Consider the following 253,877-nt stretch of genomic DNA (forward strand, 5'->3'; position numbering starts at 1 on the left):
AAATACAGCCCGGACATGATGCTCAGGAAACCCAGCATCAGCCACCTATATGATGAAAAAATACCTTTGACTTTAAATAGACTGAATTAAGGAAGAAAAACAGAGAAATATTTCTGTTGGCAGGTAAATGCAGCTACACTTACCTATGCAAGCTTTAGCTACAAACTACATTTAACAGATGCTTAGAGTTAGTCTTCTGAGCTATGTACCTTTTAATTAGCAATTTCCTTTGCTGTTTTTAAAACTCTAGGAGGGCTAACTGTAGATGTGATCTCTATCTAAGAAAAAAACATTATTTATAGCCCTACTCACCCCTCAAAATCCATTCCTCCTCCTTGTTTGGAACCAGACTTTTTTGTTTCAGGTCACATCAGTGCCCCTTTGACTGTTTTGCCCACAGAATTGCTCAGGTTATTAACAATTTGGTGTCTTCCCTTGTGCATCCCACAGCGGACAGCGGATCAAGAAGGGTTAAACCATCCTTGAAGTGTGCAGGGAACGTGCTTGACTTTCATTACTGGTTATGGCATGTAAGACAGAGAACCCAGCATGTCTTCTTTAAAGGAAAATTGTGTTCCTCTGCCTGCTTTAAGTGTGTCAGCAAACCAGCTGTGAAGGATGCAATTTACTTAGTCTTTCAAAAGCCTTTGTCAAAGTTCCTTGCTAAAGTCACAGGGAACCAAAAGCATCTCATGGACTCAGCCACAGGACAAACTCCAGCCAGCCAGGGGCTACAATCAGCGACTCCCCCAATGTGGTGCTGCAGACCCCCGTAGGAACCCAGAAAATGAGACCCTGCTCTTCACATGAAATGCTTTCTTCCAAATACCACAATCCATGATATCCATCCTGCCTTTCCTCATGGCAGAACTGCACAAGTTGTCTTCAGGAAGGCACAAGCTGATTAAAAAGACATGACTGACAGCAGTAAAAACTGTTGCTTGCACAAAGACCAGTGGCTCAGGTGGCCTGACAGCAGAAAGCCTGGCAGCTCTGGCAGCCACACACCACCATGTACGTGCCATTCCTCCTCCTGTTGCCCCAACAAAGAGACCAGACCCACAAAATGGCCCAAAATGAGAAAACAGGCAGCAGAAAGTATCCTCACCTAGGTACAGAGGGTGAAGCAAGTGAATTTCTAAAGCAAAAGGTCACACTGCAATAAATATGGACTCCTGGGTCAAAGCTACTGTCCAAAAAACCCTTCTCCTGCCAGTCAAGAGCATCCAGGAGGGCACTATGAGGACACAGTGGCTGATGCTCCTTGTCCTCCACACTGCACACAAGTGATCTTGTGGAGACCACCGGGGCACGTGCATCCTGGTGTTTGTAAGTGTGCGTGGGTGAATGCAGGTGGGCAGAATCAGTTTCCTTAGACACTTAAATTAAAATCAAATCCTTTTCTGCTTCCTTACCATCTCTGGAGTTCTGGTGAGCTCACGACATACAGTCAGTGCCAAGCTCCTTCCCGGGCTCTGCATTAGCTTGCAGGACAGAGCCTTTCTTTTGCATTCCTGCAAAGGTATGACTCTCCTTGGGGCTAGTTTGCATGGCTGAATGGAGATATTTTCTCCACAAAGGGCTCTGTCCTTCTTCCCTGAACCACAGGGTGCTTGTTCCAGCTTGCATGCAAATCTCAAGGAAGATGTATTTCTGCAGATGTTTTCTGCAAAAAGCCAAGAGGTGAGCAGGCCCAGTGCCTCCCAAGGGGTTAGACAAAGGCCAGGCTGTCTCGTCTGAGGATACCTGACAGCACAGGGTGAAGTAATAGGTCTCTAGGGAAAAAATAAAGCCTCCCGCTTCCAAACTCCTATTTGCCTTTCCCTGCCTCCAGACAGCAAGCATCTGATGGGAAAGATGAGAGGCAAGGACCTGGAGAGCAGGGAGTGAGACTGAGGGCTTGGGCAGGGTTGGAGGTGCTGCCAAAAATCTGTTTCTCCAGGCAGCGAGAAGGGAGCAGTTTAGGGCTGAGCAGGACACACATTTTTCCATGATAAGATGGAAGATCATGGGAGGCCAAACACCGTAAGTCACAGACCGAGCAGTATTTGAATGCATTGCCCAAAGCCCGTGCAGTGCTCACCTCCTCGGAGAGCTGGAGCTGCTCACCCCAAGTCACATGGCACGAGGGGCTGACGTGTGTCCTTTACACACAGTGTCCATCGCTGGAGAAAACCTGCACTTGGCGTTCTGTGACAATTAACTGGGGCTGCGGGGACCCACAGCACCACTCTGTCTGCACCCTCTGTGTCTTTGGACATTTGGAGTCTCCTTCCTGCAAGATCCTGCTTGTTCTGCCTTTGTTTTACTGATACAGAAAGGAGGTAGGACCTACTGCACGGTAGGAAAAGTCAGCAGCAGTGACGTGGCCAATGACTGGTCAGATCCAGGTTGGATTCCTGCTCTTCTCTACATTTCTTCAGACCATCCCATGCTTCAGGGCCAGAGGGAACCAATGGGTCCATGTAGTTCAGCTTTGTACTAGTACAGGCTATCACTCCAATGTCACACCCAGAGGCTCCAACTACGCCTTGTCTTCTCCAGGGAGCAAACCTCTGTGCACCACAGATGGTGAGGGGCAGAGACCGATGTGCAACCAAAAGCAGAGCAAAAGAGAGACATTCTGGTTGAGCCCAGTGGCTGCGTGGCAAGAGGTAACCCATGAGGACCGGGCAGGGAAAATACCTTTATCAGATCAGCACTGATACAAAGAAACCCTTCCCTCCCTCCCGCTGTGGTAGTACTGGCTTATGGAGTCAGCCCAGAAGGCAGAGCAAGGTACACCGTGCTCTGTGAAGGAGAAAAAGCTGCTGTCCAAAGCCCCAGACACACCCCTCGTAGGGGATGATGGTAATTAAAACAGCTGAGCCTCAGTTATCCCTTCAGACCTTCTGCCGCTGAATTGTCCCACCGCTGTGCAAAGGATGCAGAGCACGGAGGAGGCTGGAGGACATAATCGGAGGCTGCCACTCATTTTAGTCCTGGCTGCACCCCTGTGCGGTGAATGTCACCTTGAATGTCCCTCGTCACTCTTCAGCACAAAAATGTGTATTTTCTCCTTGCTGGGTAATGTCTTTGGTGTACTGTGCTGGTTGACCATAGCTGGTCACCGGTTGGTACCCCAGTTTACTGGGGAGCTATTTCTTCCAACATTTTTCTTCATGCCGAGCTTCACCCTGATACAGGAGAGCACCAGTGTTACCCTGTCACGTGGAGATCGGTGCTTTCATCCTGGCCTGAGGGATGCGTTTTCAGGACAGGTCAGAATACCCTGATAAAGGCCACCTCAGCCTTTCCCACTGACACAGATGCTCTTTACTGTGAAACACTGAACTCTTGTCCAGCATTGTAGACCTAGCCAAGATGACCCTGCAAGAGTCAGGGAAAGACAAAGAAAAAAGAAAAAAAAAAAAAAAAAAAAAAGTGATTTAGAAAAAGTATCTTTTCTAAACAAGTTCCCAACACAAAATCCTGATCCTCCAATTCAGCACCACTGGAAAATGCAAAGATACAATTCTCTCCAGAGTAAAAACTGGGGGAACAAAAATCCCTTTTGGGTGGAAGGAGAATGATCAACAGATCAAAATCCAGCAGTTACCAAAGGCAAGGGGACTGGGAACGCTGACCTGCCGTTCCGAGCAGAGGTGTACCTTACCACCCTGCCACCACTACTGCCGTAGAGAGCTCGGAAGCAGAGAACAGAAGAGAAAACGGATTCCTGCGTAGAGCAATAAAGAGCTCTGTGCCGAGTAGGAGCCGCATTCATCCACACTCAGGCTTACCCCCGGTGCTCCGCTCGGGCCAGCTGATTGCTCAGGTCCAGGCTATTTGCTTCCCAGCCAGCTCGGGGAAGCAGCTTGGAAACATTTTGCCGTGTTCTCAATTACTTTTCAAGTAAGTCATTGAAGACCCTAGGTCAGCTCGAAACCTGGGCGAATTTTAACAGCGCCGCTAATGACAGCAGTGGGGCTGCACTGATGTGCACCTGCAGACACTCCACCGTTTGCTAGTGCTTCTGCTCCTCCTGACCCCTTTCTGCTTCATTGTAAGGCTGTATTGTCTTTGCACGGGAAGAGACATCCTTCCTCCTGTACAGGCCATTTTTAACCTTCATTTAATCCTAAATACTCTTCCAGGCCTGACTGCTTCTTAGAGTCCATCTCACCCCGGTTGTATACCTGTCCTGCATGAATACTAATATTCATTACAGAGCTTAGAAGCACCTTATGGCTTAATAAATATCTTTCTCAGTCAAGGGAAAAGATTTAGACAGGAGTCAGCTCACACAGCAGAGGAAGCTGTTCTTCTAAAGCGCCTAACAAACTCATCAAGCCAGTTCCCATAGGAAACCAGTTCCACATGCATGTTGGCAAGCAGTAGGCTAAGGTAAAACATCGGTTTGTTGGATAAATTGCACACTGCGGACAGTAGGATGACATAATTTTGGGGTTTCTTCTTGTGAAAGGCTGAGGTTAGCTTAGGTCATATATATAAAATTATTTGTTAAGGAAATAAAGTTTTATCCTTGCTTACTGATTCCTAAACAGCACGGAAAAGGGGAGGGATCCAGTGTCATGTCTCAGAGCTGTAAGGAGTTAATATATTTATAAGCACACTCTCTAAAAGGTACTCGGTAAGGATGTGTAAGGTACCTCACAAATAATTCAACGTGTATACAAAGCCTGAAGCTGCCCAGCACATCCATGTCCCCTGGGAAGCATGAAGACAGTGAGGATGGAGGAGGTGGGGGAAGCAACGGGCTTGCGGGCAGCGCAGCGGGGCTGTGATAGCAGAGAAGCAAGAGGTTTTGCCAGCACTGGACTTCAGCCCGTATCCTTTTGTAGTTTGTAAACTGGTAATCCAAATCAATGCTTACTGAAGCACCACTGCTTTCTGTGAAAGGAGAGGCTGCTGAGCCATCAGACCACCCTGTGGTCCTTCTCGTGGCGCAGCACAAAGGTCTTGACTCTGCTCAGTTGGTGCAGAGACCAGAACTTCTTGTAAGCGATTTACTTTACTTTGGTGGAGATCAGGCCACCGCCGCATTTGGCACAGTTTATTTCTTTGGCTTTACTTTTACAAAGAGTAAAAGGAATAGATTCACCTTGCTCCCTCACAAAGAAACGCTGATGAGTGAGGCTGGCGCCTGAAATAAACAGTTAACAGCACAAAATGGACAAAAACGCAATAAATCTGTGGAAGGCAAGTTTCATAAAAAGGATTCCTTTTAATTGGGTCATGCAACTAAGGCTTGATGTGATGAACCCACTGTTAACTCCTCAGTGTGACTGGGGCTGGTTGTGTTAACTCCTTGAGGGGGGGGGACAATTCACCTTGTGGGTGCAATAGGTCTCAGGTCTGGCTCCCAAGTCACGTGCAAGAAATAAAGTCACACTTCATAATACCTTGATTCCAGCCTTGCTGGCCCTTGACATAATCAAACTGTAAGTTAAAGTCACTGCTAGAGGCATCATGGAACGTCTGCAGAAGGACCTGCAAATCCAGCACTTATCTCCACAAATTTCCCCTGTGGATTTCTGCTCTGCCAGCAAACTCTCCCACGTCTGCGTTTCTCTGAGGTGCTTGCATGCACAGCCCTTGCTACACGCTCTTTCTCTAGAGATGTACCTGCAGGCTTGGGGAATTTTCAGCCTAAAATGATGGCACAGGGTTCTTTTTTCCTGGAGGGATGTACCGTACAGTCTCAGCTGCCAGCGCTCCCGCTTGCTGCCCTGCCACCACGCCGGCTCTCTCCGTCACCACCACCAGCCTCTGCTCAACGCGGCATTTTAGCAACCGAGTCACTAACAATGGTGGGGTCAGAAATGGTCACTGTAATTAAGGTCTTTATTTTCTGACACGTTTCACTGTCAGGCATGCTCCTGAACTTTTGAACTTCCCTGTCACTGGGCTGGGACTCCTGGGGATGCCTTTCTGCTACGTTTTTTATCCTGCTGTTATTTCCACTTATCCCCATCACCTTGGTGCTAATGGATACTCCAAACCCACAGCTTGCAGCTTGGGGTGGTGAAATGGAAGCTCCGACCCTGATGCCACACGCAGATTCCTGGAGCTGATGGTGACCCTATTGCTGTGCCCGTGACTTTGTATCACGGGGGCTACCCTCAGCCCTACGAACCTGGACGATGCACGTTCAGTCCAAAACTTCATTGGTTTAAATGCCACCATCACAGAGATCGTAGAGCTATCCCTGTGTACGCCTGACATTTCTAAACACAATTTTTCCACTGGCAGTGACAAAGACTTTGCACTTTTGACAGAACACTGGCATGGGTTGCCTAGAAAGTTTGTGGAGCCTCCATCCTTGGTGATACCCAAAAGTCACCTGGACGTGGTCCTGGGCAACCAGCTCTAGGTGGCCCTGCTTTAGCAAGGGGGGTTGGACCAAATGACCTCCAGAAATCCCTGCCAGGTTCAACCAGTCTGTGATTCTGTGAATTTCTTTTAGGTTCACTGAAGATTTGTCAGCCCAGCCCAGTGCACAGATGTACCGGTTGAGACTCACATCATTAAGCATGAATGGCCAAGTGCAACATGTAATTAAGCCGCAGAGCTCATCACCATAGGGTGCCTTTGTTGCTGAAAGTCGTCATGGGTTCAAAAAGCCATTAAGTGGATTAATAAAAGAGAAAATACCACCTGTTTTTAAAAAATCCATAAGCTACAGATGCTGAGATAACACACTGAGGAGGGCTGAAGAATAGTTTTGTTCTGTTCTTGCATCCACCCTAGGGTATCCACTGCTTGTCTGGGTGGGAGTTGTGGGGCCAGCTGGAGTGTTCCTGTAGGACAGCACGGTTGGAAGTCAAGCTCAAGGTCACTGTCCTCCAACCACTCCTGCCCTAGGGAGGCTTCCCCTACCTCCACTCCTGGAAAGCCCACGCTGCCACCCAAACTAGTCCTAAGGCTCTCCTATCCCTCACCTGCTGGAATAAGCTGCCTCTTAAGATTGCCATGAGATTAATCTGTGACTGCCACGAGGCTTTCAACTGTTTTTTTTATGGGGCTTGTGGAGACTGTCTTTTCTAACTGGTACCTTCTCTCCGAGCGCTGATTTCCTGCACCATTAGCCACTAGCAGAGTATGTGGTTGGTTTGGTCTTCAAAGATTCATGAGTGAGGACTCAAGCCAAGAAAAATGCTTTCCCAAATGGTCTTTGAGACATTTTGTCATGAAGCCCTTGCTGCAAGGATTACATTTACTTTCTGGAAATGTTCCCACCACTCATGTCAAAACCTCCTGCTGTGATGTGTTAGAGCAAAGACTTCAGAGACTGTGCATCTTCTCTGACTCTGTGCCCAGAGCTTATTAGAATAGTATGACCTAAAGGTGATATATCATAATCACAAAATCACAGAATCACAGACAAGTTGAGCCTGGCAGGGATCTCTGGAGATCATCGCATCCAACGCCTCTGCACAAGCAGGGCCAGTTAGGACTGGTGGCCCAAGACCATGTCCAGGTGACTTGGATAGCACCAAGGATGGAGGCTCCACAACTTCTCTGGGCAACCTGTTGCACTGCTTGGTAGCCCTGACAGTTAAAAAGTGTTTCCTGATGTTCAGGATATTCAGGTGAAGCCTCTTTGTGTCAGTTTTTGCCCATTGCCTCTTGTTCTGGTACTGGGCAGCACTGGGAAGAGCCTGGCTGCGTCCTCTTTGCACCCCCACTTCAGGGATCGATACACGCTGATAAGGTCCACCCTGAGCCTTCTTGTCTTCAAGCTGAACAGTCCCAGCTCTCTCAGCCCTGCTTCACATGAGAGATGCTCTGGTCCCTTCATCCTCTTCATGGCCCTTTATTGGATTCTCTCCAGCATGTCCATGTCTTTTTGGGGTTTGCCAGAGAGCAGGGGGGCTGGGCTGATGTGAAGAAGGGACAGTGCTCACCAGGGGATACAACAGTGACCTCTGTCATTCCTCCCTCCCACCACAGACCCCAGCCATGGGTTTTATACCACAGCCAGCACTGGTTTCAAGGGACCTGGCCACCACCTTTCAGGGCCCTGGTGTTCACCCACAGTGGGTTTCTGCCCTCTTGCTGTGTGCAATGCATCCTATGAGCAATGCATCTCGCTGCATTCAATGCATTCTATGAGCAATGCATCTCGCTGCGTGCGATGCATCCTGCAAGCCTGCAGGGCTCTTCAGATGAAAGAGGAGCATTCTCAGCTGCTCCGTTGTTAGTGGAGGCTGCCTTGCAAAGTTGAGCAGCTCTTCTCTGCCTCTCCTGCACACCAGTAATCCCATCCTGGGCAGAGATGTGCAGTATGAAGAGGGGAGGTGACTCCTGCAGCTCTCTGATCCTCACACAGCTGGGCGTGCAGAGCAGCGGCTGCCATGCAGCAGCCTCTCCTCCAGCCCATCCTTCCCGCTTGCTCCAGGCCGCTGGCTGGCTGGAGGCAGCTGGATCGCATGCGTCCAGGCTGACGCTGAGTGTCAGCAAAACCGTGTGTGGACTGGCACCTTCATGTGATTTCAAGAGAAAGAGACCTGGCTTCGGCGTGACAAGTCCTGCTCTTCCCTTTCATCAGGGCGCGCTGGGTCAGGGCTGTTTCTCACTGCTCAGGTTTTTCAAAGGCTCTACATCAAAGCCAGCCCTTGGTTTCCTCTGTTTCTTTAAAATTATGACAATGGCCTTGTTAAATCACAGAAACCTTTTCAGCTTTTGTTTCTTTCTTTTCTTTCTCTCTCTGTGTTGGGATTTTTTAAAAATAATCTTTTCATTTGATAAGGGAAAGTGGTTGTTGGGGAAAAGGAATTTCTTCTATAATATTTCTTTAGTGTTTTGCTTATCAAAGCAATGGAAAAGAAGCACGAAGGAAAATGCAAGCAGATGGATGAATTGCTTTCCTATTTTATTTTTTTTATTATTATTTTTAATGTAGCTTTGGAGATGTGCCTTTGATTTTCTCACTCTCCTGCTATTTGCCCCCACCTTCAATCTTCAGTGCTGTAGCTGGGGAACTGGCCAGAATTACCCCAGTTGCCCATGGAGTATCCCTTTCATTTTTCTTGCCTCAAACTCCCAGCTTACAGGCTCCGAGAAAATTGCTAAAATCAAGAATTTCCAATATTTGCTCCAGGTTCCCTTGAACCCACAGGGACCTGCTGCACCTCTAAGGTGGCCAGACTCTCCTTGGGCTCACATTTCTGGTGTGAAATGTATGAGTAATTTGACCCAGACTGGGCATGTTGGGTGATGTTAAGTCATCTGGGTGCCTATTGATGAATCCTGTCAGCTCCCAGCCACCCACGGCATCCCAGCCCAGGGTACCACCTGCTTCCAGGCAGCTCTCTTCGGAATTTGCCATCTTTTTTCCTTTGGCTTACCTCCTTTGAAGTTTCCTCCCTCCTGACATGAAACTGGGAGTTTTCTCCTGACTGCTACCACCACCGCACCTTACACCACCTTAAGTTTCCAGCCAAAAGCTGGATGCTCTGTGAATTCACCCCTACCTTTCCTTGAGCCACCGTTATCCAACTGCTTAAAACATCTCCCGCCCAGGTAGTCTGAATCCCCCAACATAGCTACAGACAGTGGCCCTATCTCCTCCAGACCATCATTTTGTTTCTGGGTGAAGCATATCTTCTGGCCTGCTCTCCTAACCGTCAGCCCTTCTCCTGGAGCCCCCTGAGGGGTGTACCTGGGGTGGGAGATGTGCTGATGCACCACACTGGTCTCCTCACCACGCACCAACGTAGATCGAAAGAACCAAAGCTGACCCTGCCCCCGTTCCCCAAACGGCAGCATGTCCACAGAGCTTTTGGGGGATTATTAGCAGCATTTGGGGAATTATTAGCAAGTATCAGCCAGAGAACAAGCTGGAGGGATGGGGAATGTGGGCTAGTCCCATCTACTCAGCACTGCTGGGGCTGCATGTGGGGAACTGCGGATGGTTTGGGGGCATTCTGCTACAAAGGGGGTGCCAAGAAAGCCTGCAGAGTCCAGTGGAGGGTCACTAAAATACCCCAGGGTATCAAATGGATGGGGTGTGAGGGAACTGGGTCTGTTTGGGCTGGCTGGGCATCCAGTTCGCTCATACAGGGTATCCTTCTTGGAGCACAGCGTGGGGCTTGAAGGGTTTGAGATAACAACAGGTTTGATTGGAATGTTCTAGATCGAATTTATAGCTGTTATTCCTGTTTAGCTATTAATTGGCAGGTTCCTGTGCTTGCCATGGGGCTTGCTTGCCTTACTGTATATTAATAGAGTCTAGTGCTCGTTAGTGGCTGATTTTTGCTTTTGCTGCTTGCTGTACCGCTGCACTGCTTGTCATTGTACAGTGCTGTGCCTGGGCACATTCTGATAACAGCCGTGGCGCTGTGCCTGGGCTGGCAGCTGGCCAGGGCATCGCTGCTGTTCCTGTACTGCAAAGGATCTATCGCAAAGGTGTAGTCAAAAATCTCCAGAGATTTTTCAAAACTTGACCGGACAAGGCCATGAGCAATCTGATTTGACTTTGAAGTTAGCCTTGGGGAGGGAGAAGGATAGCTTATAGGCTCCCAGAGGGCTTTTCTACCTTTCTTTGACTCCACAAAAGTAAAAGCCGAGGTGCAGGGCAGGCTGCACTCATTAGCCCATGTAGATGACACCTTCACAGCTCTTCTTCAGAGCTGTTTCAGCTTCATTCGTCACCCAGAGCTGGATGACATCACACCACACCAAACGGGAGGTGCTTCCTATTACACGTAAGGATTACACCAGTCTTCCATGGTCATTTCTCATACGAGTTCAGCCAAACAAAAGCGCCAGGTAATCAGCCTCTAGGAGTGTGATTCCCATATCTCCTGCAAGATGTGCTGTTTGTATTCCTCTCCTGAATGGTTCCTGCCCAGGATGCCAATGCTGTGCCAGCAGAAACTGCCATATTGTGCAGACACCATCCCCAGCTCCTACACACCTTGTCTCTGCCAGGGGCTCTGCCTGACCCTGCTTTCCCACCTGACAGAGGGGGCTGTACTGGGAAGAGCATCCATTTCTCCCTCTGGTTCCTACAGCCATGCCTTTATAGAAACATAGTCCTAGAGAAGGAGCAGATGGAGTGATGAGCAAAAGCTGGAAGGTGAGTTGACAGGCACCTCAGCATTAGAGAACTTGTCCTTTGATGGCACCTCAGCATTAGAGAACTATCTGTCCGATCAGTTTTGGGGTCTGTGTGAACAAAGACAGCTGCTGGGAGTGTATGGCCGTGGAGTTATCAGGGGGGGTGGGATGAAAAGGATCCTCAGCAGAGCTTGTGTGAAGGGTCTGTGTTTAAAACCAGGAGTATCTCAAAGCAGTGAGACATTGCTGGGTGCAGCAGGGATGAGAGCAGAATAGTGTCCAGAAGCTTGCAGAGGGTGGGGAGGGTGTTAGTGCCTTTTCTGATCATTCTACCATCACAAACTGCCTCCAGCGTACTGGTGTTCTCATCGGCAGGTACACAGCCTCGCCAGCTCTCCGAGGCCAGCCCCAGAGACTGGCCCAAATCCAGAATGGCTCTGTTTGCTCAAACATGCCCTTGAGCAATTGCTCAAAACTTGTCTTGGACTGGGATCAAGCAGTGTGACAGTACATCCTAACCTCACATCTTATCACACGTTTAAACCGGTCTAGGCAGGAAAGATCTGAGCGTTAACAATCTGCTTCCCTTCCCCGTTCAACCCCTACCGTAAAAGCTGACAGCTTCTCTTGATAATGCTTTGGTATGAGAGAAGATCAAATCTTCTCAGGAGCACACGAAGTATTTCAGAAGTAACAAGCCATGTGGCAAGAATTCCCCAGCCCGCCCAGACCTTCCCTTCTCCGGGAGGAAGCGGAGCCCTGGTTCCCTACTCCTGCCTTGGGCTGTCATGGTCCCACGGTTGTTGACTGACACTTCAAGGTGCTTTTACCCGATGGGTGCAGCTCACCGTGTCGGTGCAATTGTCAGCAAAGTGTTTCCTTTGCCTTGGCCTGAGCCCTGCAGGTGCTGAGTGCTGAGGACCAGCTCCAGGCTGCAATTCCCAGCGTGGAGCAAGGACGGACACTTTCCCGTCCGACACCTCCAAGAAAGTGAGTCATGTGGGGTGGGATTCATAGTAGTGACCATGAGTAGAGGTGGCCCAGGCAGCCAGTAGTAAGCACAAACACGTCTTTAAATCCTTGCTTATGAGTTTTGGTTATGATATTATGGATTTATGACACCTCTCTGAAGGCAGAGCTCACGAGTGCCAGGCTTTTCTGGGTCCGGCTCTGTGGCTCATTGAAGGTGGGGACAGCATCAGTGTCTTGTAGAAAAGCCTAATGAGCAGAAACATGCTCCTGTGAAAAGCCACCAAAAAGGCTGCTTGTGATCCCCAAATCCAGAGCTACCCTTCTGCAGGAGGCTGCCCCAGCTCCTGGGAGGGTGCTCTCATGGGTGAGTGGGATGCAGCCACCCGCTCTGCTCTGAAGGTGGCCACAGCATTCCCAGGAATATCAACGACATAAGCACAAAAGAAGAGGCAAGATGGGTCCAGACCGTGTAACCTTGACTTCAGGGATTTCAGCGAGGAACTGGGGGAAACTGAGGTTCCTTTGCTGCCCACTGGTTGGCAGGTGTCAATACTGAGCTGAGTTGGAGACAGCAGGGCCAGGAGGCAGAACTCATCACGGGTCTGGCCAGCAGCGGTCCCTTGTAACTGCTTTGCTGGCAGGCTGAGGAATTTGCAGCCCCACTGTGCAGGATGAGCCATCACTGATACGGGAACACGCTCCTGGGATTGCTGAAATACAGGTAAAAGCCAACGTGGCTTGAAACCTTTCAGAAGCAGAAAGAAGAGGAAATAGCAGTGGGCTGGCAGCAGGATGGGAGGGTGGAGGGGGATGCCTGTGAGTGGAGCTCATGCATAATTCCCTTCTCCAATGCTGGAAAACAGGCTTCAGCCTAGTGTCTCCCCTGCTGGTTAAGCAGACATGACTGCAGAGCAGAGGAGGCTCTCCTGCCCTGAGACATCTTCCTGGGGAGAGCGCTACCAAAAGCAGGAGATTTTTGTAGGGTTCAAATAGCCTTTCCTGTCAAAAAGATCCCCTTGATTATTTCCCAGCTAACTGAAAAACCTTTGCACTAGCCCAAACATCACAGGAGGAGACAGAGGGAATGGCTGTGAGGACAGCACAGGGCAGCACCATCTCCTAGATGCTCAGCTCAAATTGTTCCTCTCCCAGCAGCAGTCCTCTTGCTAGCTGAAGCTACCGCTGCAGCTGAGCGTGGACGGGAGCACGTGTGCTCTGCAGCAGCCGTATCAAGCACTTGCAAATTACCAAACATCCTCTGCGCTCTGCCCATGGTCCCCCATCAGACCCAGCTCCACCTGCTGCCACAGGCAGTGTAGGCAACACATGCAGCATGGGCAACACATGCAGCGTGGGCAACACATGCAGCGTGGGCAACACATGCAGCATGGGCAACATATGCAGTGTGGGCGACACATGCAGCATGGGTGACACATGCAGCGTGGGTAACACATGCAGCGTGGGTGACACATGCAGCGTGGGCAACACATGCAGCGTGGGCAACACAGCGATACTTTATGCTATTGTTATGGTGGCGGTACCTCAGTTTCCCATGTTCTTGAATCCTGAAAAACACGTGGAGTAACATCCTTATGCTCCAGAAGTGGTTGCTTGGCGCACATGACTCAAGGTCTCCAAACAAGGCATAATCAAAAAGTGGTACTCTGCTCCGAATCAGGGAACATCAGTTCTCGCCTGCTGTTCTGTCACCTGCCATAGATTCTGTGCAGCTACACCCTTTCTATGGAAGCCTCCCACCTAACCAAGTATCGCATGAAGAGAAAACAGGAGATCAGATGAGATCTTTCCAGGCATGTTGGAGAAAAGAAGACATTTCTAACAGCACAGACGCTTCCTCCTTCCAGAATGTTGCTGCCTTCCAGTGTGACTGGGTAAATCCCTGCCACTCACTCACTCTGTGCCTGGCTTTTGAAACAGACCTCTGGAAATCTCCAGTGGGGACAGATCATTAGGGAAACCAAGATTACCCATGGGTAGGAGTGCTGGAGAGACATCTGACATGCCGAGATAGAGCAGAAGAACCCATGGTGCTGTCATTAATAGCTATTGTGAAAGGCTGAGGAATGGCTGGAAATGAATTCATTCCCTGTTCTCACTGTACCTCCTGAAAATTTACCTGATTAGGCATCTTGCCTGCTATTAAACCTCATTCTTTTCCCTTGTGATGCTTCTCTAGCGGGTGTAAGGAGCCAGGAACAGAGCCTGGTAGCTGTGTAGGTAAATGTCAGTCCCATAACCTGGCAGGAATTAGGGAAGTGGGACAGTGCGGGCAATGGATCAACCCGTAGTGAAACAGGCACATAGGAGCAGAGCGAACGAATGCATAAGGCAAAGTCCCTAGGAAGAAATCCCTGGGAAGGCAGGCGAATCAGGAAAACTTAATGCCTGGCCCACAAAATGAGTTAAAACAAGGAATAATTGGACGTGAAGGAAGGAAGGCTCAAAGGAAGGAAAGCTAGCTGTGTGCAGGGGATCAGCAATACAGAGAAATTATGTTAGCTGGGGTCGGTATTTCACATCCTCTCCCAGTGACATCTGCCAGGCTCTTTCAGCAGGAGCCTGCACCAGGGCACTGAGAATCCAGCGTTTCTGAGTGGGGGGGACATGGGACAAAGCCCAGGTTTGGCTTCACAGCTCCTCAGCCACGCGGTGGGAGAGGGAAGTGGTGATGGTGGGGAGTCGGGGGGCGAGAGCCTCTCTCTGGGAGATGAGGTGATGTGCGTGTCCATGTGGGGAGGAATTACCTTGGCCCAGCAAGTGAAAGGTGTTTTCACACCTCATGCATTTCCTCAGGGTCTCCGGCAAAGGTGTCAAGGTGAATATCAAGCACACTCGAGGAGCCCCAGGAACCGGGCTAAGGAGGCAGTTGCCATGGTAACAGAATGGCTTATGGTAGACGATATTGAATGATATGTCGCATTCCTAAAGTCACAGCACTGAGGCAGTGTCTCGGGGGAGCTGTTAAAGAAAACTCCAGACAGAGCAGAGAGCAAGCTGCCCCGCAGTGCCAGGGTGGGCACAGATGCACGTCGGACCATCAAGGCACTCCAGGCATCATGCACGGATTCCCTACGGGTGGGCATCCAGGAGGGACACGCAGGGCTGGGCTGCTCCTGTTTCTGGGTCCCTCTGGAAGCACGTGAGCTGTTTTTTTGTGCTTTGGCAGGGGAGCGTGATTCTCACGCATAAACACAAGTGATGCCCTGAGCTGCAACCAGAGCTGTGCCACCAAATCTCACCGTGCCTGGGGCAGCAGCAGCTAGCCTTGCCCGTTTGATGTGTTCAAAACAGTGCAAAAACTGATGAAATCACCAAAGCATAGTGATCTGATTTTAAGGGGCAGCGATTTCCTTCGTATTGGGGCAGACGCAGACCCCTTATGCTCATTTTGTGAATGGTGCCCAAATCTCAAGGATCAGAGTGATGGAGGACATGGGCTTCTAATGATTCCGGCAGACTTCGCTCTTCCACTGTGGGGGAGATTGTCTTTGTATGAGGCAAGGTCCCACCGAAGGACCCTGCAGATGGCAAGGACCTAGTCCATTTGACCTGGCCCCAGATATCGTGGATAGGCGACATTCCAGCCAGAGCCTGGACACAGCTGGAGCAGAGCAGCATGCATGGATGCACCAGGTTGGGTAAGGGTGCTGGTTTCAAGACGATAGAAGTATTGCACAAGGGGAGCTCGTATAGGAATGACAAGGTCCTCTGTGCTTCTGGCTCTCTGATCCTTCTGCAAGTACAGAGAGGGCTCAGGGCTGGCCTTCGTTTCCAAAGGGAAACACCTCCAGCCACAAAGGACCAGATCTGCTTGCAGGATCCAAGCATCTCGGCTCAGCCTCAGTTATCTCCCTCCCAGGCACTCGGTGGAAGCAAGTTTGAGCAAAACACGTCTTTTAAAAAAATCTATTTATTAATGACAAATGGAAGACATGGTAATTTGCCCCTAACCCTCTGTATATCCAAGGCAAAAATTGTGGAATTATTTTGCCTCAGCACTATTTTCTGACCAGATGTTTAAAGCAAGCTAGCAGAGGGGTTTACTCTTGTTCATTCATCAGTTCTGTAGAGCACCAGCTTGCAGTGGTGATGGAGCAAATCCCTCATCTGTCTGAAGGGACTTGATTTGCAAAGCTTTAACCCTGTGGGCTCCTCCTGATTTTGTGGAGAGGGATCTCTCCAGCTGAAGTGTTCCCCTTAGGGCATGGTGCCAATGTGAGAAGAACCCTGTGTCTCACCGATATCTCAGTGATAGCGATAGCTATACAGCACCGTATGCCAACAGTAAATGGAAAGAGCAAGATAAACGTTCTCCCTCCTCCTGGTAGCAGGCATCCTGTGACGGGATATAGGTTCAGAAGCTCAGGCAGAAGAGGGATATGAACCCAAGCTTACCACAGTCCTCACCGCTGCTGCCTGACCAGGGCTTTGGATGGCTTCTCTTTCCTGGTTTTGTAGACAGTGTCTAAGTCTGATGGGAAAGAACCAACTGAGGGAGCAGGGGGTGGTGCTGCTGGCTGTGATGGTGTTTATTTCTGGGCAGAGGTGGCAACAGAGCTTCTGCAGAGAAGAGAAAATAGCCTCCTTACACCTGAAAGTTGGCATTCTCCCTTGCTATGCCATGTGGTACAGGGAGAGGTAGGGAAGTTCAAAAGCCAACAGATGGATCAAACCCACAAAGTTACATTTTAAATTCATGTCATGACCTACCTCAAGATTAACCTTTAGGATAAGCCTTAGCAATGCTAGCCGAGCAGTGGCATTTCTTCCTGTTAGCAGAAGGTGATATATTCATGTACTTACAAGGTTTATGTTTCTCCTCTCTTGGAGGGATCAGATGTTGAGCTCCCTGAAACCCACACCCTGGTAGTGCTCCCACCATTTGCTGGACACAGTAATCCAGGGTCACTCTGGACTTCAGCAGCATCCCAGCACTGACCAAGTGAGCAGCCACACGCTGCAGACATCGAGATCATATGGCATATGCTCCAATCCCAGCTTCCCTGGACCTGTGCTGGGAAGTTGGTACTGTTGGACACAAGTCTGGACTGTGGCAGAATGTGTCTTGCCATCACTCTACAGCACAAAACTGAGCCAAGAACATCCCAGAGATTTGCTGTCTAGTCCCTGCTCTTAGGACATTTTTTTTAAATTTTTTTTTCTCATCCAATAAATGTCAAATGTAAAATGCCTAAGCAGTCAGAGCAGAACTTCAAGGCACAGTTTTTTCTGGCTGGTGCCACACAGGAGACATTCTACCTGCTTTTTTCTGTGGGTTTTATGTTCCTTCTCCAGTTTCAAAATAGTGTGGTGGGGGCAGGCACTTTTGTTCTACCCTCCCCAGAAAATTGCAGTTATACCCACAGATTTCAGCTGGGATGTAGGATGTAGCCCTTTGGTTCCCGGGCAGGTGCTCTGGTTGCAGGATAAGACACAGCTGTAAGAGCTTTATAAGAAGGCAGAGGTCTAAGTGTCCAAACATAGGAATAAGTTTCATGCTCCAAATCCCAATTCACAGGTTGCCTAAGTGCTGCTCTTGGATAGACGCATGAACTCATGTGGAAGAAACCCCACACAACCTGTGTCGCTGCCATCTCCAGCGCAGGGCTATGGACATCCCTGTGCTCAGCGTCAGCATTGTCACAATTCCTAGTCTCTGCTCCTATTTTTTCAATATTCACTCTAGTGCATGAAGATCCCCCAAATTCAGCATTACAAATTCCATTCCTGGAAGTGGGTGGGTTTTTTTGGTCTTTTTCCCAAATATGCAACAAAACTTACGCACATACACACTTCCTTCTTATCATATCATTATTTCTCAGTGAAGTGACACCCATCTCATATACTGGAACTGTCATTACTAGAATTTTGGTTTCTAATGTGCTTGAAAAACTTCTCTCTACTGATGGCAACGGTGGATTTTTCTCTGCTGATCTTAACTCCCTTTATCAATTTTCTGTTATCTTAAATGTTTGCTTTTCAGGGATTGTTAGGTATCCCCCGTCTCCTACCATTGTTTACAGCTTTTTGTTTTTCACCAGTTCAGCCCCAGTGAACTGGGAGGTGGGGAGTTGAGCTGCAGGAGCCACTGTTGCTGGAAAGAAAAGACGGACCCTGAGGAAAATGTGGGACAAACAGATGGGGCAGGATGAAGCGGGTTCGTTTGAGTAGGATACCTTGAGGGTCCAAGAAGAGGAGAAATGAATGGGCACCCAAGAGGTGAGATTCCTCTTGGCAGCATCACAGTCTACAGGCTGAAGGACTGTGACAGTTTAGAGATGTGAATGACTGTGTCCTCCCGTTGGTCTGCAGCTGTGCTCCGTAGCTCTTCTGGCCAAAAATCTCAGTGGTTTACAGTGTAAGTGACATGTTGCCACTTCACTGATCAAGGCAACACTGTTCGGCCGCAGGGAGAAGAGGCAAGATGCAGGGGAGAAGCAGAGGGAATGGAGAAAGATGCTCAATCCTGGATATGCACAAGGAGTGATAAAATTAGTGCTGGACACAGAGAGAGAAGATAGGAGGAAAACACTCATAAAACCAAGAAATATCTAAAGGCTACATAATATGAAACAGGACGAGTGTTGTGATGTAGTATGACAGGGTCTAGGAGAAAGCAGAGCCCCAGCAATGGCCACCTTCTCACTCCCCAAAACTAATTCAAATCGAGAATAATAAATGCTTCCAGCCGATGAAAGAATGACGCTGGGGACTGTTGTACAAACCCCTTGTCCCTGCTGAGTTTCTGGGGACATCTCCTTTCTCTGCCTGACACAGCAATCTTCTTTGGAACCCACTGCAGAACGTGCAAAGCCACGGCTCAAAGCCAGAGGAGCCACCTGCATAACTTTATACAAAATGCAGAAGATATCCCTGTAGTTCCTAGACCTCCAATGCACCACGTTCCTCTAGTGAAAGGTGGTTTTATGCTCCTAGGCCACCGGCTCTCTTGTCCCCTCATGTCCTGCATTCTCCTCCTTGTCCTGCTCCTCTCCTGCATAATTCCCCTTCCTCGGTGGACCTGGCTGAGCTCCTGGGTGATGCTGCACCCACAATCTGCTCTATAAAGGCAACATGCCCCTTACCCTGTTCCACCACCTAGTGCTATTACATATCCCTCTGTGATTTTCCTTACAAGAGGGGATGAGAAGAAGACCACCACCCCTGCCTGGCAGCAGGAGCCACTGACCTAGCCAAACAGCCTGGGGTGGACAGACACCTCTGGCCAGGAACTCCTGCTTGGAAAGTGGCATAGGTGAACTTGCAATCAAAACTGGCAAAATCAAAACTGAACTTGCAGAAACGGGAACCTGCAATCAAAAGCTGCGCGTTAGAAGCTGCTTCAGTTGACCATACTGCCCATTGCGCTAGGTCCTGCCCAGCTCAACACAGAGCAGGTTATGCGAGTAATACCTTAAGCTACTTCTTTTTTTTTTTCATGGTTGCAGATGGTTGGTTCAGAGCTGTAAGTATCTGAATGCAAAGGGAAAAGTATAATTTGGTTCACATTGAGGTCACCTATTACTCCAGTCTCATTTCTTAAGTAGAAGAGGCACCATAAATTGCAGAAGCCAGCAAAGGCACAGGGTAGCAAGCCTTCTGGGTGGGCAAACTGCACCAGAAAGGCCCATCCCACCCTCCAGCTAGTCGGCTGTGCACTGGGTTTGCTCTACTTTTGGTTTTGATTTAATTTAGACACACGAGCCTTGTGCATTCTGGAAAGCGTGGCTAGGGAGAGACATCTGCTAACAGAAGCGGCAGCTGGAGATGGGAAGGGGAGGGAGAACATATAAAAGACTGTTACCCATTCTATGGGAAGAATAATACAAAAAGAAATTGTACTTTGCAGGCAGAAGTCTGAGGTTTTTAGGTGGTGTGTGGGGTGGCAGCTTTGTGTTGCTTGGTTTTGGTTCTGGTTTTTTTGTTTTGTTTTGTTTTGTTTTCCCAAGGAAATAAGTTTATGGCCTTGAAAGAAATTACAAACATTAAAACCAGAGCTACGGTTTGTTCCAGGAGTTAGCTAACCAGGGCCAAAAGGCATTTCTGCACAGGTTTTAAAGGTGTTCCTAAGGCTGTTTTTCCAACGTCTTCAGTGGACTTTGCATCGCTCCATATATCCATACTAACAGCAATTACCAAGAAGATTAGAAAGTTGCCCATTGGTATCAGGAACGCTAGTCCCAGAGAAACAGTCTAATTAAGAATCAAGTAATACAGCATTTAGATAAACGTAGGGTAGCTTGATTGGGTCAAACCATCACAGCTTCTGAAGGGAAAAGTATGCCTTGTTAACCTGAAAAAGTTAATAAAATCAGAGAGCAAGGTGACCTAAGTGCATGTAATTTACTTGGGTTTTTGAAACACTTCTTATAAGGTTCCTCAGAAAAGACTGTTAAGGAAAATAAATAGGTATAGGATAAAAGAAAATGATTCATTGGTTTAATAACTAATTTCATTAAAAGATACAAAGCAAAGAAATGTAGTGGAAGTTTTTTCCTTAGAGTAGCAGAGGTAAGAAAAGGGTTTTCTCAGGGAGCCAGTGTTGGTTTTTGTAGTCTTTAATTATTAAAAGCTATGTTAATTATATTGTCAATGCAGAATATACATTTAAAATATAGGAAATACCAGATGTCTCTTGTGACAGAACTCTGAACTGTCCATAACTTTCAGATGGATTTTCTTGGTCCCAAAACACCCAAAGAAACTGCTCTTAAAACCAAAAAAACCACCAGATTTTATCTGAAAAATGTATAAGAATAAGGAAGACTCTTCCAGACTGCTTTCCAGATCCAACAACCTGCTGATAATTCTGGGCTGGGATATCTCTGTTCAGGAGAAGTCACAGCACATCATCATTTCTGATGTCCCCTTCTGTCTTCAGGAGCACATGCCTGCCACAGTGACCATGCTCTCCTGTGGTTCAAGCCAGTACCAATGCTGCCGTGTCCCTCCTCCTCAAAGCTCCTGGAGGACTTCACCAATATACCAGCCTCTGACATGTCCAGAACCCCTCTGGGAGGCAAGATAACTTGGAGGAGAAACACTCCTTGGAGTCTGACATCTCAGTTCCCCATCATATTACTTGGGGACTCGTTCAGTGAAGCTTGGAACAGTCCCAGGGATGGAGATCCCACCACCTCACTGAGCTGCTGTCCTGGTGCCTGGTCAGGGTTTGTTTCCCAGCTGTTCCTGGCAGGCTGAAATAACACAGCTTTTGAGAAATCAGAAGCTTACACGGCTGCATGAAGTACCTCTTGTTCCTGCCCCTTTGCAATCCTTTTTTTATTTCAAGACTTTTGCCTGAAATCAATCAGCAGCCTGGCACGCAACGTAACTGATACCAGCTACATCACGATATTAGATGATAAAAAGGACAGACCAGCAACTGGCTTAGGTGCCCTCAGGAGAAGTAATACAGTTGTAGAACCAAAGACATTCCAAACTAGGCTTAAACTGAGAGGAAACCCAAAGAGCAGAGCAATCTGGAAACTGATGATCAGTGAATGCAGCCTCCTGCAGGTGGTAGATTTTGATCTTCCCTTCATTTCAGGCAGGTTGTGGTCTGACCTTACTGTTGATCCAGCCACGGCTTTGGCACTGGGTGTCTTGCTTTGCAACTGCATTAGCCACTGCTTTTCTCATGTATAGGGATGTTCTGCTGTCGTGGGATGGACATGGGAGACACACGCACTGCGTCTTGTGATGCTCGGCCAGCAGCTAGCTATGCAGCGTGATGGGGCTATGTCCTGTGAAAAGATGAAATGTCTCAGTACTTTCTGTGCAGGGCCATGGGTGCCTGCCATCATCCTTCTAATCAAGAAACATGAAGGATGGATTTTTCTAGATTGACAGTGACAGTGAAGGAAGGCACAGTTGACAGATCAGACTGATTAAAAGGTTATTTTTCTCAGGGCATGGCTAATGATGCAGAGCTGGAGTAGTTTGACTATTGTAATTACACTCACTATCATTGTTATTTGTAGGATGGTGGTACCTTGGGGGTCCTGCTGGAGCCTGGAACCACGTTGTGCTGGATGCTGCAAGGACACGTATCAGAAGCAATTTGAGAGAGAGAAATGTGAGCAGACGAGACAGGGAGTGGGAGGAGGAACAGAGGCGCAGAGATAGGAAGAGCTTCCTTAGATCATTCAGAGCATCAGCCATGAGTTGAAGTCATCCAGGTCTCCAGTGCTCTGCCCACCCAGCGGGGTGAATGGAGAACATCTCAGCTTTGAAAAAAATGACATTTCTCCTAATTCTTTGGCCATCATTCTGACATTTTAGGGCTTAGATCTTTTCTCCTAGTTGTGGCTGGAAAAGGTGAACATTCTTTATATCCGTTCTACATCAAAATATCATTTTCACTGTCATGTTTCTGGGGTTTTTACACTATTCATAATGACTACACTGGAAGCAAAAATGTAGCATACCATGAAACTGCAAAGCCTTCAGAAGCTTTTGTAGAAAGCTGGGGAAAATCCTTTCCTGTTGCAAGCAAGAAGAATCAGAAAAGACAAAAACTCCTCTATATTGTATTATGTTATAAAGCCAGACAATTGCCGTTTAGGATATGCAAGCTGTCTTGCAGAGAGGATGGATGATTTCTAGCAAGGGCAGGACACGGTCTCATCACTTCAGATGATGCCCAGCTGCATGGACTAGAAGGTACTGGACTACCAGCACAAAAGACAATGCCAAGAAACAAACCCAATACCCAACATCTGGTAAAGGTGACAGGGACCTGACACTCCGTGAGAGTGTGAGAGAGACCGAACTGTCAGGCAAACTTTGAGATGCTCATATATAGGACCTGAAACGGTTCTGGTGCATGGAAGGGCAAAACAGAGGCATGGAAGTCACACGGGTACTGAGAAACCTCCGGGATGCTGGAACCGGTGGGGATGGAAGGAATGAGGTGGTAGCAAGAAGCAGAGGGTGGAGGATGGAAATGTTATGGCAGGGTCAAAAGAGTGTTTTGATGCAAACCACTGCCAGGAGGGATGGCTGGAGAGGGAGAAAAATCTCACTGCCCTCCTCTGTGTCCCCAGCCTCAGCCTAATCATGATTAGTCTCTATATAGTTATCAAATGCAAAAGTATTAATGGCAATTATAGGAGACTTTTAACATCTTGAAAATTAATTGAAAGGTAACTGATGCTTGTTGGCTCAGGTGTTTTAGGTGATGCAATTCTTCACAAAAGTAAGTTTAGCAGTGGTTTTGACCTAGCTCCTGTATGATTTTAAATGCAGTAAAATTTGAATAAAGTGTGACTGTGAGCTGCCTTTTCTCACTTTAAATTTCAAAATGGGCAAAAGTAGGTCTAGAATGAAGGTCTGGACACTTAGGAAGGCAAACTTTGAAATCTAAGGAAATGAATTATTGAGTCTAGCTAAGCAGCTCTGGGATCTGTGTGCAGAAAAGGCATAGGTACTTAAAATTCAAAATTCAAAAGGGAGAGAGAGCCGTGAGAAGAGGTATGTTTGAGAGGTTACAAACTGCAGAAAGAAAGTAAGGATGACCGAAAATCTACCTCACATAGGAAATTAAAAATAATAATAGTACGTGGTACTTAAGCTGCAGAAACCAAGGGGAACAAAGAGAAAATTAGGACAGTTACCTATCGCTAAGACTGAAAACCTTACTTACTGCAGTTAACAGCAGCAAGGGCATCAACGGACTCCCAGTGTGGACAAGGGTAGGGCACGACAGCGTCTGCGGCGAAGCCCATAACTAGCCTGATTCAAGTGAAAAATGAAAAGCTGATGTCTGCCTCGACCATTACCAGCATTGGCAGGCAGAGCAACAGCTGAAGGAGGGACGATGTGTAACAGTTACACAAAGCAGGGATAGTCCCCGTAATGGGAGGGTAACAAATACAACACCTCCATAAAGAAGAGGGTGGAGAATGATTCAGACAAGTGTAGGCCTGTTAGTTTGATGTCAGAGTTTTGGAAGAAGTATAGATAAAGCCCAGGAAGTAGGGAGAAATGTAAATATTACAAGATAATTTACCCAAGCGAAATTGTTTCAGGATAATTTAGCAGTGTTTCTTGGTAGGACCAGTGCTCCCTTACACAAGAGACGTACATGAACTAAATCCATCTTACTTTCTGGGAGCTTCTGATAAATTATCCATGGATTTGGGCTCCGGAGCTGAAAGTGAATGAAGGGAGCCTGCAACTGTTCACACTGAAGTGGTAAGTACCAGAAAAGGACAGATTACCTGTGGTGATGCTCAGAGGCGGTTCTGAAACCCTGCTGCAACAGAAGCACGGACTCACGGAGAAATGTGGGCTGGAAGGGACCTCTGGAGGTTCAACCTCCTGCTTAGAGCAGAGCTGGCTTCCAAGCGGGATCTGTTTGGTACGGGTGTGGTGGCCAAAGGCTGGAAATCAGGTATGAGCTTCATGGTTTGAGGGTGACACAAAACTGGGAAGTACTATGAAGCCTGCCAGAGCAATTGGGTAACGCTGTTGATTGCGATGGTTCAGATGAGGAGACATTTGATAAAACAAAGCAGAGTCGTGTCCTTAGACGTTCCCAACAAAAGCTGCTTGCTATTAAACAGGGCTTCAGGAGTTAAGAAATAAAAATGCATGAAAAATAAAAATGCATGAAGACTGCTAGCATAAGGACGGTGAAAAAACTTTAAAGTGTTTATAGGATGCGTATGGCTATTCATTTTTTCCGCTACAAATACATTGGATGGGCCAGCCCTGACACTCATTTGAGGCATGTTGCACAGGGTAAGCTGGGAGGTTAAGTCTGTAATAACAGCTGAAGGTGGATCATGACCAGGTTTGGACTGGAAATCACTAGAAACCTTCCATTTTGAGTGTAAAGTGCACCACGGGTATCAAGCCAGCATTTATCTAAAAACCATTGGCCAACTCAACGTATCCCACACAGGCAAGCAGAGGACAAGGCACAACAGTGGCAAACATGTTGGGGTGACTCAGTTTCCCAGCACCTGCAGGTGGTCTGGCAGAAAAAACAGAATAATAACATCCCATCAGTTGAGTACATGGATATTCTTGCACCATTGGCTTCATTACCATGGCTAAACCATCTTTGTAAGTTCCTCTTTTAGGGAACTTGGCAGTAAACTTGAAATCACCGTGTCTTGTGGAGTATGGGTGGTTTGGTTCCCCCACCCACCTGCATCCTTCTGCCCCATTTGCATTGTGTGGAACAATTAGTGGCTTTTTTATGTAGAAGAGTCTTGTGGCTAAGTAGTCATCTACGGTACACATGATGCAGGGTTTCTGCCAGGGAAAGAGCTATTAGTGAAGCTGCTGACAGAGATGGTATAAAACCCATCTGTATTGACACTGGAGCATTTTCTGAAGCTTTGAAAATCCACCGCCCAAATAAAACTGCTATTGGACCTTTTATGGTCAACCTATAGATCTGGAGAAAATGTGTTCCCATTTCCAGTTACATTTGGTGTCACGGAGCAGGAGCAGATGTTTGACTGAAAAAGCTCACAATAATAAGAGAAGCATTTTAGAGGGACAATAATAGGGAGGGACAATGTCGTTAAGTCATTAGCAAATCTTTAATGCAAAAAATGCTTAGATAAACTGGTAAAAATGGGAAAACTATTTTTTTTTTGAGTACCAAGATTATGAAATGCTTTCCGTTAACTGGATCCAACATATGTCCCTTGTTCTACACAATACATGAGATTCTAAGGAAGATTTCTTCTAAAGCTAATAAAACCATTTTTGAAATATTCACTGTTTGCTCATTTGCATTTGCTTACAGCAAATTGTGTCTACTGTAAAGACAGCAAAGCAGTAATTATTTAAATTAGTTTGATAGATGTTTAGTAATGCTTTGATTAAAATATCAATTTTAGATACCAGTAAGTTTGTGAAAAGCAGAGCGTTTAAATTATAATGTATTTTTTTGGCAAGAAAAAGTTTCATTTTGCACAAATGATTTTGAATGAAAAGCCCTTTTGATATAAAAATTTCAGATCCTCACTCAAACAATGGAGCTGGTGCAGAGCTGAGGTCAATACAATGACCCAAACGCATCATCATGAGATAGACAAGGGGCACGTCTCTGTCGGATGAAATATGGATGAACCCACCTCCACAAGAGAATAGTTTTATTATGTGGGTGATGCCCAAGTAGCTCCAACTCACCTGGAAATTTGTCCTGTAGGACTGACAAAACTTTGGTGGGGAACAAAGCTGAAGGTGATCGGCAAAAGGCAATGCCAACCTAACAAATCCGTATGAGCAGCCAAGCTTAAAGCCAGCCCCAAGGTTCCTCAGTTCAGCCTGCAAGGCAGCAATCAGTCCCAGAATCATCGGAAAGTAATTTGTGGGGTTCCCTAGTCCGCTGCTCCACCTTCACACGGGAGGAATTACATATTTATCACTCCTGATAAAGATTTGTCTAATCTGCACTTTAAAATATTCCACAATGCCCCTGGTGATTCTGACCTAAATCTTGTCATGCAAATTAAACCCAGTAGTTTCTAGGCTGGTCGGAACGGGTATGGAAGTAAGGCTGTTCCTTCACTCTTTGCATATGTCCCCTAAATCGGCTTTTCCTTCAGACAAACGTCTCCAATCCATTTTTTCCTTTAGATGTCTTTATCCATTTGCATAATGGGTTTGCATGCCAAGGTTGTGGTGGCTTCTGAGAATATGCCAGAAGCATCCCCCATGCCCAATGGAGCCAATGCCAGCTGGCTCCGGGATGGACCTGCCTCTGGCCCAGGCTGAGCTGATCAGCAATGGTGGTAGTGCCTCTGGGACAGCATATTAAGAAGGAAAAAAAAAAATGCTGGATGATCTATCTGTCCTTATCTCGACCCGTAAGTCTTTTGTTATATTTTCTCTCCCCTGTCTGGTCGAGGAGGGCAGTGACAGAGCGGCTTTGGTGGACACATTGCCTTCAGCCAAGGTCATCCCACCACAAGTTGGTCCTCCAAATGTAGTTCTCCAAACTGGCAATGGGTCTCCCACTGTGAGCCTGCCCATTCCGAATACAACAAAATGAGGACTGCACTTGCTTAAAGAATGGCAAATATATATATAAATATGCAAAAAAAAAATTTTTTTTTTCTCTTTCAACAGCGATGTGTTATGCCTGACTCATGCTCACCTTGTGATTCATTGTGGCTTCCCAGGTCCTGTTCTATGGTGCTCTTGCCAAGCTAGACTCTTCCTGCCCAATACTTGCTGGAATATTTACTCTTATATGCAAGGAGCAGCGTGTTGTGTTGGTGTCTATCAAAGTGTGCTGGATTTCTTCAGTGCATTTCTCCACATTGTCAGCATTCTGCTGAATTTTAAGCTTGTATCCTTACGACTGTCCATCCTCAGACAGAGTGGACAGAGGAAGATACGGTGAAATGGGTTAGATGAAAATAGATGAGGAGTTTTGAACTGCAATCATTAAAATGGGCACCCAGAGGTCGATTTGGTCATCAGGTCAAAATGTTAAGTTTTGTAGTTCAGAAACATGAATGACTAACCATGACTAACAACATAACTAATGCCATGAGATGCATTACTTATTTCAACATGAGCAGTCAGCTTGGAAGAAATATATTAGATGTGGAGCTGGCCAGAAAAACAGGATTTCTATCTTTTCTCAATAAAACTGCACTTCTGAGAATAAACTTCTGATAGAACAGCAACAGTAAAGGTGACGTAGGTGTCTGCTTCAGTAATGAGCAACATGCCAGGCTCTGTGCCACCACTGTGAACCCAAGCAGGAGTGCACATCTTCACTGTAGCTTTAGCGTATGCATCAAGCCTCAGATCCTTAGAGAAAAAGAAACAAAAAAACCCAAAAACAAAAACCCCAAATGAGAATATTTTTAGCTCAGTAAAAGTGTTTTTGCTAACAAGATTTCATCTAATTAGCAAATCTGTGAGCAGGGCTGATCTGTTCTAAGAAAATCCTGTTCGGCTCTTGCTGTGCTGGTGCTTGCTGGTGGGTAGGAGCACAGGGGATGTGAATCAAACCCACAGCCAAGGCGCAAACATTACTGGGAACTGCCTGAAAAATATCCTCTGCCAAATGTCATTTCCTCATCATTTTCTCAGGCAATCACCCACACCAATTTTTGAGTGAGGGCTGAGTAACGTTCTGCTGTTTGATCCTCAACAACCAGCATGTTCAGTATTTCTTTCATTGCACAACTAAAAGCAAACTTGTTGCGTGCAGTTTGCACCAAATAATAATAATAATAATATAACTGAAGGAACCGAGGGGAACAGATGGATGCCAACATGAAAATAAATCATCAAATGCAGCAACAACAGAGGCACGTCTTCTCAGTGAAGCCATTCGTGTTGTCACCAGCTCATCTCTTAGCTACTAGAAATTTCTCAGCCAAAGGGACCTGTCCCAGCAGCTCTTACCTCCACAGCAGCGTTAAGCACCAGTGCTGTACTGTCATTGCAAATGGCATCATGGCGAGCAGTGAGAGAATAATCACTAGTGGGTGTCTTAGATAAAAACCGCCTCTGAGGTGTTTTTAGTGAGCACTGCACACCCCAAAATGATCCGTGTGGATGCTTGTCTGACAAAACCCAGTCCTTCTTATTGCAGTTGTTTGAAAGCAGCAAACAGGTTTTAATGGGCTCGTTATCACACCTAAGGAAAGGACAGAAGGCACAGCTGCTAACATTGGAACAGACAACATATCTCATCTTGACCTTCATCCCCCTTCATCCCTCCACCCTCTGTCCCTGGAAAAATCCCCACCCCATCATGCCATGGTGTGAATCAGCACCTTTTTTCTGCAGCTCTCCAATTAAGATTCAGCAGTGCTTGGAAAGCAGCAGTCAGCCCACACTGGACTAATTAATTTTTCCTGCCTGAGTAATTACAGTCCAGAGGTGACCATGAAAGCCAAGCAAATCAATTTGTGTTTTACTGAGATCCTCATCAGTCACAGAGCACTAGCCAAGAAGAAAAAAAATATGACCAGAGACAGAACTGCCCCCTGAACAACAAGCAACAAAGGTTGCTCTAAAACTGCTGAACTTCTCTGCTGCAGATAGCAAAGTTCACCAAATATTTGGGTTTTTTGCCCAATCAGTTGGTTGCCACAGTCACCCTCCTGAAAAATCTACACTTTATCTCCTTCACTGGCACTCACATCCCTTGCAACTGATTCATATCCTAGCCAAAACCATGTCAACGCTCAGTTTATGAAGATGAGCACTATCGTTTTGCAAATGTCTCAGCAAGTGTTGGATGTGACTTTCCCACTTTCCAAACAGAAGCAATCTGCTGCTTTGCTGAACCAGTGCACTGCCATCAGCAGCTCAACCGATTTTCCAGGGAGAACTTTTCCAAATGTGCCAGAGATCCAAGCAGAAAACTATCTCCATGTACCACTTGTTGATACACCCATGAGATGCCTCTCTAGCCTTAACAGAGAGTGTCCCAGAGAAGTAGTGTCTCCTGACATCCATCGTTTTCTTCCTTGTCCACCTAATATTTCCAAGAAGTCCATGCAATGTTAGATGAAGAAGCAAATGTTTTAGGCAGGTCATATGATGGAGAAGATCCAGTTATTCCTACGTGGCAAAGAAATGGGGCACATGGTTCTCCCAGAAGTGGGGGTGAGGATTTGCGGACAGCAGCTGTCTCCCTTGGAAGGGTGCAGGTGGGATGGACCTCACTGGAGAAGCGCCGTGGCATTGTGCCCAGCTAGAAGTGATTCTTCTGCCCAAGTCAAACCCCGTGGAGCAGCCCAAAGGGGTATGTGCATCCCGGAGCCACCAAGAAGCATGCATTCCATCTGAGTTTTGGTGGCTAAATGTGGTGAGGACAATCCTGCTAGCATCATCTGCTTGAGCTTTCCCAAAGCCTGCCTCAGCATGACTCATCTCTTAAGGGGGGCAAGGAGGGAATGCCACCAACAGGTAGGGAGAGTCATGGTAGAAGTTGGATGTTCCAGCTCTTCTCCAAGAGGTGCTGCACCAGAAAACACAGAAGCAACATCCTGCATACCACATTTTTTATCCTGAAACACCTGGATACCAGCAGCTACAGACTGTCCACTGGACATTCTTGCAAAAAGATTAATATTAGGGGGAGCCAGAAAACCCGCTGAGGAGCACAGAAGCTGATTGGGTACACATGTGCTTGTCCTTCAGCCTACAGCCTGTGCCAGAGCCAAGTCCACCCTAGAGCACAGAGAAGGTTGTGAGGGCAGCTTGAGGAACGTCACCAAGAGTACAAACACAGAGAAAGGTGCAGGGAGCCACTCCACACTGGAGAAGATGTGAGTCCACCTGCCTGAAGAGATGTTCTTTGTCTTTCCAGGCAGGACTGTGAGCTAAGAGGAACAGAGATGGAGCCCACACAACATTCATGTTGCTGAGATGTTGGTTGAATGACTGTTACCATCACCGAATGAGGGTTTGTTTGCACATATTGTGACCTGGAAGTTCTTGTGGATATTTAGAAATGTGCTGTCCCTGAGCTGTGCAGACAAGGATACTCCTAGTAGGGAGAATGAGTTGGACTACTACAGGGAAGCTGTTGACTTTCCAAGTGAAACACCTGTGCCAGAAAGATGTGGATGACATTGCAGGCAGCTGAACAGAAATCACTATTTGGAGTGCGGGGACTAAGGTGTATTTACCTGGGTCTGGATGGATTCATGGGGGAAATGCCCTTCTCTGTTGGAATCTGCTGAGGTCTGGTTGACTTATCTGAACCTGAGGTCCTCTAACAGTGCTGTGGAAGGCTGTGTGACGGTCAAGGTGGCCATCAATGGTTCTCTGCCCAGTATTTCAGGGACATGGTGCTCCATTTAAGTCCATGGGATCCCATCATCCAAAGAAACCATTTACTATAAAAAGCTGTTCTTATTATGTACAGTGAGGCTGGTGTTTGGGGATTTTTGGTTTGTTGGTTGTTTTTTCCCCCCCCATACACGGAAGTTGCTTAGATTTTTCTTGACTGCCCAAGATGATGGCCTTTCCCAGAATGGAATTTTCTTGCCAATGGATTTATTTTAAGACTTAATTGTCTTTCAGTTCCTCCAGATGAGCATGCTTTGAGGAAACATTGCATTTGGAAAGGCCCGACCCCTGAGTTCAGAGAGGATTTGTGGAAAGGGATGAAATTATTGGGATTTTTTGCTTTGCTCTTGCTCCATGTTTTCTCCCCATCATTCCCCCAGCTGTCAAGTGAAAGACCTTGGTTTCTTGACTCTACCAACCTCAGCGAAGCGGAGACTGAAGGGACCCTGAGGCGCTATTACCGCAATGAATGGCGCGCCAAGAGCTTTTTGTCCTTCAACGTAAACAGCTCGCAGCATGGCAAACCCACTTCATTGGGTCATCGAGGTTAATAAAAACACAACAAATAATTTATCAACACGGTGGTTTGAAAGCCAATGTTGGTGACAATTACCAAATTTGCATCCCAGAGTAATTATCCTTTGCTATAAGATAAAAACATCCCCAAAATCCTCCCACCTCTTGCGCAATGGCGCCAAGAAGATGATTCCTCTTGACGCGCTGAACTTTTGAACCCGATGAAAAAATCTTTTTTTTTAGTTATACAAGAGAGTCATCGAAAGTTCATTGCCCTTTCTCACATTTGCACCACCAAAGGGACATAAGGAAAAACATCAAGTGTAATATCCGTCAATGTTAGTGAGGCATTCAGAATACATCACCGATGCATAAATAACCCAAATGAAACTCCAGTGGCAGGAGGAGGTTCTGGAAGAACGGAGATACACAACAATATTTAATTATAAATTGCATCAAAATTATTGTCTTTACTCATCAAAGGACTTCTCACAATCATTCCTTTGGTTCAGATGTGAGCCTGAAATCCTGGGTGCCCCCATCCAAAAGCTCTGGATTTTTCTTGGTTCACTGGCTACTTTTTCCTGCCAAAGCTCATAAAAATCCAGACACCAATTTACTTAACACGAGGGGTGTGAAATCCCCACTTAGGGAAGGTGAAGTTAATTGGAAAAGAAAAAAAATCAGAAATCCAGGCCACTGAGCAGTTTGAATTGGCGAGCTTTTCTGTGACCTTGATTTGTTGTGTTTTTATTTTCCTGGAATGTTTTTCTCCCCCAACACAAGTTGGATGGAGGAATCTCTCCACTGGAAACCCCAAACACAGGCTTTTCCTACCCTTGAAGGAGAGCAGCGGGTGCGTACACCTTGTGTAAGGCAAATGCTGATAAAAAAACCCCTTCTGCTAGGGCTAGCAGAAGCAAGGGGGCATCCAGCTTCCACAGGTGGTCTGTCTGATGGGACCCCAAGGCTGCTGAGCAGTTGCTGCTACCAATGCGTACGCAAATAACATTCTCTGGAGCATCTTCATGTCTTTAAGCAGAAATTCAGCCAGGGATGACTCACAACATGCTCCATGAGGAAGGCCAGGCTACAGGGTCAAAAAGTTGTCTGCTGCTGGGTGACTCTCTGAAGACTCCCAGATGGAAATGCTGCAGCGATATGGCCCGCAGGGACATAGACCCCAGCCTGGCAGAGATCCCAGTTACCAGATGCAACACCAGTAGTGAGGCTGAAGAAAGCATGGGAGGATGTAGACCACTGACTAGTCTTGCACTGAGGAAGAGATGATCTTGACAGCCTCAAGTCAGAAATAGCCTGCGGAAGATGGTAAATTGAAGAAAACAGAAGCTTTCCTAGTCTGTAATACCTAGAGAGGCTTTCATATTCCCTTCTAATGTATGTCCCTTAATTAACAAGAGTAAGGCACTGCCACATGAAACTCAAAGAAAGCTAAAATTACTGCATTACCCCCTTTTTGCACCACTACTTTGACGATTCCCTACTTCTATTTAGTCACTGCATGATATTCAGACCAGTAGCTTCTACTCTTCCTGGGCAAGATACACGTTTCCTCTTTGTACATCCACCTTCCTCACTCTAACCTGTGTGGAAACACAAGTGGAGAGGATAAAGACTGTCAGAGCCTGTGAAAGCACCCATGGGTGCCAACATTCGCCTTGTTGTCAGACCCAACTCTAACTGGACAGTAGGGGAATAGAAAATACAACGTGACACGGTAGGGGAATAGAAAATACAACGTGACTGTGGAAATCTTACCTAGCAGGTATGAGTATTCCCCTCTCGGTGAGCCAACAAGCATTGCTACAGCATCTCTAAGAGGAGGCAGGGAATAGCTACCAGCAGTATTGTCTTCAGGAGCATCAATGTGTTGGTTTGGGCATGTAATCAGAAGTAATGGTGAGTCATTAAGACACTCCCTTTAGCCGGAGCATCGTGTCAGTAGTGCTGGACCAGGCAGCTATTACAATAATCTGCCATGGAAGAAGGTAAATAGCGTGTTCGTGAAATCAGCCTGTGGTACACAGCTGAAATTCAGAGAACCATTATAATGATAGATAATGAAAAAGATGGAATTATAAGAAAGAAAGAAAAGAAAGAAGAAAAAAGAAAAGAAAGAAGAAAGAAAACTGAGGGTCAGTATGGAAAACTGTAAATTATTTGAGAATTATTTTGCAGATATTCAACAAGCAAGGTAACTAAAAAGAGATGCTGTATTTGAAGAGTCCGAGCCAGGGATATGTAGCATGTGACACAGGAGAGGGCAGGGACAGAGATCACTGAAGTTTAATAATCGTGTACAGTATAAAAAGCAAGGGTGACAAAGATACCTTAAAGCATTACGCCTGACTGAAAGTGGCAAAGCAATCGAGCAGGACATTTGCAAGAGAGGGAAACCAGTTCTCTTCTGAGTGATACAGAACAAGACACCTTTTTTTTTGGTGTTGCAAAGTTAAAGTCGGGGAGGAAATCAAGTCAGAGCAGCACCTCCTCCAGCCACAGAGTCAGCAGGGAAGAACAGGAGAATAGGTATACAAATAATTATTTTCTATGTTCAGGTATTTTAGACATCTTTTTTATTGAAAACCAAGTGCAAATGCAAACTTTCTTTCCATGTACCGGTGTAATGAATGAAGTTTACATCTTTCCAGTGAAATAAATTAATTATTGATTAACCTTCCTTCTCTTTTCCCTTCTGATAAATATTGAAAAAAGAGATTTCAACCTGTACAAAAGGCTTTTACAGTCTCAGTTCATCCTCCCATTTTGACTCCACTAGGCTGTGGTGTCCATATGTGCTCGGTCACGGTTCAGCTCACCAGGACTCGCTGGTTGTTACGGGGGTTCTGAGCGTGTTTTTTCTGTAACGATCCATTGCAATTTCCTAACACATACCTGGATTTATGCTGTTATTTATTCTGTCCAAATTCACATGGCTTTTTTTTTTCTACTCGCGATTTTCTCCTTTGGCTTCCTACAGCAGCCGCTCATGGTTGCTGTTGGGTGTACGTTCACCCAGGGCTAATTGCCAGCGGAACGGAACAATTACATACACACACACACACAGAGCAGCGTATGCGTGGACGTGTGTATTTCTTGCTCATAACAAATTTGCAAAGAAGGAAGAGCTCAGGGAGGATGGAAATGAATCAAAAATCATCATGTGCTTGGCAAATGGGATTTTTTTGGAAGACCAAACATTTCTCCTCAGACCCTTGCATAGAGAATCATCTGCCTGAGCAGTCAGGCTGTTAGCTGGCGACACTTGCAAAACGAAACACTCCTACCTTCGGTTCAGTATAACATCTGTAAACATTTACATTTGTAAAACAAAGAGAAGAAATTACGTTTGGAGAGTTTGTGGAACCAAAGAGGAAGCAAAAAAGTGTCATTTCCAGTCTCATATTCCTCAGGGACTTCGAGGGGATGTTTGTGTGCTTCGTTTTATTTAATGAAAACAACCAAACACCACAAAAATGATTTCATTGTGATTTGAGCGTACTGCCCTCTTCCCTTGGTTTGGTAAATTAACAATTGATTATTCAGCTTCTGCTGTAAGACTACTGACACTGCATTTATTTACCTCTCTGCAAATCTTCCCATTCGGAGCATCCACAGCTCCATAACTTCTCATGAATAATGTACCGATGAGCATAAATGTGACACTTTCATATATGTGGCCTGATCTGATTAATTAAGACCCACAACATCCTATGATCTATGTTCTCTCATCCTGGCAGTTTATATATATTCGATTGACCTGAAATACACTTTTAATTGATTTTTATCAACAACTCCCAAGGACTGCAGTTTGATTTTTTTTTTTTACTGTGCTTGTAGCCAGCCTGCGTCTTCACTTAAGTTGCGCTGCATTTCGTACTTTGACGAATTTCTCCATGGAGATCACAACAAAGTACCTTATTTCTATATTAAAATGTTAAGCAAAATATGACATAAAAAATAAGACTGCGAAATGCAAACCCACACTGCTTAAAGTCTTATTAAAATAGATATGCATTATTAATGAGAGAAGGAAGTTTGAAACATCAGAAAAGAATTAATAATCCAGTACTCAGAACTGCAAAACAGCTTGGCTATGAATTAAAAAAAAAGAAAAAGTCCAAATTCAGTGCTAATTATCAGTGAAAGTTCAGAAGGAAGAGGGTTAATATTACACTGTAATTCTTCACTTGAGCCCCTCTGAAGAAAGGTATGTATCTTCTTGTGGAGGTCTGTGGCAAAGGATGGTGGAGCCTCAGAGGCTCCAGCTGGACATTAGGAGAAGCTCCTTCCTCAGGAGGGTGGCACAGGCCACCAGGGAGGTAGGGGACATCTGCCATTTGAGCTTTCCAAGACTCATCCAGACAAAGCCATGGGTGCCCTGATCCAGCGTTGGGGACCGTTCTGGGGACCAGTGGGAGGCTGGACCAGAGACACCAGAGGTTCCTTCCACCACCCCCACTGAGATCCCTAAATAACAGGGTGACTTGGAAGATGAGGGCAGCAAAGCTCCACCTCATTTTCTGGGTGCCTTTCCACTGAAGGTTTCTTCTGCTTATCTGTCACCCCAGGCAGCCCAAGAACTGGTGCATGGCAAGACGTGTTTTCTGGCGCAGTCTCATCATTGCCATATGCGCAGCAAGCACCGCTTCCAGGCTCCTTTTTGTATTCCCCCAGAAACACACTCAGGCAACCTTGGGCTGCCTAATAGCATCCCTGAGGCATCCTTAAAGCTATCGCAGGGCATAAAATAGGGAATTCAAGTGGGCACTAGAGCCTGCCCCTGAGCAGATGAAAGCAAAAACATTGTGAAAAAGGGTGAGCTCTCAGCAGAACTGGCTCAACAATGAGCTGGGATGCTCGTTGTGTTTGGTTTGGCTGCTAAACACCCTGACAACAATTATGTACAAGACAAAGGATTTAAAAAGCCTTTAGGATAACAACCAAGGTCCTGACTTATCTCTTTTGGTGGCAGAGGTATGAAGAAAGCCGGTAAGCACAAGATAAACAAAGTGGAGCAGACCCAGAAGTAAACGGAGAAAACATGAAACTATGAGGCAAAATTGTGTCCAAACTGTGAAAAGCAAATAAAGAAATATAGATGAGGGGAGATAAATATGTAAAGGAGGAACAGTGCAGACAATGGATAAAATGCCCTAAGAAAAATGCCTCATAATGGGCTTGTACCTAATAATTGTAGGAAGATCAAACATTATGCAAGAGTCTGCAGAGCAGAAAAAGCTCAGGAAAGAAAACATGATACCTAGGATACAAACAGTGTCTGAAAATCTCAGCTTTTATACATTTATGACACTAGCACATTCCAAAATGGCAGGGGGGAAAAAAATAAATTTAAAGCTCTGACTAGGAACAGATAAGGGGAAAACCTGGCAGAGGCACACAAACAAGCAGGAGATTGAATGGGAAGTAGACATCAATGCTCCTGCGAATGAGCGAACCTACAAAGACTTCCCTGCATTGTGCCAAGGGAGAAAGCAAACCCAGAGCCGAGCAAAGAGAAATTAAAATTTCATGCAGGCTCAAGGCAGTGTAAGATACAAACATACCAGAAAGGATATTCATCGGCCAAACAACACAGGAATCATTGCTTTCAGCAGTAAATTAAAGGACTCCTGACATGAAATCAGAGAGAAATAATCCTCACAAAACCACAGAAGTGAAGCGGGTAAGCAAACAGCACACGTTCAGAGCTGACAGTATGCTGCATCTGCTAGCAAGAGAGAAATCCCTCCCGAGAACCCAGCGCTGCAGATCCCGGTGCAGCCTCAGAGCTGGCAGCTCACCGTGTGCCAAGCTTCAGACACCACCAGCCTCCTACGCGCTTTCCTTTGCACGGAGAAGTGACCCCAAATAGGGCTGTGAAGACCTTGACCTGGCAGGAATTGCTGTTGCAGAAAGCATCAACCACGCCAGCTGCGGCATGGCTGGAGGGAGCTCCTGGGAAGCCCACCAAGGACCACGCTGTGGTCTTTTCAGGGAACCGTGTCTCAGACTATCACAAATATCACAAATAATGCTGAGGGTTCGTTGCTGGCGTTGCAGATGAAAGCAGACTCTACAGATGGGTCCCTGGCCATCGTGCTTTGTACCTGGTGGAGAAGCTGAAGTCAATCCTTCCTTCCAGGCGAGATGGGAGGGAATTCAGTGCCGTGCATCCTGTGACTCTGGCTTGAAGTCATTTAGACATGAGTAGGTGGTGCTGTCATACAGCCCCCAGAAAGGTCACTCCCAAGGGGGTGGGAGGTAAGTAGAGGGTTTTGAGCTGTGCTGCAGGTCCTGTGCATCTCTTAGGGCAAAAACGTAGGTGCTTAAACCATGACATACAGTTTTAGAGCCCACGATTTAGCCCTTTGGGGTCTGATCTCTCTCACGTGTGGATCTCAAACAGATGGCACATGCAGGGAGAGCCGAGACACAGACAGATCTCCCTCTAACGTCACTCTTTAGACCTCCACAGCAGTTTCCCATCGGTGTTTTTCCACTGATGGCCACTGATTTATGCCTGACTTGCATCAGTGTGAGAGGAATCTAAACCACCAGTGTGTCTCCATGGAGTGTAGCAGAGAAGCTTCCAGGGAGACTTCTGGGCTGCTGTTTGCTTACTGACTGGCTTTCAAAGCAGCAAGCAGAGCAGTGACTTGGGGAATGGATGAGAGAGGACAGAAATGGCATTATGCTGAAGGCTACCCTTCCCGGGTCAGGAAAAGCTTATAGCCTGGGAAGATCAAGCTTTTACGTGAGACCTATCCAGCCAGGAGTCCTTTTCAATGCTCTGAAAGCAAGAAAGCAGGTTGGAAGCAGCACAGGTAGGACCAGTTTCATATCTGTAGGGCAGCATCATTCCTCTCCCCACTGTTCCCCTACGGCACCAGATATTTCGCCTGTTGCTCTATGAAAGATACATTGCTCATTTATTACCAGTTTGGACTACCAGTGCTCCACCCCCCAGTACATTCTGCAAAATGGTGCCTCTATCAAGTTTGTCAAGTGGTTATGGGCTCAGGAGCTTCCCTTAAGTGTTTACAGATGCTGAGCAGAAGGAAGGACCCAAGTGACCGCGGCCTTGCAGCATTGGTCGTTACAAAGGTACTTTGGGAGAGTGGGTGATGCAGAAAGTAGGGCTGGGAGGAGAAATGGGGTGCTAAGAGGGCTCATGGTACAATCCTTGATCATGGGAGAGCCACTAGGAGACTGTCTGACCCAGACGAACGTACCAGCCTGGCAGCAATATTGCTGGCCACGTGGCTTACCGGGGAAGAATTTCAGGTGTGCCCAGAGAAGTTCTTGGGAGATGATGCTGGCCCCATCACTTGTTCAATATTGATTAGGTCTTGCCCCAGGTGGAGACAAACACTCTTCCCTAGTAAACTGAAGTGGCCACAGAGGGTGGGAGGTGAGCCTTCCAGGCTGCTCATGCCTTTGCTGCCTTGCCAAGACTCTCCTCTGTGCTTGTTCTGCACGTGGGCTCGGGGTCGGTGTCTGGGTGGGCGAGCATCGGCTGCACCCCCTTCCATATGGCTCGGGAGTACTCGGTCTCTCTCAGGGATCCCATTCTTTACAGTCTTCCTTCCCCTGCGGCTTGTGCCCCTGGCTGCTCCCCAGTGCTGGGTTCTCACTGCATTTTGCTCTACCCAAGCAGCTTTTAGGGGCCTTCCAGCACCCCACGAAAAAGGGTCAAACTTACACCCTGTTTGGCTACTGCCAGATTTGTAGTGCCAGAAGGAAGGATGCTGATTAACAGCCAAAGAAAAGATTTTTTATTAAAAGAAATGCACTTTCTAGGTGCATTGGTTTCACTTTGATGCTTGCCATCAGTATTTCTCTTTGACATTTCAGAACTGGGGTGCGTAGGTCACGTGCAAAGATTGGAGTTGGCAGGTTCAGGTCTCCACCCAAAGATTCAGGTGCACCTCCAGCTCCTGCTTCGTAAATGGAGCTGTACAGAAGCATCTGACAACTACAGAAACATTTATCTTAGCTACAAACACACAAACCTCAGCTTCTCCTGACAAATGCATTTGGGAAGGAAGCAGGAGGGTGACAGAACCAGACAACCTAGATCTCTGATTATGAACTAAATTATTGATGCTCTTATTAGGAGTCAAAGTCTTTATTGTGGCTGAATGCTAGATTATCACAGCTAATGGTCTGTACAGTCTATTTGCTATATTACTTATATCAATCACCTAAACTACACCTAGTTCTCTCAATGTGCATTACTTTCAGGGTTGAAAGATTACTGCACAGAAGAATTGGTGGACAGCAAGTAAAATAAAAGCATTGAGTTCATTTCCATAGAACTTGATCCTTTCACTGATTTACAATGATCATTTACATATGTGATTTTCTCTTTTTTTTTTTTTTTTTTTTTTGTATGCAGAGCTGTCAAGGGAGCAAGATGCTCATGAAAACTGCTGGTTTACTTTCCACATGGGGTTCAAGCTGGGAGGTAGTTGCTCAGACACTGAATTGCCTTGAGTTTCCTCCTCCTGTTTACAATTGTCTGTCAATGCATTGGGCAGCTGAAATGTCACAGGACCAAGATTTCCCCTCTTGCTCTGTGAATAAGGAAGGCCAAGCAAAATCATCGCTGAAGTCAAAAGTTCAAATACTCAAACCCGTGCACATATGAATCTGTAGCATCTTTTTAACTAAAGAACAAGTTAATGACAAACAAAATGTTCTTCTGGATAATTTACAAGTGGAGCAAATGGCTACATTTGTCAATTAATTATTCAGGCTAAATGGTTTAAGCAGGGTAACAGTGGTATCTGTTTATCTTGAAGTCATTTCCCAGGCACTAAACAAGTTCTGGGCCTGTTTTCCTCTCTCTAAGAGATCGATATCCCTCATGTTTGTCTACCATAACATTTACACCCCAGCAGAATTATGGGGAAGGGCAAAGTCAAACAGAACACCCAGAAAAGAAAGCCACAAGCAAATGCTTCAAACTTTACAATTCACATTTATTTTGAAAAAATGTTTTGTTAAAAATACTCCTACAAAGGCATTGGAGCAGCGGGTTTCTGTTTCCTTTATAAATACATCTGATTTATTTCTTTCTTTATTTTTCTCAGTAACATCGAAAGATATCTGACAAAGCCAGGGGAAGCCCTGGTCTGAATGGAAGACGCATCCCTGTGTAACAAGGACCTGCACACTTATCTCCCCATTCACAATTAAAAAAATACAAATACTGTCATGAAAAGTGTTACATTGTCCACAGGGCCACGGCCAACATACAGGACGACGAAGAGTAGGAAACCAGAGTTAGGGACACCCCTGGAGCCCAGCTGATGTCTCCTTGGACCGATGTGAGGGGGATGACGGGATGGTGCATTGACTACAGACACTTGTCTTTGGGCAGTCGAAGGATACACGTCATTCCCCTCCCCCCTCCACCGCCAGCTCCTTCCAACGCCGTGACAAGGAGGTCAGAGCCCAGCAAAATCTGCTCTCTGCAAACCTTCCCTACAACACAGGCAGCTCCTCCAGGACCTTCCAGCCAAGGCTGATGGCTTCGCACCTTGGAGGAGCCACATCAGCAAACCACAGTAACCCAGCACCATGACAGGCAAGAGGATTTGTGGCCACGGTGCCCAACCACACTCTTCCATGCCACCTTTCTGCCACCTCACCTTTCAGACCTCAGCATAAGGTTTCCCTCCCTTCAGGACCTTCTTGCTTTCTCCCTTGTGCTGCTGACCTGGCTTTAGCCTCTGAGCTAGGAAAAGATCTTCGCTGCAGGGACTCTTAAAAAATGGAGACGTGGACGGCTATGTTGGCTCTGCAGTTTCTCAGAAGCTCACCGAGACATGGCACCTGGGGCTGCAGAGGGAAGTGTATCTCTGCTCCAGCTGACCGGAGGTCTTTGAGCTCCTAGTTGTAACTCACTTGCGTGCTGCACCCCACCACCTCTCAGCCCAGAGCTCGGCTAAGCGAGGGGGGATCACAGCTCTTCGAAACACCTGGCTCATTTCTCCAGCAGGAACTGCTGCTGCTTGGCTCTGGCTTCAACCACTTGAACGCTCCCACAAAACTTAAAATTTGGCCTCACAGCCCATCCAAAACCGAGGGCATGGCAGGGAGCGACACCAGGCTGGTAAAGCCTTTCCGAAGCAGACCTGGGAACAGAATTTACGTCCCCAGGTGGACAGGCGCGCTCATTTAGCTGTGGGTAAGAGGCAGGGTTGGACCCTTTTCCCTGAACTATTCCATGAGAAAATTGCCCAAGGATCCTGACACACCTGCCCTGCTTTTGTACAACCTTCTACTTCTTTATCCAGGAAGATCTGGGATGGGAAGTGGCTGATGCTTCCAGGGAGGAAAAAAGGAGGAAGACAGGTAGGCAGAGGGGGGATATTTTTTTCATGGGAAGAAAAGTAGCTAACAGCTTCCCTGCAGAGATGTGCTGGGCCAGCTCCAATGATGGGAATCCCTGGCAATGGCTCAAACCTGAACAAACCATCCAGCCCTTCAATACTGGCAAAGGGACAGAGGGCAAAGGAACAATGCAGAGAACAAACAGCTGATGACGGAGGGCAAGCAATAAAAAATAAAAAGGTGCAAGGATGACAGGCTGAAAAGCGGATGGAGAAGTCACTGGAGGAGGGCATCCGACAGAATGCCCACTGATGCAGGGGTCTACGCTTGGATCCACGAGTGAAGGAACAGATGCAACCCCCCAGTCCCTGATTTCTCCCCCTCCAGCTCCAGCAGGATGGCAAGGGGTAAGCTACAGTGTGTGGTCTTGCTTCAGGAGGGCCATTACGAAGAGGGAGGAAGTGAAGCCAGCACCTCAGCAGGAGAATCTGGATGATCTAGGACAAGGACCACAGCCTGGCACATTGGAGATGTGTGTGGCAGGGCTTGCTCTCCTTGCAGAAGGTGTGCATGTCACGGCACCCACAAACTGCAGCTGTCTGAGAGCCCAAGATCACGCCTGGTCTTTCCAACTCCACTCTCCAGGGAGTCTTTCCTTCCACCCCTGCTCAAGCCAGCTTTTTCACTGTGCAGATCTTCTGTTTGATGGGACAGGGGTGACCAGACTTGTCTGTCCACTCTGCACACAGCTGACCCTGGGCAGGGTGAACTGGGGGGGGTCTCACTTCTTTCCACTGTTCAACAGCTTGAAGGAAAACTCTGGAGCTTGAAGGCAAGATGGGCAGTGCTTCTACTGGCCTGAGGGACCCAACCACAACCTGACTGCATGACCCTGAGGAAGTTCTTACTCCAGAAGCACCGCAGCACCTTGGGAACTCCTCCAATTTGAACTCAGCTGTTTAAACAGGAATTGTACCCTGACTTCTGTGTGGCTCCCAGTCTTTATTTCTCTGTACCTCAGTCCTGTGGAAAGCCTTGGCTTGTCTCCAGGACATGTGCTTTGCAGACTGCTAGGGGCTCGGGTATGGTGGGAACAGGTACAATGGTCACTAAAGGCTGGGCTGGCCAGCATGAAACCCATAGCCCTGCCACTTCAGTTCCCTCACATGAGGGTTGGGCTGTCCTACAGGAAAACTGGGTTCTCCTATGACCCCTGTGCTCCTGGGACCATAACCACAGGAGCTGGAATTTTCTGGGGGAAAAAAGAACCATCTGAGAGCTTATAAAATCATCAGCTAGGAATACACCGGTCCTCTCCCTTCCAGCCCCTACTGGAGATCAGAGTCCAGAGGGGGCCAAGCAAGAAGCACGAGCACACCAAAGGTTGTGCTCTTCATGGATCTCCTGTGGCTTACAAGGGTCTGCAGGGGGCCAGGACTGCTCCAGACAGGCCCTTCCCCCATGTTCCTGGGCTGCTCTGCAGAGGGAAGTGAATCACTGCCCGTCTCAAACAGCCTTTCACTTCTGCCAGCTGGGTAGCCTCAGCGAAAGAGGGCTTTCTTTGTCTGGATCTAAGCTGTCCTCAGGAGGTAAAAAACAAAGCCAGCTTCAGAGCTGGGCCAGCACTCACAGCTGGACCTTGCACTCAGTACCTGTCTGTACCTTGTCCTGGAGCCCCCATCACTCAATGCTCGCCCTGGGGTGCCTCTGGGATGTCACTGCATGCACCCAGCCCAGCCCTGACTCACTCCATCGCACTGAGACCTCTTGGCCCATCTTGGAAGCCTGTCCCAAGCTCCTTTCTTGCATTTTCACCCTTGAGGCAGCTCTCATGGGTCCATTTGGACTAACGATCAGATATCCAAGCAAAACCAGCAGCGACTGCTCACACAGGCTGAGCCAAGCCCCAACGCAGAGGGGCCACGGTCTCTCTGTCCGAGACCAAAGCATGGCAGAGCAAGGGAAGAAGGAAAGGGACCTCTCCTCACCCCAGCAGCCCCTTCTGTGCACAGGGTTCCTCTGGCACCACACAGAAATCCTTCACCAGGAAGAGTGAAGAATGGAAAATCAATGATGCTCGATAAAGACTGCTTGGGCTTGTAAGAGATTTAAAATGTGTCAGTCCCAAGAATACATCGGTGTGAAAGAAGCGCTGTAGGAATGCTGTTATACACCCCATACCCTCAGGCATCCCTGACCCAGAAAAACTGGAAGAGGTATTTTTCTGTTGAGGAGATTATTCTTTCTCAAATTTGTCCAGTCATCTTTTGAATCCATCTAATTCTTGGCATTAACATGCACCAGCATGATATCACCCTTCAAGCGCTGTGTTTCGTGCCAAAGGATATTCTGCTTCACCTGCCTTAGGACTTTTATTGTGAGAAATAGCAGCGGCTGCTTTTTCACCTTACTCACATCTTCCCTGATCTAACAGCGTGAAATCTTTTACCATCATAGCTTACCTCTGCCAGACCAAGAATCAAAAGCTGTTTATCTTATCTACTTCCCAAAGACTTCTGTCTGTTCCTGAGGCCTGTTTCTGTATTTTCCTTAGTTTCCGTGCATCCCTTTTGAGCCAAGGAGAACAAAAGCATCGCCAGCATTTGAGAAGCCAGCACATCAGAGATTTACTGGCTCAGCACAACATTCCCGTGTGAAGGCTACTGAATACTAATATTTGTTAGCAATCAGGCTCTGCACCTTTATTCTCCACTAGCAAAGGCCAGGGAAGGGTGTGGATTTGCTACACCATCCATCTCAGGCTCGTGCCCACCATGCCTGCCAGGCACTGGTTCCATCTCTTGGGCTCAGGAACCAGCTCGCTCCTCACAAACTGGAGCCAGGGAGCTGGAAGTGCAGGAGAAAGGCAATGTGAGGAGAAGGGCGATAGGACTGTCAGCTCCAACCTCAGGTTAGAGCCACACGCTTCCCCCTAGCCCTCCTCGAATCCCTTCCATCAGTTCTTGCTAACACAGCTGTTAAGGATGCAGCACGACATCTGCACAGAAACCAAAGGCTGACCTTAGAGGTAGAAGTAGAAAGTACAATTGGAGCAACTGAAACATTCCTGAAATTTACTGGAACGAAAGAAAACTGGAAAAGGACCAACCGAATATTTGTTGTTCTTTTTCTTCATGAAGGCAAAACGGAGTTCCTGCAAGAAAATGAGGCACAAATGAGGTCAAGTCTGGTGGCGTGTTTGCAGGAACAGCCATCGGGCACTATGAATATCGCACAGCCTGTGCCTGGAGCGAAGCAAGGCGGCGGTCAGGCAGTGCTACAGAAGCGGCACGCCGACAAAGCACACGGCTGCAGAGAAATTTCTTGCAGAATTGAAACTGCTGACTCAACTGCAAGACAGCAGAGAATGCAGATTAAGACAAACAAAGATTTGTGGGGAGAGAGGACTTCTTGCTTCCAGTCCCAAATTTCTGCAAATTTGTCAGTGGAGCTGGCAGGAATTAAAGAGAGAGAGCAATAAGGTAAATTGCAGGAAATATTTGCGGAGCGCAGGGATGGGAGATTGCAACACATATTGAAGCAAGCACAGACCAAAGTTGTGTCCTGCGTCTGGGACGCGCTTAAGAGTTACAAGAAGCAAAGGCATGGTGGAGAAATCTAAAGATACGTCCAAAATGTGACTGAAGATAAAAAAATCATGTACATTCTGCATAGTAGGAGGATTCTAGCAGCTCTCAGCAATGACAAGATGAAATCAGTAATACAGAAGAGATTTTTTTTTTGGTAGGAATTGCTTGTGAGACAGTCAGTGGCAGAACCAACAAGATGAGCAGCTGGGACCAGTGCTCCAGCCTCGAACGAGTTCCAGGACAGAGCAGGGTTGTGCCGACCGCAAGCAGGTACAGCTTAGGTCATGCAACCCCGAGGACACGTCATTTGGCTTCACCGATCGATGAAAAGGACTATCGGTCCCAGAGTTGAAACCAGTTCACTAAGAGGTTGCAGTGTAAAAGGAGGGGAACGCAGCAAAGAAGATAATTTTTAGGCTGCCTTTAATGGCATCAGATAACTGCCAGCAGAATATCAAAATGCATTTGGTGCTACTTTACTTGTTCATCTAACTTTGAAGGAGGAAATGCTGAACCCTGTAAGTGAACAACTTGTAAATATGTAAAATTTTCCAAGATGGAGAAAGACCTACATTAAATCAGCCTCAAGTTAGACACACAGGAAGGAAGATGAAATACATTAAAAAAATAGACTCCACTAAAACAAACCAGACAGCAGGGATACTTCCAGAGACTCTGGATTCATACATCCAAGGCAGCCACAGATTTATTACATCATCAGAGGATACAACTGTTAACGATGCAGCAGAGTTCAAGCCCTGACTCCAGATTTCGTATAAATCAGCCTGGAAAATATAATGAGTTTTCTCAACTGCTCAAACCCACGAAGAGGTTTTTCTCTACAAGCCTCTGCTAATCTACAGCCTGTGTGATGGTTACTGGAAAAGAACCTTTCCTTTAACACCAACTCCAAGAACAACTTCAAGGCCTGTAGGAGAAGCGTTATTAGGATGCCAGCACCTCACACAGGTAGTGCATCCTCTCTCCTTAGCTCACGACATGCCAGCCCAGGGGGCAACTCTGCACCGGGGGGTGCTTAAGCACCCCATGTAGGAAGCAGGATCTTGCTGTCGCTGCTGGCCAGCAGTCCCTTCATGGCAAACTTTCCAAAGCAGAGCTACACGCAGACGTAGCATTACTTGCTCCCCAGCCTTGCACGGGGTACTATCTTACACACTTCCCTGCACATGGCTCTCTTCTTGCTAACACCGGTACCTACCGGTCCAGCGATGCTAACAGATGACTCCGCTATAAAATGACTGGCATGCAGTTGTGGGATGAAACTCTACATTTGAATTAGAATACTACATTAACACTGCATAACTGGTAAACCCTGTGACAGCCACATTGACCCGGATCGATGGAAGCCCTGTGCATGGATTACTGCCATTGAAAGCTTGCTTGATGGTGAGGATGCTATGGAGAGAAGCCAGACTGCAGCCAGCAGCTCCTCAGCTGCTGAAAACCACAAATCTCCATTAAGTTAATGGAAGGGAGTTCTGAGATTTGGCTGGGGAGGGCACAAGATAACTTGGGGAAGGGACGCACAGCTCATAGTGCCATGTTTCTGTTTTCTGTTTCCCCACAGCCAGCAAGGGCAAGCGGTTGCTCGTGGCAGTGCTGTGTATTACAAATTTGCTTTCCCTTTCGCCTGGCACATCCCTGTGCTGTTAATTCCAGGTAAAGGGCTGGTGGCAAAGGTAGAAAATGACCCACTAAATATATTTTACCTTTCTACTATCCACATATGTTTTGCTTTCTCCACTCTGTCTCCATGATTTGAAGTTAGCACTGGCCCACCAACTTAGTATTTTCAACCTCGGATCCTGCTCAGCTCTCCTACCAGCTGCCACAGGTGACCCTCAGCAGCAGATGGCAGTGGGAAACAGAGGAGAAGGGTAGGTCTGGGAGGTAGCTCGAAAGGTGGAGGGGAAATGTGAAAATTGCAACAAGCTGCCTGAAAAAACTCATTGTGGTAATTTTTGTTAAGTATTCACACATGCACACATGCACATGCACAACAGTATTTCACAGTGTCAGTGTTAGCAAGTGCCTTTTACCCTTGTTACATGTTCTCCCTGTGAAGCTGAATTTTGCCATTAGACTCGTATTTCATAGCAGTACACTTGATACCCATGAAATAAATATGTTAAAGTCACTTCAGTGACTGCCCTCCACTGGAGCATGCTCCAGAGGCATTTACAACCCAAGTACTTTGCAGGAACTCGGTTCCTCGTGCTCCCAGGAGAGCCTGAGGGATGCAGAACATCGCAGTATTTTATGGATCACTTCTATTTTAGGTCCAGTTCTCCATTAGTCTTACACAGACAAATACAGACAGATGTCCCAGCCATGCCTGGTATAAACAGACGGGAACGTGTTATTTTTAGAGCCAACACCTTGTGATTTTTGGTCAGGAGACAAGGATATGCCTTCTCTATCCTGCAAGCAGCTGCCTCGGCTTTGGCGAGTCGTGGCACCGAGCTTGGTATGGTCCCATCCTTCACAGTGGGTTGGGTCTGGTACGTAGATTAATGGTACCAGTGAGGCCATTCAGTGCATTAAGACAAAATGCTGCCAAATGAAGACCTGAAGTGCCCTTCCAAGCCCTGTCTAATAACGACTGGTGCTAAAGGGGATGCTGCCTGGCCACTGCTCCTCCCTAGTGTCTGCAGGAACGTGAGGGATGGCAGACAACACTCAAGAATTGTCTGGGCAGGACAACTGAAGGGCATCATGTGCTCCTTCCACATGGCTGCCCCACAGGAATTTGCTGGTGAGTTTTCTGGACAGACAGCTCTCCTTGCAAAGCTCTCTTGTACATAAAGGAGCCGCTTGGCTGTGGCTACACAAGTTGGCACAGCACCACACTTCCCTCACCCTGGACGGCCACCAAACAGCTTCAGACACGCCTTTGGGAAAGACTGTCAACTGTTCCTTGCTCAAATGCAGCAGCTCCGATGTGAGACAGCGGCGCACCGCATGAGCAGTCCTCACCGCTGCTCCATGCTTCTTGCAGGTCAGGGACCACGGAGAAGCTTCTTGTTTCTCTGTGTGCCCTCTGCAAGCACTTCGTGTGGTTTAGTTGCTGCCATCGATTTTTGCATGCTGTTCTTTCAAAGCTGAGCCCATTTCCTGATCAGGAGCAGTGCTTTTAAAGTGCAAAGGCATGAAAAGCATCCCTTCACTAGAAACAGAGGCTAAAGCAGGCTGGATATAGGACAGATGGACGATGATGTCCAGGCACCACCTGCACACAATATGCCTCGGTCTCCTCACCTATGTCTCTACACCCTTCCTCACTCGACATCATATTCTGCCATTTGAAAGAGATGAAGGGCAACGGCACTGCTGTCGGAGGGGATGCGCTGTGGACGCCGAGCACAGAACACGTCCCCGTGGTCCCAGCACACACCTGCTACGTGACTACGGATGCACTTTCAGATGCAAGGACAAGGCAATGCTGTAAACAAACGAAAATACAATACCACACTAGAGATTTCAGATGAATAGGGGCGGGAGGGAAAATTCCTCTGGGTAAGGCCCCTGCTGCTTAAGCTGTGCACCGAACACTGGGACGATGCGAGAGCAAAGTAACTCTCGCTTGGAGGGAACTGTCTGCTGCTTTCATTGTCGGGTCTGGAAGTGGCAAATGCTAAGTATTTTATAAATGGCCTCATATTTTACAAGCAATCTAGGGAGATGGTGTCTGGCCACAGAGGTCTAGACAGCTTGGGAGCTTCATCCACAGCAGACACGCCTCCTCTTGGATTCAGCTTCTGGAAAATACAGCAAACCAGCTCCCCATGAACATGCCTTCCACACCTCGTGCTGCTGCAAATTAGTGGAGAACCCTATGAACGACATGGCAATGGCAGCCAAGGGCTGGTAAATGCCGGTTCTGCTGGCCAGAGCCACGCACGTGGAAATATGCCACGGGTGGCCCGAGGACAGTGGGCAGTGGTAGGCATGTTTCAAAGGATGCCAGATGGTGCTGAACAGGGAGAACAAGCCCGATCCTCATTCATACCCCGCTGTGCTTGCTTGGTGGTATTTACATGTACCAAAGACCTGGTCAGTAACTAAGGTATTTATTTCAGTTATTTATAAATCCATCGATTGACCATTCAGCTCCAACCACAGCATTTTGCCTCTGGAGACCTGAGCGATCAGCGGTTTTGCCTTTGCCATCTCAGGCTCTCCTTGAGGCGAGCGGCTGAGGCTGAAGCTGCCTCAGAGCCCCCAGTGCATCGTCTAACGAAGGCACCGGGTCCCCGAAGGGCACAGAGCACATCCACAGAGTTGAGTTACTACAGTGAACCACCCACAACCTGGCAGCGAGCACAAGTCAGACTCAAGCAACCACATGCCGCAAGCTCCTCTTAAGGGGACCAGGCTTACCCTGCCTTCCTATGGTCCATGCACCAACCATGCACCTTTCTCAGCAGTCAGACACATCCAAAGGACTCTGACAGCCAGCTGCAGGGCCACCATCCCCTCCCACCATCCAGCTGCCCTCCCCATCTCTCCCTTCCCCCCCTGCAAACCGCCACCCCCCACTTCCAAACCCTCGGTGGTGCTGCTCACCCCTGCACCAGCCACCCTGAATCGAGAAGGTGGTCATTTCATCTTGGTCATTTCACATTTTGAAACACATCTGTCGGGTGATGACCAATTGCAAAATAAGAAACAAGCAAATGGGAGGAAATGTGCACATAAAAAAATTTTTTCTCCCAGCATATTGTCAATAAGCTGCAATTTTATCCTTCCACAGGGAAGGGATTTAAGTTCTTGAATGATATGATGCTTGGCGATGTCATTTCTTTTTTTCATTAAAAAAAACCAAACCAACCCAACCAAAAATTTCCAACCCCAAACTCACAAACTGGTGTTAACAAAACAAGGTAAAAGGACAAATCTCCCCAACAATGACAACTGAAAAATAAAGGTACACGTCAGCATTTGTAATAAAAACTACTACATACTGTACTTGGGAAGTCTTCTGGGAAAAGATCATTGGCATCTAGTGAGGACATCACTAAAAGTCTTGTGCATGTGATATGTATGAGACAATGATGCCACTGGAGGGTGGATGGACAGACCCTTAGGAAACTGTCACTCACAAAACTGTTCCATGACAAGAGAAAATAAGAGATGTAAAAAGGATTGGTTTTCCCCATCCCCACCCACCCCCCCAAGCGTTACAGATTCCTTCTCATTTGTCGGAAACAGCCTCTTCTAGTCTCAGTTTATTTGTGGTTTTTTTTTTTAAAAAAAAAAGTCTTCAGCTTTTGAAGAAGTCCATCAATTTCTGAGATGCACTTGGTTCCACAGCACCAAAGAGCTTCAGCTCTCTCTCCCCTTTCATTTCCTAACAGTGGCTGTTGGGAAGGACTGCTGGCTGCAGGCCATTCCCAGAGCTGCCATCCCACGTGAGAAAGAGAAGTGCTTCTCGTGACCTTTCGTTGCATTCATCTTCTTGAAAAAGTCTCATTGCTCCAGAGGTGCCTGCGCCCAGCTGCAGCAGCCTTGTGCAAGAGGAAACAGATGAAGCTGCTCTTCTCTTCCTTTGGAGACTCCCATTGGTCTTGGAGCCCTTTTCAAGAATGCAATTGCTTTATTATTATTTAAAAATATTTCATAGGTTTTTTGTTTTTGTGTTTGTTTTTGTTTTTTTTTTCAAAATAGTTGTCTTTTTTTTGTTCCCTTTTTCCATTGCTTAAATTCTAGAAGCTCTTGGTGACTTCTTGTTGCTGATGACAGGGCGTTTCTTCCTGTTGCCATGATCCTCAGAGCAGCTGTCTGTCTCTGGTCCACGCAGAACACTCAAGAACTGGAGCTTGAACATACAGGGGCAAAGGGGAGCAGGGCCTCGAGGAAGAGGAGGACACGTAGCTATCAAACCTCCACAGACTGAATTTGGTTCATCTGTGCTCTCATCACCTGGATACTGTTCAGAATTTTCTTCTGGTGTCCTGCTAAAGTGACCCCAACTCGCAGAATGTCCCTTTGGGAGGAAAAGAAACAACACATAAGCATCAAAAGACATTTTTCTCACAGCAGAACAAGATCACAGGTAAGCGTGTGGTGTACCAGGAGCTGAAGTTTCTGCAGATTTATTCTGCAGCAAATGCCTGCAAACCTGGTGAAACCTCTACTCCTCCTCTTTGACTCTTCCCAGCTCATCCTCCTCATCTTTGCACTTGCTGCCTACCACAGCACCCCCAGAGCACCTGAACCCCAACAGAGAGCGTGAAACCAACCACCACAGGCTCTGCTCACTGCTTGTGGGTGAGTTAGCCTTAGGTATTCTACCCTTGTACCATTTTCATTCTCTCTTGGCACGTTTGGATCCTCTCTCTTATTTCGTGACACAGTAACCCATTTTTTCCGTCCCTGGAGACGTACGAACGGGATGTGCTATACCCTCACCAGTGTGCACCTCGCTCCCCCTATGCAGATGTTGGCTGTCCTTGCTACTTTTCCTTTGATCTGATGAGGCCACGAAGTGATTAACTTTTGCTCTTTATCCTCTTTGCAAGGATATGTATGAGGGCGATGTAATTTTTGCACTGCTTCTATTTTTTTATAGCTAGTAGGCATCTGGGAAAAACAAAGGTCATGCCAAGAGCATGAGGGTGACCCTGCGCTGGTCCTATCTGTGATCACTCCAGCTGAGTTTGCTACTCATCTCGCTCTTGGATAAATCTCAGTCATGAATTCTCCTGGTCAGGGAACGGATGGCATTCATGGGACACGACCCATACCTCCCTCTAAGGATTTTCAGTTGCCTTTTCTCCTTCCTAGAGGGTTAGGAACAGACTTACGAGGAAGTGTGGCAAAAACCTTGTCTTGTTTAGAGTGGAAGTCACTGGGCAAAGAAGGGCAAATAGGAGCTCCATGGAAAGGTGGAAAAAGTCATCTAGCACGAGTGGCACATGAGCCTGTATGTTTGCTTCAGAGTTTGCTTTAGACCTTGCTTCTTTGGTCAAACAACAGGAGTATGAAGAAGGAAAGCTGGGCACGGGGCTATGCCACAGATGTACGCATTCTGCTTGGTGGTAGCCGACTGGAGACCACCACTGGGGTCTCCCATGCCCTGGGAGACTGGTGTGAGGGTGAACGTCCCAGACACACCTCTGCTGCTGCTCAGCCAAACTGGAACCCTGCTAGCACAGCACGCGGCTGGCAACCAGGACAGCATCCTTCACAGGGACAGCTCTTCTTCCAAAGGGTTTCCATTCCCTCCTCCGCCGCAGCCAAACGTGCTGAGCTAGGGAATTTTCCTCCTTGGATGAGTTTGGCACTTTGACTTTGGCTTTTGTTCCGATTGGAAACAAAGCCCGAAGTCTTCACCGATGTCTGTAACCCAGAGTAAGGCAGTGGCCGTGCACAGCCCAGTGCTTCCCAAGCTTTCTGCCCTGCACACAGACCATTTGGTGGGCCAGGCGGTCCAGCCTGCAGACACACCAGTGAGAGACCTTTCCAGAAGGTCAGTGTTGAAACCATGTGGATTTGATGAACTGAATCAGTTTTCAGCAAACATTTACATTTTGCTGGCTAGCCAAATTTGAAGAAAACAGCAACTCCACTTACATGACCATCTACTTCTGCAGAGACTACTGACCATTAGAACGTGGTTTCAAGATGTTCATGTTTTCATGTTGCAGCATGACTTCCCAAGGAAAAGGACTTGAGTGTCCTTTTCTCCATTATTATGGCCAGCCAAGCATGGAGGAATGTGGGAGGGAGGTTTGCCAAAACTGGTGGAGACATGAGCTGAGGATACCCTTGTGTCTGATGAAGGCACCTGGCAAGGACTTGGAAGACATTGTGAGGGCTGGGCTAAGGAACTGGGAGAGGTGGCACTTAAGGGACACTGAGCATGTCCATGAAAAAACAGATTTCACTAGCTGGACCACCTGCAGGGGTTGGGTTGTGGTGCGGGTGTGATGTCCCAATTTGGTCCAAGTTCTTCCTTGCTAACCTTCAGAATTTATGAACCCTCTTCTGTTGTATGAACACAGCCTTTAGTGTGCCAAAATCATCCCCAGGGCCCTGGGGTTCTAAAACAGATGTACTGAAATAACCAGAATTGCCAGCTGAATTTCAGCAAAATGGAAGCAAATAAGAACAAAAAAAGCCAAAAAAAAATTAAAAAATGTAGTTGGGCTGTTGCATGAACGGGTTCTGTTTCATCGGTACACTGAAACTCTGGAATTAGGCACCAAATAGAAAAAAACCTTCCTGGTTACCAGGCAGAGAGCACCACAGCACTTACAGATGGCTTTAATGCTTGCCACTTTCTTAGGCAGGGTTTCTAAAACTAACTGCAACCAACCACAAATCTTTCACCAGAGGCATCAAAGCTCCAGCTAGCCCCAAGGGATTTCAAAAACCACCACAAATGGATTTCAGCTGCCTGCTTTCTCTGCAGAGCTTGCTAAAACTCTGCCACCGAGGGATGTTTTTAGTGGATGCAAGGCAATTCAGAACAAACTTGAAACCATCTGGACTTTCAGAGGCCTTTCTTAGGCAGAAATTTGTTTGCAGTGTGCTTGTCTCCATCACCAATACACCATACGTCCAAGAGGAACGTGGAGCCTGAAAGTGCTCTTGAGTGGCTGGAGAACTGTCTGATGCCAGCCTGAAATCTCCATTTGTTCCATGTTGGGGTTTCAGAGACCCTGGTGGGGGTCTTGGTTCTCACAGCATGTTCTCACACACATGCAGTGTGATGGTGTGGAAATGAATTCTGCAGATCCAGAGCGACAGACAGTCTGGAGACAAGACAGAGCCTGCAGAACAGAGCAGTTCTGCAGAAACAGCACAGACTACAAGTGGGTCCACAAAGCAACAAACTCTATAAAAAGCAACATCATCTGAAAATAAGATCTAGTTCAATAGCAACTAATTGTTGTTGAACTACTGAGACTTTTCCTTGTGCTTTGGGACTAGAAGCCTGGGCACTTACTCTACAGTCATCTGAGATACTACGTCAAAGGTGGTGAAGCCAGCACTGGCAAAGCTCTCCTTGTACTGGCTCATCTTGATGGCATCCAGCCATTCATCCACAGTGTTGAAGCTGGTATAATCTGGGATTGTGCGGTCGAGGAGGGGGAGGTTCATCCTGAAACACAGAAAGGGGGAATGAGCAGAGCAAACAGCAGCAAGCACGTGTATTTCTGCACCCTCCATCAGCCAGAGGGACCTGGACCAGCATCATTCACAGTGCCTGCACCGCACCGCGTTAAGAAGTGCCCCCCAGAAAGCACTCTGTTCGACTGAGGAAGGATTATGTATAGAGCATCACAGAAGTCTTTCTGGATCGGTTTGTAGGAGCCATCAAAGGCGATGGGACACAGCTCTCAAATCCTGGCTGCATAAGGGGAGAAAATGCATTCTCATCATGGGACCAGTGCTTCCCCCAAGCTGGTGTGTTCCCACCCCATCCAGGAAACATCGTACTGCCTGATAAGGCTTCATCTGCCTCCACTGCCTGCCAGATTGGGCTACCAAAGCAACACGCCCACCCAGCAATCATGTGCATGTGAAACCACGATGCTCCTCTAACTGCACAGAGTACACTGTCCAGCTCAGTGAGCCATCTGGATTCACCAGATCTAACCTGCCCAAGGACAGGGACAGGGTGACCTTGACATCCCGTAATGCCTTTCCTATAAAGGACCAAACAACACAGGCCAAACTGCCTCTCTAGCTAGCCTAGAGAGATGCCAGGATGGTGCCCAGCAGGACACGAAGGACAGCCGATCTGCAAACAGAAGCGAAAGGACAAGAGGAAGACAGAGATACATACCCAGAGGAGAGAGGTGCCATGGCTTTCAGGCTGTTAGGATTTCGGATCATTTTATCTAAGGTGTTGACAATTTGCCCAAATTTGGGTCTATGGTTTCGGTCCTTCTGCCAACAGTCAAGCATGAGCTGGTGCAGGGCATTTGGACAATCCATAGGGGGTGGCAGCCGATAGTCCTGTTCAATAGCATTTATCACCTGCAAGAGGAGTCAAAGAGATCAATACAGTTGCAATAAAACCTATTGAATCCGTAACGTTCCTTTCCTTGGATCCTGAGGGTGGGCGGGCCAGCCATTCTGCACTGGGGCTGCTCTGCCTACCCTTAGTGCTGCCCACCACCTCGGCCACCACCACACGCTCCTCTTGAACTCCCAACCCTCTGCCTGTCACCTTGTCCTGTGATGAGCCATGCCCATCCGTCTCCTGACCTAGGGAAAGAGAGCACGTGTGAGCCTGCAGCTCCAGGCACCAGAAAGGTGACTCAGAGATAAGGGTTCATGTTTTCAGACAGGGACACAGCACAACAACACAGCTTACTGGGAGGAGAACATCCTCATCTGGTGAAGGATCTGCTTGTGATTTCCAGCCCGGGGAAGTTGCCCTCGTGTTTTCCTTCCTCCAGTTCTACTCCTGCCAACCACCCAGCCCTTCCAGGAGCCAGAGCTGTGCCACAGGACAGGGCTGGGTGTGCTGAGCCAGCAGTAAGGGCTGCATCTCCCCATGATCTTCTACATATGCAGACCAAAGGACACAGCAGTGGGGACCAAGACCTTGGTCAGCAGAGCCCGGCACAGGAGAGCTTTGCTACGGCATGTGGAGCAGGGTTGAAGCTCACCTTGCCTAAGCCATGCTGCAGCTCTGTGGGCCCACACAAGATGGCTTTGGCTGCTGCCCATTTGGACTTAGGGCACGACACAACCTGGGACAACGTCTGGTCTTGCAACATTCAGTGGAAACAGCACGTGCACCAGGGCTAGAGGGTCTTCTTCAAGGGGAACCCCATTTCCCTGTCACTCTGCACATGGAGCCCTCCATCCCCATCTGGGTGATCAAGGAGGACGAAGCTGCACAGCTTCGTCCAGGGGCATATGTTTCTCTGACAGAGGTATGGGACAGGCAGTCTTCTCCTACCTTCTTGGCCTTGTACGTCCTACGGTCATACACATAGCAAGGGCACTGAAAGGCGAGCAGAAGGAGCCTTGGATACTACAAACAGGCTTGTGCATGGCCACAAAACCCAGAAGCGAGGATAAAAACCAGAACTGAGGGATACTGCAGGAACTGAAAACCAGGGTGGCATTTGGAAATGACCAACTCTCCAGAGAGATGATGAAGAAGGGGAGGAAGATTGACAGAACCTCCCTCAGGGATCCAGAGGAAGGACCTCGATGTCCCTGGCTCTTCTCCATGTGATCCATGTGATAATCCACGTGATCAAGTCTACCATAGCTTTGGCCAGCCACGTCTTGCGTACTTCCAATGACAGAAACGTGTCTGCTGGGCTACCCCAGGGCTGCGCCACTCTCCTGGGGAAGGAGTAGCGATCCCCACACAGCGGCGTGATGTTGAGCAGGAAGGCTACATGGTGAAAATTGAGGACACTGCAGCTGGGACTGGGAAAGCAGCAGGGAAGGGTTGGTAGAGAGAAGGCACTGGAGGTGCTGTGGCAGCAGAAGGCTGCTGCTGCAAGGAAGGGTAGGGACAGATCCCTGCCAAGCAATCCAGGGCATGAGGTGGGGCATCTGGCAGGGCTGAAGACAGACTGTGGCTTCAGGCGGAGAATGGATTTGGAGGGTGCTCCAGACACCGATGTGCATGGCCAAGGTGCTGGAGATGCTGACCTGAGACAGATGGGGGCTCGCACCGCTGATGTTAAAACGTGCCAGAGGGAAGTTCTCCCTCCCTTCTGCCCCCCCTGGCTGGATATGACGGTGCCCCACTGGGCTTGTGAAGGTCCGACCTGAAGCATTGTCGGTGTGCTTTGTGCAGCTCTTGGCTCCTGTTCAGGGATTCCCCCAAGAGGTGCAAGCTGTCCCCTCTCCCAGCGCTCTGGATGGCAGATGTATCCGAGGCAGAGGGGAGGGGAAGCATGGCGGGGAGCAGGGCTGGGGAGGGTCATCACTCAAGCATCAAACACTCGCCTCCGGCATGGACCAAACGGTTTCCCAACAAGCCACCCGCCTCGCTGCCATCAGACACATCCCTTGAGGGGGCACATGCTGCGCCCCCCGCCTCCTCTCCCGCCTCAGCCTCCCCAGGCGCTCACACCCCGGGGTCAGGAGGCTAATCTGCAGGGAATATCAGCCACGCGCTCACCCGCAGGGAGGACCAGCTGCAGTTAAGTGGCGACAGCTTCAGGGGCACCATGGCCTGCAGCAGCAGAAGGGGAAGAAGAGGCTGGGGACAGGCGCCACGCAGCAGGCTGTGCCAAGGAGACGGGCATGGGCTCTGCCACCCCCACCGGCTGAAGCAGTGCTGCTGCAGAGCAGGGGTCGCAGCAAGAGGAACCATTGAGAGAAGGAAGCCAGGGGGAGGAGGAGAAGGGAGAGGGATGGCAGAGCGCTACGCGTGCAGAGGGATGCTGAGGCAGGGAGAAGGGCGGTGACACCTGGCTGCAGGAAATCCTTGAAACTGTGGGCGATAAAAGCCTTAACAGGAGGGGAATTGTCCTTTCTGAGAACGGCATACCCCTAACTCCTTCCCCTTTGGCTCAAAGATTTGATGCAAAGATTTTTCTGGTATGCCAGGGCCTGAGGCAAGGCTGTGAACAGCCGAAAGGTGCAAAGATATCATCTATCCATTCCAGGTGTGAGGAACTACCTTGAGTAACTCTCCCACCAAGCACGAGTGAGGAAATTGTCCCACTCTGAAGAAACCTGACGTGGTTTCTTCAGATGGGGTTATACTGACTTGAAAACAGTTGTCTGACTTGCCATCGGGGTGGGCGGAGTGGTACAAGTCAGGTGGGAGCTGGCGCTCACTCTCTCCCTGTGAGGCAGGGGTTTTTCAGGAGACCACAGGATGATGGAGATGGAGGTGACAGTCTGAAGGCTTCCAGCGGACTGCCCAGAGGCAGCTCTGAAACAAGCTGGAAGCCAGGCAGATGCTGTAGCATGCAGGTTTGCAAGAGTCAGGCTTGCAGCAGGGGGGAAGACAAGCCTTCTGCAAACCAAGGGACCTCCCGGGAAATCCTGAGGGTTCACAAGGTGGAGACCGCATGAAGAAGGGCAGCTCTTCAGAGAGACAACGTCACAAGAGACCTACGACCCTCACAGCAAAGGGGTCTTCTGGACACCCGTAGCATGCTGCACAGCACTCATTGCTGCTGGATGGGTGGACTTTGACCACCCAGGTATCAGAGGTAGAGGGAGCATGGCATTGCTGTGGTGGAGTGGACTGCAGCCACGGGTCCCCCTTGCACGGGGGCAAGGGCTCACGGAAACTTGCCTGGGTCCCAGGGAGCAAGGAGTGCACATAACAGTTCCACCTGAATTAGAGAAGAGTCATCAAGTATTTAAAATTAAGCATGTCCTGAAATACTTTGTGGGTTTGGATTCTAGCTGCGTACAAGATGCTTGACTTCTTACACATCACAGGGCAAGCTTGCCAGGGCAGGTTTAACGACTATCTAGTGGCGGATGTCCTTGACCATGACAGGAGGGTTGGACTCGGTGATCTTTAAAGGTTCCCTCAAACTCAAACCATTTTACGACTCGATGTGTCTAGAACAGACTTCCACCAAATGCCTGTGGTCTCCTGCAGATGAAGATCTGCTTGCTGCTCCAGGAGCTCTCAGGTCCGTGGCAGCATTTTATTTTCCACGTGCCTGCTCCCTTTGCTCCTGGACATGCCTACCACCCTCAAGATGCTCACGTTAACCCTGTCCTACCCGCAGTGGGTGCTGTACAGTCCCAAACTTCTGCCACAACCGCACAATGGGACCAAAAGCCAAAGTTATCCCCATTACTTCTTCCAAAGGTGTTGACCTTGGACACATCTCCCACGACAGGGAAGCTCTGGACATGCCACAGGCTGGGTCTAGCTGTAGCCATGCTTTGGCTTTGCAATGCTCCCAGTTTCAGTGTTTCTTCTCCTTGTTTCTTAACAACTCACATCTTGATTGGTCATGTCCCAGTAAGGCCGCTCGCCATACGACATCACCTCCCACATGACTATTCCGTAGCTCCACACATCGCTGGCCGATGTGAATTTTCGGTACTGAATTGCCTCAGGTGCTGTCCACCGTATCGGGATCTTCCCACCCTGCAGGAAAAAACAGAGAGGCCAGTAAGAGGAAAAGAAAGAATGACTGAAACCAGTGACGGAGCAGGGGGCAGGCTGCCCAGGGAGGCTGTGGGGTCTCCTTCTCCGGAGACATCCAAACGCGCCTGGATGGATCCTGTGCAGCCTGCTCGGGGGGAACCTGCTCCAGCAGGGGCTGGACACGGTGATCCCATGATCCCAGAGGTGCCTTCCAGCCCCACCGTGCCGAGATTCTGTGATCTTCTTTAGTATGGCATGCATGGACACTGGTGAGAAATGGGATGGACTGGGTGGGTGCTGGGGTCTCCATCATCCTGCTGGGCAAAAGCAGCTCTGGAGAAATCAGAATGACTTTCTACCCCCGTAGAGGAGTTCTGCACCAAAGGGGACAGGAATGGTGCACCCAGCACGGGGCCACCGGGACTGCCACACTCTGCTTAAGCCCTTGCAGCCTCCTGATTTTCCACCAGGCTCTTTGGACTCGAAGCATTCACAACTCAGGGGACCTTCTGAAGGGAAAATCTTCCCCTGTGCTGAAAAATAAGCAAAAGTGCCTGCATTTTGTGGCTGTGAGAAGATTACGGAACATTATACTTTGTCAATGAATAATTACCGTGTCTTATTAAGGGTCTCCTAGGACTTATTAGGACTCAGGCCCTACACATGCTAGAATAATGAAAACAAGATAATGTTCCTTAATCTTCTCACAGCCACAAACCTCAGACAAAATATTTTGTTTTCCACAGGAGGGGGAGACCAAGTACTCCACACCAAACATGACAGCCTCTCCATCAGGCATACTCTTAACAGAGCTCCTGACAAGCAATGGATTGAAAAAGTGGATAAAAAAGAAGTCCTGAAGTAGAAATTACAGACTGGGTATGTTTGGAGGACCCTTGTGGGAACTCACTTCTGCCAGACCTTCCACCTCTCTGGTGATCTGAGCCAGAGCTTCATCACCCTGTTGGAGAAGGAGATTTTCCTTCGGTCCAGCATGAACCTCCCAAGCCATATCTTGTGGCTGTTCCCATCCATGAACACAAGGTTTCTGGGGTAATTAGAATAAAAAACACTCCTGCATCTTGGGACATTTGAGGATGGTGCATTTTGAAGAGGAAGACATCATTACTCCAGGTACTTTGTTATAGTGGGTGCACATATTCTATCATTATAGATTATATGTGTCCTGCTACAGTGCCCACAGTTTAAGAAGAATAAATGAGAGATGAAAGAGAGAAAAGCTACAGGCACAGTAACAGGAATAGAAAACAGCAGCAAACACTAGAAGCTCCCATGTATTTAGCTTAACAAAGGGAGAGTTAATTGCATGTAAGTATCATGTCATGAAAAATGAATGTTGCTAGTGTTTCTAAAAGCTATAGGATGACTATATAAGACTGAAAGGTTGATGTTTGAAGCTACACAAGTTCAGATGAGAATGGAAGTGCACATTTTTAGGTGTTTGTTAGGTAATTCACTAAGAGCTATGCCAGACATCTCTTCACTGGCAGCTTGGAAAGATCTGGGAGAGATGGTTTCCTACAGCTCATGCCCCAGCTCTATCAACACTTATTTCCAAGATGTCCTGTCACAGCCATTGTATGCAGGCATCGATCCTCTAGCATCACTGCAGAGGGTTTCTGTATGCCTTTGCGAACAGTGGTATTTACGAGAAGTCCTGGCTGCAATCTCACTGAACAAGAACAACAACAAAATCTTCAAATTATCCTTTGGTCCTGGCGCACGTTCTGTAGCCTGAGCCAGGCCCCGAGTCCTCGGTGGGACTTGTGTCACTGGCACCATGGGGATCCTGTCAAGCTGTTCTGTGATCAGGAAAACATTTCTGGGAATGTTTCTCTAATTCCGACAGACTATCTAGATCAGTATCTGGAACTGCAGGGTTTCACCCAGCACGCATCCACTCTTCACTCCATCGTCGCTGGGGCTGAGCCTGTGACGTGACATGAAAAAGGATCACAGCCTCCCAGACAGCAGGGCAGATTGGACAGGGATGGTGAAAAAAAGAAACCCCAGACCTGCTGCCCTGGCAACGAATCTGCAAGGGCAGCATCTCAGAGGACCCCCAGCTGGTCCATGCTGGGGGGGTATAATGCAGCATTCCAACTAAAGGCTTTATCAGGGACATGTATGTGTTTGCAGACGTGGTTGGAAGAAGGTTCGGTTATCCACAGGGATGTCCATAGGGTCCATCAACAGCCACTGGCCCACTGGACAGGACCTTGCAAAAAAAATCTCCCTTGGTTCATTTAATTGGTCTTTCCCATCCAGCAGCACCTCATTTCCATCGTTAGCACCCTGAAAAAGTGTTCCCCATTTCCAGGGGGGATCTCTGATCCTTCACCACCCATCCCTCCCCCTCTGGATGAGCAGCTTTACCAGTGCACTGGTGTAGGTGGGATCAGAGGTGTCGTCCTCCAGAAAACGGGAGAGGCCGAAGTCAGACACTTTGCAGACCAGGTTGCTGTTCACCAGGATGTTGCGGGCAGCCAGGTCCCGGTGCACGTAGTTCATATCGGCCAGATACTTCATGCCTGCCGCGATGCCCCGCAACATGCCCACCAGCTGGATCACCGTGAACTGCCCGTCATTTTGCTGAGGGGAAGAGAAGGGAAAGAGTCCACATGAGAGGAGCAAATTCACGGCCCGCCATGGTCAGGCAAAGGGCTAGTAGACTCCTTTGACATCGTGTGCCAAGACACAGCCACGCCACAAGTTCCCTCTCAGAGCAAGAGGGTGGGCAGTGGGGAGCTCGCAGGGGCTGGCAGTCACTGTCACACAGCCTGTGGACCTCACCACGATGGCTGCTGTCATCCCAACAATCCCCAACCTGGCACAGGAGGGGTCGGAAGGGGCAATCTATTCCTATTTAAGCAGGTTCTCTCCCTTCAGCACAGTGAAGGACCCATTTCAACCTCCGACCTGTAAATATTTAGACAAGAGCAGCTGGAGGTGAAGTCCTGCTGTGGGAAAGCTATGCCAGACTGTCCCTCCACATCCAGAGAGGCAGAGCGGGGACAGGCACATGTGGGGATGCCTACAGGTAGGCACAGCCCAACACACATCACAGCTGACAGCCTTGGTGCCACCTCTGTTCCCAAGACACAGACCTCCAGGATGTGCAGCAGCTGCCCCAGTGGCAGGCGATGCCGGGCAGTGAAGGGCACTGTTACACTGGCATGAGAAGGGAACCTTCCCCTCCAGTCCTTCCCTGGCCCAACACAATCTCCAGAGCTGCATGATCCTGGGATCTCATACCCGCAAGAAGGAGTCCAGTGAGCCATTCTCCATGAACTCCGTAATGATCATGACTGGGGAACTCTTGGTCACCACCCCCTCCAGGTGGATGACGTTGGGGTGGTCGAACTGCCCCATGATGCTGGCTTCGCTCAGGAAGTCCCGTCTCTGCTTCTCCGTGTAACCAGACTTCAGGGTCTTGATGGCCACAAAGATCTCTCTTTTGCCAGGAAGCTTGAGATGCCCACTGCACACCTCACCGAACTCCCCTGTGAACAAAGGGAAACAGGGATAGGGCTCGTCAGTTCTCCCCGTGAGACTCTGCTCCCAGGGGCTCCAGCCATGCCCACCCTGCGCGCCCCCGAGCTGACCACCCCCCATCTGATCTGTGCTCCCTCCCTCTGCACCAAAGACCTCCCTTCAGGTGCACTCATCATCGGTAGGAAGCACTGGACATGGGACTATAAGCAGAGGGGAACTTCAGGTCTCCAGCACTGGATGCACTTGCTCCTCCAGCACTGGACCATCTTGCTCCTCCTAGCCCAATCTGGAGCTGGTGACACTGGTCTTCCCAGTACACGTAAGGCTAGATCTTCACCAGAGCCTGAGACCACAAAGAAGCACAAAGCACTGCCGAGGGCCAGCCAGACATTCACAGTTCACCTACCTGCCCCGATCACCTGCTCGATTTTGACACAAGAGATATCGATTTCTTTCGCAAATTCCCGGACAGCTTCATTGGGATCTTCGTAGGTGAAGGGATCAATATAGATCTTCATCCCTGGAGTCACTGCATAAATGTGAAGGAGAGAGTCAGACAGAGAGATGCAAATGGAATGACCGATGGCTGGCATCAAGGAAAAGAGAAACTTATTTGTGTGAGGGTCTTCTTTACCTCAGCAGGTCGCGTAATCAAGGGCACGAAGCAGACATAGCAAAGCAGTCTGAGAAAGAACATGCAGAGCCATGTTTGCACAGGACTGTTATAGCTGGGTTATAACGAATATTGGCCCACAAGCCATTGCTGGGGCAGTGGAGGGCTACATCGTTAGCCAGGATTGCGAACTGTGACCACAGAGACCCACCCACCCTCTGCCGCGGGATTCAGCTTCAGCAGATCCAGAGGAAAAGCAAGCGAAGCGTTTGCTCTTGGGAGACGGCGCGATGCCACCCCACGCTCACCATGCTGTGACACCGTGAAGGACCGTTTGTTGAGCCCCGCACACCATCCCACCAGAGGCATGGGGAAGTGGAGGAGGGAACCTGGGCTCAGCTCTCAGGAGATGGTCAGGGGATGCCTTGGGATGTAAACTGAGGCACACGCTACGTTGGTTCTCCACACGGAGCTCTGTCAGGGAGGCAGCTCCAGGCACTTGGTATTACTGACACAGCCACCCAGGCAGACTGACTCCTTCACAGGGGCATCTGTGACCTTCCCTGGGACAGTGCAAGCAGGAGAGACTGTTCAGTCTGCCCCCTGTTCTCCTGACAGGTAACCCTGCCTGAGGCTGGGTTCCCTCTTGGCAGCCTCAACACAGGCCAAGAAAACTGTAGGGGACACCGGGGAAATCACAGGAGCCAAGCTGTTCCTGCGAGGAAGACCAGAAGGCACAGCGATACGCTCACGTGAAAGGCAACGGCCATGGGACCTGGTGAGGTTGGACTGCTGCGACAGGCAGTGGGACCTGGTGAGGCTGGACTGCTATGACAGGCCATGGCCATGGGACCTGGTGGGGTTGGACTGCTGCGACAGGCAGTGGGACCTGGTGAGGTTGGACTGCTGTGACAGGCAATGGGACCTGGTGAGGTTGGACTGCTGTGACAGGCCATGGCCATGCGACCTGGTGAGGTTGGACTGCTGCGACAGGCAATGGGACCTGGTGAGGCTGGACTGCTGTGACAGGCCATGGCCATGGGACCTGGTGAGGTTGGACTGCTGCGACAGGCAATGGGACCTGGTGAGGTTGGACTGCTGTGACAGGCCATGGCCATGGGACCTGGTGAGGTTGGACTGCTGTGACAGGTCATGGGACCTGGTGAGGTTGGATAGCTGTGACAGGCCATGGCCATGGGACCTGGTGAGGCTGGACTGCTGTGACAGGTCATGGCCATGGGACCTGGTGAGGTTGGACTGCTGTGACAGGCAATGGGACCTGGTGAGGTTGGACTGCTGCGACAGGCAATGGGACCTGGTGAGGCTGGACTGCTGTGGAAGGCCATGGGACCTGGTGAGGTTGGACTGCTATGACAGGTCATGGCCATGGGACCTGGTGAGTTTGGACTGCTGCGACAGGCAATGGGACCTGGTGAGGTTGGACAGCCGCAAAAGGCCATGGCCATGGGACCTGGTGAGGTTGGACGGCTGTGAAAGACCATGGCCATGGGACCTGGTGAGGCTGGATAGCTGTGACAGGCCATGGCCATGGGACCTGGTGAGGCTGGACTGATGATGCCACGTCACGTGCTACCTACACCATGGGTCAGCTCTTACCTGCTGCCCACGCAGTTCTCCCCTTTTTATACTCGTTTTTCTGGCCTCTGGCTTGCTCCAGCTTTGGGGGTATTTGGAGAGCAGATCTCACAGCTCACTAAATAAGGAGCCTGACAGACCCAGAGACACAACTCCCATCTCTACATCTAGGATGCTGGTAGGAGTCGGGGGAGTTGCTGCGATGCTCACCAGCTCCCTACACCTCGGCAAGTTGCTAACCATGAGCTGTAGCCTCTCCACAGCAATCACTGCTGGGGAACCACGCAGGGGCTGTGCCTTGGACTGGCACAGTGACAACGTGGCTACAAAGCACCCGGGGCCCGTGATCACTTCATCTGCATCTGGCGGCATCAAGCCTGTGAAGACACAGCTATTAATGCCAGCCCAGCCTGAAGTTGTCATGTTACGCACCACACCCCAGGAGAAAGCGTGAACGTATGTTTACACACGCGGCACAGACTGACAAACAACTGAGAGCTGCATTTACATAATCTTTCTTGAAGAGTGTCGTTTTTCTGGGTAATTTCTAGCTATGCAGCCAGCACGCTGCTGCTCTGGCACGGAGCTGCTGTTCAGGGCTCTGCCTGTTGGGAAATGCTTCCCAGGGAAATACAGAAGCAACAGTGAGTCCCTGTGCTGAAACACTACGAGGTTTTTCCAGGTCTGTACGGGAACAAGGTTATAAAAAGGATAGAAATCCTGAAGCTGCAAGTATAACAGGGGGTAAGTAACAACGGAGGTTTGAACAAAGCAGGATTACAGCGACAGGTCTCCAGTGAAGGAGGAGAAGGGCATTTCAGAGGGCATGCAGCCCGGGGTTAATGAGGGGAAGGAGGATGCACCAGGGTGAGGCAGGGTGAGCAGCGAGGGTGCGAGCAGGAATGCTGGGTGTGAGGGAGCACCCTGCAGTACACAGGGATGTTGGAACGAGGGTGACTGCAAGACAGGGCATGTCACGTATTGTATTATATACCTAGATAGATAGATAGATAATATCTACCAGGATTGTGGGAGCACTGGGATGGGCTCTAGCAAAGGCATCATGAGGTATGTGAACTCCTGCCGAAGGACAGTGCTCTGCAGGAGGTTGGGAAAGGGATCTCACTGCTGCCCAAAGCTGGGCAAAGCTTACGAGTCAGAGTAGCAAGACAAATGTGGTGGCAGGGGGTGCACTGCAGGAGGTGGTGAGGCTTCGGGGGCCGGGGGCGTGGGTGTTGGACATCACAGGGGTTTGTAGAGCATGCACAGGTGTTCACTGCATCCCACAGTTGGCACCCGACAGCACGCAGGTCTGGAGAGCATGGACTCTACAAGGCAGGGCAGGGATCTAGATGATGGGGGACTGGTGGGGGACCTAGACAGCACGGAGGTTTTCTTGTCTACCCATGCACATGCCTGCCCAGCTAGGTGGCCTGAGCCCTCCCCACACGCCGCAAGGAATGAGTGAACAGGAACACAAACCGAAGAGAGAGCGGACCCCCAGGCCTGGCGGGGGGCCGCGGTACGTACTGTGGCCACTGGTATAGTGCTGCAGCTTGTCAGTGTACTCAGAGTCAGCACGCTCAAAGCCCCGTCTTCTGGAAAGAAAGGGAGTCCTGAGCACTGTCACGGGTCCACTGGGGCCAAGAGATGCACTGCACAGGCATCTGTTTCCCCCTTCACCGCCCTGTGTCCTCCCCTCCTGTATCCCTGCCACCCTCTGCCTCCAGTCACCACCCCCAGCCCCGGGGTGAGCTACACACAGACCTACCTGTTGCACACAATAATGATGACAACTACAGCAATGAGGAACACCAGTCCTGCTGCGGAGGAGCCGATGATGAGTGGCAGTTTCTCCTGGACACTGGTCTGGTACTCGGCTGGCATGCAAGGAAGAGGGCACGAGTTAGTGCGGCACAGGACAGGTCTACATGACCAAGTTCACCAAGGTCAGAGCATGGTCATGAGCGGTGCCCATGTTGGCAGGGCTATGCCAATGAGCTTCCTGGTGTGGTTTTGGTCTGGGGCAGCCAGTGCATGGCTCAGGCTGGCTGTGACATGGGATGTGCCCAGTAGGACGGCTGGATGGAGTTACTGCTTTTGGGTGGGAAGTTTAGTCCCAGGGATGCATGCTGTACCTTGCTTCTTGGCCTCAGGGCCAAAAAACTTGCTTGGCCTGTTTTATTTAGCAGCACAAATTTAGAAAATAAAGACCCAGGTCTGCATTTGTCATCGACAGCTGTGCACATGAACATCATAAACTTCCTTTCCTCAAAATCCAACCGAGTGGACATGTTCCCATGCCAGAAAAGCTTGGTAGAAACTGACCAAGATTATGTGATTCCCTGCATGGACCACCAAGTGCCCACACCTCTCTCCAGGTCTTCCCAGGTCCAATAAATGCCTGTGCCTTGTCAACGTGCCCTTGAAGGGTCTATCAGCAAGGCGACCAGCACTGCTGCCAGTGCATCTCCATCTTGTTCAAGTCTTTCTAGTCCCTGTGTCACCTTTATGCAGAGTCAGCTGAAGACTCACCTTCAGTCATGGTCTGGAAATACATCTTGCCACTATACCGGCCATACCCGGCCACAGTACGTGCCCGCACCTGGAAGACGTAGATGGTGCCAGCTTTGAGGTTTTGCACTGCCACGGTGTTGGTGGGGCTCTTCACTGTCGTTGAATTTAACTCACTGAGATCCTGCCAAGAAAATACAAATCTGTCATCAGAAAAATACATCCTGAATCAGGCACGGCATTTCGAGAAGGAGGAAGCGCAGGAGACCAGGGTACCAAGGGTGGAGAGACCACCATGGGCCTGAACAAACGGGGAGGGAGACACAGAAGCAAGAATATGAGTATGGATATCCCTGGGCTACCCACCACCTCACAGAAAGGCTCTGATGAAGGTTAGCTAGAAAACTCGGGTTGCTTCTCCAAGCCTTGGGCTCCATGGAGATGGGAACTGCTTCCCTCTTCTGTTCCCACTTCCTCTCAGCACTGTCATCCTTCCTCACCCCTTCCTCCTGTGCCTGACCCAGCCTCAGCACCCTCTCCATTTGCTCTCTCTTGCCTCCCTTTACCTGTGCTGGAGATAAAGCCACCTTGAACACAGGGTTTTGGACCTCAGGAGAAGTAACGCTACCATCTGCCCCCACAGGGCCTGCTTCACCAGGGACCATGGCTAGGTTTTCAAACACGGGAAACCAAAAGCATATTTAAAAGTGACAATAAGACTACTGCCAAATTTTTGTCCTGCCCCTTGTCTGCAGTTTTTCTAGCTGAAGATTCGAGCAATCGTATCATCATGGTCTATAGATGGTACTACACTTGTGTAGGTGATGGACCCATCACTGCCCTGAGGAATTATGCCCTTAGCTGAGCATCCAGAAGCACTAGTGGGTGGGCAGGACCTCCTTGTCCTAGCCACTGCACAGGAGGACAGACAGTCCCTGTCCCTGCCAGGGACATGGAGAAACAGGTCAACAGGGAGGCTGGCATAGGGGACTGAGTGTGGTCAGGGCGAGGTGGCCAGCTGCCTGGCAGCCACGAAGTCCTGAAAGCCAGTGCAAAGCAGCAATACATGCAAACAGCTCCATGATTCTGGAACCCAGAGAAATCTTAGGAAAGCCAAACTGTGAGTACGACCCCTCTAAAAGGAGGCGCAGGCACCGATATCTGAATCAACTATTTGTAGCGACGCTGCAAGCGCTCACCCTTTCTGGTAACGCCTCTGCTGCGGCAGGTCGGGCTGACTTGGCAGGATCACCGGTTAGAAGAGATCAGCAGCTGACAGCTCAGAATCTGAACTGGCCAGTTTACCAGCCAGTCGCTGAGATCTGCTACCTTCAAGTCACTGCAAAGGGCTCAGCAAACCCCAGAACTCCTACCCCACATGAAGTCACCAGCCAGGGGAGAGAACCTCGTAAGAAGCAGGCAGGGACTGCCAGGAAGATGTCAGGCACATCGTCTGTGCCATCCCATTAAGAGGGACTGAGGGTGTGATCAAGGGACTGGCTGTGAAACTCCACTGGGGGTGGGGGGACGACGACACGGAGGGATTTCTTGTCCCATGCTAACAGGAGGTCAGAGCGAAACTCCCAGTGAGGAGCACAGCATCCGCTCCTGCCCACCGACTTGTTCTGCAGGGGAGCGCTGGAGGACAGAGGGTATCGAAGGGGTGGTCAGGCAGAAGGTCCCAACTCACGATGAACCCAGGTTTCCCCACGCGATGGTGCAAGTCACCCACGCTGTTGCTCTCTTGGGCTGCTTTGGCTACCTGCAGGCAACAGCGACGCAGGAGTCAACGGAGGGTCCGCACTCGGCTTTGTACACCCTTTGCCTCAGCTGCTGGGGCACAGGATGAGTCCAGAGGTTAGCCTGCCCACCCATAAATGATGCGGTTTGCTTCTGGGGACCGCTGGTCTCCTCTCTTCCACTGTCCACATCGCCAGCCATCTGGTGACTTTGCTTTCATGTTCATTCACTTCCAAGAGCAGCACTGGTGCCTTCACTCAGAGGAGCTCCTGCAGAGCCAGAAACTGTGGTTCCAGCAAGGTTACGAGGTCCACAAAGACCAGTCATTCACTACGGTGCTCCAGACAGCAGCCCACACTGAACCAACGTTCTCCTCATGTCCCCGAGACAGCCCAGTGCTTTCCCAATTATTCATCACACCGAAGCAGAATTGCAAGTGCACTGGCATTTGCGAGCTGGATTATATTCATGACCCGGGTTTCTGTAGACTATTTGCCTCACAGCTGCGAAGCAGCTGAAAAACAACATTAACGGAGTTAATTTCTTCTTGTGTTCAGCTTTTGATTGAGCAGTGGGGTGGGGTGGACGGCTGGTAAGAGAGCGGTCTGGCAGGAGTGTGTTTCTCCAAGTGTGCAGTCAAACTTGGAGGCTTGGAAATGCTGATGGCACATGGCTCTGCAGGGTAATGCAGAGCAGCTCTGCAACCCCCTGGGAGACCTCCCCTATTAACAGCCTTCGGGAACAGTCTCCTAAAAAAAATGCAACAACAGTTTTATCCATCTGGACCTGGCGCTGAAGGTGCCTGGGTATTGCTGGGTTGTTTGGGAATTAAGGCTGATGACAAGGAAAAGCTCAAGTGCAGATACACAAACAAGAAAGATCAAGGGAAGAGGAGCACACAGAAAATGGATTGCCTCATCTGTCTGATCAGACCTGAGCACTCCCTTTCCCAGGCAGGCTAGGAGAGAAACAGGTCAGGAAATATTTAGTTTTAGTGCTCAAGGGCTTGGATGAATCCTCCCAGGCCCTCGGATGGCACTAACAACACAGCTGGTTTAAAATAATTTGTCCAACTGTTTGAGGGAACTTCAGACCTGCTCCTGGAGGACTTAATTGAATGCAAGGGGCATGCTTACAGGATGGTGGATAGCCGGGGAAATCGATGTCTGTCTCTGTGAGGAAGGTGTGCTCATGGCTGTGCTCTCCGTTAATCCCAGGCAGCAAGGAAAGAGCATTTACACCTCTCCACCCCCCCCTTATCAAACCTCCTCTTTCCCCTTGGCACCTTGCTCAGCCAGCAGCTCTCCAGGAACCTGTGCAATCCCTTCAAACACTTCTCCCCTTTCACCCCTCTGGGCTTCTCCAGGAGGTCCAGGGCATCCCAGGTGATTTAAAGTCCAAGTCCAAGCTGTTGTTTTTCACAGAGGTTTGTGTTTGTTTTTTTGGTTTGTTTTTTTTTCCTGCTGATTATGGTTTGAGTTTAAAAATCCTAAATCAAAATAACAAGCTTCTTATTTCCTCATAGGTATGATTTGGAGTCCTCATCTGGTTCCCCATCCCGTGAGTCAAATCTAAGCAGAAACCAAAGTCTGATCAACAGAGTTTCTGGAAACACAGATAGTCTGTGAAAAGCCTGAAGGATTTGCAAAAATTGTTTCTAAAAAGTCATGTTTTCTCAGCCAAAAGAAAAAAAAAAAAGCCAAAGAAAAATGTCAACTGACTTAATTTGGCAGACAGCTCCTCTGTGCGTCTGCACAGCGGCAATCTGCTGTGGTTCCTGAAGCAAACAGAGCCACACGTACGAAGCTAGTCCAAGGCTGAGTGCCAAACCATCACACACATCTGAATTTTGCTCCCCATGGGATCAAGTGCATTAGGAGAGCTGCTCAGAGGTGATAACAGGGTCCGTGGCGGATCCATGGGGCCCACAGCTCCCAGACTCTCATGGGGGACACCACTTTGGGGAGATCTCAACAGCGTTTGCCCTCCCAGCACCCCCAGACTCTCATGGGGAACACCACTTTGGGGAGATCTCAATAGCATTTGCTCTCCCAGCATCAAGTGTGTTGTGGTAAGAGTGGCTGGATGCCTCTCACAAGAAAACTGAGCCCCAGACAGAACCAGTGCGGCCCCTGGGCACGACTGGGAGCACAGGGAAACTCTCAGGGCTTCCAGACAAGGTTTCCTCTTCATCTTCTTGATCTCACAGTTTTCCCCAGAGAGAGCCCCCTCCAAGGGTGTGGGCAGCACAGGGCCAAGGGGCACCCCAGCTCTTGCTCCATCCTGGGGACAAGTGGGAAACACGGGGCAGCAGCTTTGGCTGCAGGCTGGGGGGATGCTGGTGTCCAACACTGAAGCTGGAGACCAGAAAAGTCCTCTGAGCCAGCCAGGGAGCCTTCCAGCCACCCTGGCCATGAGCCCTGGTGACACCCAGCCCTGGGAATGCTGGGCTCCTGCCAGAAGCTCCTGGGCACCATGAAGGCTACAAACAGCTCTGCTCCCACTCCCACCTCCACTAGCAGCTGCCACAGGTGCCTCCCCCCCATCCTTCAGCCCTCCAGCCCACCCATGCCCCTTCCCCAGCATCCTTGGAGACATCAAAGGGCTCCCGTGCCTCCTAAAATATTTGCATCGCTGACCAAACCGGGCACAAGGGATGGGCTGAATGTCTTCAAACAATTACCAAATGGCTAACCTAATGCATACCCTAAGCCCAATCACTTTGCATAACAAGGAGAGCTAATTATTCTTTGCAGTGTTTGACACTGCAGTGGGTCTCCAGTTCCCACACTCCAGGATGAGTTTGGCAACATTGGACAAAAACTACTACGCCCTTTCTAAATGAAGACAACACGCACTTTTTTTAATAAGACAAACATTGGCAGGTGCCTCTTGGAGGTTAAAAAAAAATAAATATATACTTTAAGGAGAGGACCACAGAGAGCAGACACCTCATTCGGTGTTTGTGTAACAATCCACACTGATTTGCTCTAACTACATGTGAAAGAAAATCATAATGTTGCCTCTGTAGAGGCATTTTTAATAGCATCTAATAATGGCAATTAATCTGTGAAATGGAAACAAAAATACCCCTTTGTTTCAGGTATTGTGAACAGCTCTTTTCTGTTAACGCTAAAACACTTACCCCAATTTTTTTTTACTTAATTTATGTCTTTACGTAGAAAAGAATCAAGTCAAAATGAGGAGCCAAAACACTTTTTATACAAGATGCATATGCTGCTATTCTTACATTTGACCTGTTTTCATGCTAATAAAATATAATTTTCTACTGGGGAAAAAAAAAAATCCACTGGAAACAACTTAACTAGCTGGAGCGAGATTTTCTGAGCATTCAGAAGCACATGGGACAGTTTGCAATGAAACCTTTTGGAAGGAAAACACCTCTGTAGAGCCTGGCAGCTGAGCGAAAACACACCTGGGATGCGTCTCACACCCCATCCAAATTGCAGTATTGATGGGAAGCAGGGGAAGAGCATGGCATATCCCAAGCTGTGCATTTTGGGACTGTTCCCAGGGATCAAGGAAACAGCTTTCCGTTGCAAAACTCGGCACTGGACTAACGTGAGCCTCAGCTCTGCCAAGCAGCCAGAGGATACAGTGTCATTGCATCACTGAAAACGCAGAAGGCTCTTTACTGACCAAATCCAGCATATAAAGACCTTGGCTCGTGATAACTAGGGATGGATCAGACCTTGAGTGAGCTTATTCACCTTCTTTTTTAACCTGTTTTCAGATCTTCTGAGGTTTGCTTGCTGTGGGACCAAGCTGTGACCCAGTGAGCCCTTTCTGGGAACGATGTACACGTTGGGTTGGGGGGAGATAAAGACATGCCTTTCTCCTTCAGCCAGAGCACCAGCAAAAAAGTATCCCGAGAGGTTCAAAGGATTCTGCCCCTCTGCTCCGCTCTCGTGAGAACCCCCCTGAACTACTGCATCCAGCTCTGGAGTCCTAGCACCTCAGGGAAGGGAAGACACGGACCTGTTGGAGCGGGTCCAGAGGAGGCCACAGAAATGATCCGAGGGCCAGAGCCCCTCTCCTACGAGGACAGGCTGAGAGCTGGGATTCTTCAGCCTGGAGAAGAGCAGGCTCAGGGAGACCTTATCACTCTTTTCAATACTTAAAGGGGGCTTATAAGAAAGATGGGGACAGACTTCTAGTAGGACCTGTAGCAATAGGACAAGGGGTAATGGTTTTCAACTAAAGGAGAGTAGATTCAGACTAGATATAAGGAAGAAATTCTTAAAGGCAAGGGCGGTGGAACACTGGCACAGGTTGCCTGGAGAGGTGGTGGATGCCCCACCCCTGAGAACACTCACGGCCAGGCTGGACAGGGCTCTGAGTGACCTGCCTGAGTAGAAGATGTCCCTGCTGATGGCAGGGGGTGGACCAGATGGCCTTTAGGGGTCCTACCCAACCCATTCTGTGATTCCATGAAATACCGGGAGAGAACAGCCTCAGCACGAGCACGTGGGGCTGCTTGCGCTGCGCTCCCCGTCAGGGCTGGTACCGCACCATTCCCTGAGCGTGCTGTGGACCACCTGTCCCCATCACCAGGGACGGGCTGTGTCCTACGCTCTGACAACGAACGGGGCAAGCAGACGCTCACCTCCAGGTCGACTGCAAAGAGCAGCCATGAAGAGCAGCTTCCCCTTTAGACAAAAATTCCCATTTTATTTGCAGCCCCCCGCTGAAAACAGAGGGGAGGGGAACAAAAGAAAGAGGGGGAGAGATTATGAGAAAGAAAGAGGAGAATCCTCTGAGCTCCCCGAGATCTTCTCCCTCTATGCTGAGGGCACCCAGGGAAAGGACCCCTCTTTGCTTTCCAGATCTGCCTTGTCCTACTCATCCATCTTGCCACGTATTCTGGGATCATTTCCAAGGGTCAAATAAATGGCTGTGATTTATGCAATATAGGTCAGGACCTATTTAACAGCTTACAAAGAAGCTCCCCCCCTTCCCTGTTCTCCCTCAGGCTCTTGGTGATGAGAAAATAGGTCACAGGCAGGCAGTGGTGGGGGGATTAATAATTTCTTCCGGCAACTGCTGGGAAAAATATTTTCAGTCCCATTTAATCGTAAAGCTTTTTAATTAGTTAGTTTGCAATTTTTAATGTATAGTTTATAAGCTCTTGTGTTAAGGGGGCAGATTTCTGCAAGAAGAAATCTCCTGCTCCCCACCTCCCCCAGGTAGCACGGATGAAGTTCACCAGGCAGCCAGAGCTTGGCAAGTCCTGGTTGACATCAACGTGGTCTTCAGGTTCCTCAGCAGCCACACAATTCCAGCCCCATGGGATGGACACCCTGGCCCAGCCCTGGCCTGCACTCCCTCTGCTTGCCGGGGCAGGGGGGAGGTGGAAGGGGCATGTTCCTCATGTCCCCCGAGTTGTGGGACCCCTCCGTGTCAGCCTCCCCTGACTCCGTGGGGCAGTAGGTACCCTCCATGGGAGTATGGGACAGCTTCTCCCTGGTATACAACACCCGGCTACAGGCTGCTGCACAGAGATGCCCAACTCCTCTTTGGTGTAAAAGCACTGATGGAGAGCATTATATCAAACTTCCAAGACCAGACACTCAGCTGGTGTGGTCCAGCCTGGGATGCTGGATGGGATCCAGACGCTCCCTACCATCCCCATTCCCCACTAATGCCTCAGTGGCAGAAAGGGACAAATTAGACCCTGGGCCCTGGCTACCCAGCTCTCCCTGCAATGGGTCCACCTGCCACAGGGGCTGGAGAGGTGAAGGGAGAAGCTCCTCCTGAAAGACCAGTAGATCTTCCACACTTGCAGCACGGTCACTGGAACCACTGCTGGACTCCAAAGGGTTCCAGTCACTGCCACCCGCAGCAAGAGACATAACCTATGGATCAACCAACTGCCGTAGCCCGGTGTTACGCCCTCAGGCGATGCCCTACACCACCTCCTCTCCCAGACACCTAGGGGTGAACCCTGCCAAGGTCCTGCGGTACCTTCTCATAATATTGCAGCTCATAATCCAGGATGACTCCGTTGGGTTGGTCAGGCTGAGACCATGAGAGGGTAATGCTGTCCACAGTGCGGCTGACCTGGTGCATGATGGACACAGCTGAAGGAGCTGGAAGAGAGAGCAAGAGAGAGGCCTCAGTCAGATGCCTGCATGGGCAGGACCTGCATCCCCTGGTTTTTATTGTGTATTATTGCTGTTTGGAGCTACTGAATTTGCTTCCAGCAGTGGCAGGGCTGTCCAGGGGTCAGGAGATCCCGGCTTTTGCTGTTTGTAGGGAGCAGTTAAAGGAGAACAAAATGTTTCCACTGCTCATTAAGAGTTTGTAATTATAAAACACGTAGGACAGCATCTCGGGCAGGAAAACAGATCGTTCCCAGGCAAAACGAGCTCAGGGCTGGAGCAAACACAGCCTTGCTCCCCTGGAAAAAGTACTACCAGCCCAGCAACATGCAATCCTCCCTGCTTGCCGCCGGGAAATAGGGGGGGTTTAGATTTTTACATTTGCCTAGAGAAGCTTTACAAGGCACAGGCAGTTGCAGGAAGCGAGCAGCTCCTCTCCGTCTCAGTGTGCTGGGTCTGCAAGTTGCACATGCCAATCAAGGGAGGTGCATACAGCAGCCTGAGCATGCAAGGCAAACCTGACCTGACACGCTGACAATGGTGAGTCGCCCGCCTCGTCGCAGTGCCCTGGAAATAGCACACCCACAGACGCCACTTGTCCCACTGAGCACAATGGGACCTTCCAGCAGCTCCTCAGCCATCCGAGCCAGCTGTCCACCCCCTGCACAGCCCTGCATCGCCTACGCGGCTTGACACATGGCCAGGTAGGATCAGGGCAGTCTTGGCTGGTGCCACGCTGTGGGAAAACTGTCCTCCAGGGACCTGTGCTAACAAGCCCGTGCGGCAGGGAGCACAGCGTGGAGCTGCCACCTCCGTGGGAACCCCTGACCAGCCCTGGTCCTGCTGGCTGTGCACCAGGGCAGGTGAACAAGCAGCCTGGACTGCTTTTAATGGCTCAGGTACTGCTGGCAGAGATGCCACAGCATGGCAGCTATCAGCCTGCAGCTGCCCACCCTTGCTGGAGGGGCTGATGCATACCCATGTCCCTGTTGCCTCCTCTTCAGGGCATCCGAGATGGGGTGAGCACGTGTCCCTGCCCAGCCTGCTGCCGGCACAGCCTCCACGGACAGGCGGCACTCCGGCTGTCATCCCAGACCTCACCCAGCACCAAGCCGGCCTTGGAGAGCGCTAACCCCAGCACAGCGTGCGCCCTGGCACGCCTGCCAGCGCAGAGGCACCGCTTCAGCAGCTCCAGGGCAGAGGGGAAGCCTCAGGGGTGGGAGAGGACTGCAAAGTGGTAGCGAGAAAGCTTCCCCATCACCTGCATGCCAGGCCTGGTTACAAATGGATGCAGAAAGGCTTGCGCTCAGAAGGGCTTTTACCAGGTCCAACCCTTTCAATATTTCATAGAAGAACAACTCATTTGACAGCTCTGAGAAACAGCTCGGAGGAGCGGCGCACAAAGCAAAGCTCCCCTCGCCCATCTCCAGTCTGGTTTCCCTTGGCATCACGAGCAGCGACAGAAACCACGCCAGCCGAGGACTGCAGACAGGGCAGGGGGAGGACTGCGCTACGTGGACCAGCGTGGCTGCAGCATGCCCTGGCACATAACTGTAATGACTTACAGCTGAGCCACCCCTCCCAAAACATACCAACAAAAGCTATTTTTTCTGATGCAGCGTCCCTGCACTTCACCACTGGGTTCCTGGATTCAGAGTGCTGTAGCTCCCGGGACGTTCAACACGCGTGCCAACAGGAGCAGGGGGCTGGGTATGGGTAAAGCAAAACCTGCCACCCCACTGGTGCACCCTTCATCTCCTTGGGTCCTCCCTCTCTTGAAGGAAGGTGCAATGTGGGTCCAGGCTCAGCAAGCGTTGGCCATCTCTAGGATGGTCCAGCACTTCCGAAAATCTGAACGAGGGCAGAGAATTTCCAGCATCAGAAGTGTTCAAGGTCAGGCTGGACGGGGCTTTGAGCAACCAGATCTAGTGACAGATGTCCCTGTCCACAACATACGGTTGGACTAGATAATCTTTAACGGTCCCTGCTGACCCAAACCATCCCATGAGTCTAGATCTTGAGACCAAAGCCTCACCTCCTCCCAAATGCCAATCCCTCTGCCCACTTCTGGCTAAGCCAAGCCCCATCACCCACAGGTCTGAAACTCTCTGTATCATCTCAGACCTTCCCTTGCTCTGTGCCATACAGCACTGCCTCTCTCCCACCTTAGTGTCCCAGTCCCACCACTTCAGGGCCCATATTCACAGACTCCTGGGATTTCTCACGCTGGTGTTAAGATAAAACACAGGTAACATTACTGGAGCCTGTCAGCTCTTGCCAGAGCTTGCCGTTTCCTCGTTGATACAGATTTCATAGGACATCTGCAATCTCCAAGACAAACATGTCTCTCTCTGCGGAGAAAGGGCTTGGAAGGAACATGTCACCAAGCTCCAGGTCACCCTGCAACAGGGATTAGGACTGGACGGAGTCGAGTACACAACCCTGACACACCTGAGCTGCACACACGCTGGGAACCGATCCCAGCTATTCCAGGACACAGGCCACATTCACCCACAGCTGTCTCCCCCCAGATCTGGGACATGGCACCGTCCCAGGCTTTAGACACAGGTTCAACGGTTGGTCTTGCAGCTGGAGAAGCTCCTCAGATTCAGCTCCCTCCAGGTAGGGCTGAGGTTCTCTGAGATGCTCTTCTTCCACTTCTGCACGCCAGCCTGGGAGCTCATGGCTTCCACAGGGCATCTCCTGCTTCTCCAGACCATGCCCAGGAAACTACAAAAGATAACAGCTAGGGCACCTCACTGGTGTATAAATCAATTGTGCCCAGCCACAGCCCAGGCAGCTGTGGACTTGGTGAACCTGCTCTGTCTGGCTCAGAAAAAAACAGCAAATGGATGAGGTGGGGCTCCTCTAACGAGCCTTAACGAGCCTAATGGGGAGGAGGCAGGTGAGATGAACGACTACAGCAATTTCAGCACTTTTCCTACACCTGGGGCAAAGGAGTGGCTCTGGATAGGCAGGAACCTCCACCATCGCATCTCCTCAGTAACCACTCTTGTTATCACAGATGTCAGGGAAATGCACAATAATAAAATCACAGGAAGATTTAGGTCAGAAGTGACCTCTGGAGGTTTCCAGTCCAACTGGCTTGCAAAGTAATTTCCAAGTCAGATCATTTTGCTCAGGACTGTGTCGAGTTGAGATCTGAGTATGCCCAAGGATGGGGATCCCACGGGCTCTCCGGGTACCAGTCCTCAGCTGCCTCGCTCTCCTGAGGAAGCAGCTTTTCCTTACATCCCATTGGAACCTCCCTCATTATCCCTTGTGGCCGTTACTACTGTCCCCTCACTGTGCACCTTTCCAGCTCTGTCTTCTCTCCCAACTCCCCTTTGAAGTGGAAGACTGTAGCGAGGTGCCCCTCAGCCTCCTCCTCTCCAGGCTGGCCAAACCCAGCTCTGTTAACCCTCACGCCTCGTGCTACACCCCCCAGCCCATCCCAGTGATCCCCCTCCTGGACCTGCTCCAGTTTGTTGATGCCTCTGGAGTACTGGGGAGCCCCACAGTGGACACACTACCCCAGGTGTGGCCTCATGAGTTTTTTGCCTGCACTCGTGCCAAAGGAGCACAATACCCAGCAATGCTACGAAACATGGTCCTGGTCACACATCTTCACCACAGGTGAGAGGCTCCCAGTTCCATCCATCAGGAATGGGCTGGGACTGGGTGTCTTGAGTTTGAAACTGGTTTAGTGGAATCAGCCAAACCTCAGAGTGACTTTCTCAAGCCCAGTCAGAGGGAAAAGCTTCTAGCCAGCCAGTGACACAAACACTCCGGCAGCTGGGATCTGGCAGCTCTTATCCTGGAGCAAATGGTTCCTTCCTGGTCAGCGTCAAAGCTAGTGAAGACCTATAAGCTTCTGACTCTTCACCGCTTCCAAGGCTGGAAGGTCCTGGTTTCAGTTTGCTCTGGCCCCACATCCACATGGGAGACCTAGTACAAATCCACATTATCCCTCTGCACTGCCATGTTCTACCTGGAAAATGAGGATAGCCATCCTGTCTCAATTTCACTCCCTGCCTGTTTTCCCAAATTTCACTGAGCACTTTCAGTGGCAGAGACTGTGCTAAGGAGTTCAGCCCCCCAGCAGTATTTAATGCAGGTAATGTAATAAAAAGGAAGGAGATGAAAACAGTTGAAGTGAACAAAGAGCATCCCATTTGGGATAGCACTGCCTGGTGCTACTCTCATCACAAGGTGTGCTCCGGCTCTGACAGAAGCATCAAGCACTTTGTGACCAGCCTGAACTATGATGCAGAAAGAGCTTTTTCTGCCACAGGACATGGTGAAGTGACAAATACAACAGAAAAGACCGTGAGAGAGATACACTTTCTGACACGTGATGAACTCAGCTGAGCAAAGACGGTTAAGAGTCTCAAAATATCTAAGCTGACTTGCCTGAACTGTTGTTTCTGAACAAACTATACATAGGTTCCCTCTGTTGGGTTTCTGAGTAGTTCAAAGAGAAGATTTAAAAAACTGCAAAAAGGACCAAAATAATAGAAAAGCCTTTGTTTTTTCCAGCCTGCTTTGTGCCAAGCCCTTCCTAGGACCGGCTAGAGCACAGCTGGGCTGCAGACGCCAAGATTCATCAGCAGCATTTAACCTGGCCCTGTCGAATCAGTCACCTTCTTCCACAAACCCTGACTCCTCTTTGTTCCCGTAGGACAAAAGAAACAGAGCTTTAGAGGCCGTTTCCAACGGTGGAAACGGTCTTTAGCACCAGGTGATTTGTGCCATCGGGCAATTCTCACGGATTTAGTGACCGTTTCCAGGAGGGAGGTTTATCCTGATGGTGTCTCCAGGTGTACAGGTGCAGCGACAATGCGATAATTAAAACAGAGCTTCATTTCCACAGCAGATGGGAACTTACTTTTCATGACTGAAACCCTTGAGCCTCACATCACTTGGAGGCAAAATGAATCATCTGAGGCCTTGAAAGGCACTTTTCTAGATCCTCTTTATCTGGGACGGCCTCAAATTCTTCGGATTCCTCTCAGCGGAGCCCTGTGGCTTCTCCAAATTGCTGGAGAAATAAACCAAGCCAAAACCACCACTGGAGTGTAAAACAAGCTTAATGAAAATCCACTAAGGTAAAAAGGCAGATGACCTGTCCCCTGCTGCAGCAAAACCTGTAGCGCACAGGGAGGGGAGGCAGCCGCCGTATCCCACGTGATGACCCCTCCGGAGCAGAAGCACTGGTGGGATGCGAGGGATGCTTCCTCCATCATCACCCCAAGCCTCCGCACGGCCACCCAGCGCTGATCACAGCCAGACCCGTGGCTTGGCCCTTCGGCAGTTTACCTTAATCCACCAGGAGCTGAGCAGGCTTCCCTGGCACAGGGGCAGCTCTGCAGGATAAATCCCTGGGGATGTCAGCAGCTCTTCTCTGGCTTTTCTGTGGCCCACACAGGGTGCAAGAGGCTGCCTGAGCTCAGCTAGTGGAAACACTAGGGAAGGATGGGGCTGAAGACATACGCCACCCTCAGGTCTGGCCAGCAGAACTGCATACCCGTAATATCCCTGAAGGACACACAGGTATAACCACTGAGTTTTGCCAAGGCTCTAATGACAGCTAAACCAGCAGTGTTCTCACAAACCATGCTGGCTTGATGCCACAAGGTGGACATGTCCAGCCTAGAAGGTCTCAACTCCCACCGCACAGCATATTCAGGTGCTTTCCATTGGAAGTTTGGGATCTTACGTCCCACTTGACTGACTGCCTCCCAGGAAAACCCAGACACCTACTGGGATGGAAACGTAGAGTCACAACAAGAGTTTGGCAAGAGAGGGTCCAGAGCCACAAGGCTGCTCAGCCTGTTGAGCAGTTGACCTTCCCCAGCACCGAGGACAATACTTCAGCCTCCCCCAAGGTTGGTCTTTCCGATGTCAAGGTGGAGACCGTCAACAGACAACCTCAACGAATGGTCTGATCCAGCAAAAAGGTAACAGGCAAGGACAGGCATCCTGTCCTCTTCTGGCCGTGCTTTGTAACAGAGCCATGGTGTGGACTAAGTCTACTGGCCAGACAGGCATAACCCAGGCACCATGGTGCTCCAGCACCTCCCAGGTCAGTGTTTCTGGGCTGGGTAATCAGCTTGGGTGCATTATCCATGCCTAGCTGAAGCAGTTGGACTAGTTGATCATTGCAGGTCCCTCCCAGCTGAAATTTCTATTCTATTCTATTCTATTCTATTCTATTCTATTCTATTCTATTCTATTCTATTCTGTTCTGTTCTGTTCTGTTCTGTTCTGTTCTGTTCTGTTCTGTTCTGTTCTGTTCTATTCTTACTCTATTCTCTTCTTACTCTATTCTCTATTCCTTTTCTATTCTATTCTTACTCTATTCTCTATTCCTTTCTATTCTATTCTATTCTATTCTATTCTATTCTATTCCATTCCATTCCATTCCATTCCATTCTATTCTATTCTGTTCTTCCATTCTATTCTATTCTATTCTTACTTTATCCTCTATACCATTCTATTCTTACTTTATTCTCTATTCTATTCTATTCTATTCTTACTTTATCCTCTATTCCATTCTATTCTTACTTTATTCTCTATTCTATTCTATTCTATTCTACTCTATCCTATCCTATCCCATCCTATCCTACCCTATCTTATCCTATTCTGGACTGTGCTGGGGAATGGGATGAACCCAGAGGCTCAGGTGCCTCCACGCTGAGCACAGAGTGGAGCCATGAAGGCTGATGGGGGAGGCATTCACCTGTGGATTGACCCCCCCTTCTCCCACTGTACCCTTCAGTTCCCAGGAGCACCAGATCCCAGAAGTACTGGTGGGATGGGACCCCTGGAGTCTCTGGTCCAACCCTCTGCTACACAATGGTCCTGACGCTACATCAGGGAAGGTGGAGGTTTATTAGCAGAGTCTTTAAGCTTCCAAGGATGGGGCTTCCCTAGTTAGCAGCCTCTCTGTACTAGTATCTTTTAGTCTTTGTTTATTAGCTCAAAAAATATATTTTTTGGTCATAAAGCACAATCTTTCCCTGCCACAGCACTGTAAACGAGCCCCACCATGTCCTGCCTCCTGGCCACTCTAGCTGAGGTGCATTCAGGATTACAAAAGGCATGTGTTCTAAAGAAAAAAAAGGGGAAAATAAAAAGGAAAAAAACCAACCAAAAAAACACAAGAAGAAAAAAACCCCAAACTTTTGCTAACAATCCCCAACAGGGATCAGCAGATGTGAACCTGGACAAAGCGTCCGTGCCAGCCCCTGCGGAGGGTCAGCGGGGCAGAGCCCCTCGCAGCTCTGCACCAGGCATGCAGCTGCTCCTGAGGCCAAGAGGCAGTAGCTCCTCAGTGCTCAGCATGTACTTCCAGATAATTAAGAAATGACCATTTGTTCAGGAAAGGGATCCTATTTTAACCTGCTTACATCCTTGCCTGAAAGCACGTCCAGTTTTCCCTCCTCCGAGGGAGCTGCTCTGTGAGGATGCTGTGACATGCAGGCTAATTAATACCTCTGTGGGCAAGGAACCGGGGAGCTCTGTGCCCACCACCCTCAGGGTTAAGCAACCTCTGCTAAGAAAAACTGAAACCCCAGGTGGCATAAATCCATCGCAGCAGAGGCAGCTTAACTGTTGCTGATCCCTCCACGAGAGGCTTTGGATTCTTTTAACTGAAGATTTGTTCGATCTCAGGTACGGACTAAGGGGCATGTTGGTAACATTGCTAAGCCTAAGGCTTGTTATAGCCAGTATTTTATTTCCACACCAAATAGTTCCTTCTTTTTGGCTTGCCTGCTGAAAATGACAAAAAAAAAAAGATTACGGGAAGAAGACAAGAAGGAAAGAAATCTGAGTTTTCCAGCAGAAACAGGTGCTTTCTAATTGCAGCAATACCTGAAAGAAGGTCACGCTGACTGCAAAATCCAGGGTGGCTTGACAAGACAGCACAAGAACATGTCAACTTTGCCGAAAATTGGGAAAAGCTACAGCAACACCCAGGCCTGAACATCTGCACTGGCAACAGAACCCAGGCAGCAAGTTAAATACAGCTGAAACGCTTGTGGTTGACCCTCCTGCATATGTTATAGAAAGACATCCCATCTTCTTCAAGGACTTCAAATTATGATGAGCCCACCATGCCTCTGGGGAGGTTTTCCTCGTAGTTACCTGCTCTGTTCTAAAATGCACATATTATTTTCAGGTTGAAATTTATGGACTTCAGCTTCCAACTGCTGGAACCTTTCTGGTTTTGCTAGCTAAATGAAGGACGAGTCTAGAAACAGAATCCTGTCCTCATGGAAGAACTGAAAGATCACGAAAATCCTTTTGTCTTCTTTTTCTGTTAACTAAGTTGACCGAGCTTCTTGAGTGCTTCACAGACTCATCAGCCCACATTTCAACCTGATGACTTCTGAACCTTTTGCAATTTTTTGTTAACCTCTTTTTCAAACAGAAACCTCCCAACTGCTCTCAGTAGCCCGTACCCATCCCTCGTAATTGCAGAGACAGCATCCTCCTCCTCGCTCAGGTTTGATATTCCTCCGAGTGTGTCCCCCACAACACCCCTCTGACTCAGCCCAGTCCTCAGAGCTGCTGTTCCCTCTCCATTCTGCACCTTCACCATCTGTTTTTAACTGTTTCCCCCCCCAGCTCAGGGAAGGGAGGAGAGAACTGCTGCTTCCTTCACTCCTGGCTGATGCAGGGTCAGAACAAACGCCTCCAGACCCAGTCTGTGTCTGTGTTCCCTATAACCCCCCTGTGTCCTGCTGGAAGCGGGGTGAGAGATCCGAGACGCATCCCAAATTAGTGTAATTGGTGAAACTGTTATGTGAAGCTTAGGGCAATTCATTATGAAAAAAACTGACAAAACACAGTAGGGGGGCATCACACAATGAAGAATTGTATTAGGTGAACGAGAAATAAATAGGCCCATCTTCCTCGGTGGTTTTACACCTCTGAGTTGTGCTGTTCAGAGGCTTCCTCAGGAAGCTCATGTGCTTCTTTCTCCAACCCATCCCCATGACACCAGGTTTTCTCAGCCTGGCCCAAGATGGCCAGGAGTCCTCAGGACATCTGCTGGGGCAGCTGCTGCTTTTATTCAGACAGCAAAAGCGTCTATCTGGGGGCTGTCACCTTTCTCCCAGCCCTGCTTTTTCAATATTACCAAGAGTCGCCTCCCTCCTATCCCACCCCTACCTTTTCAGCACACAAAGACCACAAATAAAGACATGAGTGTGTGGGGACACACTTAAGAGGAGAACAAGGAAGCATCTTCCTTGTAGATGCTGAGCAACATAACCCCATGACAGTCTGGTCCCTCATGCGTGCTGCTTCATCCCATCCCAAAGGACCCATCAGGGCTACAAGCATCCTATTTCTACCAGACTTTGATAGCACCAGCCTATTTTCTGCGTCAGGTCCTGACTCTTGGGCCACCACAACTGCCAGTGGCTGCTGCCACCGGTTTTTCGTAGGTCTGACTCAGTGACATGATGCTGTGGAACAAGCCCATCTCCAGCTACACCAGATGATGTCCACAGCACTTCAGGGCCACTTCAGAGCCTCTAGAGCCCTGGTGCTGCTGTGAAGCCGTGGAAGGTCACACTGCACAGGCTGGGAAGCTGGATTGCTGCTGTAAAGGGAATAAAATCGAACGAGACACCACCAGCAGCCAGAGCAACACTACAGGGGGAGCCCAGGGTCTCAGACTCCCCAGGCAGCATCTCCTGTCCTGCTCCCTGGTCATCTGATGGGAATGTTCAGTAGGACTGTGTGGCTCCAGCCTCTGGACCGCCTGCTGGGGGACACCAGGATCTCTCCACAGCTTCTCTTTCATGGTCTTTATACTCATTTGAAACGCTCCCCGATTGCAATCTGCCCCCTGTTTTGCAGTTAGCCCCCCGCCTCCTTCACCTGCCAGCCCCACCAGGCTCAGCTTTTCCCTCCCTGCCTGCCAGCGGGTCAGGGCTATTGAGATCCCAGTATAATCAAAGTGTCTCCATTCCTCTGCTGGCTTAGCTGGAAGAGTCAGGTTACGGGCAGCAAAACCTCTATCTCTGATCACTTTAATACCACTAACCCATGTCATGTCAGACAAAGTCAACATTTGCTCTGGAAAACACTCTTGACAGAGAGAGAGCAAAGCCAACCCGGCCCATGGCGTCTCCCCAGCAACACTGAAATTACCCAGGGGGAAAAAAAAAAAAAGAAAAAAAAGAAAAAAAAAAGAAAAGAAAAAAAAAAAAGAACAGCTGGGAGTTTTCCAGCATCTCCTCAGAGCCCTCCTGACAGATCCTGGTCCCCGGAGCATCAGGTTACCGGACGGCGGGAACTGCTTTTATTACAGGAGAGTCAGCAGGGAATTCTGGCATTTTCAATTACCCACATGCAGAAGCGGCTGTGATCCGGGGTCAGGATTAACTGCATGACCCTGCCTGAAGACGGAGTGGCAGGGAAATGCACCGTGATGCTGCAAGGCATCAGCTAGTCCAGAGGCCACGGGACGGGGCAGTAAACGGGGAGATGTGGGGGAGAAAGTTGCTGACAGAGCATCTGGCAGGGGATGCCTGCAACTGCCCTGCAAACGGGGAGAGAGATCTGGAAAACCGAGGGTTAAGTGGGCAAGTTTCTCTCCCACTACCTTCACCCGGGAACTCAGCCTCACTGCGTGACCCAAGGAGCTCCAACACATGAGAACTACACGGGGAACAGGATCCCCTGTGGGACCAGAGCATCCCCCGTGGGACCAGAGCAGGACACCCCTCAGTACAGGGCTCCCCAGAGGTCCCAGAGCTCCTCCTGCGCTTCAAGCCCTGCATAACACCAGCAGCTCGCTCCAGCCAGACGAAAGGGTGATGCTGTGCAGCGGCAAAGATGGTGCTGTCACAGAGCAAGGGATTCCTTGACCTTGAAGCCAGCCACAGGGCCTGGAGGCATCTAGGCTGGGATCCAGGCTCCAGCAGCACCCAAAACCCAGTGTGCCTGAAATGGCAGGAGCACGCAAGGCATGCAGGGCTTAGATGACCTCTGCTTCTCAAGCATGGGCAGGGTGGAAAGCCAGGACAACTCACTGCATTTCCCCACGGACCTGGATGTCTTGCGCCAGTACCTCACCCAAGGGACACCCAGCCCCAGTCAGCCCTCCCTGCTTGCCCCAGGGCATCCCAGTCCCACACGGTCCCCAGCAGGTGGCTGTCACTGTGCAACGGTCCCGCTGTCCCCAAGCCAGGTCCCATCACTGACCTCAAAGCCCCAGTTCTTCATGCTCTTACCCAGCCCAGAGTCCAAATGCATGTGGGTATCGGACGGAAAACTGACTTCTTTGGTTAAAACCTTGCCCACTTTTTGCTTCTCCAGGTGAAGCTCCCACCTGCCATTTAAGCATCCAGGCTTTCAGGCCCCCCTGCAGAACGGGTCTGAATTTGGGATGCCCTCCTCCAATGTAAGCACTGAGAACACCATAGCAAGGAATATCCAGATGAGAAAGGGAAGCTGTTCCCGATATGCCCTCAACATTGCCACCACCCTGGTGACCTCCCTCTGCACAGAAGGTCAGGCTGGAGACCCCCAGAAGCGCCTCCAGCAGCAGTGACCCTCTCTTGCTAAAAGGGTTCACTATTGCTTGGACTGTTAAAAAGTTTGACCACTCAGATTCTTCCCCAGTGTCCCCCCCTGTGAAGCCACACAGTTTTCAAACCAATTACCTCCAGCAGAAGCCCAGGAAAGCAATGCAGCATCACAGGGACAACAGCACGAGGGCTCTTTCACAAACATTCACCCTCAAAGCACCAAAAGCCTCAGGTCCGGGATGTTCAGCAGACTTGCTAGAGCTCTAAAAAACTGGTGGTTTACAGCCTGTGAGATCTTTGTTTCCCAGGTTCCTGGCAAGGCAGGCCCACCAGGCTGGTACCCACGCTCTGTGTGTGTGTGTGTGTTGAGCATCTGGAAAATTTCCCTGTGGGCCCAGCCTCCAGCCCCTTGAGTGTGTAACTACAAACGCTGGAAAATCTTAAAAACACGGCAAAGCATCCAAAGCTGGTCCTGGCTCTGGCCCCATTTGAATCAACGAAGGCTTTGGTGTAGATTACAGCCTTTAAAGCAGTTCCTAAAAGCAGCCCAGTGACTTGGCCCGGGCAGACGAAGGCGTTTGGCTGTCTTTATGCTTTGTTTAATTGAGTCTGCAGCCTTCATTCGCGTGATGCCATCCTGCCTGTGGAGGAGGGCAGGACTTTGTTCTCGGCGCTGAGAGGAGGTGCTCCGGAGGATCCCAGCATCCCAGCACGAAGCCTGCTGGAGTGGGTTGGAGGCTGTTCAGTGCCAAGGTCATGCTCACCTCCTGACCCCCTCTCTACATGGAAACCTCGTCCGCTCCCGATCAAAACGATGTTATCAGGAAAAAGCTGGTGGGAAGCAGGAGCGCTGGCAGGAGCCAGCCCCCATCCCTCCAGCTTGCCCCTCAGATTTGCAATGAAATATTACTCTCCCAGAAATTGCCAATTAGTGGCAACCAAAACGGTTCTTAGGAACACACTGATTCTGAAATTTCAAAACCAGAAAACTTAGATCAGATAAATATTTCCTGAAAGAATGATGACGCCTGCTGCAGAGCATCCCCTTGGACCCACTGAGTCTTGCTGATTTGAGACTGAACTTGTTCCCTTGCTCTCTTTCACGGTTGATTCCACCAGGCTGGCCTCCCTTTGTGTGTGTGTGTGTGTGTGGAATTTTGGAAATATCAGGGCTTTTTCTTGGGAAGAGCATTTCCTACCCAGCCCTACCAATGCAGCAGCCTCCTGCACACTTGCCAGTGGCAGTGATGAACATGGCCCGGGCTGCAGTGAGACAGGCACAGCGAGGATCTTGCTGCTTGAACCAAGCCAGAAGAGACTCATCATTTGACACACAGAGGGGACTCCTAAATCACAGAGATGGACCCAGGGACAACCGACCAGCCGGCTGCATTAACCCAATTTGCTACAACCATCTATTACCGTCCACATAAACACACCACTAAGCAGCATCACCACCCCCCCAAGTGTATGTTCAGCTGTTCAAGCACTGCGACCCTGAAACTGGCCTCCCGTGTGCCTGCAGCCTTGCCTACCTGCCTCCAGCATCTCCACCTGCCCAAGCGCTGGCGCTGGGCGCTTTGTGAGCAAGCGAGGCAATTAGCACTGTGGGCTGTGTTTGCCAAGTGCAGCAGTAAAGATAAATCACCCCGCCTGAACGCAGAAGCAAAAGGTGAGCTCCTGAGCAGCTCCCAGCACTCGCACACAGCAGGGATGGAGGCACGGAGTTCACCAGAAGGGACTTTCCACCCCATCTATCACGGATGGGCTTTTGTTTTCTGCCCAAAGTCAGCTCCAGATGCATCGGAACAGGTTTGTGAAGCCCCAGGCAGGTGTGGGAAAAAAATGATCCTCAAACTCACGTAGTAATTTATGCAAGAGGGATGCCGGGGTGTCAGCAGGCGGAGGAGCCCGCAGAGCTGGTAGCGGGCAGAGAAGGGCATCTGCTAGGAAAGCTCTGCAGCCTGCGCTGCCAACATCCCCCCAACTGCCCACCGCAGGGGTGGGAAGAGGAGCCCTGAAGAGCCAGCAGCTGACAAAGCTCCTACCATCTGGGAGCCCTGGCTGCAGATGGTCTCCAGTGGGCAGAGAAGGGGCTTGGGCATGGGGGGGTTTCTCCTAGGCACCCACCGCTGGTGGCTGCAAGCTGGGGGGGCGCAGCGAAGGCAACAGGCTGGACCAGCAAGTGAGAGGAGGAGGGGGGCAAATGTCAAGCTGCATCAGCTTTTGGTGGCCACCATGTGTAGGAGACAGGTAAGGTGAAGGTGGGAGCTGGGGGTGGAGGAAAGAGAAGAAGGACAGAAGGCAGCCTGCGGGGGCAGGATGGTTACCAGGGTCCGTGTGGGGTCTGGCTGTTAATGCTAGGTAAGAGAAACAGCCTTGGAGATGTCAAGGTTTCAGGAGGCTCTGGAGCCTGGGAGCAGGCTGAATGGTCACAGAAACACAGCCAGTGAAGTCCCCAAAAGAAGAAACCTGGGATTTACGGGACCTCAGGAACAGTCTACAGCTGACACACTCCTTGCTCTGTCACACAGGCAAAGGGGCTTTGCCCTGGCTCCTCCAGGTGGGAGACGGCTCCACAGCTCAGGAAATTTCTGCTTCTCCACCGAAATGCTATCACCGGCCACTCTGTACCATCTGCTCTTGTCCTTCTGCTTTAATAACTCTCCTCCCTTTCTAGTATCCCTCCAGCCCAGCACATCATCACGGGCAGCAAATAAATCCCCTTTACACACAGTGCCTCTTTGGTCTCCTCTCTAACGTGGGCTCTCCCACGTTCTGCTCACCCTGCCAGCCTTTCTCTGCCTGCTACCATCAGCCCAGCTCTCTCCAATGGGGACAATCAGGTGTGCACACGATGACTGGACCAAAGTCCACCCAAGCTTCGTGTAATGGCAGTGAGACCTTGCTACAGCTGGCGAACTTGCTTGAGGCAACAATCTTGCACATCTTGTTTTTCCACCAGCTTTTCATACTGGAGAGTTGTCCTCTTCCCATGGTCTGCCACCAGGTCCTCCTCAGCTGCCTTCCCTTGTGGAATTTCACCCTGATACTGTTATTCCACCTCTCAGTGTCTTTGTGGAGGTAGCACAGTTTCCTGCACAAGAAATACCCCACCAGATTTTGAATCAGCGCATCACCTCAGTTCAGCCTCAGGCTTCCCCGTTTGGGTGGGAATGGTCTCCTAAATGGCAGTTCCTGGACAGACTTCCAGCTTTATTAGTAGATTTCCAAATCAAATGTTTTACTTGTGTCCAGACAGGCAACGTCTACTGCATTTCCTTAGAAAATCAGTGAACTCATTGGAAAAAAAAAGCAAGAACAAGCTACACAGACTCGTGCACAAGGACCTGATGTTTCTTGATATCTCACGTCAAGACTGGTTGCCTTTCTGAAAGATGCTCTAGCCAAAGACAGGACTAAATGAGAGGATAATTGATGTGTAGGCTGATCCAAACCATCTCTTGGCTTGAACCTTTGAAACTTAATATAACAAAGACCAATGGCCATAAATCACAGCTTGGGAGGTTCAAGTTGGAGATTGGGAAAAGTTCCCTCATGGAGGGTAGTGGGTGCAGCTCTGGGACACATCACTGGGAATGCAGGGAGACCTCTGCCTTTGGAGATTACCCATAATTGTCTATGCAAAGCCACGGATGCCCTGAGGTAGTGCTGGCAGCAGCTGTGCCATGGGTGGGTGGGTGGGTGAGAGGTCTGAGATGCTGAAATGCTACAGTCTCCTGCCTTTTACGCTTGAAGGCAACAAGGAACAGATACCCTCAGCTTTTAAGGTCTGGAAGGCTTATTCCAGCTCCTCAAGGGGATTTCTGCAAAGGCTTTCCCAGGTGGTTGTTTCATAGACAAGGAGTTCCTGACCGCAGCCAGCTCAGGCACGGCTGAGAGCAGCACAGGGGGACAGAGGAGATGCCATGACTCGCTACCTGCGCCCGGCGGAGCACAGCCCACTGCCACACATCCTTCCGAAGCAGGACGCCAGCCAGATCTTCTGACGCAAAATTAAAGTGAGAAGACAAAAGCAAGAGTCCGTGTGCCCCGGGCAATACAGCTCTCCCCTCTCTGTCTAGCCTGAGCATAACTGATGTGACAAGCAAATGGCAGCCTCGATGGCTGGTGAGAAGCACCGTCCCTACCAGCGTCACACCTTCACCTTGGTGTGATGCTACCTCCACTCCTGCCTCCTCACCCTTCTCCCCCTGATCCCTCCATACTCCCTGTTGCATCCGACAGTAAAGCACATGGATAACGGCTGCAAGGGATAGACTTTTTTGGCTGAAGGTGAGGGAAAAATCATCCCCTTCTGGTGCTTTGCACTTCCCAGGATCTGTCCCACCTGTGCTTCACCACTGAACTCCCCAGCCTTTGTGTAAGGACCAGACTGGTCTCAGCCCAGTCACAGGACATCCACAGCAGAGCAGAGCCACGGCCCACATGTTTGCTTCGGGCCACTGAAACATTCAGCTGTCCCTGGGCTCGCAGGAACCCTCTGAGTCTTGTCGGGACAGCCCTGTCCAAAAACACCTGCCTGGGTGGGATGCCAGTGCCTGGGCTGCGATAGCCACCACCAAGCAGAAACTTCCACCCTCCAGATGTCTGGCACGACCCTGGTGCACAGGCATGAAGCTGCACATCTCCCCGGCCAAAGGACCCATGTCGCGACATACTGCTGTAAAACGCCACCCAGAATAATAATGCAAATAATCACAACAAGTTATCTGGATCCATAGAGAGGGAGAAATTGTGCCAGTAAACTCTGCCGCTGCGGATGCTGCTCCTGATGGGTTTATCAGGACAGTGCATTGGTTTCCTCTGTCGCACCCGAGCTGGTACTCATGCTGTATCAGCCGTATGGCTCTTTTTGGCTCTGCTTGCAGCCAAGAGCCTCTGACATCAGAGTTAATCCTCCCTCCTTATCCTGTGCGACACCAGAGTCACTCACAAACAGGGCTATGTTCCCCCAAACCAGGATGGTCTCTTTCCCCCATCACTGGGAGGTCCACGAATTTGTCTCCGGATAACGCAGAGCCCGGGGCTTATTTCCTCCCTGCTCAGATCACAGAAGCCACAGCCTGCTACCAAAAGATGCCCTTCCCATGCGCTGCCTGTCAGCCCTGCCCAAGCAGCCCTCTCCCTTCTTTCCCAGGGCACTCAGCCTACCCAGGGCGCAGATGGAGCCTACAAATCCTCGCAGCACCGAGACTCCCTCCCCTCCCAGCTCCTCCCCAAAGAATGGCCGCAAATTTGGAATCAGGGGCTGCGCGTTGTCACCAGCAAGAGGGTTGATGCCTGACATGGCTTTCAATTAGTCAAGTGTCATTATCCCAAGCGTGGGGCCGTGCTCAGCTCCTTGACCCCTGGCTTCTCTCCTGCTCCTTCCCTCTTGAGATGCTGGCATGGCTCTCAACCACCCTCTTGGCATGAATCTTTTGCTCTGGCACGGCTGAGAAAAGGCTTTTGGTGGCACCCGGTCTCTGTGCGATGTTTTCTTTGGCCGCATCATGGTCCCTGAAGGCAGGACTGCCTGTGTACGATGGCAAATCCTGGATCTCCCTCCTGGGATTGCTGCTGAGCTTTGGGGGAGAGATGCCACTCAGCAGCAGGGTGCAATAAGCAGGCAAGTGGAGGGTGCATCGGGAGATGCACAAGATGGAGCTGGAGGTCAAGAAGAAGCCTGCTGAGAAGAGCAGAGAGAAAACACAACCTGGCCTCGGAGGTGACAGAAGGTATTTCCTAGGAAGGCAGTGGGAATCACGCAGTTTGCTGGAAGGGGTAAATTCCAGTTGGCTGAAGACAGACTGGGGAGCAAGGAGGTGGTGTTAAGGGGATGTTTATTCCAAGCTCTCTTTATTTCTGTTCTGCTGGTCTTGGTCCTTTCTCATTCTCTGCACTTTGAAAAGGGAAGCATCACACCTCCGGTTCTAACAAAACCTGCCCTTCTGGAGGTTAAACACCTTTGGTCTTTTTAGGGCACTCACTGCAAGAGAAAAATCCAGGAAACTGTGTCCAAGCACAGGCTGGCCACCCTCTTTTGACCAGCCTTCTCCCAAGAAGAGCGGTGGCATGTCCCTTGGGACGCCCCTCGGCACCACGCTGCCTGGGCCACCCATTGCTTTGGTGGTGGGACGGAAAAGATGACACCGTTACAGAGACATGCGAAGGGTAAACCTGGGGAGTCGGAAGGTCACAGGCTGAGCATGAGCCAGCGGTGTGCCCAGGTGGCCAAGGAGGCCAGCAGCACCCTGGCTTGTGTCTGAAACAGTGTGGCCAGCAGGACCAGGGCAGTGATTGTCCCCCTGTACTGGGCAGTGGTGAGGCTGCACCTTGAATCCTGGGTTCAGTTTTGGGCCCCTCAGTTCAAGAGGGATGCTGAGGGGCTGGAGCATGTCCAGAGACAGGCAATGGGGCTGGGGAAGGGGCTGGGGCACCAGGCTGATGGGGAGCATCTGAAGGAGCTGGGGGGGGCTCAGCCTGGAGAGGAGGGGGCTCGGGGGGGACCTGATCGCTCCCTACAGCTGCCTGACAGGGGCTGTAGGCAGGGGGGGTCGGTCCCTTTTCCCCAATAACAAGTGACAGGACAAGAGGGAGCGGGCTCGAGTGCACCAGGGCGGGTTTATACGGGATATGAGGGAAAATGTCTTCACCAAACGGGTGGTGAAGCCCCGGCACAGGCTGCCCAGGGAGGCGGTGGAGTCACCATCCCTGGAGGTGTCTAAAAACCACATGGATGCGGCGCTCAGGGACATGGCTTAGAGGTGGGCTTGGCAGTGCTGGGGTAACGGGTGGACTTGGTGAGCTTAAAGGTCTTTTCCAACCTGAATGGTTCTGTGATTCAGCACCAACCTGGCTGGTCTAAGGCCAACATCAACTTGGTCAATGGAGAACCCAGGGCCATGGGTCCAGGAGGAACTGCAGAGGATCCAGCCAAGGGTGACCAAGGCAGCCTGTGGCACAGAGCTTAGGAGACATGGAGAGAGCTGGGCTGGCTGAGCCTGCTGGTGAAGACATTAGGGGTGAATTTAATTGCAGCTACAACGTGAAAAGTGATTATAAGGTTGTGCTGGGGTCTAGAACCCAAAATGCAGGTATTGCTTGCAGAACGGGAGAGTGATTTGAGGAAAGCAGCATCTGACCAAGACAACAGCTGCCAGGGAGGGTCAAAGCTGCCTGCGTGGCTGAGTGAGGTAGCACCTTACACTTGGATGTGTAAGGGAACAGCGAAAACAGCAAGGGAAGTAGTTTATCTGCAGTAGAGCTGCTACTGAGTACAATATCCAGTTCCAAAAAGTCTGATGAAGAATGTAGAGGTTTCCACAAAGAGCTGAGGGAAGATCCACATTCTGGAAAGCCACCTTATAGCAAGAAAGGGATCACCTTGGTCTAATTACCTCATATTTTCCCTTGACAGAAGCTACCAGCCACCTGTGCATCCACGAGGAGAAATGTCCTGCTACCACAACACCAAAACCAGTTATGTTGATGTAAAGGCCATTGCAGTGAAACCCAGACCTCAGTGGAGAGGGGTACAGCAGCGACAACTGCAGCATCTTTGGGAGAACAAGGTGAACGTTGTGTCACCTTCTTCGATCTCATATTTGCACTGTGGGATGGTGGTCACCCCACCATCGCACCCCCCAGTGCCATTCCTCCGGCCACACTCAGCACCTGCCCGCTGGCTGTTCTGTGGGGATTGTTGTCCGACTCCTTCTCACAACAGCTTTTTCCTGGGATGCTGAAGGCCAAAAGATGCTGCTGGTGATGTGGCATCTCTCCTCAGCCCCCAAAGCACCAAGCACAGGTGGTCCCCCAGCAGCTCCATTTATCCGTGGGTGAAGCAGGGTAATTTTGCTTTGCTTTCTTCGGGGCTGGGAGGTCCCTGAAGGCCAGCGTAGCGGATGCTTTGCAGGGACACCATGGGCTTGCTGTGGCAGGAGCACAACCGATCACGTATTTGGTCTTCTGCTCTGGCTGAGATGGAGCCCCAGCTGGCTGCTCAGCCCAGAGCAAAGGCAGAGGAGACTGTAATGTCGCTTCCCCAGGCTCATCCCTCCCCTCCCTCCCCACAACACCCTCCATTCTCCTGTCCCAGCTCTGCCTTTGTGTCTGCAGCTTCTGTTACCAACTGCTAATGATCTACATCAAGGCTGCCAGGCGGTGCCAAGTGTAAGCAGAAGAATTCAGAGCCTCTAATTACAGAGGAATTAGCAAGCAGACAGTTACTGTTTAGTGCTAATGAATAGATACATTAAGAGAGACATCACACAGGCTGAGAAGTGTGAGCCCTGATAATAAAGGAGTGTCAAACAAGGAAAACACAAAGAGGTGGATCCAGGGGACTGAAAAGGATTCACCTGAAACTCAGCTCTCCGGTTTTGCTAAGGTGGAAGTAGCCGCAGGCAGTATAGGAAGGTAAGAAGCACGCCGCATAACTGCAAAGTGCAAAATCTGAGCAGTAAGTAGCTGGTTTATAGCGTGGGACCACGCTGCAGGGTGCAGAGCCCCTTCCCAGCCCCAGGCAGAGCACTGCACCCACCTCATCTCCATCAGCCACCTCTAAAGGAAGCTGCGACCGGTCACAGTCCCAGACCAGCTCCTCTCCCCTCCTCACGTGCAGCAGTCAAACCACAGCCCACCGCCACGCTGAACCTGCCTTGGGAGGCTGTGGCACGGCACCGAGAACACCGTGACCCTGCCGCTCCCGCGCTAACTGGAGATCGGAGGCCATTCTGCTGGTTGACGTGCACCCACGACATTTTGGCAGGTCACCTCTGCTGCGCTGCTCTGCCTGCCCCACCAAGTGATGCCCACCTGCACCACCGCTGCTTTCCCCCAGAGCAAACGCCTCCTGCCCCCCGCAGCCAGCCCCCCCCCATGGCTCCCTGGCAATTCACTGCCAACGCAACCATCCACGACTGCCAAATTCGCTCTTGAAGGTCACGCAGCGTCCAGGGCAGCCCGGGGCACGTTTGCACAACCCCACACACTCGCGGCAGCGCTCAGAGGGACCACAGAAACTTGTTTGCTCCCACGCATGCTTGTACCTCGCTGGCACGCTTCCAGCGCGCCATCAGCTGCAGCAAAGCCCCAGCCCCAGCTCCAGATGGCTTCCAGGTGGGGGGGGAGCTGCCCCTGACCAGCAGTTCTGTGGGGCATCCTGCCACCGGCACAGCTGCTGCTGGGGGGCTGCTGGGGACCCTTGGAGGAGCAGCCCTACCTGACGCAGCCCTTCCCCCCAGCAAAGCCACCCTGCACAGGGGGAGCGACGCAACCCCCCAGGCCAGCACAGGCTTGGTTGGCTTCACTAAGGTGACTCTGCAGTGGCACAGGAACTGGAGCAGATTTCCAGATGGCCATCCTGTGTAACCAGCCCCCAGCCCCTCTTCTGCGCAGCTTTCATTTGCTTCTACAGCCCGTCCTGGCTTTCTCTGCAGTTGGAGCAGAGATGGCAGCTTGTGTCAAAATGCTGGAGCTGATCCTGCTTTACCTCCTCCGTTGCTACATCTGCAACACCCCGACAGTGCATGCAACTGATGCTCCAAGGCAACAACCTCAGGAACAGCCACGCACCCATCACCAGACAGGGATACTGCCACATCTGGGGGTGCGACATGAGCTGCTCTGCTGTGGTGACAGGGAGGGCAGCTCTGCCTTGGGGCACGGGCCAGCTTTTCATGGAAATAAGGGACTTTTTTCACACCCAAGGTTTGGGATTCATCCAGGAATTGCCAGGCCCATGCACTTTAGTCATCCCCAGCGTGACAGAGCAAGCAGCACCACCATCTCAGCCCACCTCTTCTCCCCTTCAAGCCCTGTTCAGCCCATGGGGTTTCACCCAGCACCTCTTGAGCAGGAGCTCTCCGTCCACCACCACCACCACCCTTCAGGAAAGGTCTGCTGGGAGACACTTACCAGCCTGGTTGGTGGTGATGTTCACTGACGCAAACTGTGGGGAGAAGGGACTCTGGTCGGTGACGCCGTTCACCGCCTGGATCTCAAAGGTGTACTGGGTATGGGCCAGCAGGTCGCTGATGTAGATGCGGGGCTCCGTCAGGCCCAGCTGGCGGGGGGCGAATTGCACGTTGTCCCCACAGCGCGTGCACGCCCCACGGCCGGAGCCACAGCTCTTGCAGATGATGTTGTACACCAGGTCCTCCCGGCCCCCCGAGTCCCGCGGCGGGGTCCACTCCAGCATCAGCGAGGTCTCGTTCACGCTGGAGATGACGGCCTGGGGGGCAGACGGGATGGCTGTAAAGGGAACAGACAGAAAGGTGTAAGAGCTGGAGCCCTGCTCATTGCTATGGGACCAACTGCACCCCCTCCTGTTCCCCATCCCCGACAGGACTCTGCAGCAGGCACATGCCGAGCTGGGTGCTTCTCTTGCTGTTGGGGACGTGTGGAGCAAGCTGGGCAGCCAAAGGCAAGAGCAGCAACAAAACCTGTCCTCTTAACCCAAGCTAATTTGATTACGTGGCATCCCTGGCAAAATTTACCAATTATACTTTGTAGTGTTTCTGATTCCTGGCCTTTGCACTGATCTCCTGCATGCCAACAGGCAGATCTTCTCATCTGGGTACAGCCCCAGAGTGCAGTCCTCCCGCTGCCTAGAACAGCACAAAACAACCCAAATTTATGTCCTTTTTATATGCACAGTGTTTGTAAGGTAAGACAGACCCACGCCTGCACGGCTCCTCTGGACAAGGTGCTCCGAGCCCCCCGGCCTCCTCCAAAATCCCACTGAGACAGATGCCTTTGTTAAGCATCCCTCAGTGCTTTGACTAATGAGCATCTCCTTTCCCAGCCACGTGCAGCCCCTCCCCAGTTGCCTGGAGCCCACATACTGGTGCACGGCATGTCAACAGGATCGGCATCTGCCCGGTAATATCCGTTTCGGCACACGCAGTTAGTGGCCCCTTCTGAAGTCGTCCGGCTGTTAATCGGGCAGTGGACGCATCCTTCATCCCCTTGGCTGGCCTTAAATGTCCCTGACGGGCAGCCTGGAAGAGAACCAAGAGCAGCGGTAAGCAGTGAGGACAGGGGCTGGCGGGGATGCCCAGAGCCTGGCAGAGCTGCCAGAAAACACCCTTCGGGGTTTTGCAGAGTCTAAAGCCAAAACCTGACAATTTGAAATAAACAAAGTGGAGAAGGAGCAGCTGGTTCGAAGGCTCCGAGGAGGCAGGCACTGCTGCTCGCGCTGCCTGCAGCGACGGCGACACAGCTCCCCAGCCCCGTCCCTGACCGCGAGTGCCGACCAGGGTCCACTCGAGGAGTCTTACGAATGCAAAGGGGGTTTTTAGCCACTGGCACCTCAGGAGATGCAAGTGGCTCGACTAAGTCAGACCAAAGGTCCGCAGTCACCAGGATGCTCCCCCCAACAGCGGCCACCCAAGGAGCATGTCACGAGCCAGAAGCACACTGGCCACATACCTTCAAGCCACCCTCCAACAACTTATAGCTCAGGGACTTTCTAAGGGGCAGGCTCTCTGCATTTAATATCCCCGGTGGGATAATTCTTCCACTAAGTTACCCATCATCATCATCATCATCATCATCATCATCATCATCATCATCATCATCATTATTATTGCTATTTTATTATTATTATTATTATTTATTTTTATTATTATTATTATTATTCCATGCAAATGTTTTGCACCCGTTTTATCCTGCAGCAGAGAGCCCTGTGGTATAATTCTGCGCTGCATGAAGAATCCACTGCTGGCTGCTTTGAAGCTGCCGGCTGCTGCTTCATTTGATGCAATCGCACACTTGCACTGGCAGCGAACACTCCATCGCCACCCACCTTCCCTGTGACCCCTAGGGTCGCACAAACAGACAAGCTGCATGATGCAAGTTTGTGCGACAACATATAACAATAATAAATTGGTTTTATAAATTGCATATACGTTGTTTGTATAAATTGTAAATAACAACATGCACTATTTTGTTCTCTGCTCTTTCCGCATAATTAGCAATGTCTGGATTATTAGTTAACCACCAGTGTATCAACTGGATTATTAGAGCCCCGAGGCTTTGTTCCTGAGAGACAACAAGCCAACTCACAGCCCAGCATCTCTGTGCAGGTGTACGTGAAATTGGGTTGTTTTCTCCCATTTCCATCACCTCACGTCTATAGAATCCCAATTGCCTCCTCATTTCCCGGCCACGCCGTCTCATAAGGACCTTTTGCAACCCTCCACAGCCAGTCTGTCTCCATCACTCCGTATCACAAGCAAATTGTCACTTCTGCCACGACTTCTGCGTGCTGGCGTCCACCTCCACCGGGGCTCGGCCACCTAAGCCACTCACAGATGAAGAAGATGCTCCATCAGCAACAGCTGCTCAAAAAGGCGCGTCTTCAGCCCGGCAGGGTGGGCGAGGGTGGCACGGGGGTGCCTGGTGCCTGCAGCAGATGGGTGCTGAAGGCTGGACCGGAGCGTGAAACACAGTATTAACAGATACGGCACAGGTGGCTGAAAATACCCCTGCAGAGCTTTAAACACCAGAAAGTCCTTCCAAGTCAGGGGATCACCGATGCCGAAGGAAAAGCTCAGCTCTAAGCGTTTCTCGGCGAGGTTCTTGGGGATTGCTCTTGGTTGCGACTTTCCGCCGCTGCTAATTCTTGTGCAGCGTGAAAAGCCTGGGGGGTGGCAGGTGGTTTCTGCACTGAAACGAGTTAAACAAACTTCTACTTTAGTTGGCTGCCAAGGCTTTCAGGAATGAGGCAGATCAGAAAAACAGCCTGGGAAAAACATACACTCGGGGTTGCTGTAATAAAGAGCTATTGCTGAGAAGTATCTTTTTTTTTTTCTTTTTTTTTTAATTCCAGTTTTCATCTCCCTTCCTTCAAAATTACCTTGAGTTTCCAATGGGAAAAGCTCTACGGAAAAATACCGTCAGCCTCCCCGCTTGCAAAGCCCCTCCTGCCTCCTACAGTCAAAGGACCTGTTGAAAAACTGCTTTCTCCACGCGTTCCCAGATCTTCCCACCCTTGCTGTCCCCTCCCCCCCACGTGTTTGACTCCATTTCTGACCCTATTCCCAGCATGTCCCTCAGTACAAACCCCTCTCCGAGGGTGTTAGGCTGTTGGGAGAGGTGATGGCTGCGTTCTCCATTACAGAGGAGTGATGGTGGCTCTGAAGCTGAAACGATAACAGGGTCCCCAAACTAATACCAATTTTTGAAATATGGTAACATCAACAGACAAAATTGCTCTAGTCTGACACCCAGGGTGAAATACAGGGTCATTTGATCAAAGACGTTTTAAGACGTGAGCCTCTTTCACCTTCTTGAGGGCTTCTTTTAAAAATAACAACTTTCCTAAACACTTTCCGCATCAAGATAAAGATACATAAAAAAAAAAAAAAAAAAAAAAGCCTATGCTGTGGAGATTTAGTCACTGGTCCTGAGAGATAAAAAAATTCCCCAGGTTTGGCCCGGCACAAGCTGACGGCTGCAATTAAGATACTTCTGCATGTGCTGCTCCTAAAGCAGGGCAAAAATTGGGGGTTGAACGACTGTTCACCAAAAATAACAAGCTGGGATGCTAAAACTCTTTGCATGTGCCACCAAAATGCGGCCAGAAGTTTTGGCAACTTTCTTCCTCCCCAGGAGGTCCTGCACACTGACATGGGATAAAATAATCCTGGAAAAGCAGAACTTCTCCAAAGATAGATGTTCTGAAAGCATGTTGAAAGACAGGAAAAAAACACTGACATTTGATGCAAAGTTGTTTGTGTGGGTGTTGGTTTTTTTTTTTTTCCTCGAGTAATGACAACCTCCAGAAGTAAAATAAATGAACATTGTGTTCAAAAATGTTTTGTTCCCTCCAGGTCTTCCTCTGGGTGAGAAAACAGCTTTTAATTTGGAATCCACCCAATTTCTTGTTTCCAGAGTAAACAGCAAATCAAAACTCAATCTTCACACAGGGGCGAGCCCTCCTCCTGTTTGAACAGCACGGATGTTCTCGCCGCTGGCTGGAAGACACGAGGACACCCCAGTTTTCTGGTGACAGCAGCTTCGGGACATGCTGCTTCCCCTTAGGCTTGCAACGAGGGCAGGGGAAGAGCATCCCTAGAAACTCCTGCTTGGAATTGAAACGGCGAAAGCACACAAATTTCTACTTGATCAGAGCATCCTTCATCCCAGGAGGGCGATTACTGTGACAGCGGCTCTGCCCCACCACTGAAGCAGGAGCTGTTCGCAGCTTCCCATGTGGTGGGTTCCCACATCTCCAGCACCAGTCAGAGGATGCTAATAGGGGTTCACGGGAAACATATGGACCTTTAATTGCCTCACTGCTGCAGGTAGGCATGGATGGCTGCCTCGCGAGGGTACAGCTCAGAGCCAGCAGCGGGTTTGCTATGAGTACCGGTTGCAGGGCTCTCCAACAAGGCTGGAAACACCTGAGCACCACCACGTGTCCTCGTGTCCCATCAACCCGTTCCCAGGGCACAGAAAGATGGTCATGCCCAGGAAGGCATGTGCTTTGGGAAGGGAATGCCATGGAGAAGGACCCCTGAGGGGTCCCTGCCCTCCCCTGCAGGAGGACCGTGCCAGGGATCTAGGAGGGGAGGACAATTCTGCAGCATCTGCTGCTGGAGGCAGCACCCAGGCTCCCAGCCCCCCTGCCCTGGGGCAGCTCGGTGGAGAAGGGCATCCTGCAGCTCATCCTGAAGGAAAAGTCCCCAGCCAAACGTGCAGGAGGGGCCGCAGAGGGGTTCCCTGTTTGTTGGCCCTGTGTCCTACTGCTGCTCTCTAACCAACTTTTTAATTAATGCAGTGTGAGCTGAGCAGGCTCCAGCCAGGCTCCTCTACCTCAAAAACTGCCCTGGCCTCCCCAGCCCACCCTGGACCATTCTGCAAACATCCCTCTCGTGCAATAAAAATTTCCAAAATGGCACTTTCAGCCCGTGCTAATGGCTCTGAGGAAGGGTCCTCCTTGGCTCCCTTTGCCTGGCTTTGTTTCTCCTGGCAGCAAAGGCTCCTTCCACTCGAGTGAGGCGTTTTTAACAGCTGATGGAAAACAGGCAGCGCTGGCTCTGTCAGGATCTGCCAGGAGTCTGAAATCCCCAGCCTTATCGCCCAGCTGCCTCCCGTCTCCCCGCGGGGCCGGAGGCAGGGGGCAGGCAGGCTGGCTCCACACCCCCATACCGGCAGCATCCCCATCCCCGGTGCTGCAGGACCCCGGAGCTGGTCGCTTTGGCCACCTCCTGCCTCTCACCCTTCCCAGTGCTTTTGGGAGCCCTCTCCCACAGCCCCCCCTTCCTCCTGCTGGCATCCCCATGACCCTGCAAACCCCAAGCAAGCTTCTAGCATCCTTGGCCATGCACCACGGGATGGCTTCGCTGGACCCCACGCCAAAGAGGTGTCAGCAATTTGTTATGGTGACCAGAGAAAACAATGTCCTGGGCCATGTCAGGAGTGTGGCCAACACACTGAGGGAGGTGTCTTCCCCCGCCAGGCCCTGGGGATGCTGCTGGAGCTAGTTTGGGGTTGTCCAGTTCAAGGACAATATGGAAGAACAGGGGAAGGTCACCGAGATGGCCAGCCCTGGGGCACAGGCCATACGGGGAGAGGTGGGAAGAGCTGGGATGGCTTAACTGGGTGTATCTGGCTGAGCCCCACAGCACCCTCAAAGTGCTGTGCCTGTGCTGGCAGCAGGAAGGGGGTGACAAGGCGCCGGCGTGTGCTTGCACAGCACCCAGGCTGCCCCTCCAACCTCCCCCCTGCAGTAGGCTGGGGGTGGGGGGGGCAAGGTCTTGGGAGGGGACACAGCCAGGACAGCTGACCTAAAGTGACCAGCGGGATATCCCACGCCATATGACGCCTGCTCAGATAGAAAAGCTAAGAGAAAGGAGGAGGAAGGGGGGGCATTCGTTATTTATGGCGTTTGTCTCACAGAGCAAGTGCTATGCACGCTGAAGCCCTGCTTCCCGGGAAGGGGCTGAACATCACCACTAATGGGAAGTAGAGAAGAGCATCTTCTGTTTTCCTTCGCTTCTGCGCATGTGACTTTTGCTATTGCTTCATTAAACTCCCTGTATCTTGACCCGCAAGGGGGTTTTTTTTCCATCTTATTTTCTTGCTCCCTTGTTCTGCTGAGGTGGGGAGTGATAGAGCGGCTTGGTGGGCACCTGGTGTCCAGCCAAGGTCAACCCACCACACCAAGGCATGGTGGTGGGGGGTGGATCTAACTGCAGCTATCTGGGGGCAGAAGACAGACCCAAACATTCTCAGGGTGCCAGACTCTGTACAAGGGACAAGGCCCACAAGTTCAGAGTGGACATTAGGAAAAGCTCCTTCTCCAAAGGATGGTGCAGCCCTGGGACAGGTGACAGAGGGGTGGCGGATCTCCTTCCTTGGGGCAGATGCAGAGAAATGCCATGGCTGCAAGGGGGAGGTCGGACCCCAGAGCCTCCTCCACCATCACTTCCAGCTCTCTGCTGTTCGTGGTCTGTGTGGGTATTTATGATGTTGCCCTGTGCAGAAGACTATTATCTCCAACCAGCTCTGAATTTAGCCCTTTATCAACCATGCAACGAGGCGGGCATCGTGTCGACATTGTCACTTTTCCCGTATTCTTCCCCATTCCGCCCCTCGTGCCTTGAGCTTTTGTTTTGCATTCTGCACCCAAGGGGATGTCGCTTTGACTCACCTGCAAAAGTCACCCATTCTCTGGTTCTCCCTGTCCCCAGGCCCTCACACGGTGGTGTCTGTCACCTTAGCCAAAGGCTGGCCTCCGGACAACCCCAAGGAGCCATGCTGCCCACTGCCTTTGGACCTGTTTATGCTTCTACCACGGCCCCTCCCCAGCCTGGATGTTTTGGTGCTGGTGGGATGAGCACTCAATCCTGCTTTGCCGGGCTGCAGCGCGGGAGGCAGGTGGGAACACCCCAGCCCCTTCAACTTGGCGCTGGAATTGCCTGCTGGCTCTGAAAGAGGGAATATCTTGGACCTCTCTAGGTGTCAGCTCTCTGCACTCATCCTTCCTGGGGCCGCACAGGTCCTCCACTCTCCTTCCTGATAAATTTAATTAGCAGGCTACGCTGCTACCTCATACTTGAGATAAGCAATTAATCCCACTGCCAGGTGCTGTCACCGCCAGCAACTCTGACAGCATTTGGAGAGCAGAGGATGGAAATACAAAAAGGAAAACAGGGTTAAGTGACATTAACTGAAGGGGAACGTGGTGCTCAGCCGACTCCTGTGATATGGGTTAAAGAGTTGTCAATAAGGGAAGAAGTCACAACGCAAATGTTCCTGTTTAACCACGTCATTCTCCCTCCACAGGACAGAAACAGAAGCAGATGGCACAGGCCTGCAAAAGCATCCTCCCATTGCTAGCGGCTTTCAGACAGGTCCCCGTGCCACCGACGGCACCAGCAACTCAAGGAGATCCGCTGGGTCACACCACCCCCAGGCACTGCCACTCCGGCCTCACAGCTGGAGGTGCCAGGACTTCAAAACCCACATCTCCCACCACAGCGCTCCCCAGGCCACCTCATCGGCCTCCCAGCTTCAGCCCAGGGCTCCTCCAGACACCATCCCCTTGGAAATGTTCCTGGCAAGGACTTCCAGACGGCACCTGCCTGCCTGCAGCTCACCACCACCTGCCTGATGGAAGAGGTTACATCTTCTCATCATCATCCTCACCCACCCCTTCAGCTGGTCCACGGGCAGGCGCAGCCGGGCAGCACTGGGGCAGCACGGGGCTGTGACAGGACCTCAGTACCGGAGTGTCACAGAGGTTTGGAGAGGACTAGGCAGGGAAGGTGATGCCCTGTTTTCGGAGCTGCCTGAAAAAAGCACGTTGGAAAGTCCTGCAAGGTAACCTTCTAGCTGGGCTGTCCTCAGCCCAGCCACCCAAACAGCTCCAAAGACCAGGAAAACCGCATGGCTCAGAGGTTCAGCTTTTTGGACACCACGAGACAAACCGATAGCCATCACAACACACCGACTGCTGCACACGCCGGGCAGTTACAGACCCCTGCTCTCCTGCAAGAGCATCACCACCCTGCTAAGCACCACCTTAGGCAGGGAACAGCCTCATCCAAAGCCTTGCAGCCCCCTCTCGGTGCCCACGCAGCAGCAGCAGGGCTGAGCCCTCACCTGGGAGAGGCTTTCATGCCGGGGGCTTGCCGGCAAATCCCTCCTGCGGCTTCCACAGGGTTCGCAAGGTCATCTCCCCACCAGCACCGCTCAGAAGTTCAAGCATCTGGTGAGACCCCCGCACCTGTGGGCATGCACACCTGCAAGCCCCCCCACCCCCCACCCCCCGCCGACCTGCTCTGGGCGGCACATCCATCAGCGGTGATGGGATTCAGCTGTCAGGGAGAAACGTCCGGAATTTCTTACCTGCCTGGTCAGCCTGGTTCAGCCTCCCCAACCTGCTCTTAAAGAGAAATGGGAAGCTTTACGTCCCTGCCTGAGCACGGATGCTGTCAGCATCCTCACAGTACGGATGCTGAGGAGCATAACCCAGTATTTCTCCTGCTAGAGCCAGTGGACAGCCAAGGGGAGAGGACTTCCCCATCCAAAGGAGCCATGGAGCTGTATGCTCATCCCACTGCTGCAGACCACAGGTGACTGCAGCCCCAAAGGGACAGTTTGCAGCTCACTTCCAGAGGCCAGCATCCCTGGGTGAAGCTGAATATGACCACAGATCAGGAGCACAGCTCTGATGCCAGCAGATGCTTTGGACCTCCTCATTCCTGCAGGCACCCAAAGAGCACTCTAGGATATACCTCCAAGCCCAAGCTCAGCAGCCTGCAGTGCTCTCCTGAAGCCTGACATCCACCATTCTGGGATGCTGGAGCAATCCCAGCCCCAGCACTCAGGGTGATCAGGATGCTGCCAGCTCCTGCACAATTTCAACCCCTAAACCTTGTCTCAGCAGCTTGGCACGCACGGAAGGACCTAGAACTTCAGGTGCTGGGAAAATGCCTTGCCCCAGGAGCCCCGGGGTGACTCACAGGGAGCAATGCCCGCCTGTGCCAGGCGAGGTGCCGAGCCATGAGGTTAGTTCTGTGGAGTGACATGCCAGCAGATCCACCAAATGTCACCGTCATCTTACTCAGCCTCTTGTTTTCTTCTGGTGCAGAGGGCGGACTGATGCGTTTTCCAGCCTCTGACTGCAAGACTGCAGGGGTGGATTTTTTTTTTTTTTTTGGTTGTTTTGATTTAGAATCCTTACAACACAATCATATATTTTATTCTGATATTTTAAAAAATGCTTTTCAGGCAAGCAGCCTGCCCTTTTTCTATAAATGCAAACACTGCAGCGCTACATACTGAAAGAGCGGTTGTTTAAAAGGTAAGGCAGCTTTCTCCAAGTGGTGTCCAGAAGAATTTAGGACTTTCACATCTTGTTACTTTGTTTGGTCTTGTTTAAATGTTTCCCAAAGCTTCTGCCTGGGAGAGCTGTGCCTCGGGAGCATGGTATGTTAACCATTACGGGAACCGCTCCCAACCTTTTAACGCAGGGAAAGGAGCAAACCAAGCAAGCAAGTGGTGACATCAAAGTTGCTCTGATGGAAAATCCCTAATCCTATAAACCCTTCCTGCTTTAATTGGTGTTAAAACAAAGATAATCTTATCTCAGCCCTATAAAAGAAGGGATAGGATGTACTCTCTAAAAGCCTCTCTAAAAGCCCTCATAAACCTGGCAAACGTTCTCTGTTTTGAGCCCGAGGAGAATGAATGGCTTTAATCCTAAAGGAAACAGGGAAGTAAAAAGGGAGCTTTTCCTGGACAAGGGCCCTTCAAGTGGTCTCCCCAGCCCCCTTGTCCTGGTGCAAATCCCGAGTTGCAACCCCAGTACCACGGATCTGCTGGAGATGGCATGCACATCCACCTGGACCCAGCAGAGAGGGTCAGGGGTCCAGAGCCGTCAGGGACCCTCCAACGCCTGCACGGCTCCAGGAGGACCAGAGCCAGTGTCAGGCCCCCGAGCGCCTTGTGCCTCCACCTCCAGTGGCTCCAAGTGCGTCTGTGGCTGCTCCGTGCTCTGGTCTGTGAGCTGCCTGTCTCTGCCCAGCTCCCTTATCTCAGGTGGCAGAGGAGCAGGGTCAGGGGCGCAGAGTCGGAGATGGGGTCTCTGAAGGACACCCCGACCTGACCCAGCAGCCCACCCCGACAGCCAGAGTGCAGAAGTGCTGATGGCGTTATTCCCAAATTGCTCTGCCCTCACTTCCCAGAGCAGGGGGACCAGCTCCCTCCCAGCCCACGCTCTCCTCCCCATCCCCAGCGGGCCAGCAGGCACCCCACGGACCCCCTTCCTTCCCAAAGCAGCTTTCCCAGGGCACAGGCAGCTTTCCCAGGTGGAGGTGGAGGTGGCCAGGAAAACTTGGAGTGGGCATGTTTAATCATTACGTTTTAATGCTGCTTAGCACCCAGTTTAGACAAGTTTAAAACATGCCAGCTGGGGAAGTGCCAGCAGCCGCTTTCCAGATGACAACATTGTTCTTTGTCAGGACTAGGTGCTGAGTGGAGCTGGCATAAGGGCTGATTAAATATGGTTAGTTATGGTGGTTTAAATCACTGGGGGTGTAGTTGCACAGTAACTTTCCTTCACAGCCTGCAGCCAGCAGAGAAGCTGTAGGCAGGCAGCACCGCATGGAAGGTCACACACTGCCCGGGGCGGTTGCACGCTGTCCACCTCCACTTTGCAAAACACCCTGAAGGCTGCTTATGTACTCATGGAGGGCAGAACTGAAGGAGAACCAGCCTTCCTCCAAAACAAGCTCCCAAGTGCTCTACTGCCTGGGAGTTCTACATGGAGCGCTGCTCCAGTTTGGGGCTCCCCAGTGCAAGGAAGATACTGGAGCAGCTCCAGGGGAGGCCACCAGGATGGCTCAGGGCTGGAGCATATGGTGGGTAAGGAGAGGCTGAGGGTTGGACATGAGCCTGCAGAAGAGAGGGCAAAGGACAGAGCTTACTGCTGCCTTCAGCGACCCAGCGAGAGTAAGGACAATGGAGCCAGACCCTCAGAGGCAAGACAAGGCTCAAGGTGGGAAATTCCAGCTTGACACACAGAGAATCCACCATGAGGGAGGTCAAGAACTCAGAGAGCTACAGGGATCTACATCCTTGGAGACAGTCAAAGCCTCTCCCAAGAGACTGACATGCTTTCTTGTCATTCTAGCTGCCTATCACCAACAGAGCTTCACTTCCCAAGCTTCTGGATGCCCAGCTTGCCCCCCTGCTCAATGGGCCACCCCCTCCTGGCTGCACAGCGGAGGTTACGCACACATGCTGCTGGCCTGAAGGCAAAAAAGAGCCACTTACACCAGGAGAGCAAAGGTCAATAGGAGCAGCTGGGGGGGGGGGGGGGGGGGGGGGGGGGATAAAAATCACTTTTTCACTTCGCTTAAAATTCACAGACTTTGCTACATCCATCAATAGTTGGAAGCAACAGTCCCCTTCTGCGGAGTCCCTTGGTGCTGTCAGCATACACGCCTCACGGACCACAGAGCCAGCCGATGAATCCAGCTCTGTTTCCCAAGCCCATCTGTCCCTGCCACCTCTGATTCTGTCACAACGCAGCAGGCACACGCTCCCAGCCCTCCAACAACATCCAGGCTTCTGCAAGGGCTGAGCTGAAGCCGCTTCACCTGGCAATGAGCGACCACAGCAACGCGGTGCGATGGACTCTGGACCGCTGGGTTTGGAGCCTGGGGAGGGAATTGCAAGAAGAAACCACAATTGCCGAAAAGCTGGGGGTCTGCTGAACCCCCCTGCTCCAGAGGAGAGGAGGGAATTACCGAAGTTTCTAAGATGTCCAGCCCCGCGGAGGCAACGCCAGCTTTAAGCCAGGTTGGAGAAAGAGTGTGAGGACAGCAAGGCTGACCATGAGCCACCTCCTAGAAAGGGGCACGGCTGGAGCATTGCTGCCACTGCGTCCCGGCTCAGGTATACAGTCTGGCTCTCTGCAGCATCACTTAGGAGTAGCCAGCGTGCTAGCTGAGCACTGCTGATGAAATAAAACACACAAAACATTGCAATCATAAAGGTTCACAATGGGGAGAGAAGGGTTTTTGTAAACACAACCACCTGAATGCTAGACATTTGGGAAACAGCAGGAAGAAAGCCATCTGAGCAGCCCCCTCCCCACCCTCCCCAGCCCCCAAGCCCTCATGTGTGTATGCGTGAACCTGGCATTTGCAGCACACAACCACGTGCCACTTTCCCCCCATACACACAGGACAGCCAGGACCAGGCAGCGCTGGCTCCTGCAGTGACAGGTAGCTGTGCATGCCAGGCTGTCGCTGTGTGACCCATCAGCAGGACAGCAGGAAGCGGGAAGAAAGATACAAGCAGAGCAAACAAAACCTCTCTAGAAGAGCTCGTCTTTCCCCTTTTTTGATAGTTTGGTTTTTTTTTTTTTTTTTTTCGAAAACGTGGATGGCTGCGCGGTATCATGCCCTGCTGGCATTTCCACTGTGTTCCTGGATGCCCAGGACCTGATGTGACCATCCAGGGTGCTGCCTGTTCACAGCCTTGTTTGCAGGCCAACCTGTCCCATGGCATCACCAACCCAGGGCACAGTAAGATCTGAACCTGACTCTGCTACAGCTTCTCCCCAGACGTGTTCAACCTTTTTTTCTGCTGACACGAGCCAGGCACTCAGCAGCTGGGCAGAGAGCGCAGACGCCCAAGGAAGGAAGCCACAGCTCTGTAATCAACACATGCATTTTTGACAGAGAGCAGCGAATATGGCGCGGGGCTGTACAATGAAGTACGAGTACAGAAAACTACCAAACCCCCAACTCCTTCCAAAGAGCAGGTCTGACCATCCTGCACGCTGAGAAACAGCAGCAGGGCCATGCCAAGGTCACCACGTGCCAGGGATGTGCACATAAGGTGAGTTAAAGTAGAGATTTTATACATTATTTTCTAGGAAATCTTTTATAAAGCCTCCTCATTTTGCACAGCTGTAATGACCTCTGCAGTTCATGACTGAATAAATACCCGGGAGCAATTTCAACCTCGGGTGTTCCCTCTACACTCAAGGCATCGATCTGGTAGCGGTGTTTGTGCAGTACCGAGGGTTGCGGGGGATCAACATCAGAAAGAGAAGGCTGAACCCTGGGTCCCTTGGCTCTCATTTTACTGATAACTTTCTCCGAAAGGATTCTCTGATGAGGGAAAAGCAGCAGCAAACAATTATCTGTCTATATCCACCAGGAACAGTGTTGTATGGCAGGACCGGAGAGCCAAGCGTGTGCTGTCGGAAAGCACGGGTGAGACAAAGCGGTTTTCAGCAGCTCACAATCCCCTTTATTTGGCTGGGGTTTGCCTGCATCCATCAAAACGCACCTTCCACACCTGAAAAAGCTTTCTTCCACCAGATTTCAGACTTCCATACTCCCAGATTTTCATACTCCCACTGGAAAGTAGAGAGGCCTCGGGAAGGCATCGCAAGCAACTTGAGACGGAAAAACCATGACGTTGCTCAAGCGCAAGGTTGGGAGCACGCTGGCTGGTTTCAGCTGCGTGAAAGCTGAACTCAGTTCCTGCCTCGGTGCATTTAAAAGCAACTCTCAATAAATCAGGGGTCTTCCCCAGCTTCCCAGGCTGCCAGGGCTCTCCCACCACGCTCCAGGGCTTCTTACCAGCACCGGGCATGTGGCACAAGCGCTGAACAGGTTCCCAGAGATGGCACCAAGGACAGAAAGTACAAATAAAGCACTGGGAATAACAACCAAAATTGCCTCAAAAGAAGTTCTTGTTGCCCCCAGGAAAATGCAATTCGTATTTTTCAGTAAAAATTAATTCTGGCCAAGAAATTACAATGAAGGAGTAAAAATGCATCTTAAAAAGTCACAAACTATCAGCAGTGGCTTTACAGCACAAAACACAAGCAGTTGATAAGAGCAGATAAATTGAGCGGTGGAAAAAACAGAAGATTAACAGCAACAAGACAGAAATCAAGAATCCAAGAGAAATGAGGCCATAGTAAAGATATGTTCCTGCCCCCAAAATATGGCAAAGACATATGTAACAACGCAGTGTAGGCATAGAGAAGGATTGCTTCATAACCAACACTTGCTTAAAATTTTCCATTCCCCCTGAAAGTAAGAAGCAGATCAGCAACTGGCTCCCAACAGAATTAGATAACTTGTACCCAAGAGCTTTAAGAGTCAAGACAAGGAAAATTCTGTGATGCAAGTGCTGGTGTTTATGGAATCAGCCTCCGTGAGACCATTGCAGGGGACCAGCCACGCTGATAACGCTGCGGCATATGATTATCAAGGGTAAGAAACGCTTAGCTCTCTTGGCCAAGATTTTGGCACCACTACCAGGGGTAGAGAGTGGAAGAAATCGCATCAAATAAAGTCCCCTGATATATTTTCTTTGCATTGTGGGGTTTCATTGGTTTACTGGCCACTTTGCAGAGTGGGATCAGAGATGCTCAGTGTGCCAGTGAGGCTGAGCATCCTCTCAGCCCCATTCTGCAAAAAGTGGTCCTTGGCACCACATGCCACATAGAAGAGAAAAAAAAGCTGAAAAGCAGAGAAGTTGCTGCAGAGGATGGGCTGAGTGCAGCAGCCCAGCACGAAGCTGTGGCAACAGATCAGTGAGATCCTCAGGCAGAGGAGGCAGAAAGCGCCCAACACATCGGGTCAGACTTGGACATGATGCGAGATGCTCGGGCAGCGTGGTACACCTACCAGTGTCCTGGTCCCTCAGCAGCTGTATAAAAATATAGATAAATCTGGGCTTCTTAATCCACAGACTGCCCAACCACTGAGCTCGTGTGGCTGTGAGGAGTCCCAAAAGCCCTCCTCCAGGGACCTGCGCTGCATGTCCCCAAGGTGACCACTCCTGAAGCTCACAGCGTGGCCACGGCTGACACAAGGATTTCCTCAGCCTGCAGAGCAGACAGGGAAAGCAACCACCCTTGCCTAGGTGGAAAGCAGCTGGGTTCTGGGGAGCAGGGGATGGTGGTTGGAGAAGGGTTTTCGTCAAAGCATGAGGCACCTGGAGCAGTTCCAGCCAGGGCTGGGAGCAGGGCAGATGGCAGAGCCCTCACTAATCCAGGCGTACAAGCCAAGCCCAGGACCGTGTAGCTCCCTGGGACTCTGCCAAGCACCAACTCCCGCTTTAACATGGCCCCCTGAGAAGGTCCTGTGGGGAGACGTTCGTGTCTGAGAAGATTTTTGCCCTGCCTGGAGCAGAGAGGGGAAAGCAGAGCTGGGCTGGAGCACGGGCTGCACATCCCAGCCCATTCCTGCTGCAGCCCTCACTAATGGGGTGCAAAACCCTAAACTGCCCCCCGCTGACACGTCTGCGTCCTTCATCCTAGCAGGGCATCTGCTGCACCGCTGGGATGTTAACAAGGAATTGCCTTTAGGGCTGCATGAGGAAAACTTGAGCTGCCATGCTCCTCGAGGGGAGGTCTGTGTCTTCTCCTGCTCCTTTTGGCTCCATCGCAATCCAGAGACTGGTTTTCCGTGGAAAGGCAATGTTGGGCACAAGGGCACGCAGACCAACCGTGGTCAGCTTCCAGGGCAGAGCTCTGCTTGGCAGGGCAAGGACCAACAGACCCTCTGGTGCAAGCAGCAGCTCTGTCAGGACTAAATACAAGCTCCTCACAGCATCTCCAGGATGCTAAGGCTCTTGCTGCCTGGTGACTCCTCCTCCTCTCTCTGTGTGGTACCTCTCCCTGCTGCTTTTGTTCCTGTGATTCCATCTGCTCCCATGGGAAACCATTATTAAGTGTCTCCCCAGCTTGTTGTCTGCCCATCCTCTCACACACGGATCTCAGCATCCCTCACACTCATCACAGCAGGCCGTGGAGCTTGCTCATCTCCCATGCTGGGGACCAGCACCCTCCTGCTGGCCCAACTGCCCAGCTCTGGGGGCTCTGCCTCGTCTAGCGCAGGGGATGTCCCCTGTCGGAAGGACCTACCAAGGAGGAAAGACCTCAGTGGCTGCTCTGAACTGGAAGCTCCTGGTACGGAAATGCCTGAAGCCAAATGAAGAGGCACCAGTAGCAGGAGGGCCATGGGCTCTCCAAACCTGGTGGCCAAGCAAGGACCAGTGCATCCCTGGGTATGGACTATTCCCAAGGAGACCTCACACAACGGAAGAGCATCCCTCGTTATGGACAATTCCCAAGGAGACCTCACACAACGGGAGTGTATCCCTGGTTATGGAAACTCCCAAGGAGACCTCACACAACAGGAGTGTATCCCTGGTTATGGACAATTCCCAAGGAGACCTCACACAACGGAAGAGCATCCTTGGTTATGGACAATTCCCAAGGAGACCTCACACAATGGGAGGGCATCCCTGGTTATGGACAATTCCAGGCAATGAACAATAAACCCGAGCAGGCACAGACATCACAGGTAACCCCACGCTCTCCCCCTGCACCAAAAGAGGGAAGGGGTGGCACCTTGCGATGCCATAAAACACGCTTGATGCAGGAAAAGCAGCAGCATGAAAGAGCACGAGGGAAGCGAACGGCGCAACCCGCAGCTTGCCTGCAGTCCCCGTCCAGCCAGCGCAGCCAGTCTGGGAGGTGGCAACACGCCGGGGGACCCTTGGGCTGGGGTCCTGCAGCAGCGGTTACGCATCCCTGGGAAAGCACAAGCAGGTGCTGCACAGCAGCCTTGCTTCTCCCCTGTGCTAGGGTGCCCAGCTGGCCACTAATGCCCTCCCAGTCCACCCCAGTACAGACAGTACCGTGGTACTGGAACCCAGATGTTCACAGGACTGCTCTCTCTGATCTAAAGCTGAAAATTAAATTAAAACCGCGACAGGGACAGTTAATTAAAGCAGATTAGTGCGAGACTAATTAGGGACGCTGACACTGCAACCATCAAGCCCTGCGATGTTAATTAGCTGTTCATTAATGTCAGCTCCCTGTTCAGTACAGCAATATGAACTGCCTATCTCCTGGGCTTCATGCATAGCAGAGCACACAGCACCACTCGGTCGCCTCCTCTGAGGACACACCCAGCCTGCCGTCACCTCCCAGCAGAGCCACCGTCACCACCAGCAGCGAGAGCCTCGCCACCACCACCAGTGAGACCGTCACCACCAACAATAACAACAGCCAGACCCTCAACGCAGCACAAAGGCACAGCCACCACCAACAGCCAGACCCTCACCACCACCATCAGCCAGACCGTCACCACCACCAACAGCCAGACCCTCATCACCACCACCAGTGAGATCTTCACCACCACCACCAGTGAGATCTTCACCTCTACTCAGCACAAAGGCACGGCCACCACCAACAGCCAGACCCTCACCACCACCATCAGTCAGACCCTCACCACCACCACCAGTGAGATCTTCACCACCACCACCAGTGAGATCTTCACCTCCACCCAGCACAAAGACACGGCCACCACCAACAGCCAGACCCTCACCACCACCGTCACTAGCCAGATCCTCACCACCGTCACCAGCCAGACCCTCACCACCAGCACCAGTGAGATCTTCACCTCCACCCAGTACAAAGGCACGGCCACCACCAACAGCCAGACCCTCACCACCACCGTCACTAGCCAGATCCTCACCACCGTCACCAGCCAGACCCTCACCACCAGCACCAGTGAGATCTTCACCTCCACCCAGTACAAAGGCACGGCCACCACCAACAGCCAGACCCTCGCCACCACCAAGAGCCAGACAGATGGTGCTCTAGGAAGCACACACGGGGCTGTAGGTAGCTCACATGGGTTGTAGGCAGCACACATGGGTTGTAGGGAGCACACATGGGTTGTAGGGAGCACACACAGGCATCCAGGGAGCACAGAGGGGGCTGCAGGGAGCCCACCAGTGGCTCTGGGGCTGGCCCCATTCAGTAGCATGGTGTGAGCCGCAGGTACCGTGCACAGACCCCCACCTTGATCCTTAGACAATGCTCCCCCCTGTTCCCTACAGATGCCTGGCTTCAGCCCAGCCACGGGACCTGCCTGCCCCACACATCCCCCAGTGGGGTCTTGGGGACAGGCGCGTCCTCCTGCATTTGGGGATGGCCACAGCGGTGAGCGCAGAGCCGTCACCCCGAGGAAATGCTTCTGCAAGGGAGCAGCTCCCCAGTGCATCGCAGCTGCTAGGCTGAACCAGCCCGAAAAACTATGCCTGCTCCTCAAACATGGCCACATTTCCCACCACACGAGCCTGCACCGACTCCCTCCAGAACCAAGCTGCATTCTCACATCCTGCCCTGGAAAACAAGCAAGGATGCTCCAGCCTTCTCCTTTAAGCTGTATCTTGCCCCAGCTCTGCGAGGGCCTCTTTGTACGATGCATCCATCACCTTTAGCCAGCTCTGGAGAAAAAAACCGTTTCGCGTCTCTGGTGCAAGCTGGTGATGGGGTGGAAGCTAAGTGAGGATGTCCTAATGGGAAGCAATCAGACTCCACTGCTCCTCCTCCCCCAGAGCATATTTAGAGCTTTCAGAAGGAAACAAAACTTGTTTATCTTAACGCTAATCAATTTATAGCAATCAAAATAAAACCCATTAGGAGCCATTCCCCATTTGAATTTCAAAGACGCTTCTGACCCCAGGAGGCTCTGAGCTGATTGATTAGAAATTTCTGACACTAATGTATGTCTTCGAAGGGTCCAGTGTGGCTTTAATTCCTCTCTCCTGAGACACTGATCATATGTTAACATCTGTCAGCCCCTTCCTGCACTTAGGGGAGGGGAAATTCATGAGCATACTGAGTTGCATGGCACAGCTGGGGAGAAGGCAGCATTTGCTGGCTTAAACAGCTTCCAGAAATCCCTTGGGGTAAATCATTTGCATGATCCTTTTCTCCTTGGGAAAAAAAAAAAAAAAGCTGGAGTGCACCAAGAAATAAAAGGCACTGAGGCAGAGCGGAGGCAGCAGGTGGAGGAGTTGGAGCTTAGGGCTGGGATTTGGGCTTTCGCATCCCAACTTTGCCCCCAACTCTTTGTGTCCCTGGGCAAGCCCACTCCCTGCTCCGTGGGGACACAAACAGCAAAGAAAGATTATTTTTATTTGCAGTTGGAGACACGTAGGGAGGAGACTTCATCTGTCAAGACGGAGCATGCTTGGTCCATCAGCGTTTTGTATCATGGTGAAGACTACATCTGTCGCCAGTTGAGGACAGAGTGAAGGCACAGAAACCACCGGTCGTGTCATGGGGTCCTGCACGGCTGGGGGACACGAGCTGCATGTGCAGGTCCAGACGATGCCCTACGAGACGTGCTGCCTTGAGGGCATCACCCCTGGTGACCACAGATCCAGTTGCTGGAGCTGGACAACCACGGCTGGGCAAGAAAGTGCATTTTTTGGCAGGAAGGCTGAAATAATTGACCCAGAGATGGAGGGATTCTCCCCATTTGTTGCCACATATTATTTTTTTTTTGTCCCATGCGAGAAAGCTGAGGGTGGCCAAAGGCGTTTAGGCTGAGCGTATATGCATGGTCACCTGCCACCTGCATGGGGGCAATCGATGAGGGCACAGCACGGGAACAGCGTAATCCCTTGCATGATCTTCCATCTGTACAAAGAGAAGGGGTGGAGAAGGGGCGGGAGGAGAGGGGGTAAAGCTGTCCATGCAAAGGGGATGCAGTGAACCCAGCGGGCAGCGGGCTCCCTGCTGCCTCTGCCTCCCCCCTGCATCATGCCCTCCCCAGTGTGGTGTTCCCTCTGTGGTGTTCCCAAGCGAGATCAACTGCCTCTCACTCTCAGCAGATTAAAGCAATTAATCTAGTTAAGGAAAGCAAAGCAGCCCGGCCAAGCTGCTCTCCCCTGCAGCAGGGTGGTGGGTCACCGGCAGCAAAGCTCTGCACCACTGCCCAGCACCCGGACCTCCTGCTGAGGATGCTGAGCTCCTGCTGCAGCAACCCGGCGTGCAAGGCTGGGGCTTTCACCCCCACAATGGGTGTGCAAGGCGAGCAGGCATGCGAGGATGCCCCTGGGACCTGGCAGGAGCCTTCGGCCTCTGCCCCCACCTCCTCTGGGAGGCAATCAGCCGGGTTCGTCATGCCAGCCCCAAGCGAAGGCTGCTGAATCTGCAGGACATGGAAAATGGGTCAGCCGGTGTGAAGCTCCCCGGGAGGGAGAGGGATGCAGTGGGAGGGTTTGGTGGGGGTGTCTCAGGATGCTCCGGTGGATGCTGCGGTCTTGTCTCAGGGCGAGGCATTACAGAGCGCACATGCAGAGGATGCCGCGCTGGAGACTTGCCGTCCTTCAGGCCCTTCTGCAACACAGGTGGCAGGGGAAGGGGAGTCTCCGCCGCTGACACCGGCGAGAGGAACTGCTGCCTGCCAGGCTCATGCACGCAGCCATTGCAAAAGTTTCACACCCCTTTGAACACCTTCCTCCTTCCCTACCAGTACCTCCAGTTGGTGTCCAATGGTGTCCAATGCCCACGATGCTGGCAAGGGACAGGAGGCACGGGAAGGGCTGCTGGCAGCACCTGCACAACCGTCCCCTCAGTGGGTGCTGCCTGCAGGGACCAGGGACACTGCTCACCCCTCACAGGCACTGTGGGGGCTTCTCAGCCCCCCTGGGCTGGCTGCTCCCTCCACAGCCTTGCATGGATCTGGGGGCTCTGGGCTGAGGGTCCCCCGCATCATCCAAGTGCCCTTTGATGAACCTGATGGTTGCTCCTCAGCCCAGCAACCAACCATCTTCTTTTACACGCTCCAAAACGTGGAGAAGTCCCTCTTATCTCATTAGCCTGCTCTAGTGGTTAATCACTTAGAACACAGGCCTAATTTTTTTAATTTGTCTAGCTCAGTTTAACCCCACCAGTTCTTGTTATCCCTTTCTTTGCCAGCCTAAAAAGCCCTTTAGAGGTTGGTGCTTCCTCTTGGTAATCATCTCAACTTTTGATATTCTTTTTGAGAAACTACTGAGTTCTTTCAGTCCCTTGTGGAGGGGCATTTCCCATGGCTCTTGGGACCACGTTTGTGTTTCTCTGCAGCACCCTCCAGGTTTCTTTTCCATATCCCTCTTGAGCCGTGGACTGCAGGGTGGTCTGCTCACGTGAAGGCATTTTTCTGACCTCGGCCTACAGGACAGTAACATTTCACATTTAACTTCATATGAGATGCAGCTTAGCACAACTTCCCTGAACTCCTCACTTACTGCTCAGGGCTTCACAGGTTTTATCAGTAGAGATTTTCAAATCCCTGCTGGATGCAGTTACAGCAGGTCTAGGTCTGGGTGCTGCTGACTCGTGGTGGGGTCTCCTGTCCCCCCATGCTATCCTGAGGAACATATTTGGATCCCAAACTGGCTTCAGCACTGTACCGTGTTTCTCTATCCATCTCCAGTGCAGCGGTGGTGCTCAAGTCAAGCTGGCTCCACTGTCCTGGCACATGATTTTTCAAGGCAAGCCAGCAGGGCTGGTGGGAAGGGACCTCTGGGGTCTCCAGGCCAGTCCCCAGCTCATGGAGCCCTAAACCAGGGCAGCTGTGGCTGCATGCCACGAAATCCCTGAAGATGGTGATGCTCACCTTCTCTGGGAAAACGTTTTCAACAAAGCCCATCCTGAGCCTCTCAAGCTGCAGCTCATGGCTGCTGTCCCTTCCTGTACGATCTGGCACCACCGATGGGGGCTTGGCTCCATCCTCTTTGAATTGCCTTGCACAGAGTCGTAGCTGTGCTTAGATCCCTTCTCAGGTTTTTCTTCCTCAGCTTCCCTCCACCTCACTGAAATTTCCTTGTGCGAAGCTCCAGCCAAGGGCTGAACATCCCAGCTAGTCATAGCTGCATCCCTCTACCGCCCTGCACAGCCTGTGATGCTATCCTCCTCTGCCGGCTGCCCAGCCATTGGGAAAGAGCCTCCTGAGAGAAGAGATAAAAGTGCCTCTGCTAGCCTAACAGTGGTTGAAGAAACCACAGAAACCACGCTGAGATCTGGAACAGAGCTTGACATGTCCAAACAACCACCAGCCAGACAGAAAATCCCAGCGACGTGATGGATTCCTTCGTGGCATCCAGAGTTCAGGCCCACCGAGGTTGCCCAGCCGCTGTGTAACGTGTGAGTAACATCCCCGCAAACGCTCGCATCATGCAGATGCTGAGGACATCGATCATAGTGGTGCTGGAACAATGAGCCACCCTTAGCACCCACCTGCAGGCTGAAGCAGGGGGTGACAAGTGACACGGCGTAGCCTCCCGATGCCCCCAAATTAGCTGGGTTTACCGGGGCTAAAGCCACACGCAAAGAGTGACAGCGAGATCTCAGGGTGCTGAGTGACAAGGCAATAACGTGGCAAATGAAATTCAGTGGTGACAAAAGGAAACTAATGCACTTGGGGGAAAAGAGCCCTAATTATACAAACACAACGATGGGCACTAAATTAGCTATTAACATGCAGGGAGGAGATCTCAGCAGCACTAGAGATAATTCTCTGAAAACATCAGTTCAAAGCTCATCCATCATCAAAAAAAATGAGAAAATGTAAGGAATTACCAAGAAAGGGACCCAGTGTAAACCAGGAATGTTATTAAGCCACATTTTAAACAGTGTCTGTGACGGTGGTCACCCTTAGACAAGGTCACGAGGTAGATGATAAAAATGATTAGGGATATGGAGCAGCTTCCATATGGAGAGTCAATCAACTCCGGCCCTTCCTTTTGAAAAGAGACCACTCAGGGAGGTATATAAAGCCATCAGGAATACAGGAGACATGAATGGGAATATATTGCTTGCAATTTCTTACAGTGTGGAAGGACATTTTATTTTTTAACGTAGTGCATAATTAAATCACATAACTTACTGCCGCAAGACACCGTGGGCACTGAAAATACAAACAGCACGCCAGAAGACAGGAGGAATCATCACCCCATCCACCTCTTATTTCTCCTACTGTCTGGCCAGGACAGACCTTTGCAAACCAATAAACACCCAGATGCTTCTGGAAAGGTGATTTTTTTTTTTCCTGTCACACACGCAGTCACGCTCAACACATGGGAAACTCTCTCTCAGACACCTCCTGGATGTGCTTCTGGGTCTGCCTGGACCAACCGGTCAGCACCCATGGGACCTCCAGCTATCAAGAGCTGCAGCCAACAGCTTCCCAGAGGACATAACCTGGAGGATGTCCATTTCTAGAGCACACTCCAGCCTCAAATATGTACCTTCTGGTGAGCCAAGTCAACAGCACCAGCACCTGGAACAGAAACTGGAGGGGCTGGCAAACCTTGTTCCACCGAGCTGTCTGTGCTCAGAGTTCCCCAGCTGATGGGCTAAGGACAGTCACCTCCTCCCATGAAAGCAGCAGGACACCCAGCATTATGTCACACTAAAGACGGTGGACTGTGGCCCCAGAGCCCCAGCATCCCATGATATTGGACTAAGGACCACAGACTGTGACCCCAGAGCCCCAGCATCCCATGATGTTGCACTAAGAACCGTGGACAGTGTCCCCAGAAGCCCAGCATCCTCCAGACATGAACACTGCAGCTACAAGGCCTCCAAAGCCCTGGTCTTTGCCCTTGCAACGGGTGTCTGACCCTGCCCATCCACTGCCCACACTAAATCCCCAGCATGGTGCCTGCACCTGCATTTAAACCAGTTCCAGGAGGTTGCTCCAACTCTTCTGCCGGCCTCCAGGAGCCTTCTGTGGAACAAGAAACCACCCCAAAGCAGATCAAAGATGTCCAGAGAGAGGCTGTTTAAGGGGAAAAAGCTTCTGGGCTTCCCATTTGAGGGCTATGTTTCCCTTCATGCTCAGCCCAGTGATTAGTGCTCGCCAGGGAATCGGAGCTGCAAAATGAATTTGAGAAGACACAGCAGTGTCAGGCTGTTTGTAGCTAAAAAAAAAAAGGATCTTGGCTCCCCTGAGCCTGAAGGCTGAGCACTTACCAGGCAGATTTAACAACTCAAAGCTTCCAAGGCAGGCGGTGGCCTGCCTGTTAGGCTCTCCCACCCCGGCTCCTCCCGGAGGAAACCATTAGGCACCTGAAAACGGAGAAGCCATGGCCTTGGCCGCAGCATCTGGGGTTGGACGCGGCGCTGCAGAACAAGGCTGGATCCGTACAAGAGCCAGGGCTACGAGACAGTTTCACGCACCGCCGCTGCGCTGGGGCTCATATTTTTGGAAACAGCATCCCAGAGGGCTGCAGTGGATGCTGCTTGTTCTCGCGCCAGCCCTGACTGTTTTGGAAAGTTTGGTTAAGCTCCATTTGGCTGCCTCTGAGTTATTCAAGTACAGAAAGGGGGGTTATTGGTTACAGGAGGTTTCAGATATTTTTTTTCTGAGCACAGTTTGGTCGAGAAAGCCCAGATTTGGCCTGCCTGGTGCAGCTCCTGCAGCGAAGCGAAGCAGCGTCTTTACACGAGCATGCAAAGTCACGGCTAACTCAGCAGAGGGTTATTGAAAAGGACGTATCCAGAGCTCACATCCCGGGTCTGCTCAGCCCTGTCTCTGCAGCCAGGGCCAAGAGCCACCTTCTCTGCAGCCCCAACGCCTCCATTACCATTCACCCCGCTTCATTTCTCTTCACGCCCCCAGCGAAAGCCACTCTCCCCGCACCGAGTGCTGCTTGGCTTTGCCACACAGAAGGTTTTGCAGGAAAAGCTGGACACGAGCAGGCAGGGCTGCTCCAGGCTGCCCTGCAGAGTTAGTGCTGCACTTCAAAACCCCCCAGGAGCCCGGGACACCCCCTCCTCCTTGTCAGCGGCTCGCTAGCCATAATGCTGATAATAAAGAAACCTCTGTGCGTCTCTGTGCGTCTCCAGGGAAGCGGGACTCGGAGTGGGGCACAAAGACTCCCGCAGCTGTGTGTTTGCAAACAACCCAGCTGAGCTGTGAAGAGGGGCTGAAAGCAGTAATTGTCTTTAATTAAAGGAGGTTGGAGGCATCTCAAGCTTTGACAAAAGACATTTCCAGTCTGCTAGCAGCTCCAGCACTCATCACTGCTGCAGCCGCAACCCGGCCCACAGGTTCGAAGGTGGCATGTGACAGCGGGGACCCGGGCATGTCAACCCAAGGGTAGGGATGCAGCAGTGCCAGGGCAATGCCACACACCCACAGGGCACGCGAGAGGCAGACGCCAGCACTCCAAGGAGGATCCTGCAAGTCAACTCACAGCAGGATAAAATATCTGGGACCCCCTACAAGCCTCACACTTTGCACCAATTCTGATCCAGATGTGCCTGTGGCAGGATCCAGCAGCTGCCTGAGGGTCCCACCCTCCTGCCTGACCTGGCTGCACATGTCTCTATGCAGGGGTGTCACCTCCACCTTGGCTGGTGTCTCACCCCTGTCCCGATCTGCCCCCATCACCCTCCCACAGTGGTACCCGCACGGCGGGATGCTCCCCCGGGCACTGCAGTGCACACAGGCAGAGGCTACAGACCAAATGCCAACAGCGCTATTGCGCAGTTCCCCCCAGGCTAATTAATTAATTCTGCTCGTTAGTGAGCTACCTGGGCTGGCATGGAGCTCTGTCATGATGCTGCATCCTTGCAAGCGCATGTTGGACTAGGCAGCCCTTGCCACAGCAGGAGTACACGCCGTGCCAGACACCCGTAGGTATGGATGCTGCCCCCCCCTCCAAGCCCTCTGCCAGGGCTGCCCTTGCTCCCAGCCGTGCTCTGAGCTTCGGGGAGGTGGCAAGTGAGCTCAGGGCACCGAAATGTCCTCCTTCCCTCCTCTCTGCGCTTCAGGGATGCAGCCTCCCAGGGAGGGCATATTGCCCACCATACGCTGCTTCCTCCCTCCCACCTGCATTTGCTTTTGGCCTCCCAGCACAGCATGCAGGAAATCACAGCTCTGGTTGCCATGGAAACCCCATACCAGGGTCCGTGTCCCCCCAGACATATGCAACACGATTGGGCTGGTGCAGCAGCAGTGGTCCCATGCATCCTGCTACCCCGTCCCCAGCTTGGCAACCTCCTCCTGGTTCCCACCGAAGCCTTTGTGACCCCTCCTCACGGTAGCCCTGGTGTCAGGCAACCCAGCCAGGAGCCAGGACTTCTGCTGCCAGAGAAATGCATCGCACCAGCCCTCTCTTCTTTAGGCAGGACAGCACAGCAAAACCGCACTTGGGTCCACCCCGACCCCCCTGCTCAGCTTTGCACTGACGGCTTTGCCACCCGAAAACCAGCCCTGGCACACGGCAAATCTCTGTGCCACAGCTCCTGCAAAGGCAGAGAGAGCCAAACGCTCACCAAATCGTTAAAGCTGTCGAGCGTTCACAGGCTGCATGTGAAGCGCACGTGCATCGGGCTCAAGATGTCCTGGAGGAACGTCCTGGAGGAACCACCGTGCATGTCGGGCAGGTCCCCGTGCGCATATTTTTGCCTGGGAAATCCTGGAAAGAGCAGCTGTGCTCTAATTCAAGAGAAAGAAAAACAAACTGGGATCGCTTCCATCTGAGCCAGACAGCAAAAAAACTTTCCAGAAGAAAAAAAAAAAAAAAAAAAGAAAAAGAGACCAGTTCTAATTATAGGGTATCCTGAAGATACACACACTTAGATTTGTCACTCTATTTGCAAATTAACCGTACTCATGGTGGTGATGCAAGGAAGCAGTGGGCATGATAAAAGTGCCTCTTCTGGCTTCCTAATCCTCTTTAGAAAGCAGAACACCCAGTGTCAGCAGCACCCAAGGGCAAACTGGTGCACCCTGCCATTTCCAGCGCCGCAGACCTTTTACAGGTCCTAAGGCTAGGATGTGCACGGCTGCAGCTGGAAGGCTGAGCTGGAGAAAGCCTGGAGACTTATTTTTCCTCCAACAGCTCCCTCATACCTCATTCTCCAGTTGGTGCCACCAGGTCCACTCCTAGGGTATAAATTGAGAGTAAAATACCAGCATTATTGCTTGGATCAATGTCCAAGCTGACGTAGGTGACGGGAACGGCATAACCACTGTACTTGTGAAGGTGACTGAAAATTACAGTGCGAGCATTGCTCGCCGTACCACGCACCGGGAAGCGTGCTGTGGGCTGTAAGTACCGCCACAACGGCGAACGGAGGCAATTTTTAATCCATCACCGGAGTGCACAGCAGGGAAAGGTGAACGAGAAGCTTCTCCGGGTGTGAGTCATTCCCCGAACGCTTCTCCTAATCCTGTTTTCCCCGCTTTTACTCTCAGTTTTATTAATGATAGCTGCACGTATACACCGAAAGGCTCAGAATTAATTTTGCTCGCCGTGTGACCTGCAGCAGTAGTGTTTCCACTGTGGTAAACCCTCCTAAGCTTCATGCCTTCAGCTACGGGAATCCTCTGGGTGATGGTTGGCATGAGAGAGCAGCTCCAGCATCTGCTGCCTGGGCAGCCCCAGGCATCATCTCCTGCTCCTCCTCCTCCCTCAGCACAGCTCCCTGCAAGCCAAAGATGGTGCTGTAGGACCCCGAGCCATCCAGGTGGGGATGAATGGGGAGGTTATCTGCCAAAATAATGCTCTTGATCATGCTGACAGCAATATGGGCGCCTAGACAGTTGTCACCAGCACACAAGACAGGAGGGATAAGGAAAAAGGGAAGGGAGGGAAAGGGGCAGAGGAAGGCTCGTGAAAAAAAGTTGGTTTCCACTGAAATGCCTCAAAAGAGAGACCAGCACCTTAGAAATCCCCAGTTAAGGATCTGATGCCCAGCAATGTCCCACATCTTGCCCGCCCCTGGATGCTCAACACACGTGGGCGCTTCGGACCGCTGGACGGGCGGCACCAGCCCACATCCCCTGGCTCTGCACACCCTGGGAGGGTGTAGACCCCGTGTTCGGGAACAGCCTTCCCGAAGGGCAGGGAGCAAGGTGGACCAGCGTGATGGAAACCACCCGCTGGTGTCTGAGAGCCCCTGACGCTGCGCAGACCCTTCCCGCATCTCCGCAGAAAGCCTCCTGGAGAGCCGATGCCGTAAAAAGGCAGATATCGTGCATTTAATGGAGTGTGCTGTTTGCTGTTTGACAAATATTATCTTTTACTACAGACGCTTCAGAAGTCGCTACGATCTTTTCAAAAGCCATCCAGGCTGGGAGAAATGCCATTTGGAGCAAAGCATCCCCGTTACTCTACTTTATGGGCTCCACTTCAGGCTGCACTTTAATTCTGACTAATCTTGATGGTTTGGGCATTTTGATGGTTCAAACTGAATAAAGCCTTTATCATGTGTCCATTTATTGTTCACTCTGCTCCTGTCTCCTGTCACAGCTGCAGGTGTAACAACCTGGTACTCCTGGGATCATAATGTTTTGAAAGAAAATTGCTAGCTTTGGTTTCAGACTTAAAAATTGTCTTCTTGAACACAGGGTCTCCATGAGCTCTGAATGTGACAATACTCCAAAAGTGCAAAAATACTTTCCAAAGTAGGAGCTTGGCATTGAAAACTGTCAGCAACCAAATACGGAACAACCAGTTATTCCCTCAAAACCTATTTTGAATCTGCCCCGTTAGTCATAGGAGTTATTTTTAGCCATCTCCCACCAAACCTCCGGATTTCTGATGGTACCCTCACCTCGTGGTTCAGGTGTGCCCATCACCTCCCCAGGTGCTGCCGCAGCATCGCTGCGGTACCCACAGCCCACGCTTGGGATGCGCTTCAGCACAGAATTGTAAACTCAAGCATCGAGAGCCCCGTTGGCCAACTGAAACCACAAAACGGATTTTTCCAAGGGTGTCTAGTTTCTGACACAAGGAGCAAAGCCAGTATCCCCAGTTTATCTCCAAGGACTCCAGAAAGGTGCTAGCACCTTGGCAAGCATCATTTCAACCTGCTGAAGGGAAGAAGAACTCTCTCTGTCTTTGAAGCTCTTGCTTCAGCACTCTGGAAAGGCTTCACAGGAGGCACTTACCTGCAGAACACATTGTGTTCACACAGGTCCCTCCTCTCAGGTGCCATTCAAAGAAAAGGATGCAGGAGAAGCAAGGCACTGAGTTGGTAGCTCCGGGTCTCAGTAGGACTTTCCAAGATCCAGTGAATTACAGTTTCCTGCTCACACTACACCTTGTTGCTCATTTTCCAGCCTGTAAGACCTGCCAATCTGCAAATTACTAGTTTCTCATGTTCTATAACCAGTTTCCCCACTTCTTGGGCAGATGCTGGACTCCCGCAAAGGCACCTGAGTTAGGTGGGCACGGGGCTGCCACTCACTCAGAGGAGGATGTGTGCTGAAGCTTGCTGGCAGGGAGGCAGTCAAAGATGCTGGTTCAGAGCCTGTTTGGCTTGTAAATGTATTTCCAGCATGGCCACAGCCCACCCAGCCTTCAACCAGCTGCTGCCCACACCCCACCATCTGCTGGGCTGTGCCCCTTCTTTCCTGTCCCTCTCTTTTTTTTTTTTTTTTTTTAATTTTAATTTCTGCCCGGTTTTGCTCCGCATCCTTCATGCACCTCCTTCCTTTACAATGTTTAAGTTCTAACACCCACCCACGCGAGGACAGGGTATCACGGCTCGGTGTCACTGAACTTAAGGTCTCCTCCAAAATGTGAAAATTGCGTATTTTGCTTGGCCAAACCTAATTTAATGTTGTTTGAAGTCTGGTCTGTGTAAACACAGCCATCGTGTGAGCTATGAATACTTTGATTCCATCTCTTAACCTTTATGGGGACTTTTATGTATACTTTCAAGTGATATACTATGTTTCTAAGGCATATGGGGAACAATAAAGAGTTTCCCTGGAGCTAATTAAGCTAATCATGGCTTCTAGATTAAATTTGCTGTAAGATTTTTACCTTGTATTGCTAAACTAAAACAACTGTGCTCTTACAAAGTGATCATCTGACATCCGAATAACTTTAAATCAGTGCAGAACGTCTGAGGGCATTTCTCAGTATCTCTCAGCTTTGGCCCGACTCGCAGAAAAATTCCAAATGAAAAAGAAATCCTCAAAAGTAGCATTTTCTCCGATTTTCCTCAGGTTTCACACAATGAAGAACATTCTCCTCTTGCCCCATAACGATGCAGCACTGATGAATTCAGGGGAAAACCCTCCTTGCCCTCCAGATCTCCGAGCACTTTGATTCAAAGGAAAAGCGAACAGTAAAAACCACATTCCCTTCATTTTATGGCAATAATGAGTTAAAATCCTGGAAGCCTGGGCCTGGATCGCAGCTATTCATTCCAGTTCCTATTAATGTTTACCACTTTTCTCAGAATTAAAAAAAAAAAATAGGGGGGAGGGGGAGGCTTATGAAGGAGAGTGAGGAAAAGCAGGAATAAACGCTGCTCTCCCCCGGTGTTGGCACGGGATGCTGCTGGTCCCCGCTCACACGGGCGTAGCAAGACCAGGAATGTGGTATTTGATCCAAAATGCTGTTGTAAAAATAAGTCAGCGGGGATTTTCTTATCAAGACAGGTGTGAGCTCCAGGAAAGCACCCGTGTTACAATGGGGCTCGGCCCCTGCAGCCAGGACATCACCCCGCGGTGGAGATCCTCTGGGTCTGCTCTCACCCAGCTCCTCGCTGATCCCAGCACAACAGAATGCCTGGGGAGTAAGGATGGGGGGAATGACCTGTCCCAAAGCAGGAAGGGGAGCAGAGACCTTCCCCACAGCCCTGGGGGGTTAGATCTTGAGCAGAGAGAAGAAAGGGTTCGTGCAAAAGGACTGGGAAGCACCGACCAGGGCAGATAGCAGCAATGCAAAAGGAAATCCCAGGGATGGCCACCGTTCCCATCAGTGAATTCCCAGTGGGTTTTGCTGGACCTGAGATCTCCATCCCTCCCTCCAACCCAAGGGACTCATGGCCTGCCCATGCTACGGAAGGAGAACATGCTGTTCCCCTCTGCGCTCCTAGTGGGCTGCTCTGGGGGGATCTCCTGCATCCTGCGGGGGTCTCTCCTACACCTTCACAACAGGGCTGGGAGGGCTCTGCAATGCTCCTGCTGTTCAAAAATCACACTCCTCTTCTGGCAGACCTCATCTCCTCCCTTTCTCTACAGACAAAAGACTTCTGTGGAAGGTCTCAGACCCATCCCTTGTCTTGAAAGAAAACGAGGAAGCAGTTCTCATTTCCTTTGCCTGCTTTTGGCCACCAAGGTCTACTCCCTCAGAAGCAGCATTTCTCCTTCTGAGGAGACTCGTCCATCTCCTTCCTTCGTGTCCTGCCCCACTCCTGGACCACCTGTGACCCTCCTGGTGAAGTCAGCATCTCGTAGGACTTGGGACCACCAGGAAATAAATGCTTCAAGTCTCCTGTCCGATGCCCCCTGGCTCTGCTTGGCTCCCCCAGTCCTGCTCCCAGCTCCAGAAGCCCAAACACTAGCCAGCCACGTGCAGAGGACAAGCTGGCACCTCCTCCGACTCCTGGGTGCACCAAGCAGTTGCAATCCCCACCACAGCCCTCACTGGATTCACGATATGGAGAGATCAGCAAAAAAGCGGGAGGGAAAAGAATTAAAGCAATGGAAAGACAGACGCCGTATTCTTGCTTCCCAGGCAGAGAGGGAGCAGAAGGAGAAGCCCAGAACGCAGTATCCACCATGACATCGAGCCACGGCCGGCTGGGAGCATTCAAATTGTCAACAATCCTGTAGAAAAGGCAGACAAATTCCTGTTTTGTACTTGGGAAGAAGCCAGGTGATGTAATCATCTTATAGGATGATGGTGAAATACTTTCCATTCCAGCAGTAACTCAAGATGTTAAATAGCAGCTACTAAAGTTAAACATTGTTAAATCAGTATGTCAGGAGAGCATCTACCTAAGAGTTTTAAAGAGATGGCTGATGAACCAGCGGACAGTTAACGTTCATTTTCCACACGCCGTGAAGTAGTAGGATGTTTCAGAGATGTAGGAAAAAGCCATTTGTTAAATGAGGCAGTCTTGGCTATTTTAGGACTGCCACTGCAACGTCAGTACCAGTCAAATAAGGATGTGCCAGCTACGGGATTCGGTCAGCAAAGGATTAAAGGCAGGCAGTAATAGCAGTGCCAACCTACGTACATTTATGGAAAACAGATTAAGGCAAATTAGCCTTGCATGTTTTTTTGATGCAATTACAAGATTGGCTGGAGAGGTAACAGCGTTAATGCAATGCACCCAAACTTCTGCAGAGCATTTCCCTTGGTAACACATGATATTTTGATTCTGAAATTAGAGGGTCCACTGACACTGTGGGACATATTCAATGCATTAAAACTTGGCAAGCTGATACTGCTACGGTCTGAGATCTAAGCAGGGAATGCGCAGAAAGCAGGTCTGTTTCTACTAGAGCCAACAAATTTGGTTCGTGCCTCTGGGCTATTTAACATTTTTATCAATGACCCAGGAGAAAGCCCAAAGCATTCCCAATAAAGTTAGCTGATGACATGGAAGTTGTAGTGTGGTAAATACTGAAGATGATGGGTTCCTGATACACAGCAATCCGGATGCCTCGGTGAGCGGGGCACAAGCAAGGAATATGCGTTTCAGTACAAATACACGTCAAATCACACCTCCAGGGATAAGGATGTGGGCCACAGCAGCTGTCTGCTCCCAGTCCCACTGGGAAGAACAAGGACCTTTCAAAAGCACCCAGAGAAACATCATTGCCCAAATGGGTAAAGCAAAGGGGGGATGTAGGAAGAGGGAAATTGGAGCAGCCACTCGGCCGATCACTGTGAGCATCCTGGATGTGGATGCTGGATCTGCCAGTGGAAAGGCTAAAGCAGCACCAAGGGACGGGAAGAGCTAGAACAAAAAAAAAAAAACCAAAAAAAGCCAAAAACCTTACCAGAGGACCAGGGGGCCAAGGATTACTCTTAAACAGGCACACGGAAAGCAGAGGTGTGTTCACCAAGGTCCGAATGCCAGGGGTAAGAAGGCAGGAGTGACCGCTGGAAGCATTTAACGGGCAATTCTCCATCTCTGGAAACATTTACATCACTATTGGCTGCATCTGCTCCAGCTCAACCAGGAATGCTTCCTGTAAGAGCTTAATTACCCCTAGGGCCTTACAATTTATTGGCTGGGTCCAGCATTATCAGTGGAGGCTCAGACCCGAAACAGGCATGGAGCCATAAACAGCCTCTTATCTTCAAAACATCACGTACTTAGGACATACCCTTCTCCAGCACATCAGAAAGCTGCACACCCCTCCGAGCCCTTAGCAGATACTTGTCCCCCTCCAAAACCCAAGCACAGCTGGGACAGACCCCCACTGCTCCCCACACCTCTGTGGTGAGGGAACAGCTCGGGGTTCTTCACACACATGTAGGTGCGCATCACTGCTTCTGCGCCCACATCCCCATCACATGGTGGAGCTGCTTGGACTTCAAAGTAACATGCAAGTACAGGCAGGGAAGCCCACCACGAAGCCCACCTGTAGGACACACATCTGCAAGGGCACAGCCCTACCAAAACCTACCAGCCAGCCCCATACAGCCCCAGACTGGGACACCCCGGGTACCAGCCCACTAGAGCAATAACCCTAGAGGTCACCCTTCCCCTTTCAGAGCTGGACTTGGGCAGAATCAGTGATGGAGCTGACCTGGGAGTATCCAGCCGGGTCACTGGTGGAGCTGGACTGTGGTGTAAGTGGGGCTGGACAGGACCAGTACCAGGCTGGGTGCCAGAGCTGGGTCAGGACCCTCACATCCTCTCTCCTGGCTCTGCACCCCAGGGATGGAACAGAATGAAGGCAGGGCAGGCTCCAAAGGGGAGCACTGCTGAGCCCTCAGGCTCCCCACAGGCTCCCTCCTTGAGCTGGAGAAAACAGGTGGCAGCCTGGATCTTCTACAGACCACCTAGGTGACCAGGTTTCTCCTCTTCCCAGCATGTCACTAGCTTCTCCCCTCCTCAGAAACGCTTGTGACCCCAAAGGATGACGCTACATGACAGCAAGAGCATCACCACCAGCTTCTGCAGGGCAAAAGCATCCCACATTACCAGGGTCAAACAAGGACACCCCCCGGTCATTGCCACAGGAGCACCACCAAGCAGCTGCCCGCCCAAGATGGAGCAGAGCTGGAAGCAGGATTCAACAGCCAGGACCAGCAGCCAGCATCTGCCATCCCTGAGCAGGCAGAGACCCTTGCAGGCAGCGTTCGTCAACTGTCCAGTGCGAAAAGAGCGAGCAGGCAGCACAATAGCTCTGCCTCTGCTCTTGCAGAGGGGAGCCAATGAATACGGGAGGTAGAGAAATGCGCTTAATATGCTGCATGGGAGGGATGGGCGGGGGAGAAGGGGGGAGGCGGCAGACAAAGAACAGGGAGATGGAGAAAAAAAAAAAAAAAAAAGATGCAGGCAGGGAGCAGGAGAAGGTGAAGCAGGGAGGATGGGCCCGGGCGTATTTGGCTGGGGGGGAGGCGCGTGCGGGGAGCCCCTCGCCAGCGCGGAAAGGAGCTGGGAAGCCAGCGGAGGAGTGGAGTGGAGCGGGCAGGCAGCCCCTCGCAGGGCCCTGCGGGATTGGCGAGCAAGGCCCAGCAAAATGAAAATCTCTTAACCACACAGAATTGTTAACTGCCCCCAAATCCTTTTGTGTTGGGGCTGCAAGCTTAGAAGAGCTTAAGCTGTTAGATGCATGAACTTCCTCCATAAATATCCCTTGTGTACACTGCCGTGAGCAGCCTTGCGCCGTATTAGCCAGATGAGAAGTCCAGCGGAGAAAATGAGCAACTCCTTCCAGCGCCTTGCAGCTGCACAGAGGAGTTGGCCATCGCTTGGGATGCCCTTTTCCACCGGGACCCCTCAGCGGGGCAGGACCAGCGAGCCGCGTCCCCCACGCTCCCCGCCACGTCCTGTTTGGGTGACCGAGCTGTGCGAGAGCTCCTTCGCCCCCAGCGCCAGCTCGGATTTGCTTTTGTTTTGCTTCTGGAAAGGGGCCCAGATTCCCTCCCACCCTGCGAAACAGCAGAAAACCTGCCGGCCACATGTACGAGCCAGTCCCCCGAACCAGGCGGCTTGTGCGCTGCCCCTGGGGGGACGGGGGGGCAAGGACACCATGGGGGTGGGCACGGCTGCAGGGCTGCATCCCGCAGGTCCTTCCCGAGATGAGCTGGGGAGGGGAGCCCTGTCCCTGCCCGACTGAGCCGGGGTGAGCAGCCCCCTCCCCAGACCTCTGTGGGGCTCACTGGGGGGGCTGGGAGAGGATGGGGGTGCTAGGGCTGTCCGGACAGCTGTGTGGCTGCCTCTCGTCCCAGTCCCTGCTCTTCTTCTGCTGGGGAAAATGGAAGGTGTGACCCAGTCTGGCGTGACACCGGGGTCCCGTCCAGCCCCAGTCACACAGCCCCACGCAGGGAGGGGAAGGGAGGAGAAGGGAGGGGGAGGGAGGGGAAGGGAGGGGAAGGGAGGGGGAGGGAGGGGAAGGGAGGGGAAGGGAGGGGAAGGGAGGGGAAGGGAGGGGAAGGGAGGGGAAGGCAGCCCTGGAGTCAGCTGCCCCACGGAGACGGTGGGCTGCCGGCCACCGTGTGATTAATGACGGCGGGGAGTGCGGGGCCAGGCGCACGCCAGCACCGGCTGGAGAAACAGATGCTGAGGTACGGACCTCCCAAAATCCTGCTGCTGTGCAGACAAAGAGGAGACCTGGCCTCTCCCTCCTGCTCGCTCCCTCCACCTTGGCCCCCTGCTCCTGCCCACTCCGCCTCTTCCCCGGATCCTGCAGGGACAGGGTCCTGCACCAGGCACCCCAGGAGCCCTGAGGTATGCAAAGGGACTGTCCCTTGGCTGGGCTGGCAGCAGGACCAGGGAGCCCCAAGAAACTGTAGCTGCATCAGAGCAAAGCGCTGTGCAGGGCTGGGTCTGCTCAGGGAAAAAAAAAACCAAAAAAAACCCTGAGATGGAAAAGCTGACATGAATCATTTTGGCCTTCTGGTGTTGCTACGAATGCTTCACTTGGGTGTCATAAAACACCCATCTTCCCTTTGAGGCTGGGATTAGCCAGGCCCCCTTTCCACCCTGCGCTGCAGCAGTACTGCTGTGCTGCCCCCCCTCCCCAGCACCGTCCTTGCCACAGCTGGAGGACACTTGGTCACCCCAAGCTTGGTGGCCAGAGACATTGGGTGCCCTAGGGAGGAGCAGCTCAAAGCACGGATGTGACACGACACCTGCAGCACATCAGGATCTGTAGTTTGACGCGAGCAGCCCAGCCAAGAGCAGGAGACATGGTTCCCTCTCCAAGGGGACCATCCAACCTGCAGACCCAACTAAGCGTGGCCAGATACTGTCCATCCCGCTCTCTGGTGTGCCCGTCTCCCCACTACCAGCACCTTGCTTGGTGCTGCCCAGCCACCCCTTCCTACAGCAAGAACCGAGGAGACAAAGCTCCTTCCTCACACTCTGCAGTGCCCACCCATGTATCTATAATTGATCTCAGAAAAACCCCAGCTTTGCTCGGAGTGCACTGATGCTATCGAAATTGTCATGGGATTTTGATGTTCATCCAGGACAGGGAGGGAGAGGAGTCCATTTGCTAAACGCTATAGTTTGCTCTATGCATTGTACAGCCACAGGTGCCCAATAAACAGGCAAGTCTCGGGTCCCCACCTCTCTCCCAATACCCCCAGCACTCCTTTCTCAACCTCCCCGAGCCCACACGTGACTGGGAGGAGCACGGAGATGGGTTTGGGCACAGTGCTTCCAGGGAGAGCAGTGCGGAGCCTCTCACTTGCCGGGGACCACGCTGGCTCCATGGTGCTCAGCTCATGGAGCAGGAACTCCTGGAGTCTGCTTTGAACATCTGCAAGGGCAGGACAACATCTGCAGGGGCAGGAGACCTCCAGCTACTGCAGGAGCTTGGAGGTTTCCAGGCTGGAGAGGTGAGCCTGGTCCCAAACAGCCCATGACCATCCCGCACCTCAGCAGGAAAACGCTGCAGACAACTTGCTCCTTCCCACCACATCACCCTTGGGTGCCCTCACTGCCATTCCTCTCATCCCAGAAGCATTTCAGCCCACGTCAAGGCACAGGGCACAAACCGAAGTGAGAACGGCCATAGTGCTTTGGGAGGTGACTGCAGATGGGTGGCACGCACCACGGCTACACACATGTGTGTCCCTCCAAGACCTGGAGAACACGGAGGGCACCAGCCCCTGGCCAGCACCCTGGGAACCGGTGGCTCTGAGGACCCAGAGGTAACGCAGAGGCTCTGCAATGGCTGGATGAGCCTGGGGCAGGAATTGAGGAGCTGGGCACGGAGTCAGCATCCCCACACATGCTCCTCTCCCACGTCCCCACGTGCTTCTCTCCCAGCCTTGCTCAAGGAGGTCACTCCCAGGCAGCTCACGCAGCACCCAGCTGCAAACCCCGACTGCCGCCACCAGCACAGCCCGTCGGCAGCGAGGCGAGCGTGCTGAGCGAGACCGAAGGCAAGCGGTTACCTCTGCAGACGGTTCCGTTTTCCACCGACTCGTAGCCTGCCCGGCACATGCAGCGCCCGATGGGCACCAGCCACTCGCCGTCCCCATTGCAGTACAGCTTGATGGGCACGTCTACCTCCTCTGCGTTGGTGATGCACGTCCCCCGGGCTGCCACCAGAGAGGTGCTCTCTGCTCCTGAGAGGGTTTCTTGAAAGACGGCCCCATTCTGGATCACACGGGGACACTTGCGGTAGAAGACGCGGACGGCGATTAAGGACATGCAGCCTCCATAGTCCTGGAAGGCCAGGTAGAAACCATTCTTGGAGACAGGTCCAAAACTGCGCACCTCGGTGTTAATCTTCATCACCCGTCCACCTAGGTCCACCTGCGAGAAGCTCTCGTCGGCAGCGATCGTGTCCACCTTCATCCAAGGATTCTCCATCCAATTAGGAAAAGTCTTGGTGGCCGAGTCAAAGTCTGACTCAAAATAATAGAGGTTAAAAGTCTCCTTACAGGAGCCTGGGACATTAGGGATGCTGCTGCAGTCCCGGACAGAAAATTTCATCTCCACGTGGATGCGGTGTGCTCCTCGCCTCCGGATATACTTGGTCCGGAGCCAGTTGTTTTGGCTGGATTCAAAGACGTTGCACACCTGGTAGGTGCGGATCGTGTTCATGTTCTCATCATACCCGCTCACCTCTTCCCACTGCGGACAGGACACACAAAGTCAAGGGGCTGCACTGAACTGATGCTTCCCACCCACCTCACCTCTCCCAACCCCCCCACGTGCCAAGCAGGCAGGTTCTGCCTGCACCAGCTGCCCCACACCACGTCCACCCCATCACCCAGGCAGCCCCAGAAGCCCAGCACCCCGTACCTATGAGCCTCCATCCTGCTCTGGCAGGATTTGACCCATGCTGCACACCGGGCAGGCTCCGCACCGCGGGGACAAGGTGACCCAAGCCCTCAGCAGAGCTTGGGGCCATCTCGCTGCAGCAGCACCGTGGTCCGTGCCCGGATTGATGCTAAAGCATCTCTGCCAGGTGGCAGGGCACAGTGGGGCCACGCACCTCCCCTGCAGGCCGTAATGTCTTTAGCAGGGGCTGCTGCCCGTGGGCTGCGGTACGGCACAGCCTCCCAGCACAGTAACACGATGCCTTTAGCAGATGTATTCCCATCGCACTGCTACAGTTACAGACGTGGCAGACAGGACCTGCTTTCTCAGGAGCGTGTAATGCAGCCGTAAAACCTCCTCACCGGCTGCAGCCCAAGCACCGGTGCAGGCGGCCGGCTGAGCCACGGGCCAGTAGCCAGTGGCCTTTCCCCAGAGGCAGGAGGGAAGGTTTACGGGAGCCCGGCTGACCCCGCAGCTTACCCAGACGAGGAGATGCTGGGCAAGACCCCCTGGCAGCCCTCATCCCTGCCCCTTCAAGGCCAACAATCTTTAGGGTCCCTCCTGCAGCTGTGCACATGTCGCAGTCCCAGCTGTCCTAAACTGGATCTATGGGTTGTCCCACGAGCTGTGGCATGGCCGGAACATCCTTCTTGGCAAGAGAGCTCAGAGCTGACATATTCCCCCATGGGAAGCTCAATCCAGCTCCCCCCAGCTGACCAAGAGCTGACTGCCAGCTCTGGAGGAGTATCCACAGAGCTCAGAGCTGCTGAGACACCTCCCGGCCCTGTCCAGCTCCCTGCCCCTTCCCCAGGCTCTTTTTTTCCCCAAAACCTTCTGTGTTTGTTGTCTCCATCCTTTGTAGGATGGGGAGACTTTGGGGTGGGTGATGTAGCAGGGAAGGGCAGAGCTGCAGCTTGCAACCAACCACTCCTCTGTGGCAGGTATAGACGGGAAAGGGTCTCTGTGGGAGGAGAACCATTCACTTGGCTCACCAGAACATCTTCCCCAGCCCAGGACCTTGCTGGAGAGCAAAGCACCTCCCCATGCTGCCCCCTCCCCACCTGCAGCACCCTCGTGATGCTGGCGGCAGGGACCAGGGTCCAGCGAGCGTGTGACACGGCTCCAGCCAGCTGGAATGGCTTCCCATGAACTCGTTCATAAACCTGCTCAAGTGGAAGCTGAGCCGTTTCCCACAGACGTGAAACCCCGAGCACAACCCTGCCTTGGATGCAGGATCGTGACACCCAGGGCACGGCAGCAGCACAGCCCGGATCCAGCACCAGTGCCAGGACCCAGATCCACAGGGAAAACCCTGCAGGAGCAGAGCAGCCCCAGCCCCTTGGCCTGCAAAAGGTCTCACAAAGGCACCCAGGACTGCAGAGGGAGGCTCACGAGATGGGAGACAGATTGCTCCTCGCACGTCAAGGCTAACAGCCCAACAGAAGGCTGTCAGGGAAGATCCCCAAACAGCTCCAACCACTTCTGATTGGCAGTGGCTGCAAATCTGCTGCCATTGCTGGGGGAGGAGGAGAGCATCCCTGCAAAACACAGGGGAATCATTTGCTTTATTTTGCAGAAATAAATTTGGTGTAATAATGGAAAATTGCAGGATCTCCCCATTTTTTAGGGCACCGGTTGGGAGCGGGGTGAAGGAATAAAGGACAAGGGAAACAATTCCTTCCCCTGCTCTGCCTCTGATGTGGCTCTCCCTCGCCTGGACCACTCCTGACACCCGCTCTGAGACAGCAAGTCACCAGCTCAGGGATGTGCAGTGCTGCCCTGTCCTCACCCACACCAGGGAGGGCTCAGGGCATGAGCATGAAGAGCATGTGGTGGAAGGAGAGCCCCTACAGCCCAGGGCTGAACCATAGACAGTGGAGGCAGGGCATGGGGACACCTACATGTAGTATTGGGGCTCAACAGCCAGAGAAAAAGCAACTGTCTGGGCTTTAGAATCTCTCACCAAAGAAGCAACAAACAGGTGGAGCACCCATCAGCTTTTGTCTTCCAGATGATGCTGGCTGCACCCAACCTGGCCAGCCACCCATGGGTAGGATGCCTTGCCCTGTCCCACCAGTGGGCACGAGGCTGCACTGGGAGAAGCCGTGAAGGCACCACAGCATCAGCACCCGTGACGTGCACATTGCAGAGCATGATGCATGCCATGGCCCCCCAGAGGGACCTGCCTGGAGGTGGGGATGGGAGGAGATCCCACCAGTGATGCCGGGGCTACACTGGACTTCCCAGATGGACATCTCCATCCTGACAGGGCCAGGGGACCTGGGAGCACCACAGGGGCCAGACTCAGGACCCTCAGCATCCTCCTGCACCCTTGCAGCAGCGAGCAAGGGGGCGGGGGGGGGGGGGCGGGGGGGAGCTCCCAAGCTCCCTTTTCTCAGCGAGGAGAGAAAGTCACCCCCGTGCACCAGCCCCTGCGCTTCCTCGATGCTTAATTAGAAGCCTCTCCCTTTCTCCTCGCTCTCTAATTAACATGCCGGGAGCTCAAAAGAAGAAGGCAGCACAATAATACAGGGAGACGGCTTCCAGCAGGCCCAGGCCTCATTACCGTGGGGCTGGGGAGCGGGGAGCAAGGCGTGCTTTACATATGGAAACGCCGCAAACAAGAAAGGCTGGGCGAGGAGAGAAAAAGACTTGACCTCTGCTCCCGCCTATTGTGCGCCCGTCATCCCCCTTGGCCGGCGCTGGCAAAGCAGCCGGGCTGGCAGGCAGGCGTGGGGCTTTATCATGGTGATGGGGGACCAGTGCTCAGCGCCCATGCCCCGTCGTAGCAGGGCTGCTGGGGAGCCGGGTTTAATCTCCCCGATGGAGGCCTTGGGCGGCCGGTTCTTTTCTTCTGCCAAGTCGGCTCGGGGAGGGGGCTTTCTGTCAGCCTTGGGGTGAGGTCCACAGAAATGTCTTCATCCAGCCCCTGCGGAGGGTGGATGGAGGGCAGGATGGAGCCTGAGCCACCACCTCCGAGCACGGGGATAGGGAGCATCTCCAGGCTTTGGCCAAGCTGCGTTAGGCCATCTGAGCACGAGGGAGCAGGTCTAGGGGTGGCGGGCACGGGGGCTTCACACTGCTGCCGGCCAGAGCTGGGCAGGATGCTCTGAAGCATCTCGATGCCCCACATAAGCCCCATGAGACACGGAGGTGGCAGAGGCCACTCCGGTTTTGTGCCGTGGGTGCTGCAGACACGCACGGCCTTGTCCAAGCTCTTCTTTAAAGGAGCTTGTTATGGGGGGTCTTGGGATGTGGCTCAGGGGACTCCTGGCACCGGTAAAGCAGAACGACAGTTGTTGCTGAGCCAGCAAATGCCTCTCCATGGGATGCCAGGAATGCTGGACATTCCAGGACTTGATCAAACAGCTGCTGTAGGTGCAGCCTCACAGGCCAGCGCCCTCATCCTTTTCTGCTCCAGGTGACAGGCAATGGGATAACAAGTGAGACACTGGGGACAGACGACAGTGGCCTTGGCATTTTCTCCCTCCCGCCCTCTGATTTTTAAGTGGCTGCAGGCCGGCTTTATGGAGAGCATGATTCCTCCAGCACCCCGCCGGCCTGATGCTGTAGGGTGAGATTTACACCCCTCCAGCCCTGGGGTATTTTTTGGAAGCGTCACCTCCTAGAAAACTATCAGGAACTCTAACTGTCATCCTCTTTGTGCTCTTCCCACTAGACCTTTCCACGTGGCCAAGGCACTTTGCTTCAGTGACTTCTGTGGAGCCAGCCCGCCTACGCTCACGCACAGCAGGAGACCCCAGACCCCTGTAAAGCGACAGGATTAACTCACCCCTGACGGAGGATGCACCATCCAGCCCAGCTCTGCCGTGGCTGTTGTAGAGTCCATCAGCGTCTCTGCAGGGGGAAGGTGAAACAAGGAGTCAGTGGCTGGCCGGTGACTGGCCTGAGGCTAGCAAAGGGGAAAGAGGCGGAGAGGAGCCAGCCCAGGACCACAGCCTCCAAGCCCAGCCTGCGCTGAGACCCCTGGCCAGCTCTCAGCTGGGGCAGAGCCAGGTATCGTTCCTTCTACCCATCCGCTTCCCCATCCATCACCCACTGCTCCCTGGCTGCCTTGTCTCCTGCAATGCATGGGGCACGTCCTCCTCCACCCGCCAGCCCAGCAGGACTTTCCTCCTCAAAATCCAGAATCAGGGTACCACAGCTGCTAGAGATAACGAACCCAGCCTGAGCAGCTTTCTTCCATCACCTTTCAGTTTCTTGTGCAAAAGCAGGGCAGTTTTTTCCCAGCATTTTGCACGGTAGGCAGAATCCTTTGTGATGCAGTAGCACACAGCAACAGCACTTTTAGGACTTCGAAGTACTAAAAAATTACACCAACGTTAAAGCTGGTTTTCCAGATGATTTGGGTCGAAATAAATCAGGCAATGCTACCACCGACCAGCAGAGGAGAAGCCTCCCTAAGCCACGCAGGCAGCAAAGCTTCCTCATCCTTCATCACGCTTCCAGAATTTATTTTTTTTTTCCATCCCAAATAGCTATAGGCTGGCGTACCTACACTGACAGCATGAGAAGGGATGCTCAGGCTATGGCACCCCAGTACTCGGGCTGACACGTGTAGGTTGCTCCCCATCCAGCACAGAAACTGGCCAGACAGCCCCATCAGAAATAGACTGGACCAGGACTGGTTTCCACCATCTGCGTAACTGTCCATCCTCGAGGTCGGCATGCAACATGCTTGTTGCAACACCGAGATTTTTCTGCACTGTGCCCAGTGCTGATGTTTGAAGAGAACAGGACGATATTCCAGTGTTTAGGAAATGCAGTTTAGAAATCACACCCAAAGGTTTCAGCACAGCGAGGCTGGGCATGGGAAAAAGTGTGATGCTTGTGGGACAGACTACACAGGCTGGTGATTCTGTGGCTGAGACCAATGTGATGCCCACAGAAGGAATTATACCGAAGGAATTATACCCCTCTGCTCCGTAGGGAGAGTGTGAGCCTGCCCCTGATCTCAGTACATGCACACGGGATACCAACCGCATTTGCAGGGGTGCTGGAAAGCATCCATTGCGCACACACACAAGTTTCAAACATGAAATCTGGCTTGCAGCCTCACTTTCCCTGCCCTCCTAGTTAATGTAGGACAAGCAGAGGAACAGTCCAGCTTTAGGGCACTGATGTTCTCAAGAAAAAGCACCTTATCCATGAGACGTAAGGTCAGCTCACTGAGAGCAACCAGCCAGGAGAACCGCAATATAGTGGAGATCTCCAGTCACCATCCTATAATACATCAAATGGTGCCAGTTCCCGTGGCCACAACAGAGATGGGGAACTACTGGCTGTAACTGTGTCCTGTTGCTGCTCCTTACCACCAAAAAGCCAAGCGTCCTGCCATCAACCCCCAAAAGCATCTCCATCTTCCCTGCTTTCACTCCATTGACCAAAAACAAAGGAAGAGAAGCTCAGCCTGGAGCAGACCCATCCTTTAAGAGACAAGCCTGGATGCAGACATGACTGCTCTTCACACTGCCCAACAGCACACGTGGGTTCCCCTTCTCCCATCGGCAAGCCAGAAAGTGCCTTGGCACAGATACGCCACTTGCACCTACTTCTGGTAGTAAATAATTTTCAGACTGTGGGTTGTTCGTTACTCCTGGTTAGAGCCAGCGGTTTCCAGTTCACAGGAAACCAGGATTTCAAAATTTGGTTTTATTCCAAAAGTCAAAAGCAAAAATAGTTCTTTTCAAATTTTCCCACTAGGAAGAGTTCTGGAAAACAGCTAGTCCAGAAATGCTGTCATTCAGATTTATGAAATTTCTTTTTAAACCGAATATTTGTTTACATAGTTCAATAATAGTGTTTATTTTATCAGAGGACCTGGTTTTTTCATTAAAACACCAGTGGCACTTTGATCTGAAAGGAAAACACCATTTTTCACCCAGTGCTAGCTGGAAGCTGCAGTACTTAACAGATTTAAGTTGTTGTATTTTTGTTTGGGTTTTTTTTTGTTTGTTTGTTTTTACTTTATCTTCACTGTCAATGACAGCGGTGCATAGTAAGTATATTAATAGCAGTGAAAATAATGTAAAAGATGATACACTCTAAAAGAGTATAAATAATTCCCCAAATAAAAATCGTATTTTGAAGCATTCTGCATTTCTAAGAGTCTCTTATTTAACAAAAATTCCACGCAATGGGAACGCTGTGCTCAGTGCACTACTGCGGAGCACGCTGCCCACAGCCCTCGCCACTGCTCCTTATCCTCAGTATCCCTTCTCCTTATCCTCATCTCCTCGGAGCTATGCATCTACCCCAGCCAGCCCAAGGACATCCCGTTTTGACAGGAGACAAGGAGAAATTCACAGGTTTTCAGCAGGTTTTTCCAATTTTAGCCTGAATTTACACCATCCGGCTGCCAGCTATTAGATTTTCTCATACAAAGACTCTTGCTATCCAAAATCCTCTTTCCCTCTCACGGTGCTTAAGGCTGGCAAATGAATCCATCTCCAAGACAACTAAATTAGCCAAGCTTCCGTCTTCTTCCACCCTAAAATAGGTCCCTGTCTTTGAAGCTCCTGTTTATCGACCTCCTTTGTACAGGGTGGACCCCCAGACTGCAGTCCCCCATTGCACACAGCTTTAGCATCCCGATGCTCCCCGTTTTGCACAGCTTTTCTACCAAACCGCTGCCCGAACTACTGGCCATCTGGAGATGGGCTGGCACCTTAACACTCAGTAATAGTTGCCTGAATTACAGAAAATTATGACTAACTGGTCCCCATGGATGGGAGTGAACTCAGTTAGGCGCACCGACTGCAAAACTGGATGCGAAGCCAAGATGGGCTTCAACGGTGGCGGTGGGTTTGCTGCATCCTCCATCGATGGCAGACTTCAAAAGATTTTATTGCCCAAATAACAGCCTGCCACAGAGTTATCTTGCCCATATACCCAGCCAGGACAAGCCCTCACGCTCCACCTGATGTCAAGGATGCCACATGGTCCTCCAGGGAAGGTCACCGTCTCATTCCTGAGAAGTTTCTTATATTCCAGACAAAGAAAGTATATTAATCCCTGTCTCCAGCCAACAAAATCAGGAGTGATGTCCAATGAACCGACATACCCCTCATCTGCAGGGGCTTCTCTCTGCCTCTCCCCCAGGCTGAGACCTGCTCAGATCTCCACAGCCAGAGGCAGCGGTGGGCAGGCTGCAGCAGAAGGAAAGCCCCCTGAAGACATAGCCAAGCCCTGCTCTGACATCCCATCCTGAAAGCACTGGCACAGAGTCCAAACTAGCAACCCATAAACCAGGAGGGTTTAAAAGAGCAGGACATGGCCCTACCACCCACCTCAGCCAGGCAAGAGAAAGGCTGAGGCTCCCCTGGGATCTATTCCTCCTCCAGCTGGAGGGGGTTTTATTGCTGCAGTGGGACTGCAGAAGCTCATCTAAGAGGAGTTTGCAAGGATGATTGCAAAGATCTACACCTGCAGAAAGTAGCAGCAAACAGCTCCTTAGCGTGTAAAGCAGCTACAGCTTTGCCTGGGAGCTGAACCCAGTAAGAAACGTGGAAAACAACATTGCCCTGAAGAGTAATTGCCTAGAGGAGCAGATCTTGGACAGTTTGCATCTTTCCCCATCCCAGCTGAGCTGGAGAAGCGTGTGTTACAGGAGCACACACTGGGTGGGAGGTTGCCTCGGTTCCTTCCGGCCATGAAGGAGACACTCACAGACATCTCTGAAGGGATGGGTAACTCCAGGGACCAAGGCGTCAGTCATAGAGTTCTGCTACAGGCACAAGCCCCACAGGAGGCACGGCAAGCCCCAAGGAATGGGAGCCCACCATCCTCCAGAGCAGCTCCTCTACCCGCAGCAGTCCCAACGGGGCTGTCTGCAGCGCGCTCAGCCCCTTGCAGCACATGGGTGATGCGTGGTAGGGTGCCATGGCCACCTCTCCCCCAGCAGATCTCCTGATCCCACCCGCAGGCTGCTCTGTGCTCCATGCACCCAACAGAGCCAGCTGGGGACAACAAAGATGGACCAACTCCTGGATGGGCAGCCCCAAGCCCTGTCCTGCCAGCCATGGAGAGGACAAGGTGCCTGTTTCAACCAGCAAATCTGGCAGCTTCACTCGCTGTCACAGCTGATCCTTTGCCATAAAGACCTGCCTGGCATCCAGGACAGAGCAACCCCCCAGCAATGACGGGATGACACGGAGCAAAGCTCCACAGGAGCGGCAGGGGTGGGTGTCTGGCCCCTGGCCCATCTCTGGTGGCTGGTGATAGCTGCAGCTCAGTGAAATGCTCTCTCCAGAGCAGCATTTTCTCAATATTGTTGTTTGTGTTCTTCCCTCCCGCGTGTTTATCTGCAGATTCACATGCTACCCATGGCATTATAAATAAATCTGCAGCTGCTCGAAACCAGCAGACGCAACTCTGGCCCGCTTCCCACCAGGAACCGCACTGCTCCCCACGGGACGGTTAGGAGATAAGTGCCTGTCCTTTTCACTTTGAAGATGCTTTCAATAAGCAACTTTCTGCCAGTGCTGGGGCCCGCTGCCGGCACTGCTGCCTGCTACGAGCACTTTGCATCTAAAGATGCATCGTCGCCACCTCCAGATGCTCAACAGCTACGCTAAGAGACCACCAAGCCGATGATCTGCTATGGCAATGACCTGGGTGGGGGGCTCCAACGTTTCTGCCGGTCTTCTTGCTGCTCAGCCACTATGAGATGAGTGCGGGGATCTCAGCGGCACCGGCTTTTCCCATCTGGCCACATCAGGACCCATGTGAGCAGATCTGGGATGGGAGTACAAGACTGGGATCACCCTGGATGCTGGTGGTGACTGGGGACACCAGCATGGGATGGCCAGAACTGGGGATGGAGAGTGACAGGACCAAGCGACGGAGGCAGAGAGGTTGGAGGGGCAAGGGATTAACAGAGGAGCTGTGCATGTTGCAGACACACTTCTCTGTGTCCGGAAAAATAACTTCCATGGAGTTTTGCCAATTTAGACCAATTTAGAGCATCTGGCTCCAAGTTTCTCAGAAGTTCTGGCAAATCCTTCATATTCACAGGCTCCAAACTCATCCAGATAAAGAAACAGCTGGACAAATAAATAGCCCCACAGATAGCTGGAGCCTCCACCCTCATTTTTCCACCCACAACTTTTTCCCTTCCCCTCTCACTTCTCACACCAGCTCCTCCCTCCGGGCAGGAGACCTGCCAGCACTTTACTCCTGGTACAATATTCTTAAGACAAGGAGCGAACTTCTCAGTTGACCCAGGATCGCATCAGTACAGCCAGCGCTGGGCATGCAGAGCAGACAAGAAGCACCCAGACCTCTCCCATGGGCTGGGAGTAAAACCAGGGACTGTGCCTCACCACCACCTCCCAGACGTGAGCTGGGAGCCCACCTAAGGCGCCTCCTCAGCAAGTCCTGGAGGGATGCTGAGGGCAGGCTCAGTGCTGGAGCCCAGCTGGGTGGAGCGAGACCGGGATCTGCAACGGAGACGCCACAGCTTGGGACAAACTCCTCCGCGCAGGCACACGTGCTCCTGAAACCACGTTTCCAGCCTGGCTCCGGCACAGCCACCACATCCCCACATGTGGGGGGGGCTAATGAGAAACCCGTCTGTCCCCCACCCCGAAGAGCCCTCACTGCAGATCTATTTACCCTTCTAGAAGTTGAAAGGCCCCCTCTCTGCCTCCTGTGCTTTCCTGGAGCCTTATTATAATATTTTTGCCAGCGAGAGCTGAGAGGGGCTGAGCAAACCCAGTGGCCCTTCTCTGCAGCCCCAAGCTTTGCTTTGCCTGGCCGATGGCCAGCGGAACAAACTGAAACCCAATCCCCCCCCTGGCCGAGCCGCTGGCGCAGGAACAGCACGCTGCATTGTGAGCCAGTGGCTACAGGATATTTTGGATACTTCACTCAGGGATCCACTTAAACTCCAAGAGGGAGAGTGATTGATAGGGAGCGAGAAGAGGCAGTTGACTGAGCTGGGATGGGGACCACCAGCATCCTGCCCCCATGTCCACAGCCCCAAAGGGCACCCCAAGGGCAGCCGTACTGGGTTGCACTGGTGGTTCTGGTGCTGTGGACCCAACGGTCAGGTGCCTGGTCATTCAATGCTCTTCTCTGAAACATTAGGTCCAGCCAGACCTAGGAAAAAGGGTGATGTCCAGCATCTCCAGCACCCAGAGCACCAGCCAGCACCCCAGGCTGATAGTCCTGGGGGCTAGCAAAGCATGGAGCGGGGAGGCCTGACCCCAGAAACACCACGCAGCACAGGCAAGGGAAAGATGTCACCACTTTTGGGGAGCCATGGAGCCTTCCTGGCCCCTCAGCTCACCAGGATATCAGCCAAGCCTGCCTGCAAGCCCTGTGGAACAGGAGCCAGCCCCAGAGCCAGCGGGGAAGCAGGGGATGGTGCTGGAAGCTGGTAGGGCTCAGCACCCATCTACTGGGTGATGCTCAGCTGCTAATGACACTCGGAGGCAGGACTGGTGTCAAACGAAGGGATGTCCCCAAGATGCCCTGCCCTCAGCACAGCCATTCAGCAGCCCCACTGGAAATTCCCAAGTTTTCCCGCACCACGCTGAGGGGCTGCCATCAGCTGGGCTATGCTTTCCCCATTCCCACCTAGATCACTCCCTTCTTCTCATCCCCCAGCCCTCATCGGACCACAGGCATCGCCGGACCTGTCCCCAGGGGGCCAAACCCAGGGCTGATGCTGTGGTGCAGCGTGTCCCTCGGCTCCCAGCCCTTCCAGGTGGGGAAGGAAGGAAAGCCGGGCTCAGAGCAGCGCTGCGCCCGCGCGTTGGGCACATCACACGTCGTGATGATCACACTGGGTGAGCCAGGAGCTGGGGCCGACAGTGGCTGCAACCCAGAGGCTGCACGCTGGGAGCAGCGGCTGCACAGCTCCTCTCCCCAGCCGCTCTTCTCCCTCCTCTGAAGCCATCAGCTGTCGCAGGCGTTGCCCCGCATGGTGCTCGCTGCTCCACTGCTGGAAAGCTCAAAACCAAGGGGAAAGCCCAACTGAACAGCCCCAGGGGTCCTGCAAGTCATCCAAGCACACATCCTGCTTTTGACGCCCCCAGCTGACCAGCCCATCCAGACTAGCACTAAGGATCTCCCCTCTCATCTGCTGGGCCACGAGGGGTATGGCGCAGCTCTGGCTCTCAGCTGAGAGGGGCTGGGGCTGGGAATTCAGATTTTGTGATCTTTCAGCCTGGGGCCTCTGCTGAAGATGCAGGTTAGGCTGGCTGCAAGGGAGGACCACGCTCCAGCCTGCTGCCACAGCCCCCCAGCATCGCTGCAGGTGCATCCTCTCCGGCCCCGCTTTCCCAACATCGCCTGCCCCAGGGGTCAGCCGAAACACGATAACACTACCAGAGACCCCCAGAAAGCTGGTCCAGCAGCACCAGGGACCCACGGTCCTTGCTGGCAGCATCTGTCCCAAAAGGACCTGGGACTTGTAGGTGGTCCGAGTTCAGCCAAGGGCAGGCTGCCGGGAAGAGACAATGCAGATGCTAAATGCCAGCAAGCAGGAGCCCTCCTGCTGCTGCCGGGAATGCAGTAGCCACACAGAGAAGACACAGATGCAGACATTTAACAGCCATTGCTGTCAGTGCTAATGACTTGGTCCCTGCAGCGGCACCAACCCCATCTCTGCGAGACACCTTGCAGGAAGGAATCCCAGGGTTAAGCAGGTGGTGTCCTCACCCACATCCAGCCTCATCCACCCCAGCAGAATCAGCCCAGCAAAGACTAAATTCCCCATCAAGCCACCTCCCAGGAGGATGGAGCAGGACCGCATCTCTCCCTACAGCCCCCAGATCCCTCTTCCTCTCTGGGGGGCCCACAGGGGTGCTCCAGGAGGTTAAAGACCCCATGCCCACAAGCTCCTTCTGCAGATGCTCCAGCCTCAGAAGAGCTGGCAGCTTCTACCACATGCTGCCCCAGTCCGGCCATTAGCATGGCACAGCCACCACACAGAGCTGACCCCACGGCATGGATGGACACACGGCTGTCACTGCTGGAGCCCAAACACGCAGCTGCTACCATTGGTGTGCATCAGCGGCTGCCACATGCAGCCCCTGGCTGCAGCACTCCCAAGGGAATGAGTTCCTTTCTAACACAATAACGTGCTCCCATCCCCCTGGGGCCAGCTGGTACAAGGTGTAATGTCCAGGGTGCCAGGCTGCACCGCCTAGTCCTCTTCGATACCCTAGACCCATTCTCAATACCAGACACAGCATCCTATATCCCTGGGCACAGGGGTGAGGCGACCTCAGGAGATCTGGGATGCAGCAGGAAGCCTGGAGGCTGCAGAGCATCACTGGGTGAGCAGCACGTGCTTGGCTCTTGCAAAACACCCATCCCTCTTCCCCGCTAACCCCTGCCCATCATCCAACGCAACGAGCGCTGAGGGGACCAGGACGAGTGACGTGAGCCCAGCGCACGGGGTTTTGGCCAGCTCTGCCTCTCCTTCCCCCTGGGGCCAGCACCACCGGCCACCCCCACCCAGAGCAGCAATCATGCTGGCAGCAAGCACCCATCCCACCTCCCAGCACTGCTGGCACTAAATGAGGTTTTGTCACCCTGCATGGTGGCACGGGCCGCAAGCAACTTGTTCCCAGCAGGCTCTGGAGCCCCGCTCAGCATCCCAATTGAGCTATCTTTAATGGGCTTCAATTTTAATTTGCTTTTATTGGAAAACACAGATGGTGACCCCCCTCTCCTCCCCCCCCTCCCCCCCCTCCCCGAACATATACAGGGTAATAACATTTACAGGGGAAAGATATTATCTCCAAACACAGCCAAAGCTCCAGCAAAAGCCCCACCACCATGCAGCGACAGGCAGCTGTGCCATACAGCCCTGTGCCTGGCTTGTAAAGGCAGGGCCACACAGAGCCACGGCAGGGCTGAAGGGAGGCAGCACCAGGGCCCAGCCAAGAAGAACCAAAGCCCAGGACCAGCCCTTGGTGCAGCCAAGCAAACCTGGCAGATTAGCCTGGTTAACTTCTTCCACGCCCAGGGCTTTGCAAAGCAATGCAGGGAGCTGCCCGGAGCACAGGGGTGCCCAAAGAAAGCTGCTGCCCAGGGCTGGAGGGGCTGTACTGGTGTACCACCCCCCACCAGCACCAGCCCCTGCCTGCAGCCGGGGTGGCTGTTCTAAGCATCCCTGGCTCCAGCCAGTCCCCTGCACCAAGTTCGTGTCAGAGCTCAGGGTGGCTGCAGGGAAGTGACAGCAGCACAGGGACAGGCAGCGACAGGCAGGGAACGCTGCACAGGCAGCCAGGCTGCACCAGCCCTGGCGAGCTGGGGTGGGAAGTCGTGTGCCCCCCCCACCAGATGAGCATCGAGCAGCGCTTGACTTGTGCCACACAAGCACCAGTGCCTGCAGATGCTCCCACTCCTCCAGCCCACTCCTCCAGCACTGCTGGTGCTGCCCACAAAGCCCCAGACCCCTTTTCACATCCCCCCCCCCCAAGTGCCCAGAGCACCTGGCTGAACGCGGATGCCCTCCACCGCACGCGTCTGGCTCTGTGCATCTACCTGATGTTCCTGCTTTTCACTGTTTTTACTGACAGCCTGTAAATTTGTTCCTGGTTGGCAGCTCCAAGCGGGAATGGCTTGGGAGGAACTGCAGGGCCAGCTGCAGGCTTGTTTTTGCCAAGCCACAGAGGGATGCCCCATGCCCCAGGCTGGCTGTGGCAGGGGGGGGGTTGGGGGGGGGAGGCTTCGGATCAGGCTCCTGGCCACGGGGACCCTCTCCCCAGGACAGATGCAGGAAATCCCAAAACTCCACCAAGGAGCTTGGCTTCATTCTAGCCCCTTCCGAGGCCAGAGCACCTCTCTGGCCCCATCCCTTTGGTATCTCTGGGGGTTCACTTGCAGCCACGCCAGGAACACAAACCCTATGTCCCCTCCAGGCCCCCCTGCTGCAGATAAAGCCACCGCAGTGCTGGCAGCTGCAGGCAGTGGGTATCTTTAGTGAACTACAAATGTTTCCTTCCTTGGGAAAACTCCATCTGCAACACCTCACCACAGAGGGGCCTTTCTTTTTCACACTGGGGTAATACACACTAACACAACCCCACCCCCCCCACCCCAGGCAGCAGGTTGAACCAAGGGGATGCTCCACCAGGGGATGCCGCAAGGCTCCTGCTCACTGGTGGCCCTGCCCGGGCGAGGGATGCGTTCCATCAATCCATCACAGCGCTGCCCATCAAACAGGAGCTGGCCGGCTGCCCTCCATTGGGCAAGAGCATCCCTGAAGCAGGCAGGAGACGGGCTGTGGGATCACAAGGACAGAGAAGCCCCTGCAGGGCTGAAATCACAGATGTGACTTGCATCTGCACCGCAGCAGAGCTGCCGTCACCTGCAAGGGCTGCATCAAGGAGCTGGGGGTCCAGGGACCCGTGCAGGAGCCCGTGCCGGGCTGTATCTGCACGTCTGTGCCTGGAGAAGGTGACAGCAGTTTATGAGCCAGCTCTGCTGCTCATAACGGGATGAGTACTGCCACTGGGATGGGGTCCTGGAGACCCCAGCGCTTGTAGAGACCCATTTCCATCACCAAATTAATACAACCGGTGTGGGTAATTGCAGAGCAAACCTTGTTTTGTCAGCTGAAGCGGAGGGCACCGATGAAGCGAGGATGAGCACTCGCCGAGGTACAGACAACCATAATCTGGTTACACATATGTGGGAAGAGAGTTTTGCACTGACCAAAAAGAAACACCCAGAGGTGGAAAAGGGGCAATTTCCAAAAGTTAAAAGGGATTATTAGCAAAAATTGATTAGGGGGGAAATGTAAACAAAAACAATGAAGAGCAATTACAGTTAGCTTAAGAAGGCTTTGCCAAAATCTCATAAATCTGTGATCATAAAAGAAGGCGTCTTTAGCTAAAAATTATCTTGGCTTTGAATAAAAGAAAAAAATTGCAGTAAAAATAAACATATTGTATAAATTAAACCGGGGGAAGTTGGCAGCAGTAAATTAGCAGTTATAAGATGCAGACAGTTACGAAAGGATGTATCAATGAAAAAATCAACTGCCAGCAAATATAAAGGAGAGAAAAAGAGGGACTTTTAAATACACCAAAAGCAAATACAACCAAAGCTGTGGAAAGGCGAGTCCCTGAGGATGCTCAAGTGTGAAGTCAGGCAGCAAAGGAGACACCCCAACGCAGCGGGCCAAAACAAGGGCAGAGCCAGGAGGAACAAGCAGGCAAGGCGCCTCCAGGCTGGGGACCAGCAGTGACCAGGGAATGCTGAGAGCCACGGACACGCCTCGCTGGCAGCATCCCAGCGCCCTGGGCAGCTGCTCGCCCCATCCAGGGGTGAGGGATGAGTGGTGGCAGGACCATGTTAGCAACTTTGGAGCTGTTTCCTGAGAGCAGCAGCATCCCCAAGACAACTGGTAGCTCTCAAGCAACTCCTTTGTGTGGTCAGCAGAGCCCCTGAAGACCTGTGGGGTGAGGACAGGCCCAGGACCCACAGCCTTCCTCTCCCTTTCCAACACTTTTTGCTACGCACCAAGCAGGGACGGTGTGGTCCAAGGATGGGGAATGATTTCATAGCATCCCACAGGGCTGGCAGAAAGGAGCTCGGGGATCTTGGTCCAGCTGCATCCCCACCACGAGACTGGGGCAGCCAGGGCTTTGCCCAGCTGAGCCTGGGAGAGCTCCAGGGATGGAGATGCCCCAGTGCCCCAGGAACCTGCTGCAAAGCAAGGCAGACATTTCCAGCCGCTCAGCAAAGCCTTCACAGACCAAGAGGACGCCTAAAGCACATGGTCTAGGTGCTGCCTGCAGGGAGGTCACGGTGGCTGCAGAATCCACTCCAGTCCCCTGGGCATGATCACCAAACCCCAAGAGAAGAAACAACCCATCGGCTCTGCAAAAACCGCAGCAGTCGCCCAGACAACTCTGCCAGCATCTTGGCAGGAGTCAAACCAGAGGGACGCCTGGGGCATTAGCTGTAGGACAACACAACGAGCACCGGGGAGGGCAGATCCAGAGCTGAGAGATCCCCAGGCCAAAAATCCAGCGGTTCAGCCCTGTGCTCCCCATGCCTCGCTGTTACTTCCTTGCTCTGCATCTCAGATGTTTTGTCAAGGAGGTGACGCCTCCCAAGCAAGCTTGGAGGATAAAGCAGCAGAGGTATCAGCATGGATGTCAGCCAGACGTAGCTTTGAGCTTCTGGCTCCTCTGCATCCCGCTGCACGGCCAGCCATCGGGAATGCCCTACAGGTGGGAAGAGCAGACTGCCACCCTGCTTCTGGGAAGGTCCCTGTTTCACTGCCTTTTCCCACTGTAGGTTAAAGCCTCTTGCACATCTGGCAGAACTGCCCAGCTCCTCCAGAGCCTGTCTCTACAAAGAGGAGGCATCACTCTTCTCCAGGGGCTGGCAGGGAAATGGAGGCAGAGGAAGCTGGGGAAATCAGTGAGCATGGAGCGTCTTGTCCCCTTGCAACGCGCGGTTTTGACTTGGCACCGATCAGCAACCCCAGACCCTTCCAGCACATGACACTGAAATGATGCTACGGTGGTTGGCACTGCCTGTGGAAACCCCGAGACACGCACCTGGCAGCAAACTCGCCCACAGGCACCAGCAGACCCCGTGGGGAAAGGATGCCCTTGAGATCCGCTGCGTCTGCACCTTCTCCCTGGCACCCCAGACCTCCAGTGCTCTTTGCATGGGTGTGCACTGGGGAGTGTGGAAGGATCCACTGGCTGCATCCCTGCTCTCTTCCCACGTGCAAAACCACCCTGCCAAGAGAAGAGCAGCCCTGCATCCTCTGAGCACCAAAAAACGCGCAAACACCGACAGCTCAGCAGGGTTTAGGGTTTGCTACCTGAGCCTCATAAAAGTACCACACTTCCAGAATTTAGTGTACAGGGTGACCAAGGCATTACCTGACAACTTCCTTGGCCTTGACACGGGAAATCAGGCGAGAAGTCTTGTGCAGGGAATGCACCATCCCCCAAACTCCCTACTCAGCATGAAGCAGCCTTTATAAATCAATGTCTACAGGAGGAAAACACGTGAGGGAGCAGCAAGTTCATCCTCCCCTTGCTGCTGCACTCCCAATGATCCTTGGATCCCACAAGTTTGATGGGAAGAGATCTCTGGAGGGCTCCAGTCCCATCCTCTGCTCAGGGAGGGGCTCTGATCTGTGGGACGTGCTTGAGTGCTTGAGTCCCCAGGGATGCTCCCAAATCCCTGGGAGCACTAGAAGAAGGGGACGCTGCTCTTCTCCCATTTCCCAACACCGCACTCGGTCCTCTGCCATCACAGCACCCCGCTCCTCACCCACGCTTGCAGGAGATGGAGCCCCCTGAGAGCATCCTGGCAGGTCTTGCTTCCACCCTACCAGAGCCTCGGCTGGCCAGCAGCCAAGATGCACAAGCCACGGGAAGCCACCAGCACCCTGCACCGCTGTCAGTCATGCTGCAGCAGATGGCCTGCTGGCTCTGGGATGCACAAGGAATTTATGGCAGGCAACACGTGCAGCCTGGGCCGTGGGTGGCCCCATCGATGTCCACAAGACCAGACTTGCCCAGCAGGCAGAGCATGAGCTTGCATGCACAGCTTTGTGCGTGGTCACCACGTCCCCTCCAGAGCACCTGGGACCACAGCACACCTCGGAAAGCTCAATGAGCTACCAGTGCCATGGAGAGCCCAGAGGCCATGATGCCACCACAGCCCAGACATGACTCTCCAGCTACCTGTCCCTGAGGCGGGCTGCTTTCAACCAGGGGGTGAGCACAGCCCAGGGCTCAGCAGCAGTACCGCTCCTCCAAATTGGGAAGCTGGAGTTCAAAAGTTCAAAACCAGCTGATTTGATCACAGTGGGTGCAGTCTGCCCACACGAGAGGTGTCTGACACCCTGGGTGATGCAGCAAGAGCAACAGTCCCACGGGAGATGGGCTTCCACCATGGGCAACCTCACAGGGCACCAGGGCTCTCCCCACCCCACTGCAAATCCTCCCCTGCAAAAAAAAAAACCCTCCCCCCGAAAAAAGCCACCAGGCTCTGCTCGCTTCACTAAGTCCCTCCTGCCATAACACACACCTGGCTGCTCACCAAGCACACCTGAAGCACAAATGCTGCCCTCCAAGCCGTTCACCCCAAATGCACAAGGCAAAGCTCCCCAAAACCCACATCCCTGGGGCAGCAAAGTGGGGGACCAGCAGGTCCCAGCCCTGCCGGGAGCACCTCTACACCTCATTGCACCTCAGCAGCTCAGGCAGCAGAAAACATGTCCTTGGAGTGAAAAATCCTGCCTTGATGTGCAGCAGGTACCTCTCCCACCTGCGGAGGATGCAGCACTCCTTCTTGTCTCCTGATTTATCCTGCCCAGAGAGCAGAGGCACCGGGGCTGGCTGCCCCTGGCAGAGATGCCGGCGGGATGCACCGGGCTGCTGGCCCCATCTTTCTGCTCACGCTGCCGAGGATTTATAGATGAATGAATAAAAACCCATTAGCTGAGCCTTTATTTACTCCTCTTGGAGAAAATAATTATCTCTTTACGCAGTTCTGACTCATGGGACATGGATTTAAAGAACTTGGTGAAAACTTACAAGCTGCCCCACTCCAAGCACAGGCAAAAGCAAATTATAATATTCCCCCGTACCATGCCAGGCCAGCGCTGAGCACAGCCTCGCCGGCTCCACACTTGTCCCTGGGCCACGATGTCCCCTGGCTGGGACTGAGCCTCAGGGAGCAAAGCCCTGCACCAGGGAGCCTGGGAAAGAAGCCACAGAAGGATGGGAGAGGGGGGACAGAAGGGAGCATCCTGCAGGGACCCCCTGTGCCAGGCAGGGGGGTGATGGCTGCTGATAGCCACCTGGTTTCCACTGCAGAGGAGCTGGGCCAGTATGAAACACCACAACTGGACGGACCTTCAGCGCCTTTTAGCTCTGGTTACTTTTTTTCCTTCAGATGCTGCCGATTCACCCGCCGGGGTCACTCATGTCCCAAAGCCCCCAAAAGGAAGAGGCTGCATGGCAGAGGCACAGGTGACAGGAGGGGGCACCCAAATAGCTCAGCCACCACCAAACACGTGGGACCTCTGAGGTGGCACCTGGAATGGGGCAGAGCACACGGGGACCGGGAGCAGAGTCCTCACCAGCATTCGCTGCAGGGGGGGCACACAGCTTGCAAAGCTCATTCAGCACTTGGGGGCAGCGCTTGCTTTGGCCACCCCCTCTCAAAAAGCAACCCGACCGTTTTCCAGTTCCCCACAGAGCGAAGAAACATCAGACCCTGGAAAACCCAACACTGAGCATCCACAAACCGAACACCAGCCCCTGGAAAACCCAACACCCACAAACTGAACGCATGAACAAAATGGCTTGAACCGCTTCCTGCTGCTGCGGGGCTGGGGGGCAGTGAAGTACCTGGGGGGTGAGACCTCCACCAGCCTGGGGGCAGAGGGGACCCCCAGCCCAGCCCCACGGCTGGTGGCTGTCGGCAGCAAGGCGGGTTGTCACAGACGTGGCAGCGGGTGTCCGACTGCAAGGACGGGGAACAAAAGACGGTTCACGGCTCCATCGATCGGGAGGTCAGACGGGTGAAGCGCGAACATCTGGTCCGACACTGCCCAGCGCCGGCCAAAGGACTTCCCTGGGTTTATTTAGACAAGGGCGAGCCTTTCAGAAGGAAGCATCCAACACTGCTGTTAAATTTCCCAGGATGGCAAACCCTTCCTAGTCCTGCTTTGTGCCCATGGGCAGGGACAGGATAAGCACCAGCCGATGCCGCAGTGGCCGCGATGCACACAGCTGGGAGATGCATGTGCGCAGCAGGGTAACCCTGACCAGCACCTCGTGTCCAGGCATCTTTGCACTTTTTAACACATCCCTTGAAACTGAAACTCCTGCAGGATAAGTTCTACTGGGTAGATGTTTGCTCCGGGGTAGCCACAAAGGTTGGGGTCGAGCAGAGCCAGCCCAGCGCACTCCTGCAGCAGGCGGGGGGAGCAGGGCTTTAGCACTGGCGTTGGCACCCGCTGATGCTGAAGGCAGGCTTGCAGCTTTCTAAGCCAGCAAAGAGCCTGGCCATCCCTCCCGGCCACCCCTCCCGGCCATCCCTCCCGGCCATCCCTCCCTGCCATCTCTCCCGTCCATCCCTCCCGGCCATCCCTCCCGGCCATCCCTCCCGGCCATCCCTCCTGGCCATCCCTCCTGGCCATCCCTCCCGGCCATCTCTCCCGGCCATCCCTCCTGGCCATCCCTCCTGTCCATCCCTCCCGGCCATCCCTCCCGGCCATCCCTCCCGGCCATCCCTCCCAGCCATCCCTCCCGGCCATCCCTCCCGGCCATCCCTCCTGTCCATCCCTCCCGGCCATCCCTCCCGGCCATCCCTCCCGGCCATCCCTCCTGGCCATCCCTCCTGGCCATCCCTCCCACCCAGCATGTGCCCCAGGATGGCTGGAGGCAGAGGGGGAGTCACTGGAGGGAAGAGCCTCAGGGGTCAAAACCAGTTTATGAGAAATCAGTCACCCTTGCTCTACAGATTACGAGCAATAGCGAATCGACTACATCCCTGGGTGAGCTGCTGCACAGTTAATTAGACACATTATTAAAAACATGCTCCTCTACTGATCTGAATTAGTCCACTTTCCAAGCCACAGAGTCCTGCCCTGCTAAATTAAACAGACCTTCGTGATTAGCAACCCTTCGTCCAGGCTGGTACCAGCAGACAAGGCAAAAGACACTCCTTAATCTGCTGGATAAAGCAAACAACAAGCAGGTTTTCCACACCTTGAGTCATGACCGTAGCTGATTTATTTTGATTTTGATTTTCCTTCAGCTGTGGACACCAGAAATGGATACAGAGGCATCCAGGTCTGGCCTCTATATCACAAAGAACAGCCTCACAGGGATGAGCTGGCTCACCAAGCAAGGACTCTTTCACTGCAGAAAAACGCATTTCAAAGGTGTTTTCAGGGCCTGAGATTTCCTAGTTAGCATCTCATGTCCCATAGCTGCAGACCACACTTTCTGCTCCCAGACACACCGTGGCCATACTCAGGTCCACTTTTGTTCCCCTGATGCATCAAACTGTTTCAGGTGTAATTAAGCCACCCCACCCCCCATTTATTACTCTCCCAACACCGGTACTGGCTGAAGATGGGGATCTCACCAGCAACGCTGCCCAAAAAGTGGTGATGACTCACTTAAGAGTATTTTCCTATGGCCAGCCAATTTTAAGCCCCTTCAGTACACACCTGTAACTCCTCGCTGGAGCACCATGGGAATATCCCATACTCCCAATGCCACTGAATGGCACGTAAAAGGCTTGAAACCCTTTCTTACCACTGCAGCAGCTCTTAGGGTGACTCATCCGTCCCCCAGGTTGAAAGCACCAAGCGCTGCCCACGTGTTTTTCTCCACACTACAGCACTGTGTAGCACACATCTCCCTACCTCTACAGCCAGCCTGAGCAAAAACAGGTATGTCCTCAGGGTAGCTTTGTGTTCCACGATAATGCAAAGCAAGTCTTCCTGCTGCCCTGGTCCCCTAAACCCCACATATTCACCCCACATCTCCATCGGTAGAGCAGAGAATGGACAATTCCCCTTGAAGACCATCACTGTGAGCTTGGGGGTTTTTCCTTGGTACGCATCCTCTGTGGGGTTTCATGGCTGGCTGTGTCACCTTACAAGAGCTATCCTGGTTGCCCCTGTGACCACGCACACCAGCTGTGGGACCCAGTGTTCCCACCACCCCAAGCCCCAGGCAGAGAGCCTCCGCCCTGCTCCTGGAGGCTTTTATTAGAAACACACAGTCATGAAATGTTGCAAGTGGAATCCATTACACAGCATTTAGTACGTATCATTTGTATTTCACAGCCAGCAATCTTTGTGATTTCACAGGGAAATGGCTATTAAAAACCCCACTGTGGCCGACGGGAAGGGGGCAGTGTGCCAGGTGGGAGCAGGGATGGAGGGAGCATTTCCAGGTCTGGGATGGACTTGGTCCCATGTCTGGACATCCTTCACTGCCACAGCCTCTCCCACCACATACTTGTGAGATGCTGCCGGCGTGCAGGATACGGCAGTTGTGCTGTCTGCAAATAATTCACTCCCATCTGACTCAGGTGCTTTTTGAAACTGGGATGTGATTGCAAATTATTACTCCAAGGAAAGAGACACGCCAAAGCACTCCAGTGTTCAGTTTAGCACCCGCTCTGCGAGGTATTCTGGATGCGTGCAGACATTTCTAGTTTGTGCACAGCAGAAATGTTGTAAGCCAGGCTCATGGATTAGCTCCTTTCCCACCTCCTCCTAGGTGCTTTGTTCCCCAGACCTCCGGGACAGGATCTCTGGGGCATCCACAGTGGTCATCACCACTGGGGCGATGCTTTCCATGTATCATCACAATTTGGGGCAGAGTAAGAAGAGAACAAAAAACAAAGACATGGTTTAAACCCTCAACCTGGCTGTTCCCAGCAAGATGCAACCTCCTAAAGAAAAGGCTGAAAGTAATGAAGGGAAAACACAGCTTTCATCCTTGCCCAGCCGAGTAGAAGGCATCTCACCCCATGAAACAAGAGCAGTGACTCAGCTCATCCCATAAAACAGGGACAACAGGTGACTCCAGGATGGACATTTTGAGCCAGGAGGGACCTTTTCAAACTATGAATTGTGACTTGGGACGTTCAAGTTGGATATTGAAAGATTACTTAGGATATCGCTTCCTCAGGGAGCCCTAAGGCAGGGCACCAGAGAGGTGGGGGATCTCCAGGACTTGACTGGGAAAATCCACAGCCACCCTGATCACCGCTACAGCTGGGGCAGGGGGACCTTAGGGACAGGGGCACCAGAGCTGGACATCTACTCTGGTCAAAGATGGAGAAGCCTTGTTTTACTGATGGAGTTGAAAACCCTTGTTCTTCTAGAATGTGAGCAGACATAGCAGGACCCCCAATCACTTCCCCAGCATGTCTCCTATATAATGACGCAAGCCACTGTCTCATCCAGACCCTCTTTGCCACCCCGATGTTCCCTCCTCCTGGCAAGCAGAGCTACAACACGCAGCTCTAAATTTTACCCCCAGGAAGGTTGGCTGGAAACAGAGGCTGGGAAACACATCATCCAGCTCCAGCTCCAGGTTCAGCATCCGAGGAAGGAGGAGCCACCCTGTCCCACTGAGAACACAACCCTTTCTGCCTACTCTAGGATGCCCACCTGGTTAGTGTTGTAACTTCCTGGGGGTGGGGGGAAGCACTGCTTTCTCTTGGTTGTGTTCTGGAGCAAAAATCCAGCAGATGCACAAAGACAGCAAGGCAGGATCTCCCTGGTCTAACACCAGGCTTGTTGGCAGGAGTGAACCTGCACCTTGGCATCCATCCTGCAAATTCAGAGGCTCAGCCACCCTTCGGTGGATGCCAAAAGGACTCTTCTTCCCTCACCAGCAGCAATGCATCAACTCAGCTCAAATCACAAAGCCCAAAACCAACAGAGATACCAGCAAATGTCCAGCAGGAGCCACCTTCTCACATGAAAGCTGGTTTTGCCAGGGCAGCAGGTCCTTCTCTATGAGCCAAGCAGGGCACGACTCCTGCTCACAAAGGCTGTTACTGCATGTCCTCCCAAATCCAGATATAGGTGGTCTTTCTTCAGCCCTAAAATATCCTGTTCAACCCACCTGGCACCATGCCTAACCTGAGGCTGAGGCAGTCTTGGACTCCCCTCTCCATTTCAGCAAGAAATCTGGCCAGGGCTGCCAAGGGGACAGTGACAGCCAGGGAGAGCTGAGTGCAGGGTGACCAGCATGCCTGGACCGAGCTGCCACAGCAGACTCCGCTGTCACCTCCCCAAACCATGGCTCCTCCAGCTCCTGGCTTGTCTACAGAGGAGGAGGTCCAACCAAACCATCACTGGCATGTCAATCCGTCAGAGCCAGGAGTAGGACTAATCTACACTGTAAACTCATCACAGGGCAATTAAGCCGAAGAGGATGCTGGAGAAGACATCTCAGTTTGCATCGGTTCAGCTCCGCCACCAGTGCGCCAATAATAAATCAGAAACACGCTCAGGCTATGAAATGGTGCAATGACACGTGTGATGGAAAACCAACGCGTGACAGGCACAAAGCCAACGACCCAGCTTTCACTACCAGACTTCTGCTTCTCGCACTGCCTAGAAACACTGGTGCCTTGTACCTGTCAATATCTGTCATCGTTACGCTATATCCTACCCTGCGATCGGTGAGGACAGGCTCGTTACATAATTTTAATGCACAAAGTGCATTAAAGACCCCGAGGTCTACAATTTTGGACCTCATAATGACACAGAAAGAGGGCTAAAACACTGGACTGGAAGCGTGTAATTGCCCCAGCACTGATGATCACAGCCTGTGTTGGCCAAAGGGAGGGCGGCCCAATTCTGAAATGCTTTGCTCGTTGCTCCAAACACATTGATTTCCCAAAACTCAGAAAATTCGCAAGCAGAGTCAAGCAGGAAACAGGAGCGAAAAGTCCAAATGAAAATCAGAGGGGTTTTGGACTTGACAGTCTTTGGAGATCTCTTCCAGACCCAGCAGTCCTATGATTCGATGACTCAAAGAAAAGTTTAAAGAACTTTTTTTTTTTTTTTTTTTTTCTTTAAAGGCTACAATTTGACAACATAGGAAGACAGTAACTTCCACCAAAGGCAACCCTGGAGCAACAAAGTGCTCCTGTGATAACTGCACATACAAAGGCAATGCAGGATGAATAGAAGGAGAATAAGCAGGCAACCCATAGCTTGTTGTGACTGGCATGAAGTGAAGCAAGGTAGTAAGAGTAACCTATGAAAAAGCCATGTCTGGTATGGCTGCAGACAAGAAAAACTATGGTGGTCGTGTTTTTTTAAGCACGTAGACAAAATGCTAAGTAAAAATGTTTACAAATGTAGAAACATTGGGAAAAAAAAGCATTGACAATGCCCAGGGATGGAGATGCTGTCACCTTCCTGAGCCCTGCTTCACCACGACACCACTTTCAGGGTGATGAATTCTTTTGGGGCTTTTTTTCTCTACGTGCAATCAGAGCTTCCCTCGCTGCGGTTCTTTCTAACCATCCATGAAAAATGGCCATGGCCAGCCAGCCTGCGTCTTTATTAGGGAAGCGGGATGTTATTTCCACAGCCCTCAAGAGGACAGGGCTGCTTCCTCCTGTTAGTAACGTGGGATTCCTCAGCTCATACATAACTAATGACCCAGGGACCGTCTGGCTGTAATTCTCTTAAACATCACACACACTGTTTGCAAGCATCTAGCAAATAACTAAGACTTTGGCCACAGCTGGAACAGCTGTGTCAAGACCAAAAGACCAAAGATGTGTCTTTCCTACACGGACAACAGCCCCGTGGAGGCGGGAGAAGCCATAGCCATTGTTTATCTTCATTTTGGGGCATTTCACTTCCATAAATGAGTCCAAGGAAACACGGCCACACAAAATTCCTGTACGACACCTCCACAACAGGTTGAAAAATCAAATTCTGGGACTAACCATTAACATCAAATGAGAAGAAAACCCCAGAAAAAGCTCCACAGCCTGGTTGCAGCGCTGGTCAACATCTGCACGAATAACTGGGCAAACCTACGTAGCTCTTTCCAGCACTGTGTTCCCAGAGAGTATCCCGATCTCTTTTGCCAAGGTGGGGAGAGATGAGGCCAGAAGCACTTTGCAAGGCAGGAAGAGACTTCAAAAAGATTTTTATCGCTTGCAACAGCAGCCTGAGATAAAAAGGGTGCAGATGCATGAGCCCCACCAGCTAGTAGAGAGCACAAGGCAGGGACAGCTGCTGACTGGGAAGGATGCTGGCTTCCAATGCTCCACAGGCTGGGATGGCTCTGCTGGGTTTGCCTGGGGTGGAGGTCATCTTCTTCGTAGTAGCTGGTGCGGGGCTGTGGTTGGATTTGTGCTGGAAGCGGCCTTGATAACACCGAGATGGTTTTGTTACGGCTGAGTGGCCTTTACACAGAGCCAAGGGCTCTGCTGCTCCTCACCTCACCCCACAGCGAGCAGGCTGGGGGGCACAGCCAGCGCAGCAGCTGACCCCAACTGACCCAAGGGATGTCCCAGACCACAGGACATCATGCTCAGCACTATAAAGCTGGGGGAAGAAGAAGGAAGGGGGGGACATTCGGAGCGGTGGCATTTGTCTTCCCAAGTCCCCGCCACGTGTGATGCAGCCCTGCCTTCCCGGGGATGGCTGCGCACCCCCTGCCCGTGGGAAGCGGTGAACGAATTCCTTCTTTTGCTTTGCTTGTGTGCGCAGCTTTTGCTTTGCTTATTAAACCATCTTCCTCTCAACCCACGAGTTTTCTCACTTTTACTGTCCCGATTCTCTCCCCCATCCCACCAGTGAGCGGCTGCGTGGGGCTGAGCTGCTGGATGGGGTTAAACCCCAACAGTCCTTTCTGGCATCCAGCGTGGGGCTCAAAGGGCTGGAGATAATGACAGATTTGACTGGAATGTGCTAGATCGAATGTATAGCTGTTATTCCTGTTCAGCTATTAATCAGCAGGTTTCTGTGCTTGCCACAGGGCTGGCTTGCCTTACGGTTTATTAGCGTCTAGTGCTCGTTAGTGGCTGATTTTTTGCTTTCGCTACTCGCTGTACTGCTGTACTGCTTATCATCTGCTGTGCCTGGGAACATTCTGATAACAGCCATGGCGATGCGCCGGGCTGGCGGGGGGCCAGGGCACGGCTGCTGTTTCTGCGCTGCCGTACGGGGCAGGCTGGAACTCCAGTATGAACTGGAGTCCAAGGGACTGTGACCTGCCGGTGAGTCCTCATGGGAGCAGGACACCCCAAAGCGCCTGTGGCTGCGGTTATGTCCGTGCCACAGCAGGTACCTCTGAAGGGACTGTGGCCCAAGGACAAGCCCAAGCTGGAGCAGGTATACCTCGAAGCATCGGCGGCCGTGCATGAGGTCACGCTGGGGCACCTCAAAGCCTGTAGTGATGGGTAAGCCCAGGACAGAGCAGGAACACCCCTGAACAGACTGCAGCCATGGGTAAGGCCATGCTGCAGCTGGTCTGTCTCTGAAGGCATTCTGGTCCATGGAGAAGGCCACGTTGGAAGAGGTGCACCTTGAAGTGACTGTGCCTGTGGGTACATCTATGCCGCAGCAGGCATCCCCTTGAAGACACTGTGGCTCAGAGACCAGGCTCCATGTGGAGCAGGTACACCCCAAAGGGACTGCAGTCTGCAGAGAAGTCCAAGCCGGACCAGCAACAGCAGGAGGAGTTCACTGCAATGTCAAACCCTATAGTCTTGTCCAAAAGGACCAGGGGTGAAGACAATGGAACTACCTTAAAACTGACATAACCTGGGATTTGAGTTGCACGCTATGGGGAATTACTACAGCAGGAACCACCTGAACCAGTGGAGGAGAAGCCTTACAAGAAGCAGCAGAGACCCAGCCTGAGCTGGCTTTGGTGCCCAGTAACTCCGTGCAGCGTATCACCTCTCCCGTCCTGGGTGGCCACCATAACAGATGGAGCCCACCAGCATGGACTAAATGAACTCCGTAGACATTTTATAGGGGTGGTCCATAGACTAAGGGAATCACATTATTATACCAAAGGATGGGAAGGGTAGTGAGGGTTAACGAGGACGCACTGGAAGGTGCAAGACCTGAGCATCACATAAACGGTTTGGAATAAGGGGTGGAGAATGTGCCGGTTTTGGCTGGGATAGAGTTAATCTTCTTCATAGCAGCTGGTATGGGGCTGTGGTTTGGATTTGTGCTGGAAGCCGCGTTGATAGCACAGGGATGTTTTCCTTATTGCTGAGCAGCGCTTAGGCAGCATCAAGTGAGCAGGCTGGAGGTGCACAAGGAGTTGGGAGGGGACACAGCCAGGACAGCTGGGGATACAGCTAACTGACCCAAGGGATGTCCCAGACCACAGGACATCATGCTCAGCACTATAAAGCTGGGGGAAGAAGAAGGAAGAGGGGGACATTCGGAGCGGTGGCATTTGTCTTCCCAAGTCCCCGCCACATGTGATGCAGCCCTGCCTTCCCGGGGATGGCTGCACACCCCCTGCCCATGGGAAGCGGTGAATGAATTCCTTCTTTTGCTTTGTTTGTGTGTGCAGCTTTTGCCTTATTTATTAAACTGTCTTTAACTCAACCCACGAGTTTTCTCACTTTTACTCCCCCGATTCTCTCCCCCACCCTGCTGGGGGGGAGCGAGTGAGCGGCTGCGTGGGGCTGAGCTGCCGGCTGGGGTTATAACGTGACCATGGGGACAGGGAGAACTCAGAAAACCAAACATTTTTCACAGCGACAGACTCCACAGACTTCAAAAATTAGCAAGCAGGAGCCCGTAAAGGGACACCTGGGGAAAAAGAAAGCTGGGAAGTCCTTGAAAACACTAATGCAGAAGCATCTCGGTGCAGAAGGATCACGTTTAGGAGATGCACTAGGATTATAATGCGATGCAATGGCAGCATTCAAGGTCTCGCTCAGCCTGAAATCACTTCTGGGAAAATAATGAAAATGCTGATGTAATTCAAATCATAAAGAATTAAAGACCAGGAGTATAATTAGCACCAGTCAACATACTTCTACAGGAAACCGGTCTTGTCAAACAAATCTGATTTCATTCTTCACTGAGATTACAAGTTTGATTGGTGAGAGTAACCGTGTACAAGGCAGGAGGCTTTCTGAGTACCAAACCCAGGAGGCGTGACGGCAGCACGGGGGAGCAGAGCCAGCCGTGCCAGCAACAGCCAAGCCGTTGCCTGGGCGTATGGCTCCATATCGCCGAAAACATGCTAAAGGGATTAAAAGCTGATTAGCTGGCAGGTTCCAAGTAATCGTTCCCAGCACTGGACCTCAGTGGCCTCTGCAGGAACCAGACCCTGGTTTGGTTTTGTCTTGCAGTCAGCATGATGGAGAGGGATGAAGGAAACCGATGCTGAGGTGTCTAACGCTCTTGCAGGCTCACTGAGCATCCTCAGGTAAAGGATACAGGATTCGCCTCCCTTGGCATTCACCATATGAAAAAATAACACTTCCACTTCAATGCAGTTGTTAATTTTCTACAGATAGTAATGATAGAAAGAAAAGGGCCTCCAAGGACAAGCCAGATGATCTAAACCAGCCATCCCAGGCAGGTGGACTGAATTGCCCTCTGCAGGATACTAAGGGAGGGGGTCTTGCTAACAGCTAACCACTTCTGTACCGGTGATTACAGTGACCAAATCATCTTCAAAAGCAAGTTCAGAGGGGGGCAACAATTGCTGCAAAGGTTGCTCTGGAAATAAAAACCTGAAAATAAATTAAACTCTGTTGGGAAAAGCACTGGAAAGCCTGGTGTCCTCCAGCAAACGCCCCTCAAGCTCTCCATTGCTAGGAGAGCAGGAGCATAACCACAGCTTTAAGGTTTCCAGGAGAGAGAAGGTAACTGTCCTGGGCAGGAGCATCTCTGAGGTGCCATAGATGAGCTGCCCCGAGACACAATAGAGGTGAGCACATCCTCAAGGATGCAGCAGCGAGGACAAGGACCATTCTCAGCACCTCCTGCATCTACCCATTCCCTGCCCCATGGCTCCCCAAAGGACAAACAACAAAACTCCAAGCACCCCAGGGAAGTCCCATGGGTGGTATTAACCCGGGAGCTCTTCCATGGCAGGCATCGCACGGGATGGCGAAGGTGGCTAGAAAGAGACCACTTGGTGCCCAGCCCAAACTTTAGGATTTTCAGCAGTTTTGGGGAACTTGCTCAAGCTGCAGCAGAGACAAGACAGATTTGAGATGTGCTGGGAGATGGGAAAGGAAGAGTCCCAGTTCCTTGCCCGCCCCAAGGTTAGGGAAAACTCTCCAGCACTCCAGCAAACAGCAAATCCACATGGAAAAAAGCCCTCAGCCACGGGGAGGGAGCAGCTGCTGCTGTCAGTGCCCCCTGGGCTTGTCACGGCTGCTTCTTACCCCCTGCATCCCCAGCCAGATCCTCTTGACATCCAACACCGCCTCCGCCAAGCCAGCCCGGTTGGGTTCCCCCACTAATGCAAGCAGAAAAGCCATCCTTCGGGGGCTCCTTTACAGAGGTGCCTCCTCCCCCCAAAAAAAGACTTAGTCAAAGCAAATGCCAGACCCATTAAGAGCAAAGGACCTCACAGCCAAGAGAGGAATGCTTGGGCTTGATGGACTGTTTATAGAGTCTTTTATAGGAAGGATGGGTAACCTAATCCCAACTACAACATTTTTTATGCTGCTCTATGAGGGTTCAGCTGTGATTAAACTGTTGGCACAGTCCCATGGCACATAAAACCATGGAGACCAGCAAGTCTTATCCCCGCCAGAGCCCTGCAAACGCAAGCGGCAAAACTATTTCAAGCATTAAAGGCCGGCGAGCCCCGCCACAGGCCATCCCTGCTCGCACCTCCGACAGCCCTCGCTATCTTAAGAGACCAAAATAAAAGCGACTCAGCAGTGGCTGCGCTGGCTCTAGTGAATATTTACCCCTGTGCAGTCCAGAGCAGGGCAAAACCCTTCCAGGACTTGTCTGGGTCCCAGGAGCTGGGTGCAGGAGATGCAACCGCTCTTGCAAAAGTATGCTCTCAGCAGCAGGCTTCAATGTCCTTCTTTCCTAGAAGAAATCCCAGGACCAGTACAGTGCCCTCCACCAGCCTCCTAAGACACTGGATAAATCCCATTGCAAGGTTTTCCGAGTGGTTAAAACACCGGATTTTGAGCCAGCCCCACTAAACTGAGATGACCCAAGTTGTGCGTCCCTGCTCTCCACCACAGCACTCCATGGCCGGAGTCTCTGCGTGGTCCCAGGCACTGGCAAAGTCCTCCCAGCTCCTGGGGAGAGGGCATCCAAACATCTCCCCTTGGCTCAAGCAGACGCTGGCCCGGGAAACCATGCCCACCTGGGAAAAACCACCCCCAGGGTGCTCTAATTTGAGCGACTTGAGAAGGAAATAAAGATTTGGAGGGGAAGAGATGGGAAGAGTGGGTACCTCCAAGCCCAGGTGTGGCACAGTGTCACACCGAACCCACGCTGGAGACAGGCTTGTGTAGCAAAACGTCCCCTCCAGACTGCCAGCTTAGTGGGAAAGGGAAAATAAGCAGGGGGGCTGGGGCAGGACCCCCTCCCCCTCTGCCACAGTGCATCAATAGGGTCTGTACATGGGATGCGCGTCCTTGGAGCAGGACAGCTCAACGTCAGACTGGCAGGGTCTCCCTCAGCGCCACTGGTGGGTGGGATTCCTTCAGCCAATTTGAACATGATGTTTGTTTCATTTTATTGTTACAGAACTGGAACAGAACCAAGGCTTTTAGGATTATTTTTTTTTTTTTTGGCTTTGTTGACTCATCCATCAGTTTGGTTGCCCTCATGATACTCCCTGGCATGACACATCATCTCTTTCACGGCCACCACACACTGATTCCAGGTGGGCTCCCAGTGCTCACATTAGACCACAGCCATGTGAGGTGACCTCTCAGAGTTAAAGCTTTGAAGCACGTTGAGCACGAGAGCCTACATCAATTCCAAGCCCTTCTTCTGCATCAAATAAAAGACAGCACCACCTCAGAACCCCTGCGCTGAGCAACCCCAGCCACGGCAGCCGGGAGAGGGACGTGTCCCTAGTGCACAGTTGGGCTCTTTATGTGGAATGGGACCTTGCCAGCAGTTTTATTTTAGCCTTGTGCAAGTGTACAGCACATTCCTGCCACCAAAGGGAAGGAGACCCCCGCAGTGCTTTTGGATGCTACCGCCTCAGCCCCTGCATCCGTGAGGTTTCTCCTTCCAGCACACGTAGCACAGACCCCGAAGCACCACACGCAGGGTTGATGGGCACCTTGATGGAAACCCAACGGGGTGGGCATGCTGCCATGGCTCGATGAGCTGCCGGCACCCCCGTGAGAGCCACAGCAGGGGCCAAGCCCTCCTCCACCCTTCTGGCCACCGAGCAATTCCAGCCTGATGGATGACACACCCAGGGCTGACCTTGCAAATCCCATTTCTTTTTTTTTCCCCCCTTTCCCTCTGTAGCCCACACACCAAGGACCTCCCAAACGCACGGTAGAACACCAGGTCAGCTTTCCAAGGCCTCAGCACCCACAGGCAGGAGCTCAGGTCATATTTAGGCCACCCAAATTACAGGGCAAGGCTTCTCCTTGAGGGTGACCTGCTTTGCTTCCCCCAGCACGAAGCCATATAGGCAGCCCCTGCCACCCTGGCTGGCACCACCCCAGGGACACCACAGGCTCCACCAGTCCCTCGTGTTGGTCCCTAAACCTACCACAGCCCCAGCAGTGTCCCCCACACATCCCTCACTCTCCAGTCCAAAATTCCAGCCCTGCCCTGCAGCCCCACTTTTTTTTTTTTTTTGCACAGACACATGGAAAGCGGTAGCAGCACTGAGGGACACAGACTGGAGAGGTTCTTCACTCTCGGACCCACAGATAAGCAAGGATGGGCTTCTGCAATGCCAAAGGATGAAAGCAAACGCTGGGGACGGGTTGGCTCACTCAGCTTTTGGCACATGCCCACCTGCTCCCCCACTAGCTGTGTTCCACTGGGATGAGGATGGCCCCAGTGCTTGGCCCAGAGGGACAGGCTGGATGCACTCCCCAGCAAAGCCATACTGGCACTTGCCTGCACCTCCTGCCTGTCCCATGGCTCCCCATAACCCAGTGGAGCCCAGGAGACCTCCCCGTAAACCAGTGGAGTCCAGGAGGCATCCCCGCAAACCAGTGGAGCCCAGGAGACCTCCCCGTAAACCAGTGGAGCCCAGGAGGCATCCCCGCAAATCAGTGGAGCCCAGGAGACCTCCCCGTAAACCAGTGGAGTCCAGGAGACCTTCCCATAAACCAGTGGAGCCCAGCAGACCTCCCCATAACCCAGTGGAGCCCAGCAGACCTCCCCAGCCACCGCTCAACCCCAGGAGGAGCATCAACAACTTCCCAGAGCGGCGCAAGGTTTAGCCAAATCCAGGAACAGAGACCAGACGACAAATGGGAGCAGCTGCCAGTAAATTCAGTGTTTCCAGAGGATCTGTGTTTATCAAAAGCTGTCGCTCTCCAGCCAGAACAGGTGTCAGTCACAGCAAAATCTCGTGGCAGCTATTCAATCTGAAGGCACACGAGTTTGACATCAGACCAAAAAAAGAAGAAGACAAAAAAAAAAAAAAGGAAAAGAAGCACCGAGCATCGTTAGCAACTTCTCTGCTCTCCATCTCGCCTACAGACTTGGAAAAATAAAAATGAAGAACCAAAAGGAGAAAACCAGGTGTATCAGGCACTGGCTCTGTGCACCACACCAAGCATCTCCCCATCACCGAGCGATACCCAGAGCAGATCTGGTACCCCTGTGCCACAACCACATCACCCACTGTCACCCAGCTGCCACGGGTGGACCCAGAGCAGCACCCACCTACCCCAGGACATCTCCATCACACAACTGAGCTGGCCTCATCTCACCCGCAGACTCACTAGCTGCCTGCTGCCTGGAGATTTACACCGAGCGCGACACAGAGCAGAACCTGTGCTGCCCGTTCAACACTTCCCACCAGCCAGACACCAACCCCTACTAATGCTGCCAACATCCTAATTAGCACCTTTCCGGCGCCTGCCCCTGCTCCCGACCGCTCTGCACCTGTCCGAGGACTCTCTTTGAGGTTTCCCGAAGGTAGAGCAGACGAACAGGGACAAGTCCTGGAGCCACTCAGCACCCCTTCCCCCTGCGGAGCAGCTGGCACAGCCTGCTCCTCCAGCCCACACCAGCGTCCCGCTGCTCTGCTATGTGTCTGCTGTCAAGGGATTTCCACACAGCATCAGGCACACTTCTGTGTTTATCCATCCCAAACCTCCAGAGCGGTGCTAACACGTGGTGAGAAAGGGAGAAGCCCAGGAGGGTCCTTGTTAGGCAGGGACTACCCACCCCTCCGCAAGGCTGGTAAAAGGAGCAGGGCTTTGTCCCGGTTTTGGCACAGCCAGGGTGGCTCCAAGCTCTGCCTGGGGAATGCATTTGCCCAACCTGGCTGGAAACTGTCCCTGGTGGGGCTGCTCTGCTCTGCCTGCCTCCATCCACCCCCTGACTCCCACAGCATCGCACCCCATGCCAGGTGGGAGCAAGCTCAGGGGGGTAAATACCTCCATACCACCGCCCAGCACGCTCCAGCGCCAGGCAGTTAGTACCCTGCCACCAGCCGTTCCCCACGTCAAGGCACTGGCCGCTCTCTGCTCCCCAGGGAGAGAAAAATAATAACATCACCGACTTGCTTTCCCTCTCGGTGCCTGTTTCTATGCCGGAGCAGCAAGGATGCCGCATGCCTGCTCGCATTGAACACACAGGTGCTCTCTCGGCATGCACCGTGCACGCAGTACAAAGGCTGGCGACCAGCAGCAAAAGCAGCGCTCAGCCACCTGCAAGGGCACTCCACAAACAGCCTTGGAGGTGCTGGGGATCCTGCAGGATTGATCCTAAGGAAATGCTTTCCCCAAAGCTGGCACGCTGCAATTAACTCCCTGCAGCCCTGCCAGCCCCCCTCCCTGCAGGCAACGCACTCCAGCCAGCTCATCCACCTTGTTTTACTTCATCTGCACTGCCCCCAGTTCACGCATTTCTTCTGCTTGCTTTGTCCCCTGATACCAGACAGGCTTAAAAGTAAAACAAGGCAAAGATTTATTAAGTGAGGCTCACCGTAAAGGTTTCTGAGTTGCAGTTGTGGAGCCTGGAAACAGGATTACAAGCAAAGCAAATCATGAAACGCCACCGTAACCTTGGCATGGCGAGACGTGACCCCTCACGTGCTCCAGCCCATCTCACACCCAAGCATGTGGCGTGCACCGGCTGGGGCGGTTGCCCAGCCAGCTCATAGCCACTGGCCACCACTGAACCTCTCCTAGATGGCCAAAGGCTTCCTCGACCTCCCCTCTGCCGCCCCCCACTCATGAAGCTGGCCCAATCCTGATCTTCCACAGACTTTCTACCATACCTTGCCTCAAACCAGCAGCATGTGTATTTGTCAGCCCAGAGCACCCCTAGCTCTTATTCAAGACCACAAACAGCTTCTTTGGATGCATCCTTAGAAGAGGTGGTAGATACAGGATAAAGGCATTGTCCCCAGGGATGTCCCAGGACCAAGCCCTCCTCCTGGGTCAGACTGCTGAGTCCCACCACCCCAACAGCTCCAACACTGGCTGTACAAAGAGCTGAGCTCGCAAGAAAGAGGCATCTCACGAGGGAAAGGCTTGAAACCAAACTCAGAGGCAGCACCTTGTCCATAACCGGGTAGCTGCAGAGTCACGGGAGCCAGCGGGAGGGAAGGATGCTGCCAGCTCCCTCCAGGAGCACCAGCCACGGCCACCAGCCTTTGCCTGGAGGTTGTGGAGAACAGTGGATGCAGGCAGACACGGGTCCTGGTAGGGGACACACACCAGTCTCTTGGGTGAAGGCAACCACACATCTGGAGGCATCGGAACAGCCTATTCCTGTCCAGTTTGTCCTCAGACACGTCATGCCCAACCCTCTAGTCTCAGTGAGCAACCCAAACCAAAGCACTTGGGTTCAGCAGCCACCCCACATGAACGAGTGGCCTCCTGGGGGGCTCAGAAAAGCAGGATCTCCTCCAGACTGAAAATCACCCAGGGACTTCTGTCCCTTGCTCCAAGACAGAGTGCTCCGAGCGGTCCTCCCTTGTCCTGAGAGACTCTGGGATGGGAAGAACCCGCACTGCCACACCACAGCGCGTGATGCTCCTCATCCGCAGCCTCCCACAACCCCTGTGCACCAGGGCTGGGAGGACAGCAACACCTCCCTCCTGAATCCCTCTGCTGAAGTTATTCAGGCTCACAAAGGGTCTGGACAGGGGGTCCAGAGGCTCCAGAGGGTCCAGCCCCTGTTCGACCCTCCTCACCCTCCCTGGCTCTCCCAGCCCTCTGCCTCACAGCAGCAGAGCAGTGCTGCACCAGCCCCAACAAGGGTCCCTGCAAACCACGGTGAGGATGCGCAACAAGAGCCCACCAGGCTCCAGCACGGTCCCACACCCCTCGGGGACATGTTTTTGGAGCTGGGTGATACCTTCCACGGCGCAGGACTCGCTCCAGCCCGCTGCCAGGCGGACAGACCCCAAACAAGCCTGGCCCAGCTGGGTGCAGGCAGCGAGCTGCTTGGCATGCGATAACCATCACCCAGGGGACAGCCTGTCCTTCAGCCCACCGCAGACCGGCTGTCCCCATGGCCCCCAAAGCCTGGGTGGGAGTAGAGGGGAACCAAGCCCTCCGTGGCCAGCCCCCCGCCGCCCCCTCCTCTCCCATGGCAGGGGCTCAGCAGCCAGCCGCAGGCTGCCCAGGAGCCTGGCCGCGGAGCCCATTGTTCCCTTTGTCTGGCCTTTTGAGCATCAGCCCGCGTGGCTCAAGGCGTCCCCTCTACCGCAGGGACGTTCACACGCTCGGCCGCCCCCACCACCCCCCAACCCGCTCAGCCGGTGGGCGAGGGGCTGAGCATCCCCTCTAAACCCAGCTTTGCCTCCCCCCCCCAACTCCAGGCAGATAAACCCAGAGATGAGGGTAGCTCCTCTCCTCCCCCAGCTCCAACCAGATGCTCCCACCCTCCCCAAAACACCCAAGGTGAGCACCAACGAGCATTTTCCAGGGGACCCTACCCCTGCCTGGCCACCCTGCCAAAATCAAGAGGCTAGAAAGCGCTCCTGCACCCAGAGGGTCCATCATCCCAAGGTGATGAGCTCCCTGAGCGACGTGGACCCCCCTGGTGCTTTGCCTCAGAAGCTACAGATGGTCTCAAAAGCCAAGCAAGGAGCTGGGGGGTGGCAGGGCCCCCACTGTGCGTGGGCATCCAGCATCAGAGCCTTTCCCTGTGGGACAGACCTCAAATCCACATCCACCACCACCACCATGGGAGGCTGAGCCAAAGGGATTCCTGGTTTCCCTGCTCCCGAAGCAGCAGACTGGGGGATGCTCAGGCAGCAGACTGGAGGGATGCTCAGGGAGGAGGTGTAGAAAGCACCCTACTGGCCGCAGCCCGAGGGCTTCCCAGTGCTCCCAGTACCCAGGACTGGCAGGGGTGGGCTTCACCCTGCCCAATACACTCCTGCCTCCGCCCTCCATCACTCCTGGTTTTACACCAGAACCCAAGAGCAAGTGAAAAGAATATAAAATAACAAATCATCACCCCTTCATCACCCTCTTCTTCACTCCTCCCACAGTCCAACACACCTCTGTGCACCCCCCCCAGCGGCATTTTTCCTGAAGCCCCCCCACCCCTGCACCTCTCCTGCACAAGCATCTTTACCCTCCTTTCCCAGCCTTTCCCAGTTCTGAGTTGACGCTTTCAAAAAGCCATCCACAATGACTTTAAGATCTCTTTCTTAAAATGCTAATAAGTAATTTAAAGACCGCCACTGTGCATGCATGGGTTTAGGGTAATTTTTTCCATGTGAATCCCTTCTCATTCATCACTGACTACATTTAATCTGCCACTTTATAGCCTGGTTATCTGGTGTCATGAGATCCTTTTACAATATTTTAAAGACAACTGTTGTTTTTATCGTCCTGAGTAATTTTGTATGATCTGCAAACTTTCTGGCCTTCCAGTTCCCACCCCTTTCTAGCGCATTTATAAATACGTTGCACAGCGCGAGCCTCACGGTGACCCTCATCCAGTGGGAAAACTGGCTGTTTCCCCCTCTTTAAGCAGATTTTAATCCATAAGAGAGCCCTTCCTCTAAAATGACTGCTCTGGAGTCTCCTCAGTCACCCAGGGAGCCCTTCTTAAAGGATGCTCATCCCATTTGCTCTGGTCTAAATATTTGTTTTACCCATTTATATTAAAATATAAGCTCTTCTGCCGTCACTTCAGGGCAGCCTCTCAGCCTGGCCCTGCGAAGGAAAGCTCCTTGGCCGGAGTCCCCTTGGCCATGGCCATTTGGGGGGACACTGAAGTCGCTCCCCACCTCCCCACGTGCTCCATCCTGATTCTCATTTTTTGAGAGGGAACTTGGGGGGGTAATTCATTTCTTCTCACAAGTTATTTTTCAAACTCCTCTCAGGCTGCCATATATGGTTTTACGTTCACCACACCATGGTTTCTGATTTTTTTTCTATTTTCCCCTTTTAGATACCACTTTCACTCGCTGAAGAACATCTTTTTACCTCCAATGACCTCCCTCAATTTGCCATTCAATCAAGATATTAAAAAAAAAAAAAACTCATACCTTAAATGGCCACACACATTTATTCTGAGCTTCAAATATAATTTCCTATATCATGTGCAAGTGTTTCACTATTTTAGCTGCTCCCTTCGCCCAGCTCCTTCGTTTTGCCTTACTTATAAGATGTTACTGCATCATATTTTTAAGTGCTGGTCATTTTACAGACACGATGGCCTGCCTTTAAGAGAGGTAATGTGGAAAGAATATTACTTATTAGACCAACAGATAAAGTTTCACCAATGTTGGGAGCTCACCACCTCTTTCTCGTGCTCCCATGGAGTCAGGCCAATGCCTTGCACCGCATCGCGCACGATGCTTGGGTCTAAATCAAGAGATCCTCCTCTTGTGGGCTTTCTGAAGAGCGGCGATTATTCACAGTCATTAAAACTATAATTTCCGAATAATGCCACTATGTGACACTTACAGAGGCACGGACCATCCACAACTGTAGTTGTGTTTTCTGCCTTTGTGGCCCATTTCATTTCCCTTAATGTTTGGCAATTGGTGTCACAAGCTGGGTCCAAGGGGTAGCAGAGACCCAACGGTGTTCCCTTCATCCCCGAGCAGGGAAGTTCAGAGGGGCGGATGGCACGGCATGATCCTCACTTACTCCTTTGCCTCCATCCTGCTTTGTCCAGGGGCGAGGGGGCGACACACCTCACACAGCCAACCCCATGCCTGCACCCTGGCACAAATCCCCATCCATCCAGTACATTCCTGAAACCCGATATAAAGTCAGTATTGATATATCCCTGCACACACCCCTGGGGCACCTCTTCTTCCACAACCCCTCCTACCTGCTGCCTGCCGGCGCTCGAGGGGTCCCTGCCTGCTTCCAGCATCCCCAGTCATACCTCCCCCGTGCTCCCTGCATCCCTGGGTACCAGCCAGGGCAGAGCCCCCTCCTGACCCCCCCAGGGCTCTGCCTCTCCCTCCCTCTGCACCACACATCAGTGCCTTATCGCGGGAGGCCCCGTCCTTACCCCCTTATCTAAGGCTGAACTTTTGCCTCTGTGCATCTCCCCGCTACCCCCCTCCTGACACATCCCACAGGCAGCCGCTTCGATCTGGCCTCTCTGCAAACCAGAAGCCAGATTTGGGAGGGATGGCAAACCAGGATGGGAGCCAACAGGGGTCTTTCTCAGTAAAAAATGGCTTTTTGCAGGATGGGAACCCCGCACCCACTCCCGGACGGACCCCACATGAGTATCCGTGTCGTTCTGTCGGGAGCGGGTGCGTGTTGGGACAGGAGCAGCGGGCTCAGTCTCTCGTTTATCACTGCTCGGGCTGCGCTCACACAAAAGCACTCAGGCCTCGGGAGGTATCTCGGCATCCAGTATTTACCCAGCTCCTCAGGCAGGTTTCGCAGCCCCACTGGTGCCCACCCCTCTTTACAGCCAGCTCAGGTATGTGTACACAAAGGGCTGCGACTAGTGCAGGCAGATCCTCAGCCCGGCTACAAAGGGGACCACTGCCCCCATCCTTGGGGGACAGCCCCAAACCCCCCCTTCGCAGCATCCCCCAGGCATAGCCACGTGCCCTTCGCACCCCCACATCCCTCTGTAGGGTGTTCCAAGGAGCTGGGGGACATCAGTGGCCACGCCAGCCCCAAGCCCTCATCCCCTGCAGCCCTGTCCCCCCTTAGCATCTCCCTCCAGCAACTGCTCCCTCTGCTTTCATCACCCAGAGAAGCTGGAAATACAGCACAGTTCGGGAACAACTGCTGCTCCTGCCCAGGAAAAGTGGAGAGGCAGAGCGACAATGGCAGCTCCACGGACATTTATATCTGGCACCAATTTATTTGATCTCCAAATGGAGTTTTCCCTGCTGCTGCCCAGGTAATGCAAAGGGCAGGCGGGCGCAAGGAATGCACCTCGTCAAAAATTAACCCAGGGAGCAGGGCCGGGGAGGGGAGGCAGCGGCAGGGAGACAGGCAGCACAGGTCCAACCCGAAACCACCGCCTCTGCTGCACGCCTCATTCCCGTTTGTTCAAAAATTTGTTTCCAGCCTGGATTCAGGAGACTGTTTGCAGATCTGGAGTTCGAACACGCAGGAAGCATCAGCTCCTTAACAGATCCTGTGCTCTTCCCCGGACCTGCTGCTCTGCCGCATCCCTCCGGAGCGTGCTGTGCTAGCCGGGATGCTCCTGCAGCTGGATGCCGGCACACCCCGGGTACATGGCACCTCCCTGGAGCACCGAGGTCAAAGCAACTGCCCAGGTGTAACCCGTACCAGAAGAAACGGGTAGCTGCAACCACGCAGCTGGGCACCACGGGGAACAAGCCAAACCCTGTGTTCACTGGCATCCCCCCGCCCCACACCTGGGCCTGGAGGAGGCTGCAGAGGTGCTCAGCAGCAGGTCATGACTGTGTGTGCAAGAGAGGTGACCATATTTTAACACTGCAATATGTTATAGCACACATAAAATACAAAATCTCGTGTATTACGTACACATATGCAATATAATAAATGTGTAACGTCTATTGCATGCACTATAACACGTAAATATACAGAAACACAAAAGTCCTGTCTCCAGCTGGCTGGGAGGACAGACACGGGCGCTCGTGTCCAGCACCTCAGCTCCAGCGTTACCCACCCCAGAAAGGATACGGCCCTCCCTCCCCAGCATCCCTCTCCAAGGCCAAGGTCAGGCTCAGGATCCCAACCGCCCGGCACAGAAGGATGCTCAAGAGCAAGTCCCCTCACCCGTGCTGCTGCTTCCCAGCAAAACTGCCGGGTGATCCTGCCTCGCCCACCAGAGCCTGCCGACCCCCGTGCTGCCCGCACCCTCGCAGATATTAGGGCCATCTTGTTTCTCCTTTCACATTTTTTGGCACACGGCTGGCTTCCCTCCAGCCCTTGGGAAACTTGCCAGCGCTGCAAGGTTTATGAAAAGTTAACTCCAACGGGGTTAAGAGCGCCTTCAGGGTTTTTTTTTCACCCGCCTTGCACGCGAGTTTGCCAGGCTGTTGATTTTAAAATACCTAAGTGCCCTTCCCAGCTCCCCCCCAAAAATACGTCGGAAGTATCAGTACTCCAGATATGCGCACAGCATACGCCAGCAGGAATACAAAGAGGAGCCGTTAGTGATAGCGGCACTGTTACCAACCGGTGTGGGATCCAGACCCTTCCAGGACTCCTTTGTTCTTGACTTTCTGGTTGTTGGGGTGTTTTTTTTGTTTTAAAAAAAAAAAAAAAAAAAACACACACAAAAAAACTTTCCTTTTATAAGCCTGAACTTTCTCAGCTGCTGATACGTTACCTTGCAACTGCCTTAACAACTGTACGCAATTCCTTAACCTCTGCTTTATGTACGTTGTCATCCACCTCCCTGTTTTCCATATTGATTTATGTTTTACGTTCTTTTCACATTTCCTTTTAACAGAGCTGGTTTTAACCAAACAGCCTTTCCTCCCGAGCCCGAGACACACATTCTGCTGGCCAGTGAGTAATCAACTTCCAATTTTCATGCACACTCCTGTTTATATTTCCTTCCCTATCGGCTTTGTTTCTAATTAAGGTTTGTTAAATGCAAGTGAATATATAGTGTACAGAGAAATATAAAGCATGTAGATAAATAAACACCCCACACACAGGCGCACTGACTAAGGCTGCGCTTTCAACCACGGATCCCAAAGCACTTTGTCATGTTCATTAACAAAACCTCGCGGCTCCCTTGGGAAAGACGCTTGTATTATTTTACGCCTTGTAATTAGGAAAACTGAGGCACAGAGGAGACAAGTGAAATTACCAGCATTACAGAAAAGCTCCGTAGCAGAGCTGAAAACAGGGCTCAAGAGGCAGGATCCCTGGGCAAATAACCAGAATGCTTTTTCCCCCCTGAATGAGCCTTTTTTGCCCTCGTTTTGGTCCTGGGAATCGGCCGGAGCTGGTGATGGCCGCACGGAGGGCATCGCCACCACAGAGGTGTCTTGTGGCTGAGGGATGCGGTGGGGTCCACTCACCGCTTCCTTGGCCAGCGACTGCAGTGGGGTGGGTCTGCCCACACCGACGGGCCCAGAGCAGCCGGAGATGCAGGTGAACCCCACATCCAAGCATCCCAAGGAGCCCCGGGAAGAGGCAGCTCCCAATGGGGAGGAAGGAGCAGAAGTGCACCAGGGGAGCTGCGTCCCACACGCTTTCGCCTCACCAGCTCTCCAGAAGCCTTTGGAAAGGAGGGAAAGGCTGGGATACAGGAGCTGGTTGTCCACACTAGCACTGTGAGCAACCATCACAACCCAACACACGCACGAGGCAGAAGGCAAGAGCGGGGGCGCAGGGGGGACCCTGCCGAGCCCGAATCACCGCGTTCAGCCTCAGACAGGGACAGCCGCTGGAGGGATGGTGCAGGGCCCCCGCCGAGCATCCCCAGCCACGGGACAGCATGCTTCACAGCGATCATCTCAGGTGGGTGAACCCCCCTCATCCCCAGAGGTATATCCCCCATGCCACAGGATGAGCCCAAGTGCTCACGCATCCAGTCCCTGCTGCTCCTGCCATGATGGCGGAAAGGTCACCACACCTTCAAGAAAGCATGGATGAGCTCCGGGAGCTGGTCACCGACCCCCCTGGCAGCTCCTCTCCACACAGAGGAAGGGCAAGGTGGGGCGGAGGCGTCACCCTGTCCCTGCACAAGGTGCCCAGCTCCATCCCCTGCCATCGCCAGCAGCATCGGCCCCGCCAAGCCCAAACCCCACCGTAAGTGTCAGCACTGCCCGCTGACGAGGCCAGACACCCCACGTGGACACGTATGCTCCCACAAACACGCTCATCACCCCCACCCTCCCCCCCAATAATTAAAACCATACTGGGCTCATTTGAATAGCATAGCTGGCTAGAACTCTCCACTGCAACGTAAATAGTCCTATTTATGCCAAGCTCCCATATTGTAAATATCACGATGTATAGCTGGCCAACCCATGAGTCATCTCCCAAAACTCCAACTTAATAAATGGTGCCTCATCCATGTTCCAGACAAACACCGTCCGTGCGGCTCCCACCGCCCGGCACCTCCACGCCCAAGGCCAGCACGGCCACCCAGCCTGCCCACTAGCCCAGTCAAGCCAGGGGGCCAGCAGGGCCACCCAGCCCCTTGCCGGCTCGGCCACAGCCCTCCCGCAACGGGAACGCACCCGTGGACTGGGATGGGCACCCGTGGACCGGGATGGGCACCCGCGGACCGGGATGGGCACGCTCCCGCGGACCGGGATGGGCACGCTCCCGCGGACCGGGATGCGCAGCTTGATGGCCTGACACGTTGCTCCCACCCCTGCCCGGCCCAGCTCGGGGGTCCCTGAGCAGCGGGTGGGCTGAGGGCCCGCAGGCACGGCTGAGGTGGGCTTGTGAGCAGGAAGACAAGGCCCCCCTTGCCTAGACCCTCCCCAGCGGGCTCCCCCCCAGCCCGCAGGAGCCCCCCACCTGCCGCCTGCCTCCGCTTTGTCTGAGCACCGGGGGGACTCGGCGGGGAGCCCGGGGCCGCCGGGAAAGCCACGCCGCCAGCGGGGAGCCATGAGATCCAGGATGGCGAGGCCTTGCCGGGGTGAACCCCGCAGCCTCCCGCAGCCCAGCGGCAGCGGGCACAGCCCGGGCATCCCCCGGCGGCGGTACCCGGCCGGCACCCAGCGACCTGCGCCCGCCGGGGGACGCCCACCTTGCCGGCGGGATGGCGGCTGGGAGGGGACGGGGACGGGGCGGGGGGGACGGGGACAGGGACAGACGACACGCGAGCGGCCCCCGGCTCCGCACCGAGGGAGCACCTCCAGCCGGGGCAGCACTTCCCCAAAACTTCGCCTCCCCTCCAGCGCTGCGGAGGTGTGCGGCGGGCGCGGGGGGGTGGGGGGGTACACAAAGTGCCGCCACCCTCCCCCGAAAAAAAGGGCTGCGAGCCCCGACCGGGGGGGCTCGCCCCGCCGCGCAAGGCCGCCGCCCCCCGCCGCCCCCCCTTACCTTCCACGGCGGCGAGCAGGGGCAGGAGGGCGAGGGGCAGGCAGCAGAGCCACAGCGGCCCCATGGTGCGCGCCGGGCCGGGCATCAGAGGCGGCGCGGCCGGCGCTCCATGGAGGCGGCGGGGGAGCGGCGGAGCGCAGAGCCGAGCCCCCTCGCTGGGGCCGCCGCCGGCGCGGGCACGGCCGCGGGCACGGAGCGCACCGCCGGCCCCGCCGCCGCGGCCGGGCCGAGCCACCGCCGCCGCCGCGCGGGGGAGCGCCCCGCGCCGCCCGCCCCGCCCCGGGGCGCCGCGCTGCCGGCGGGGGGCGGCGGGCGGCGGGCGGCGGCGGCGGGCGGGCGGCGGCGGGGCGGGGGGCGGCGGGGGGCCGGCGGCGCGGCGGGGGGCGGCGGGCGGGCGGCGGGCGGCGGCTCCCCCCGCCCGCCGATGGTTTCTCCCGGAGCTGTCGATCATCCGGAGAAAGCCGTGATTTCAGCCCAAATCTTCCTCGCCCGGGGTTGACTGCGCGCCGCAAAAAACGGGGAGGGGGCGGCGGAGGAGGGGAGGAGGAGGAGGAGGGGGGGGGGGTCCCGGAGGGATGCCCCCGCCCCCGCCCTTCCCACCGCCCCGCAGCCCAGTCCCGCCCGGCGGCCCCGGGCTGAGCATCCCTCCATCCGGGGGTGCGGCCCCCCCCCGCCCGCCGCTGCCCACCGGGGTTGGCGGGGGGGGGGGGGGGGGGGGGGCCGGGGGCGGTGGAGGGCAACGTGCTGGCTGCGGCCGGGGCCCGGCGGAGAAAGGGCCAGCGGGACAGAAATTAAAAAAAAAACAAACACACACACACAAAAAACCCCAAAACAAAACCCAAGGAATAGGCAAAATCCGCGGCTGGCAGGCCCCGGGCAGCCCTGACCCCCCCAGACCCCCCCCTCCCCGGTCCCCTCGTTTCCCATGTGGGGTGGCTGCGAGCTGGTGACAAGCTCCCCTGGCACCAGGGCGGTCAAGCAGGACTTTACCGGAAGCTGTAAGCAGAGACCCAGCTCCACCTGTGCCCCCCACACACACACCACCCAATGCCCCCCAAACCTGCCCTCTGGGCACCTTGTCACCCAAACCCTCTTCAGGACCGTTACCGGGACTGTTTGCCCCAGGAGGTCCCCTCTGCCACCACCCTGACCCCTCCTCCTAGCCCCATCCAGCCACCTTGCAGCCAGCAGTGTGCCTCTGCTCACCTCCCGTAGCGGTGCCCCGTTCCTTCTGGCTGGGAAGGAGGGTCAGATGCATCCCACAGAAAGCACACGCGTGTCCTGGAGGATCTTCTCCCAACTCTCCATGCCAGCTGTGCAAGGCTTGTAGCCCAAGAGCCACTGGACTGCCACCATGGACCCCAGCCCCTCGGCTCAACAAAGCATCCAAGACTGAGATAACAGGCTTGGCTCACTGCACGCCGCCTTATCCCTCTTCTGTACCACCAGCTTGAGCATCCTGGGTTCCCTGCCCTGACCCACCACAAGTGACTCATGTCTTGCCAGCTACGGGTGCTTCTGGGGGAGGTCGAGGCTCGCTGGTGGTGTTGGCCACGTGCACGAGCCAAATGGCCTTCCCCAGCCCAGTGTGGCTAGCTGCAGGCTCGGATCCCCTTCGGCAGCTCCGGTCCCCAGGGCGTGTAGGCTTGGCCAGCCATGCAGTGCCGCAGCCTCTGAGGAATCCTGTGCCCCGGCTTCGTACCCTGTGGAGAAGCTCTCGTCTTCGGTGCCTCGTTAGGGTTCACTGGTGCTCAGTTCATCACAGAAGAAGGCAGAAGAGCCAGCAACATCCAGTGGTCTTGCTGCTCCTGCCTCCACATGTGTTCCTCTGCAGTGCAAGGAGCCCCAGCAGCGCCAGCAGTTACCCACCACCCCAGGGGTCCCCAAGTTTCCAAGCTCTGTAACGGTCCCTTCGCACCCCGCTGCTGTGGGGCACCCAGCATTTCCCATCAGGTGTCAGAAAGCACTCACCATTCCCAAACTCCTCCAACTCTCATTCCAAAACTTCTGGGTGCCAGGGCTGCTGTTGTGTCCTGCAGTGCCCCAGACAGGGGTGTCCCAGAGGATCCACACTGTTCCCCAAAGTGGGAGCCTAGAACCCAAGAGCAAGCAGCAGCCCCGTCTCTTTGCCATTGTCCACCCAGACCCTCAGGATTTTCTTGCAGCTCCCCAGGGCTGCACTGCCAGACGCAGTGGGAACTTTGTGGTAGGATCAGAGGGTCATAGAATCGTAGAATTGTCTGGGTTGGAAAGGACCTTAAAGAACATCTAGTTCCAACCCCCTGCCATGAGCAGGGACACTTTCCACTAGATGAGGTTGCTCCAAGCCCCATCCAGCCTGGCCTTGAACACTTCCAGGGATGGGGCACCCACAGCTGCTCTGGGCAGCCAATGCCTTGCTACCCTCATGGTGAAAAATTTCTTCTAATCTAATCTAAATCTACCTTCTTTTATTTTAAAACCATTACCCCTTGCCCTATCACTGCAGGCCCTTGGAAAGTCTGTCCCCCTTTTTCTCAGAAGCCCCCTCCAGGCTCTGGCAGGTCTCTGGGGTCTCCCCGGAACCAGCTCTTCTCCAGGCTGACCAGCCCCAGCTCCCAGCCTGTCCTCACGGGAGAGGGGCTCCAGCCCTCGGAGCAGCTCCGTGGCCTCCTCTGGACTCGCTCCAGCAGGTCCGTGTCCTCCTTACGCTGGGGGTCCCGGAGCCGGAGGCAGCGCTGCAGGGGGGTCTCACCAGAGCAGAGCAGAGGGGGAGAACCCCCTCCCTGGCCCTGCAGCTGGGGGTGCAGCCCAGGGTAGGGGTGGCTGGCTGGGCTGCGGGCGCACATTGCCAGGACACATGGAGCTTCTCACCCACCAACACCCCCCAGTCCCTCTCCATCTGCTCCCAGCCTGGATTTGTGCTTGGGATCACCCTCACCCACGTGCAGGACCTTGCACCTGCTTGTTGAACTCCATGAGGGTCACTCAGGACCACCCCTCAAGCCTGTTGAGGCCCCTCTGGATAGCACCCCTTCCCTCCAGCATGTTGACCGCTCTGCACAGCCTGGTGTCGTCGGCACACTTGCTAAGGGTGCCCTCAATCCCACCATCCGTGTCACCAACAGAGGTGTTAAACAGTGCAGGTGCCGGTACGGACTGAGGAGGAACAGCACTCGTCCCTGGTCTCCACCTGGACACAGCGGTTGACAGCAGCTCTTGGAGTGCGCCCATCCAATCAATTCCTTCTCCACCAAGTGGTCCAGCTATCAAATCCACATCTCTCCAATGCAGAGACGAGGATGTTGTGCAGGACAGTGTCGAATGTTTTGCACAAGTCCAAATAAGTGGAACTCTTCTGGAGGGAACAGTCGCTAGTGATCTCTCTCCAGCTCCTTTGAGCATCCCGTTAGACTGTTGCTGCTGGAGATGGGACCTTGCACTATGCAGACTTATTGTCTGACCAGAAACATTACCCAGCAAAACCATCAGTTTGTTATCAAGGTTGTTCTCACATCAGAGCCAAAACACAGCACTGTCCCAGCTACTAAGAAGAAAGTTAACTCCATCCCAGCCGAAACCAGGATGCTGTCTGATTGCTGCTGCAGTGACCTTGAAGCTTTTACTTGGAGCACTTACTCCTTGGAGTTTGGTTTGTCCCCTGAAGATGCTCTCCAGAGTCAGTCATGAACCGTGAGCCCTGGTCCCACCTCAGGCCTTCACTCTGCCCCCAGGAAGGGCTTACTATGGCTCTTGCATCCCTTCAGCACCCACGGGAAGGCCTGCCAAGGCCCCACAGCTGCCCTCCCAAACTTGCTGTTGCAGTGCAGGGGGTGCCACCAGCCTCCACCTTCTGTCCTGAAGCCCTCGAGCTTCTCTGGTCGCCAGGCTAGCAGCTCAAGTGCCACAAAGCATTGCGCCGTGATAAGCAATGGCAGGTCTCCTCCGATGTCCTTTGCTCCACCTTCTACTCATTCTGTACCAGAAGTAGTGGCCTCGGTGGAGGATGGTCATGGACATCCTCACTGCTATCCTCAGCCAGCCACGACAATGTGAGCAGATGCTCTCCTTGCTGCCATCTGGTGACAAGTGGCCACAGCACTGTGTCACAGGGACCACCATCAGGCAGCTGGTCCCACCTTGGGAGGCAAGATGTGTTGGTTTTACTGGCAGTTGCTGCCCACACCTGAGCCATGGGCAGCACTGTGGTAGGGAGCTCAAATCCTGTTGGGAAAAGCATTAGATAAAGCCTTGTCTGGGAAAAGTAGCAGCACCGGGGGTGCAAAATTAAGAGAGCCACCACTTCAGTTGCACCTATGTGTTAGTTGACATCAAAAGATTGTTCCCAAGCAGACAGAGCTAAGAGAGATGACATCTAGGGGACACTAAAACGGGTTTGATGGTGACGCATTTAATGTAGCATTTTCAGTTCCTGGTGCAGGAAGAACAGGTTTAATTTGCACATGAAGCCCTTGGCTCATCACACCTGGAGGACTTGGCTTCTTCTCACTCTCTGCAAGGTTAAAAAGGTGCAGCGGGCGACAGCCAGGAGTCAAGGGAGACACAAAGGGAAGCAGCGTGAAGGAAGCAGCATCTGTGCAATGGGTGATATGGAGCTGTGGTGCACAGACTCAAGGCTCAGTGCAGCCATCCCAGGGCCAGGAGCGAGGGGGAGCATCACCCAAGGCACCCCAGGCACCCGTAGGAGCCGGGAGATGCTCCTTGTTCTTGCGGTCCAAAGAAGCTTCTTCCCCCAGAGCTACTTGACCAAGCTCAATCCGACAATCAAGGGAGAGGGCAATTAATCTGGATGGGAGGGACAGGGAGTGAGTCCCTTGGTGGCACCTAAAGCGGTAAATCTGCCTGTCCAGAGCCACTGAGAGCAGGCAGCTGCTCAGGGACCACAGGGAGACACCCTGTGGGAAATCATCACCCTCGCTCATGCCCCTGCATGTGAAAGGAAAGCTTTTCAGCTCCTGGCCGAATCCCTGGGGCTCCAAGGAGCCTCGAGCTTCCAAGGGCAGGTTGGGAGGAGGAAAACATGAGCATATTTTTACAGAAACTGGAGTCTCCCTGCAGCAGCAAATCCCATAAAAGCAGAACCCAAGTGAAAAGCAGCTTCAGCTGTTCTGGCTCTGGCTGTGACGGGCTTGGCCCCAGGCCAGTGAGTTAATTCTGCCTATTAACTAATAGAATAGTATTGTCGGCAAAGATTCATTGCTAAACTTATGTTTTTAAGATATCACTTATCATTTAAACACTTAACTCTTGATCCCCGAACATGTACCGGCACCGTGTAGCCCCGCAGCCATGCTGCAGATAACCAAAGCCACTGCTGGCTGGGGAGGCCAGGCAGTGTTTAACCCTTTTCCCCCTCTTTGTCTGCATGATAAATTGTCTGGAGTAGCACTTTCCAAAGGAGAGCAGACCCTCCTGCTCAGGGACCGCTTATTATCACCTACTTAATGTTCCCGAGCTCAGCAGGGATGGAGGAACTGTTCCCAACAGTGAGTTTTTCTAACCTCTGTGAAGGGTGTATGAACAGCAAGGAACCCCGTGGATAGATGTGATTGTGGCCTGTCACGGAGAACAGACTCCCTCTGTCCCTCCTCGCCTCACCCCGTCACCCCCGGCGTGGTGGAGGAGCAGGTCTGGTCCTTCAGGAGGAAGGGTGGGAGCAGCAGGGGCTCCCCACCCCCAGGGCTGAGCCCTGGCTGCTGCCAGTGCCTTGCAGCGCAAGATCCCCCATCCCTGACCTGTATGTTAAATAGACATTCTGGGGGGACCACAGACCTCTCCCCCCTTCCCAGAGCAGACCAGCATCTTTACCAGTGGTACTGGCCTCCAGCCACCATCCAAGCAGGTGTGGACTGCAGCCCCTGCCCTCCCTGCCCCACGGGGGGCACAGTGGCGAGCTTTCTCCGGGCAGAGTTAGATCAAGAGAAGGTTTTTACATCCCTTTGTGCTTTGTGAGGGTACCTGGCCCTGGATGGCTTGTGCTGAAACGTGACACGGGACAGCCACCCTCACTCAACCTGTTTAGCGTGTGTCACAGGGTCCTGCGCAGGGAGAGCTAACGGGGAACCAGCAGCTCACTCCACCCTTCAGCTCTTTCCTCCAGCATTTCTGATCTCATCTATGGCCAAGTGAAAGATTGGTGCATGTCACAAACTTTGACGCTGCCTGGTACCAGAAGCGGGGAGAAAGGAGGAAGGAAAGAGAATGGCACAGGTCAACCAAGCATCATCCTCTGCTGGACCCCCAGGAACACAGCAAAGCCCCAGAAAAGTTTCAGGTGAGGATTTAATCTCTTAGAGGAGACAAAGGGGGTTGCAGAGAGGAGCAAGGAGTGGTAGGTAGTTATATTTGCATTGCTGTTGCAATGTCTGAGGTCTTAGGGTTTAAAGCCTTCGGCTAAATCAGGATGCAAAAGCCACCTGGTAGATTGCCTCCAAGATTTGAAGAGCATTGAACTCCTAAAATGAATGGAACTTTTGAATGGTATTCATGGGAAGAAAGTAAAGAGAAGAGGTACTTTTGAAGCATTCAAAACAGATTTAGAACCATAGAATTGGGCAGGAAATTGTTCACAGCTAATTTGAACCCAGCTTACGATGACAGAGCCAAATGCAGGCAGAAAAACCTTAGAGGAGGCAGGTAAACCTTAGATTAGGCACTGCAGAAATTATCCAACCATGGCTGTGTGTTAACTGGCTGTAGAGTTAAAAGAAAATTTTGGAAAAGCAAAGTTTATAAAAGTATCTCCTTCAGGACTGCAAACGTGTCAGATCTTGAACAATTGATACTGTAAATAAGCAGGACCTTACAGAGATAGAAAGAAAAAAAATTAAATAAAGAGAAGGCAAATTTATATAAAAGCATATACAAGGAACTCCCAATTTCCCAGAATGCAGAGAACTGCAACAATCAAGAGTACAAGTTATTATTCTATGTTTTAAAAAATACGTAAAATAAAAAAAAGGGATTTAGATATACAGCAAAGAATAGGCGGAACGATCACCAGGATATCATGTTATGTACGTAAATCTAATCCAGAAGACTTCACAACCACGAGGCATGATTGGCAGAAGGTGGTATTTCTATTCTGGAAAATATTTTCATTTTAATCCTTGATTATTTTATGGTTGGCCAGAAATAGTGATGTTAGAGAATAAATCTGCCCAGTAGGTAACCTCTGATGAAAAACTGCCAGGCATTACATACTGACAGAGGTAATGACAAAAGGATGCACAATTTAATTGCTGTCATTTTAAAAGATTTGTAAAAGAAAAGCTGTTTTGTAGCAAGGCATCCACAGTCCAGAATTCTTCTGGAAAATAGTTTAAAAGTTGTTCAAAGGAAGCCAGAAAACCTGAAAAGTCAAACTCAGGTCTCTGTTTAATACTACAAAATTACAGGGTGGCATCCTTGAAATTGAGAATGCTGAAATGGCATTTAATAGGAAACTGGGGAGAAAACTACCTGGTTTTTCTCAGCGCTGGTGTTAAAAATAGGAGTTTTGCAAATGCTTATGAACACAGTGAAAAAATGCAACATTATGTGTTATATTCAAGGCACTCATGAGTAAAATCCTCCAGTGCTCTGAGATGGCATAAGTTTACGAGAAGGCAAATATAAGATCAAAGGCAATGGCATGTTGTGAAATTGCTCTTTTCTCCTAAGAGGCGATTACTACAAAAAGGCAGACCTGAAGGAGGCAACCACATCTCCTTCCACAGCACAAGGATGGAAAAGACAGGTTGTCCGGGTCCTTGGAAAAAGAAGCAAGCTAAGGGAGACACAGCAGCATGGAGAAGGCGGAGTGGTGCGCAGACAAAAACCCTCCGAGGTCTGGAGATTAAAGGTCAGGAGTCAGTGGGAACGGTGCTGCACGCTGTATGATAGGCATTTCACATTTTCTCTTTGGGTGTGGGAATATCCACTCCGTTACGGTTCTGGCTAAAATGTGACTGAGCTGGAACAAGTCCCACAAAGCCAGAGAGCTGTTGGATGCTAGCAAGTGCCTGCAGAAGCTCTTCATGCTAATATTTACTTACCTTTTCTTTTATTGAAGGCTCATCGGAGTAATAAGCTCTAGCACCAAGTTACCCTCTCCCGCTGGGGCCAGCTGCGGGATGAAACTGGGGTGTGCAGAGGCAGGAGAGCAGCGGGATGGGGCAGGGCGGCATTAATGATGCCCAAGCGCCGTGGGCAGAGGGGGCACATCTTCAAGGGAGGAAAAGCAGGGGCCAGCGCTGCAAATGTGAGTGGGAATGGGCTGTTTGGGGCTGGGCAGAGGAAGAGGAGGCAGCCCTGCAGGGCCTGAGGAGTGCTGGGCATGGCGCAGTAGCAGAGACCTGCTCCATGTTTGTCCGCTGGCAGGAGGCAGGTCTGGCAGGGAGCGGAGGGAAATGCTGCCCGATTAACCGAGGTGGCTGGAGGGCAGCTGCCCCTGCAACAGCCCGGCCATCTGCTTTTTGGGTTGCTGCCTGGTGACATAAGGGACCTGCCAGCAAAAAAGGTGCTCTGGTGACTCCTGTCCCCCCGACATGCTGCCACGGCACCGTCGGGATGAAGCAGAGCTGGTAGAGATGCTGTTGCACAGGTCCTGGCCATGCACCCAGCGCAGGGGGCTGCAATGGTCAGAAAGATCATGGTTTCATCCTTTCTTGTAGCCCTCCAGTGCTGCTGATGGAGGAGGCTTTTTGCATATTTCCACGCAAGACTCGGTCCTTGCAGCTACTGGGACACCCTCAGCCCATCGGCATCAGCTGGTCTCTGAGAAATGTCCCCTTCTCCAGTGCTCCTTCAAGGGATTCTCACAAGCACCTGGGGCTGCTGGAAGGTGTCCATGCTCCTGCACTGCACAGCATGAGGGATAAGCCCCTCACCACTCTTTCCTGGCATCGGGGTGGGAGACTGGGGGTTGCTGCGGTGGCCAGCGTGGCACCAGCCTGTGTGAAAAGTCCCAGGAAGACACAGACAACTACAGGGCTGCAACTTCAAGCTGCTTCTACAAGGTGGAGGGTGGGTGTTGTTAGTGAACAAAGAGATCTGGGTGAGTGCTCTCTGCCCACGGGGAGTCCATGGGGCTTCTGCAAGAGGGAGTCCTGCTCCACGACCCCTCGGAGACCTTCAGAGTGGCCAAACACGTGTGGCTCAGTTCAATCTGTTCATGTCATTTGCTGGGGTTCCCAAAGGCTCTCCATGAAGCCCCTTGCCAAAAGCTTCTTAAGGAAACTTTTGAAAAAGCAGCATAGGGGGTACAAGAGAAGTTCCTTGTCTTTTGCATTGCTCAAGAAATGGTAGCAGAGAGGAGCAAGCAGCAGTACTGCAAGCAGAGGGAGGTCACCAGGCAATCATCCTGCAGGGTCTGAGCTGGGACCTGTCCTCTTCAACAGACCCAGAATTGACAGGAACAGGGATGAGCAAGGAGGTGACAGAGGATAAGTAATGCACATGAGGAAAACAACCACAACCTTGCACAGTGACAAACTGGCCACTCTCTGTCTCTTCCCATAGAAAAGCCAAGGCCTCCAAATGAAACTTGTGTGAGGTTCAGGGTCAGGTTCAGAAAGCTTGGGGTTCAGGAGTGAAGCAGGTGATTCTTCACATGGATGGGAGATGAATTGTGGAGCTCCTCGGCAGAGCTGTGGATGCACAAAACTCACAGGGATTTAAGTGGAGGCTGGACAACTTGGAAGAGAGATCCAGGACCACGTAACACACAGGGAAACCCACGGAAATGAAAATAGCTGGGAAGTTTTCAACACGGCTCTCTCTGGGTTCGTGCTGCCCCCCAGTCTGTCTCCTTTCTGCCATTAAATCCCCTCCTGGGGCCACGGGAGCTGCTGTGAATGCTGGAGGTTTGCCCCACGGGCTACACCATCCTCAGGACTGAGCCACTGCAGATGCTCCCTGGTGTCAACATGGGATGGACACATGGATGGGGACCTCCTGCACATCCTTGCTGACCCGCCGCTAGCCCCGTTCCTGCCCACCTCAGCTGCCATATGCCCTTTACTCGTCTCCAGGCTGCTATCAGAGACGTCTTTAATTTAAACTACAATTTGCTTTTTCCTTTCTTGAGATGGTTTTTGTTCTGCCTGGAGAGCTGGGATTGCCAAGAGCCAGAGCTGCTGCATCACTGCTGGGCTGGGGACTTTAGCAGGACAGTGAGTGCAGGGCGCTGGAGAAAGGGAGCAGAAGGAGGGGAGCAGGAGGCAGCTCTAAGGGGACCAGGGATGCTCCTGGAGGCACAGCAATCACAGAGGCCTCCAGCCTTGGGATATGGAGGCAGGGATGTGTTAGGCTGGCTCTGTGCTGAATGCATTGCTCAGCAGGCATGCTAGGGAGGAAATAAATCAGTCCCTGATTTACCTGGGAGGACAGATACTTCTTCTCAACTGGTTTTTAATTTGGAGTCAATTTCCAGGACTGGCTGCTCTTGAGTCAATCAGGATTTTCCTTCTTTTCAGACCTGCAAAACTGTGCTCTGTAAGTGGGTGTTCCAGCTAATGAGGTGTTAAGTGTAGAGATAATCACAAGTACTTGAGGGCAGATTCGGCTGCTAGTAAAACCAATAACCAGCACCAAGATTGTCCTTAACTTCCAGGAACAACTTCAGAGAAAGAAACTGTCCTAAGGGCAGGATCAAGGAAAAACTTGGGAAATACAACTGCAAAACTATGGCTGTAAGTCATGCTACAGCCGCATTAACGTGGCCACATATGTTCCCTTTCCTCGGGCCAAGGAAGGAGTCTGATGACAAGGGGCATGCTTGGAGCAGATACAACAGCTCGCAACAGGGACCAAGTGGGAACAGCCTCCAGAGTCCTAAAATACCCCAGGTTTGCTGAAGAAATGACCACACAAGGTGTAGTGGATTATGTCAGGGAGGTTTAGCCCGGGTAGGTGCTCCCCAGGGAGAAAAGATGCTGTTTGGGCTTGAGCTTGGTCATCAGCCGGGTCTCCTTAGCAGCATCTGCAGCACTGCAGAGGAACAGGGCTAGACTTGAAGCCAAGTTTGTCCTTTGTTTGCCTTTGGAGCCACCCAAAAGCCCAGCTGCAGCCATGCTCAGGAGCACTGTCCTCCGTCCCTCACCAGTGGAGGGCTCAGCCATCTCCACCTGTCCTCCCATGCCGCAGCAGCGCTGCCTGTGTGCCTCTGTGCAAAGAGGCAGCCCGGGAACAGCAGGACCTGGCACAAGGGCAGAGGGGATGCACAGGCAAGGGGAATGCAAATGCGACACGTGGGGCTTTGCGGCGACCTGGTCTTCAGGATGCTTCCATGTCAGGGAAGCAAAAAGTCACAGTGGTATTTTCTGAAAGGGACCTCCTTAGTCTTACACCATGGTCACAGGCTCAGCTGGCACATCACATGGACATCAGGGTTAGGGAGAAAGCCCACGAGGAGGCTGAAGAAGACCAGATGGGGCAGAGCAGTGTTGATATCCTTCAAATGCCGTGTCAGGACACGTAGGTGTCTTAGCATGGAACCTGAGCATGATGGACGGAGGATCAGAAACACATGGGAGAAACACAGCATGGGAACATCAAGCTTCGGCAGATACCCTGCTAGCTGGACATCACCGAGTGAGGCTGAGATGTCCACAGTACCCTCGGGGCAGATGGTAGGACACCATCAGCTCTAGGACTCATGCAAGGGCTGCAGCAATGTAAGGAAACCTGGGGTTGCAGGAAATCCCCTGGAGGATTTCCAGGACTTGGCCAGCCACAGCCACCTCCACCCTGGTCTAGTGTTGATGACAGCCCTGCTGCAAGTGGGGGGCTGGACCAGAACCCCCACATGGGTTCCCACCACCACTATACTACCGACTATTCTTGTGGCACCTGAAGCTATTGCTCCCCTACCGCTGCAGGTGGATAAGGACATTTCCTAAGCAGCAGGGGTGCGAGAGCTGGGAGAAAGGCTCCAGCCATGGGACCCTCGCTGCTGTCACAGCACGGGAATGCTCTTGGCATCAGCTGAGGGAGGTCACCAGTGGATGGAGCCCTGGAAATAACACCAAAACTGGCAGAAAGCCAGCGTCTCTTGCAGCACTGGGGTTTATCTTGAAAAATAACAATGACGGCAACCCTGCTTCACTGGAAAACACCTGCCCAGCGCTGGCATCCTGCATCCTTAGGTGCCTAACTGACGGAACAGGGTGTCCTTTGGGAGCCGAGCTGTGTTATCTGACCATGGGGGATTATGCTGTGAGAACTGCTCGTTGGGGATTGTATATTAACAGGATATGCTCAGCTAGTTGACAGGAAGCAATAAAGTAATTTGAAGGAGACTGGGAGAGAGTGTGTGAGTTCCTGCATCTGTGTTAAATCATGGCACTAGATAAGCAAACAGCTCAGCCCCGGAGCGGGGAGGGACTTGGCCAGTGCCAGAAACCTCCAGGACCTGCCGCAAGTCCAGCTCCAATGCAGCGTGGAAACCAGTAGGTTTGCAATTGCAGCTCTCCCAGCCCCTGCTCGGGGCTCTGGTCTGGCAGTGGGCAGGTTGGCGGGTCCCATCGCTTGTCACCCCAGCTCTGCACGCATGCATGGGTGGGAAGTGAGCATCACTCAAGCAGCCCGGAGACCTCGGTGCTTGCTCAGGAGCCCAGCCCACCGGCTTTTCAGGGGCTCTGGGATGGAGCTGCTCCTCCCAGCAGATCCAGACCTGCAGAAGGAAGGGGAGGAGAGCCAGGACGAGAAATGCGTGCAACTGCAAGAAATGAAGCTGTGAGAGCTGCCGAGTGAAGGGCGAGCCAGGGGCTGCCTGCAACAGTGAGGGGAGCAAAGGGGGCTGTCAAAAAACATCAGGCACTTCATGTTGGTGGGTTGAAGCACCCTGCCCAGATCCCGCCTGGGGGAAGCGGTGCCTGCTGCCTGTGTGTCAGCAAGCACAGCACCTGGCGCACCGTCCCTTGCTCAGCCTCCCACGTCCTGCCGGAATCCAATATAGCAAAAACTCAGCAGCAGGTTTTTTTTGCTTTTGTAGAGGCTTTGTTGGCTTCCAGGAGGGGACATTTGCAGGCCTTCTGATGAAATCTCTGATCCTTTTCGTTACAGATAGACTTTCACATGCTGTGTGATTGCCTGGAGAGCTTGCTGCTGCGGGAGGTGAGCTCCACAGGATCTACAAAAGTTTGTCTGCATTTGGTGGAGGTTGAAGACACTCAAAGTGCTCTCTTCAGAATAATAGAAGTAAAAAACCTATATATGCCACCTTCCACCATAGGCAAAAAAGGCCAAATCCTGACTTTCGATGAGTGTTAAACCCTTTTTCCCATGTGTTAAGGGTTTCTACCTGGGCTCCCTTGGCAACTGGTTATGCCAAAACTGTATCTCACTCTGAATCACCTAACATTGTCCTTCTCATGGGGGTGTGTGTGCGTGTGTGTGTGGTCCTGATGCACAGAGCACCGGTCTGGTCTGCATTAGACACTCCTACATCTGACCAGTGTGTTCTCCAGGCGATGAGCACCAGCGAAGTACTCTCAGTCCTGCAGCTCTGCTATGAGGAGGCTTCCCTGGAAGCTGAGGGCATGTTGCAGGTAGACACCTACATGCATTGCAAAATAAGTCCCTGGCAGCACTTTTCATGAGCATGTTGGTTGCTTTTGACAAGGCATCACGAGTCCTCCCTGCTGAGGAGGCAGTGGTGAAAGGGACAAGATCACTGGAGGCAAAAATGGTCACAGTCAGGTAGAGCCACATCCACACGTTCCTCTTCTCCTTTTCCAACAGTCCCTCCCTGATCCCTGCACTGATGCTGGATCCCCAGCTGAAAGAGTCACCAACCATGTTCATGCAACCTTCCTTCCTCCCACGCACCTCAGGCAATTTTTGGAATAGCCAGGTGGGACAAACACAACTTGTTCTCCCGCCTGTGGAAGAACTGCCCCAGCTGGCTCTTCCAAACGCATCCAAGCCAGCCACAGCTCAAAGTCATCTGATGGTCATGTTCAGCAGCTAAATGGAGCCTCCTCATGAGTCCTTCTGACAGACCTTTCCTTCTGCAATTTGAATGGTCCAGGCTGTGCTGGGAAGCAGCTGGCTAGCTGCATGGACACATAGGTAGTCCCCAGAGCCTGAGTGATGTCACTATAAGCTCAGGTTATGTGTTGTGCAGCCTTTGGCATCGGCATCCCTTCAGCAGACTCGTGTGGGTGGCCTGTGGTGCCCTCCAGAGAGGCGGTGCCCTCCACCGTCCTGATCTCCTTCGGTCTGTCGCTGTTTGTGTCTCACGCTGTCTCACCCTGGAGAGCCACGCACAGACTGTCTGACCTTCATCACCAGCTTGGCACCAGGAGTTACCCAACCTGCTCATGAGTCATTTCTGCAGGCAGTAAAGAACAGCATCCTCCAGATAATGGACATACCTGTTGCTATCCACCTCTGAACACAAGGCTTTGGAGCTCCCCAGATAGGGAATAGCTGCCACCACCTCACTCTTGCACGCCTTCCTCAGACACAGGCTTGAAAACTTCAGGAACCCTGATGGGACTGCCCAAAGCAGCCACATCCCCACCTCAGCCCCACTCCAGTTCACGTCTCTCAGCTCCATGCCTCCTGAAGAGACCTAACGCTGCCTGGGGCACCCTGATCCTCTTTGCTTCTCCAACACTTTGTTCTCCTTCCCTGACATCCACAGCCAGCTGCAGGAAAGAGATGTTCTCCCAGTGCATGACCCAACCACATCATAGCAGAATTGGAAGGGCTCCTGGAGCACTGGCTGCAGGCCACCAGAGAGGAAGGACCGCTCCCTGGACTGGATTGGCGCCAGGCTGGAAAGAGACACAAGCTGCCTTAGCTGCAGTAATTAAATCCTCAGCCCATACAAGAGAGAACATCACATCTTCCCCACTCTCTCCACGCTGCTGCAGCAAGTCACTGGCGTCACTAGACAAGCACATCAGTTGTCCCCAAGAGAGGTGGAAGACTTAGGCTGGGCTTTGGTTGCTTGGGCTCCGTTTCTTGCTGTGTCCAAGCCTGGGCAGGGCTCCCAGCTCCCCTGGCTCAGCTTCCCAAAAGCGCCACCCCCCCCCCAAATTGGCCTAACCCTTCTGATCTGCTCACCCACGTGCACATCAAAGTGGCTGCCCTGAGCCTAGGGAAGCAGAGAGCAAATCCCTGGTGTAGACCGACCCAGTGTAGACATATTCTTGTCCTCACCAATGCACCATGCAGAGAGACTTGAGGCTGCAGGATGGGCAGGAAGAAGAAGAGGCCCAACAAGTGCAAACCTGTGGGAGACAGAACTTTTGCTGTCCTGCAGCACCTAGAAATGGGTATTAATGTGTGTTATTTACTCAGTCACCTTCATCATCTGCTTCTAGGGAGGGACAGATGTTTCTCCAGACCAAACTAAAAAGAGTATCCCTGGCTTTCCTCTGTCTTGGGAAGAAATTCAAGTCCTATTAGCTTTGCTTGGTCTCTGTAGGAGCTGAAAGCCCCAGTGAACTAAAGTCCTGCCAGGATAGACACGAGGATTCCCTTCCCCTGCCTGGGTGCCTGGCTCCAGGCTCTGGAAGCTGCTGCCCACTGACTGCTGTGGCCCCACATCTGGTTCCTCTGGTCCTGACAACTTCAAAGAAGCATCAGACATCTGTCCACACTCTGACAGTAGGACCACAGGTAGGATGCCATCCTTCTAACTCCTCTGCATGCCATTACTCTGGCTTCTGAGGGCTGTGAGATGCTGGGTGTCCGTGCTCCTGCCCGGAGCCCCACGAGACTCCCTAATCCCCCAGGAGCTGTGCAGCAGGGCTACGATGCCCCAGCCCGGCTCAGCTCACATGGGACCAAGCATCGTCACCAGCACATTGGCTTCCCAGAGGGCCAGGTCACCCCCACCCTCCTGTGGTCCCACCAGGTCCCCAGCAGTCAAGGAACCCTTAAACCCATGGAGGGTGCTCCTCTGTGCCCAGGGTGCCCGCACAGCTCTTCTGCCCACAGGCACCAGGCTTGCACACCTTGCCCCCCTCAGAAGGCTCCCCCCACTCCCGTCTCACCCCCGGGGGCCAAGGGGGGGTGTCAGCATTTGCACAGCCCCCACCCAAGCTGCCTCCCTCTCCCCTGTAAGCAAGACCCCCTCCCCACGGCGTCGGCAGAGCCGCATTTACCACCCAGCTCTGCACCGGCGTGGCATGGCCTTTCTTCCTTTTCATCCCTTTCTCACTCCCTGAATGCGTTTTGCTTGCTTTGGCGGCGCGGAGCAGGGAGAGCCCCTCTCCCCCCCCTCACTCCCGGGGATCCCCCCGGCAGATGGGGCTGGAATATGAATGTGCACACAGTGAAGCCCCTAAGAGGATTTGCTGGCGCCCCTTTCATTGCGAGCCTTTGTGTGCTGCTCCGCTGCGGTGGGACGCCCCCGAGTTCTCCCCCGGCTTCTCTGTCTTCCACTCCAGAAGAAAAGAAAGTGCCTATAAAGGCCTTGTTTGTCCGACTTGTTTGAGGGGACCATATTGCTGTAGGTGCCGCGGGTCCCGGCGTGACAGCGTCGCCCCTTTGAGAAAGGGTGACGCGCGGCTCCCTCCTGGGAGGGTCTGAGCGGGCAGCTTAGCCAGGCGCTGGGAAAAAAGGTTTCAGTTGCATTTCAATGTCCATTGAACCCTGAATCCCTGGCGATGGTTTCTCCAGGGGCTCTGCAGACAGACAAAGCCACCGAGGCGGAGGCTGGGAAGATGCTTCATGGCCGGCGGTGGGAGGAAGACCTGCTAGCCCCCCAAAATCCCATCCGGGAGAGCCGAACTGGGATGGAAATGTTGCTTTTCCTATGACATCTAGTGGCAAAGCCAGGGAAGGAAGAAAATGTCGGCTGGGTTTTCCTGGTTCCAGCATTGCCGTCTCCTGCTGCGGCATTTTGCCCTTTGTATCGCAACAGACGGTCCCCAGGTACCAGGGGAGCAAACCCAAACTGCACGATAGCCTCAGCAGCTCAGAGATGCCAAACAGTCCATCACAAAACGTACGCTTGCCCCTGTGCCTTGTCTTGGATTTTCTGAGCGTACACCAGGGCCCTGAAGCATCTGCCTGGGCTGGAAATGGAAGGAGGCACAAGCATACCTATGGCCCTTCTCACTCTGGTCTGTGCTCCAACACGTCCCCCCGTTTGCTTGCCAGCTGCTCAGAGGCAGGTATAGGACAGAGATGTCAGGCTCAGGAAAATTTCCAGCCCAATATAGCGCACACACCGTGTCTTGCAGAGCAGCAAAACCTTTGCAGCAGCCAGAGGCGAAGCATCGTGAAACGTGGCTCCAAGGATGCTTGCAGGGCATCTTGCCCCAGTTAAGGCAGCCTCCGAGCTTGCATGGTCCTGGCAGGGGGGTGATGGGCTGGCTGAGACTGAGTAACAGCCTGGGCTGCTCACTGTTGAACCAAACTGTGTTAAGGTGTTGGCAAGAGCTTCAATACCTTACCAGACACTGGAAAATCCACTCCGGAGAGCTCATGCTAAAGAGGTTAATCATTAATGTCTCCACCACAAGGTTTCAGTGCAATTTCTGACTACTTACTTAATACACACCAGAACATTCACATTGCTGGGCTGGGAGCTGCTGATAGCCAAAGGATGTTGTCCCAGGCCAAAATAGACCACTGAGACTAAATCCTCTTTTTGCACACCCTATCTCCTGCAGCAGATCACCTCGACTTGGTGAATGGTACGCAGGAAGGATGCGCCTGCAGATGCATCAAGGTGTGAGGACTTCAGGATGACACTGACAGTGGGAAAAAGAGACCAGAAGGAAGGATGAAGTGGGGTGCTTTGGTGGTCCTGCACCGAGGCAGAGCAGCTGTAACCTCCCCTGAATCTCACAGGCTGTGCCAAGTAGTTGTGCCACATCGTGAGCAGCCAGACATGCAGCTGAATCCAGCTCGGTAGGCTGGAGGTTGATCTTTCGTGGCTAAAAATTGCAAGAGGAAACTTGTGGGGGCACTGCCTGTCTCCCGTGACATTCACTTCAGGGCCTCTGAGCACTCCCAGACACAAGCGATGTTGCAGCAAAACCAGGGTCAAGGAAAAATGCAACTTGGGGAAATAAAGGTTATTTGACAGTACAACACGAGCTGCCTTTAAAAATTAAATACATTGAATCCAGAATCCCAAACACCAAAATGCATGACTAATAAATGGGTGATGTTTCTGTCCACAGAACTGTCCACCCACTCACCCTGGGCTCAGGGTGCTTCAGATGGTCTGGTGGAGGTCCTTGGGGTCATGAATGCACAATATTCAGACACAACCAATGTTCCTGGAATGCATTTTACTAGGGGAAAACGAAAACCAAGGGAAAAGGCGGAAAATAGAGACACAACCACACAAACCCCTGATGGGAGGCACAGGACGATGGAGAAGCCTGCCTGAAGGAGGAGGACAAGGCTCCTGGGTAACCCTCAGCCCACCTTTCCCTTCTAGAACACTCATGCTCTGCATCCTCCCCTGAGGTCCCAGCTGGGTAAATGACAGGAGCATCTGTCTCCATTGCCTTTTGGGACAATTGGTGGTGGCGGTATGTTGGGGCTGTGAAGGCAAAAAGGTGCTCCAGCATTTCACAGACTCCGCTGGCATTTGTTTCTCCTTCAGAAAGGCTTTTCCTTCTCTTTCTCGGCTCAGCGAGGGTGCAGGTCCTCCTCTGAATCAACACAAAGCAGGTACGAAATGCTGCTAGCAAAACCCTGGTGAATGGCTTTAGCTCCTTGCTCTACATCAAGCCTGAGGGACAAGTGTGATGGTGGTGGAGACCAAAGGACCAAGGCAGAACTACCAGGACTCACCCAGAGCCTAGGGACAGAGTTGGAGCAGTTGTGGCAGATGCACATGGACGTTAGAAAGAGAGACCATCTCCCCCGCTCACCCAGCCTGCCCCAGGAGACCATGTGGGGCTGGGAAGGGCCAGCTGACCCTTGTCTTTCTCCAGGGAGCTCTTCTACATGCAGGGCCAGCACCCAGCATAGGGGGGAGGCACCCAGCACGGCACCCAGTGACCCACACTCTCTCCCCAGCATCCCAAGGGACCATACTCCACTGCAGGTAGCTGGTGGTAGCCTTAGTGGACCCTGGGGGCTTCCCATTGCTGGCGCCTGGTGCTGTGTACAGCCGAGGGGTCTCCAGGAGCCAAAACTCTGCGCAAACCCCTGATGTTCCCAGAGCCTGACATTTCCCAGCCCTCGTGGCATCCCCAAGCTGCAGGGTCGGATCCATGACACAGGGTCACCCCACAGAGCAGAGGACTCCAGGCCATGCAGTGCGTGGCAGATGTGCATCCCCAGCCCAGCACCGCTGGCCGAAGCCTCTCGCTCGGGGATGTACCGGGCTGTCTAACTCCCTCCCAGCTTGTCTGGAAGCGTCGCTGATGACCCGCTGCTGTTCCCGTCTCCTTGGTGACTCCACATGCCAGCATCCCCAGACAAAAGCTCTCCTGGCACATAATGGGAACAGAAGGGAGCACTGGGCAGCGGCATTCAGCCCATGGGGAGCTGCTTTCCGAGTGCTCACCCTAGGGCTCCAGCCCCTGCTCTTTCCGAGTCAGCCAAGACTGCAGACTCACAGATAATCCCCATTCAAAAACCAGACGGGTATTTCAGGTATGTGTCCGTGCGTGTTGCACACATTTCCCCAGGGACCCTTCTGCGGTGTAGCAGCCCTCACGAGGCTGCACATGGCAGTGTCTCGCTGCGCTCTGGGCTCCTAGCTGTCTACTTCATTCTTTTTTTTTTTTCCTTCTGCATGTAAATGCAAGATTTAGGGCAGCGGGAAGCTGTTGAGAGCAATCCTGGACTTTTCCATCCCGGCACTGCCTGCCCAGCTTGCGTGTGCATTGCTCTCATGCTGCATGTTGAAAACGTGTTGTGCTTCGCATGATGTTTGTGTGGTTTGCATTTGGGGCGTATGCCTGCTACGTGCCCTGCATATTAATTCACACAAGCCTCTGACGAGCCTCATGCGAGGCACATGGCTACATATGTGACAAGGATGGGGCTGGGGGCTGCTCTCACCACCTCACACAGGCTGAGAACACAGCTCGTCTTCCCAGCGGGTACTGCAAAACCAGGGCTGAAACTCACGCGGCTCGCCAGCGAGGCTGGTAGGACAGGGTATGGAACACAGCAGGGTCTGTTCCTCCCTGCAGGGAAACTGAGGCATTCGGGGGGTCGCTGATGTGTCCCCAGTCATTCCCAGGAGCCAGCAGTGGAAGAAAAAAAGGGTCTGCCTTTTTTCTTCATAAAAACGCTGGAGAGGAAAGCAGGGCTATGTGGGGCTCTCCCACACCCACGCTGTCACATCTCCAGTGCAGGTTTTGGGGTTTCACTGGCAACCTGGTCCCATGTCATGGCGGAGTGGGTCCCCAGCATGGCACCCAGTCTCACTGCTCTGGGACCACGGGGCAGCCTGCATGCACGGGGTGTGGGGGGGCAAACCCAAGCTCATCGAGCTGCATCCCTCAAGGAGTTAAGGACACGCAGTGGGACAGGAGGACCACACCGTGCTCCCACCAGGCTCTCCTGCATCCTCTTCTGCTGCTTCAACATGCAGGGGCGGAGGCTGGGGGAGATGCTGCTCGGCTGCCGGCAGGCGCCGCGAGGCGTGAGGGCGGGAGGCAGCGGGAAACGGAGCGGAAGGAGCCGAGCCCGACGTCGAGGCGAGCTGTGCCTGGAGCTGAACGCTGGCCAGGCTTCCCATCCCGCACATCCCCATGGAAACCTCGGCCCTGCTGCCCCGCCTCACGCCCCCCGCCGCATTGTAGGTCACCGATGGCCCCGCTGGTCCAAGCGGCCTCCCATGGGGACCAAGTGGCTCTCGCCACCCAGGCCATGGGCCAGGGCTGCAAAAGCTGCAAAGGGGTGAGGGATTGTGCCCTTCCCACCCTGCCTGCCCGCATGCACCCCACACTGCAGGGTAAGGGATACCCGAGCATCCTCTCCCCTGGCAGCATCCCTGCTCCAGCCCCCCGTCACGATGGCACCATCCCACAACCTGGCTCTGCTGGTCCTTCCCCTCCTGCTCTCCCTTCCCAGCACGAGTCCCCTGAATGCTCCATTTGAAGCTAATTCCAGCTGAAATCTGGTTTGCTTTCCAACGTTGCTGCTTTAAATTGGAGAGATTGACCTTGTAGCAGGAGGTGACATGCAGATGCACATCAGCAGCCCGTCAGAGCGGGCGGTGGGGGCTGGGGGGGTGCGGAGCCGCCTCAGGGATAGGCCAACTATTTTATGAGTAATTTAATATCTGGAACACAGACTTTTCATTCCCAGAGATCTGCTGGGGAAAGAAAGAGCCTTTCTGCAGCCCTGCAAAGGCTGTTCCTCATAAGGAGGCAGAGCAGGAAAAAAAAAAAAAAAAAAAAAAGGGCTGGGACTTAACTCCTTGGTGGCCAGCTTAGAGCAGAGCCTCACAGCTCCCGGGATTTGCAGAGGGGCCAGGAAAAGCAGGAATTCTCTGTGAAGCTTAAACTGGGAGACAAGCCAGTCTGTGTTGCTGCAGGCAAAAGCAGCAATTGCTCCTTCCCATTCAAATTTAAATCTAAGCCTGAGCGAGGAGGGGGGAAACAAAGGTATCAGAAGCCCCGAGGTTAGGTGTGGGATGGGAGGTGTTGCCTGAACTCCCTTCCCAGTCTCGGGCTGGTTCCTGCTGTGTATGAGTCCATACAAGTCCCACTGAGGTTGCCAGCAGCCCCAGTCTCCAGGCGAGCCAGGGGATCCATGCGGGAAGCTCCTGCGCTGCTGGCACTGCGGCAGCTGCGTGTGGCCTCGGTCCCCACTGAACCCGAGTGGTCCTGCGTGTCCCTTGGGTGTCTGCCACCCTCGCAACAACCACAGGCCACAGTGCACTGCCCCAGCAACGCCTCTGCCCCCAGCACACGGGTAGCATGGCACAGCACTGAACCCGTGCAGGGTGTCCCGTGTAGCTCCTGCTTGGGATTAGGGTTTGAGGAAGGGGAGGGAAGGCAGAACATGGGAAAAACACATCTCGCTGCGCAGCTCAGCCTGAGGGCAGAGGAGAAGGTGGAGAGCAGCTGCCAGCTTGGCAGCAGTGACTGTGCCTTGGTGCTGGGAGGCTGAGGGAGGGAAACGCTCACAGGGTGTCAGAGGGAGCTGCTGGCGAGGGAAAAGCATCCCTGTGTCTAGGAGCAACGTCATGAGCTGTGGGGGCTGTTAGGCAGGGCTGGCATGGGAGGCTGTAGCCTCTAGAAGACCCTGTGGCTGTGTGGTGTTGCCAACAAGGAGCGAGGCCAACCAAGGATGGGTTAGGTAGCGCTCTTCCTTGGGTAGCAGGTACGGGGAACCGGCCAGGCTCAGCGCAAACAGATCAACATCTCTGCAACTGCCACGGTGTTCGCTAGTGATGTTAGACCAGGCTGCAGGACCGACATCCCTGGCTCAGTCTTGCTGACAAGCAGCGTGACCATGCTTTGAGCTCTCCAGTTCAGCATTGCCTTCCATGAATATTGATAGGCAACTAGTATGTTCCGCCACATCAGACCCTGCCAGAGTTCTGCTTACGCCTGGACTGGAGCTTCAGCACAGAGAAAAGCCCAGCTAAATGATGCAGGGGTAACTTCTATGTGATTAGTCTTGCTGATCCCTGTTGCTATGTCTCTTGAAATAGGATGATTTTATTTTAAAATCCTGATAGCTCTCTACCAGTGCCTTTGCACATCAGTGGATTTGCTCCAATTCGGACCAAAGCAGTGCCTGCTTGCAGGGACTCCCCAGAAAATGCCTTTAATACTTGCTGCTTTTTGGTGTCACTGGACACCTTCACGTGGTATGTGATGGGGCAGGGTGAGACAGCTGTGCTCCTGGTTAGCTCCATGTCCCACCCCGCTCACCCAGTCTGTGTAACCTCCAGCATGGAGAGGCCAAAGCACCCCAAATTTGCTTAGCTACAGCTTGGCAAAACACTTCCAGCTGTGAAACTCCTGCTCCCTCTCGAAACACCACCTGCCTCAGCTTCTACCAGAACAGCATGTATTTGCACAAAGTGGAGTGAGTGTGCAGAGTGTGAGCATGCACAGAGCAGCAAGCGTGCACACAGAGCACGGTGAGCATGCATGTGTGCACAGTGCAAGCATGCACAGAGCAGCAGGTGCGCACAGTGCATGGTGAACATGTATGTGTGCACGGTGCAAGCATGCACAGAGCAGCACGTGTGCACAGAGCACAGTGAGTATGCATGTGTGCACAGTGCAAGCATGCACAGAGCAGCAGGTGTGCACAGTGCATGGTGAACATGTATGTGTGCACCATGCAAGCATGCACAGAGCAGCACGTGTGCACAGTGCATGGTGAGCATGCATGTGTGCACAGTGCAAGCATGCACAGACCAGCATCACAGGCACTAAGCAAGGTGAGCGTGCACAAGTCCACAGTGTAAGCATGCCCAGACGGGTGTGAGTGAGCAGAAAGACAGTGCACACAGCATGCACAGAGCACTGGAACAGCTCCGCCAGGTCCTGGGTGAGAAAAAGCCTGCACATCTATTCAGTGAGTGCGTACGCGGCCAGGTTAAAGTTTGGTGGGTGACAGGTGCTCATGGGTAAGATGTAAATAATTAATTAAAGATGCAAATTGGTCGTTTCCCTGAGAGACAGTGAATGTGGAGCTTCCCCTGTCTGACCTCCTTACCACCAGGCTGCACCTGACCGTGCAACAGGTTTCTCTCCAACTCTCCTGGTAATGGTTGTGTTGTTCCCAGATTGCTTTGTTTTGCATGGGATTAATTAATTATGCACACCGTGCAGGGCAGGGGAGGTTTGAGAGCCCAGCTGTAGCAATCCTGCCTTGCCTGGGTAACATCAAGCAGGCAACGTGTGACAGACAGCACAGCACTAGCTGCTCAGATCAGTTTTATTTTTTCTTGCCTTGGCCCCGAGGATCTTGCGGAGGGATTGCTGCCGCAGGGTAGCAATCCAGGCTCCTGCTGTGGATGGTCTCCTGGGAGGGGGCACCTGTATCTTGGCTCTGGCCTCAGGGTGCGCTATAAGAGCTTGAGAGGAGGGGGGTCCTCTCCAGCAGCCCTTGGGGCTGTATGACTCCCTGCAGGGTCAGAAACATGCTGCCCCCACTGAGCAGCCCTGGAGGAACTCAGCGATGATGCTGCATGGACCACCAGCCGCTCACGGCCCTCTGGCCTCCTTTTCTCATCCATTTTGGATACCTGAGGAGTGTGCTGCTCCATGGTCTGTACACTGGCAGCTTTAAGGGAGCTAATGCCTGAGGTGGCATTGCTGAGCCCCCCAGGAAGAAGCAATGCCCGTGCACCTCTGTTTTCCAGCTGCATAAGCACAGTGAGCTGCAGCTGGTACCTGCACTGCCCTCCAACTCCCTCCAGGCACAGCCAAGACCCCAGAAATCCTTTGGCTTGTGCTGGTGTTAGGTCAGACATTAGTTTAACAAATAAAAAAAAAGCAGCTCCACTCCAGAGGGGGCCTGCCAAAAACCTTTTCACAAGTCCAAAATGATTATATCAGTTCCTTGGAAAGGCAGAAAGCTTCAGCTTGCTGTGCACCAGCATCTCCTATCCTTTCCTGCGGAGCTTCCCCCTGCCTGTCCCGTTGTGTGGCAGGTTACCCCATGCCAGAGGAAGGACTTTGCATTTGTGCCCGTTAAATGTCAGTGGGTTCCTGCCAGCTCATTTCTCCAGTTTATCGAGGCTGTTTGGATGGCAGCCCTGTCCTCCAGTGCATCAGCTGCTCCTTGGCTTGGTGTCTCCTGCAGACTTGCTGAGCTTTCAGGAGTCTTACCTGGTTTATGCTGCCCAGCCCCTGTTTTGGGGGTCAAAGACTTACTCTTTCCCTCCACCTGCCCTGCTGACCCAATTTTATTTGGGATGCTGCGTTTACAGCTGTGAAATGGCATGAGCCATGCAGCTGCGCGTTAAAAGCAGCCCAGCGCTCCTGCACGGGGGGAGCGTTGGGATGCAACAGGGGACATCTCTGCCCTGATGGGAGGTAGAGGTCTGGGGACATGGGGTGATTGCACCCCTGGGGACAGGAGCCACAGATTTTTCTGGGGGAAGGTCAAAGAGGATGAGGCATTAACCCAGGCCAGCAAGAAGCAGCACTACTCCTGCCCTCTGTCTCCTCCTAACCTCAGGGGTAAGGCAGAGCTGGACCTCCCACTGCCGCCCAGTCCCTGCGAGCTCTGCCCTCCCAGCCCGTGGGACGAGGACGCTGGCGAGGCGAGGGCTGATCCAGTCTCCAGTGCCACCTGCTGGTAAACCATCCCGGCCAGAACTGGGAGCCCTGGGGCAGCCCGTACCTCTGCCCATCACTGCCCTGCGCAGCCCGGAGCTGTGAGACCCTGCACCCAGAGGCAGACCCCACGAGCTCAGTGGCCATGCTCTATAAAAGCCACTCCATGTCCCCCCCAGACCCTTTATTGTCATCCCCTTCATCCAGCCCCTTTCAAATCCCAGACCCCTGCAAAAATTATCCTCCCCTATGTCCTGAGCACCCCATGTACATCCCCACGGGCTTCGCTGTCATGGGTGGGCTGGGGGCTGCAGGCAATGAGCCCACCCAGGTACAAAGCTGGGTTGTCACCTGCCCCAGGGACAGGACATTCCTCAGACTTCTTGTCTGGAGATCCTTGGGTTCGTCAGCTCTACTAGTAATTAATAAAGACATCTCTGGGCGGGCTTGGTGGTGCTATAGGACTTAGACGTACGGGTCCTCTGCTGGGGTTATGGGGCTCTGCTGGACCCTGCCCAGCTGCACCAGGGGATAGCTGTGTGCTCCACGCCTCTTCCATCATGGCATCAAGCTCTGGCTTCCCCACCTACACCTGGCCCTTCCACAAACTTCTGTGGGTATTATTGTCACCACCACCCCAAAAACCCCCAAGGCTAAGAGAGGTTGGTGTCCCCACATCCTACCAGCTTCAGGACTCTCAGGTACAGCACCATCTTCAGCGTCTCCCCATCTATCACCAGTTCCCAGTGGCCCCAGTTTTCCCGCTATATTCCCAACCCTGGGCTGGGGCTTCCTCTGGGTGGCTCTGGGAGGAGATGCTCAGCGTGGTCTGCAGCAGGAACTGCATGAATTGCCTGGCTCTGCTCAGCACTAATGAGATGCTAATGAACCTGGGCTGAACCCAGGGGTGCAGGAGGCAATGCCCTGGGTATCTGAGCATTATTCATGAGGAAGGAGACAAGTTCTAGGCAGGAAGGAACCAGCAGCACAAAGAGCTGTCATTTAATGTGCAAGACCGGCAGCAACAGGTTTCAGGGCACCAGATGTGGAGCGAAGAGTCATTTCCAGGGGCATCTTCAGCCAGCAGCAGCAGAAGGGCTGCAGAGAGACACCTTCAGCAGGCTAAGCCCCAGGGAAGATGAGGAAGCCGGAGAAGATGCTGTCAGACCCTTCAATCCCCACCAGGGAGTTCTTCTCCGTTGGCTCCAGCCAGACAGACTCGTTCACTGCCATTTTGAGGACCACACCGCCGGTGGTGACCTGGTAGCTGCTGTGCACGTAGTCGCAGAAGGTCACTACCTTCTCACCCCTGCTGCCCCGGCCCTTCTTCACGTTGAGGCACAGGTTGCCCCTGGAGGTGACGTGGTAGGTGAAGTAGTAGATGCCTGGGATCCGGCAGGTGAAGCGGCCGTAGCGGTTCTCATAGTGACCCTTCTCGTTGGTGATGATGCGGTCAAAGCGGATGGGCTGCTCGCGGCGTGGGTAGGAGCTGATGGTCCTGGCAGCGGAGAAGGCAGACTTGAGGGTGGACTTGTAGTCACCAGAGTCCCCCTGAGGGCCAGGGAGTCCCCGTGGACCTGGTAATCCCCTTGAACCTGGAAGGCCCCTGGGGCCGATCTTCCCAGGGTGCCCTGGTACTCCGGGATCTCCTTTCTCCCCCTTGTCTGCTTCGTGCTCCACCTGGCCAGGGGGACCTAGAAAGCAGGAGGAAGAGTCGTTGTGGTCATAGCTAAGCCCCACGGGTCTGCAGAGGTGGCACTGGGAAGGAAACTGCTGTACCTGTGCTGGGGTGTGGGGCAGTGGAGACCCCTGCCCACCTGGCAGGTGTGACACCCCTTGCTCTCATGCACCCTCCCTCCCCAGGATCCTCAGGGTGCTCTGGTCTGTCTAGCCCCTTCTGTTCCTGAACATCACCCCCACCTGGTAAGACCCCAAAGGGGCTGGTGGAAAATGGATTGCTTTCCCAGGACCATGCACCCAGCACCACCTTTTCCTGTGCTCGGTACTCACAAGATGATGTTTTCCCCACCTGCAGCCTCCTCCTTACCTTGCTCGCCCTTTGGGCCATTCTCCCCATCTCTGCCGTTGCTGCCAGGCTGTCCTGGTAACCCTGGGATGCCTGGGATGGTGCCATAAGTCTTGCAGAAGGAGGCACTTGCGAGCTGTCCTCCAGCCAGGCAGATGAGCATTGCCCACACGGTCTGCATCTGCTGGAGCACAGAAGGATGTCAAGGGGCTTGCCTTGGGCGGTGGGAGGGATGGGAAAGGCACTCTTTGCTGCTCTAGAGGACAACAACTAGAAGCACATCTGGGTAATATCATCAGGGAGGGAAAATATCCTGCTGCAGAGCCAAATTTGCTCTCCTGATGACTTTGGAGGGACCAGCCCCTTTGGGCATGGTCAGTCTCTTCCTGCTCTTAAATTACCAGATTACAAGTGCCCAGAACTTCAGCCACATGAATATCTGGGGACAGGTTTGCCTGTGCCAGAGGTCTGATGTCCAGCCTGGCCATGCTGCTGCCATAGGCATGTGCTGCAGGTCCCTACTGCTCCCTCAGAGGAGAAATTCTCCATCCTGGTTTAGGACCACACCTGCAGGGTACAATCATCTCCCCAGGTGAGAGCGGTTTCATCATTGGCAAAGGGATAGATAGCTCTTGCTCTCCACCCACATACCTGAGGCAGAGCTTTAATCCTTGCAGATAGCAATGAAATCCCCAGACCTGCCCTCCCAACCCCTGTGGGTTCCCATTGTATCCTGCCACATGCCTGCTTCATCCCAGGAGCGTTTCTATATCTAACTAGCCTTACTGGGACAGTCACCTGGCTTTCCAGTCCTGGGGTTCCCATCTTCCTTCTGCCCTCCTGGCATCCCACAGACCAGCTCCTTCCCCAGCTCCTGGTGCAGGTGCATGTGTGGTAAGCACTGGGCATGGGGGGGCTGTATTGGGACATCACATCACCCCAGCCATGCTCTCTGGCCTCGGGTGGACTTTCCCAGCACTGAAACTCTGGTGTCAGCAGGAAAAGAAGTGGGTGAGTTGAATTCTCCAACCACAGCTGCTCCGATTTGGATGCAGCAGGTACAAGGACCGGTCTGCAGGCTCCTAGCTGAGGTCCAGGCAGACGACAAGAGCATCTCAGGGCAGGAGAGCACCCTCAGGGCTCCCTTCACGCTGATGCTCAGTCCCTGATCGCCTCTCTTGGCCTTTGCCATCTCCCTTTTCATCTCCCGCTTCCCCCAGGTGAAGCAGGAGGGATCGAGGTCCCATCAGGTATCTCCACCACCCCCAGCTCAGGACCCCCTTTTCTTTTCTACCCCAAGCCACAGTGAAGTGCCACTGGTGCAGGGGGTGACCGTCAACCTGGGGCTGATGGGTTCCCAGCGTGGTCCTACCTGCAGGGAGGAGCTGGAGCTCAGCCTTGCCGACCTCTTGCTCTTACCTTGAGCTTCTTGTTGCACGGGTGGGGAGATGGAGCAGGACACGCCAGTGTCCTGCTTGGAAATGACCACGAGGGAAAGCAGAAGTTTGCTGCAAAGGTTATTATTGTGAAAGGATCTGGGCCACATCCCTTTTTTATCTTTAGCTCTTATCCTTTCTTCAGTGGCACTTTCATATCCGCCACAAATGCTGTCCGTCAACTCAGCAGAACATGCCGCCCCCAAAGAGCACCCTGGGGCCCCTCGGGCGTACAGCTCTGGCCCTGGGGAGCAGAGGGATGTCTGCTCTGCCCTGCAAGCTCTCTGGGTCCTGCTCATGTGTGCTTGCTACGGGCAGCGCATCTGTGAGCTCCCGACAAGTTTGGGATAACCCCTGAGGGCTGCAGGAATGTTGCATGTACTTAGCTAGTAGCCCTCAGGCTCCTTCGCACATCCCCAGCTCTGCTGGGAGGTACCGGCAGGACCCAAAGGATGCTACAGAGGATGGGAAATGATTTCACCCTGCGGTAAAAGCATGTCCAGTCCTGCTTTCTGCTGATGCCCTGTGGAAGTGAAGCTCCGGATGTTCAGGGGAGATGACCTCCTTTTCCACTGTTCCATGCGTGCTGCCAGGAGGAATCTCCATTGGGTTTTGGTGGGCTCTGTAACCTCCACAGCAACAAGCTCCTTTGGTGTGGCTCAGACCCTGCTCTGTCCCTGGTGAGTCTAGGACCCTGAGGGTGTCCCAGCCACCAGAGGCATGGGTGGCTGTGAGGTTTGCTGTGGTCTGTGACCCTCTGCAACTGAATTGCATCCACTTGGAGGGGAAAGGGAGTATTAGGGCTCCTTCTTGGAGAAGTCTCAGTGTGTCTTGCCCCCCCCCCCCCCCCCCCCCCCCCCGGGTGGGGGCTGTGTGCATGGGCGCAGGAACCATCCCCTTCCTGCAGTCAGTGCAGCTGAGGGTCCTACCCCAGCAAGCAAAGTCAGGGTAGTGAATAGTGCATGATGCTCATGGATGCTGAACACGGCTGAGTCAGGGAGGGCTCTGGGATGTTCTGGTACCATGCAGACATCCAGATGTCATGCAGACATCCAGACATGGTGCACACATGCACATGGACTCCACATCCACCTGTCCACATGTGGGCTCCACCTGCAGCAAGGTGAGTCACGGAGGAAAAAACACGCTAAGACAGGCACGCTGGGGAAGGTTTTTTATTGACACTTTCCATAGATGGCTCATGGCAAAGATGCTGCTGCAAGCCTCTTCCAGGACTTGTCCTGGTGTCCTGGCTGTCCCTGGTGCAACCCAGGTGGGAAGGGGAGAGGCACAGAGAGACCTCTTGCTCTGGCAGTGGAAGGTGATTCAGGGTTATCAGGGTGGATGTACATGGCCGGGCCAGCAGGAGCCCCAGGGTTTGGCGTCATCATGCTGCGTGCAGATGCATCCAGATGTGCCTGTCACCCCCATTCAGCAGCTGCCTGTGCTTGATCCCCAGGCCAGGGGGTTGTGTCTGGTGGCTGGGGCTGACCCCCTCACTAGGGCTTCCCACCCAGCAGAGAAATCTGGAGCATCAGCAACAGCCTGGTGGTGAGCAGCAGCATTTACAGGGAAGGCAAAGAGGTTGGTGTGCTGGGGTGGGCTTTGGTGATCCTCTAGTCTGGGAAGAGCAGGAACCCTGAGAAGATGCTGTCACTGTTGTTGATGCCTACCATGCTGTTGTAGTCATTCACCTCCAGCCAGACCTGCTGCCCAGCACTCAGGTGGAGAAGGATCCCACCAGAGCTGACCTGCATGGTGTTGGTCTTGTGGTCGCAGAAGCTGGCCATCTTGCTCTCGTCCTTGTACAGGATGACGCAGAGGTTGGCTGTCAGCGAGGTGTGGAAGATGAAGTAGTAGAGGCCGGGGAGCCTGCAGGTGAACTTGCCAGTGGTGGTGTTGTAGTCGTGGTTGGTGTTGGTAATGACGTGGTTGAACACCACAGGGACGTTCTTCAGGGGGAACTCCATTGTCTGCCTTGTCACTGAAAATGCTGACTGGTGCTTCTGCTTGTAGCTGCCTGGCAGACCCGGGTTTCCAACCACCCCCATAAACCCAGGGTCTCCAGGGGGACCAGGGGGACCGATGGGGCCAGTCTTGCCTGGCAAACCAGCGATGCCTGGTTCCCCTTTCATGCCCTTGGGTCCTTGTGTTTTAGGAGTGGCCGGGATGCCTGTGGTGTGTGGAGTGAAAGGGAGTCAGTGGCAGTGGCAGGATCTAAGGAGAGGCTCCTCCAGCCCCTTCGCTCAGGCAGAAGAGGGTTGTTGCCTCTCTCCAGCATCCCCTCCTCCTGCCCTGTCCACAGATGATGCTCTCCATGGCCTGAAAACCAAGGCAGACAGGCCATGGAGGACTCAATGGCCCCCCTTCAACAGCCTGTGTGGTCCCCCTCTTTGCTCACTCACCTGGCTCGCCTTTGGCTCCCTTCAGCCCATCCCGGCCATCCTTGCCTGGCACACCTGGCAGGCCTGGGAGGCCTGGAGCCCCATAGCAGCTGTGAGGGACATCTCCGGTCACAGAAGACCCCAGATTCAGGAGCAGGAGAGCGAGGGGCAGATAGCGTTGCTCCCAGAAGCTCTGCCCCATTTTGGTGCTTTGGTTCCTGGAAAGGGAAAGAAAGGGCTGGAGTGAGTGGCCACGGCAGGGTGGCTTCCAGGGCATGGGGCACAGGAGCTGCTGTGCTATGAGGCCGACTGCACCAGCAGCACCTGACTGTGATGACTGTGCCCTCAGTGTCTCCCCCACACCAATTGCCGGGCGGTGGGGAGGTGGATATGGGGAGGCAGACCCTGGGCTCAGCACCACCCCGAGGGCAGCCCCTGATGGCACAAGGTGGGTTGGACTTTCAGTCTGGATAGAGCCAAGAGGTCTTGTGGTACCCTTGGCCAGCCCCAAGCTCTCCCAGTTCAGCATCCTGACCCCCCTGCAGATGCATATGCTACTGCAGACTGTTGCATCGTGCTGCACGGAGACTGGAGTTCCTTGGATCCAGCTGATCTCACCCCTCCTCCAGCAGCAGCCCGACTTTCCTGGCTCAGCCCTCAGGATCAAGCACCCCATCAGCTGGAGATGTCCCAGGACAGTGCCTGGCCTAGGGGACTAGGTTTTCCCTCAGCAAGGACAAGCTTGCATCCCACCCCATGATATGTGTGCAGCCTGGCAGTGCCTCTGTCTCCTCCTCCTCCTCTCACATAGCCCAGTGCTGTGCCATGCTGCTGGACCCCCAGTCCCCCTGCAGCCACCCCAAAGAGATGGACCTTGCAGCACCTCTTACCTCTTACCTCTCGTGTGGGGAGCAGGGCACAGGATCCTGCACTGCTGAGCCCTCTGGCTGCCCTGGGCACTGCTGGCCAGCACAGCACGGTGTGGGTGACTCTCCGTGACACCCTCCTGGAGGAAGTTGCAGCGTTAGGAAAGGGCCCGTGGGGATCCAGAACCCCCAGCTAAGTTTCACATCCTCCTGCTTGATGGTTTCCTCTAAGCAAACACTTCCCTGGCTGTCGAGCAAGACTCATACTTGTGCCACTGCAGCAGCAGGGGCTGGAAAAACAGAGGCTGGGATAAGCCTCCACCAGGAGATGTGCCACAGACCCTCCAACCACCGTGGGGACTAGCCCTCTGCAAATCATCTGCCTTCCACCCATCCTGAGCTCATTTCTGAGCAGAAGGGCAGTGAGGGGATGGGAGGCAGAGCCTCATGCCAGCTCCAAGGGGCCAGAGATGCCTGTGCAATGAAGGGCTGGTGCAAGCTCATTACCCGTCTCTGCCTGGGAGATGCTGCACCCCTAGGCAACGGGGCTGAAGGATGCTCCTCTTCGAGGGGATGTCCTCTCTGCACCTTACCCTGTGCTCTGCCAGCTCTGCTGGCTGCTGGATTTGCTGGGGCTCCAGCATCCCTGGTCGGGGTGTTGCTCCTCGCAGGTGACCTGCCCTCCTCCTCACTGCTCCAGCAATGAAGACATTTGACTGCTCGACATGTGTGTAGCTGCTCCTCTGAGTAGCAGTCCTAGAGTATGGCACTTGTGTGGCTTTCCCGATGCTTTCTGGCTGCCTGATACCCACCCAGCCTGCTGCACTGCCTGCCAGTCTCACCCCAAGCCACCGAGAGAAGAGCATTGCCTCACAACCACCATTGCCCCACAACTCCATCAGTCACCCTGAAGTCCCTGTGCCTCCTTGCTGAGAGGCTGGAGGATGGCAGCTGCCTTCCCCCTTCCTGGGAGTGTTTGGGTACCAACAGAGGGCCATGTGGGTGAGGTGTGGGGTCTGCTGTCTGTATTTCACCTTATACAGGACGGCCAGCTTCGACTCATCAGAGAAAGGACACACATAAGCTAGTCCCAGAGATTTCCCATTCCTCCCTGTGAGTGCCAGCTCTGCTTGTACGCTCTGTTCCCTCCTGTCTTTCTGCCTTTGTGGTTAGGGTTCTCCAAAGAGAAGCTGGGATTGCTTCTCTCCCTGGGCAGCTCGGGAAGGGACCCGGGACATAAATGGTTTGGGAAAAACGCAAGAATAAGAAAGGCAACCCAAGTGGCTGTTGTGGAAGAAGGGTTTATTTGTACTGATGGGAAGGATGTGAGAGGCAGTAGTGGCTCAGCACCAGAAGGACATTTGCAATGGTTAGTGTAGCAGAAGCAGTGGCATGCAGTGATTTCCCACTCAGGAGCAAAGAGCCACAGCTGATGAAGGGCTCTTTCTGACCCCGTGACAACTGGGTCTCTCCAGTGTGGGGTCTGAATGTCCAGGAGGAGAAAGAGCTGCTGGGACCAGAAGCCCTCTGCCTCCAGGCTGGAGCGGGCAGACTCAGCATGGAGGCAACTGCTAGCAGGGGTCTCACTGATGCAGTGATGACCCACGGCCTGGCCACTTTGTGACATTGGTGGAAGCACAGGACTTGTCTGGTGGCTTGGTTTGCGGCCATCCCTGTTTGTTGTGGTACTAAACCATCCCACACACTCAGAGGGGGAAAACACGTGCAGAGACACCCACTGCAATGTGGTGGTGCTAAGCAGGTCCAAACTGGGAGTCCATCAGCCCATCTGCGGGAAGAGCATGAAGCCATTGAAGACGCTGTCTGCCTCGGAGCCGCTGTAGATCATGTTGCTGCTGCCAGGGTTGGTGCTCACGGAGACCTGGTCGCCCATAGCCAGGCTGAGCACAGTGCTGCCCGAGTTCACCTGCAGGATCGTGCGGCTGTTGTAATCACAGAAGCTGACCACGCGCTCCTTGTTCTTGGTGATGCTCAGGCAGAGGTCCCCGCTGGAGATCACCTGGTAGGCGAAGTAGTAGAGCCCAGGGACACGGCAGGTGAATTCCCCAGTCTGGGGATTGTAGGAGTCCTCCTGGTTGGTGATGATGTTGTCAAACACAACTGTCCCGCTGTTGAACCGTGGGGACCTCAGCGAAGCGGAGAAGGCAGGACGTGGCTGGTCCAAGATGTTGCCAGCTTTCCCCTTGTCCCCCTTCGGCCCCGGCTGTCCTGGGAGCCCAGGGAGGCCAGGCAGGCCGGGGTAGCCCTGTCTCCCTGGCATGCCAGGAGTCCCTGGCTCGCCTGCATCCCCCTTGGGTCCCTGGATGCCTGTCCTCTGTGTTGATTTCCCTAGGGAGAAGTGGTGAGGAGGAACTGTTCATGCACATCCAGCATCTCCCGAGCTGCTCTCACAGACCGTGATGCTCCCACCAGGAGGCTTGAAGCTCCCAAGCCACCTGCACCACCCGCATCCCCAGCTCCCCATTACCTGGCTCTCCCCTGTCACCCTTCTGCCCTGGCCTCCCATCAAGGCCAGGGATTCCAGGGAAGCCATCCTTGCCGTTTGGTGCCTGACACAAGCCGTCCTCCAGCAGGGCCGTGCCCAGCACTGATGCCAGGATGCTGGTCGCCAGCCAAAGCCCAGGTTGCATCCTGCCTGCCTGCAGGCGCTGGGGTGGGGGAACTGCAGATGGAGGCAAGAAGAGAGCAAACACACAGGTGCACCTTCAACACAGACATGCAAGTGTGCAGGTCAGCTGCACATGTCGTCCATGTCACCCATGTGTTGTCCAGTACAGATAGCTGGACACCACATGCAGTAGTGAAAATAACTTCCTGGAAGGATTTTGAGGCTGTTTCCTTGTGTGATCTGAAATCATTGATGTTACTCATGTGCCCATGGTCGGGTGGAATTGGAAAGCCCAGGACATGGAGCGTGGCGTAAACCCTTTGGTGCATGTCCTGGGGATGGGTGGTTGCACATCAAATGCATGCAGAGGATGCTTCTTCCAGTGTTGGGGAGCAAGCACTGATGTATGGGGGCAGTGGTCCCATGGGATAGAAAGCACAAGTGAGGAAGGGATGCAGAAAGACATGACAGAAGAGGGAGAAACAGGCAAAAGGGATCCAGGTCTCCAACACACAGAGCTGGGAGAGAGGAGGAATGTTCTGAGCGCACAGACCTACCCCAAAACTGCAGTACTTAGCCTGGGACAAGCTTGCAGAGCCCAGTGATGTCCACAACCACATGGAGACATGGAGCAAGGACAGATTACTGCAGCCCACCCCCTCCACCCCCCCATCTTCTCTCCCTTTTCCTACTTTAAATCCTGGTGGAGGAGGAAAGTGAAGAAAGGAAGGTGGCAGGGAACAAGGACTGAGAGTGATGACAGAGAAGGCATGTGTCCCCAGCTATTTGGGGTGACTTACCTCCTTGCTGGGGTGAAGACAGACCAGTCTGAACAGTCCGTTTTCTAGAAGCTCTTGCCTGGCAGCAGGGAGGAAAGGGGTGGGGGTGGGCTGGGGTGTAGTTGCATGCACGGTGGTTTGCCTGGTTGGGGAAGAGAAATGCCAGGTTTTGCTTTCTCTGCACAAAAAAGAAACTCGTTTCCCTTTCCACATTTGGTCGTGCTGGTCACAGTCAGGGAACAGCTTGGTCAGCGAAAGTGCAGGACCACAGGGTTCCCAGCAGCACGGTCCCCACGGCAGGGACCAGTGGTGACTGGGCACAAAGCAACACAACAATGGAGGGTGCCCCAAGGCATGCCACAGCTGTCACCGCAGGTGACCCATGGTGTGAGCACTAGGTGGCATGGCCATCCAAGGGATGCTCGTCAGGGATCACGCTTGATGACTCCTGGTCTGGGTGGTGGGCAGAGCACGGCTGTCACTGACCTTGTCATCCCTGCTGCTGGGGGCTGACCCCTCCAGATGCCCACCCTGAGGGAGCAGGGCTCCGGGAAGGATCACCAGTGCCTGTGTGGCTCAGCAGGGCCTCGAGCATCCTTGATGAGACATCTCCTTCCTACTGCCCTCACTTCAGTGGTTTGGGGACCTTGTCTCTGTAGTAGAGCGGGAGAAGATGGGGGTCTATGGCACCTAGGTTGCTCCTGGTCCTGTGCTGCTTTGCACCAGCCAGATCTGGGCAACCCCAGGAGCTGTGGATGGCCTCCCCCTGACCTACAAAATGAAAAAGCCAGTGTCTTACGCCACAGACCCCAGGGAAGGTGCCCAAGGATTCAGCTCTGCCACAAAAAAGTCCAAAAAAGCCACCAGTACCCAAGCCCTACCACGACAGGGAGCAGAGGGATGAGCCATGCCACAATGACCCCAGCAGGTGGCAATCCTGGGGATCCTGGGGACCAGCCCCATCAGATCCAGATCCACCTGGAATCTCCTTTCAGGACCCATGTGGCAGCTGCGCTGACCCTCATGAGAAAGAGACGCTGGGCTTCCCAAAGCAAATGTAGCCACAGCGGGAGCTCGGGGGAGGATGTTCCGAGGACAGAGGGTGGTGTGAAGGCCCAGGACCAGGGTGGTCCCAAAGCCAAGGAGGGCTGACAAACCCTCTGTCCCCCCTGCCTGCCACCTCTAGCAAGGTGTTGCATCACTTCCAAAACAGCTGAAAAAGGGAATCACTAATGTGAAACCAAAAATCAGCCCGGAGGCCCTTACCACACAAAACTTCACTCATCAGTGCATCTCCATTAATAATTACCTTTGGAGATTTGTCACTGAGCTGGTCTTCAATTCATTGAATATATGCCCTCTTAATGCAATAGAATACACATTTTTAATCAAAATGTCACCCCGTAATAAATCAGATGCCCAGAAGAAATGCAATTTTATTTTATCAGCGGAGTTCCTCTATCAACCAGATCTGTAATCGTGTCAAGAAAAGATGACGGGTGAGTTTGAAAAGACCTACCTTCCACAAAATGCTGTTTCTGGACAGTAATTGTATTTCTGCCCTATTGCCCTTTCTTAATATACAGCCAAAATGAGACCACTCCAACATTTCATGCAGGATTGATTGATGGCTCTGTCCTAGTGCTCCTTGGTCTCTGACTGTCCCCTTAACCCCATGTAAATGTTGACTTACAGGGGGCTGGTTGGGGGTTTCCAGCATCTTCTGGAAGATGGTGGTGGTCCAGGCAGCACCTCTTCCAGGTCCTTGAGACCCCTGAGCAGCTCTTAGCCCCAGTCACTTGTCTTTTGATGTCGCTGAGTTCCAATCAAACCTTCCTCCACCATCCTCTGAGCATCTCCTCCTCCTCCTGATCTGCAGCTGGGACGGCTGTGGCTCCAGGGGACGGCTGGCTGCAGGGAGCCGTGGGTGAGCATGGCATGGTGCCGCCCCAGAGGCTTCTGCAGAGCACATCTGCCATCGTCACTGAAATCGGGAATCAAACCTCTTAACACCAATGCAGCATTAAGGAGCAGGTGCTCCTTCATTGCAGCGCTGGGTGCTTGGTGGCATCTCCACAAATCAAGCACACCTGTGTAGATTTTACCGTTACATTTATACACAAAATTATAAGGTCGTACACTCCCAATTACAATGACTGGTTAGTAATTTGCATATAATTGTAGTATTTGCTGTGTCACCCTTTTCTGTTACTATGCTTGCACAGGGGAAGGGGCTTCACCTGGGCGAGGGTCTCCTTGACCTGTGGGCGTGATTTTTAGTGTTATAATGAAGGGAGTTCACTTCAGGACACCTTAAAAGTTAGTTTTGTTGCCAAGTTGGGAGGCTGGATGTTGGCCTTGCCAAGCTGTCCAATAACCCGTCCTATACACTATAGAACCTGGGTGCTCTGGTTGCGGTCTGGAGAGTGAGGACAGAGGGTATTATGGTCTATAGCATAGGGACTTCAAGGAACAGTCTGGGATAACAAGCAGCACTGCGATTCATACGTCATTGGTTAATAAGCGTGAACGTAATTCTATCATGAAGGTTAACTCCTTAGAATCAAAATGTTCTTATAAGAACATTATAAGCTTAGAAGAGCTGTTCCATCAACACAAAATACAGGGAGATTCGGTGAAATTTTAAGCTGATCCGCAACACCATCACAAGCATCCCTCCAGCCGGGCACGCTCCTCCTTCCCCCTCCCGTCAGGGCCGCTCTGGGAGCGGGCGCAGGCAGCGGGGTGACACGCCACGAGGTGGCAGCGCTGCCTCAGCCATGCCTGGTGGCACCTGCCGTCGGGGCTCCGCGGCCTCCCCCGAAAGCAGGTGGCTGGCCGCGCCTCCCCGTGTCCCCAACGGCCACGCCGCGGGATGCCCAGCCGCGGAGCGAGCCCACGGGCATCCCTGCCTCGGAGCCGGGAGCCACAGCAAAACCCCCTTCCCTCCTGCAAACGGCCCCAGTGAGGCCACGAACATCCTCCCCCCAAGCTGGGAGCAGTTTGGTACCCTGAGAGCCGGGGAGAAGTGGTGTTGCACCGGTGAGGACCAAGCCGTGGTTGGAGTTGCAAGGGGTTGTGATGCCCTGGCAGGTTACCCCAGCTGCTGCAGATCCAGCAGCATCCCACCAGCACCACCACCAGCATGGAGAAAGGGCAAGGACGATGGAGGGCACCCTCAGATGGCGTGAAATGGGGCCAAGGCCAAGGCAGAGGGGAAGGTGGGTGTATGCTGGAATAGCCAGGGCACCGCAGAGCCCTGCAGAGCACCACACAGCACCAAAACCCACCCCGAGGAGGACAGCCCTGGGTCTGGGGGAGCCTGACCACTGTGGTCAGCATCCACATCATTTAGGGTACCTGTCACGGCCTCCTGGCTCTGCTGCAGACCCAGACAGCCTTGCTCCAGATGGATTTTACCCCAAGCAACCCTCCTTTCAGGATGGGCCATGGGGTGCCAGCTCCTTCACCTCCTTGCTGCCCCACCACCTGGTGGTTCCAGGCAGGATCAGTCAGTGCCATCCGAGCCTTGCACCCCTTCATGGAAGAGAAGTGACCCCTGCAAAGCCCCCTCCCTGCATCCCCAATGCCTTCAGGCACACACGAGCTGCCTGACAGCAGACAGCGGGGAGGGATGCTCCTCCACTGCCTTCCCTGCTGGGGATCCCCTGGGGTGCAGAGTGGTGACAGGCAGGAGCTGCCAGAGGAGGATAAATGAGGTAGCCAGCGCCTCCCTGTCACTGCTGAGGAGACAGCGACGAAGGCAGGTGGTGGGAGATCAGCAGTGCTGGCAGGTACTGCACACGCCTCTGCTGCCAGTCACCAGCATCCCAGCCTGCCACCCGCACCCCCAGGAGGTCAGGACAGCTCAGAGCATCCGTGCTTCTGCCCTCGCTGGTGGCTTGAGGATGCCTGAATAACCACTGCAAACTGGTTTTGCAGCGGTTGAGCTGGCCTGTCCCCAAATGCTCACCCTGGGCCGCTGACCACCGGGTAAACTCCCTGCGCAATGCAATGGAGTTGGCATGCATTCTGCAGGCTCCCATGTTTCCATCAACCGAACAAGAAGCTGGGATGGTTCGAGTGCCCTGAAAGGATTTCCTGACACGTCAGCTGAAAATCAGGCTGCAAGGCCACTTGCCACGCAATGTCTAAAACGTTTTAATTGTTTTCCTAGGGGATGTGGTATTCCTATGACAGATGCTTGCACAGAGCAGGTGGGAGGAACAAAGACAGGTATGGGGTTTAAAAGCCAGGATTTTATGCTCCAGCCCTTTCTCCTGTCTCCTGGTGCTGATACACATCCCTGTTGGCTCATGGGATGAGAAGAGATAGAGAAGTGCTGAGCAGCCCTGGGCAATGCTAGGAAAGCATGTCCCATCCCTCCTCCTCTTGTTCTCTGTTAGGGATGTCAGGGCTTTTTGTTATTCAACATCTATTGGTTAATTTGGCTGATTGTTTCCCATTCTTTAATGTATCCATTATTTATTTATTCATTTGTGTATCGAGCATTTCCGGATTGATCACTTTGGCATGTAAATGAGCTGCTCTAGTGCCTGTCACTGAAATTTGTAGATTGGGAGAGTTTACAATCAAATACAGCCGGAATCTAAATCACAACATTTCAGGCGATAATAGCAGGGAGAAGGCAGGAAGGATGTGCCATAAATAAGATGGGATCAGAGCAGGGTGCCCATAGCTGTGCTGACAACACACCAGCAGCCCCGGGGCATGCAACAGGGTCCCTGCTTTGTGGCATTGCTCTGTGGCTGGTTCCCCCAGCACAGAAGGGCAAGCAGAGGAACCAAAAGGCTTTTGGGGAATGGTAGGATCTAGCCACTACTAGGAGTAGGGCTACTCCTCGAACCAGTCTCTGAAGGGGGCTGATTTTAGCATGGTGAAAAGTATGCAGACTATGGGCTGCAAGGGGCATCTGGCCCATTGTATGGGATATTGATTTGTTTGCCACCGTGGCTCACGTTTGGCTTCTTCCTACCACTCAGGGCTCCATCAAAAGCCTGTGGATGCATCCAGGATGCAAGCCTGTCCATCTTAAGGCCAGTAAGGGAGATCACTCAAGATGAGTAGAAGCGATCGCAGTGCTGTAAGCCTTCCTGCAGGCAATGGGCACGGCGGCTGGGCTGAGGAGCAAGGAGCCAGCCAGGACCCCTGCAAGGCCAGGGGAGAGGTGCCTGTACCACTCCATGGCAGGGCATCCCGGGACAGAAATCCAGCCAGGAGAAAAATTATGTTCAGCAGGCACAGTGCTGTGTGAATCCCAGCATTTAAAACTTCGCAATTTTTTTTTTTAATGGCTTAAAAACCACAAGGCAACTGAAAAAAAATACAAGTCATGGTCCTTCCTTCCTCCCCCTCTTGGCTTTATGCTATGGCTCAGGAAACAAGGCTTGGAAAGACACCCTGGACAATAGGAGTTTCCCTTCCTAATCCAAAGTGATGGCCATACTGCGAGGGAGGCACAAGATCCTCTTCTCTGGGCTTTGTGTTTTGATGCCCTAGTTCTGGGTATGCGAGGTTTGCTTTCTTTGGGGCCATCAGGGCATGGCGAGACCATCATGAATCCCTCCACCAGATGGGGATGTGCTATTCCCAGGCAAGCGGAGACCACCATGCACTCCTTTATAGCAATGTCATGCTTTCCACTGGGCTGAGATGACCAGCATGGATCCTTCCTGCATGTCATGCACAGCCAGATCCTGATGGCTGCTAGAGCATCGCATGCTCTTCGCAGGCTAACCTCAATGCCATCATCTGTTTCCCTGATGTAACACCTTGAAAAATGAAGTAGAAGTTTCCTGCAGGTGAGTGTTAGTGTTAACTGGGTCAGCGGCAGCTGGAGGTCCATGCTGGCTGGAGACTATTACAACTTATTTCTATTACAACTCACTTTCCACAGTGGCTTCTCCAGGAGCTCAGCTTCCCTTTGACTGACCTTGGCTGCTGGATCGATCCAAAGTTGCAAACTCACTTCTCACGTCCCCACAATTTGGAGAGCATCTGATTGCTGCTTCAAAGGCTTTGATTGCTTTTGCTTCTGGGCAGCAGGACCCCGACGGGTGGCTCGCAGGCACCATCAGCCAACCTCCAGCTTAGTGGATTTGCTGAGGAATATCCCAGCCCAGCTGCAGCAATGCTGTGCAGAGCCAGACCTGACGTTTTCAAGGTTGGAGATGTATTCAGGTGGCGGTAGGCTGGAGGTCACCATGCCTCCTTGTCCCTCCGGCCCATGCTTGAGCCCTTCAGCAGCAGGAGTAAGGCATTGATGACGGTAGCTCCCTGGGGTCTGGTTCCCCAGGTGGGCAGAGGGCAGCAGCACTGGTACCCTCGGCACTCATGTGGTCCACACACCTACAGCATCCTCTCCAGCATTTTCATTAGCTCGGCAGCTCATTACTTTCTGTCAGCAGATCCCAACCTCTCTGCTTCTGCTGTGCTCCCTGTGGGTTCACCCTACTCTTCTCAACCACCTCCATCACTTTGCAAGGAGGAGGTAGCCCCTTCCCAGCTTGGGCAGACACTTTTCCACTTGCAGTGGCATTAACTACTAGAGATGCCGTCCCGCAGGCGCTGCTGCAAGTCCTCTCCCTCCTCTCTGCAGGCAGAGGTCAAACCCGTGTCCTTGCTGCCAACTCAAAAGCAAATCGATCAACATCTAGGAGACAATTGCAGTCCTCATCGAGCCTCTGCGTGGGGGGCAGTCGCGTGGCAGCCCCAGCACTGACTCCCTGGCCTGGAAGTTATTCTTTACTCAGACTCTTAATTTCAGAGCTGCACTGAGGGATGAGAAGACTCCTGGCTTCTAATTAATTACTGAGTTCCCTGTAATTGGTGCAATTTACTGCCAGTCTATCTGTTTTATTGCACTGCGGAAAAGGTCATTTTCTAACACTATTTTTTCAAACACCCTAGTGAGTGGCCATAAGATGTGCCTTGAAATTCATCTCCAAACTCCAAAGCCAGGGGGAAGGTTGCAATGGGGGGCAGAAGGCGACTGCGGTTCCGTGCCCATCACCAGAGGTGTTCACCCAGGAGGTCCCTGGGGGAACCACACGTGGCACTTGGGGAACACAGTGTGGGGGAACTGGCTGCATCTGGGCACTGGGTCCTGGTCCTCTGGATCTGGGTCTGGTACACACATGTCATAGCATGAGGCCAAGCACAAGCTGACACGTGTAGGAGACCCTCAGCTGGGCTTCATGTGGCATTTCGTGTCACACAGTCTGGGCATTTTATGGCGGGTTCAGATCCATCCTGTAATGGGATGGATTTGTTTACATTAGTCTTTATAAGGAGGTTTCAGGAGCCTCAGGATGGGCAGATCAGGCAGTGGGATTTCTAGGGAGCTCTAATCTAATCCCTGAGCTTTTCAAATTAATTTATTTGGGGAAACCAAATGGAGCCTCTCATTTGCCACAAGGGTACAAGAAGATTAGCAGGTTGTCTCTCCCAGTCTGTCCTGAACTGGATGGACCTCCCTAATCCCCTAAAAGCCCATGCTGGTGGGGAGCATGTGTCTGTGTCTCTGCTCAAGTGTCACCTATCCTGCTTTGGTGTAGCATCCCCTAGGTAGAGCCATATCCTTCCACTTAAAGCCATGCTGATGTGCCTCACTGGGGCTTAAGAGGGGATTTTACTGAGCCCTTTAAATTGTCTCATTCACTAATTAATGACCGGGTTTTGGTTTCGGAACAAGCACTTAGATAAACCGCAAAAGTGCATTTCATTAATCTTAATTAATGATTTAAATACTCAGAAGCCTCTGCTAAAGCCCTGTGATTGATGGCAGCTAGCTGGCTGTATCACCATGCTTTGGTCCCTTGGCATCCTTGACTGTACAGTGGGGATATGGGCACTGACCCTCCTTGCTTTCCCTTTGCCTGCTGCCTTCAGATCTAGGCTGGTCACCTCTCTGGAAGGTTTTAGCTAGGTGCTTGATCAGAAAGTGAATGAGTGACAGCTCATATCTTGTGCTACACACAACATCTTCCCTGAATTTAAACTCTTGCGTGTCTCTGTGCGTGCAGCCGCAGCGTGCCAATAGCTAGGGCTGGTGGAAAACGGGGTTTGCAGACCCTGGAAAGGAAGAGCTGGGCAAACCAGGCAAGAAATTGCACTTCAGGCCACTGCAAAAGCACCTTCCACATCCCTGCAGGGCTTGGAGAGCCCATGGGGCACAAAGCATGTTGCATGCCATCCTACGGGATGTGGCACCAAGAGCACTTCCCAGTGCCGAGACGCTGAGGAAAGACCTTCCATTAGATGCACACACATAGCTGTGCAATTGCTCATGGAGACAGGATTTAAGGGGGAAAAAGGACTCTCCTGCTCTGCCAAAAACCTGCTGCTGAGCCTGAACTTGGAGATGGCACCTGCCCGCACCCTGGACCTGCACGCTGCCTGCACTCTGCGCACTGGAGGGGCTGTGCCCAAGGTGGTCGCTCCCACACTCCTGGCTCCCTGAGGGGTTAAGATAGAGGTATCTGTCACAATTAAAGTTAAGAGCATTTGTTAAACGCTCGTTTGCATGCCCACAAAGGAGCACAAAAGGACAATGGCAGGAGAGGGACCCCAAACAATACGCTAGGGCTACTCCCAGGCTCATCACAGGAGAGCCATCAGCCCATCAAAGGCCAATCTCCACAAGCCCAGAGGAGCACAGGGACACAGTGCCAGCTGGGAACCCAGATTGCAGACTCCAGAGGAACAGCCACCTTGTCCAGGGCCCCTTCCAGGGGTCCCAGCGGACCCATCAGCCCCAGTGTCGAGGTGTGAAACCCATCACCATGAGTCACTGGGAGTAGCTCCTCAGGTCACCTTTTGGACCAAGGGGGTTGCTGCCTAGGGGTGTCAGATCCATCATGGGACGCAGGGTAAGAGCATTTTTGGATTTATTATGGACAAGCTGGGTGTCCATATGGACACTGTGGGAACTGGGAAATGTGGACACTGGGAACTGGAGGCATCCACATTGCATATATGTGTGTATATGTATGTGGAGAAAAATAATAATAATTATATATATATATATTCTCAGGATCTCCATCCTGCCCAGCCAGAGAGGGGAGCAGAATGTGGCTGTTGGTGTCCTCAATGTTCTTTTGGGTGCTCTGACTTTCTGTCTGTGACCTGTGTGGCCAGCCAGGTATATAGGTATATACGTATATATGAAGTACATGTGTGCTTTGTCTGTGTGTGCCTGCTGGGAACACACACCTTTATGAGGAGCAGTCAACGTGGAGTCACTAAGGGGAAATCATGCTGATGGAAGGGCTGGCTGGGTACACCAGGGGAGAGTGGTGGATGTTGTCTACCTTGACCTCAGCAAGGCTTTGGATGCTGTGTGCCACAACATGCTCACGGGTAAGCTCAGGGAGCGTGGGTTAGAGGAGCGGGCAGTGAGCTGGGCTGAGAACTGGCTGACTGGCAGAGCAGAGGATCTGCCCTGAGGCCATGCCTGGAGAGCTGTGCCCAGTGCTGGGCTCCCAGTTCCAGAGGGACAGGGAACAACTGGAGAGGGTCCAGCGGAGGCTGCAAAGGTGATGAGGGGGCTGGAGCATCTCCCTTGTGAGGAAAGGCTGAGAGACCTGGGGCTGTTCAGTCTGAAGGAGACCGAGAAGGGATCTTACCAACGCCTACAAATATTCTAAGGGCCAGGGTCAAGAGGACCTTCCAACCCCTTTTTTCCAGAGTCCAGGCGCTTCTCAGTGGTGCCCAGCACCAGGACAAGGGGCAACAGGCACAAACTGCAACACAAGAAGTTCCTTCTGAATATGAGGAAGAACTTCTTTACCTTGAGGGTGATGGAGCAGGGGGGCAGGCTGCCCAGGGAGGCTGTGGGGTCTCCTTCTCTGGAGACATCCAAACCCGCCTGGATGGATCCTGTGCAGCCTGCTCGGGGGGAACCTGCTCCAGCAGGGGTTGGACACGGTGATCCCATGATCCCAGAGGTGCCTTCCAGCCCCACTGTGCTGCGATTCTGTGATCTTCAGCCTCACTACTGGTTGGACACAGGGACAGGGAGCTGCAGCAGCCTCACCTCTCTCAGCTCTTGGATCCAGCATAATAGATTTCCCACTAATAATAAATAATAAAAGCAATTTCATGATGAAGAGATCGGGAATCAGCATAGGAACCACCCACACTTGTGTCTGCTGTGGTTACAGGGATCCAGCTGCAGACCCTGAGTGCTACATCCACTGGTTATACAGACAGGGAGAGAAAAAGCCCCTTTCTGGAGAGAACACCAAGAAGCTGTGCCCATAATGTTGTTCTTCCAGGAGATGAGCATCCTCCTGCTCCTCTGGGATCTCACTAGTTCAGTGAGTGACACGCACATCCTCCTCTTTCAGCATCCCAGTTACTTTGTGGTTTGGATCTGGAGGTGAGAGACTGTTGTCTGCAGCTCTGCGGTGATATCTGCTTGACTTTTCACTGAGACCTGGCTCCACTACAGCGAAATCCTTGTTCTCTCCCTAGGCATGCCCTTCTCTCAGAGGAGAATCAGGAAGGGGGACTCCCTTCATTTCATGTCATCTGATAAAGAAGGATGTTTTAAAGCCCCACTTCCTCGAGTCATGAGATTGAGTGCAAAACTCTGTTTCCACCTAAAAGAAGTACATTTATGCCCATCTGGTGAAGGAAGAGCCCCAAAACATTATCAAAAGGCTGCTGTCCGTTTAGACATCAAAAGCTGAGGATGAGAACTCAAAATCAATAATGGTTTTTAAGCCAGGCCTGACTGGAGGTCTGGAATAGGTTTGGGGCAGAGCAGGGGGTCCACCAGCACCCCCAGGGTGACACTGAGGAGCATTCTAAATTCCTGGGAAACCTAGGGGCACAGGTTATAGGTGTCACCTGGGGTGGCAGCATCTCCCCTGTGCCTCTGAGGTCCAGGCATGTGCTGAGCAGCAGCTGGCCTTCCCTACGGCCGGTGTGCCTGAGGTTGTGCCTGGGATGGGGAGCCTTCCCTCGGGTCTCAGGGCTGCAGAGATGTCAGTCTGGTCCTTGCTCTACGCTGTACCTCCTCCTCCTTTATTAAACATCACACTTTTCTTTGGATGCTGCTTAAATTCTAATCAAACCTGCTTGCCAATGGTTACCCCCGAGCCCCCAGGGCTGTACTGCCAAGGGCTCCTGTGTTTCTGGCATCTCCAAGGCAGCATTTCTTCTGTGCCTTTCTGCCTCAGCAGTGCTCTCAGCACAGCCGATCCCGCTGCTTTCTCATCTGACTGTGCAGGGTCTTTGCAGGGGAGGAACAGATGGGAACCACCAGCAGGACATCCACCCCAAGGGAAAGCTGGCAAGCTGGAGAGAAGCACTCTGGGGCATCCATCTTAACCAGACATCTACCTCTTCATGAGTGCTAGTGGTAAATTTGCACTAGTGCACTTCACCGTACCCTCCGATGGCTCAGCCCTGCTGTCCAGACAGCCCCAGAGCCCTGCAGGATTGCTGCGATCTGCAGCTAGTCCTAAATGGTCCTTCATGGGACGACCCCTGTGAGTGCAAACTCACTCGAGTGTCCTCAAACCAGACTCGGGAAGGAGGGGCTGTTGCTGTCTGATTGTCCTTAGGGGGTGTTATTTGGATCAGACTGAGGACAGATAAATAATCTGCATGCAAAGTGCTTTCCTCATGCACAGCTGGCTCGCGTGACACATACAGGAATCAGGGAGCTGGGGAAGGTTCATTATACCTGGGATTATAGAAGTGTCTGACAACTGCTTACTGTAAGCCGGCCAGAAGAAAAGGATGCTCTGCATTTTGATGAGACCCCTGCATGAGTGAGCAGCAGCAGCAGCAGCCGGGGAAAGGCACTGCTGGGACTTGCTTTCCTTGTGGACCCTAGGACCTGACAGCATCAATGGGCCACCCTGCAGCTGTGCTGAGTGGCCAGGGAAGTGGACCAGGAGGTCACTGGAGGATGGGGACAGTGCCTGCACACCGCTCCCACCCTGGATGGGCTGTTCTGGGGATGCCCTTTGGAGACGTGGTTGATATGGCCGTGTCCTCTGTCCGCGCCTGGTGCATGACCTGCGCCTGGCTGCAACCCCTCTTCTGGCTCTCCCAAACCTCAGCGAGCTGCTGCCCGCACTCCTCCCTGTCTCCTTTCTCCGTGCTTTACCCCTCCTGCGACAGATCCAGGTGTGCCCTCTGAGTTGACAACAGACAGGGAGGAGAGCCAGCTCCAGCTGGGTGGAGAGGCTGGAAATAGCCTTTCGTACACCATTTTTAGCAGTTCATTTGGAGTTGTGTTTTGCCAGCAAAAGTTCCGCACGCTGTTTATCTCTCTTAGCGGAAGGCTGTGATTATCGCAAAATGAAGCAGCATGTATGCAGTTCCTCGGCAGCACAGAGCCGCTCATGCAGCAGGAGGGATGCAGGCAAGCACAGAGAGTGGCTTCAAAGTGCCATTATTAATTCACACTCACATTCATTGTAATAACACCTTGAATCGTGGCAAATTCGGCTGGTGTTAACCACTCAGTGGAAGCAAGGGGCTTTCCGGGGGAAAAGGTCTGTGTAAAGAAGCGCGCTGGCTTTGCAAGTGCAGCTGCTTGCTCAGCAAATTAAGAGTGGGGTTGTACTGGTTTGACTGGGTCCCTGGCAGTGATGGTGGCTTGGCTTCTCCTCAGCAGTCTTTACATCCCACAGAATTTCCAGTTAGTGGGCACCGAGGTGAAGTTCATTGCGATCCTGTAGACAGGGATAGCCTGTGGACATGGATCTTCACTGAACGTCTCAGATCGCCTCTTCCAGCCTTTGAGCCTCCCCCAGCTCTCACCCCAGGGATGACACCAGAGGCACAGCTTTCTTTTTGGCAGGGAAGGGGTTATAACACACCAGCGAGCTTCAGCCCTGCCTCTCCTGTGTTGATCTGCACTCCTTCCGTGGGACGATTCCTGCTACCCAGTTTGCAGGGCAGCTGCTCAGCCCAGTATTTGCAGGGAAAGAGGGATGGGTCCTGGTCCTGTGCTGACCCCAACCCCCTTGTGCCTTGGCTAAGGGATGAAAAGACACTGACAATTTGAAAAGCAGGGAAAGCAGCATATACACACATGTATGTACGTATATGTAACAAATCTGCTACATAAATACAGGTACAGCAGGGACAGTCACACACACCCATGCATACATCCACCACATGCTTTCCTCTGGATCAGTTTCACTGAGGCTTATAACCCAAAAAATTGTATTTTTTTTAAAAATATATATACTAAGTGTTACACAAGGGGAAAATGCACCCGTGACAGTGTGTGTGTTTGACAGAGGTATTTCTGCAGCTGATCTGCAGCTCGTTCTCCTGCCTGATCTCTGGCTGCTCTGCCAGCAGGACAGGCTGAGGAGAGCAAGTCTGGGTGGCTGCTGACAAATCTTGGAGAGAAAAATGTAACAGCAGTCCCAGGAGCCAGGCTTCCTGGTGCTGGGAGGGTTTTTTGCCCACTGCTGGGGCAGGAGTATGGATAGTAGCAGCAGGGTGTCCATGCCCACCCTCTCCAGGCCAGTGGAGGACATCTCCCATTGAATGCTTTGCTCTTTTTGCCTGCAGCAATACTTCAGCAGCACTGGGAATGGCCTGACCTGGTCTCCCACTGTCAGCAGCCACATCAGCATTGCAAATGAAAAGGGAACAGCTGCTGGTAGGAGATTTTTCCAAACTGGAACCAGGATTGGTGATCAGAGCAGAGCTGTCACTGGGGAGGGGCAGGATGACCCAACCAGAAGACTGATGCAGCTTAGGAAGAGTGGAGGAGAAGGAGGAGGTGGGGATCATCCTGCAGTCCCTGAAGCGTTAAACCTCCAGCCCCAAGTGGATTGGGAGCATGCAGGAGCCACATTAAGAGGGGTCTCAAAGGAGGGGTAGAGCTGGACAGAGTCCCCAAGAAAGGCTCAGATGGAAGGCTGCAGCAGAGCTGGGCGCAAGGAGATGCTCTGGACCCAGTACTGCCAGGCAAGGAGCTGCTCTGGATCCAGTACAGCCAGGCAAGGAGATGCTCTGGACCCAGTACAGCCAGGCGGGGATGGCAAGTCCTGCTGAAAGCACTGGCTGATCCGAATATTTGCATTGTTTTTCTGGCCTTTTCTGATGTATTAATGAAGTGCTTTGAGGCATAGCAGGAGTGAATGCGCCTCCTCAGCACGGCTACTCTGGGCAATGTCTGTTAAAGGAAGCCTGCTCTGCGTGCTTAGTTATTAAAATACATTATTTACAGGGAGACAGAGAAAGCAAGACATGTGATCAGTAATGAGGGTGTAATGCTGCATTCTGGCTACGGTGGGCTCATTTCAGAAACACGCATTTTAACAAGGCCAGAGGCAAGGTCACACATCAAAGGCTGAGTAGGGTAGGTCACGCTTATCGGATGGGGGCTGCATCCCGCAAAGCAGTGCCCTTGGAAGAGGATGGCAGGTTGCAGCAGGCAAAGGCACTGCTGGCTGTGGCTAACAGGGCAAATGCAGTGCTTGTGTGAGCAAGAGGTGCCATGGAGGGTGATGACATCCCTGTCCACATGTCCAAAGCCTTGCAAAGACATGATGTGGCCAACTGGCTTTTGCAGCATCAAGGGGAGGGTTTTTATGGTGTGTCTGGGTGCTGGTGAAGGTCAAGCATGACTGACTTTGTCAAGGGGAGGCAAAGACAAACCTTCCAGACCAGACCCTGGCAGATGCTTTGCATGGTCTGAAGTGTCACTTAGACACCGGGTCCATAGAGGTGTGATCTGAGACCCACTGCCCCGGCACAGTCCTGTCATCACTGTCTCTTGGTCCCACAGCACAACCAGAACTCCCATGGAAGGCAAAGCAGATGCTCCTAGATCAGAGCTGTAGCAAAAAGTGGTCAGGAGTAGGTGTGAGGACCAGGAACTAAAAGGTGCCCAGGGGAGAAAAACATGGAATGCAGGATGGATATACCTATCTTTAGATACATTTACTCATACAAACCACTGTGTGCTCGTCACCCGCTGACACAGGAGGTGGATGTGATCTCCTTCCCCTGATCCCACCACTCCTGCTCCACATGCTGCCACCATAACAGCTCAGCCTCCTGCTCCAGCACCGGGTGGACAGGATGGGTGAGGGGAGGCCACAGAGGCAGGAGTGAGGTCAGGGAATGGAGGTGGGGGGCAGCATCACTTGATCCCCATGGCCGGATGGATGCAGGGGTGCAGGGAAGCTCCTTCCTGACCCTTTATCTTCCCTATGCATGTGGAGGCCATGTGCTGTGTGGGGTGGAAGGGTAACCCTCTGCCTGGTGATTTGAGCATGGAGCCAGCGTTCAGCACCAGGATGGTCACCTCAAGGAGGTGAGGGTGATGCTGATCAGTGATCATGAAGCTCTGGCTTGGCTTGAGTGTTGGCGCAACCTGGAGCTGCCAGTACCTATTTGTGTAGAGGTGTTTTGCTGTGGCAGAGTCCTTCCTCTGACACCAAGGATGTTCTGCATCTTTTCCCTCATGTGGCATCCATGTGTAGGTCACTCCTCACTCAGACCTCTGTTTCTTTCTGCACGAACTCTGCAGAGGTCCAGGTCTCACTGTACGGCGACACAGCAGAGCTCCGCTGCTGCACAAGTGCTGGCTTTCATGGTGAGCTAATTCCGGAGTCACTAATTTAATGATGATTAATGACAGGTACACCACCCTTTCCTTCCTCCTTTTATCGATTGGGAAAAAAACCCAGAGCGGAGCCGGAGATGAATTAATTCTCTCAAGTGGAGGGGAAACTAATCAGACTGAAATCAGATCGAATTTAGGACTTGCAGGCGAGCAGGAGGATGTGCTGAGTGACATGTAAATGAGAGATGCCCCAGCCAGTGTTGGGTCCGGAGGGACACAGCTGCTGAGCAGGTTCCTCAGGAAGGGCTGGGAAAAGCGGCTGCAAATATAGCAGGCAAGGCTGCATGGGACGAGGCATCTAGGCTGGACCTGCCCAGCCAGGGGACAGAGCCAGGGCCACATACTGGACTGGACTGGGGATGTTGGGAATTTGGGGCGAAGCCTGGCACTAACTTAACCACGGTGCTCAGGGCTTACCCTCTGCCCTGCCCCAACCTTGACTCTGGAGTTGTGTTGCTCTTTGCTACGAACTGCTTTGCAGCGTCACCAGCACTGCTTAAGAGCTGCCACAAGAAGTTGCATTCTGCAAGTCACTGTGACTGCAATTGTTTTCTTTGTGTTTTTCATGTTTGCTTCACCCGGGAATCCCAGCGCAGGGCTAATCGAGGCTGCAGGGGTTAATCTGCCAGGTACCTAACTGTACTAAACCCACATATCCTCCAAGAACATCTATTTCACCTTGAGAAAATATCTCCTCCCCTCTTTTTCTGCAAATCAGTTCACTGGCAGGGCAGAATTGAGCCTTACGGTTCTCTGAGGCCTGGGGCTCCAGCAATCTCCCAAGTATTTAAGCATGACTAATTGGCTTGTGCCTACCATACCAGGGATTTAAAACCTGTATGCTATTCAAGTATGGTCAGGCCCACAGCTGCTCGATCTCTAATAGCATGCACACTCAGCCGTCAGCAAGTGAGGTATTCCAGAGTGCTTTTCTCTTCGCAGTCCAGTGCAATGTCGCCTTGTATTAAGAATGGGACCATGAATCCTAAACTTGTGACCCCAGTGAAGCAGTCAGCGATACCGTGTCAAAATCTTTGGACGTGATGCTTCAAAAAAGGATCTTGATGAAACTGTCTTAACTACATGCACATAAACAGTCATTTTTCATCATGAAGAGAGGTTACATCAGGTCCGTTCTGGGACGTGAGCAATCAAGGTATTCTTACAGGACCAGAGAAAGTTTCCTGGTGACACAGAAAACTTGTTCGGTCAAGGCTGTGTGGGTCAGCTCAGGTCAGACTGAGCCAGCATTGCCCTCTGTGGTCATGAAGGTTGTCCGCAGATGCGCTGCATTAGGAGAAGCACAGCCGACACGTCAAGGAAAGTCATCATTCCCTCTACCCAGTTCTTAAGGAGCCACAGGGCAGCCCTGTGCCCAGTTTTGGCCACCCTACTGCAGAAGAGATACCAAGTCCAACGGAGGCCACCAAGATGGCCAGGAGCTGGGGCACAGGATACAGAAAAGGAGACCAAAGGAACTATCAGCCTCTAGAAGGGAGATGTGGGTGAGATCTAATTGCGTCTTTCACTGCTTTAAGTGGAGGTTTTAAAGGAGGCAGAGCCAGAGGTGTAGAGTGAAAGAGCAAGAGGACACAAGGACAGCATCCAGCTTCATGGGGCATAGTCAAAAAATTCCTCCCTGTGACAGTGGTGCAGCCCCAGTCCAGGTGCTCAGGGAGCTTCTGGGATCTCTTGGAGGTTTTCAAAACTCCCCTGGACAAGACCCTCAGCAACGTGATCTGACTTTGATGCCGGGAGGCAGTAACACCAGCCGTACAGCCCCACGACTCTTGGAGTGAGCTGTTAGTGGGAGACAGTGGGGTCTTATGGACAACTCCTGGACAACTCCAGCTCTGTGGGGGAGCGCAGACACAAGCACCATCTTGGGAACAGTCGGAAAGAGAGGCAGGAGCAAACCAGAAACCTAATTATGGCTCCTGCACAATCAACAGAGGCTCACTTAGACGCTCACTGCCTGAAATGCCCTGGAGACAAAGATGTGGGAGTTGACTCAGAGACCTTGAGGGAATGACAGGGAAGGGACAGCAGGCAGGTGGGAGCATTTTCAGCAGGCAGGAGACAGGCAAGAAGATGAGGAGAGAGGCGCAGTGTTTTGTAGGCTGGTATGGCTGAAAACAGGTCCAAGCTAGACTCGTTATGTCACACCATTTGGTCTGCCACCCTCAGAGAATTATGCAATATTTAACAAATCATTTTCTCCTGTGTTTTGTGGAAAGAGCAGAGAGAGCTCAGCCTCTGAGCCAGATGCTGCTCTCCAGTCCCCAGACTGGCTTGGGGGGATGCTCAGCACTGTGTGCCACAGGGGCAGTGGGGGACAGAGGATTGCCACAGCATCCCTGACCTGCTCACTGCTGGCACGCTGGCTGCTGGCACAGGAGCAGGAGCCAGCTTCGAATTATGGTGCTCTCTGAGAAGTCTCACCAAGGCTGTGCTACCTGCTAGGTGACTTCAGCTGTCACGGTGCAGATGGTCTCTCGAGAGGATGCAGAGGGTCTCTTGAGAGGCTGCAGAGGGTCTCTCGAGAGGCTGCAGACTGGCATTTCCCAAGCTGGGCTCAGGCCAGGATGTGCAGAGGAGGGAGCGGAGGGGAGGGTGGGGCGAAACTGGGCAGGTGGAGAGAAGGAAGGGAGGATGATCCCTGGTCCTTGCCTGACATCCAAGCCTCCTGCCAGGGGAAGGAGGTCCCTGGAGCCGTGGTACTAAGAGGCAGAAGTAACAGCCCTCCTGGCTGCCTCCTGCAGCCCTGCCCTGATTAAAGTGATGCATATCTTGGCAAGTCTAGCAGGGCTGATGCATCCCTGAGGCTGCTTGAAACCCAATTCTGGGAGCTAAAGCCAGCCGTGATCAGTGAAACTCTCTGAGCTGGGCTGGTTCCTCCCCAGCCAGCCTTCCTCTGCCCACAGCACCCGTTTTAACACGCTGTGCTGTGCCCATACCGTGGGCAGGCAGGGCTGCCTTCCACCCAGGGCTCAGGGCAGGAATGGCAATGAGTTGTCCCCAGCACCTGCAAAGCAGCTCCTGCCTGCAAGAGCTGCCAGCCCGGTGGGGTGCAGGCAGGGCTGAGCAGCAGCTTCCAGGCTCTCGTCAGAGTGAACGTTGCCCATCCAAGCAGCCCAGATGCTCTCCCCCGAGGGCTTGGCTCCCTGGGGCTTGGCACGGGAGCCTTGGCCCTGCTCAGAAGGAGGATGAGTTTATCATTTATTATTGATTGTCAAGAGTGGGGAGTGCCCTGCAGGACACGGGGGATGGGGAGAGGCATACTGGCTCTCCTAGTGCTTCTGCAGCAGTGCTGCTTTGTGATAGAAGTTTAATAAATTGAAAGACACAGTTTCCATTCCATTGGTAATTAACTTCTGCTGTTGTGTTCCCTCCTAATTGTCTCTATTACTCCAGATAAAACTGAGATCAATAGAAACCAAAGTCTGGAGGCAGGGAAAGTTGCAATTAATTAATTATCTCTCTCTTGCGTGCATCCTCCATCTGCTGGTAATCAAACAAGACTGGCTGGTCCTCATGCAGGTCCTGGGCCCTCCATGGCTGCTGGCGTTCCATAGGGATTTTGCAGTGGGCTGAGCGGTGCATCTTGGAGCAGAGAAGGCAAAGGGACAGCCTTTACTGTGCTGCTGCATCCCTCATGGGTGCTTTACCTCTCCAGGTAAATTGGAGAAAAAATTCAGGCTGGATTCCACAAGGTACCACTTCTCCCAGGGTGCTGGCTGCATGGCCATCCCTCGGGCTCGGCAGCTTGTGCTGGGACAGAAGTGCTAGGAAACGCCTGGAAGGCAACACCGCTGATACATCCTCTGTTGAGGCTCATCACTGCCTCTGGGTTGTGACTGTGAACAAGGCTGGGAAGAGCCAGAAAGTGTCTCTGCGTGGAGCTTCTGAGAGCCTCCATCAGCCTTTAGCATGTTCCATGACACATGGACTAAACCACTTTGCTGCCAGTGCCTGGAGTGAGCTGAGCTCTGGATCCCCTTTAAAGTCTGGAGTATTCCTCCCACTCCTCCTAATCCTGTTGCATGCAGAAAGTGCTTCTCCTGGATGGGCAGCCCCATGCAATTCATGTCCGATCAGCTCCCCCAGCCAAAACTGTGCCTTCTCAGGAATTCCCTGCTGTGACGAGGCCAGCAGCAAGGCAGATCTGCAGCCTGCACAGCACTGACCCGGTGGCCAGCCTTCTCCTGTACCCTCTGTCTGCTGAGGCTCTTGCAGGACACAGCCTTGGACACAGCCTGCTATTGAGAACGGACATTTGGTAAGCATTTATATTAACCTATACCAGTGTGCGGAGAAAATAATACCTTCCCTGTGAAGAGGTGAACACAACAAACTTACAGAAGAACGAAGCCACGGACACTATCCATCAGCACGTGGCCAGCCACAGACAGCTGGTGGGTCTTCATGACCTGGACCCCAGGCAATGAGTCCTGCACTGCTGTGCACTCCTTGAAAGCTGGAATATTTCTTCCCCTCGTGTACTCATGGATACTGTCACATTTGCAGATATTCAAGTGAACCTGAGCATCTTTCTCCATGCTTTGACTCACCTGTGGTTCGGGATGTACGGGCCGGCTCGGCAGGAGGGGTGATGCATGGCTCCTTACCCTGACATTCCATCTATATTCTCCTTGCAGAACTGCTCTCTGCGGTTTTGATATCATTTACTAGGATGTGGGTGCTGCTAAATTGAGAATTTAAAAAGAAACGCTCAGGTGTGCTGTGCTGAATTTCAACACATCCCTCTCCTTCCACCAAGCTCCAAGGACCTGCCTCAGCCCCCTCTCAGGACTTCTCCATCAGAGGCCTTTGCAGGATGTGACCTGTACAAAGCTGGTTTAGACCAGCTCCACGATGCCCTGTGGGACCCTTCCCAGCACGCCAGTTCCCTGCCTGCACCATACCTACGGGTGAGGAGGAAGGTTCAGGAGTTCCCTGGCTTCCAGCAATCTCCATGGGCACAATTTGTGCTCTTATCCTGTGCTCGGTGCAGACCCTTTCAGACAAAGTGAGCCTCTGAGTCACCCTAACCACATCTTTTTCCCTTGGCGAGGCTTCCCCAGCAGCATCAAGGTGATTCTTTCTAGTCTCTTGTGCTTATTTTGGTGTCTAGTGAAGATGGGGGATGCAGAGAGGAGCTGGCAAGAGTTTGTGTGCCCAGCTGAGTCCTGCACTTTTCATGCTTCTTCTACAGCAGCTTTCCTCTCCTTGAGACCTTAAACACCTTCAGCATCTTGGTCTGCAGAACCCATCCCTAAGGACACTGGCTGCAGCTCCACCCTACACCATCTCTGGCTGTGACTTATCCCGTGTTGTCCACCTATTCATCCTGGTCCCCTAAAGTCATCCTTTGCCCTCAGAGGTTCCTACATCAAAAACTACCCTGTTCAGAAAAAAACATTGTGCCTGGACCAGGGGGTCAAGGAGACACTGGACCGCTTGAGTCAAGCCCAGCTTTCCACAATCACGGTAATCACAGATGTTTGCTCCAAAAGCACGGTCACTGCACATTCCCAAGACTTGTAAAACAAACAGGCAAAGGCAGGATATTTTTGCAATGCTAGGCAGGTATTAAGGAAGATAACTGACAGCAGGCAATCTCTGGGGAAAATTCCAGCTAATCCTAGGAGAAAGTGGACAAAACCTATAGTACAAAGGGAAAACAACAGCACCTTTGCCTCCCTGGCTGGGGGAGCTTCCTTTCTGACCTGGGTTATCGTGACAGATGTGTCAGGTCTCGTCCTGTACATTATTCCAGCTGTTTCTCTGCTCCAGCAGGGAAGAGAACCAAGAGACTGAGTTATGGGGGGAGTGGGGGTGGAAATATTAAGGAGAAAAATGGTTTCTGGCCCTGCAGGTGGTCAGCAGGACCTGACAAGGAGATGCTCGCAGGCAGTGATGGACCGTCCTGTCCAGCCTCTCTGGGGAATGCTGTTATTCCGGCTGCTTGAGCACTGGTGATGCAAAGCTGCATTTCCAACGCCAGGCTCGCTCCTGCCTTGACCCTTGGCTACGGTACTAATCCTAAGCCTCTTTGTCCCCTTCTCCCTGCTTGGGAAACCATTCCCCTTTGTGTGTTTATGAATCTCTTAATTTTCCATGTCAACGTGGTCACAGGCAGTTTATGCAGATTTTAGGTGCTAACAGAATTGTCGCTGAAATTGGATAATCCCTTTCCATATTTAAAAGATCGTGATCTCCTTTCTCAACCCTGGTTGTGTCAGGCTGAGGTCTCTGTGCTCCTCCACTCCCCAGATCCTCCCAGCACTGCTGCCAACTGCCATAGCTGCAGATAATAATGTAAGTAAGATCTTAACACCGCCTTGTACGTCCCTGTCTCTGCTGCAAATGCTCTGTCTGGTGCATTGTGCGCCCGCATTAGCCACAGACTATTGGGAATCAAATTAGATTAGAGGAAAAAAGAGATATCAACTACCCTTGATCTCTGAGGTTTGAGACCAATTGTTTGTGACTAAGATCTTCACTAAGCCTGATTTGAGAGGCACATATAATTTGCCTGGAGTGAAACAAATTAATGGAAAAGCCTCTCAAATGAGGTAAATCCATTTTGGGGTCTTGGTCATGCTTGTTAGTCCATAACTGCCTCTGCTATCTTCCAATATGATAAGCCATACTTCTAGGGTAGTACTAGAGTACTTTGCAAAAACCTAAACATGTAAGTAGTGTTTAAAATCTATAAAATTTCTGCATTGCCATCAGCTGTATATTAAGCTGGAGAAATGTTCTTTTAAACACTGTACAACTGTATTGCTAGGTTTTAAAGGTCTGCTATGGTTAAACTGTGAAGTTGCTTAGAAATAAAAAGAAAGTAGTGTCCAAAGGCGGAAAACAGAAATGTGCCCAGGCCCTGGCAAATCAAGTACCAAACCATCATGAATCAGATTAAGTATTTTTTAAGAGCAACTTGCTAACAGCTTGAAAGCTAAGAACGCAACTTTTCCCACACTTGAGGAGGCCAGATCAGGAGGTTGTTATCACTCATAGATGACAACGTATTAAAGGAGGGCAGGACGAGCACATAGGTCCACAGAAAAATAAAATTAAACCACTGCAGTGGTATTTTGCACATCTATGATTAAGGAGATTCCCACACCACAAGGGCTTTTCCAGCGGAATACCTGAGGATTGCCTCAAAGAGAGGTGGTGGAGGAGGCGGTGGAGCAAAGCCAGTGCCTGAAGAGTCACCAGCGACCGGGACTGCACAGGACACAGACAAGACCAGAAGAATCAGATCAGATACAAATTCCCATGTGTAACCTCAAATTGGTGTGGAAGGTGACAGATGTGACACCAATCCATACAAAAACCTCTGTGGCCATTCAGACAGCATACGGCCAGCGGGTCTGAATGCCACACCAAGCAATGGGGGCAAACTTAATAGGCACCTGGATAAACATAATTTATCGAGAAAGTGCCGTGAGATTTTCTGTAAAGGGGAGTCAAGTCTCTCCAACCTTGGAGAGATCTTTGAAGGAGATAGAGAAGGACTATATGGTCAACACCATGTACTTGGATCTCAAAAGGCTGTGGTAAAGGTACCTCAGCCAAGGCTTTTATAGATGCTAAGGTGCCATGGTTCAGTCCTGTGGACTGATAACCAGCTTAAAGGAGAAAAAACACAAGCTGGGAACAGATGTCCCATTTTCATGATGGAAGATCTCACCGTCAGAGGCCCAGGGATTTAGGCAGAGTCCCAGGCTTGTTAGCATGCTTGTAACACCCAGAAGAGGTGGTGGAAGCTGAAGCAGCAATGCAAATCTATTCAGAATGTTCCAATCTAAAAGTGACCATGAAAAACTGCAAAAAAAAAAAAAAAAAAAAAAAGTGTCAAAATGAAGACTGCCTGGGAGATACAATGGCACCCCGAGTCCATGCCAAAAGGCACAAACTAATTTGGATAGCAAAGAAACGCAAGCTGTACATGATAATGGGCTCCAAATCTGCAACGACCACACAGGAAGGATCTTGCAGCCACATGGAGCTCCCTGATAGTACCTTGAAACTATGCCCAGCAGCAAAGAGAAAAGGAAATTTATTAAGAAACGTATTGCAAAAAACACAGAAACTTTGGTAAAGCTCCCATGAATTGAACAACATGCGGAGTTCTGGCCTTGCCACCCCAAAACTGACTAGAAACAGGGCTAAAGGGGAGAGGTGGGATGATGGGAGAGACAGAACAGTTACACGAAGGGAGACTGGATGGATTAGGGCTGTTCAACCTGGGAATAAGAGAGTGAGAGGGATGCAACAGAGATCTGTGCAGTCCTGCTGGCTGTGGGATGATGAAGAGCTGGGAGCTGGAAACGGGAGGGGATGCATTTCTGGAGGACAGCTCCACCAAAGGTGGTGGGCTGGCTCTGGGTGTCCTTGTCTTGTGGATTGCCATGCTGCTGTGAGCTACCCATCAGTCCCCATGCCATGCAGAGCCCAGCTGGCCCAGTGCTGGTCCTGGACTCGATCTGCACTGCTGCTCCGTGTGAGACAGGTTGGGCGGGCAGCTACAGCTTCTCAGATGCCCCACCATGAGTTGGAAAGGGACTGGGAAAACACATGCCATGAGCAGGCAACAGTCCAGGCCAAATCCATTTGCTGAGTCTGCCAGAAAATTGTTTCCCTGAACTGCTCATTTACAGCCAATAATGAAAATTAGAGAGGGGGTTGTAAATTGTTAGCAAGCCGGGAGAGAAGGTCTGAGTTCTTCTGCATTTGATTTGATGGAGCTTTCCAAATCCACACAGCCAGGTTCACTCCCCTCTGGGTGACTTTGGGGGTGCGTTGGCATCAGCCTGGATGGGCAGATATGTTTGCAGGACTCCACGTGTGACCGTTCTCATCCAAGTGGAGTCGCTGCTACAACTCACCGGCTGAAAACAGGTCCCTCCAGTCCCTCCTTTAGTCCATGGATCCCGATCTCCCCTGTGGCCAGGGCTCACCCCACTGAGACCCAAGCCAGGAGGGTGCAGCAGGAGACACATCCCACCACTGCTGTGCCCACAGCCCCCGAGCTGCGCAGGGCAAGGGGCAAGCGTAGCACAGGCGGTGCTCCCAAACGTGGGGAGCTCCAATGGTCTGTACAAACCTGCCCTAATCCTGGCCCCAGCTCTGTCTCTATGCAGCCATGTGGGCAGCAGCTCCAGCTAAGAAACAGAAATTACACATTTAAGACACAGTTGCTAGCGTTATTTTCTTTCCTAATTTGAAAGCCTGTAGTGTTTGTGCTCCTCATTTCCATCACTTCTGCCAGCTGCATCCCAGCGCCACCCAGCCTCACAGCTCTCCCAAACACGATGCAGGTGACAGGGATGCTCCTGTGGCTGGCTGTGCCCATGGCCCCTGGTTTGCATTGTCTGACACCCCGTGTCATCCCTGCTGACTTTGCCAGAAATTCACTGTCACAGCCATTTGCAAGCTTGCTATACCATACCTGTGTCCTGTTCTCTCCCTGCATTTGCACTAATCCCCTCCTGCCTGTCTGCTGCGAGACTCTGAATTCCTCCTTGTTCTCTGTATCCTCTTCCCCTATGGATGCTCCCCTCCTTTTGTCTCACACCTGAATCACAAACTCTAATTACTCCCACTGTGCTCCCTGCCTCTGATCTTTCTGTAAAATGCCATACCCGTGTCTTCTTCCTTTTCTTCCTAACACTTTCTCCTTCTTCTTCTTCTCATACCCTGCCCCTGACAAATATTCCCTTCAGACCCTGGAGGTTTTGAAGGCTTCGCTCGGCCTTGACTCCCCCATCCTCCCCAGCTCCTGGCTCCATGCATCCCTTTGGGGCCATCCTCCCTCCCGGCTGCCCCATCAGTGATGGGACTGTTGCTCATAAAAGCAGCAGAGCTACAGCCCTGTCAAGAAATAACATGTAAAGAAGAGGCCAAACTCTAGGCAGCTGATCTGCTGGCAAATGCACGGTGGATTTTGGAAACAGCAAAGCCCTTTGTTTTGTTCCAATGCCTTAAATTGATTCCAGCCAGAGGCCTCCTGCACTGTTCTCTCGTCTCCACCACCCAGCCGGCATCTCCTGTGGTGCTCGTGGCACTGGTACCTTCACTTCTGTAGGGTAACACGTGGGGATGCCCCAGCATCCTATGAGGACCCTAGGCTGTGGGGCTTAGTGCTACCTTAAAAAGAAGTGATTCATTTTCACAGCTCAATACCCTTCACATTTCATCCCATTTTGCAAAAAATGCTGATAAAGCCACATACTCTACAAGGAAAAGGGTTATCTTGACAGCCACCTTATTCCTCTCCTCCCAGGCAAACCCTCCCAGGTCTCAGGAAGGGCTGCATCCACCCACTCACCCCAGCACAAAGGTTTTCAGCCCAGAAGATGCTGGGGAATGTTTTCAGCCCAGAAGATGCTGGGGATGTGTCTGTGGGAAGGGGGTGCCTGGACCCATTGTGACACCACAATGACATTTCCCCTCAGTGCTGCGCAAGGCTGCAGAGCTGCCCCCACACCCAGACAAGCCCTCCTGCCTTCACAGGGAAGATGAAACCTCTGCAGCAAAACCAGGGCTGTTTGTTCACAAATATCCTAACAGCCTCCTGTTTTGCAAAGGAGCCGAGCGGGGGGTGGAGGGTGGGAGTACTTGAAAAGCAAATGAACTTATGTTTTATGCTTTTTAAGATGTCTAACAGAGTACAAAAGTTCATCTTTAATAGGAGGGCAACACAGAGTGCTTAGAGCTGCGGTTTGACACAGATACAGAGCTCAAATGCCTTTGAAGTGTCTTCTGATTCCTCATTCTGCCTGAAGTAACTTTAGATTTATGCAGCAGATGGGAAATAGTCCCTCGTTACGTGGCTCTCTACTTCAGCGCTGACTCTGAGATAAGGCAGCCTCATTGCATCTGCACTCCTTAGAAGAGCTCTTAGTGCTTTAGTCTTCAGGGGCCTGAGTCTGTAGTTTGCATATTTTTTCCCCTGTTTTTCTCTAAAATTAGTCTTGATAAGTCCAACATGTTGTAAGCATCTTCAAAGGAGAACGAGGGGGAGAAAAGTTTGTCTGTGGAGGAAAGGTGATTCATTTCAATTCGTTTGAAAACAGTTTTGTGTGTTTGGGGGAAGAGCTCACGCAGAAACGACAGGGAATGGCCTCACTGTGACCCCAGCCTCCAACACGCTGGCTTTGAAGAAGTCGCTAGAAAAGCTTTCCTACCACTCTCCCAACCGCAACCCACACCCTCAGCAGCACCGAGGTCCCTGCGAGCGCGGGGGATGCTCCCCGAGGGGGCTGCAAAGAGAGGCCAGCATGTGCCACACGTGCTGCTGCTGGGGGTGGCTCGGGCAACCAGAGGAGATGATTTTTCAGCTTCCAGTAGCCATGTGCCGGGCTGGCAGCGGGCAGAGCCGCCCTGCCTGCACGCAGGGGCTGCTCGCACCGTTGCGTGTGCTCAGCAGCACCCAAATCCATCTTTCTCCTCTCCAAGGGCAGGCAGGGAGAAGCTGACATCTATCAACCTTGTGAGCTTGCTTTCTCCACCTGGACCCACCACTAGCCTTCCTTCCAGGGGCTTCAGCCCTCCCAGCCCCGTGTCTCTTCCTTGCAAGACAAGGCAAAGCCCCTCGCTCCCCGGCACACATTGCACCCCCTTCCCTCACCCGTTTGAACCCCGCTCCTACAGTATTTTCATGCACTGAAGCACTCCTTGTTTCATCCAGTGTGGCCAGGACATTTCTGGTGAGTCCTAAGGGCTGGGCCATCCCCTGGAAACTGGTCCCAGCAAAGCGCAAGCCAACCTGACTCAGGCCGCCCCCTCCCCCTAGGGTGCTCACCGCTCCCAGGAATGGTTTGGGCTACTTCTGTGCTTCCCCAGGGCTTGGATCAGACCGTGGCTGATGGGTGCTGGATGGGGCAGAGCGCCGATGCCGTTGCCAGTTGTCACTAGGAAACCTCGTCTATTACATCGCAAATTAATGGAAGTAAGTGAGGTTGTGCAAACACAATTTATCCTAGCAGGATTCACAGCCGTGACTGAGCTGGCATTGTTTTCAGCTTTGAAGTTTTCCCCACTGACCAGATGCTGAGTGTTGTGTTGTTTACTCTCCTTGCAGAAAGGCATCATTTTACAGACAGCTTGGCATCTCTCTCGCAGGTTTTTTTGGAATATGCCATGCTGGAGCATCGCCCTCCTCAGATCCTGCCCAACAGCTTTTGAAGCCTCCTAGCCCCTCACCCCTGCAGGCATCCATCCAGAAATGTGAGTCCCACTCCCTGAGATGGTGCTGCAGGGGCCACTCAGCCTGGCCAGCCGAAGGTGTCTCGCAGCCTCCCGAGGTCCTGAGGCTCGGGTACCGCTGCAGAAGGCAACTGGTGATGTTTGGGAGGAGGCTGCCTGGGGCATCCACTGGCTGACCCCTCTCCTGGGCTGCCCTGCATAAACTCCAGCATACATGGTGTGACACTTGTGCTCAGCTTCATGCCCTGGGTTGCAGGATGGTCACTTTGCATATTCTGTTGCCACCAGACTGTTCCTGCCCTCTGCCTTTGAGCTTCACACTAGCGAGCTGCTCAGAGCAGGTGCCCCATCGGTGTCCCTGAAATTGCTTGTGTGAGCAGGGAGAGGATGAGGGGGGGGGCTCACATAATTGAAACAATCCTTCGCTCAATCCATCTTCTGCAATGTTTATGCCTCACGCTTTGTCTCTGATGTTCAGAGCAAGCTGATAGCCACTGTATTTATAAGTTGTTTGTACAATACTTGCTGCTTAAGATAAATGATTCATAAAGTCCTACCATAGGCTTGGAAACGGTGTAAACAGGGAAAGCAGCTGGAGGACAGCAGTGGGATGCTAATGAGGGACCACGATGGGGAAGTAAATGTATGAAGACTGGGGAGGAGGGGGATTAATTCAGCCCCTGGTGCTGGAGAGCATCCTGCTTCCAGCGCTCACCTGCGGCACAGGCTCTGCGCCCTGACAGCTCAGCTGTCCAGCCGAGCAGGGCATCAGTCCTGAAACAAGAGGTCTGTGAGAGTCACTGTAAACCAGGAGGGGCAGGAAGGGTATGAGCACTAGAGCCAGGAGACAACAGGAGCAGCTCTGAGATCTCAGGAATAAGGAAGGAGACAGAGGGGACGGGGCTGGAGAGCCAGCCCTGGGTAGCAGGAGGCAAGCTGGCAGGTGGGACTCGCAACATCTGGCGTGGGGGATCGCCGATCCCCCAGCTCAGCTGAGACCCTGGAGCAGGTAAGGAGGTGGCCTGCTGTTGAACAGGAGCATGCAGACCGGGAGCACACAGGCCATCTGCTCCACCAGCTCAGCGTGGCTGTCACACAGCTTTACAGCCCCGAGTCTAACCCTCCACATCAACAGAATGCAACAGATGGAGGTGGAGGGGCGAAGAGTGATGACACTCCTGGTTTCCAGGTGACCAGAAATAAAACTTTGGGAGTGGGAATGGGAAGCTGTTCCTCCACATATCACCATAAATACTCCTAGGATGTCTACTACTAACAGCATGAGCCATGGTGGATGCTGGGTGGGAAGTGCTCTACTCCAGCCGTGGGACCAGTCTGAGGACAGCTTACAGGAACAGCCTGCTGTGGTTGTGGTCCTTTAGGAGAAGGCAAGAGCAGCGTGAGGATGGGCTTCTGCCCTGCCTCAGCTTCCCTGCTCTCCTCTGAGTGCCCAGGGTGTGTGGACACTCCCAGGAGGTCTCCAAGTGCTTTCTTCTGAGCACCACTTGGAAGAGACCAGCCGCAGGGCAGCACCTGAAGGCAGACGCAGAAAACAACCTTGCAGGATGTTTACATGTGCTGAACATCCCCCATCAGCTGTGACACAGATGGCACCCCACGGAAAGGCAAAGGGCTTCCTCTGCCCACTGCTCTCCAGGCACCTGTTTACTAATAAAGCAGAGGCTGCGGGGAAATGCAAACCAAGATGTGGTATTATTCAGCCTTTAATTGAAAATCAAAGAGCTGAAATGGGTCACCCTCTGTCTCCCATAGGAATATTAGCCAAAATACGTTCCTTTACTTGCTACACAATAACCAGGGCTGAAGCAGTTAAGCACAGTCCTCTGCCAGTATCCATCACTTAGCTGCTGGATGTTGATGGAAAAGCAGTGCAATGTTTGTGTCCTAGTAGCTTTTTAAAGCAAATTGCTGTTGAATAGCAGAAGTTATCACTTGAGATCTCCTGGGAAGAGCAGCTTGGAAGTGAGGCAGAAGGATGAAAATGTCAGTATGGAGGGGCGCTGCCATCGTCTCTGACTCAGGCTCTGTGGAGTCCCTGCAGAAGGATCCCTGTAGGGTGTGAGTAGGGTGCTGCACGCAAACACAGCCAAAAAAACCCCCAGTGCTCATCCCCTCCAGGCTAGCCCAGTGGCTGGGTAACTGAGGGTGCAAATCAAACACGGGTAAGAAGTAGATGGACTACAATTAACAAGGTCCCTGGGACACTCAGCTCAGCAGCACAGGGTAGCAAACCCGTCCTGCTGCAGCAGAGAACCTTTCCTGCCTTATGCTTCTGATGTGGTGCTCCAAGAGCACAATTTTGGGCTGCATCCCAACAGGGAGCCACATGCACATCCCTGCAGCACCATCTTCTGATTGCACTACATCCAGAAAGCATTCATCCCCAAAAACCTCACTGCTGTGGCCCTTTGCAGAGCAGCTGGCACCTCCCCAGTCTCCAAAAAAAGCCCTTGCAAGCAGCTGAGACACTGACAGAGCAAACGGTGATGGTGACGCTGTAGGTTTAGCAAGGGACCGTCCTGGGCAGCCTGGGTCGGGATGCAAGCAGAAGTAAGACGCCAAGGCACCTCTTGACTGCAGAGATCTTGCAAACCTGACCAGGGGCTGGAGCCTGTATGCAATGCGAGACCTGAAGTCACTTAAACCCTTTCAGACCGATTCCCATTTTAAGGGCTCATGCTGTCAGGCAGGCATGTGCACATGAGCTCCAAGGCAGAGGGGTGAAGCGTGGGGCTGGACTCTGCTAGGACCCAAAGCTGAGGCAAAGGCTTTTGGTTTTGGGGTGCTCTTCCCTACGCCCAGCTGAATGGGCAGGCATCTAGGAACATGGCTGATCACTGCAGGGTCTATCCCCCTGCCAACACCACCCCTCAGTGCCATCACATGTAGTATTAGGAGAGGACAAGAGGTGGTGGCGACCCTCATCACTGCCAGCATCTCTGTGGGAAGGCCAGGCACCCTGGTCACAGGCTCTCTGAGCACCCTTCAGCCGAGGGTAAAGGTGGGAGCCTGCTGAGAGGGGGCACACTGCTGGGGGATGCCTGATGCAAGCAGCACCGAGGCAGCTTCGCATCCCTGTGCCTACGGCAGGGTCTCCTTTTGAAGGACTGGAGCTGACACTGAGCTACAGTAGCATCCATTATCCTAGGCAGCAGCCGTCTGCAAGTCCAGGACCTAGCTGAGCCTCCAGGGATCCGGAAAGCCAGGTGCCCAAACAGCCAGCAGGATTTGGCCTGAGGAGAAGGGACTAAGCATCATGTTTAGCGTTGGCTCTGCTGAACCCCGGGAGCCTTGGGACAAATGAAGAAAATGACAGACTAGAGGGAAATTAATAGAGCAGAAAATTTGAAATGATGTGGAAATAATTTCCCCAGCTTAAGGAGAGCTCCTTGTATGCTTAATTTCAGAATGCAACTGTTTTCGTGTTGCTAAATTACAGTATCAAAGTAAGGGACCCTGACTGGACCTTATGGGACATGGGGACATTTCCATGCATGTGGCAAGCTCTTCCATCTGAGGCAAGGTAAGGGTTGGGGTGACCTTAGTTTGCCACAGGGTTGGGGGCAAGGGGTGGTGGTGTTTTTCTTAGAAAAGCCAGTGTGACGCTTGATGTCTTCACAGAGATTTGTCCTGTTAACCTTTCATCCCTAATCTGGGCTTGCCATAAGCAGCTGGGAAGGAGGACAAGGGGATGGGGGAAATCTGTGAGGTGTCTGCTGCCCCTTCCCTCCCCCCAACCTCTGCTAGCCCCTCTCCATGGGGATTTCTGTCCCCTCTGCTGTGCCAAGCAAAAAGGCTGAGGCACAGCCAGGCCTGGGAGCTGGGTGAGCTAGGAGGGAGCAGCCACAGTGGGAAGGGAGGAGAGGAACACTGCTGTTCCAGGGAAGCCCCCCGAATCCGCCCGCTGCATGGGTCTGGACCCAGCTGCAGGAGTCTGCCCATGCCCTGACAAGGCCACATCTCCTTGGCTGACACCTGGGACAGGTGAGGGCTGAGCTGGCCCTGCAAAGGTCTCCCACCGCTTGCAGCCATCTGCCTGATCCTGTGCAGCTGAGCCAAAGGGGGAGCGAGCACCCAGGACCCAACTCCACCCCCGTGGCAGGACCTGTAGGACTGGGATGAAACCCTCTCCCCCAGCACATTCTTCATCCAGGGATGTGATGCCTTTTGGGCACAGGCCACAGAGAGAAGAGACCGACATGCCCCTGGGGAAAACATGAATCCATGAAAACGGTGCCCCCTGCATCCCCCACCCCAGCCTGGGTGTCCCTGCTCAGGGCTCGGTGGCAGCCCATGGGCATGCTCTGCCGGCGGGTGTCGGGGAAGTGGGCAAAGGGAAGATGCTCTTTCAGATGCTGGAAATCTGCTGGGAAGTCCCCAGGGAGCCCCAGGGAGCGAGAAATCAGCTTCTTTTCTGACAAAAGAAGTTTTCAAGGTGTCCTTTAGGCTTCACAGCGCACAGTGAGATTGATCTGTGCTCAGCCCCCCAGAGAAAATCACCAGTCTGTATTTTCTCTTTCCTCACACACAAATGGGCAGGAGCTGCCCACACGTCCCTGCCAGCGGAGCCGGGAGCAGGCAGCCCCAGGCAGTCAGGAGAAGGGAGGCAGGCAGGGCCAGCAGCCCCGCACTGGGCATCAGAGCCGCATCCAGCCCTGCCCTGAAGCGAGGGTTTCATTTCCCTCTCTCTCTGCAGCAAACACAGCTGGCACAGACTCCTGATGTGCAGGGTGTGAGGAGCATGGGCAGGGAGAGACACAGCCCTGGGATGTGGGCAGAGGCAGAGGGCTGTCCCACCAGGAGACACAGCCCCAGACTACCCTGGGAAGAAGGAAAGCAGCTTTTTGCTGCTAAAGCACTATGGACCTTTCCTGTGCATGCTCCAGTGCAGCCTCCTCTGTGCGTGCATGACCACACAGACCTACATCCTTGATGGGACAATCCCAGTTAGGAAACTGGGGCGACAGCTCCTCTGTTCCATGGTGCTGGGCATCCAGCAGCACGTCCACACAGGAAAATTTATGTATCAGAGGGATGCTGCAAAAAGCCTCAATTCACGTGAGTGATGCTGGAAGGACCAGCTGGAGTGGCCTCTGTCCTCTTTCTGCTGAGCTAAATCGCTCCTGGAATTCTTGCTAATCAAGCTGAGCGGAGGTTTCAGCCTTCCTGGGAAATAGCCGGGCTTCCCAAGGCAAATTCACAGCCCAGTTCATCCCTGCCTGCCCTAGTTTCCTCCTGCTCACCGCGAACACCAGCAGTGCCGCGCATTCCCCCAGCACAGGCAGCTCGGTACAAGCCAGGGAAATTCCACATTTATTACAGCAGATGGAGTCCGAAGCCTGACATCCTGGAGAAGAGGAGCATGCCCACCATCCTCTGCAGCCACAGCCTGCATTGGGCTCATCAGCCACCCCACTGGGCCACCCCTGGGCACAGAGCATCTCTGGCCAGGGGACTATCCTTCTGGATGCCTGCAGGGTCAATATCCCTGCTCTGACAGCCACGACATGGGCAGCCAAAGGTGCTCCCTCATCATCCTCTTGCACACAACTGCTATTTTCCCTTTGGTACACAAGTCTCAGCAGCATGGGATGGTACATCCCCTTTGGTTAGGACATTCCCAGTTCCAAACCCCCTGAATTTCCCACCTGGACTGGGCCCTCTGGGGTGTATCCTGTGCTCAGGTGGCCACAGCTGGCATTGCCTCACCAGTGTGTCTGCTGTCCTTCCCTCCTAGTTCTTGCAGCATCTACTGATGGTCTGTTGGCAGAGTGACTCCCTCTGCTCCTCAGGACCCTGTCCCTCTTTCCTGGAGTTTTGAGCCCCAGATTAGGCTTATTAGAAAGACCTGTCTGAGTGTGGTGCGTGGCCAACGTGATGGCAAATGCATAGAGAAAAAAACATTGAACCCTCTGCACATATAAAAAGCCCCAAACTGAAGTGCAAGAGCTGGAGAAACAGCTCAGGATTTAGGAATACCTGGAGTTGTTATCAGCACCCCATGATGGTCTGGTCACCCCTCAGGCTGGATAGAGCAGAATGGGTAACGGACCAGGAGGAGCTGCAGGGTAAGTGGAGATCTTCCAGGGCAGGACCACTGTAACCAGGGCATGGAATGCCAACCCCTGTCAGCTGGAGCTGGGAGAAGACCAAGACACACCCACAAACCCTGGCCACAAGAGCCAAGAATGATAAATTCAATTTGAAAAGTAATCTCTTAACCTTAGTGGACTGGTGGAGTGGCTAATTGCTTGCTATGGATGGGACAGTCATCTCCTACCAGTGACTCCAGCCCAGTGGATGTTGTAGGGGAAAGCCACCTCTGTCCCCATCAAGGCTTCAGTGGTGGCTTGGGGCAGCCAGGCAGTGAGGAGTGGAGAGGTAGAGGAAGGTAGAGCAAGGAGAGCAGAGGCAGAGTGGGGACCCTGCTCTGCCACCAACCCCCTGGGCTTTGACAAGCACAGACCACTCATGCTACCAGAGCAGCACCCGGTTACTCTGGTACCATGGCTGGGAGGAGAAGGAGTCCTGGGAGCTGCAGGGCAGAGCGTGTGTGTCAGAGAAACCCCTGGCCGCTCGCTGTGTTGTGCCAGCAATAGCGTGTAAAGCGCTGTCTGTGCGAGTGGAATGGCGTGTCAAGTGCTCCCCAGGGCTGCGGGATCGCTGCTCGCCGCCGCCTGCCTCCATCCCTGCCCTCCCTGTGCGGGAGGCAAAGGCAGAGCAGCGGAAAGTGTCTGGAAGCAGCATCTCAGCAGGCAGGCAGCCCACCCGCCGGGCAGGGAGGCAGCCAAGGCTGCTGCCAGGGAAGGGCTGCATCCCTGGGAACAGCCCAGGCTCTCCTCAACTGGTGCTGTGCCCCCGAACCAGCCACCCCAGGACAAGGGAGGCAGTGGGATTCAGGGGTAGGAACTGGGTCAGTCCTTCGGAGGCTAAAGCGCTGAGTCCCCCGCATTTAGGCTGCTTTAAGGCGTCTCAGCTCTTGTCCTGGGGCTACTCCATCGATTTCAGCAGACGCCTTATACCTGCCATGTGTTGGAGGTCGTTCCTGCCCCATCACGTTGCCTCTCCTCGGAGTGTGGGCAGAAAGGCACGGAGACCCCTGTGCCCTTGGCTAAGGGGCAGCACAGGGGGAGGCATGGAGAGCTGGCGTATGTGATCCACCCACGTTAACGGTGCTGCTACCATTTCTCAAACTGCAGCCGAGAAATCACACCATGTGTGGGCAGACAGATAAATTAGCTCTGGAGCTAATTGCACTGTCTCCTGAATTGCACCTGTTGAAGGTCAATGAGTCTCTGGGTGGGCACAGAGCTGGCGGTGCACGGCTGCGCTTGAAATCCACATGTAAAAGAGAGGACAGCACTTTCCCCACTGCAAAACAACACTAGAGAGGATGGACTGGATTGTTCCAGCAGGGAAAGCACAAAAACACACAGCCCAGAGGGTTCAGCTTCCCAGGGTTGTCATGAAACGAGGCTCAGTCAAAGGTTTAGGTTGGAAGGACTCTCTGGAGGTCCACAGTCCAGCCCCCAGATCCAAGCACGGCTGACTTCAAAGTCAGATCAGCTTGCCCTTGGCCACCTGAGACCTGAAAATCTTCACAGATGGAGATTTTTTTGGACCCCACCAGCACTGCTTGGGGAATTTTATGCTTGCACAGGATTAACGGCACAGGTGTAATTCAGGGCTGCGAAAGGCAGAGGGAAAAGTTTTCAGTTGCAAAATTACTCAGCCCTTTGCAGATACTCGAGCATTTAATTTTGTACAAACTTCTGGTGCCTTTGATGCCTCCTGCAGCTGGTTGTGTGGAAAAGAGGCAACCAAGAACCTGCTGAGCATAAGCCATGTGCTCATGTGTGTGGATGGAGCCGGGAAGGAATGGCTGTTGTTGCACAAAGAAAACCGAGGCAAGTTGGGATGCACAAAGTTTTAAAGCCGATGGTACGTATCAGCTTCAAGGTCACCTTACAAAAACATAGGGACAGAGAAAGAGACAGATGCACTATGATCTTTGCTGTGTCCCCTTCTCCCTGCCCCACAGAGCAGCTCCGGGGAAGCCTGTTAGCACCACGTTGTCCCAGATAACTGAAAAATTTGAACAGTAGGAATGTCCTTGCTAGGTACAATTAGCTGCCTGAAATAACCCAGCTGAATTCTCAGGAGCCAGGCTTATTTTGCAGGCCTGGTCATTAGGAAAATCATCAAGATCTTGCTGAAGAGAGAGCATTTATCAGCCTGTTGAGGAGCCGACCCCGTGTCTCCAGAGCAGAAGCAGAAGCTGCGTCCTTCACGCAGGAGGTACCTGGTTGCACACCTTGAACCGGAGCCTCCACACCGGGCAGGGTCCCACCACCTCATCCCTTAGCAGTGCTGCTCCATGTCCAGCCATTGTCCAGCCATACCCAGCCCCAGCCCATCGGGAAAACAACTTTGGCATAGGCAGGACCCGTGCAGAATGCCAGCCTAGGAAGAGGGAGGAAGCCAGATGCTGGCAGCATCAGCGGCGAGAGCAGGCTGCAGACAGCAGGGCTTGCTCCAGAGTGGTAGGAGGTGGCAGGGGACGACCGGCGGGCAGGGACAGGGACAGGAGGGATGGCAGGCAGGCAGGAGCAGCAGGCAGGAGCAGCGGCAGGCAGCGGGTGGTTAATCAGCCGTCTGCTTCCGTGACTGAGCTCGGCGTTTGCAGCAAAGAGCTCCGGAGAGGAGAAAGCCTCTCGCTCATGAAAGAAACATCAGTGCTAATCGAATCAGGGTCCAGCCCAGCAGCACGCGACAGGCCACGGCGGCTCATTCATATTTCATGCTTTGCTCCACTTCAGCAAGAGAAAGGCCAGTGCAAAAGGTGGGGGAGCCCTGCCCGGTGCAGGTGGGACCCCAGAACCATGGAGGGAAGCCAGTGACTGAAAGGGTGAGGCACTGAGCCTGCCAGGTTCTGGGTCTCCTGCAGGGGAGGGGTGTAAGGCAGCATCCTGCACCCTCAGCCTGCACAGCAGTGTGTGGGCAGCAGGTCCTGGGGTGGGACCTGTGCACAAGGAGGGTCTGGACCTGGGGACCAGCATCCCATTAGTGTAGCCTACGGCAGCGAGAGGCTTACCTGAGGGCAAACCCAACCTCCTGGAGGTGACCCAGAGCAGGATGTACCTGTCTGGGTCCCCACAGGCTGCAGGTTTGCATCCCTGCCTCTGCTCATAAGGGAAGATGCTGAAACCTCGACAGAGGAAAGCATGGTTTGGGGAAAACAAGCAAAAATGCTGACAGTCTCCTGCATAGCATCTCCAGATGGAGCTTTGCCTATCTTCTCTTACCATCAAGCCTGTAAACTCATGACATGTCTGCCTGCATCTGCTTTCTTGTCCTACGCTCTAGCTGCCAGCACCTACACAAAAATACAGGCTCAGAGAGAGACAGCCGCTTGGCAGAAGCGAGAGCTATGGGCAGTGATCACAAATGCCTCCCATGGACACTGAGCATTCTTAAAAAACTGGGGAATCTCACCCCAGATATAATGCTGACCCTTGACAACCAGTCCCAGGTGCCAACCCTGCGTACTTCAAGCTGCGTATGCTGTTGAGTCCCTTTCATCAACTGTTCTTAAATTCCCCACCTTGCAATGCACTGGGATTTTAGAGAGGCTTGAAAAGTAAATGTGAATAGAGACATGGTGGTATGCTTAGAAAAGTGAGAGCAAGAGGATGCAGGACACTGGAGAGAGGCAGCGGGCACAGACCCACCTGCCTTCAGACAGTCGTTTCACCAGGCTGGTGGAGAACCAGGGGTGGCCCAGGCACAGTTCATCCCTGACCTGCTTCATTTCCCCACTAACAGCTTGTCCATCAGCCCCAGTCCTCCCCGCACAGTTACAGGCTCTGAGAATAATGTTTTTGCTAGGCTGCACCAGAGTCCTGAGACAGAGCAAGACCAGCCGCCTGGCGATGCTCCACCAGAGCAGGGTGGGCAAGGAGGGCTCTGTCCCGAGGGCAGGACCAAGCCCCCATGCCAAAAGGAGCGGTGCCAGGGGCTGGGCTGCTGAGGTGAGGATGTGTAAGAGCTGAGGAAGGGGTTTTGTCAGTGGTGGGAGCAGTCCCGGGAGAGGATCGAACTGAAGGCGCTGCTTTGAGAGGGCAGAGAGCTGGGGGCCGCGGCTGTCAGCACGGATGGTGGGGGGCTTCTCAGAGCACAGGGAGCTCCCAGCAGCCTGCCACAAGCATTGCTCAGCCCAGCCACGTCCATCTGTCCATCCCATCCTCCCATAGATGGGCAGCTCTGACAGACACTCTGCAGAGGCAAAACAAAAGCACAGGCTCCCCCCAGCTCCGTGCCCCTCCCGACTCCCTGGGATGCATGTGCAGGGAATTTCAAAGAGGCTGCAACTCTGCTCTTCCCAGAAAGGAGCCCGGTGTTGCCGCTCCCTTGCAGGCAATGTACCATCCCCATCTCAGCTGTCCTCCTTCAGCACTGCCCTGCTCAAAGGACATAGGCAGGGAGGTGAAACCTGGTGTAACCCATGGTTAGGAGCACCAGGAAAGCCCCTCGCTACCGCAGATGCTTCACCACCCTGCCCATTGCCCTCAGCAGGCTGTGGGACCATCCCGGGGGCACCAGGATGAAGGAAAGGTGGTGGGATGCTTTCAGGGAGCAGCTGAAGACGCAGTGTCAGGAGAGCAGGGGACAAGGGTGAAGGATGGAAAAGCAGAGCACATGAACTCCAAGTAGTCTCAAGGCTTCTTGCAAGCTTGAAGCAATGCTTTGCCTGCAGGGAGCTGTGACAGGTCCCTCTTTCATGCCTTCTGCAGGACATATGCAGATGCAAGCTGAGGCTGCCACCGTCTTGTCTGCAGGGGCACTGCTACATCACAGGCTCTTTCTCCGGCTGTCATCTGTTTCCATCAAACTTGTAGAAACACGGCTCCTCCGTGCTTCCTGTCCCCTGTCACGTCTGGCTGAAACCCACCCCAGCTCCAGAAGTGGTGGAGAGATTCAGGACGGGTACAGGCTGGGGAGTGTGTGCGCTGCCCATGACTGCATTGCCAAGCCCTTGCTGGTAGAAAAGGTGCAAGGCCTGGAGATGTCTTGGGAAGCTGTATCATAACGTTTTAGCACTTTATGTCCAGCATTTGTTGATGAGAATTGCTGCTTAGAGATATTTCATTGCCTGGCAATCACACAGAATCCAGCAGGGCTGGTGCAAGGGACCTCCAGCATCACACTCGTGGTGGGGCTGTCACCTGTTACAGATCAAGTTGTCCCATAGCACCATGTTCCCCTCACACCCCTCTAGGGATGTGGTGTCTCCTTGCTGTGGATGGCTGGAGTCCTGCCGGCCCCTCCTGATCCCAGGTTCTTCTGCTGCCTCCCCCTGCACCAGCACCAGCCAGCGGGGCTCTTGAACGGGTAATCCCAGGCCGTTGCAAACACACGTCTGGTGGCACCTGCACAGACACAGCATGAGGAC

The 253,877-nt window shown here is 52.7% G+C and overlaps 4 protein-coding genes across 8 annotated transcripts; all 4 read right to left on the reverse strand.

The window, feature by feature from the left end:
* Positions 1-50,034: 50,034 nt before the first annotated feature.
* Positions 50,035-179,468, reverse strand: EPHB2 (EPH receptor B2). 2 transcript variants are annotated; one of them, XM_056332728.1, is made up of 16 exons: positions 179,248-179,468; positions 138,926-138,990; positions 134,259-134,943; positions 97,910-98,065; positions 96,981-97,316; positions 75,368-75,492; positions 67,664-67,826; positions 66,900-67,008; positions 66,659-66,723; positions 63,326-63,448; positions 62,680-62,927; positions 61,801-62,016; positions 59,254-59,403; positions 55,144-55,337; positions 54,301-54,456; positions 50,035-51,333 (listed from the first exon to the last, which is right to left on the reverse strand). In XM_056332728.1, exons 1-16 carry the CDS (start codon positions 179,330-179,332, stop codon positions 51,225-51,227), a joined length of 2,985 nt encoding a protein of 994 aa, XP_056188703.1. In that variant the 5' UTR covers positions 179,333-179,468; the 3' UTR covers positions 50,035-51,224. The 2 variants fall into 2 exon arrangements, with proteins under 2 accessions (XP_056188703.1, XP_056188702.1); XM_056332727.1 differs by having other exon boundaries at positions 66,659-66,726.
* A 25,916-nt stretch (positions 179,469-205,384) lies between these two features.
* C1QB (complement C1q B chain) lies at positions 205,385-208,009 on the reverse strand. Of its 3 annotated transcripts, none has more exons than XM_056333233.1 (3): positions 207,821-208,009; positions 206,470-206,629; positions 205,385-206,116 (listed from the first exon to the last, which is right to left on the reverse strand). In XM_056333233.1, the coding sequence occupies exons 1-3, from the start codon at positions 207,992-207,994 to the stop codon at positions 205,545-205,547; spliced, it is 906 nt and encodes a 301-aa protein (XP_056189208.1). In that variant the 5' UTR covers positions 207,995-208,009; the 3' UTR covers positions 205,385-205,544. The 3 variants fall into 3 exon arrangements, with proteins under 3 accessions (XP_056189208.1, XP_056189207.1, XP_056189209.1); XM_056333232.1 differs by having other exon boundaries at positions 206,470-206,632; XM_056333234.1 differs by having other exon boundaries at positions 206,470-206,632; positions 207,868-208,000.
* A 1,034-nt stretch (positions 208,010-209,043) lies between these two features.
* C1QC (complement C1q C chain) lies at positions 209,044-211,323 on the reverse strand. Of its 2 annotated transcripts, none has more exons than XM_056333350.1 (3): positions 211,166-211,323; positions 210,290-210,486; positions 209,044-210,057 (listed from the first exon to the last, which is right to left on the reverse strand). In XM_056333350.1, exons 2-3 carry the CDS (start codon positions 210,468-210,470, stop codon positions 209,501-209,503), a joined length of 738 nt encoding a protein of 245 aa, XP_056189325.1. In that variant the 5' UTR covers positions 210,471-210,486; positions 211,166-211,323; the 3' UTR covers positions 209,044-209,500. The 2 variants fall into 2 exon arrangements, with proteins under 2 accessions (XP_056189325.1, XP_056189324.1); XM_056333349.1 differs by having other exon boundaries at positions 211,159-211,312.
* Positions 211,324-212,419: 1,096 nt separating this feature from the next.
* C1QA (complement C1q A chain) lies at positions 212,420-216,387 on the reverse strand. Its single transcript, XM_056331531.1, has 4 exons — positions 216,375-216,387; positions 214,564-214,764; positions 213,623-213,817; positions 212,420-213,483 (listed from the first exon to the last, which is right to left on the reverse strand). Exons 1-4 carry the CDS (start codon positions 216,385-216,387, stop codon positions 212,915-212,917), a joined length of 978 nt encoding a protein of 325 aa, XP_056187506.1. The 3' UTR covers positions 212,420-212,914.
* Positions 216,388-253,877: the final 37,490 nt, after the last annotated feature.

The sequence above is a fragment of the Falco biarmicus genome, chromosome 3 (genome assembly GCF_023638135.1).
Source record: "Falco biarmicus isolate bFalBia1 chromosome 3, bFalBia1.pri, whole genome shotgun sequence".
Classification (NCBI taxonomy): Eukaryota; Metazoa; Chordata; class Aves; order Falconiformes; family Falconidae; genus Falco; species Falco biarmicus.

What these genes read in the sequence shown, in the direction of transcription:
- C1QC (XM_056333350.1), bottom strand. Translation starts at nt 210,470, where the DNA reads ATGGGGCAGAGCTTCTGGGAGCAACGCTATCTGCCCCTCGCTCTCCTG. An exon ending in GGGAGCCAAAGGCGAGCCAG is followed by an intron (nt 210,058 to 210,289) that starts GTGAGTGAGCAA and finishes CACACACCACAG; the next exon opens with GCATCCCGGCCACTCCTAAA.
- C1QB (XM_056333232.1), bottom strand. Translation starts at nt 207,994, where the DNA reads ATGTGGCCCAGATCCTTTCACAATAATAACCTTTGCAGCAAACTTCTG. An exon ending in GCTCCAGCTCCTCCCTGCAG is followed by an intron (nt 206,633 to 207,820) that starts GTAGGACCACGC and finishes TCTGTGCTCCAG; the next exon opens with CAGATGCAGACCGTGTGGGC. An exon ending in TGGCCCAAAGGGCGAGCAAG is followed by an intron (nt 206,117 to 206,469) that starts GTAAGGAGGAGG and finishes CCTGCTTTCTAG; the next exon opens with GTCCCCCTGGCCAGGTGGAG.
- EPHB2 (XM_056332727.1), bottom strand. Translation starts at nt 179,332, where the DNA reads ATGCCCGGCCCGGCGCGCACCATGGGGCCGCTGTGGCTCTGCTGCCTG. An exon ending in AAACGGAACCGTCTGCAGAG is followed by an intron (nt 98,066 to 134,258) that starts GTAACCGCTTGC and finishes GTTCTCTTCCAG; the next exon opens with GCTGCCCGTCAGGGACATTT. An exon ending in CACTGGACTCCTTCTTGCGG is followed by an intron (nt 62,017 to 62,679) that starts GTATGAGATCCC and finishes TCTTCCCCTCAG; the next exon opens with CAAAATGACGGGCAGTTCAC.
- C1QA (XM_056331531.1), bottom strand. An exon ending in GTCTTCACCCCAGCAAGGAG is followed by an intron (nt 213,818 to 214,563) that starts GTAAGTCACCCC and finishes CTCCATCTGCAG; the next exon opens with TTCCCCCACCCCAGCGCCTG. An exon ending in GGGTGACAGGGGAGAGCCAG is followed by an intron (nt 213,484 to 213,622) that starts GTAATGGGGAGC and finishes ACTTCTCCCTAG; the next exon opens with GGAAATCAACACAGAGGACA.